General features: G+C 33.6%; 12 protein-coding genes across 35 annotated transcripts; 6 read left to right on the plus strand and 6 right to left on the minus strand.

The window, feature by feature from the left end:
- The first annotated feature begins 23,343 nt into the window (after positions 1-23,343).
- Positions 23,344-32,335, plus strand: Thw (chitin-binding domain protein thawb). The gene is made up of 6 exons (XM_078192330.1): positions 23,344-23,395; positions 23,689-23,729; positions 24,689-24,842; positions 24,940-24,987; positions 26,892-27,007; positions 27,694-32,335. The coding sequence occupies exons 1-6, from the start codon at positions 23,344-23,346 to the stop codon at positions 32,122-32,124; spliced, it is 4,842 nt and encodes a 1,613-aa protein (XP_078048456.1). The 3' UTR covers positions 32,125-32,335.
- A 2,469-nt stretch (positions 32,336-34,804) lies between these two features.
- Positions 34,805-42,586, minus strand: LOC144475728 (venom protease). The gene is made up of 5 exons (XM_078191917.1): positions 42,401-42,586; positions 39,953-40,159; positions 37,508-37,731; positions 36,612-36,907; positions 34,805-35,929 (listed from the first exon to the last, which is right to left on the minus strand). Exons 1-5 carry the CDS (start codon positions 42,486-42,488, stop codon positions 35,560-35,562), a joined length of 1,185 nt encoding a protein of 394 aa, XP_078048043.1. The 5' UTR covers positions 42,489-42,586; the 3' UTR covers positions 34,805-35,559.
- Positions 42,587-53,901: 11,315 nt separating this feature from the next.
- On the plus strand, positions 53,902-70,633 carry LOC144475881 (uncharacterized). 2 transcript variants are annotated; one of them, XM_078192255.1, is made up of 13 exons: positions 53,902-54,135; positions 61,261-61,831; positions 63,548-63,704; positions 63,784-64,091; positions 66,658-66,854; positions 66,985-67,018; positions 67,088-67,228; positions 68,795-69,030; positions 69,226-69,340; positions 69,744-69,809; positions 69,908-70,011; positions 70,105-70,326; positions 70,405-70,633. In XM_078192255.1, exons 2-13 carry the CDS (start codon positions 61,319-61,321, stop codon positions 70,547-70,549), a joined length of 2,238 nt encoding a protein of 745 aa, XP_078048381.1. In that variant the 5' UTR covers positions 53,902-54,135; positions 61,261-61,318; the 3' UTR covers positions 70,550-70,633. The 2 variants fall into 2 exon arrangements, with proteins under 2 accessions (XP_078048381.1, XP_078048382.1); XM_078192256.1 differs by having other exon boundaries at positions 70,108-70,326.
- Positions 70,634-70,650: 17 nt separating this feature from the next.
- On the minus strand, positions 70,651-73,820 carry Wda (will decrease acetylation). 2 transcript variants are annotated; one of them, XM_078192257.1, is made up of 10 exons: positions 73,285-73,820; positions 73,058-73,215; positions 72,591-72,930; positions 72,286-72,518; positions 71,996-72,178; positions 71,742-71,894; positions 71,473-71,620; positions 71,216-71,384; positions 70,897-71,080; positions 70,651-70,812 (listed from the first exon to the last, which is right to left on the minus strand). In XM_078192257.1, exons 1-10 carry the CDS (start codon positions 73,384-73,386, stop codon positions 70,680-70,682), a joined length of 1,803 nt encoding a protein of 600 aa, XP_078048383.1. In that variant the 5' UTR covers positions 73,387-73,820; the 3' UTR covers positions 70,651-70,679. The 2 variants fall into 2 exon arrangements, with proteins under 2 accessions (XP_078048383.1, XP_078048384.1); XM_078192258.1 differs by having other exon boundaries at positions 73,318-73,817.
- A 625-nt stretch (positions 73,821-74,445) lies between these two features.
- Positions 74,446-77,629, minus strand: LOC144475883 (uncharacterized). Of its 5 annotated transcripts, XM_078192262.1 has the most exons (12): positions 77,293-77,628; positions 76,995-77,130; positions 76,691-76,872; positions 76,421-76,587; positions 76,064-76,208; positions 75,948-75,992; positions 75,718-75,862; positions 75,573-75,619; positions 75,273-75,425; positions 74,907-75,199; positions 74,699-74,806; positions 74,446-74,579 (listed from the first exon to the last, which is right to left on the minus strand). In XM_078192262.1, exons 1-12 carry the CDS (start codon positions 77,365-77,367, stop codon positions 74,516-74,518), a joined length of 1,560 nt encoding a protein of 519 aa, XP_078048388.1. In that variant the 5' UTR covers positions 77,368-77,628; the 3' UTR covers positions 74,446-74,515. The 5 variants fall into 5 exon arrangements, with proteins under 5 accessions (XP_078048388.1, XP_078048386.1, XP_078048385.1 ...); XM_078192260.1 differs by having other exon boundaries at positions 75,273-75,619; positions 76,691-76,755; positions 77,293-77,629; XM_078192259.1 differs by having other exon boundaries at positions 75,273-75,619; positions 77,293-77,627.
- A 1,310-nt stretch (positions 77,630-78,939) lies between these two features.
- On the minus strand, positions 78,940-85,748 carry Msra (methionine sulfoxide reductase A). 8 transcript variants are annotated; one of them, XM_078192280.1, is made up of 7 exons: positions 85,614-85,630; positions 85,307-85,406; positions 82,180-82,381; positions 81,306-81,472; positions 81,114-81,234; positions 80,264-80,400; positions 78,941-80,032 (listed from the first exon to the last, which is right to left on the minus strand). In XM_078192280.1, exons 3-7 carry the CDS (start codon positions 82,249-82,251, stop codon positions 79,795-79,797), a joined length of 735 nt encoding a protein of 244 aa, XP_078048406.1. In that variant the 5' UTR covers positions 82,252-82,381; positions 85,307-85,406; positions 85,614-85,630; the 3' UTR covers positions 78,941-79,794. The 8 variants fall into 8 exon arrangements, with proteins under 8 accessions (XP_078048404.1, XP_078048406.1, XP_078048408.1 ...); XM_078192278.1 differs by lacking the exons at positions 82,180-82,381; positions 85,614-85,630 and adding an exon at positions 85,501-85,526 and having other exon boundaries at positions 78,940-80,032; XM_078192282.1 differs by lacking the exons at positions 85,307-85,406; positions 85,614-85,630 and adding an exon at positions 83,604-84,365.
- Positions 85,749-86,952: 1,204 nt separating this feature from the next.
- Mypt-75d (Myosin phosphatase targeting subunit 75D) lies at positions 86,953-97,294 on the minus strand. 5 transcript variants are annotated; one of them, XM_078192266.1, is made up of 11 exons: positions 96,922-97,294; positions 93,533-93,664; positions 92,583-92,694; positions 92,185-92,448; positions 91,799-92,101; positions 91,582-91,724; positions 91,368-91,493; positions 91,215-91,290; positions 90,924-91,141; positions 90,669-90,840; positions 86,953-87,940 (listed from the first exon to the last, which is right to left on the minus strand). In XM_078192266.1, the coding sequence occupies exons 3-11, from the start codon at positions 92,650-92,652 to the stop codon at positions 87,633-87,635; spliced, it is 1,680 nt and encodes a 559-aa protein (XP_078048392.1). In that variant the 5' UTR covers positions 92,653-92,694; positions 93,533-93,664; positions 96,922-97,294; the 3' UTR covers positions 86,953-87,632. The 5 variants fall into 5 exon arrangements, with proteins under 5 accessions (XP_078048392.1, XP_078048391.1, XP_078048393.1 ...); XM_078192265.1 differs by lacking the exon at positions 96,922-97,294 and having other exon boundaries at positions 93,533-94,559; XM_078192268.1 differs by lacking the exon at positions 96,922-97,294 and having other exon boundaries at positions 87,879-88,076; positions 93,533-94,559.
- Positions 94,647-95,322, plus strand: LOC144475887 (transmembrane protein 42). Its single transcript, XM_078192286.1, has 3 exons — positions 94,647-94,832; positions 94,909-95,055; positions 95,139-95,322. Exons 1-3 carry the CDS (start codon positions 94,647-94,649, stop codon positions 95,277-95,279), a joined length of 474 nt encoding a protein of 157 aa, XP_078048412.1. The 3' UTR covers positions 95,280-95,322.
- A 16-nt stretch (positions 97,295-97,310) lies between the features above and the next one.
- Positions 97,311-115,473, plus strand: LOC144475885 (uncharacterized). Of its 6 annotated transcripts, none has more exons than XM_078192270.1 (8): positions 97,311-100,987; positions 101,147-101,562; positions 107,539-107,655; positions 107,732-107,856; positions 109,360-109,531; positions 110,169-110,347; positions 112,682-112,891; positions 113,206-115,473. In XM_078192270.1, exons 2-8 carry the CDS (start codon positions 101,542-101,544, stop codon positions 113,441-113,443), a joined length of 1,062 nt encoding a protein of 353 aa, XP_078048396.1. In that variant the 5' UTR covers positions 97,311-100,987; positions 101,147-101,541; the 3' UTR covers positions 113,444-115,473. The 6 variants fall into 6 exon arrangements, with proteins under 6 accessions (XP_078048396.1, XP_078048398.1, XP_078048399.1 ...); XM_078192272.1 differs by having other exon boundaries at positions 97,311-100,837; XM_078192273.1 differs by having other exon boundaries at positions 97,311-100,837; positions 101,178-101,562.
- An 8,472-nt stretch (positions 115,474-123,945) lies between these two features.
- On the plus strand, positions 123,946-128,515 carry LOC144475835 (uncharacterized). Its single transcript, XM_078192149.1, has 2 exons — positions 123,946-123,994; positions 125,066-128,515. Exon 2 carries the CDS (start codon positions 125,086-125,088, stop codon positions 127,588-127,590), a length of 2,505 nt encoding a protein of 834 aa, XP_078048275.1. The 5' UTR covers positions 123,946-123,994; positions 125,066-125,085; the 3' UTR covers positions 127,591-128,515.
- A 3,319-nt stretch (positions 128,516-131,834) lies between these two features.
- Mtg (mind the gap) lies at positions 131,835-160,698 on the plus strand. Its single transcript, XM_078192954.1, has 8 exons — positions 131,835-132,074; positions 144,657-144,791; positions 150,609-150,718; positions 154,068-154,544; positions 155,257-155,499; positions 156,821-157,137; positions 158,077-158,257; positions 159,594-160,698. The coding sequence occupies exons 1-8, from the start codon at positions 132,035-132,037 to the stop codon at positions 159,858-159,860; spliced, it is 1,770 nt and encodes a 589-aa protein (XP_078049080.1). The 5' UTR covers positions 131,835-132,034; the 3' UTR covers positions 159,861-160,698.
- A 72-nt stretch (positions 160,699-160,770) lies between these two features.
- LOC144476252 (thrombospondin type-1 domain-containing protein 4) lies at positions 160,771-232,058 on the minus strand. Of its 2 annotated transcripts, none has more exons than XM_078192953.1 (14): positions 231,670-232,058; positions 220,920-221,250; positions 186,576-186,723; positions 173,289-173,455; positions 172,357-172,453; positions 172,200-172,248; positions 171,672-171,796; positions 171,205-171,328; positions 169,253-169,496; positions 166,955-167,155; positions 166,091-166,252; positions 164,596-164,772; positions 162,501-162,717; positions 160,771-162,437 (listed from the first exon to the last, which is right to left on the minus strand). In XM_078192953.1, the coding sequence occupies exons 2-14, from the start codon at positions 220,977-220,979 to the stop codon at positions 162,304-162,306; spliced, it is 1,905 nt and encodes a 634-aa protein (XP_078049079.1). In that variant the 5' UTR covers positions 220,980-221,250; positions 231,670-232,058; the 3' UTR covers positions 160,771-162,303. The 2 variants fall into 2 exon arrangements, with proteins under 2 accessions (XP_078049079.1, XP_078049078.1); XM_078192952.1 differs by having other exon boundaries at positions 220,920-221,302; positions 231,666-232,058.
- Positions 232,059-253,648: the final 21,590 nt, after the last annotated feature.

The raw sequence follows: 253,648 nt of genomic DNA on the forward strand, positions 1-253,648 counted from the left end.
GGGGCCGCGGTGGCGGCGGCAGGCTGAGAGGAGCGGTTTAACATCAGAGGGAGGATCAAGCAGAACGAGGAAGCGAGAAAGCGAGGAAGTGAGCGGGTACGTGGACAGGAAGAGGAGAGGACGATCCGCCCGTGAATGGGAGAGAGGGACAAAGGTAGCGGAGCCGTGATAGTTTGATAGACGAGGAGGCGAGGATCGAGAGATCCTTGCGCGGCTATGAGGTTTGCATGCCTAGCCGACAGCTCCTCAGTATCGTCGTACGTCTCATTCGCGACGCGACGCCGGCCCTTAAACTTTTGTCTCTCCTCCTGGCTCATTACCCTCTTTCTGTTGCTCTCTCGTGCTCTCTCCCTCACTTTCTTATACACACACACACACTCTCTTTCTCCCTCTATTTCTATCTCATGCGCCGGTGCTTACCTGCCGGTACCCTGTGTGCTCCTCTCGCACCTGTACGACACACGTTCCGTGCGCCGGCCACGGGTTCACGCGGTCAGTGATACGTTAGAGCACCCAGAGCTTCCTCCGACGGTCCCGGGTGATGTGCGAATTTTCGTCTTGTTGAGCCAGCGAGAAACACGAGGAAGTTCGGGGTGGCGAGCTGATCTTGCGGTCCACATCTTTACTATCCACGTACGTATTCTATTCACCGATTTTTTCAAACCGATCTTGCACCGCCGGACAAGCGAGCAAAAAATTGGCGGATCAAGCGGATTCGAATACTTCGTTCGAATGAGTGTTGTGCGAATCGCCCGTCCTGTTTGCTGACCGGCGAATAATCAAACGGGGATTTTCTGGCCAACAATCCAAGCACGTCCCTCGATTTTCACACGGTCTTCGCAAGTGGTACCAATTTGCGCGTTGTCTAGCTTTTCTTTCGAAGTAGGCTCATTCTATCCGATTTTATTTAAAACCGATAGATGGATCGCGCAGTTGTGTGCTTGATAATCATTGCTTTCAAACCTCTGACGGCGAACAACGATTTTTCTGTTGATATTTTTCCGATTCAGTGATATGTGATTTCCGACAGTGATAACAAGCGACGAATTCCGAATAACGACTGGACGGATTGTTATACTTGATGCAAACAGATTGCTCTGTAATTTTATATGTACAGCGGATCGATGACCCGTCTCCTTTTGACATTGTTGCATCGATCTTGATTGTTCATTCGTTTGGTCTTTAGAATGTTTTGTTCTTGATTCGACATAGATCTCAGTAAAGTGTAAGCCAGGATTAAGAAATGTATTGTGTATATATCGTAAGAGTGTTATGTATGATATTGACAAGAAAACGTATATGTAGCGGTTAGCGCGGCATGTTCCTCGATTGCGTTCGGCGTCTCTCGAAGCGCACAAGACAACTTTTTGGAATTTGAATGCATTGACGTCGTGAGCATTGAATCTTATAGAGCGTCCCGAACAAATGTACCTCCGAATTACAAGAATATATGGTATAAACAATAGAAAACTGTAGCCTTCTTCCTGATTTATTCTCTTTTTCCTCCGTCAGTTTTCTCTAAGTACGGCGACGGGGACTAAAAGCTTCGTTGTTCCATAAAGAAAGATTAAAACAAACTTTCTTAAGCGGGAAACTGTAAAGTTCTCCCATCGATAATTACGGGAAAATTGCAATCCATTACGATCTGCCTCGGTTATGCAAGTCGCATTCGTATGCAAATGTTCTTTTGGTAGTTCGATCTGGAATTATCAGTCAAACGATTAACCGATAAATCACAGGCCCTTCTGGCTTTGCAGAGACGAGCGAGTGCACTGCTTTGAGAATGCTTTAATACTTTAGGTATTGCTGTGATATCTGTTGGAAGAGAGGTTTATAAATTAGTAATTCTCTTTGTAGAAACAAATAAAAACTTGCTTCAAAGACATCTAGGATACTTAAACGTTTTTTTTTGCATTCACCTACGAAATACAATTTTGAGTAAGCTCACCAAGTTCAAAGATTGAACGGCCAGAAAAGAATTCAACTTTTGTTCAGTATTCTTTTAGAATCCATTAGCTTTTGACTTTCAAACTAGTCAAATAGAAAATGATTTTTTATCAATTCATTTATGAAACACAATTTTAAAAGAATATCCCGAATCTGAAGATCCAAATTCCAAAAAGAATTAAATTTTAGTTCTATATTTTTGTAAAACCCATGGACCGTTGTTTCTTAGCTTATCGGAATTTAAATAGATTTTTTGTGAATTCATGTGTGCAGTATAATTTTTGATAAACATCAGGGCATTGGAAGATTGAAGAACTCTAAAAGAAGTCGGTTTTGTTGGAAACCATTCGGTCGATGGAAACCATTTTTTTCTGAATTAATTTTTAAATATCCTAAACGTAGTTGCCGTAATTTCAGAAAGATTAAAAGATTTCGGAATCGAAGAATCGTTGACCTATATTCGCGAACGCAGCAAGTATGTCGTAAACAGCAGTTTAAGCATTAAAACAATATGACTCACAGCGTACAATATAATTATGAGTGTGATTAATTAAACATAAAGAAAACGAGGTTCCCATGGTCGACATTGCGTTGCATCTCACGAAGCGAGAAACAGTTCGCTTGGGCCGCGTCTCAGCAACGTGTCGCACACGTCAGAGTCCATAAATCCGCGATACGCACGCTTCCGAGTTCCGGTTTCCACGCATAAAACTGAAACCATTTTTCTGTAGCCTGGTAGCCTGGTAGCTTCTTCCCTCGTGCCCATTTTTTCTCTTTCCTCGTCTGTGCTCGCATTATTTCGCGCCGGAGAAAGCGCTGTTACAGATTAATAACGTAAGATGCATTACCGTGCTCGCCGCGTACAGGGTGAATTAGCATTCGAAGACGTAACATTTTACGTTCCAGAGAAATTAGGGGGATTCGTTGTCTAAGAATTACGTAGAAAGCATCATACTTTTCTGTTGGGAAAATGAGGAATCGTTGAACTGGAATACTAACCACCTTGAACAGCGATTGTGCTCCTTAAAATCTGCCTAATTGAAGTTAACCACGGGCTTACCCTGAACCCGCTCCTAGAAATGGTGTACAGGCTTTGCCCATTCAACTGTATTATAAGCTATCTATAATGTTTTCAAATATTCTACATATTTTTCTACATAATTCTGATCATTAAACGGGTCGGGTAGCTGGAAACAAAGTTAACGCTTTATAAATATTTTCCACCAAGTTCTGGATAAGCTCTTCCATGAACGCTAAATTGTAAATTGATCGCGAAAGGTGGAGGGTGAAGAGTGAAATGTTATTGAGGATAATGGCTACTTACTGAAGACGGTATTATTTTTAACGACGAGCCACTAAAGTTATTAGAACCAATTTGCAATTACCAATTTTCTTTTATTCTGGGACACATAATGACTGTAATGCCTCACTTTAAATATTCTTAAGAAAGCGAATCGCGTATCTCTTCCTTTACGTCTAACTAGACATCGGTTTTATATAACGCTTAATATTTCGAAATATGATAATTAACCAGGTTTCGTTCACCATTATCTTATAGCAAATAGATTGAATAAAATCTTTTTTGATGTTTTCACTCATTTGAACACTCGATATTTTAATACTCAACGATGATAATTTTATGCAACATAACGTAAAGTCTTCAGTAATGTTAATTGTTACTTGCGACACTTAGTCTGCTTAATTTTTATTGTCGCTCTTTACCAAGCAAATTCCCATTGTTACTGTAGGTTCCAATAAAACGCTTCGTTCCAATACAATTTTAAGCACTTTCATATTTTTGAAATGTTGATTAATTTATTTGTTAAATCACTATGATTCGAACTTTTTAAATTAGCGAGTGTTATATACCGTAAAACCAGTATACACCAATGTTTATAGATAAATTAATAATGAATTCACAATTTTTTAAAACATTGAATATATGTACTCTGATATATGAAGTAGGAGTTAAGAACCACGATGTACAATCTCCTTGGTTTAAAGGAGAAACAATAGAACAATGTCATTTACCACAATGTGGCTGAAAAAGCGATTAGATTAAAAAGTAGAATAAAACAATGTGCAAGTACAAAGCTACATTCAGCTACAGAGAGTCGATGAGTTGCGTACTTTACGCATTCATGACAAAAATTTATTCATTCTATTTATTTATTGTTCTTTTTGAAACTGGCACAGAAAACGATAGTTTTTGTCAAAATATACTGTCTACGAAATGTTTCGCATTCCTCTATTAAAAGAGCAATTTTTTGAACTACACTTAATTGTTCACGGCAGACCTCTCAAGCGTTTAATCAAATATCTCAGCCGCGAGGTAGTTATTGATAGAAAAGCGAAAATACTTAACACGTCGTGCCGGCAGTAACGAAATAATTATACACCGTTGAAATTCAAACCAAATAGCATTTTCTACGCGGAGAAACGACTCTTGAGGACCGTGACTCGTTATTCCGGCGCAAGGTTTAGCCGGTTAATTATCGCGACGCGGCAAATGGACCGAAACCAAAAAAAAAGCCACCATTGTTTTTGCATACGCGATCTCAGCCATTACGCCCAATTTCTCGCAGTTCATTACCGAGTCGCTAATGATAAGCATCTAGAAATTTCTGTTCTTCCTGATAATTACAACAAAAAAGAAAAAAAAAGGAAGGAGAAGCTGGAAAGAAGAGAGCCTACAAAGTTCCTGCGCATATTCAACGAGCAAACTTGCGCAAAATATTGAATTATAGGATAACATCTCGACGACCGATCTTCTCATGCTCAGGCCGCGCCGCGTTGTCGAACAATGTCATAATTACGTGTGCCGAAAGAGAATTGACATCGTCGCGCGGCGGATAAGAGGAAAAAGAAGAAGAAGAAGAAGAAGAAGAAGAAGAAGAAGCATGTTGCCGCCGCGTGTCATTCCGGTCGCTTGTCTTTTTTCGGTCAACACGAATATTTCACAAGTAATCCGGGGCGAATTACACTCATTACTTTATGATTAAGTCCCGGTAATGGATAATCGCGGCGGGGGAGTGCGATATCATCGCGAAAAGGTCTTTTCTGAAAGTCCCTGGCGTGTGTACCGGTAGCACGTGTGCTTGTTAATTTCACTTATGTCATAGCCTCTCCCGCTACTAGGCACGATCACCCTTCCTCCTCCTCCTCCTCCTCCTCCTCCTCCTCCTCCTCCTCCTTCTCTTCTTCTTCTACCGATGTTACCTGGCTGTTGTCTCCTCTTGTCTCGCCGCAGCCGACACGCGAGAAAACCGCCGCCGCGGAGGACAATCAGCGTTTCACCGGGTCTGAAAGAGAGGTCGTGGAGTCACAGCCGCATGTGTGAAACTAGGCGAGTGTCCTGTGAGGTCGTAGGTAGAGTGCGACGCGCAGCACACCGATGAGTCCACTTGGCTGTGCGCGCGCGTTCCCTTGGCTGTGTTCTGCTGTTCGCCAACGCGCCGCGGCGAAAGTGGGCCCGTCTTCCGGATCAACGCCTGTTCGATAAATCGTACGAGCCGGTCGCTCCGCTTCCGTCTCGCGTAATGATGCGCAATACACGTAATTAAACGCATTCAATTGATTCGCAAAATCTCTCCAACGCTGGCTAAATCTTCGTCGCTGCGCCGCCTACGGATAATTAATCTGCCGGGCGTTGTATTATATTTTCCGATGGAAATCGGAATTACTGGGGCGATAAATTGCGTTCAAGATTTTTATTCAGAATATGCTAATATTACTCTGAATATTGTGTTGGTTTACCGATATGTTAATATTATTGTAATTTTATTTACTAATTAGCTACGACATGCCCCAACACTGTAAATGATACGATTAATACGATTTCTCTTACAGCTGCGCTGATTAGTACTTCATCCTTAACAGTTTACCTGATCGAAAAAAATAATTTTTGTTTCTCGAACAATGGCTGAAATAATGATAGATTTATTTCACATTTTATTTCATATTCTAGTTGTCAGATCTGTGTTAGTGGATAGAAAACTCTTGGTTTAAGCTTAATCGGCAATCGAAATCAAGTTATTACTATTATCTTATTATTATATATAATTGATAGAGTTTGGTCATGTTTTAGTGTGCATTCAGCTTTTTATTTTTGACTTATTTAATCATATTTCTTGTTGAATAGTTTCCATCCCATGCAACAATGTTTAATTAATAACCACAAGTATAAGTATTAGAAAATTATACGATACAGCTATAATAAAGATATCTATTCTAATCTATCGTTTAAGCTTACAAGATATGAAAGTCTTTGTTCAACCATAACAATGTGGTCACCGTTTGTAAGCTGATCTCCAGACATTGCGGAAAATCGATGAGCACAGGAAAATTATTTATTAATTTACTTGTTGCGTTTGCGAATTTCATTTGCTGGTAGGTCTTCTCTTTTAGCTGCTTTTTGAAACCTCTCTAATACATATAGTGGACATGTGACTTATTGTGATTCAGTGGGACGTTTTAATTGGAATGATTTGCATGTGATTCATGCTTTCTCCAACGATTGATGAACTACTCGTGTCTTAAAAAGGTATTTGAAAGTATATGATTTTTTATTTAAACTCTTATGATTTTATAAAAATGAATCATGCAACGGTAATAATATATAAACTTTAATGCTCCACTTTTGCAATTCTTGTGCATTTTCTATCGAGATATTTCTTTACGATTTGGCTCGTAGGATACCGAGGATATGGTTTCGTTTGAAAATGTCTCAGACGTGAAATAGCTCTAAAAATAGTAAATAACGTATTCATCAATTGAATCTATCATAGATTTGAAGATGAAGAATTCCATTATACAACGATACTCTAAAATTAAATTTACGATACTTTTGGGTTATTTTATAAAATAATAATGACGAACAAGTTCGGTAACGTCTGGGATCTTATAGAAATTTATAGTATATCAGATTCTAGAAGTATATAAATTAATAATATTTTTGATTATGTAAATACATACACTGTGGCCTCTAGACTTCAAGTCAAAAAAAAAAAACACAAAAGCTATTCATTAAATAGATCGATTGCATTTCTAATTACTGCCTTACTGCTTACTGCTTACTGCTTAATTTTTACAAAAAACTGACAAACATAACGAATGTTTTCTGCTTAGTAAATTGCCCAATGTATCAAAGCAGTAGATTTAATTGAACTCTCAGTGCAAGTCATCATTAGCAATTTATTGCGACAGCAATCGTTCTCTACAAATCGTGACGGACAACGAATAATAATTGAAATAATTGGAAAAATTTAATTCAATATCTTAAATTCGGATTACTAAATGTGAGGAAAAAACAAGACAAACAATTAAGATAATAGTTGGGTAAATGAATCCAATATTTAGATTCAGTTAGCTAAATATGCCTAGCCTCTCTTTCTTCAAATAAAGAGAAACGCAGTGAACGTTAGTCACAAAAGTCAGCGGTTTGAATTACAAATTCTCGACTTTCGTTGGCAGAGATAGATCTCGGTGATCTGTTACCCAAGTGTTAATATAAATCCGTTCCATCAGCGTCTTAACGAAAACGCCCGTTGGGATTTCGCCGGATTACATCGTGTCGAACATCCGCGTCTGAAATATACAGTTCTCGACGACAGCGCGCAGCTATTTATTATCGGCGGAAATTAGAAGCGTTGCGGGGAACCGCCTTTTTCTATGATTGTGAACGGTAATCACGGCGTTACTGTTTCAACATTCCTCTATCCGAGAGATGACAATTTCGTCGCGAAATTATATGCCAGAAATATTCGCTCCGGCAAATATTGCTGGTCGACGACCGCGACACGATTCTTCGGGAACGTTGCATTAATAATAAAACGCGGCGTTAAACGTCGTTTTAGAGCTCGCAATCTTCGTAAACTATTCATGCTGTGCCCTCCACTTGATTTCATATCGGGAACCATCGCGGATCGAAACTGTAATATTTATTTGCCGAGACATTAGCAATTCATCTGTCAGCTAATTAATGACCGGTCGCGTATTATAATTCTGAGTTGATATTTAATCGGATTCACCTTTAGATTCACATTTGTAGAAAAATGTGTAAATGAAGTATAAAGCAATGAATATATTAGAAAAATTGAAGTACCGTCATGTTGTTATCAACCTACAGAAATCATTAAAACGGAAAATTTTGTATGTAAATCCTGTTTGAACAAATAAATATTACATATACGATATTGTATACGTACGGTACATATACAATATATACATTGTATATTCAAATTATAAACCATACAATGATCTTGGTAAATTAAATGCTCTCTAAACACCACAAACCGAACCATGTGAGTCTCGTCTGTATTACATATTAACTAAAAATTAAAGAAAAAAAACATTAGTTATCTGGACGAACAATTTCATACAAAGTTTGTATGAAACATTGTTTCAATTTTTTTTATGAACTCAGATATGAAAAGGAAGAAACACAAGTTTTTTATTCTCTTTCGTTAACGCCACCAATTGGAGATTCTGCAAACATTTTTTTATCCATTTTCTAGTAAATTAAACTTTCTAATATGTCAACAAAACTGAAATCCTTTCGCACAATTTCAGACAAGTTTATTCCACTTTAAAAGACATTTGAATACTTTCGTAGCTTACTGTAAACATTGACTATTAGCTACAATTTCACAGAATACGAATACTACGAAAGCAATCCAGAGTAAAGTAGTCATCGAAAAAGAATGTAAAAGTAATCTTAGAGATCATTTCATAAACAATGTTACAATAATTGGTGCAACGAAATCTTCATTTTATACTACCACACACGAACCAGATAATTATTTCTCATCTGCCTCCTGGATAATATGAAATACATTAAATATTCAAACTTTCGCAAAACTGTAAACCAAAATAAGTTCTATGTAACCCTTTATAACCTGAACTGTTTATATAGGTTTAAAATAATTGATGCTGCTTAAAACTATTGAATACATTTTCTAGATATAAATCAATAACGAATTTATATTTTTTAATAAAAGTTAATCTACTCTGATGTATGCAGTATGATCTAATAATTAAGATGCAAAATTTTATTGGCGATAACAGAGAAACAACAGAACAAATTACTTTTATCACATTTTAGATAAACATGAGGATGAAAGCGGTTACGGTAGAAATAGTTATTATGAAGCACTGCTCAATCTATTTGAAGAATAAGTTTGCTCTACAAGCGACGCAATAAAAAATGGATAGAATACATGAAAGTGGATGTAGAAATTCTGCCAATATGTTTTAACATTGTTCTGTATAAATTTACTAGCAAAAACATTGTTACATAACAATCAGCTGTAAAAACTCGTCCCGATTTTCGATTACTTTACTAGTTTAATCATATTCTTTTTTATTTATATTATATGAATATTGAACTGCAGTATAAATATCCAACAACAACACTTTTCAGTTGTAATAAAATCGACAAATGTCTCATACCTCCTGATAAGCGTTTCGTAACAGGTACTTTTAGCATATGATATTAGTTACGGTTTTTGAAACAGTTATGAAGAACCAAAAGGTTATATCGCTTTCGGTTTCGGTTCTATAACTGTTATTTTTCACCACAAATTGTTTTTGCTACAGTTTATCAATAATAGAAAGCTTTACAATGCTGTGATCATTATCGTACGCATTCTCGACTTAGAGACTAAACTTACCGAGGTGATTAGAATGGCCGACTTTATTGTTGCTGAAATTATAAAGATTTTTTCACAGAAAATGATAGAATAAATTTCTTAATTTAAGCATGCATTGTATATAATAATGATTACGAAAGATCTAATTAAATACTACAGTCTTTCCATCGTTATAAAACTATGCACGTTAGTTAATTGTAGTATTCGGTAAAAGTGTTATATACATGTAAAATCCATAATTTGAATAAATAAAAGAAATACAATGCATTTACAATATAAAGTAGAACTATAATTGAAACTCAGACTCAAAAAATAACAGTTATAGAACCGAAACCGATATAATTTATAATTAAACTGCAAATTTCATGCATTTGTACAATGTTCAATGATGTTCGATTTAAAATGACAATGACATTAAATGAAATTAAGATTGCCATGATATTAGCTCCAGTGAGTTAAATTTATTGTACAAAGGGATAGCTTTGTATTTGGTTTCAACTTCTTGAAATTAATACAGACAACTTTCATCGTCTATAAAAATCCGCAGTCTACCTATAATATTTATGAGATCGTTTTCGTTCCTCCGTTAGTCAAATCTGATGGTTTAGAACGTTGATTGTCGGAATCATCTTTTCATTCCTTATATAAGAAGTTAACTAGAAAAGAACGTTTATCTCGCCGCTTCGAATCCTTGTTATTTACAATTTAGTCTGCGTTTGACGCGCATTGAACAAATGCACGACTGCAGGACAGGACGAGCGCAATAAAACAGGATCGATTGATCACTTAATAGGTTGGTTCGTGGTTAAAGATACGAGTGTGACGTTAAGGAGCGTTTTATTGGCGCTGAATCGCGACCCGACGCCGCGCCACGCCGGAGAATTCATGACTCGTCTCTCCATATGACTCAATATCGGTTCCCCGGTGTCGGTTCGCCGCTTTCTAAGATCTTCTGCCGTCGTGGGGGAGAAGACGGTAATCAGATTCGTTCTGAAGATATCTCAACGATCTTCGTTCGCCGGTAAAGGCGTCGGTGAGTGGCCCCAAATGACCTTTCTTCTGCAGTCGGGATCGTAAACGCGGGCGGATTCTCCCTGCCGGCGGTAGGGTCAACGCGGACACGATACCACCACCGCCGCCGTTGGTACCAAGACGAAGACGAAGACGAAGACCAACGACAACGACGGTAGGAGGCCTTCGCTATACTTCCGCTTCTCTCCAACAGGTCTGTCTTCCCGTCGCCGTGACTACTATCCGAGAGTGCCGCACGCTCGTACATACATACGTACATGTTTTGCTCGTACATACATATTCGTGAACAGGATGTTTCATAAGACGCTGCTCCATAACGATCGCGCGACCACCGTTTCCTGTACCGAAAATATCTAGCGACGATTTGGTTTCTCGAGTCCCATGCGTCGTTTCTGTCACTAGTTGTTACAGTTGGCCACAGTTGAGTAATGCTTAATAACAGTAATCATTTAAAATTGCTGTTAAAATTTTTGTTTGTTGGTCGTGATTCTACGGTAGCATAGTGAGAATCTCAGTGAAAATAATGTAAACCATTGTTCTCAGCAATTAGGGATGTTTGTGAATCGAATTTGGCAGATATTTTGTAGACCTAATGGGAGAAATATACATGTTTGAGTAACATTTAATATTTTAAGAAATTTACGTCTCATTGCATGAAAAGTACATATTATAGCGAAGCATGTTTGTTTATATTGTAATATTGTTTTATTTAATGCATACGTCAAATAAAAGAAAATAATAGAAATAAATAACGCACGAATAAAATAAAAATTATAAATTAATATTCTCGTTCATATGGTATACATTTTTATTATACATTAAGAAGATTTGTTACATCCATAAACATGCATCTGTGTAATAGTTTTTTAACTTTCGTGGGCAAGTGTATTTGTTCGTAATACTTTTTATGTCCTATGTCTTACATTTTGATTAACATGTCGAGTGGTTACTCGACGTATGGTTATGTATGTTACACTAATTTTTAACTAAGTTTTGAAATTCATTGTTGTCGTAATATACTCGAACAAACTCTATGATAGTTCCGGTTTCATTAATAAATGTCTTTGATGACGCGGGAATGTTTAGGATTGATATACAGTATTTAACATGTTAACAGATAATGTTGACTTACACTCTTTTGCTAGTAGAGGATTAGAAAATAGAGTAGAAAATATATATCAAGAGAATGTACGGACAGATTTTTAAATTGAGTTTATAAATCGTCACACGTATAATATTTTTAATCGGCTGTTGATGATCTGCGATTAATATTTATAGTCAGTACTCGATTTCTCTCTAATTTCGTCAATAAAATTAATTCTTTTCAACCTTAAAAGAAATCATGATTTGTCAGGATTACGCAATCTCTACATAAAATTTTTCAAACATTATTAGAGTAGTAATCAATTTTGTTCCAGAAAGGAGCAGTCTTTTTGAAACTTCTAAAGCTTATAATACTGGATTTAGATAATTCTGTAATCAAAGAAATTGTTCCAAGGGAATTCTGAATTTCGAAGCGAAATTATTTTAAGCAAATACTCCGACAAGTAAACTGCCAAAAAGCGGAATTTTTTTCGTTTAAATTCATACATTTCAGATAGTTCTAGATCGCGATTCTAAGGATTAATCGAGTTATAGCTCAGTAGAACATAATGCATTTGCAGCGTAATTATAATGATATTAGTAATATCTAACTATCTTGCTTTATATTATACTATTATGTCTAGACAATATATTCAAGTAATGAAATCGTATGACTATCTGAGCATTTGTTCGAAAAACATATTCACCAACTTAAATCAACTGTATGTTCTCTGGTTGAATACTCATTATAAAATATCGGAATACAGAGAATTGCATTACAAATTTATGCATACGTGCAGGTATACTTCAATTAGTCAGCTTCGGTGAAAATATTTTTTAATCCTCTTAGAACACGGCAAAGTTCGTAACAATTTCAACTTTCAGACGATTTAAAAACTGACGGACGACGAGGCCGTTTTCGTATAAAGGACTCGATAATTGCTGAAAATAGCACGCGAATTTTAAAAGTTACTTCTTGCAACTTCTAACACGCCACTGATTAATCGTTTCATTGTTAGACTCAGTTTCTTTCATGTGCCAAACATTCTCCAATTTATTTATAATTCATTAATAGTTGAATATTGTTGGCATGTTCTGTATTTGTAACTTTAGAAATATTCTATGGTGTACTATGTAGCAATTAAAAGTTTCTGCATATAAAAAATATGTACGAGATTCGAGGTATTCCATTATCCATCCGTACTATGTTAATTCAATACGGATGTTTGCAATTATTTGTTTAAACAGCGGATCTGATGAAGGATAACAAAGAATACATTTTCCAATATCAAGACATTTAGAAAAACATTTAAATTAATAATAATATTTTTATTGAACAGAATAAGCACGGAGATTCTGTCAATGCTTAGATTTTTGCACCTTAGTTTTGTTTAGTTATATTTTTCGTAGAACGATAAACATAATATACGAATTGTATTTAATTTCGTCAATCTTTAATACAACGGTAATAATAAAAGTAAAATGTTACGATTAAAATAGTTTGGTAAGATTGACAAGTGGAAATATATTTGCATAACATTTATTCAAATGGTCATGTGACAATAGTATAGTGCAACAAGTGCAGCGGTGTTTATAATAAGATACTAGTAAATAGTACAAGGATAAACGGAACACAGGAATTGCACTATGTCCTCCCATTCGCGGCATCCATTATGGATTTTTTCTACTTACACGTACGGAGCCTCGCATCACCGGAAGTGACTGGTATTATCTAGATATAACTACAAAAAAACATGGTGCCAAATAATTCAGTATGAAAGGATTATGGCACCAAAACTCAGTCACGAAAGGAACGACGACCAAGTTACAAGAACTCTCCCATAATGAATACAATGCTTTACGTAAGGTGGCACCTATACATGGGAAAAAGTTCAAAAAACATCACGCTTCTTCGGCGAAGTTCGTAATAATCGTAAATCCCTTAAGAAATACGGCTGACGAATAAAGCGTTATTAAGCATTCGAGTTTAAATTGAGTAACAAATCATTTTTCATAAGTTTGTCTCCGTAGAAGATAATCAGTATTTTGTTAACGTGTATGTATATCGTTAAAATGAATACAACTGGCAAGTTAAATTTACTCGGAGATGCAAATGATCTTTATTTCGTTTTTTTCTACAATAACTTCGGCTATTATATTTCAATTGAACATGGCCGTATTTCTTTATTCGCTAATTATTTCTCGTGAATTTTTTGTTAACTTCTAGCTGAATTATAAGCAATTCCATCTAAGCTTCTGAAAATTAATTGTAGATGTTTCAGTGACGATGGCTGTAAATCATTTGACGAACGTTGAACCTTTCAAACGGAGAGCCAAAGCAACCAATGTAGTGGAAGTTACTGCGTTCCATGGCAAAAAAGTAACGAGAAATGGCGAACGGAGTCGAGTTAATGGTAGCATTTACCTTCGTTGCTTTTAAATGGAAAGGGAAATTTCTTCTTCTAAATAACGGCGAAGTCGTCTGAAAAATGTCACGGATGATTCACGTAATTAACTTCGTTGCTGCTCGCCTCGATGAAGCTGAACGAATGATGGAAGGAAAAGATGGTGCACGATCCTTTGCATTCGTACTCAATCTTTATTATACTTCAAAGTATTAGTAGTCTAACATAGCTTGCAGACAGAAATAAACAACGGTTTTAAATAAAACAATAATTTCTTTCAATAATTTGAACTTCAAATTGCCGAGCATTGAAGAAGAAGACATATGAAAAATCGTTACCTGCATTCATACCGTGCACTCGGATAATTTTCTCTGATTATTTACCAAAATTTTGTACATAAATACATACATATAAAATATAATACAATATAAATACAATACAAATATAATACATATATATATCATAAATACAATATACATATATATATATATATGTTTGGACCCGGAGTACGAACATTATTACTTGAATATTCAGTTTCTGATAACTAATTTGGTTATGCACAGATTTCATTAAGTCCTATAGAAAACGGTAACATGTGGGGAAAGAGTATCGTGAAAAGCATGTTGATAAAATTATTAGATAAAATTATAAATGATTCTAAGCAAATTCGATTAATACTTTCATCAAAAAGACCCACCGTTCGGGCGTTCAAGAAAATATAAAGTTAAGACTGTACGAATTTGATAAAAGATTGTATTCATAGAGATTTCATAAAACAAAAATTGTTAATTTTCAAAGTAGGATAAAATTATCGATAGATTCCTTATACGTCCCTGCGAGGGAACAGCCGATTGCAAATGATTGATGAAGAAAGATCTGAATTCGCACGAAGAAAGTCCTCGGACGTTTCAAAACCGAAATAACGACGTTTAGCGTTTCATTGTGTCCTAATCAAATCATTAGGATTAGAAAAGTCGTCTGTGTATTCGAGCCGGTAAACGCTCGTGCAAGTTCGTTGCGAGACAGTCATTAAATGATTTCACCATCTTGATAAGATAATCGAGCACAGCGTCTCAGCCCGTGGTGGTCAGGACCGTTAGCCTAATGCAAGTTTTTAGCCCGGGATAATGATTACAGGGCAATCTTACGAATCGACGACGGACGATGTTACAATAAAACGAAACAGAATTAGCGTTTCCATTTCGTCGGAATGACGGGTTCGGGTTTTCTTTTCATTCGCCAATGGAATTCCATCAACGAGAACTGCTGTTTAAAGCTGGCGAGGTTTCCAGCCGATCTTGTCGCTTCCACTTTCCCGATTCAGTCTCATTGGGAAAAGTAATTTGTTTCTCCCAACACGCAACGCGGCCACGATATTATCTACTGACTCGATTCATTTACTCATTGGATTGTTATCCTTACGTCGGTGCTTTCCGATCGTTCCATTCGATTTCTATCCAGCGAGGTCTACGATCGGAACGTGCATTGAAATGATGTAACCGAGCGCAACACGATCAGTACAAGCAGATACAAATTGTCGTGAAAAGATTGCTTGTTCATTATCTGAATTATCTTTTCTAGAAGTTATTTGGACACTAAACTGACTGTTGCCAGTAAAATGACGAGTTTCAGATTTACTATTTCATGGAGAAGCGATTGTTGAGTTTCTTCTCTGATAATTTTGATCAGTTATTAATGACTTAATGGGTTATTAATCTTTTCACTGTTTGAAATTTCATTCAGTCTTATCGTTAGACTGTGGGTTTAATTCATTTTTGGCAAATACCACTACATCAATAACAAAATTGTAGAGACCTTACAAGATTTTGAAAATGATGTACATTTATTTCAAATAATTAAAAAAGGAAAAACATTTTCATCTGACTAATACGTTAGATGAAAATACGATATTTGTTACAAATGCGAATTGCACATTTGGTATTTACTGTATTATTGGTTTTAAGAAAAATGATATGTATAACAGACTGTGCGAGGTCATGTTCGCGGTGAATTATGGCAGTTTGTATAGATGTATAGTTAGGCGAAATCTATTTGCTCCATCAATTTATTGACCGGCAAAGTGGATATCAGATGTGGAGTGTAATCGATAGCGTATTTTATGCGTTCATGACGTAACTCGGTAAATTCAATAGGAAACAATTAAGATATTCAAAGAATTTAAGAATTCTCATTTATTAAAATTGTTTTAAGAAGAAACATATTTTTACCAAACAGAGCGTATTTTCAATAAAATTCTATAATCTCTTAATCAAAATGTTTAATTTCTTTATGCCAACTTTTAAATCTGTGGATTAATGTCAAAGTTAATACGTTATTTTGTATATGGCACTGAATAGCAACACTGTCTTGAAGAGGGATGCGATCATGCTGAAGCGTTCAGGAAATATGTTTCGCAATCTTCACCTCTGTCTTCTTTCTTCAAAACATTAGAAAGCATAGTATATAAAACAAATATACTAGAATAGTATATTCTTGTTAAATTTTTGACAGTTTTTACGTAATGCACCATATTGCATAATTTTACTTTTGGTAAATAAACAATAGCATTTATCATTTATCTAGATTATCTTAAATTCTTCTGTTACCTCTGTCAGCAATTACATTCACAGTTCTGATCAATCATCTTTCGATAGCGAGAGTAGCGGCATTAACTTTCGATATTCCTCGCGACGCGTTTGGTCCCATCGCTAAAGAGAAGACGAATACCATCCGAGTATAATTAGACTGTCGTAACCGGCGTGTTCTGGAGCGTTTCTTTCCGTTCCCTTCCCCTTACGTTCGTTAAAATTTTGCCCGGGCATCATCCAGATCAACGACGGCGAATTTTGCGGCCGACTTTCGCGTTCTATCCGTTCGGTTTCTAAGGACGACGCCGCGCCGCCGTGTGCCGCGCTCCGGGGCCGGGTGTCGTTCGAGAAACTAGAAGGTTACCGGTTACTCCTGAAATAATTGCCTCCTTTGAATTAGCATTACAAAAGAGGAAGGCGGTATACGTATGCGAGTACGCGCTCGTTAAGACGCCAAGTTTTGTTTCGCTATCTGCCGGCTATTGTTTCAACATCGCTATCCGCCAGGCCCGGTGCGGCAAGCTTCCCTTCTCCTGTTCGCAAAGTCTTCGAGTTCCGATATTACTGGAAATTCGAAATGTGTCCCTTATTACCGACACTCGGGAAAAATTCGCACGCCGGACGACGTAGAAGTCGTTGCACCATTTCTTCCCTTTGGGAAATACAGTGATTCGTAAAACTATAGTGGTGTGCATAATAATGGAGTCAATGTAACTTTTGCTTAGTAACTGATATTTAATCGAAAACTTAACAAAACATCGTATACGTATTTCTATTTTCTATTATTTCTAATGTAGAAATATACAAATGTAATAATTTATTCAGTTCGTTTTAAATGTATTGGCTATTCCAGTTGAAGCAGCCCATCTACAGTGTTGAGAATAATTATAAACTTAATGTTACTTTTACATTTCCACTGTTATTCAAACAAAAAATAAAAAAAAGCTATATTTCTACATTTTTATTATCTATTAAGTTTTTGTTTAAATATCCTAAAAAATGTAGATGTTACATTTAGTCAATAATTATTATTCACTGTATTAGAACATTTTCAACAATTTTCGTAATATTGTTGTGTTGGAATGACAAAAGTAATACAGAACTGTTTTCTCTAACTTGTTTTATTTAAGCCAAAAGCAACAAATTTAAACAATTTATTATGTCGAAAGGATACAAACGACAGCTTTCAATACGTTACTATAGCAAATTACTTTGAACATATCTGTAATGTCTGATTATTACGATTTTTAAACTTTGAAGCTAAGGCTATATAAAAGTTGTAGGTTTGTTTTTGAATATGAAACAGTCATTTAAAGAATGTAAACTAAGTTTTGCTATTCCGAATTCATTAAATTCTTGAATTATGTGTTTGATTCAGTTTATTTTAACGTTTCTCGAAAATGACAAAACATGTCTCTAGAGCCGTGAGAGAAAGTAATTCTGGAGCATTTCCCCATATTATTACAGAACATTTTGCTTACATCACTAATGCATTCTTATATACTTTTCAAAAATATATTAAAAGTCTAAAAGTATCTTCTCGTACGTCCATATACTCGAAGCACCAATACTTGTACCATGTCTCTGCATCACCGATTTTGATAAATTTTTCAACACGCATATAAGTTATCGATTTATACAAAATGCATTAAATAAATTCTTGGTCTAAGATCAGTTAAGAAAATTGTCTTTCGAAAAGTTGTTTCGTTCTTTCACGAAACACTACAAAATGATTTCTTAATGTTTAGGGTATAAAAAAAAATCCGTGATATTTTTTCTGGTAGATTTTAAATAAATATGGAAAATAAAAACTACTGAATTTAGAGTATTAAGTTTAACATCCTTACGAAATCAAATTTTTTGAAAAACAAAGCTATCTTCGAACGATTTACTATTTAAATTTTTATTTTCACATTAGAAGATAATAGTTCAGAAACAAAATTTCTGATATCTTTTGTCATTCCAACAAAGTGCAGTTTGTTGGAAAAATTAGTTTGTTCATAGTATAGAAAACTAGTTTTTCTATTATTTAAAAAAAATTGAAATTATTTGGTTCTATTTGGAAAAATGGTACGTCGTTTTAAAAGGTGTTTAATATTTTTTAAGTCACTACACGTGCAGCGGTGAGTACAATTTAAATATTTAAATTCTAATCGTTGTAAAGAAGAAATAAAATAATATCTTATCAGTAGAACTACTTGACGACTCAAAATTACTTGCTTACGATTAGGCTGTGGATTTTTTGTAAAATGAAAATTGTTTATATGTTATGAGTTGTGATTAATACATTGACATTCTTAGTTTCTTTGAGTATCTTCATTGTTTTAAATTTTACCTACTAATTTAAAAAAAATTTTTTTAAAATTTTTATAAAATCCGTAGTCTACTTATAATACTACTGTTCGTATAAATGAACTTATCTACATAGTATGTGTATATAATAATCAAAATTGCATTACGTTTAACCAAATACAATCCACTCATTATCGTAAGTAATTATTTTGGTAGTCTACGATATAAAGTAAATTGCTTCAACACCAGACTACCAAAACAGTCAAAATGAGTAGAGCCTGATTTTTTTTTTCTAATTGCTGTAATTATATAAATATTCCCCTGAGAAATATATGAATAAATTTCTTTGTTCTAGGAAATACTATAATACAAGGTCTATTTTAGTATTTGTCATTATTATGAAACAACATACATTGGTCGTTATAAATAAATAATACTCGTTAATCTATTTTTAATATTATAAGAATATTTGTAGCAATTACAAGAATACATATTTAAATGAGAATATAATTTTCTTGTCTTAATGAGTTAAACATTTTATATTTAAATATAAATTTAAATATAAAAGTCTTTTATTTTTAATCCTGTTGAAAAATAGTTGATATTCCAACGATATTAAAAAGAATATTTTCAACATATTTAAAATAAAAGTGAGACTTAAAAAACAGATGACGAACGTGTATCTCCAGAAGGAGACACACGGTATCGTTTTAAGACGCAAGAAGAAATCATTGCAATTAATTCCCTCTACTTTTAGATACCGTCTTCCGAATACGCCGACAATACAAAATGACTTTCCATTATCATTTCGGTAATTTTTCAACGTTCAATATTACCAGATCACGCATCTTCTTTTAGATGTGTCAACATCTTAGAATTGTTCGTTTGTAAATGTTTGCTCACTAATATATATCCCCACAAATAAAAATTCTGGACTCGTTAAAGCTGACGATCTTCGCGATCATTCACGTGTATGCGGTGCGGCATTGGTTGACATCGAGCATAATCTACACGGGGTTGGTGACTTTTATAGCCGTATATTTTTCGAATTTCAACCCGGACGCCGGAAAATCGCCTAACAGCTGATGCTATTATGGACCGGTAGAAAAAATAGTATCGTGTAAAATATTTCTGAAAAACTGACCTGATCACACTTGTGACATTAAATGTACAAGTTTCAAATAGATTATCTTGTAAAAAGCAAAATTTCTTTGTTATTAATTAACCTTTCTAGATTGCCAATATATTGTGTCTACCCAACCATATGTTTATATTTTTTTACGCAGAGTTCGCTGAACTCACGTGAAGGCATGTTATGGTTCCATATTCGTATGACGTAGGGTTTACATATCATTCAGAATTTTCGAGCCATCTTAACTACACAATGCGGAATTAAAGATAGCACGCGCGTGCTATTTCTTTGTTTGGGAGTGTATATACCTGTGAAGATGATCCGTTATCCGTAAAGTAACAAACAGGTTCTCTACTATTTTATTTTTACACTGTTTCTTTTATTTCGCAACTTCTTCATTTCTCTATAATATTCAAAGAATTAACCCGGCAATTTATTAACGTAAACGTTCGTCCGTAGTTTACAATTATGTAAATGCCGCAAATGCATAAAGCAGTCCGTGATTGACGAAACACTATCACAGAAACAATCTACAACAGGACTACAAGGCTGATTGAAATCAACTTGACGCTTAAGCTCGCCAGGATAAATGAGTCTCGCGATAAGAAACATCTGTCTTTTTCTTTTTCTGAAATGAACTTTAAGAGACGCTGCAATTTTCTAACGTCCGCGCAGTACCATTCCCTCGGGTCGCAGGAAGATCCGTGACATTTTTGCCGGGCGTCGTGATCACCGGGCTCGACAACTGTTAATGGCTGAATCAATCTCGGCCTGCATCCAGAGGGGGGCAGAAAATGGGGGGGGGGGGGGGGGGGAGAGGGGAAACGGGGGGGGGTAAGAGGGGAGGAGACGGGGTGGCAATCCTTGAAAGTAAATATTCGAGATCAACGACAACGATCGCCGGGATCATATCGGACGGAGCAGAGCCGAACGGTGCCGTGAGTGAGAGAGAGTGAAAGTACGACATTATAATACTCATCGCGGTTCGCCCAAAGGATTAACCATAAATTGCGCGTCGCATCAAATGCCAACTGGCAAGTTAATGACTACCGTAATCATTTTGAAAGTCCGGTAAATCGGTGAACCGTGAGAATGAACAAGATATTCCCTACCGTGTCCTCCTGGCTCGGTTGCGTCATCCCCCTCGACAACATGATGCTATTTGTTCTTCCGACAACGAGACCCAGGCGAGCCGCGTGATGTCCGATTGAATATCACTGGCCGAGAGAGGCCGAGCCACGTTCCCAATCTGACGCGGACGTCCCTGTTCCCTTCGTTATAGTAGGCACCCGCGAACCGTTAATAGAACTTCCATTTACCGCGGCCAGGATTTTGATTAGGATAACCGTTCTCGCGGGTAATCATCGGGTAACTGACTCCGCGCGGATCACGCGCGCCCATTATCGCAATTGATCCCCGGCTGTTTTCTTCCTTGGCCAGCACTGCCTTAAGTTATCAATAGAACGGGGATTCTGGCGCGTGAGTCTTTTCAGAAAGCTGTAATACGTTCACACCTCGATTAAGTTCCGCCGATATTAGGGGATTTTTTATTTAGCAATGCCATTGTTCCGGAAAATCAGATACTATGGACCAGAGGCGGGCAAAATTTTATTTGTACGACGACTAAGAGATAAAGAATAATAAAATACAATGTTATTCGACACTATTGATTAAATATCCAAGAATTTATTCGTACAGGAATTCGTACGGAAAATAATCAATTCGATTAAAAATGATAGAACAGAAAGCGTTTTTATCATAGTTTATCAATTTATTTCTTCCATATACCTTTTTACAATTAACTTCATTTCAAATGTTGCATCGAAAAGTTTATTACTTTCGGGTAGATTGATCATTGATTCATAACTAAAGCATCTTTCTACGGGTACATTTGAAATTAAACGGATTTTCAATATATTAGTATGGTCAACAGTTAAAAAATTCGAATAATTTTTAAATCTCTACAGGAATATCGAATTTATTCTAATAATTTTAAATAGATAGAATAATTTGTGGTGAATAATAAATAATTGTTATTCGAATAAACGATTGGACTAAAAAGTATTATTCGAAACAATCGATTTGAATCTTGAATTTTTATCTATTAATTTTATGCCACAAAGTCAAATTCTACGGGCTGTGATTTGGATTCGGTTTAACCCTCCTAGTACCGAACAATCCGGACTATGTATATGTACAAGCTCTATGTAACACAAAAGGGTCTTTACTAGCCCGTTAATAAAGAATAATAATAAACAGACTGTGGAATTTATGCATTTATGAGGAAAATGAGTACGTGCAATCTGAACTAAGGAGATTCCAAAAAGTAGGTCGATATATTATTCTCTTTCTGCCAATCTTATTAAGGAAAAACAGGATTTTCAAAACGGGCCCTGTTACTTATAATAAATGCAAAAAAATGTGATTCTGCATAAAAACCCACAGTCTAATTATTAGTTTAGATTAGCTCGCCAAAACTTCTCAAATACCTCGGAAATTAATGCAGATTAACATTTTGTGGACAAGAAAAAGTTATTCAAAATGACAAGCTGTACAGCATATTAAAATTTCATTAAAATCGAAGATTTTTAATCGATATTACATATTTGGTAAATAATTAGGCCAAATCCTATTTAGTTCCAATCGAAACAGATGATTTTAATATTTTTTGAAAGTGTTAGGAAGTTACAAAAAAATAATTAAAACGGATTTCATTCCACTTTAAACTAAAGAGTTCCGGACCTTTTACAACTAATTTTCTATCCGTTAGATTTATAACAATTTCAGTAACTTCATGTGTGCTAATATACATGTAATTCATTCTGTTTTAATAGAATGCGTAAGTATGACGTAATTTAAATATTCATATATATATATATATATATATATATATATAAGTCTTATAAAAAAACTAGTAATTGAATGCAGTTAGATAAATAGTAAGCATACGTATATATTCCCCAAATTTTTTTGTTTGTTTTAAAATTCATTTCATCTATTCGGGAAATCGTTATTCATTTGACATTTATTTATGAAGCCACTTAAAATATATCAATTAGTTATGCGAACACACATTTCACACAACTGTTTATTTTATTATCATTTCAAGAATACGGTTAATCCTACTATTAAATTGTCTGAAATAATTAAAATAAACATAAAATCTCTTCGACTCCAGATATTAATATTTCCTATTCTTTTTTTATTACAGAATAATGCATAAGACCCTGTCAACGATGGCGTATTTTGAGATAGTAATATTTTTGTGTAAGTATCAGAATCATCCTATTTATCTTTTCACCAGTCAAAGAGTCATATCAGGAAATTGTAGATCTTACGTAAATCCTACGATTCTCACGTCTGTTCTCGATCAGATTTCCAGGAATAACAATTAGTAACTACGCACAAAATTTCTCCATATTTCCCTTCACGCTGTTCGGTAACTCTTTCGTCAAACGGTATTCGGAGAAAAGAAGTCATTGTACATTCTATGGAAATAAGAACGTAACCGTTTCCTAAAACTTGATTCTTACATGTGTGTATGTTATTCTGCTTTTCAGGTTCAGTGATTAGTTTCGTTCCCAGCTGCTGCAAAACCGAGGTGACTATTACGTGATGTCTACACGCTTACACATTTACTATAAATAATCGTAGAAAGCGATAGAGAAATGTAATGAGCCGTCAAATGAAAACAGTTGCATGCATCTTTTTGATGATCGGTGAAGAGCACAGATATAATGTAACCGTTAATCACACCGGTCCAAACGACTTTACAAACTAGATACGGAAAACCTACAGAGTGTATTCGCGTTTAATATTCTTTAATAATTAATAGTTTCAGAATTTATATATCAATTGATAATCATCAGTTTTGGAGTTTTCATTTAGTAATTAATAATTACCAGTTTTAGCGATTACAATATCGTTTAATAATCAGTATGCTCTCGGTAAACGTCTAAAATCTGTTGACTAAGTGATTGACGTACAGTTTCAAAATCGTAAACGTGATTCGATGAATGAAAAATTGTTACCTAATCATTCCTTTACGAAACAGTTTATTGAATCTATTGGAATTATTTTTCTTCATGAAAGAAGAATTAATAACCAGCTGAAGCTCGTCAAAGGGGATCAAATGCAAAACAGTAAAGATATTTAGAGTTTTGGGATATTGTTGCATTATTTCAAATTTATTTAGATCATTAACACTTTACTTATCGGAAGTCTGTTATCTCGCTTTCAGACGATTGGACTGTAAGTAAAAGAAGCTCGATAACTTTCTGTTACATAATAATTTCATAAACAATTAATAAATAACATTAACGCGAATAATTTGTTAGATTATGGTTAGAATTGTTACCGTATTCTTTTGAAGAAATTCGCAACTATCGATCTTAGAGTTTAAAATGACATTGATGATGCTCCTGTATCTTGTAATATATGCAGAAAATATCGGAGCTGCAGCGAAATTTGCAGCTTGATCTCTACGGTCAAGTAATTTCGGATTCGTTCAAGATGCAGCGAGTATAATAAATCCGGAATAACGTTGCCCCGAACTTTCAGTCAGAGAACAGCAACAAAAGGGCGAGTTTGCCGAAGTTCCTAACCGAGGTGGACCTCTCGAGCGTGGAAGGATCGGCGGAGAGTGGCGAGTCGTTGAGAAAAATCGTGAAAAGACTTGCGCCGGAGAAGAATGGCGAGTACCAAGTTTACCAAGGTTCCTAATGCGTCTCTCTTAACTAACGCCCGAAACTAACTGTTAAAACCGTGCCCCATGCCACCTCTAAAATACTTTCTTCGCGTTTCTTTCCCAGTCTTCTTCGGCAACCCGGATCTTCTCAAGGAATGGCTCAAAGGAGCGGGTATTATTATTAATACTGTACAAGTACTGGCATCACTTTCTCTTTTCAGCTTCCTACCTCGTAGAATGAAGCGCATGCATCTAGTTAGCATTCTTTTGAAACTGATCAACGTGACAACCGATCCTTCTGATCGGGAAATCGATATCGATCAACGGGGATCGCAAAACAAACGGAAACTACGAAAAAATTCAGTTGAAGGAACTTGTTACTGGCCAGTGAAAAAATTAACCATGCTTCCGTGTTCATTTACTGCTTTTGTTTTGCCGTATTATATAGTCAACAAACAGCTGAATGCCCATGTGCTTATTAAAACTAGAGTGGCGGACCTTTTTGATAAAAATGTAACTAAGTACGTTTAGGATAATTTATAATTTTATTTATTAATTTCTTTTCAATATGTATTTTAGGATAATCCATCTAGAGCCGACAAAATAAGTGAAAATAAAAAAGTTAATTAATCAATTGTCAGGAATTGGATAGTTAAATAATAATTTTTATACTGGATCTATTCGAACCCAGAATGTAAATTTTGTGTCTCTATCTTGTTTCAAACAATTCATTTAAATCTTCACATGTACATTCCATTACGATACATTATATTATATTACATTGTAAGAATTACCTTAAAAAATATATTGAAAAAAATGAAGATAAAATTATAGATAATCCTGAGCATACGCAGTTATATTTTGTTGGAAAATTATACCGTTCGAGTTCAGAATAGATATACAATCGAGTCTCCCGTAGTTTCAGTGCATTTTTGTTTGATTACTTAATCCTTTGCACCATCCTCTTTTTCATAACTTTATTGATTAGCACTTCTTTGTTCTATACATATAATTCTATTTTTATTTGTAGATTTTAACAGGGGAATCAAATTTTGAGTCGATCTAGGGGATATGAATGACCTTTGTATTTCATAGAGCATCGACTATCTTCATCTCGAATTGGAAGTTGTTACATTGCAAGGGCTTAACGATGTTTTACTATTCGGAATATTTTGACTCTCATATACTTCTTAGAAATAATTGCGCTAGAGATACGTCATGTGAAATCCTGTTTCACACCTTAACCCTTCTATGGTATTTCGAGTTTATATGACCTGAACCGTGTATTAGGCTTATGTAATATTTTTACCCTTCCAATGTTGACTAGAACGAAGAAGTACAATAGAAAAGATATCTACATTGTATATTATTTTTATGATTTCATGTTCTGTCGGTATTATATGAATGCTATCCAGCTCATACTACATTATATTCATATTTTAAATCTTATAAAAATCTTGGTGGATCAAATTATTCTATAATGTCACAAATTAAATAATATGGTTGTTGCAGCACAACGTTTGGAGTAAACGTTCAAAGATTAGCGTTCTATATTAGTATACTGGATAATGAGTTAAAATTGATTTAAAATTTCCGTTTAGTTGAAATGACAGAAAGAATGAAAAACATAGGTCTTTTACTTCTTGATTTGACGTAAAATCAACTAAACATTTAAAAGGATAGTTACCATGTTATTGGTATCTAAACTAACTTTGTTTTATTATTTTATATTAATTAATATACTACTTCCATATAATAAGCTTACAATTATCTACGATAGTCTACAATATCTACCGTAGAAATATTTGTATCACTCTAAGAGACCTATGAGTTTTAACGAGTACACCTAATTAGAATGCCATCACAGCAAAATAAAAAGTTTCATAGTATACGAAACAGAAGATGGATGAATTTTCATTCGAGGAGTGTATGAGAGTTAATCAGTTTTACATTGCCTTAAGACTACGTTACGAGTGCTCATTTTCGGTAGAAGTTTTATTGATTTTGCATTGACAAAGAAATAGCGATTTTTGCACGTGCTTTATTGACGAAATCCATTGCTCCGTTCTCCGATAGGCGTGACAGGACAACCTGGAGTCGACTTTCCAGCTCTCACGACGATTCCCGCCACTTCGTTCAGCTGTCGCGGTCTGAAAGGTGGTTACTACGCGGATCTGGAGACAAATTGTCAAGTAAGTAATGAGCGGCTTAATATATCTTACTCAACGTAATTACCTTAATCAAATGCAAGATTCAACGTTGCGCAATCGCGATTCGTTCGCGCGCGCGCTGCATACAATCGGGTCTAAGCTTAAAGAATGGGATGAAATATTTCAAGTGTTTCCGCATTAGGAAGACATTCATAATTGAGGTAATATTTTCCATTGGTTTGTAACAAGTCAAATTCTAAATGGTGTTCGAAGTGTTCGGAACTTATTCGTACGTTTGTTTAAAAGTTGCCAGAAAGTATAAATCGTTTTTTTTTCAAAAATTATCATATGCAAGATACTTTTTTTAGAAATTATTTGAAATTGATTTGTTTCTACTCACTACATAAGAGTATACATAGTAACAATCTAAATAACAACATTTAGATATTTTATTATGATCATACAAAAAAATTCTGAAATCAAAGTGAAACTTTAAAGAAAAGGATTGGAATTATGATTCAAGATTCCAACGTCATAGACTGTATTTAATAGAACCGTTTCATTTTCACTATTTACCATGCTTATCGAAATATTTGAATGCTTCGATTCTACATTGCAAATTTAAGTTTTCAAAAGTCCCATAAATCAACGAAGTTTGGGAAACTTCGACCTAAAGCTTCGACCTAATTTTGTAAAATACGATGCAAAACCACGACGATTCGTTGCAGGTGTTCCACATCTGCGACAACGGGCGGAAGATATCGTTTCTTTGTCCCAACGGCACCATCTTCCAGCAATCGCAGCTGATTTGCGATTGGTGGTTCAAGGTGGACTGCAGCAAATCCGCGGAGTTGTATGAACAAAGTAGCGAGCAGTTGCTTGAGGAGGAACGAAGACGAGCAGAATCGAGAAAAGCGAAATTGGAGTATCAGCAATCGATCGAAGCTGGTGGTCAGCAGGATTACTTCGACGTCCAGAATCTCAGCTATGACGGGAAACAGAACGGCCGGATAAAGACATACGAGGAGCCACCCCTGGAGAACCAGGTGCAGGAGAGGATAAAGACGTCCAGATTTTTCGACGGTGGCAACAACTTCAGCCAAGAAAATGGCCAGAGGGACAATAACCAGTTCGTTGGAAACAGTGGGTTTCAAAATGGTCAGGTACCTAGCACGAAGCCGCCTCTAAACCAGTTTACCAGGAATACCGACGAAGGGAACGTGAATAAGTACTCAACGACCAGTCAGGACTATTATAGCACCCCAAAGAAGGCGCAGAATTATCACACCACCAGCCGAAACTCGAATAACCAGGAGAAAGGGGCGCTGAAGAGGTTGAAGTTCAAAAGCCAGACTAGAAACAGTAGCGCGTCGACTCTCGCTCAGAGAGTCACTCCATCTTACACAGAGTCTACCACATTTAGAGCCAGCAGCCCGAACTCGATTAAGGAATCACAGCAATTCGCGGAAAGCGCCGCTTTCGTTGGTAATCGCGGTAACAGATTTGTTGACACCAATGGTAACTCTCATCAGTATTACTACCAACTATACATTAATCGCGAGACCACCGCCAAGAACGCAGAGTACGAATCCACCACGGCCGCGATCGAAAGAAACGATGCCACTACACAGAGGAACGACTTTTCGTTCACAGATGCCACATCAACCCCTTACTACGAAACAACCACGCCATATTTTACGACTACCGTGTCACCACCTCCTTGCGACGACGAGACTACCACGGAGGGTGTAACGACTTATCCTCCGCCCACCACGGAGTCCCTGCAATTCGCTGACAGTAGTTACGACTTCGAGAGCAACTTCAAGAACTCGGAATCGAGGAGCGCCTTCTCCGATCCTAGCTACTACAACAACGCCAACAGGGACGCGAATGATCCGACAGATGGAAGCAAGGAGGGATCGTACGCTCCTTCGACGACCCGTTCCCAGCCCATCACGAATAGCTATCGTCAGAATACTGTTACGTCCAACTATGACAGCCAGACGTTCACCGCGAGCAGTTTTTCTGCCAGTTCGCCGTCTCGCGGCAATAATTTTGGTCGAGGTTCGGAAGGGCCGACGACAGGCAACGCTTATGACAATCAATATAGCAGGTCGCCGAACAAGAACCCGTCCACAGCTTCGCCAGGCTATCGACAAAACTTCATCAGTTCAAGCACCGAGAAACCGTACAGAACCACTCCAACCTACCAACAGAATATTGTCACGGAGAAAGACTTGAGTCCCTACGACAGGAGCTTCACGTACAAGCAAGGAAAAGTGATGTCCACTTTGGGTCCGTACGTGCCCTTCACCAGGAACTATGCAAACAGCGGCACATCCACGACGAAGCCCACACCGTACACCCCTACGATACCCACTTATACTTCAACGAAGACTCTGATCCCCAAACTGAAGTATTCTGCACCAACTTCTTTGAGCAAGCTCAAGTCGACCCGTTTCTCCGAGAGGGAACACGCGCTAAGCATGCTTCACTCTTTGAAGAACCTGGAGAACAGCGTGCCTAGTCTCACCGAATCCCCCAAGGTAAACGACAGAGTCTCAAACAGGTCAGGAGCACCTGCGCCATCCACTTTGCACTCGTTAGCGTTGTACTTCTCAACGGCTACAGAGAACTTCGATTCCAACGAGCCTACCGACTCTTCGATCAGCGCGGAGTTTGAAGAGAACGCTGAAAAAATAGTTTCGAAGAAAAGTAACGGTACTGTGCAGGTACCCAGTACACTCTTGACGCAGCACACTATTGATTCCTACACCGATTTGTTTAAATTAAACGATGCCTTTGAGAACAATGTGACTACGGATGATCACTTGGATAATTCTAGTTACAGCGAGAATTCCAACGAAGATTTGGAGCTGCAACAGAGTGGAGGGTCCCTGGATGATCTCAGAAGGTCAAATAGTACCAGACTTCGGGAGATTGCACAGGTCTTCACGCGCGCTTTGTCCGCTTACCTCCTTGATCCGGACACTTTCAAAAGAGTGCTAACTGAAATAAGGCCCACAGATCCGCCAAGGACGACGCTGGACTTTGATCAATTTAAGACTACGACAGATTCGGTTCTGTCGGATTACACATCAGCTGTCAGAGAGAAGGACGAGGTCCTCGATTTTTCCGATGACGGGAATGATATCAGGCAAAAATTGACCACCGTGTACCCCACCACCTTCGAACCACCTACAACTGTTTCTGATAACATCTACGATATCTTGAACACTCAGTCGAGTTCTTATTACACTACACCGAGACCGTCCAGCCAAGAGACTTACGAACCGAGTACCAACTTCGTTACGAATCCTGTCACGAATGATTATTATGAGACCTCTATACCTCCAACAGAGAGTACTGTAACCGTAGAGCAAGGTAGCACGGTGTACACCAGTAGTTCAAATGGACTTTATAATCACGACAAAGAAGTGAAGGATAATGGCAGAACGAAGGTGACGGACAATTACGTTTGCACGGAATGTACAGGCGATGTTGGGAATCAGAATAGAGTTGGTGGTTTCCAGAACAACAGCATCAACGTCGTTACAGAACCCTACAGAGAAGCAAAGTCATTTGCAACGACTCCCATAAGCGATAATTTCGTAGTTTCGCCGACTCCCTCACCGCCATCTTCGTTGGCACATATGGTTACGCACAATTGGAGTAAGAGGCCAACCAGCAGGAAACCAGAACAACAATTGACACCCCCGTTTTATGAAAGTTACGCGGAAGCAATTCGAAAAGAAAACGCGAGAGCAGCTCTGAATTCTGAGAGCTACTCAAGCACCCCTATGTCTGTTCAACATGTCCGCGCCACGACTTCCGGCTTTTCAACGAACAATTACGAAACTCCTGATGATCATTCATACAGATCTCACCTACATAAATCAGAACAAGGACTTCCGTTCCCCACGTCACGAACCAGCTACACTAAGTTCAGGACTCCATATAACAATATCGAGTCAACAGAAAGGCCAATGACGACGTCTAGATCAACGACGGAAGTGACAACTCCAACGACCATCGTAGAGAGCACACCTTGTACTCATACTGAATCACAGACCGAACCGTTCGAGACTACAGAGCCGAAGGAGAACACGAAAGTCTTGAACAACGATCATTGGACCTCGTCTCCAGCCGTCACTCATCTTTGGGAGACCTCAGTCTTCGTGGACCCTCAACGCATTAATCACGGTTTGGAGTCAGATATCAGCACAACAATGCCTTCGGTCACGGACATTATGACTGGAAGTCAGGAAAGTTCGGAGTATGATAACGTGTTCTCCCGGGAGGAGTTAGGCAGCACCGAAGAGTCTTCTAGTAACGAGACCGACCAGCCAGTCCCACAAAGGCACTCAAGGAACAAAGATACTCCCACGAGCTTCTCTCTGCTGCCTACGACGACCGCCATTGAAAGCACGGTGACTCCAAAACCTCTGATCACAACACGATCTAGCATCACCACTACAATAACATCGTCGATTACGTCCACCAATTCTCTGCCCCAAGAGAGTTTGGCGACCTCGTTGTTGCCGTACACGGGGATACCAAACGCGAACACTACCGAGAACGAAATCGCTGAGAATCTTTTCGGCAAGCTGAATGCTACCAGCAGCAACACTCTGATGAGAGTCATGAAGCAAGCAGACAACAACGAGACTGTTAGGCAGCTGGTCTTATTGCTTGTACGCCATTGCAAAGATCCGGTGAACAAGACTATGCAGGTGGAGAAGGATGAACTGTTGAACGCATTGCTGAGATTGCCAGTGAACGAATTTGCTTCTGAAGAGTCTAGAAACATCGTGGCTAGCATCAATCAGTTGAGCGTTGCTCCTAAAGCGACCGCCAGGTCCAGGAGCGCCACAGGTAGCTCGAGAAGCACTGCCAGCGCCAGAATTGCTACTGTTAGCCCTAGAAGTGTCACCACTAGCCCGATGGTCACCGAGCCCGTTGTCACCACCTACAGAAGCAGGAAGAGCCGGAAGTTCAGGACGACTACAGAGAACTCCGCGAATCTGGTTCGGCGATCGGAGAAACTACCGACTTCGGAAGCCATTAATTCGCTGCAAGAGGATCAGACCTCTGCATCAGACAGCAGGGCGCTGGAACTTCTCAGATCCTTGTACACGATAGCCACGAAATGGGGGTGAGGTTATGGGGGCTGAGCAGGAAGTTCGGGGAAAGGTTCGTATCGACGACATCCGAAAATAAATTCGTTTAAGATGTCCTTACAGGTGGAGATAACTTTTTTTATGTTTTCTGGACGAATCTGAACATTATTCGAATAAGTATCGTTATTACATCGTTCAACAATTATTAGATTGTTTTTATTCAACCGATTTTGTTGCTAGGAATTTTGGTTCAAATAGGTTTTGTTTCGTTTTCGTTTCAATAGTATAAATATACTGTGAGTTTTATTAGATTCTCTGCAAGTTAATTAAAATTATGAACGAGAAAGATTAAACAAGAACATTTTTCATTACTGAAAACTAGAAGTAACTGATATGTGTCTCTTAAGTTGAGAAATTTGTTCGATTATTTCCTGTGAAATGTTATCAGTTTTGCAATGATAAATGTGAAGTTTGGTGTTGATACATGTACAAAATCGTTCTATGCTACAAAATCTGTCTGAACTTTTAAAAATGTGTAGTTCTTCATACTGCAAGATCAATTTAAGTGGAAGGTTATTTTGATTTAATTCATTTTGTCCTGAAATAGAAAAATCAATTTCTTGATTATCATTTTTGATGTACAAGATGATAAATTATTTTTAAAAAGGAATTGGTTACCCCATAGTGACCAGCTCCACTACCCCACAATGAATTACATTTAGCAATTGTGTTCAGATTTGATCCAGCATAATTTAATCGTCAATGTGAACATTTCCCCGGATCAACATCCTCGCGTTTTTGTATACAAATGTCTGACATGGTGCATACGTTACTGTAAGTGTGATCAATCTGATAATGATAAATATTTATGAGTACATGTACATTTTTTAAATTATTTGAACATTATTGTTTAAAATTCTCGTAATTTTTAACTGACCTGCTGATAAAATTCAAAGATGCTATTCTAGAAGATTCATTATGGGTGTTGGTAACGTATTATTTTATTCATATAGTGAGTAATAAAAATATAGGAAACAGCAAATGGATCGAAGAACGATCATATAAACAACAGTATTAAATGTAACGTTTATCATCAAAATTTATGAGCATTAAAAATTTTAGATATATTATATTATATTCTTTAAATAATTTTCTTATATATTTATTTAATCTTTTTCAAAACAATCAAGATTTTTCCATTAATCTAAATACTGTTTACCGAGTACTGTTTTTATATAATAGCTCTTCAACTGCTGGAATTGAATACTTTCATTACTCGCTAAAGTCAATGGAACTAGTATTCTCTCAAGTATACAAGCACGCAATTCTGGAACTTAGGTTTATCGAGTTGGGGCCACAGGGAAATGTTGAACGATTTCTAATTGATTTCATTTTGTTCAGCCAGTTTTACTTGAACGCGTTTGCCTCCTGAAATCGAACGAACAGAATGGTGGCTTTTAAATTAAATCTATTACCAAATAAAGTATACTTCTTAATGAACATTGCTACGATAAATTTATTAAAGCGATATTACGTAAAGTGAACTTGATTAAATTTTATAGAAGTACATATTGATTTTGTGTCGTCGATAAAAAGTTCACAGTTGAAAATGTTTGATGTTTTTGCAGTTCGAAGTGAACGCGTCAACAATGAAATTGTAGGGAACTCGTTCGTTAGATTTTGCGCCGTCTATGCCTGCAACTGCACCTGATCGCAACAGTATTACCTTGCATTACGTACAAATATGCTGTATTATAATCGTTGTACATGTCCTCTGCCGACTAAATAAGAATATTCGATGTGTAGAATTAATAATCAGCCTCCACGTGGTGCGTATACAACGCGTCTGTGTACAAACACAAGTGAAACCTGACGGAAAGCAACTTGGATTACTTAAGATTGCTATAAATTCTGGTGTTGGTTGTTCCTTTACATTTGGGTATTTACAATTACTATGCAGTTACTGCGATAAGCTCGTGGAAATCTCGAAATACCTCCATTATAGGAAAACGAATAACATTCTGTCATTTCGAACGTATCTTATTTTATACATTACCTTTTTCAATTTAATTACCACTCGATTAAACTCAGAAATACTCCCGGTACACGGCTTTTCGTGATATGTAATCTCTCGTAATCGCGCTGCTTAGAAAATCATCGTCTTGCATAACCGTAGTAATTGAATCCCGTACAATTTATCGCAATCGCAACAGCTAAAAGTGAAATCCAAATTTTAAAAATGTTTAACAAATATTTCATATTTATTTCAAATCATGTTCTCCCCGTCTTACATATGTTGCATTACAGTGTGCTTAAATGCATGAAGGAATATGCCATTCATTCTCTTATAATGGAGATATTTTGGAAGCTTTGTAAACGTAGTAAATATACACCAGATCGTTCTGCGAGTAGTGTCGTTCCTTTTCTTATTTTAATTGTTCAAAGAAGTAGTCACTCTTAAGAAACAAAAATCTGAGCAGTAAACACTTCAGTATTTAATTATGGGACATTTATCTTCGCTAATAACTCGACATTTCTATTTTTAAATAATCTTAAAAGCACGCTAAATTATGTATCAATTATGTAAAATGTTTCGAAGCTTCGAATTAATCGTTAAAAATGACACTAATTGCGGAATGAACCGATTCAAATGTTTTTGATCCGAAGGGCGCGCATGAGTTGTCGAGGAGAAAAGAGGTATTAATAATAGAAAAGAGGATTGGCTTTACGATGTGTTCCATTTATTTTACTTAATTTTAAAGTAGAAATGCATATAATTGTACTTCGCTTGGACAACGTATACGAATCGAAGCTTAACTATAGGTCACCGTCCATTACATAAGCACGGTGGACATCGTTGACTTTATGTAAAATACATTTGTACAGAATGTGAATAAATAAAAAAGGGTTTTGTTAATGTTTACGTTATGCAGTTCATTGATTCGCGATGAGAGCGATCGAGCATTCGGTTTGAAATGCAAATCGCGAAAAAGAATGATCGTGATTAAAATGATTCATCTCGTTCATACTTAAATTCTATCGCGTTAGTGTCAGCGGCAAGTGTTTTATACTCCAGATTCGTTTGCCAATAAACGCAAACTCATCTTTAATTATTTCATCAATACAGCCTCCAATATTCATTGAGTTATAACTTCTTAAAATCTCACTGTTCTTACAACTACAATTTCTAAAAATTTCACTTCTTCATACAATCTCTCTCTCTCTCTCTCTCTCTCTTTCTCTCTCTCTCTTCGGTTTATAACTAGACTGCAGTTTTTTATTTACTTATAGCTTGTTTTGTAGAATTCTTCTAATAATATTTTTTTTTATTTTCTCGATAAGGAATTATCTTAAGCTTCATAAAACTATTTGAAAATAATTGGACAATTAGGTCTGCAGTTCGCAAGTAAAAAAGGAAGTAGCAGTTTACATGTGTAGATAGCAAGAATTTTGCACAATTCGAATGGACCGCATTCATATCAACTTACTTACTACTGGCTCTTCCGGTTCAGCATTTCTTATAGTGAAATTAAAGGAAAAGGTAAATTTATTGTTCGTTTGCGGTGGCGACCACACTTGCTCCTCGATCCAGTCTAAAAATGAAAGCACCGACATATAAACGCCAGGAGTAGCAGTACCGCAGGCTTGGCCAAACGCTGTGATCCCGACGATGCTGTCACCGTTCTCGGATATCATTAACAGTGGTCCTCCGCTGTCCCCTTGACAGGCGTCCGATCTTCTGCTAATGTTTCTGTCGATTGCGCAGATCATACTGTCGTCGAAACCTCGAGGTAATTGACGCATTCCTTCGTAATGCTTGGCACATTCTTCTCTCCCCACAAGACTACACATGAAAAGACGATGGAAAGTTGAGATCATGGTTTTGAACGTGTTTGGTATTTATCCACTTTCTAGTAAACGCACTTCTTTGCACACGTATACACGGGTAAATTGTTTTCAATACACATACCCTTGCGGACAAAAGTTAAGAAACATGTTGCACAGATAAATCTTTTAAAAATTCGGGTAAATATTTACATTAGGGGCGACCTTATTGATTTGGATAACCTTGAAAAATGTTGTCAAGATGGACATTCTGAACAACATCTTCCAGTACGTGTTGTCGTCGCTCAAATTTATTAGATTCCGATATATTTGCACAAATGTATTTGATATAAAATATAAATATTTTCTAGTTAGAACAATTTGTTATAATCATATAAAGAAAATGTAGATATGATAAATATTCCTTCATTTGAACGTTTATTTTTATAATATATTGTGGGATCCAAACATTCTGTTACCTAATCATTATATTATTTAGATCAATTGTGAAAACAATAAACTTTCAGGTAAGAGAGTTTTTACAGTACTTATATATTAATTACTGTATATTTCAATGTGCAACTCGTGTACCTATATATTGTCCACATATTTTGTTCGATATGCGACTACCCGTGTGATCGTATATAAATAAGTACGTGTGTACTTGTATAATTCAATATATATATAATTCATTGTAGTACCTGAGACTAGGCGTCCTCATCAGTTTATTAGATTTTTCCCCTCCATTACTTGTTGCACCCCATCCAATCGCAACTAAAGATGTTTTCGATGACATAGTTATAGTATCCAAAGATTTAGTTTGAAGACAGATAGGTTTCACATTATTCGACATTTTTACTTTTGTCTTCAACTTCAAAATCGCCACGTCATAATAGTGTATGCTGATCTTATATTCCGGATGGTACATTATGTCGCTGATTGGGATGCGTTGCACACTATCGTCGTTGCTAGTTAGATCTTCATTGCCTAATCTTATCTAGAATAATGCGAGGATAATTGTTTTTATGTAAAACTGATTAAACATCAGGCACTCGTACAATCTGTTCAAATGAGAGCTCATATTTAGTAAATTTTGTATAACGTAATAATACCTTGATGAAAATTGTCGTCACTTGGCACATATGTTCTCTAAGATTACAAGGTACAAAATCGATGATGTGCAATCTAACATTTTTTTCCTTTGATCATTTTTTTATGTACAAAGCTGCGTATCTTCTTAGGCAGTTTTACATTTCATAAGGAGGAATTTAATTCATATGCCACGTAATACTATTATGAAGAAATTGTTTGTTTTTTTGCTTTAAATCGAAGGAAAAAGTGCTACAATGCACACTGTCGACGGAGAGGTCAATAAGAAATAACGTGCACTATTTCATTAAATGTCGATAAAATTAACGAAAAAGGCATTTCGTATCTTGAATTGTTAAAGAATATATGTGACAAGTGACGATAAATTTTACGAAGATCTTACGTTATAGAAAATTTGCCAAATATCGCTCCTCGTTTGAACTGTTCACACGGGTCTCAGCCTTTAATGCATGTTTCCAGCAGAGAATAATAATCGACTTGCACTTACCTCTACCGGAACTTTTTTATTTATATTGTGCACACAATGGGCTGCGGTTAACACATGTTCAAAAGATATCAAGCTACCGCCGCAGTCATAGTTAATTTGTTGCCCGTCCTGCTCAGCGTTTTCGTTTTCATATCCTAGAGTAACCATGTATGGGAATTCACCGGGTTTCGCCTCGGTACCATCGATTATATGGTACACCAAACTGTTATCGTATGCGTTGCAAGCTGGAAATCATATTACAACAAACAATTTAGATAATTGACCTTTCATCATTTGTTATGTTTTTTGACATAATTTATAACGTTGCAATAATCGTATATGTAGAATAGTGATATTGTTATCACGGGAGTTACTATTGCAACTGCAGTGACTATAAATTATATTTCAATTTATACTGTTCAAAATAGCGAAATATTGAATGAATAATTCACAACGTATTTCAAATAAAATAATGTGAAATAATATTTTGGTAATACGCTGTAGTAACGAAAGTCACAAATCAACTGCAATGAAGCATGCTTTGCATGTTCCATTCAAAATTTAAATGTCCGACCTTCGTCGAGAATTTTCGTACACATGTAACTAAACTTGTGCACATGTAACAAAAAGAGAAGCAATATTTTATTTCCGTTATTTATTTTGCACGTACGAGTAGATTTCATTTTTATATTAAGATAATCCAAAACAAATATCGTGTAACCTTATTTTCTTTGTTTTCCATTTCGTTCTATAACAAATACCTTGCAGATAAAATTCTTTTAATTCAATTCGTGCAGATAAGTTGTTGGAAAATTAATTGTTCATGAAAGGTTCTACTGAATCAATTATTCATTAATTCATAAAATTGATAGATAATATAAATATATTACTAATATATAATATATTACTAAATAATACATTGTTTATAACATACTTATATTAAAACTAGTAGAAAAGTCTAAATTATAAGTAAGATATTAATGTAATTTGAATACATCGTTAAATAAAAATCATGGTGTTTTGTGGTAAAATGTAGTAAGAAAATCTTCCACGAATAATTTTTTTTTGTTTTAGTGGACACATTTCTCTTATTTCTTTAAAAATTTTTTGCTTCCAGTATACATAATATTTTCTACCTGTTTCTTCCGATTGCTATCAATTTAAGATCTACAAGGTCCTCGGGTTGAAATAAAAAAACCTACCAAATCAAGGATTCTCAAGATTCCTATATGATCAGTATCGCGACTTGAAGATAACAACTGTCAAACTTGTTGCATGAATCGCCAATGACCTCATATGAATTAAAAATTCTAACTAATATTACATGGATTCTTTTGGTAAGATTTCAGAAAGTTAAATCTAAACTTTGACTAATTATCGTTGATTAAATCCTTAAAATAAAGGTCAACCAAACTACAAATATTCCCAACCACTTTACGAAGACCAATACAATCCTAACTGTATTAAATTATTGGGAATACAATAACGTAATTCTGTACAGTTTCTATGTAATTTTGGGTCTGATAAGGATCATTAGAATTCCAATGTCTGCCAGTTAGTTAACGAAAATATGAATTTGCATAAATATACAACGGCTGATAAACAATTCCAACTTTTGATCGACACCGTGCGCGTTTCATAACGTATGTTGAATGCAACGTACTTGTTTTCTGTTTCGATGTTCATGACTCATTCGTGCAAATGTCTTTGCGCCGCATAATCGATATACTAATTTCATAATTGACAGTGTACTTTCATATCACGAGCGTATTAATCTCATCGATTTGCCTCGTGCCATAAAAACGCTTGGATAACAATTTTACAAAAATTGTTTAAATAATCTGTTTCTACTATTTTTTATTGTAGCTTAGACCTTATTTTATATTAATCAATAGACTATGAATTATTATTAAAACTCAAATTATTAGGGAAATTAATTTATCAAGCTTTTATCATCAAAATTTTAGATAATTCATAATAAATTTAATAAATAAGATACTTGGCAATTTGCCAACATTCTGATTTTATAATCTTCTTATATGTTCTGACGCTATCAAATGTCACAAATATATTAACCATTATAGTCTACTAACAAATTAGACGTGGTCTTAAAAATGAACACGTTGATATACCACATTTTTTTAAAAAGTTGACATCAAATGTATTTATATTTAGAAAAAAAACTGTTAAAAGCGTAAATGTGTTATGCTAATTCAATTGGAAATATTACCGGTGAGATAAAAGTTACATTCTAGATTTTACATTGTAAAGGATAATAAATTGGATGAAATTTTTTGGAACTGAAAAGTAGAGTATGTTCAATAAAAGATCATGCACTTGCTTCGCTTTCTTAACCGAGTAATATTGTTGAGACAAAGATGAAAGTTCTCTTTTTTATTAATTTCTCAATATTTGCCTATGGAAGTGTGAGTACTCGTAAACGTCCATATTCAAATAATAACGTACCAGCTTCGGAGGGCCTCGGATTGAGCTTGTCGATGATAGTGGTCGTCCCTGGACAGCAAACGATCTCCATGAAACCTACGAAGCCGCATCTTCCTGCTGCATCCCAGTCTCTTTTGCCTTCTTCCACTTCCTTGATCCTTTCTGGACAATTTTGCAACTTTTGGCACACACCTGGGCCTCCATTCTCCAATGTGCACGCGCTACCTTCTACAAAATACAAAAACAAGGATCAACAATTCTGCTGTAGTTGCGATAAATCTCTTTTTATCTCTAACTTTGTACAGATTGGACATACGAGTTTTATATTAAAGTCTACATTAAAAATCACACAAAATATTAAGTTTTGTGTGAATTAATTATTCATAACCGAACAATAAGCTAACGTTAATTTTGTCGGAATCTAAACGAATGAACTTGTTCCTTTTTTATCGATTCATTACACTGAAACCAATGCAGACCTTCGATAAATTTATTACAAATAACTCCACCACTCCCATTGTTGACGACAACGCAAATGTAATTTGTTCTCCGCCGATTCGTGGCTTTTTTAAAACAATACATGCAGTACAAGAGCAACTTATTGCGTTTTGTATTGCATTGCCGTATTTACGATTCTTTTAAAATTTGTATGCTTGCGTAAACAACAGATATGCAAATTAGAAACAATACAAATTGTTTGTGGTAATGGTGTTTACAGAATCTTCTTCCTTGACAAGGTGATTTGTTTAGTTAATAAAATATCATGAATAAATTGGAATGTAATAAGTATGCTAGTGAAAATGTCATATTATTATCGAACAAACGCAAGCAATGTCTATTAATAAATGAGGAAAATGTAGCAAACAATTATGCGAAAGATATAGGGGTGACAGGGAAGAACCCGGTTTCCCCATTTTGCTCCCCTTTAACCGCACAGCATTTGTCATGATTATTTACGGTGTTTATTAGAAATCTACAGGGTGATTCACTAAAGTTATTAGAAATTAGTATCTCCGTTATAATTAACGATAGTAAAAAATTCTAAAGGAGCGGATTTTATGTTTTAAAGGGACACATTTTGGGATGAACATAATCTTCATCAATCAAAATTTTTCTTAAAAGTCATATTTTTCGAAATGTTGAGGACATTGATGTTTCTTTTTAACCTTTTAGATACTACGCGCCACTATAGTGGCTTTCGCGAATGGCTCGTGCTTTACTCAATTGTTTTATTATTTATTAAAGCAAACAATTAAAGTGAAAGTGTGTATATACAATATATTTAAAAAAGAATATATGTTATTAGTACTATATATAGATATCCGGAAAAAATATATATTAAGAGAAAATCGTAATTTAGTTATGAAAAACTTTATTTGCGCAAAATCCTGCCGTATCTAAAGGGTTAAATGGGATTACATATTTCTATCATTGTATCGCGGCAGCTAAGATCAAAACGAATCCAACGACTTGTAATAAAACGATCTTCCTGTGATCTTGAGTACGAATAAATTAAACATAAAACATTTAGAAATGAACGCGAATATTCAAATAATTACAACCGAGTGGTCAGCAACAAAAATCTTATTCGTATAAACTTTCAAAATTATTCTCATTGACTTGTGCCCGTTTTTTAATTCGTTTTTTTATTCAAGTCATATATCCATCTAAAGTAGTTTGAACCACTTGAAATTAATAAACAGATTTGATAATAAATTCTGGAAATCTAACATGTAGATAATAATAAGAAAGTTTTGAAAAAAAAATATGAATATTGCAAAAAAATAATACCATCCACCTGAATATCCGGGTATTAGTTATTAACGATTACTATACCAAAATAATTACTCCATACATTTGAAAAATCTACGTCACACTGTTAGGGATTTATCGTAGTAAACTTTAGAATAAAAATAACAATTTCAATCTTAAATCAGTAAACCAAACTGAGTAACTGAATGCAATCAATTCTTTCGAGATTATTATTCCAACGAAGATTCTCTATGACTAAATCGCAGATCCTTATGCAAGGTTATATCAATCAATACACGTCGATATAAATGCAAAACAACACAAAAGTTAATGAGGATTAATAACATATTTCCTAGGATCTTTCAATTGATGAAGAAAGCTTTTTCTGAATAGCAATTTTTGATTATTAGCAATTTAGCAATGTTCGCCTTTTCATGACGCACAAGAGGCGAACAAACACATTTATAAGATACATGAGACACAAGTAACATTAGCTATAATTCAGCGTAATCACCCAATAGTTCATCACAATACGATAAAGTGTTACGACTTTTGCACAGCACTGTGAATCAAGGTCCCTGTGTTTTCAGTAAAAACTAATCACTGAAGATGGTGGTTTAAGTTCAACAGCGCCGGTCGATGAGGATTTCTGTGGTTCAACGAAGACAAAATCCCGGATCAAGCAACCAGCGATCCAGAAACAGTCGTGAAATTTACCTTGCAGATCCAACGGGAGTCCGATCGTCAGCGAGCAGATGCACAATTGGAACAGCACTACTAGCAGCACGTTGTTGCGTATCTCCATGACGAGATTGTTAATGCCAAATAGAGGAGCAGTGGATACGATCTACCGATTCGAGAAGTCGGTCTCTAATAAAGCAATCCGCGTCGTATGCAGAACAAGACGAAACTGATCCGATGTCCGTCGGCATCGACGATGTGATGCGGTGAATCAGAGACTGAGGGAAAGAGACTCGCAGGAAGATTCACGCACATCGTCTGCTGGTCTTCCTGTCGATGATGAAAAACACGTAGGAGAGGACACCAACAGACGCAAAACTCGTCGCCGCAACATAATTCAGCAGGTGTTTCCGCGTGGTAGGAACCGGATCTGGAAAACCACCTCTCGGCAGTTGTCAGACGCGTTGCATCGAAAGTATCATCGATGACTCGGCTCCGACCTTGATTCCGATTTTTTCCTTAACTTTCATTGCAGTTGATACACGAAAAGTTACCCCTAGAAATAAGCGAGTAGTAACAGAAAATGTTACTCTATCGGACTTGGATTTGAATGTAATTTTTGTTAGATTATTTGTAGAAATATTTGAAACATTTCCTATCGATCAATTTAATATAATTTTGATAATGCTCTGTTAGATTTTTATTAAGGATAATTCGATGTTGATGTATTTACTGCGTTTGCAAAATTTCCAAAATAGAAGATATCCGTGTATATTAGTAAGAAAATAATATTTTATTGTTTTCATTGTAACAATCTTTTACTCAATGAAAGAAATTTTACTATTGTTTAAGTTTTCGTAAAATTAAGTATCGAAATTCATGCATAAAGTCTAATGATAGAATTTTTATGAAAATTCTCGTCTCCAGCTGTGATTTAAAAAAAATCAGAGTTAAAGAACAGCTTCCATTGTTAATTAACAAATCACTTATTGTACAAAGAAAATGAAACTGCTATTCGGTCTTATTAATTTACATGTTTTCTTGCATTTACATCGGTAAATACGTAAAAATTCGCAGTTTATTAACATTATCATAATTAATTAATTGTACCATAAAATATTAGGAAGTTATTACTAATTGTATAAACAATAGTTATGTTTCCAATTATTGATGAGCGGTATTAGAATAATTTGCGGAACCATTTAATATGTATTTCATTCAGTCTATTATGATCATTTATAAAAGGAAAAAATGCACTGGATATAATTTCAATTAATCTTTATGAAAATATATCATGCATAAAAATACGTCGCATTGTAGCCTCAAAATAACTTTTACATTTTTAGTGATATTTAAATCAAAAATTGAACTACAACTGGTTTCATTTTTTTTTTTAAATATCAGTAAAAATATAGAAGTTACTTGAAGATTTTAATCATTCACAGCAGTGTAGGTGATGCAGATGAAGGTGTAGGTATATTTAAAAAAATCTTAACAAAATACCAAACTTGTATATTATCTGTATTAGAAATAATACAAAATAGAAATATAGAAATACGGTGTTTTGTTAAGTTTCCAATTTGATATTAGTAACAATATAAAAATTACTTTGAGTCTATAATTATGTACACCACTGTAATAATGGGTTTCACAAGAAAAAAGACGTTAACTTACGTCTTTCATAATTATGTAACATAAATCGTTACAAATATAGTGCTTCGCAATTTTGTACAAATAAAATTATAAACTTAAACAAAATTGTTTTCGTTGTTTTATTCATAAAAATTTGTATGGTAATCATCGTCAACGGACACCTTAACAATTACGATTAATCGAATATCACTTTCTTTGCCAATATTAATGAATATTCATGACGGAAGTTCTATTTCGGTCACTCTAATCGATTACGGTCTCTTCGGTCAGTGGTGCGTAAGAGTCGTCGGTGTGGGAAATTCTGGATCCGTCATAAAAGTTATCAGTGACGTCTACATTTCGGTGGTCTATCATATTGGTACATAAGGAAAACTTATTTAATTGTCATAGGTCGTCAATGAAAGAGACTGTATTTCATAATACAGTACACCCACGTCACAGCAATGCATTTGTAGCTAAGAAACGAACCAATAATAAAAAACACAACAATATATAGTCACATGTACATATATGTTGCTGCGAAATAAGTTGGTTAATGTGTGGGATTGAAACAATTTATATACAACATAATTCTTCTTAACTTAAGTAGTCAGCTTCTGACGACTATACTCGTCGTAACACAAAATATTGTGACGTTATATTACACAAAATATTGTTATATTATTGCCATTTCTTCATGACGAGTATACTTGTCGAAAACATCTAAGACTATCCTACAAAACTAAATACATAACATATGTATACATACATAAAGTACAACCTTATTATATATTTTTGCTATTATTATTTCCTATTATATTAATTTATTTTATGTTTATTATTATACCCATTGCTAAATTTCATATTATTAATTATTAGACTGCCGATTTAATGTATTCATCACAAAATTGGCTAGGAATGATTAAAAACAATGAAAAGATTAAATGAATTTCGGAGAATCGATGTTCTATGCTTATCTTATATCTGTATAGCAACTGTTTCTTACAATTGACGGAGACTACTAATTATGTTTTAAAACGGAATTCTTTCAAGAAAGAATGTAAAATCCGACAAATCGCAGTAACGAGCTTCGCGAGTGTCAAACTACATGATAGTGGAAGAAAACGTATCAGTATTGCAATCACAATTGTTGAATAAATAACCATTGTATGTCATAAACGTCACAAAACAAAGTCGTCACAAAATCTTTGGAATCATGTAGTACTGTAATTATTTCAAGCGAGAAGGCAATATTGCAATGCCCGACTCTAACTTTGTTGCTTGTAGTAATAATTTCTCGAATTAAACTTTTATTACATAACAACCATGAGTCTCTTTTCTTCGTCGTAAAAGTAGTCAAAATAGATGATTCCTCTATACGAACCTTCTTTGACCACACGCTCACTAGTGTTAATAAAAACAAACCGTTTAGAAGTCTCCCTAAAATATTCGTAAAAAGAATTTTAAAAGAGATATTTGAATCTAAATTTGTAGCACCCTTAGCCACTACATCAGCAATCTCATTTCCATGAATCCCTGCATGAACAAGAATACAATGAAACTCAATTCTTTTCTCATTTGAATTGTTTTTATAATAATTATCGTCTTTTTTCTTATTTAAAGTATAAGAGAGTTGACTTTTATTCTGCACGAAGGATCATTCAAAGATATTAAACAACTTAGAGAATCAGAAATGATCATATACCTTTGATTAAGATTACTTAAAAGACGTTAATAACCTTGTTAAAAACGGCACAATCAGCTATGTATATACTAATGCGTCTGTATTTGTGGTTCTAGTTATTAAAAAGTAGAATACAATTAACATATATAACTAAAATACCCTTTTTTTATTTTGCTATCACTTGGAATAAAGAAATGCATAAACAACTTTCGTTTTTTTACTTTATCATCTGTGCCAATAAAGAAAGTTTAAAAAAATTCTTTCGGTACTTCAGGGTAATTTATATACATACGTTGAAACGTATAAAAATGACCTGTTTTGATTGAAATTCGTTTCTTCGACCAAAATTCGATTTATTTTCGTGATCTTTAATTGTTCAAAATTTATGTTCCAAGATCCACCGATTTCGATGAAATTTTCAGCATGTATATACGTCACCAAGAAGTACCAAATGCATTTTTCAAATTTTCATTATGGACACAGAAAAATAAGAGAAAAAACGAGAGCTATTTTCTATTTCTTTTTCATTCCAAGTAAAACTAAATTAAAAGAAAACGGATTTTAGTGATTATAAAAAAGATTGTGAAGTGATAAAAAAAGAGAAAAAACGAGAGTTATTTTATATTTTCTTATTCTGAGTAATAGCGAATTAAAAGAAAAAGGATTTAGTGATTATAACGTGAACTGATCACTGTAAAATTTACAAAAAAGTTCAATTCACTGTCAATTTATAAAGTTTTAAACGGCGTGTGGATACTTTTGCTTATCACTGTAAATCATTTCACACATGGGGCTCTGCCTTCTGAAACAGCATCCTTAATATTACTGATATCCGTATATATAGCAATTACTTCTTTCTTGCTTACAAGTTGCTCAATTAGAAGACTAGTGTGAACATCGCGTTGTAACATGCAGTAATACCGGCAATAGGTACAAAATCCTACAAACGTCACGACTTTACTACTATCTTACTTGAAGAAATTCGACTCGACGAACGGACAACACGTGCGACAGACCCACAGTACCGTTGCACGGAACATTCATAAATTTTACTTTAACAAACGAAGACGACACAAACCAGAACTTTCGACCAAATTTCCCACACCTTATTCCAAGTTCCTTCCGACACACCCACCTCCAATCAAAAACGCTTCATTTCCTCAACCAAACACTACCCTCCACCAATCAACAGAAAACCGAGGTGACAACAGACAGAACACGACAAACGAGAACAGAACGAAAATCATACTTGAACAGAACGCATACAGAACTAAACTAAAACTCGAACATAACGCATTTAGAACGAAAGTAAAACTCAAACATAACGCATTCAGAACGCAACCTAAATCGAATATAACGCATTCAAAACATATTCAGAAATCACATGGAACACATTCAGAAATCGCGAACATCATATCGGTACAGTGTTGTATTAATAAAGTGTAAATAGAAGCAGACGCGTGTTCATCATTGTACATCGAATTGGAAGGACCATCATTGTACGAAGGACCAATGATGCACCATCAGCTGGTCCATCATTGTACCAAACGCGTACACATAATTTTGATCCTTCGAGCCGGATACAAAAAACGCGTATACGTCAATAGTGTTATTGGAATTCTCAATATATTAAATTAGCAATCGTTTGCTAAATTTCCGTTATTTGTATTAAGTCGTCATAATTTTCATTAGCTGAGGGATGGTTTAGTGGACCAGGAGCTCACTATTAAAATAAATTTTATACATTTTTTCTTGTAGGAAAAAACGAGTGGAACCGATCGGATAGACCGAGACAAGGATTCGAGCCTGGATCTTTCGCTTGCCTGGCAACTGGTTTTTTTATCCAATTAAACTATCCCGGCCGACCGACAACATATTTATTCCCAGTCGTTGTAAACACAATACGTAAATACTACGCGTCAGAAATAATGCCGAGGACTCACATTACTATATTTATAAGTTGTAATTTAGATTCGGATAAGGGAATATTAGCAGAAGAACTGTTAGTATATCTTCTAGCCAATTTTATGCTAGCATATTGATTTTTTCAAGTTTGCCACTGATTGATTCGAGTAGGAAAATAATCATAATATCTACAGTGTGTCCCAAAATTATGTTACTTCCGGGAAGTGAGACATTCCTGAGATCATTTAAGATAACTTTTTCCTTAGCGCAAATGTAATTCGCGGCTTTGTTCACGAGTTAATCGTGAAAACAGTGACCAATCAGAGGCGAGATCAGTTAACGTGAAGCGACCGAGCCAATGAGCGGAACTGGACTCCATCCTCGTACAACCCATATTCGCAGATATTATGTGCCTTTTTTGAAGTATTAACAAGTATTTTGAAATATCTTGTACAATATGTCTATAACTAATGTGATTGATCAAAATCAAATTTTCTACTTCGATTACTATAATAATAAGGAATCGAAATAAATTTTCCTCGTCGACGACTGTCGTAAGCAACCGGATGAAGAATTTCTCTCAATAATTCTTATAGCTAACCTGAGGAAAAATTAATAAACAATAATAATTACGAACAACGAAAACAATTCTGTATGGGATACAACTATTATTTACAACTAAAAACATTTTAATTAATATAATAATAGTTATGATATATGAGTTTAAAGAAAAATTATTATCTAAAAGAAAATAACAGGCTTGTAAAGCTCTGTTGTTCTGAATTGGTAGCGTCGACGCGATTCATTAGTACCGTCCTAAGGTGAAATGTCATGGTGGCCGGTAATCGACATTAATTCGATGGTGGTCGTACTATTAATTAGAATAATTGACGCACTAATCTCAGATCACGTAGCAGTTGATCTCGTATGACGATCTTACACAATGCTAACTTACAAGCAACGAAACTCGCGAGACTCTTAGAATAGATCTTGACGTAAACAACAAACGAAATATTGTTCTGCAAGTTTCGAGCCAATCAATTTTATCCGACACCTTGCGCAATAGAACGAACAATAACAATCCGCATAATGCAGAAAGAGTCCTACAACGGTTATATAAAAAATTACCATACTGTTGATCGAACAGTTATTTCCTGTTTCAATCGATTTGAAGAGGAAAACAAAGAAAACCTTGGTTCGAATCTCGAACGAATTAGGATTTCCCTAAAACCTCCTAGACAATATTTATTACTCGGTGACGCAAGATCGACACATCTATTTTGTAAGCTCGTAATATTTTTACTTCTTTTCCTGGTTCGATCCATTCTCTTGATGTTCTGAGAGAATTTAGGTATGCCAGTTACGAAATAAAAATATATTTTCGGTGACAGGGAAGTTCATCGTCTCGTAAACTAATGTAATAAAAAAAGGTTTATTACGTTCTAAGGAGAAGCTATTGCTTAAAAATTACACATTCTTTTTAAATAGACACGTCGATCTTCCGACACCGTGTACATTTATATTACCAACTATAACACCAACAAATTTTCTTTTACACTCTAAATTAATATATCATTGCAGCCGTAGTTCATTCATTCATAACAGCAATTTTGCTCGTGATTCGACCAACTTTTCTCAGGGTTATTATCAAGACAACATTTTTAATCTCCTTTCAATCCTGTAAAGTCATCGGAAATCCCATTAATAGACTTAATTAAGAACGACAGATTATTCATCCGGTGACCATTATATTGCTGTTTCTGCGCGTAACGTTAAAGCAACCTGTACGTAGACATAATACTTTCATCCGTTTTCAAGGTTCACCGTCACGTCGCCGTTTTAAAAAGAACCTCGCGCGAACTCGGTTTCATTAATCATCGAAAACTTTCGATTTCAGATGGTCCGTGTCGATAAAGTTCGACGAACGATCTCCCGTCTATCCGGAATCGAGAAAGCCGTGACTGTGAAACGGAAAAAATGCAAGATCAGCCGCGTAGCATTTACGAAGTCAGGTCATTGTCGGATGACCGTGAACGATAAGTACATACGTATAGTTATGCTTTTCTAACAAAAGCTGTGTACGTCGTTTCCACGAAGCCACCGTCCGTTGAAGTTCTTTCGGCGATCAGAAGGAATGGAAAACGTATTTAACCTAGTAGATCAGCGGTACTCAACTGCGGTTTTCTAAGGAACCGCGTGTTTGCGTTGCTGGATGCTTCATCGTTCGAAATTCCTAGGAAGCGAATAGTAATTGAATTAGTTCGCAGAACGAGGGACTATCCCGGTTTCAATCGGAGCTAGACATAGTTTTTTTTCAGAACAACTGCATAAAGTGTGAGTGGTCGACATTGAACTGAACCAAATTGTCACACACTGGTTTAAAGCGTAATTCCAGCTGAGCAACGCGATTCTTCCCGATATACTTTCTTCCACCTAAATGTACGCGTGTATTATAATTGCATATTTATATGGTTGTTTATATTACACTGTGCGTACTTTTATAATAATAAATATACCGTGGATGTTACGCATTTATAGTAAAAGGGTAGAAAGTATTAAATAATGTTGATATACTATTTTCGATTTACCAAAATTTACTTAGAGAAAATACAGCTTCCAAGTTACTCTCTATCAGTCGCAATAGGTACAGAAAGTTCTTGTTTTGCAAAAAGACCTGCAGTTTGGTAATAAAGAATGTAGTTAAATGTTTATAATATTGAAAATAATAGATTAAGATTACTTCGTACATATTTGCATTCATATAAATGCAATTGTAATGTTTATTATGTATATTATGTTATTATGTTAATGTATATTATGATAATGTATATTATGTTAATATACAATACGTATTGTATATTTATAGTATATATGTATAGAACATAAATATTGTATATTTATGTTCTATACATATTGTATATATATATAGTATATTTAACATATACTATATATATAGTATAGTATATATAGAATACATATAGGTAAGTATAATACTGCATGTAGTCAAGGATACTACAACTTCTTAAATGTTCGTATTTACACATGTATTTTATTTGTATTATAGTATAATATAGACGTGATTAGTCACTTTTTGGAAAGCTATGTTGCATAAAATTATATATTTATATTTAGTTAACCTGCGAAAACTAGCAAGAGTTGAAATTCTCCTGAAAGGAGAAGAAGACAAAAGACTAGTGACCATCATTGAAGCTATTTCTGGACCGATGGATAATTCAGTTGGACCACGGTTGAAGTTTCTGGAAGCATCGAGACGCGACAGACTCCTTAGTTGCCAAATTGTTATTAACGGTTCATGGCAGCAACGAGGTAGTATATATAGAGAGATCTTGGTCAGATTCGGGGCTACACCTGTGAGAGAGGACGAGGTACGCCACGGCCGCTCACAGGGAAGGGAGAGGACGGCCATGAAGGGCGACCGCCTGATAGTAGTTGTTCCATTTGATCAAAGTTGCTTTCGTTGCTCGCCATAGAAGTTAGCAAGGAAATTGATCAAAGAATAAACCTGTAACACCCTGTAACCTGCTAATCAGAATATATCTCCTTTCGTCCTCACTAATCCTTATATCCTGTATCGAGAATTCATTCCAACTACCCTTCCACCACCTTCCCGCTACACCATCATATTTTTCCATACTCTATAACTATTATTTGTACTTACTCTCTGACGTATTCAAAATCTTTTGCGTTCTCATTTACACGAGCGAACGACTCAAAATTAATCATAGACAAATACAAATAGCACAAAATATAAGAAATAAATAAATACACTTAACATAATATTAATGTAAAAGGAAATACAATGAGGGAAGTCATTTTGCTTAATTACTTTCGCGCTTTAGACCATTTTTTGTTACTTTGGAAATTTGTATCTTGCTGTTTGGAAATAAATTGTGTTAATATCTGAACAATGAACCTTTTTGACAAAAATATAACAGAGTACGCCTCGACTCACTTACAACTTTATTTATCAACTTTTTAAAATATATTTTGAAGTACTTCTAGACGCATTAGTTTTTCGATTTAACAAAGCATGTTAAAATTAAAATCAATTCCAGAAACTAGATATAATCAAATAACAATATATCTACTCTGAGCAGTAATGCAGTTGAATCCTGTTGCCCGAATGTTAATTGATTAGGTTAAAGTTTAATCGCAGTGTACAAACAATTTTCCGTTTAGAAAATGATCTTATGGTTCGGTTCATCGATCCTCAGTTCGTAAAACATTTCGATATCACGGTCCAGGGTTCCCCATAAAAATAGAATATCGAGGTTCATGTCTGCACGACATTGGCCTAAATACTTTCTTCAAAATGCAACCGTATATAAATAACTGACATTCCACAGGATATGCTGAAAATCGTCTTACTCTTGTTTCCTCGGGCACGTAATTACTCAGAGTTTCGAATAAACACTTTGATGATTTCTTCGACGCAAGATATGGCGTTACTTAATAACTCCTAACTAGTCGTGCTGACCTGGAGAATTTTAACTTAATTAGGACTGGCGGGGTTATCTTGTTTCATGTTTGACATACGATGGACCTCAATAGGCGTCAACAATAAGTAAGGATACACGTTCATGCAACTTATTCGAACAAAATAAAAAAAGTTTCAGTGTCTCGTGTAAATTATTCGGCTACTTAGATACGCCAAACTCGAAACTAATTGTGCTTTACAATATATCACGGCACGTTTTGTTTCTTCCTTTAAGTAATCTAATCAGGTTTATGGTAATATCTGTGGCTATAAGGAAAAAGGCGGGTTTCACAGTCATAACAAAAGTCAAGTTTATGAATTATTTACATACTAAAAAAACTAAGACAATTTAGAACGCTACTAATGCGGAGACTTTATACTGAAGAGTTTAAAAAGCAGCAAAAGTAAAAGTATTCGTACATGTGTTACAACGCTGCAATTTTTCTTGATATTGGACTGAACAACTTGAATATTGTTTAAATGATAGAGGAACTAGTCTATTATACAATGACTACAATACTTCTTTTTAATTTTCCTATTATTTCGAATGACCATCTTGAACTAAAATTTTGTTGTTATTACCATCATTAGAAGAGGGTTAAACGTGCATATTGACAATAAATTTTCTAGTTGACGTAAAAAATCCTTTTTCCTTAAGATTTTTATAAAAGGATTCATAAAAATTAGAATTGCATAAAGATTCGCAATCTACAATCAAGGTTCACATAAAGATCAGCATTACAAACAACTAAAAACAGTAAAACAGTAAAAAGTTTTTCATGATTGTCGGACAATAACTCTATGAATGGAGATTTTGTCATTTTTTAATATTTGTGGCTCCACTCTGCGTTAATCGTTTGACGAAACTATCAGCGTGAGAATAAAATACCGAGATCCCTAAAACACATTGTTTAATTTTTCCTTATGAATTGAAATAAAACATTAAAAAACACCATTTTTTTATTTTTCGAAAAGAAAGCGTTGTTTACTAATTTTCTAGTAATCTGTCAATCTAACATTTCAAATAAATTTAAGACATTTGGCACATTCTTTAAAAAGCAGGTTTGTTTAAACAATTGACCGTTTTCGATATATAAAGTGACAAAGGAATGGCAATATTTTCCATCACAACGAATATACTCAACATACGTACAAATTTGTCGTTCATATTGTAAATTTAGCGGAAATTAAAATATACTCTTTAATTTTAAGAGGTTTCAAATATTTCAAGAATTTGGACAAAATAAAACGAATAAATAAAAAATTACAAATAATTATTACGAAAAACCCTGACTGAGTTAAGTAGTTAACTAGTAGGAGGTAATTAGCTAAAAAAAGTATTAACATATTTTCCGTGTCAACTGCACATCATTATCGATGCATTCTAGTGTTCCAAAATCAAAAACAACGTTGCTCGGTACATTCTTCCAGAAGCATTCAATCTTCCCAATCACGGGCAAGCAGGTACCCGACCTAAGTATCTCAACCATTTTCGCGTCGTTATCATCATTAAATCGCGTCTCGGACGTTAGCCGTGATTCCCCGTGGCTATTCTGGCAGTGCAGTTTAGCATATACACACTCGAAACCCGTCAACATTTTCAACATAAAAACATTTCAATCCGAACGAACAGTGCGGGAATCGCGAAAAAGGAATAGAAGGGGAACATCGAAGTTACAAGAGAAATAGAGAGAGAGAGAGAGAGAGAGAGCGAGAGAGATACAAGGTAAGCAAATAAGAAAGAAAGAGAGCGCCGGCAGAGACAGAGAGGGAGAGAAAAAGAGACAGCGGCATTATACGCGTTCGCATTCAGTCTGCCCGCGGCATTCGTGCCAGTCGTGTTCCGTCTCCTCTTTCGTGGATTTGTTGTTTTTGTTTATGCAATTGCCGACAACCTTCTTCGCCGGCTACTTAAATGAACAAAAGAAAAAGCACGCCGAGCCCAAGCACATAGTCGCGACGCGAAGGCTCTGCAGTCACCGATAACGATGTGCATCTTTTCTTTTTAAGAACGACTACGCGAGCTCCTACACATTATCCCCGATGACATAGGTAAGGGAACTTTCCTTCTTTCTACCATGGTGATCCCCCGACAGGAAGCGGTCTCGTTTTCCCGGTTTCGAGCGTGAGTCAGATTTTTTGAAGGAAGCATTCGATTCCCGCGATACTACGTGTGGACTGGTGCGGTCAGTGAAAGTTGATCGGATACATTTTTCCGCGATTTTTATCTCCTTGTTCAGACCACTCGTGGGCCGATCGAATGTGAAAAACGGTCACAATGCATTTTGTTCGTAGTTGAAACGCTTTTCCTGTCGGCGACTGATTAACGTATAGGCTGTAAACGCTTTTACGCTGCGCCGCCGTTCCGAAACTGTGAATGCTGTCACGCTACGCTGAAACTGTAAATAGTGTATATGTAGGAATGACTGGAAAAGTTCTGGAGAACTTGCATACGTATCTGCACTGTACCTACGGGTTTCTCTGACCAATGACTTTGCTTAGGCGATGCGAGAAAAGTCATCTAGCTACATTACGAGAAAGCAGAATCGTGCGAAATAGTTTGGATATCCGAGTTCTGCGTAATAAATTCTTTGAGAAAATTAAGGTTTGTCAAAGATTTCGATCTATGCGATAGCAGCAAAAAACCGAAGGCTCCCACAAAGTTTAACCCTTTGCACTCGGGGCCATTTTAACTGAAAATTTGAAATAATTTTTCTGGTTCGTGGTATTTCCATTCTATTTAACAAAATAAATTTGTATGCATACAAAATTTATTCTTGTGACTCCTACCAACAGTTTTACTACTTGACAATTTTTTAAATCTAAACCTTATTGTTGCAAAAATTATTTTGGGATGAAATAGAATAATTTTAGTGGTGCCTTAGAGTTACCACTCGAGTGCAAAGGGTTAAAGTCTATCGGACATATCGTATCGACTCGTCGGATAGTAAGCTTTTTTGCTATATTTGCTTCGAATATTTACAGAGTAAATCGTTTAAATCTTTTGCTTGAATTTTTCTTGGAAACTACATATTGTATAAAAATATGTTGCGAACAAATGTTGCTTGCTATTATCCTCTTTTATGAACATATGGGGGTCGCTTGACAAAATGTCAAATACTTGTACATGTATAATATCACTAGCATTGCCTAGGTGCTTGCATTCGATGTGATGGACGACATTTTCATCATTTCTTGCATTAAAAATCAACTAAAATGTATTTTGATAAACATTAATTTCTCAACCCCTGTATCTTAATATTTTTTTATTCCGTATTACATTATAGGTAAACAGTCAAGGTCACCCTCGTATGTTGATAAAGAAGGAAATAGTGAAAAATTAATTGTTACTGCATATGTTCCTCTTTATACTAGACAACTTTCGTTCGAAGCATTGTCTTGTATGCGTAGTTTACAAAGAAGATTGAGGTAAAAGTGTTAAATGAGTCACCCTGCAAGAGTTCGTTAGTTTTATAAATCAATACAAATCGATGTTTACAAAATTCTAGATCAGAATACATTTAAAAAGTTTAATACTTCAACTGTCATGCCACTACCTCAACATATTTATAAAATCAAAGTATTTTCTTGACCTAAATTAAAAATTAAAAATAAAGTTGTATGATATCTATTATTATTCAACATTCTTACGTTATGCGAATCTTAATAAAATTAGGAAATTGTAATAGACTAGTTGAAAACTGATTTTCAAATCTAAATAAATAATTCCGTTATTCACATATGAGTGGCGCAGCGATCAAAGTGTTAACAGTGGAGACAAATTAACAAATTAACAAATTATTTTGCTTGATGTAATACAATAATTCCTTTGTAAATTACTATTACAAGAAAATTGTTAAACGTGTGTTAGATAAAACGTAATAACTTGAATATCTATTATTAAGCTTTCGCTAGCTAAGGTGTTAAGTACATTTACAGAATTACCGTGACAAATCAAGAAAAATACATCTGCCCCGTTTTTAATTCGCGGAACTTTGAAGATGAATCTCCTCTTCTTCGTGGAATACGAAGATGCATTAAACCGATGAATCTATTTATCAATTCTCTGCTAACATTCTCATAATCTCTGCTCATTTTGAATACGATATTAAATGATAGGAATTGCTAATTCAAAAGTTTCCGTGTATTTTACGAATCTGCGAATGGCATAATTTTAAAAAGATCTATCTATCGTTCAGGAAGAACTGATTTCCCAGTATTTCTCAAAAACGATAAGCTCCCGCGTACAGTGTACTATACAGATAGTTATTCTAAATTAATTATGAATCGACTTCTATAACGGAAATTAAAATATTAGGTCAAATCATTAATGAACCCAGTTTCTTGAGACAAATTGTGATCGTACATTATCATTATAATGAGTCAAGTCATTGCAAACAATAGCGACTGTATAACTCTTATTTATTAGGTTGAAGGATAAAGTCGATACATTTAAACGGAAATTGTGAGTCAAGCTATTGCGTGGTATACATTAACACTGCAAAATTGTTGACTCACATGTTTCATAAATGTTCAATACCGCTTAAATAACTGTTTTTAAAACTGAACTAACTGACTCGAGTTTTGTTGGAGAATAGGATTACACGTTTCTGTACGATGATTAAGAAAAAAATAGAAGCTCACGTTTTTTTCAATTCCCTATTCGGGTTTACCACGAAAATTTAAGCAATAAAGTTTGTGGGAAATTTATTAACGTTGTTATGAGTTACATTTAATTAAATATAGCGAGAATTGTCATTTTCTACGACTGTATTTAGCGGGAGCTGCAAAACGCATTTTTAAATTTTCGTTGTAGGCACACATAGGTATGATTAAAAAATACGATTTTATATACTATTCGTTTCATTTTAAGTAATAAGAAGATTAAATTATGGTCATTTTCAGACAGACTAATCCTTCTATCGTCTCATAAAAATTCAAGTCATTTGGTTCAATTTTTCAACAATGATACCGTTTTAAAACATGCATGAATACTATTTTTACCCACTGTAAGTACTTTACAGATCACGTTAAAGCACATTGTCAAATAAAGATAGTAAACAGCAGCCATGAAACCGCAGACCACACTGTCATTCAATTTCATCTTCTCACTGATCCGTGACCAGCATGAATGATCCACCAAAAATCTGCAATCTACTGATGAAATATTCTTTTCAGTTTACATATATTTCATTAGTTTATACTAAATCTACCGTGGACGCTTCCATGCGGTGCTATAGGTATAAGTAATCTTTACTGAACGATACATAGATGTTGTCATGTTAAAGGGTACGAGGTATAAGTAAATACCATCGCTTAAAATTCCAAAGGCATATTACACTGAAAGTACTGAGCTGTATAAAAATGACATGATTCAATTTATTCAGATGTTTCGGCATTTGTCTCCTACAAAATATGACAGTATCGGTGATACATCCAAAAAGGAGGTAATTCTACACGAAACAATAAATAAAAAGTAGGAAACAAAATTTTTTCATTTGAGATTTCATTGTCGAGAAAATCGACTTTGAATATTCGAGTAGCAAAATCAAAAAATGGCATTTTAATTCAAATCTAGTAAAAAGTCATTCCGCTTTAAAAGGCGTTTGAATACTTTCGTTGCTCACTGTAATTATAGTTTAGAATATAATAGTTTATATAGATGGATCTCGATAGATGCCGTATGTTAAGGTTACTGATAAATACAAATAGTACAAATGTAAGTATTATCGTAACGTACTGTGTTACTCACTTCTGTCTATGGATCTAAACAAAAATAAGACATATAAGGAAAAATCATTGGAAATGCTGAATATTCAAAGTCGATTTTCACGATAACGATGCCTTAGCAGGAAAAAATTGTATTCTTTATTTTCTATTTGTTTCCTCATGCTAGAACATTTATTTTATATGTGTCTACATAATACAATGTTTAAACAATAGAACATTTGAATATCAGAATATTCTAAAAATAAATAAGGGTCTCTGCACTGTAATTTTGAAACAAAACAATGCGAATCTGACCATCTTGAATACCACTGTGAGTTTAGCGTTAAAATCGAGTAAACGACCTAGTGACCGCGAAATCTTAGAAAGATTTAATATTGTTACACTTACGCGGATTCCTTGGCCACACCTATGCTCGCGGTCAAGTACACGCAACCTGTATCGAAGATCATCGTGTATTCCGCTGGCTCCGTGTCATGAAATATTCCGATAATTACCATTTACCTCGCATATCGTCGATTAATGATGCAGTATAATCTTTTCGCAATAAAAAGAAATGAATGAAGAAAAATGATTAGTACATGCAAACGTTACGCTAACCGTTGACCAATTAACACGTTGACTAAAGTACTCGAATTAAACAATTTTCGATTAAGTCCTTAGCAAATATATAGTACGGAAACTAATGGATGTATTAAACACGATATAAAGTATTAATTGCCAGTCCTTGTTGAGCTTTGATATTATAGCCAAAATCGCGCAGGATTTTGCGGAACATTTATACCGACGATGGCATTTAAAAATCTCATTGATTGTAAAATCGTAGCCTATTACGCCTTTGAATAATTTTACGCCAAATCGCATTGCAAATAAAAACTGTAAATTTTGGTCCAACAGAAATAATAATACAAATATTCGTCAAATTAGTTTATACTGAATATCTCGACGCTTAAATAAATTGTATCGTTCAGTTAAATTGCAAACACATTTTGCAAAGACAGAAATAAAAGAGTCCTAATTAATGATTGTCGTTCGTTTCTAATACTCCGCACTTCGACACGTAATAAATAAAATCAATAACGCGTGCACTAATCCCATTTATTTTGACTAAAACCTTTCGCGAAGAGAAACTCTAAAACATAGATCTAATATAAAGGTCAAGGTAAAAAGAAGTTCAATTAATTCTTCGTGTTGAAGCTTCATAAAAATTGTACAACGAAGAACACTTTTTCCACTTTTTACAGAAACTTTACGGAATTCGATTATAGAGTAAAAGTATTCTAAACGCTTCGTTTTAATGTAAATGTTTCTAGCTTTATGCAAAGCAGATTTACCCAATCTCGTCGCCGAATAGTATTCGCACAAGTGTTCGCAATCACAAAATTAACCGATTATCAAGCAAATTATTTTTGTTTCATTTTTTGTTGAATCGCCTGAGCTTATCGAACAGTTCTAGTTATTCCGAAGCGGAACGTATTACCTGTATTCAATATTCGATCAAACAATCAATTAAGACATACCGGTCGACTCTGACGACGTTTGTCTTAATAAATTGACGCGACGGACGAGAAACACATGCGTTAGGTTGTTTTAATGTGCCCCGTGAACGTTTAGAATCCGTGGCAAGGACAAGCCAATTTGCTGCCTCAATGATATGATCACCAGCGCTAAATTGAGTACATTGGCAGCTCTAATTAACCGGCCGGCGTAATGTATGCGGATTGTTTATCGGCCCGAGGAAAACGCGGTTGAAAAATACGCATGCGCCCGATTCGGTTAATTTAAACGTTCTGGTTGATTTGATGTACGGCCGCGGACGTTATCGTCCACGTTCCCTGTTATCGTCGCACGCTCCATTCTGTTACATAATAATCTTTTTAACGCTAAACCGACCGCGTCAAACACCCGTGGGTGGTTCATGAACTTCCACACACAGGCAACTAAACTTGCGCATTATGCACACGATCCTTTGTCACATTATACTGACGACATATTTAACGGGGTATTCTAATATAAACTGCGTATTTGTTTAACTTTCCTTGGTATACTGAGTGGAAACTAATATCTTCTGCAGTCGCATTTACAAGCTTTATTGTTAAGTGAAAGTTAAAATTGATGACATCAGCTATCTTTGAAACGTAGTCGAATTTGAAATCGGCAAACGGTATCATGGTCACCGTTTTGAGAAACATACTTTTGAGAAAAACATTTCAACTTTTTGTATATCAATATTGGTCATTCATATAAATGATCAACCAGCTGTAACTTCCTTAATTTTCCAAATTCAGACATAAAATCTCTGACAGACGCATGTTTAAGCCTATGTAAAGAAAAAACGATTTTTCAAGGATTCGCACTAGAATATCCCCTTATAACTTATACGAGCTGAATTTAATGTATACCTTTTTTAGAACTACGCATTCCTCCATCGGATTTAAAAATCAATTTTTACACTAATCTTACGCTGATTACATCTTCTTAATATCATTAGGATCCAAAAAATATATTTTTCAAACTTCCAACTTTATTTTTCACTTTCATGCAACTCTATTTTGCAACTTTAATCGGATTAAATGTTGCTTTAGTTACCCGAGACAGAACGATAGATAGAATTTTAGGTAGATTAGAAAACGTAATTGAAGAAAGTAAATACAAAAGTTGCTCAAAATCATGAAGTGTGAGGTTCCTGAAATTATTTGAAGTAACTTTTTCCAATCCACGGCTTTCTTTGCAAATTATTAACGAAAAACAATAACCAATGAAAGGCAAGATTGGCCGGCACGAGACGGCCAAGGCTAGGAGCGGAACTGTTCGTTCGTTGGCACCAGTCGGGCTCGCTTCTCATTGACTAGTATTTTTTGTTAATAACTCATAAACAAAGCTGCGGTTTGCATTTGCACTAAGGAAAATATTACTTCAAATGACCTCATGAACCACATTTTCCGATTTTGAATAACTTTTGAAACACTCTCTACAGGACGACCCTTTGTAACATCGGCAATACAAAAACAATTACACAAGTATAATTATAAAAGAGTTAGAATAAAGATATTAATATAAATAGAACAAAATAAAGTGCAAAACAAAAATATTAATATTAATAGTAGAGATAAGGTCAGACGTAAAAAAATTTGCAAGTATAAAAGAAAGAAAAGGAGAGGGTGCGATGTGATGTATAAGGAGGGGATATAGAGGAACTAAGTAAACTGATGTGCCTATAACTGTTGTGATAGTCAATGAACGACTTGATAGTGACGGTTTGCGATAGTCAAAATTAAACAATTTTTATAACCATAAAGAATACGGTGTAATTCGGTACGAAAAGATAGATACGTGTCTGAAGCAATTTGATACGTAGCCGAATCAGTTTTCTCAGAAAACAAGAGAAAGAAGGCACGACAAGTTCAAGCTATTGTACAATTAACTAGCAACTATTTTATCTTCCAATAGGTAAACATTTCCGAACCAATTACCGCGCCAAGTGAACAACTAGACCGCGGACCATCAAATGGACGAATCCACTGTCCAGAAGACGGATTGCTATCTGCTCCAGTCATCGAAACCTCAGTCCAATGACTACCGGAACAGCAGTCCACAGGACAACAATGCCGATCTGCTGAAGATTCCGAAGCGCAAACTGTCGGTGTTCTGTCGATCGTTCGACGTGATCGAGACGAAGGATCAAGAGGACACCCTCGAATTACGTCGTACATCCAGCAATCCCACAGTTCGTCTGGCAGACATGCAAGATGAGGAATCTGAGCGAGATCGTGAAACGAGTCCTTGCAGGAAAGGTTTCGTCAACGCTTGTCGATCGTTGATCGAGAATGGAAAATTCATCGGTAGCTCATCACACGATTCTCTCAACGAGAGACCCGACAGTCCTCAATGCTTACCAACGAGAAGATCGCCCGTGACGGAACTGAAGCTGCCTCGAGTTGGAGAGGACACTGATAATTACTCTGTAATCACCGAAATCTTTAACGAGAAGCAGCCTAAATTGAAAAACGGAGAACCGAAAGTAAGATTCAGTTGAAACAGCGTGCACATAAAGAAAATTGACTCTTAACGGCCGCGCGTTCTGTCGGGAGAGTATTTAGGTCCAGGCTTTATTTTCACAGTAAACCAAATATTCACGATAAATCAAATGACTCGCCTTGAAACGTCGCTACCTATCGCTGCGAAAATATTTTCTTTGAGAATTCTTGGACTCAGTGCAATCGTTTTTCATATTTCGATGGTTTTTCGTGTCAGCGAACTGTGACGAAAATTCATTCATTCGTCGAATTACGTTTGAAACGTGGATCCCGCGAATCGAGCCAATTATCCAACAGCTGACAAACATGACGTCGGCTGTTTTCTTGCAACAAGAGTACCATGTACTTACCTCATATTTTACCTCCTTTAAAGGTCCTTAAGTATCGGTAAATTGTATACTTTCATCTACTGCGATCTTCCACCGAGATTATAGTTCATAGGCTGTAGAAATTTATGGAATTTTATTTATGGAAATTTAGTTACGATGTGTTCCCTTTCTTTCGACAATTTCAATATGCCGAAAGTAGACTGCAGATTTTATGCATATGTGAAAAAAATGGGAAGATATAATTTAAAACGATGAACAAATTAAGAAATACTAAAAACGTCTATGTATTAATTTAAATTTATTAAAATGATTAAAGAAAGTAAGAAACTTGTGCTTGTCGCCTACGTCTTTATTAGCTCTTTTTCATTTTCCATAAAGATCTACAGTCTATTCGAGAGTAATGTAATAATGTCTTCACAGTTTTTTCTGTTTCAAGTCGATACGCAACGTGTAACACTTTGCTCCATGTTTTTGCAGTAACTTGCAGATATATCGCGACTTTTTGCGACACCCTTATGAATAAAGGATACGATTTTAAAAGGAGAATTTAAAAGGCAGTCGAAATTAGAATCTTACGCAAGTGTGCGTCAGTTTTAGATTATTCACCATGTATTTCTTTATCTTTAATATTTAGTTGTCCACATTTTTAATAATTTACGTAAGAATATAATGAAGACTGATGAAGATTTCATACGTAATCCGCTAAATACGAATGCTACTCGCTTCTTCTGAATTAAAACAAAATTTCATTTTTCCGTTATCAGAAGAAATCAAAAATTTTCTTATTCTATTAGAAAAATTATTACGGACGAAGATATGTTAATAGGCTTAGCTATGGCACAAATTGTAGGAAAAAGGGTTAGTGAACAAAGAATTTTAATCGATACACTGGAAAACGATTTTTACCTACAAATGTGAACAATTTCCTTTGATTCTTATAGAATTATAATTATACATTTTTCAGTAACTTAATAAAAACTACAATTTTACAACAATCTAACGTACAAGGAATATAAATAATTATAATCTATGAATTTCATAGATTATTTCAAAGAAAAATTTCATGAAAATCTACAATAGTTCTGAATAATTTCATAGTTTCTTCATTTCGAATATTTAGTTGCACATTTTTCTGATAACTTGCAAAAAAGATTAAAACTCTGCAGTACATTAATGAACCATGAATGTAAATCTATAAAACTAGGAAACGATTTTTATCTACGAACATGAACAAAAATTCGAAACTAGAATTTCGCGCCAATCTGTACAATAAATAATTGTAATCTATGGGTTTAAAGATAAAATTTCGCGTCTGTCCGTTAAGAGTCGAAACAAATTTACTCGCTTGTAATGATTCGCATTTTCGATCAGAGCGTCGACAAACATGTCGCCAACTCTTCCACAGAGGGGAACCATCTTCTGCTATCAGACAAGATCACGTCGTCGTCCAGTGAAAGCACGGAAAATGGCAATACGGAGAAGGATTTCGAGCTCGGACAGAATAAACAAGCAAAGATTGCAAGCGACGGTAAATCTGCGGGAATTCTACAAAACTAAAAATATGATAATTGTATATTTATCGGGTTGGGCTGTACTCTCGTCCGCAGATCTGGTCAAGATCAAAGATCCGGCGTGTCCGCCGACGTTTGTGGACGCATCGAGTGCCGGTCGTGAGAAATACATAGCAGTCGGCACCGAAATGTCGAATCACGAGGATAGTTCTATCGGATCCGAGAGCGAGGACGAGACGATGATCAGAGGAAATGATGGAAGGATTGAGGGGACGAGGAACGACCGATCGCGAGCCTCGTCGTCTCTTTCAATTTCTCCGGTTCCAGGAAAAGCGGATTCGAATCGGAAGACCGATGGAGAGAAGACGGAGGATCTTGTTCGGTCGAACCGAGAGAAGCGACAAGTTGGTAATCCTTATGTTGCTATTTATTATATTTTAGTTGACAATGACGATGGATGTCAGAATTATTGCCAATTAAGTGCCCAGAGTGGTTCACTTTTAATATCGGCGTTGATTAATCTTTTATTTACTGGATTAACGCAACTACCGAGCTCAAAACGCGACTTGATGTACATTGTTTCATAACAATGACAAGATTGGATTTATTCAAACTTCATACGGTTTCTATTCTAACATAAACGTTCTTGCAATTTCAGTAACTGTAAAAATCACAGTTAGAGACCAGTCATTTTGGCTGGTTTGGTAGCTCTAATATTAATAGGCTTCCGAATCTTTTTTAATAATCTCAAGAAATTGTATGGAGCTGCTTATTGTTGCTATTATAAATTATATTATAAATATTATTATCTTCTAATGTAATACAGACTTTGATAAATAAATTTTTCTCGATAACGTAGGTACATGCATGTGGAGATTACGTAGCTAAATATATTTAAAATGTTAGCTCCACATATAAATACTGTTTCAGAAAAAGCTTTTTAACTAAATTGTGTATTACATTAGTAGGTAAAGATATTTAGAATCTATTTACTATTTCAAAAATCTATTTTTTCTCTACCCTGCTAAAGAGCCTCTGAATGTAAAGCATAAATGTTTTTAAAATTATTCAAAAGCAACCGGTAGATGATGTGTTAGTATTAAGAAATGAAAACAGATGGAAAAGATGTTGCTAATACAATGATACCAATGATGAATTTTTTTCTAAAGAGAACAATAACTTTGTAGTGGAAACTTGAAAATGACTTTGCAATCTTGTGCAGCACACATTAAAATTGTATGCCTCATTACGAAACATTGTAACTGCCTTTTGCATATTCCCCTCGTCTAACTGGCCGTAAATTCTTTCTGGCACGCTCTTATTTACAATTCCATGCAATTTTATATAAGTAACATAAACAAGTTTGGTTGCCCAGCACATACAAGTTCGCTTACGTTGCTCATCGATACATGCAACGTTACCTAATATCGTCCACTAACACAAAACTTAAACAATTTTTATTTGCGTATCGCAGTGTGATAGGATGTTTAGAATGTCTGGTGATTCTGAAGGTCAGGTTTAGGTTTGGGTTAGGTCTCCGCTGCAAATGCAGAAACGTTTACCATTTCCTTCCTGTTTCGAATCAGGCTGTTTGTCTTGCGAGACGAAAAAATTCAATGTTGGATCGCATCGTAAACTTTTTTACAATCTAAAAATTTATTTATACTTCATTCTTCGGGCTCCCACCTATTTGTTTTCGTACGAAACGTTGACACGATGTCGACAATAAATTCATGATGTGATTACGTGCGAATATTCTGCACCGATAGAAACTCGTATCAACACTTTGTCAATTTTTTGCCAGACGCTTTATTTAGATTCAAACGTTGCAGAGTGAAAAATTCAACTACAAATCTCACTATGCTTAAAGAATTAATGATAAGCTTCTTGTTAAAATAGTATTCGTTTCTATCGTATATTTTAATTGAGAATGAAATAGTATTCAATTTATGAATGGAAAGAGAGTTAAATATTAAGTTATTTCAAATATACGAATATTTAACGCCGCCAGAAATGCCTAATATTCCATGCAATCGAAATCATTACTGCACCACACGATCACACTATATCCGGCGATCTATTCCGTATGATAGGAAAAATAATATTTACTCTGGAAGCCACGCAGCTCGGGATATATTAGGTGTACCAATAAATGATCCACTATTTTCTTAATGAAATGGTAGTGCACATCGGTTATAAATAAAACAAATGTTTCCATCTTTTATTTAGAAAATTGTCGTGGATAATGCGATTGCCTATTGTTACATTGATTAAAATCTCTTATCTTCTCCGTATAAATTCGGATAAAAATAACATATATTTGAATCTCTTATACCAGGAAAAATAACAATTACTATAAAATATTTTACTTTCTTTACTTATATCACGCAAAATACATATACTATTGTATCAGCCATGAAGAGAATACGTGCACAAAATATGAAGTAAAATCTACTAATTTAGGAGTTAAACATATATTCGGAAGGTACAAAAATTTTCAAGCGACCTTTATACAACTAGATTATGCAAGAAAAGTTTATTTCTTACCGTAAATATTAATTCTTGCCGTTCTTTTCATAATATACCGTTACTTACATACTTCAAACAGTCAGCCAAAATAACCGACGGTTAATCATTTTTATATCATCAACAGATGGTACTGCTATATTAATACTGTGAAGATCTTTACATAAATAAATTATTTGATTAAAATAGTCTGATAAAGGGGTTGATTTTTCCCCTATAGTAAGAAATAAGCACGAAAAATAGAACTAAATTCTTGGATAAGTCTATTAAACATTTGTGCAAAGTTTCATCAAAATGTATTCTTGTAGTGTAGTGGCTGTCGAGATTATTATCTCTGATCGTGTAATAAGACGTTAATAGGCAAAATCGTCGATAAGTCGCATACTTCAATAACTAGACGGGAACGTTCTGGAAAACTGTGCATTAAATGTTATTAAAACGCAGAGACTCTTCGCCACAAGACGGTCTTTGTCCGAGGGTGATTGCAAACGATACCATCGTGCAAGAAGGCATTGCGGATGCAGCAAACAAGAGGAGCTCGTCGATGATAGAAATCAGTTTCCCGCTTTTCCTAGTTTCACCGATAGCCGATTGCAACGTATGGGATTTGCGAATTTCGATGAAACGAATAGTCTGTGCAGGTGAGTTCCAAGCTCGAGATGCAGCATCATTTGTAACAAATTCATTGAAAATTTTACAACAAAAGGACATAAGTGAAAATTCCAGCAGCATGCAGATTAAAAGATTCAAATTAATACAAATTGGTTTCAGGGAAAACTTTGTCTCATCGGAAAGTGAGCTGGAGGTAAGAGAACGATAAAACGAACGAGAATTTCAGTTTACCATTAGTTCGATTAACTTCCATTAATTACAGCGCAAGTACATCGCATTTTCTATAGGACTGGGCACGGATAGGATCACGTTGGAACGAAGAGTAGCAATGTCGCAAAGTCAACGAGACCTCTCGGAACAAAATTTTGCGCAGGAAATTCAGAAATTACAAGAAGAGATAGAAGTAATTATATATTCCATAACGATAACGCCTTAAGTAATACACAGAGTGGGTCGACTGAATAACTCTTCACAATAGAAAATAAAGTTTCAGATAAGAGTTGCTTGGCTTCAAGGCACATAATATGGTGAGAATAATTTAAATCTATTTTTTTAAATAGAATGGTATACTTTTTATTCTACAATCTTATTCTACGCAAAATAATGTAATTTTTATCTGGAGCATTTTTTTTATAGGAGCAATAGTTTTTATGATATCGAAGGACAGAGGTATAAACTTGAACATCTTCATTAATGGAGTCAATATATGTACGCAACGAAAGTATTATCAAAGATCAATATTGTTATAGCTGTATCTCTCGATAACGTAAAAACTAAAGCTTCTATACAAAAATGCTTCAGACAAAAATTACTTCTTTTCTTACGTAGAATAAGATTCTAGAATAAAAAATATATAATTCCATTTAAAAAATAGATTTGACCTTCATATGTCCTCTATGTCCTTATCCATCACAAAATTATTATTACCACATTATATGCTCCTTGAAGCCAACCAACTTGTGTCCAAAACTTTTTTTCTATTATTAAAGACAAACAAGCTAACCGGGTGAACTGTTTTAAATACTCCAACCTGTATAAGTAAGGGATAATGAAACCTAATAGTTTCGTCACGAGACATTACCGTCACCATGCATTGAAAACATTTAGTAAGGTGTGAATTGCAAATGAATTACAAATGACTCTGATAATCTGTTACCTCGTTAAGCAAATATTTTTAAAATTATCTCACGTGAATCGGCTCGATGTACTTGGATGCAACAAGAAACAAAATTCATTTGTCTTCCAAAACTCCCAGGAACGAACGTTCTACATTATTTACCGTACAGCTATTTTTGTTATTTAGTAGCGTCCTTAAGTAAACATTCAAATATTTCCTTCGCGCCAGTGCATAAATAAAACAAACCACTCAATTAAAATGATCTCGAAGTAGAAAATCTTTACTTCTGTGAATTAAAAACTATTAATAGAAATAAAAAGAAACTATAAATACATGTCGTAACGTCTACACAAATATTATATTTACATAAAAGGAAAATGATAAATACGTGTTCCAATATTATAACAGAAAAATACAGGTATCATATAAAATATACAAATTTAGAAAACGTGATAAAAGAATACTGTAAGGTGCAATGTAGTTTTTAATATTTTTAGAACAAAAATCCATCTTAAAATACAGTTTTGGAACTGAATATTAGAATAGAATAGAATCCTATATTTATAATTATTACATTTTGATATAAATGTTTAAAAAGATGGATGAAACGTGAATAAAATATTAAAACTTTGTTAACATAAATTTTGCAAACAGTCTAACTTAAAAAATAACATGAGCACGACTCTATTATTGATCGCGAAATTCTGTGGGAACCATTATCACACAATGCCAATACATTCACAGCTCTTATCTAAGAAAGACGTTCATATTCTGTTTTACCTTACTCTCTTTTATTACTAAAAATTACTTTAGAGCTTTGTTAAACATTAAATCTTTTCTTTTGAATAACAGAATCTATCTCGTTATTCCCTGTATACGGATAGAGAGTCGATGGAAAGACTAGAAAGGGTTCGACACAGGTTAGATATAGTGAAAACTTGTGCGTATAAGATCTCATCCGCTGCTGAAACACTCGGAGCGGTCCTTCAAGAACAAAGAATCTCGCCAGGAATTTTCATAGCCGACAAATATCTTCAAATATTGCGTTCGAGGTGTGAAAACTTATCGACGGAAATTGCTGAGATTAAGTAAGCATTTCATCACCGTTAAAACACATTGACCAATACATTTTCCGTCAGAGTCAGCCCTTTAAGGGTCGTAAGTCGCCATTTTGTTGGCATTAGGCTTACGTAGACAGTTTTTAGAATTCTAAATAAATAATTCTCTTCTCTTAATACTCAATGTGTAAACCAGTTTAAAGAAAACATTTTTAATATTTTCAGGCGAATTTTGTTGATGCACAACATTGTGATCGAAGAAGATCCAGGAGAGATATATGACGTATCTCTTCAAGCATCACGATACCGAAATGGATCGTCTCTGAGTAACCGAACAATGGTGCGGAAATAAAGAAATTTTTAATATTCATAAAAGAAATTAAATTCTTGCGACATTCAAAGGTCTTGTATTTGAGTCCTCGGAAAAATTATCACTTCCAGGAACTCGTTTTTAATTTGAATTTTTTATCGTGTTAAATTATCTACAAATAATTTGTAACTACTCATAGCGATCATGTGACATGTACATTATTCACAAGTCATAAATAATTTACAACATAGGGCAACAGGTAAAGCAGTAAAATATAAACATGACTTAATAATGTTTAGTAACGTTTCTATATTATTTTTAACATAATCTTTGCTACGCACAACAAATTTTTAATACTAATTATCAATAACAGAAATTTATGTGTAAATGGATCAGCTTCATATTTGGTTTCATTATTGATTTGACCTTGCAGGTGGCAAGAAGAAGAGCAAGCATTGCAACAATTTCAAGACCCTTAACTTCACAAGATGTAACGAAGGTAATAATAAATAATTTATTTTTTTGGAGTAACCAAATTAAATGTGAAGCACAGCAAAAAATTGTATGCTCAACATGTTCGTGTTAATTAATGTTTAGGATTGTGCCAGGCAGCGTAACTCTGTCGCCGGTAAAGTCACCATAAGGAGACCGTCATGGTGCTCTGAGATGATATGGGAAAATGATAAACAAGTTCGAAAGGAGTATGCATTATTTTCTCATTAGTTAAAGATTGCATAAAACGTGGGTATACAAGGTCATAAATAAAAATGATTGTTTTGCATATACTATTTCAGCAGTTCTAATAGCGTTGGAGAATTACGGGACATCAGCGAACAGATTGAATCGAGGAGGAGTTCTCGTGAAGAGAATAATAATCTTTTGAGGCATGATCAAGTCTATGATATTAACATTGTGACTCGTGACGTTGTCAATAATATAAATGAGGAAGATCGGTCACCATCCACGTCAACTTGTCTTTTAGAATCTAGGATCATCGAAAAACAATTAGTATCATGGTAATGTCATGTCTAAACTTTAACAAAAATCTGAACACAAAGTATTATATTTTGGTAGTATTTAATTTCTTGTTTTAGTGTACGAACCGTCGAACCTACACGAATAACAAGAAATTTTCAAACATGGCGACCGGGAATCTGGTACATGTTGTTCTTTCTCCTTGGATTTTATGTAAATTATATTACATTATTAGTTGACGGAAGCAAGGCAGACGTGTCATAATTTGTCCTTCTACGGTGCTGCAGTATTAGAAGCTTATAACGAGTGTACCGATATTTACAAGGGGAAGTAATAAAAGACCTAAACGTACAAATATATCGCATTTAATTTTTTTAAATTTTAATTTAGTATATTACAAATTATCCACCGTTCCGATACACACGAGCGAATTATTCTTATTATAATAACGTAAGGAAAGAATACTCGAGCAATATGTTGAGTATATTTGTGGTGATTCCATATCAGGTACTACATTTGATGAATTACTGAAAAGAGAATTATGGAAATTTAAATACAAAAATTACACAACGTAAAATATAGAGAATTTTTATCTTAAAGTGTCAGGTTACCTATTGAGAATTTTAATATGATCGTGTGTAGGCCATAAACGAATAGTACCGTCCAGACTACCACTGGCAATGTATTGACCATCAAAACTCCAATCTAAATTCATGACTGTGTCCTCGTGGCCTTTAAGTTCGGTTAACAACGCGTTAGTCGCTAAATCCCAGACAGAGATAGATTTGTCATCACCTGAGAAATCAGAAAAACTGAATTACAAATTATATAGTTTAATAAAACTATACTATTATGTCGAGTCATAAATAAATTATTTGCTATAACCCAATTATGTTAGTATATTTTCTAAAGTAATAGAACATGTTTTACCAGCAGCTGCCAAATACTTTCCATCCGGACTAAAGGCTAAGCTATAAATCGTTGACTGTGCTCCAATATATACCCTCAATAAATTTCCGTCATCTTTATCCCATAATCTGACAGTCTTATCGGCAGAACCCGTTGCTAAATATCGAGCGCTTGGATGAAATTTTACACACTACAAAAGAACATATTAGCCATTAATTTATATACATACAGGAAACATATATTACCGATATCTTTGGTCTTGTTTATAATATACGTACATTTATGTCTAAAAAGTGACCAGCAAATATACGTAATGGAAATATTCTATCTAATGACCATAATTTGGCAGTCCTATCATGAGAACCAGTTGCCACATATAAATTGAATACACTAAGATCCATGCACCATATAGGATAACTATGACCACTGAAACAGATAATTTTTAAATGCTGCAAGATTATAATTATTCACTGTATTAGTGGTATATCATTAAATAAGTATTCTTAAATACACACAGAACGCATTGATATGAAATACATGCAGGTACCTATAAATTGCAGCACACGAGTAATCATTAAGTCTCCACGCCCTCATATCTTTATCACTAGATACAGAAAGTAGTATTTCTGATTCTGGAATAAACCTTAGATCATGTACAATATCCGTATGTCCTCTAAGTATCACTGCCCCTCCTTCAGTCCTTAAAGAAAGCATATAAACTTACATTCTGTACAGACACAAAGAAATAATCTGTTGTAAATATATCTATATTTTACTGAATTAAAAAATCAAGAAACTTACATTCTGTCATCAGCTTCATAAAATTTATCTAAAACTGAATTATCAGAGGCAAACGAAAAGGAGGGTTCTTCATGCTTTGGCTTAATTAATACTGTGTCATTTATACCCCATAATCTAATTTCTGTAGTGCTAAATCCTACTGCTAATTTGTCCATATTTGGTGGAATTATACCGCTACTCGCACTGTAATCGTAAAAATTTATATTTATTCTTTCATCCTCTATTTAAGCAATAAAAAAACGTTAATATTTGAAAAAATATATTCTAAAATTATATTTATATGCAATTACTTTTCAATAGCATTATTCACTGCAAATATTCGTAAAGGTTGATGCGAATTATTTCGAATTAATCTTATCGCTTCTTGTAATTCTCGCATTTCACGATCAGCTCCAGTACCTGATGGCTGCTCTACGTATCCATTTATTCCTACTTCACATCTTAAACCTGACTCATCGGATCCGTCTGTGTCTGTTTCAGGCACATCTATTTTTTTAATTATTGTCAGGTGTGAATTTATTATCTGTACAATGAAATAAATAAAGTTATGTTCACAGTACTTTCGTATAATATTAATGCAAAACTGCTACATTACCTGCATTAATATAATGTGTCCATGCTTCGAAAGAAACTGCTGAAGACACAAATGAGCAATATCAGACATATCCACCTTATATTTTCTAGTTCTAAATGAATTTACTAACGGTCTCAGTTCAATATCTTGTACTGAAAATACACTAGACAGCTCTTCTAGAAAGTCTTTCTCAGTTTCGTTATTAAATTCATTTTGATGTGACTTTAAAAACTGAATGGCTGCTTGTTTATTACCACCATGTAGCATCTCTAGATACAAGTGACAAAATACAGGGTATAAAAGCCCCTTTAATTCCATTTTCAATTTATCGTTGAGTGCAATATTTACCCACATCTTTAATCTAAAAAAAATTATACGTGCACTGTATTAAAATAAGAAACAAATAAATCTATTTACAAGCAGTTTGTCTCATAAAACTACAAGATAAAATTAATCAGAAGAAAATGTGAATGAACCTGGAAACATACCGTTGATATGCTTGCTCTGCAGCAGCTACATCAATACTAATAGCACTAAAAATAATAGAGTTGTCTTGAGATGTAGCAGAGGTGGCAGTTGCATTCAAAGTCATTTCATCACTTGTTCGACAATGCATCTGATTAGTTTTACAAAACACTTCACTAGTCTGCAATCAAAGATTGAAAATTAGTACAGGTTATATTGTGTTTACCAACTATATTTCAATGTTAAATACATTTCTTGAAATAAAATTAAGAATGTAGCCTGCCTGATAATGACGTCGTTTCAAATATGACTCAATTGTCGCATTAATTAATTCACTTTTTAAACGTTTCATCTTTTTGGAATTACACGTTGGTTACATTCAAAAGTTTTGAAAGACTCGACCATAAGAAACGTGTCAAGTTACAAAAATTGTTGAAAGTACGTTGTTTTAATAATTATTTAAAGCATGAATGGAATATAAACATTGTTAAATATATTAATCATTTATATGAACGTCAATTATATGAATTGAAAAAACAATTATATGAAGTATAATTTCATCGATAAAGTAAACCGAGATCAACGAGGCTTCCACCGGTATTATTCGGCATACTGTTCTCATCACTTGTTTTTTTTAAGATTTCATATTTTTTATGGTGTTACTTGTAACGTATAAATCTATAAACAAACAGTTGTTGCCCGTCAATCATTGCGAAAATATAGAGACAAAAATACACCCTTCCCAAGGAAAGTACTTGTTACCCCTGATTTACTATTTAAGCACATATCATGTATTAGAAGAGAGTTGCCTATGCATGCATGTATGATGTACGTATGTACATATGCATATATGTATAGCGGACTAATAATCTAAATTATGATTTATCAATCTCTTTATGAGTATAAATTAGTAAGTATAGTCGACATTTAATGGTATAATTATAAAATAATGGGCAATATGAAATATAATCAAAAGGAACCCTATTCCAGAGTGGGCTACAAAACTAAACAAATCAGGTATGAACAAATTTATTTGGATACTGCTAATAACAATCGAATAATATATTATTATACAATGTTTCTCAATTTTTCTAAAAACAAATGTATAGAGAAATATTTTAGACCGGTTGTGTATGTATATGTATATATGTACATACAATTATATACATTTAGCATAAAGGTTTTATGCTAGTCACTCTTTTGTATGTGTAATTATCTGCATAGGTTAGAATATAATTAAAAAGTATGCAATATTTTTATACAATTTAATTACTGATTTTACAATAAATTGTTACGCTTTACATATAAACTTTTGTTAATGAATTTTTGTGAAAATTAAAAACAATTAACAATATAAAAAGACATTAACTGGGAATAAATAAATTAAAACTAAAAATAAATTTAAACAATATTGTAAATAGTAAAAATATTTATTTACAAAATTTAATTTTGTACATTTTCTGTACATTACAAATAATGCTTCATGAATCATCTTCATCACTGATGAATGGGACTATTACATTTGATTCTGATAATGATGACGATTTAAAACATTTCATAATAAATATTTTACATCAGTATAGTTGTAATATGTTAATCAAATTAACGATACAATAGAAACTTTCAATTGAGAAAAGAGTACATTACTTTATAAACAGACTTACAAATTTGAGCAGAGTAAGCTTAGATCTTGGGGTATAATATAACGTGTATTTGAAGACAAATTGAGAAATGGGTCACTTTCATTTTCAGAACTTTCAAATCCTTTTATTCTGTAATATAAGACACACCAAGGAATGTTACGTAATGTATTAATATTTCGCAATGCTATTGGTTAATTTTTATTACAATATATGTATACTGATACTGTACCTTACAATAAACTGTTTACATTGCTCTTGTATTGAGTGCTCCATATTACGTTTTGCCAAATCAAATATTGTAGTAAATTCTATATCTCGAAAATCACAAATATTATCAGATTTAGTATCTTCATAATTATCTACAAAAAGACCATTTTTAAATCTCCTAGCAATTAATAACCTGCTTCTTGGAGTATCCACCCAAATAATGTTGCATTCACTATGGAGCATTTCTTCAAACCATTTAAAACCACCAATTGTAGCAACATGATTGCATTCTGTTGCATTATACCAATCATGAACCTACAAAATGGGGAATACATTATTGATCTTAAAAATTTAAACATGTTAAAGTTATAAGAAATTTACTACTTACAAAACACTGGCAAGCTTTGCTAAGTATTTGTCTAAACTCAACCATTTCTGCCATAAAAGATTCAGAACCTCTTGGATATAATAATACAATGTCTGTACAGATAGCATCTTTATCCTTCAAAGCATTTAATTGATGACTTTTTTCATTCATTTTCTGATTAGTTTTATCCATAGTTACATAGAATTTTGCCCAAATACGTGTATTTACAACATATACAAAACATATAACTGTAAGTATTATAGACAGAATGATTGTGATAATAACTATTATCCAGTTTATGTAGTCACTTGTGGCGCTTACAGGAGTAACATTATGATGACTCTTCTGGTTGGAAAGAGGATAGCAATCTACAGAAAAAATTAACTTCCATTTATAATTTGTAAATAACTCAATAAAGTGCATAGAAAGCTCAAAGCAAGTAAAACAATTAATACACTATATTTACTTTTGTATGCGCTACAATCAAGAAGTTTCCATAGAGTGTTGGCATTACATCTTTCATCAGTAAGATATACATAAAAGCAATAGCCCCTTTTATTTACAGAATTAATTTCAAACGAAATATGTTTTTTATACTTTCCATTATTCAGCTAAATGAAAAGTACAAATTAGTTAATGACTGATTAATTGACTTTTACTGGTATAAATGATAGATATCAGGAATAGAATGTTTACCACAGCTACATTAGATGTATTCTTCATAAATTCGTTGTATATTGTCTGAAACCAAGTATCTTAATTAAGCAATACATTACAAGTAGTTAAGAAATTTTATAATTGTAGAAGTATACCGAAATATCTTCGGTCCATTGCTTTCTTAATGTTGCATTATAAATACAGTTTTCTTGTCCATTCGAGTTGGTAATTGATCCTAAGCCTAATTCCACTTTGGAAATTAATGGCACTAAAAGATCTACATCAAAGTAGAGCTTTTTCCTATGAAATTTAAACATAATTGTACTTTAAATTATAATATTAGACATATTAATACGTGTTATGTAGTTAGAATTAACCTATAATATAAAATATGATAAACTGTGTATGTTTAGTTTAATGCAAACAGATCAATTAGTATATCTTGCATGAGTAAAATGTTTTCAACCTTACAACTAATTGTTAAAACTTTTATATAAATAGTGTAAACGTACTCTGTAGAGTTGTCTTCCATAATTTTGTATGTACATGTCAATTGTGGAGTTGTGGTCATTGGGCGTCTATAATTTGTTGTCACAAATTTTTTAAATTTATATCTCTTATGGCCAAAATTGAATTGCACAGCATAACATGCGGTAAATATGTATGGGTAACTTATATTCTATATGAAACACAAAATATAATGTAGGATATATATAAAGTTGCATATAAATTATATAGTTATAATTAATATATTTATAGAATTTGGCAATAAAAATATTTACCAAGTACGGAGTGGTATATGAGAGAAAACATACTGTCTTCTTAGGAGTATGTACTTCAGTATCATCTAATTTATGAAAATCATAAGTTTCACATCCAGTTTCGTTAATTGATTCATTTGCTAATAATGTTACTGTATATCTACATTTCTTTTTTGGTCGTATAAAATTTATTTCTAAGCTAGCTACAAATAATTATCAAATTATACTATTATTGTGTATAAAAACATAATTATTAACAGATATAATTTATGACAACACATATACATTTTTGTAAAATTTGCAGTATAAACAAATTAATATTTACCAGGATAATCGAAAGATTCTCCGTTTTTTATGGTAAAATTAATATTATCTGGTATTGTTTCCAAATCATCTTCTGTACAGCTATTCAGACCTGAATCAGCAGTTAGTGCTCTGCATCCTTGGACATCACATATAGTCTACATATTAAGTTACATCAATTATGTTAAAATATATTTAATTTATATTTATATTAAATATGCATGATCAAAACAAATACACAATGCACGAATGTAGCAAATTAAAACTGCGTATGAAACTTTTCTTTGAATATCTGATTTCTGTAAACACATAATACTCACATCACACTTGTCCAATCCCAAGACAGATAAATAGTTATATAGGAGGAAAAAGGCAAAACGATAACCTTGATACATATCTCTATTTCAACAAAAACTATGCAAAATCGTGATTAGTTATTGAAAATTGTTTTTATGGTTTATTATTTAAATTTCCCACATATTTCTTGCAGTAAGGTATATATAGAACGAACACAATTTTATCGATTGCAATGGATTTATCAGTAATATTAAATATTAACATTATCAATTTTCAGTGTATACTTTTTTACAATACCATAGAGATCAGCAACATGTTTATTTAACTGCATTGAACGGAAAAATAAGGCAGGAAAAAAATAAAACTGCGAAGGAGTGTTGATATCCGTATATATATATATATATATATATATATGTATATACATATATATATATATATATGCATATATATACAATATGTCCAACATGTAATATACATACACTAGCGCGTCACTCCTGCAGCGCTCTTTTTAACTGTGATTACAATTCAAATTTGTTCTGTTCTGTATGTAATTAATTTGCTTGTTTTAAACAAATATAGGATAATGATTAAACACGATAAAATTTTACACAAAAATTACTAAGTTTTTAAATATTGATAACACAATTATGAACATATACGGATGCATCGCTAACGCGTAACTGTTATTTGATCCATATATTTGACTACTTATCAATGGAAGCAGAGTTTTGGGAAATCCCCATTATGTTCCTTCCGCATTGAGATATGGCTCTCCGTTATGTTTATTGACTTTAAGTAGTGTTGACTGTTCACTCCATGAAAACAGTTTTATAAGCTGTTGGGGATAACGGTGATCGTCTACATAATAAGAAAAAGTGGAAGGTGTGAACTGAGAAATGATATGAGCTACCTTATGTCGAAACTCAAACGTAGACAGTGATTAATTTGCAGAAGTTTTTTAAGAAATTCTCATAGGATATTTTTGCGAATTAAAAAATTGAGATTATTTCAAATTAAACATTATTTTGTTCACAATTTGTTTAACAGTATTTAGCATATTATTTTAATATGTAGTAACTTCACTTTATCAGATTTTTAAGTAAAACGCGATACTATTATAAACAAATATGTTGGGTTGTACAACAAAAAGATTGAGAATGTTTTTTAAAGATCTGTGAGAAAATGTTAGGTCGGTGCTGTTAGGAAATGTTTTTAGAGATTACAAGATATTTCGAGATTCGGAATATGTATCGAGACATTATAAAATAGTGTCACAAAAGAGAGTCTCAAAATATCTTCGGCATCTGTTTGACCCGTCCAAATTATGTCACAATTTCTCGCAACATGTGTACTGTTACACGAGAAGATGTACAGATTTCGACAGTGGAATGCGGAGGGATATGTCAGGCCCTACTTTTCTGTCATAGTAGGTAGATGGGACATCAGGTGGTAAATCCCTACAAGTTTCTCTATGCCATCCTCTCATCGTACTTTTTAATACACAAGGAAGTAAGATAATATTTTTATTTTTGCTATTTTATGTTTTACTTTAAAATTAATATTTATAATATTTTTAGATAAATCAGCTTTAACATAAGCCTGAAAAATTGATGAAGTATACAAACAAATTCAAATACACTTGCTAAAATTTATTTCTAATGGCGGGTACATGTAATAAGTGCACAAATTTGTAGTAACTAGACTGTGGGTATTTATTTATGTAAGAAAATAAATATTAAAATAATATTTCTTATCATTTTCCTTCTATCCTCAGAAAATTAACTCCTTAGCTTACAATGACGTCTCAGAGACGTGATAAGTCTACCTAGTATAAGTCTATTTCGAATGCTCAGCCAAGCTGTGTATGTCCCTACGCGTGATCGACCTTGGTGTCGCTTTTGGTACGCACAGTTGGAAATTAAATTGTAAGGCAAGGGGTTAAAAATCTTTCTAGTAAATATTATAATATAAATTTCCATTTGATAGTAACTTCCAGGAATTTGTTTTTAAAACTAGAAATATTCATAATCATCCGCTGTTCGTCGTTTTAGTGCGTGTAGTCTCCGATACTTATGACCAACGTCCAGTACTAAATGTAAATAATCGCTACTAAAACAGCTCGAAAAATTCTTTTTAATTGTAGACTTCACGATTTTTTTTATAAAGCATACTTCTCTATAACTTTCTAAAACTTATCGAACGCACATGATGTTTATGCAAATTAAGCAAAAAAACTATTACGTATCGTTCACAGCCTGTCTAGCGTTCTTACTAAAAGCTTACTTTTGAACAGTTTACAAACTCAAATACTGCTATACTCTAGTGCTTCGCAAGATACGTAGTATCTAAGCACTTCTCAATATATTGTTACATCTATAAATTACTGAGTATGCGGACAATTGCATCTTGTATTCAAATACATGTAAAGGAAAGTACATTAAATATCCTGGCGGCGAAACATATTCGATAATAATTAAGAAAAATGAGAGTGTTATGAGTTCCATATGCAAAACTCCTAATTATAACTAGCAGTATAAACCATTTCCTTGATTTTCAATCGCATATTTTTGCAAATACTGAGAGGCCTTTTCACTCAAACCAAGCTTTGGTAATTCTTTTTGAAATTGTTCGATTGTTCCAGCTCCAGCTATGTAACCATTCAATTTAGCAGCTAGAGGAGAATTTCGAAGAGCTTCGTCGCTTTTGAGACCAGTTGTTTCCATCAACCATGGATGGCTTCTAAGTCGATATTTTTGATGGTAGCTAAAAATAACAACGAATACATTGATATTTGAAATTATATTTTGTAATAGTTATATCATCCATATTGAGCCCACTACGATCTCAACAAATTATAACTCATATAAAATTGATAACTTTATAGATTTTTATCATACGTGCATAATTAATTGTGTTGCAAAGGAAAATAAAAGATCTAATTCTTCTCTATCTCTGATCTAAAAACTCTTGTTCTTAGTCTATACATGAACTTACTCTTCGGCAGGGTAGAATTTTTCAAACTTTCTAACTTCAGTGAGGATTTGAGCTGTATGTTTGCGTTGTTCTTGTTCACGTGACTTTTCGCCTAACGATTTCTGTTCATCATCGTGATACAAAATTAATGACATATACTGAAATTTGAAAACAGAGTTTTAGGGACGAATTATAAGCGACTTTGTTCATAAAACGATCTATAAAGACTCCCATCAATATTCGTACACATTTCAAAACACAATAACTTTTTTAGAACTGGACTAAACAATTTGAATATTGTTTAGGTGACACAGAAAACAGTATACTCATTCTACTATTGCTTAGAATGATAAAAGAAAATAAGAAACTCCCATTTTTGAATTTTTTTTATCTGAGGTTATAATAAAAATTTTAAAAATGCGTTTTGTAAATCTCGGTAACATATGTATGATGAAAATTTCATCAAAATCGGTTGACTTTAATACGTGCTATAAGAACAATTAAAAATCACAAAAGTCGCAGTTTTGTCTCGATTTTTTACAAAATGCGCAGTTTTAAACATCTTTTAACACTTGTATTTTAACTTTGCGTTAACCGATATCAATGAAATTTTCAGCACGCATATAACTTACCAAGAACTACAAAATGCATTTTTAACATTTTCGTTATAGGTTCAGATAAAAAAGTTAAAAAATGAAAATTTTTCTTTTCTTTTATCATTTGAAGCAATAACAAAATTTACAGAAAAGCATTCTAGTTAATGGTTTAATAGACCAAAGAAAAAATTCAAATAGTTTAGTCCAGCACTAAAAAAATTATTACGTTTTAAAAGGTATCTAGATATTAATGAAAGTAACTGAACTGTATATACCTGTCTCTTGATCTTTGTAGTAAGACCGTATTCGTGATTCTTCCAAAACAGTGCGAGTAACTGCGAGTACGATATCAAATCTGGATTGTACTCGATATCAACGACTTCTGTGTGATCACCTCTATAACCGAAAAGTATTAAATAGATTAATTTACTAAAAAAAAAAAAACTAAAATTCAAATGAAAACTTACATATTTCTGTAAGTTGGCATTTCTTTTTGTCCACCAGCGTAACCCACGCTAGTTCTAATAACACCTGGTAGAACTCCAAACAGGCAATCGCCTGCCCAGAAGCAGCCCATTCCGAACGTAGCCCGCTTCGATTGAATCTCTTCCAACTGACCAGGCATTTTGATTGACTGATTGAAAAATAAAAATATTAAATTATAAAAATCGATATAAAATTACTTCTGAAATATAATGAAACACTAATGGAATTATATGTAATTCTTCTGCGTAATAAAGATACCTGATAGTGTAACGCTAATGATATTATGGTATTTCAGTGTCATTGAGATATTATTTCGATCTGATAAATCACGTAGGAAACCTGCTAAGTAACGGTTACGGTGACAAAGATACGAAATAATATATTGGATTTTTCGTTGCAAAATATTTTCCGTAATACTTTCGCTGGTTGCAATTCTACGTACACTCTTTTATCCTCACATTCATGAAAACGATTTCTCCATCGTTATTTCCGATAATTAATAAAAAAAATCAATAAGTAACATTGCAAGATATTAGTGTAATGTTTCCAATTAATATGACTCGACAGAAACGTAAGCATTAGCGGCAGAAAAAGCCTTAAGTACTCTCTTTATCTACAAATTAACAAAGTATTCTTTCCAAAAGTTTATAGTATAGGCAGTGTAAAAACTTATTAATTCGCAGAAGTTGAAATTATCTGACGATTAAACGATTTATTATTAAGAATGGTATAAAAGTGATAAAAGTGACATGTGTATGACACCTAAAAATAAAATTTAAGTATCTTATAGAAACATTTAAATTTTAATCTTATCTTATTAAATGTTTACACTTTCCAAAAATGAACAACGTTTACCTCTTTCACGTTCAAAACAAGGATAATGCACAGAATAACTGCAAGGATTTTGGCAGCAGCAGAATCTAACATGATTTACAGATTTTCCTTCGCAGATTTTAATTTTGTAAAAGAATTATCTTATTATTTATTGTCTTCGTATTTTTAGATTCAAAAATTCCTGACCCTTTAGGACACTCGATGTGTATAAGGTCCGATCCGCCTACAAAAAAAGCAGCACGAAATATTCAAAGTGAATTGTACAACCTGATCTCCTTGATCGTACCCTTTTTAACTGAACTCTCTGAAAATTTTGTCTCTTGTACAATATCGTGTTGTAAAATCTTACACAAATATTTAATAAATTAAAACTGTGTTAAAGAAAGTGTTTAAAACAGTATTAATTTAAAAAAAGTATTAATTAATTAAAAAAAGGGATTTGAAAATTAAAAATTACGAAAATTTGGAAGAAAGTATAACCACTTCTTGATTTTTAAATAATCGATTTTCTTATATAAGAAGAGTTTCGGTAAGAAATTTATGTATAAGATTGTCAATCTTACGAAATGTTTAAAATGCTATTCGTTTACTTCAATGTACTTGAACAACGAACGTTCACCCAGTTCTGTTTATTGCATTAGCACCTCGCCATACAGGTTGTTCCATGTATCAACGTGAAATATTAGTTTCATTTGAACTCTATATAAAATCACGTTAAATAAAAGTTAAACGAATGTATTCATTGTTTGGATAATAATATAAATTTGTTTAATAAAAAAATTGTAGTAAATTCAAAAGTCACAGGAATATGTATATCATCTTAAAACATTGAAGCAACTTATATAATATTGTTCATAATTTCATTTAAAAGTAAGAAACTCGATTATAAAAAAAAAAGATTTGTTTTGTAACAAAATATTCTTTTGTTACTGTATTAAGTAATATTTTAAAGAGTATAAGCAAAATGCATTGCTTTGAATATTCGTTAACACGGTGTCTATCCACAAATAGTGTCAAATATGAATTTACAAGTTTGAAGTAGTTTGTAACAAACAAGGACTTCTCATTAATTAACAGAAATAATCACAACGATCCTGTCATGCAGTTCACTTTGTATATAAAAAACATCGCGGTACAACACAATAAACACAAAATTTTCACATAGGTATCTATTTATTTCTGTAAAAACCTAAACGTTTCCGGTATTTCGAAAAACTGACGCAATATAAGAAAAAATGCGACACTTCCTTGTTTGAGTTACTTTGTTTAATACAGTGTATGTATTACTTATATGTATTAATACTTATTCATAACATGCAATGAATTAATATGAAAATGTATATAATATAATTTAAATATTTATAAAATGTAAATAATAAAATTTATCTCAAAAATGGTGCTTATATTTTAATAACATTTAAATAATGCTCAAAGATATTATTTACCTTACACTACAATAAGGCAATTTGATTACAAAACAAGTTAAATAAACAAATTATTAAAATGTAGTGAAACGAAATAGGAGCCCAATAGAAAGCGTCCTACTCGTAATGGAAAGAACGAAAGAACACAAGAAACTACCGCGTGTTCCAGTTGGACTACTTTTTATCTGCTCTGTCCCACCTCTACCATTTATCCCTACTTTACCACACCAGCCACCACTACTCATTCCTCTTACAAATACATCATCTTAATTCTTTTTATTCCTAACACGTCTGAAGCTTTGATTCAATTTGTCGTCCCGGTTGGTTTACTATTTCTATTTACACCTCACACAATACCCAATAATGGCTCATGGACCGATAGCGGGACACGTGCTTGCGACACAGCGAAGTGTTCACTATAACGGTAAACGATTCTTATACTTTTCTTTTCAAGGCAAAACAGGTGTCCCTATCAAATTTTCCCAGTATCAAGGTCGTTCATTGAAACGGCCTTTTCGATCATTTTGCGGCAAACGCATCGAAGATATATAACCATGTGTATCTATAATTATTTCGACTAAATATAATACAGGAAAAATACTAAGAAATGTTGATTACATCAAATTATTAAAATGTCTCTTGTTCGGGAAAGTACCAATAATTTACAACACAATCATTATCTATATAAACAGAAGAGAAAGTTAAATATCAGTCTTTGTTGCAACAAACAAAAATCGATGTCGACATTCAATTCAAAATTGTGTTAAACAATTATACAATATTTTCTCAATGCCGTATGAATGCAGTGTAAAAAATAACACGCAGAATTTTCTAACTTACTGCAATGTTCATGACACTGATCGAACTAACTTTACTAGGAAATTTGGTCGACTGCTGTCCCATGTCGGCTATATTACCACTTTCAATTGATTTTCATGCCTTCTATTCTATAGTAAACATTCTTATGCGACCCTTGACGTATGTTTGGATCAATGTCTTCATAAAACACACTGAGACTTAGCGTTTCCAATTTCTTTGTAGTGCTCTTGTATTGTGTTTTTCAAAAATGTTCGTAACTCAGTAAATCACTTTTAATTTAATAAATTTTGAATTAACCGCCAAATCTTTATTGAAGGAAACGAAATATTGTAATAAACGTAATAAAATGTAATAAATTAGCAAATCATTTCGTATAAAAATCCGTATTTCATAAGCATTTATACACGTCTTTCAATGTGCTTCGTGCAATTTTGACAACGTGCGACCGCATAAACCGTATTAACCTCTTATCATTGTGTCACTGGTTGATACCGAAGCCTATGATATATAAATTGCTCTGATTGTCATTTTAGATACAGTTCGATAAATTCTCTGTGTATGTTGCATCACACCGAGGCAGGATGTATCCATTAAACTAGATAACAATTGCTGGACCGACTGATGTAATCTCTCAACTTTGCACGCCAGTCAGTAGTCTGACATTCGCCATTCAAAAAAGGCGGCATTATCACGATGATCATTGCATCTTCTACATTCTGTATATTCGATGCTCTGATGTTACTACATTCATGATTACGTTTCGTTCGCATAATTTATTAATACGTACTCTAATATCAGTAGTCATTCGATGAAACTGAAGCAACCGATTTCGCAATATGACGAATGTAATCGAACACGAATTATTTAGTATCTATTTAGAAATGTGGACAGTAATGGTAACGTACCGTACAGTAATATCTGATGCCGATCACGTTTCTATGTAGGAAGAGGTTAAATTTTGGCAGAATCATCTTCGTTACGAATATTTGTATAATTATGAACATTCTGGAAAAGAAATTCATTCATCATTCTTCATTCATCAACATCCCAAGACAGCGAATAATGACAAACGTATAAATTATACATCCATTTCATGTACTTCTCTGACATTGTCATAGCAAATTTTGCTATAGGCGATACGAAACCTTTTTCGATAAACTCGATACTAACGATAACTAATCTGTAGAAATTGTATAAAGTTTATTTATTTACTGTTTTCCTCGTGCATGGTGTTGAATGAAAGCTTCCTTCGAAAATTTGACCTATCTTTAACTATCTGTGATCACATGACTATTATCACATCAGCCAATGAATTGCGGGAAAAATTTTGAAATATAAATTCGAATTTCTAAATAACGAAACATATCATCGTATTGTTAAATATAATTTTATTGGCAACGCAGTTGAAGAAATAAAACAGCATAACCTGCGAATCTGCAACTTCGGAATAAAGATTTGGCTACCATCCAACGGTCAACTCAGAACTGGCACGAATTAGGGAAATCATTAGATACTAATTTAAAGAAACCATTACGATGACAACCACGGTTGTTTACGCATTATGATTTCTGTTCAGTACATTGAATGTTAAAGTTAACATGAAGAAATTTAAAAAAGCACAGTAATAATTATGACTATATTAGTTTGTTTTGTTATCATTATTTAAATACTTTTAGTTCTTCCTGTATTTTGCCTTTGTTGCAGAACGTGTCTTATTTTAAAGAATGCTTGATGTGATGTGTTGAGTTATTTGCAGTTATTATATGTTGGTTTTTCACTACTTCGCATTACGACTACGACTGCTTGTCATATTTTTGGCACGCTGACTTCTACAGACGGAAACCCATGCGGTTCGCTTCCTAGCATTATTGCTAATTTTGGAAAGGGGACAATTATTGCCATTAAAAAAAAACTTGTTCCAAAACAAAGTTTTAAAAAAAATTGTTTCCTGAGGTCAATTGAAACAATTTTTTCCACAGTGAAAATGCAATCACCAAATCAATGTGACGTGAGCTCTTCTGGAACGAAGCAGCCGAGCCAATGACGCCTAGTTCAATTCATTGGCTCGACCGCCTTACTCCAGAGAAAATTTTTGTAAAAGAAAAAGTTACTTCAACTGACCTCAGGAACCCCTCACCCTGTATATTCTTTAGTTACTAAATCTTTTTCTTACGATCGCGATTTTAACAATAATAAATATTTTAAAGTATATTAACCCTCGGCTTGCCAACGCTGGGTCACATTTAATTTCTGAAGTATGTAATTAATGTTATGCTTACTAAATGCACTTCGTATTCAATTTATTATATAATTTTCTTGTATTTTGCATTCATTTTATTATTTTACCTATCCTTTAGAGGTATAAAAATACATAATTATAACAGAAAAGTTATTATCAACGTATGTATTTTTCAGCGTGGGTCCAGAGATACTCAGGGTTGGACCTCTGCATTTTGACGGGTAAGCTTTGTGAAGGTTAAAATATTAAAACTCTGAACGGATGCGGGGTATAAAATTTTACAACATTAATTTACCATATAATTTACGATATATTTGTAAGGAAGAAGTAGGACACATGGTATCTAGAATAACGGCACACAAAAAATTTACAAATTAGAGTATGCCTAGAAATGTAGATACCTAAATTAATATAAAAAATAATATTTCATAAAAAACGCGAGAAACACTTCATACAGTATCTTACATATTAGTCGCAATGACACTTTCTGCGCGTAATGTACAATTCTCAATCATTGTTTGAAATATACACTATTTTACGCGGGAATAAATAAAATTCTGTACAAATTCAAAATGAGACTTTGAATTCTATTAAAATTAATTCTCATATCGTAGTTGATACTTAAATATTTGTTTAAGTACAAAAACATGAAAATCTATGATCGAATCTGCGAACATATTATTTAATCAAAATTCCGCGTTCTTGCTTCAAGTCGTATGAGGAGCTCGCAGAAATAATCGGTAGGTAAGAAAATACTTCAGTAAGTATCTTTAGAGTACTTAAAAATGGTAATGTGCTATCTTGCACCATATTCAAGAAGAACTTCATTATTCTTTCTGTACAATTATCGAGCATTGTATTGTTTTGTTCTTATAAGAACACATCGGTGTCGAGTTTACAATAGCGAAGATAGTAAGAATAAAAACACAAAATGTGAAGGAAAACTGATGTTACATACGATGACAATGTATGCAGGAGCATGAAGAAAAGAGTTACATGACGGTGCAACAGTTTTTTTCGGAGTGATTATCACCGACAATATCGCTGGTGTTCCCGGTGAAGCGTTGAAAGTCGCCGCCAGTGTTGAGGTCGGAATTGGCGATGGGCGATACAGGAATGCCATTCCCATTGGCATCTATCGAACCGGTAGATATGTGTCGATTCTGCGCCCTTTGTTTCTTCAAATCGGACAACGATTTGACAAAAACTACCGACACGTGTATGTTGATCTTGCCATTGGTGTCACGGTCCGGCGTGTAGATCGACTGCTGATTACCGACCGGTGGGTCAGACCCTGTGACTACCGAGGCAAACATATAAATCCAACGCTACTTCCCTCCTTCGTGGTTCGCGCGAAATTCTTTCCCTTCTTACTTGTCATCTTTCACCTCGTGTAACCCTCCACCTAATTCCCATTCTTATACACTGAAACGGTACTTTAAACAAAAACTCAACTAGTATTAACTAGTGGCCATGCACCGCCAAGCGTTACATGCTTTAGCGATAAAAGCGTTAATAACATTGCAAAAGAGAGTATCATGAATGTTCTACATGTACCTACATGAACACCACCATCACCTTCTATTTGCCATTAGCGAGTCATTACACCTACTAAAACTTTCCAAATCTTTTACTTCCGGAAAGGACTAGACATTTTCAAGAATTTGTTCTGCCTTTACTGTGAATAAATAATAAACGCTATCTATCACCTTATCAGATTGTAATGTAAACCTTCTAGGTACTCAGTTTAAATGCATTTGTTGAAGCAGAAGATTTAATTTAGAACTGGTGTTTGTATGCAGCAAACTCCTTGCATGTAGGAAAATATACATACACATAAAGCATACACAACAGTCGAATTCTCTGGAACATTGAAATCACTTACTCCATGTTTCCTTGAAATATTAACTTATATCATTCTGTGTTGATGTCCAAATAATGTAATTTTTATTATAATAGATTAATACCATCTCAAATCAACCACATATTTCACCAATTTAACTCATAAAATTTATTAAAACATAACAACAAGAATTATAAATAGTACAATGTGACGGACTAAAAACATTTTTAGAAATAGTAAATTAACCATAGATTCAATGTCAATATGCTTTAACAGTTATACTTTTTATCAAACTTTCTAATGATAATAAACTAAACTTGCTTATCTAAAGTTTACAAATTTACTTGTCTATAGCATACAAAAGTTTAAGCCAGTTGTAATCACACTAACTTATAAAATTAAGTACAAATCACTTAAGTTATATTATTTTCTAGTTTTCAATTAAGACAAATTTAATTGACAATTACAATTAAAATGTTTATCGAGTTTGATCGATTTGATGTGGAGTTTGTATCAATTTAATGATTATATGGTATTAATAACATGAAATAATTTAATGCGGTGACACAACTGACCTCGTAACGATTTTATCGTTTAGAGATAAAATTAAAAGACAGGAAGACACATTGCGCGAGTAAGGAACTAACAATGAATGAATACAGTTCGTCGTTAGCGCAACTAATTTTTTAAGTCTGCCAAGAAGTTATATCGGTTTTTTTTCAATTATATAAGTTAGTGTAACAGTTAATATACGACGCATTCGTAATTAGAATAAAAATAAATGTTTAAACAAGAGAACTTTTTAAAATCAAACTTTGCATGGCAAATGTTAAAGAAAAATATTCATTATAAATAGGATTAACAGTTAGACATGTATTGTAATGATTACTACTAAAGAAGAAACAGAAAGGTTATCATTTTTTTTATAGTCAATTTTAATTACTTTAAAATCATTTGAATTATACGATGTACAATGATCGCAGCACAAATCAATTTTAAATTTGTAACTGACAGAACTTCTCTACAGACCTAACATAAATATTAGAGCTATTCGATATGTTTCGTACGCGACATACTTTTTCATTTCATTAACATTTTTCATTATGATATGTAGTAAGTATACGTGAAGTGCTCGTTGAATATTTATCATGGCTGTACTGCAATGTAGTCCCAAATCTATTCAATCTTTTAACTTCGGAATGAAAAATTGAAAATCTCATTATCATAGTGTGCTATATCTCTAATCATTGATTTACTTCAAAATTTTAATGTAAAGGAAGATACTCGAACTGTATGCAAGAGTTGTCCTAAGTCTACTCATATACTTGGAAGATGTAACTTGTGTAATGTAAATGTGCGTTAAAGTTTGATTCTGAAATGTTGGAAAGTACAAAATCACGTTACAAAAACTCCGTTTTAATTAAAACTTATCGCAATGCTTTCTTACATGTAGCAGTCAATAAGCTCTGCTAAATGCTACTCAATGTATTTGGAAAAAATAGTGCTAAGAGAAAAGCGAGTACAACGCAACCCTTGGCACAAACAACTCGATGTCTCAATATTGAAGTCTTCATATCAGACAAATATTTTCAAAGAGAAAAACACATTATGTATGCACACAACATACAGATGGTCCAACATGTTATGTATGAATCAATATCTTGAAACATACGATAATGTGTAAAGTTTGAAATTAATGTAAACGCTGCATTCAAAAGTACGTTCAAAGGAATAGAAATGTGACATAGAAAACTGACCTCGCAATTATTCAGGAGCACGACGCATTAATAACAGAAAGAAGAAAGGGCTGATAAATGATCAATGATCAACATTTCGTTTGACAATTTATCAGTAAATAATACTACTGCACTACTTTGTCTATGCTACTATAGTAATGCAGAATCATCCTGAGTAATAAAATTTCAAAATTAATTCAGAACGTTTTCTCTAATATTTGAAATGATAAATGAGTACTTTGTGTTTAAAATAACTCGCTCTTATTACATTATTAAATTGTAATCATTATGTCACGTTATCAAGATTCAGTTATGCGTTATAAACGCACGATATTAATGGACATGACACATTGAGTCTTCAATGATAGATTTTATGCAAAAAGCTACCATTTACCAGAGGATTCTACTTAACCATAACCGATGCAAGTGTAACATATTTTGGAATATACCTGATTCTTTATCGACGTCCTCACGAAGAAAAGATTCATTATCCTTCCCCTCAGGAGCTTTTCGTACTGCCATTGGCGGGGCATTAGAATCTATTTCGCTACTTGAATTCTCTCGTGCATTAATATCATTTTCCGTTTGAGGCACATTTGCAGTTGCACTGACAACGTATGTCTAAGATATTAGTTATTATTATTTGACAACATTCGTTTCTGACATAGCGTAAGAAATGAAAATAATTATTTAAAATATCTTGCCTGTTGTGCTTGTAATCTGAGCCGAGCTTCTTCTTGAGCATCCTTCTTGGTCGTCAAAACTTTGTCTCTAATTGAAGTTCGTCTTACACTTTGCGTGCGTGTATTTATACTTTGAGATCTACGCACTCTTCTTCCTTGTGCTTCCCGCAACCGTTTACTTTCTTGTTCCGTTTTAAGTTCTACGATCCTCTCTCTTATCTCCGGATCTTCACAAATATCTGTAAAATTATATTCAATATATTATTTAATTACTTACTTTGTATTAATCAAAATATTGTATCAAAATGTTACCCGCTGGTGTCTCGTCATGCTTATTTTTTGCATTTAAGTCTGCTCCATTTTGCACTAACAACTCAAGAACTTCTAGCTGAAATGGTATATCATGTTTAGAAAAAAATTATTTCAGCAAATAAATTGAATTTATTAAATACGATATGCCCTTACATGACCCCAACATGCAGCTGCATGCACTGGTTGCCACTTGTCATTATCTTCAACATCTGTTGCAACATGTTGATCCAAAAGAAATTCTACTACCCTTAAGTAACCATTGGCAGCTGCAATATGAAGCTACAATTTGGAAAAGATAAAGCGAATATGTTCTTGTATTTAATACATTTTTAATGTTAAAATGATTTTAATAAATTTAAATACTCACTGGAGTAGCACCTTGATGATCCTTATACTCAAGATCACCACCTACATTAGCGACATGCTGCAAGTCTCTCAACATTTGAACTTCTATTGATGCTCTTGTTTCATCTATCAATTCTTGAGTTACACCCCATCTTGCCATTTCCCCTAAAATACACAAATAAATATAACTTCATATAAATATTTTAATATTATTACATATTATTTACATATTCTTTTACCTTCAATACAATCCAATGTTTTTTCATCTTCACAAATATCATAAGGCATATTGCCATCAGCATTAACTGCTAATAAATTAGCACCTCTAGCAATAAGATATTTAACTAAATGTAGGTGACCACAAGTAGCAGCAGCATGTAACGGGGTCCACTTCTCACTATCTTCTGCATTAACATTTGCTCCAAATTCAATTAACAGCTTCATCATTTCTTCATTATCATCTATACAACACTGATGTAAAGCTGTAAGTCCATCTTCATTAGTTGAATCTGGATTCACTCCTTTTTTTAAAAGCCGTCTCACTAAAGAAGCATTAGATTTGTTAATAAAAGATGCCCAGAATAATAATATAATCAATATATTTCATTAAATATATATATATCACCTTCATCAATGTCATTTCTTGCTGCTGCCTCTAAAAGCATAACACTGTCATTAAAGAATATATGACGTTTGTTGCTTGGATGCCTAGTTTGATGTCGCAGCCATTCTTTTTCACGCTGACGCCATACTTTCAATTGCTGAAGCCTTCTATGTCGAGCCAGATGCAATCTCTCTTGTGTTGTTAACCTTTCTACATGCACCATTTCTGATACCAAGTCAGAATGTTCCATGGTTATATACTTATAATTCTTACTATTATATTTACCTAGTTAAAAAATAGACTATATTTTATTTTAATCACATAATTTAGTATTCTTTGGTACTATATACATACACAGAAGGAATAATAATAAGGAGAATACAATGGGATTTAAGGGATTTGGACATTAAACAATTTACCTTTACATTCACAAAGCCATGAATTCATTCCAAGGTATTTTAAAATTTTGTGATAAACATTAGACATCATTCTGACATAATATCAAGATTTTGCTCTTTTATATTCAAAAACCTGTATGAAATTGGCAACTGTTTCATTGTGTATTTTATACAAGTGATATTATACCTTTATCCAAAACTCTGTCATAATTATCAAGCATTCAACTGAATAAACGTATAATATTCACAGAAATATTCTAAAGTACTTATTTCAAATCATCATGTACACAGTAACAACTACATAATAAAATGTATTGTTACTTATAAATAACTACAAAAGCATTCATATGTATGTACTTGACAATTCTGAAAGAGCTATTAAAAAAAGTTTTTTTTTCAACAAAAGAATACTATCAGAAAAATACATATAACATAATTGAACAACTATAGTTTCTTATTACACAAGATAATTTTATAATATAGAAACAAAATTAAATGCATTACAAAATTAATATGGAACTTATAACAAGAAGAAGATTATATTAATAAATAAGGACTGCAGTTGACTTTTTATAAAATAAAAGTATATAAATCTATCCTTAACTTATCTAACGCATAACATGATATAATTTTCTTATTACAAACCATTCAACCAAAAAAACTTTGTAGATAAAGAAATTGACATATGCAAACAAAATACACTGAACCACTGTTTTGCGCTCATTCTTTACTTTCTGTATCTGATTTGCGAACGCGTGAACAAAAAATAAACATTGATATGACTCTCACGTGAAGGAGGCTAATAATACAGATAAAAAATGAACCAAAGGAGACTAAATCATAGCAAAGAAGTGAAATACATCGAAACGGAAGCATGGATATGTTTGCCATTTGACGATGGGGACTCGAGAGTAAATGCAGGTGAAAGAAGTGTAGGACTGGCGGGTGTCAGATCACAAGTATCTACTTACATCGACAGGCGATCGTTTGTTCGTTCACTTATTCGTTCACGACCCAACGGAATGCGGTAGTTCGCGCGTTCGTTCATTCGTTCGATTTTTTCTTTCGTTTTTCGTTAGCTCGGAAAACCGCCGAGAGGAATGCTGAAAATTTAGCCGTGTCGGATTGAGTTGAGTCGAGCTGGAACTCGCGAGACGACGTAGCCGAGAGAAAGTCACCGTATTGATCGTCAAAATCGTAACATAATTTCCCTGATTTACCGAATGCAACGTTATCACTGAATAAAATTCGATCGAAGAGGCTGAGCGAACCTCCCGGCTGTAGATTTACATAAATCACATCGCTTCTGGCCTTATCGCGGCACCGAGCACGCGAGGAAACGCGTACCTGTCAGTCGCCATTTTTAAACTACCTGGAGAAAATCATTCGCGTATTGCCCTTCACTGCGCGCTAATTTCGACTTTTTTCAGATTACTCTGCCTGTCTCCATGCACTTGCATGCACTACGCACGAATTTGATCTTGCACTGAACCTTTATCCGTCTATTTACGGTTTATACCAAAGTATGGCTTACTCGGAGCCTAAAACTCTATATATTCCCGGAACCAGATATCTCTACTCTCTTTGTATTACTGTTATCTTAACATTCTTCTGTAAACAAACTCACGTTAATATATTTAATCACTGAATCTTCAAATCCAACTTATCGTTCCATCGCACGTTCACGATGCGATGTTCGCATTCTTTTGATTATATTTTGGCTACATAGAAGCTTATCGTACTTTTGAGATTAAGATTTACAAAAATTTTAAAATGAGAGACAAAAATAAATAGATTTTTTTCAGAAAAAACAAATTTAATTTTAAATCTATTGATTTTATTTATTTCATAATTACACTTATTACTAAAATCGGAAGAACATGATTTCGCTGATGAAATATAATTTTAATATTCCCGCCACAGAGTAGTACGATATTATCGGAAATAAGGTATAGATTGTACTGATAGACTCTACAGTCTATTCCTGTTAGTTTCTGTTACGTATGTATCGATAGAATCAGATAGAATTAAGTGACAGAAGTCTTTCTTGATTTAGGTACGATATATCAATATAGAGGATTTTTAATGATGCATCGTAAATTGGCGCAGGATTCTTCTTCATTGTCGTCAAATGAATTCGACACATCTTCTACAACATGTACAAATGAAAAGCAAGTATCGAAAGTTCGTTTGGCTATCGTCGCTGGAGTTTTTGCGACTGTAGGAAGTCTGTTGGGTAAACTTGCTGGAAATTTTGGAATGGATTCCATAGTAAATAATGTGATTTCTATATTTATTCCTGTCACTTGCTCGAACTATGACTGATAACTTTTTTTTTCTAAATAAGGTTGGGTTGCTTTTGAAAGGTGTCCTCTTGTTACTGATGATATCAAGTAATACAATCGGTTGCACGTTTTTCGTGAAAGCGCTCAATGCCAGTGGATCTTCCTTACCATGTACAATTGCCAGCTCTGCCACCAGTTATGTTTGTTCGGTAATTTTTTTACCAAAGTATAGACGTAATAACAAGACCATTTTCTTTTTATCACTTATCCATATTGTTTGTTATGTTTCAAGGCTTTAGCTGGTTTCTTGATTTTTAACGAATCCACGTCGATTACCTGGTGGTGTGGCATATCGTTAGTTATTTTAGGTTTATTTTTCATCAGTCGTGTTCCAGCGAAAACTGATTTTACGGAGAAATTGAAACAAAAATAGATGTGCGGGCAGACTTGAAAATAAACAGATGATCGTGTTGAAAGTTTCCTCGAAATTATTCTAGACTCCTTTCTTTTTTCTTTTACTATATGACTATTAATTTGCACAGTTGAACTGTTACTTTAGAAACAATAACATTTAATTTGTCTTTAAACGATCTGAGTAAACAATAACCTAAAGAAGCGTGAACTTTGAAAGATTCATAATGTACTCTCTATTCTTAACTTCATTCCTCTTGAGAAAAGTAATGAGTGTGAGAAATAAGAGAAGAAAGATAGAGATGTTGGCATAGAAAGAGATCTCGAGTGACACTTGTTTTAGAGTGCAAAGTGGATTTGTGTATGTACTTGTAATAGTACCGGATAAGAGACACTGAAGAAAAAGAATGGAAGATTCTCCCGCCCTATTTCCTTCGACACACGGACTATTCAAATCCTTTTTTACGGAAGTAAGCTTAAAATCTTCCCTAAGTTTTTACGATAAACTCTTTTTGTGAGTTTTCATTTTACTAATGTGTCATTTAGATAATTAATTACGATAATACCGTGAACACAGTTGTGAAATGTATTCCTATGTTATAATGTCAGTTTCCAATAGTTAACTGAAACTAACTAACTAATTTACTCCGGTTACTCGGAGATGAGTCTATAGACATGAAAACAAACAACGTCCAATTTACGAAATTGAGTTGGCATAACTGAATTGGAAAATATCAATCGATTGAATATCAATTTTAATAAAATTTGTTTATTTTACACTTGAGTATTCAATCTTAAAATTAAAGTAAAGTAGACCTTTAATATGCAGATTTGGTGCATACCACAGGACGCAAACTCTGTATGTATTTACAACAAAAGAGCATCAAACTGAAACAAAGTTTACAATTCAAATTTCGATAATTCTCTTATTTGCTTATACATGATATTCTACAGAATCAGATTTAACTGCTTTGTTACTTGAGGCAAATTATTTATTTTTTAAAAATTGTTAAATTATAATTAATTTTGATCGTTTTGGCAACCCTTCATTTGTTTTGGCGGAAGCAAGCTGTCTTACTCTTAACCAAGCAATATCTCTTTGTCTTTTTACGGCTATGTATATATCTCTTTTGCCGACAATACGTACATTCACCTAGGTTAGTAATGAAACAAGTCACTAGTCCAGGGTTACTGACTAGCCCCACTGGTGTACCCTAGGTAAAGTTGTGTGTGTACATAGCTGTAATCCTCAGTCGACGAGTCGACCAGGTTTTCAGTTTGTGGGGCAGGGTCGTGGTTATACACCTGTATCATCTGGTCGCGAAGGAGGGTATTGGAGGAGAAGCGAAACGCGAAAGAAGAGTAAGAGGACGGCTTTATCGAGCGGCGTCTGCGCCGCGGTGCATTTCTCTGTACCGCCGTCTGCTGGCCGACAGTGACGCTCCGGACTTCAGGATACAGTAGTTTCCCTCTTTTTCTCTTTTTTCGCACTTCAATACTGCCATTCGAAATTCCATAACATAACAAGCTACTTATTCGCTATATTTATAGTAGGTCGTGTATCTCTACACACAATACTCCTCCTATCTCTCGATTATAAGAAAAGGAGACACAAGGTCGCTCAGGGTTTATAATTATGTGCCTCTGTACGTGCGCTTACTCACCGTACCAGACTTGTTGACACTGTTCATGTTATTTAGGTCAGGTCAGACACTATTCTCTGCCATACGTTGTAACTGTCAGCTGTCCCACCGAGCGAATCAATACGTAATCCATTATCCATTCTTCAATAAAACACGGACGTATTTTAAACTGTTTTCCCGCTCTTTTACGTTTCACAAAAATGGCGGATGTTCGTGAATGAAAATGACTGTTACCGGTGCTCGAATTTCTCAGATAGTAAACATCTATTACTAGGAATACGGTGATCTACTTATCCGTGTGTCCGGTGCAAAAGAAAAGCGAGGAAAACCGCTGACGATTGAACGTGTCCCAGACGTAGAATAATCATCCTACTGAATCCTATGACTGGAAACTCTCCCTCGAGGGTGGCTTTCGTTATTCAACGGATTGCACTGCCCCGTGCACGCCTTACATTCCCCCACCGGTGGCCCATGCCTCCCTCCCCCACCCGTTCCTATCGTTCTCCCTCTTGGCAGCAAGTGCCCCTAGATTCTGGCAACGCTCCTTGCTACCGAGACAACGGGACAGTTTTCATACGGCGCACCCTCCTACCAATCGAGTCGAACGTACGCACGGTGGCTAGGCAGTGCGTAATGCGGTTTGTGTTAGCCGTGTTCACTCGATTCACCGCGGTGTGCGTTGCCGTGCCGAAGACGGTAGTTAATTCAGCGAAATAAAACGGTGTTTTCAACGTGACAGTGTTCGACAGGTAGCGGAATTACCACCCTGGATCAATCGGCCGCCCCTGCGAAAATCATCGTAACCGCTGATGCATCTCATGCCTTACCTTTACCCTGGTCTATTGCCTCTATCTTTCCGCTTGATCGCCGTCTCGACCCCTAATTCGAAGGGTAGCTATATGGATCACTATTATGTACTTCAAACCCACGACTCGTGAAACCTTTAAGTGAGGATTTGTGAAAGAAAATAGAGTCTCGGTCCCCGTGGTTCTTATGCGGCATTCGCGAGAAGTCTGAATGGACTTTACGATCAATCCTGAATGAAACAGTTATTTTGCTGAAATACATTCAGAATTAATCACTCCAATGGTCGAACCGATCAACCATATCTTTTTGAATGTCTATCGAGTCTGCTCGACCTGCGATGTTGATGCAAGATCTTACTGTGTACAAATGTTCTTATTGTGTGTTCTAGATGAAGACAGGTTTGTGATAACTTAGATCAGAGTAGCTTATGTAAATTGGAACCTTTATTCGATTATTATGATTTCAGAAACAAAAATTGTGAAAAAATTTAGTTTATTGTATTATTCCAATGGTTTTATCTAAAAATTTGAAAACATAAAATCCGTTAAATAATATTGTCAAAAACTTTCTTTGTTCGGGATTCTAAAGATTATGAATGTTTGTTCTCAAGATTAAGTTTAAAACACGGTGTGAACAACTGTGCATTGTTTTTTTTATAACTTTTATGTAAAGAAATTAATCGGTTTGGCTTAGCAAGAATCTCGCGTTAAACGTTCAATTGTAGCAGAAAATACCCTGTTCATGTCGAAAGGGAAATTACTGATTCACAGAACTTGTAAAACTTTTCAGGAATATAAATGAATTGCCTGTTTATAATTCCAGATGGAATTATTTAATACACCTCTGACTCAGTATAAAAATTGATAACCGGTAGCCTTGAATGTTATCCGATAAGTTACAGGAATCGTGTTCACATGATCATGCCGATGTTATTTCCCATGACGAGTAGTTGGTGCCAACTATTTACATGAACGGAAAAAAATTGTGCGCACGCATATGAGACCGATAAGTTGATAACACATCTCGAGCAATTATTTATTCAAGTAGTGTTGATAGATTGCAGATTAGATGCACTCACAGTACACGCAAATGTACGAACATCAAATAAATAGAATAAAAACATTGATGATGTTTCATATAAACTTTATATTATTCTTTTCTATTTAATTAAACGATCTGAAATTTCTATCTCTGAAAACTAATCTATACGATCATGTATTCGAATAAAGGGCTGTATAGTCTAAGTTTGTTATTCAGTTTAATATTTATTTTGATTTAACATTTGTAAACGTCGGAGTAACCCAAGTAAAACATAGTTTTACGAAACCCGCTTACCTTAGTATATTATGATCGGTAGAACGACGCGCGACAGTGTAAAGACCGTTCAAAAGTGACACGTGTATCAACGCGAAAAAAGAATCGATTAACGTTTCATTAATTTTGTAGCAATAATTACCTATGACTGAGCCCGATAGTTGGCCGAGTTGGGGAACCGTTTACCCTAGTTTATGGCAACGGTGAGAGAAGTTTTGACAAGTCAAGACGAAATCCATGATTTATCGGTCGATTCGATCACGAGAGTCGTTCTTTCTCGGTCTCGATAGTTCCTCTTATCCGATCCTTGGTCGCAAGTTGTCTCGATGAATTTGATTTTGGCAAGATCATCACACGCAAGACAGCTTCGATTTTCTATTTGGCGACGGTCCAACTAATACGGCGAAACCGAAGACGTGAAAACTTTTTAATTTATCGCCGTGGGCCGAGTAACGATTCCGGCCGCGTTTCATTCCTAGTGTTATGTACAGGGATGACAGCTCTTACGACGGGTGCATCGTGCATTTAAAATGTCAGAGAAAAATTGACTGCCGGGGAAAAATAATACGGGGCTTTATTTCCTTTCCCCACCCTCACTCCTCTCGTCACTTTTTCAAGCTGGCCCATTTTCCACGAATGATTCATCTTCAAATCATTTTTGTTCCCGTTTGCTGGATAACAACTTGATTACTCGGCGTCGTAATACGTCTCGCGTTTCGTTTCGCTCCGTCGTTCGATGAATTGCGGACGGGACAATAGCAATGTAGACGAAGATCCAGAGAACGATAAACGACGTTGATATTCCAGCGAAATGGGCCGCTGTTTTACGATATCTTGCAGATATTAATTTCACGCGATTACGGCCGCGGTACGGATATTTATCGCGATTTAAAAAAGGAAAAAAATGAAAAAGTTCGCCGGGACTCGTTTGCGGTGCAACATGGCGGAACAAATGCGTCGCAAAGGTTGCGTGTTCAGCACCGACCATAAGCAATGATGGGGACTCCTCAGAATTTGTGCCTTAACCTATTTTTTACCCTAAGTTCTGTTCACCGTTCTGAGGTTTAATTAGGTTAAAAAACCGGATAACAATTGCACAATGAATGATTAATTAAAAATGTTAGTTACCGTAAATTACCCCAAAAACTCGTTTGCGCTAATGTTAGATGAAGTTATAACTACGCATTTATCATTCTAATAATTCATTACGAGTCCACCTCCCTGGCGGATGACGACAATTCATTGTAGATAATGGTAGAATTGATTAAAGTATAATCAATTTTTGAATCATTAAGCTTGAATCAAAAGTATAAAATATCTCCGTTTTTTTTATCAACCTTATAAATCGTCGAGTGATCTAGTTTTGGAAAAGCAGTGTGGAAATGCAAACCTGTGAAAGGTGAATCGAAGAAAATTATGTCTCCGCGCCTATGCTAGTTACTGTACACGTCGATCGGTCCCGACGGAGGGATGCGTGGCGAACGCACATGCTATGACATAGTTAAAAAGAGTTTCGTGACAGTTCGTTTAATCAGCAATCGCTCACCTAAGATTTATATACCCGCGAGCTAGTTTTTATTTCTCCCCCGTATTTTCACAAATAGCAAACCAACGCTGGAGAATGACTCAAATGCAAAGCCACGCGACACCGAGCAGAGTCTATTTTATTACTTTTTTTTATAACCAACGATTGTGAACATACAACTAAAAAAGTATGAGAGAATACGATCGTAGAACAACGATTAAGTGAACGTTCAACAAATTGTAAGTGAGCATTGAGTCAGTGAATAGTGTTTGAAGAAGATTATACGTCAAGGTGAGCTAATGGCGAATGTCATCTAAAGTATGTGCTATTTGGTAACGAAATTTCGATAATTGTAAATAAATATACTCATCGAACCTAAGATCGGTGAATTCGTTCGAATATAATATGTCTACTTCGTTCAAAGAATTAAACGAATAGAAGGTAAGAAGCTAGTTAATTTACTACCGAATAAGCAATTTCAATCTCATTGATAACTTCCAGTCCATAGTGATGAAATCTCAGATGAATACATTCGAAATAAATTCCGAACGAATAATGATAATTGAGTAAATTGAGAGTAAAGTAGAAAAATGATTTCAGATGGCAGTGATTAGTATCTCAATTTGTACAGAAACACTGAGCACACCGGTAGATAATATTTTGGTAAAAAGGGACAATATAGAAATATGCGGAGTGCATTGTGCAAACAATTATCGATTTTGCGAGATTTAATTAGCGATCAAGTGTATCGAAACTAGCTAAAAACTTTGGGGAAACATCTTCGAAGATGGTGCAGAGTGTGGGACGCGCCGGTGGGAACGAAAGGAACTGTTGTTCAACAATAAGGCCATCCGGGAGCGAGCTCGAGAGACGAAAGATAAGAGAAGATGGTGGAATCGTCCCGAGTCTGACGAGCGATTAGATTGATAGTTTTTATCGTGGATCTACGATTCTTCTTGTTGCCGGAGGGAATTGCCTGTAGTCGAGCTGGCGTCATGGGGAATGGTATGAATAAGGTAAGAGGGTCACGCCCAGTCGAGAAATCTACTAATACGGAAAAACATTTGTTTCGTTCATTAACCCGTTCAGTGCTGACCAACACGAAAAAGTATAATAAAAAAGATATCTTCTTTTTACATTATTTCAATTATTTTATATTTCATTCGTGTTATATGAATGTTATTTACGTTACAGGTTTTGTATTCAACGTTAATGTTTTTGTAGATCACATTCACTATTTTTGCACTTCAAGTTAATGCTTCTCTAAATCATATTTATTTCTTGACAAATCAAATTAACGCTTTTGCAGGTTTCATTCATCGTTTAGTAAATCGAATTTACCTTTTTGAGATTTCGTATTTTATATACTTGATATAAAATAATGTAAATTTAATTGCAAATAATTCACAATGTTACAATGTCATAAATAATTCAAGATGTTATTCAATCTTTTTAGTCAATATGAATTTTATTAAAAATGGTTACAAATAAAAAAAATTTAGTTTGCAAAGAGACGAATAAATTGACGAACAAATGATTAACTTTTAGTAAAAAAACTTGTGTATTACATGTACTTACATTATATTTATATAATAAATTATAACTAATGATCTTTTTCATAGACACTACAATTTGAATAATACACATCTAAAGGGTTAAACAGCTAGTTTATTTGCAAGTCAATAGAAATATTATTGTTAGTTGCAAATAATGTAGGAAAGCGAGGATAATTTGTGAAATCTTTATACGTTTTCCAAAAATATTCTCGATATAAAAGATCATGCACTTTTGATTTATACTCTAATTTATCAAATTATGTACTTCTATGTAGAGCTGTCCCATAAAAATCTCAGTTTTCTTATAATTACTTAAACTTCTTGAAATTATATTCGTTATCCCGCTATTTAAATGGTTTCATAGAGATTTGATGCGAATTAAGCTAAAGAATTAAAGAAAGCCCCCACAAATTTAAAAGGCTTATGTGAAAATGGTTACTTAAGAAGAAGCTTAAAGGGAATTCACCAACACAAACGATTCTACTACAGTTTTCACCCATTTTTACTTTAAGAGGACCAATTTTAATGAGACATACCAAATCGTAACCTTAAAAAATTATTAAAAGAAATTGTTTACTCTCGACTTCGTGTTACGATAAACAATGGCAAAACAATGTTTCTAATTTACGCGTAAGAACAAATTTGCAGAAACGATGAAATAAACGAAGGAAGATTTTTTCCAGGAGCTGCTGCTTATCTCGCACGGTTATTGTTCTAAATACGCTAGGCGCAGCACGTGTTTCTGCAACGCTCGGTTTCATTATTTTCAATACGTGCATGCAGTTGATCCGTGGTGCTAAAATTATTCGTCCTAAATACCGAGATTCCGTGTTTAAAAATAAATTTTGAAACCCGGTTCCGTTCGCGCTCGAAAGTTTCATTAGAAAATCGCGGTTCTGGGGACGAGGACCAGGGACCCGTTGGCCCATTTGTCGACGGCCTTAATGGCCATTGTTTCCGCGGTATCGCGACAACGCGTAGAATGAAACCGGTACACATGAAGATTTTAATCGATCCCTCGCGATGGAGAGTTAAGAGGTTTGCGGCATTGTTCGCTCACGCTAGAGCCAAAGACATCCCCATTTAAGAATTCAGCATCGATTAAACGATTACCGCGAGCCTCGGGATTGTCCTACTAGATCAAGTGATCATCCGCGAAGATGAATGATTAACGGCAGAGCACCTGCGTCAAAAAGCTGTGCCTTATCGATTTTTCTCAATGCAATCTCGACAACCGCGTATATCTCGAGCACCACTAGACTGGTCTCAACGCGCTTAATTGGGATAGGCACTATCGACGGAATTTAAACCATGAATCGTCGTGCTCGTGTACGCTCGAGTATCGCCCATTACGCATTGATGATAGCGAAAAATAAGTGGTGGCGCGCGAGAGATATATGTATATCTAAACGGTCTTTAGACCGTCTAAAAAAGCACCACTTCTGTTTAACCTTGCGACTCAGAAGCATTTATATTATCCTCATGCCGTTTAAGATCCCGCTTTTAACTATGAGAAAGCGCCATGCTGAACTTCATTGTGTTCTGTTGCGATTTCATCATCAGAAAGTTGTTATTACTTGCTTATTCATTATTATCTTGTCAAGTTTCCAAGCATATAATAATGTTTTATTATTAGAAATGTAGTATAGTTGACGGCAGAATATTTTATGTTCGTAAAATCGGCCAGGTCACGTAGTAATCATGTTGCGTTAAACGGGACAATGACCTTTGATTTGAATTTAATTTGCGTGCAAGATTTCTTTGTAAATGGCCATTGTTTCTTCACCCGACATGCCTACTTTACGGCCCGGTCGATCATAGAGGTCATTTTTCCATAGTATAAGTCTTTCAACAAGAAGTCTAACTTCTTCTTAAAATTATGTAAGACATTATGATATCATAATATGCTAGTAAAATTGATATAGAACTGCACTTCTTCGAGAAAAATTTGATACAAAACATTTTTCTTAAAAAACTGGGTCGCATATCAAAGTCTTATAAACTGGAGAAAAAGGAATGAAACATAAATAATTCTCATCTGTCTCTCATTTCTACTGCTTAATCTGTTCTTGACGCAATGGTAAGAAATTAATAAGATGGAATGATTAACTATGTAAATTTCTTCTTTAAGATTGAAAACCTAAAGTGATGCGAAACAAGTTTTAACAGAAATTATTCGTTCTATATAACAGAAAAATAAAACGTTCTATAGAACAGATTATTTCTTCTCTATCCGTGAAAACTGCGTGAACTTAACACGTGGGACGAACGAGGTTTCAATTATTTCCAAAGAATGCATAGACTTACGGTGATTAAGGAAATATTTTGCTCAATCATGTGGACAGTTAAAAAAGTAAAGATAAGAAAAATAAAGATGGCTTTTAACAGTTCTGGTTAATGGAATAACAGATCATGTGCTGGAAATACTTTATAAACAAATTAATTGCTCAAGTAGAACTTGGGATATCATGTCAACCGTTACGAAAGTTAAGGCTTCGAGAATGATATGTTTATAGTTACTCTTCTGAGATACAAGGAGGCATGTATACGTATTTCAAAGATTTACAATTTCGTTATTTCTGATGTACAAGTATCCAGGATTTCATGAAAGTTACCTATTGTTTTTTTATTCTTATCAATTGTTTCTTGTCATTAAGTATTTTACCATAAAACTTGGAGAATGTGATTAAAATAAATAACTTCGTCATTTTAATGAATTCAAATTAATCATTTTGCAAAGATTTTTTTCTGTCAAATTGTGGAAATTAAAATATCTTACTAACTTAAAATATCTTATTCAACATGATAATCTAGGGCGATTTATAGATACACGATTAAAGAGGCTGCTGTCATTGACCAATTTAATACTAAGTTTTTAATCATAAATTGTAGATTCTCAAAAATTATACTGTTCAATAACAATTTAGATCTGTACATATAACCAGTGAATTCGAAAGAAGAATTGCTTTGGCACCCTCAGTTTTTGAGAAACATCAATTTTTTTTAAACTAATCCTATTTCGAATAAAAAGAAGTATTCCGTAAAAATGAGGAATATTGGAAAGTTTGGTATACTCAGTTTTTAAATTACTTTCTTTCAAGTGGTTGTAAATATCCATCAAAGTTCAAAACAGGTTGTAGTGCGTATTTTTTACACTCTATTTTCTTCGATTTACCACACAGCATCGAGTCCTATGGATATTATTGAAAAGGAAACTGTTTAATTGGTGGATCGGATCGATGTTCGATTCAGAAAAATCGAGAAAATATCAACCAATGACGCGTACACGATGTCAGCTGTCACGCAACCATCACTTACTGGCATCGTCTTGGCATTGCCATAGCTTCGCGGAATTGAAACCTACAGTACCGTCTTATTGGAACCTAATTATTATATGGATGGTATTTCCTTTTTAATAGGTTTTTTTCATAAAGCACATTTCGCATTGTTACATCATTGCTAGAAGAATAACTGAGATCGTCGTTTAACAACTTCATATTAACCAGAGATTCGTATTTAATACTACTTATACATTTCATATTGAAAGTTTTTAAATCTAATAATAACAGTAGTGATGAGAAAAATTATTAATATTCCTCAAAGTGTTGAGTTTTATGCAGAAAAATTAAAAACAATAATTAACACCTTTATCAATTATCACCCCATACAATTATTATCACCTTTTAACAATTTTATATAGAGAAGAAATACGTATACGTGCATTAAGTATTAAAACTGTTCAAAGGTAACAATAGCGTGACAAGAAGAAAGGAGCTTTATGAAAAATCCTATGAAAAAGTGAGACATAATATACAAACATTAGCTTTTCATTTCGGATGCAACTACGACATTATCGAGTCGAGGTAAGCGACGGCCGTCTGGCGACAAGACAACTTGCATGCGGTTGATATTTTCTTAACTTTTCTGAATCTACCATCGTTCTGATAAAGTAATTACATGGTTTTCTCTTTAAAATGTCCATAGAATCCTATGCTATATGAAATGAAGAAAATGTAGGGTCAAAGATGTGTGCTACAACTCATTTTGAACTTTTAAGGATATTTACAACCACTTGAAATAAGAAAGTAAAAACTGATTATACCGGTATGTTTGGAAAACTCTACTATACTTTTTGAAACCCGAATTTTCTTCATATTTTTAACTGTTACGTAACATCTCTTTTGACAAAAATTCATGCTTTTGAAAACTAAGTGTGACAGATCAATTGTGCTTTCGGATTCGTCTTCTGGATGACAAATTCTACAAGTACTCACTAGTTGATACAGATCAGAAGAAAAGTTCAAATTTGTTGGGCAGTGTTGTGAAATTCTTTTATTGAACTGTGTTCTCTCAGAAACAGATTTTTTTCGCTTTGATACTTACTTGGTGGTAAAAACGCTTAACCTGTGTTGCTTTGTAAGAATTACAAGATGGAAATTATTTAAGACCTTTAGCAAACTTTATTATAATGTAAATTTCAATAATGGAATTTACATTATAATAGAAGTTGGTGAAAACTGCTTAAATAAATTCTGTCTTGTCATTCTTACAAAGTAACACATGTTAAACGCGTTTACAGTTCGGTTGATTTAATGCGAAGGAAGTACCGAACTGAAAAACATCTATACTCGAAAAAGATCAAAATCAGAACACCTACTTCTATAAAGCATAGTCGATCCTTTTACAACACGATAGTTACGTTTCGTATTGTACCGAAACCGAAATAAATCAAGGACATCCGTTTTGTGTTATGTCGAAACCGTGTTTTCAAAGTATCACATTCTACTGGAATTATGTTAATAGAATTTTAGAAACAATCCTCTGTAATACATTAAAGGAAAGTTCAAAACAATAGCGTTTCAAAAAACTGATCTTAAGTATTTTTAATTATATCACACAATAAATAAAAACATTGAGCATTTTTGTAAAACTGAAAAGTGTAATTAACACATATTTGAATGCAAGTTTTTTTTTAATGAACAACCGTCTACTAAAATAGTTTTCAGCAGGGACAAGCTACGCATTACTATACGTATTCTGTCGTAATAGAAATTTTTATATGCTGTTTTATCAAAACCGCGTTCCAAAAATTATCATATAGGAGAGTTCGATTTCAATTTTTACATTTAAAATATACATATAATCAAATATTTACAATTACATTAGAAACAGTTTAAAAATTGATTTAATATACTGAAGTAACACGTACATCGTACAAGCGAGATATTATCTACCATGATTTATATACAATTTATAATATGAATACAATAAGTAAGTACAAGTAATTTGAACGACGTCCTATAGGTATGAACATAATATGGAATCTATAAAAATGATATGAAAGTAGATATTTCTTCTACCATATTTTTTCATTCTGTTCAACATTTTAGAGATTAAGAAAGTTTGCCAGTGAACGTGTTAATCTGTTGTCCCCAGGTCCTTCCTGGCCTCTACGTCGGGAATTACCATGATAGCAAGGACACTCATCAGTTGGAACGTTTTGGAATCACTCATATCCTGGCGATCCACGACACTGCGCGTCAATTGCATTCAGTAAGCAAGCGGAAGCTATTAAAACGGTGTGTGAAAAATTCGCGATATACCTATATATTGAATGGATTATTTGTAGGACAAGCATTATTTGTGTATAATGGCAGCGGACAGTCCGGATCAGAATCTGTCCCAATATTTTTCCTTGTGCAACGACTTCATTCACTCCGCCCGTTTAAGGGGAGGAAACGTGCTTATACACTGGTGTGTATAATATTCCGTCTAATATCTCGATAATTAGGGGAATAGCTAATGCGTCGACTAACGGCACTGGTAGTTTGAAACCAATACGGAATTGTGCATAAAGCTCATTGGGTAATTGGAATGCTTTCTCCCTGCAATCATGCATCGTTGACCTCTTTAGCAGCGTATTGCCTTCTCTACCCCATATATGAAAACAAACGCGGTAATTTTCTTTTTCAAACCAACAGAAAAGCTTTATGGAATCTTACGAATTTTGCGTAACAAATATTCGGTTCTTAATATTTTGGGAAAAGTATTTAGTAGGACGTTTCGAAGCTCCTTTTTAGTGCGATTTGAGACACTAAAGTATTGAAACACCTTTTAATATGAAATACATTGGGTGGCAAAAACTGATTTAAGTAACTTGACTTTTTTTATAAATGTTAGAGAAACTAGTTCACTGTGCAATGATTGAAATACTTTCTTTTTGATATTACTATTACTTAGAATAAAGAAGATGTAAAAAACTGATGTTTTCTAACTTTAATTTAAATAATACATTTTATAGATATCTGTACTGTACATACACGGTAGCGGAAATCGCAGTTTCTCACGACTTTTGACCGTTAACTACAAGAAATCTCAAGATTTTTCAATTTTTCAATGCTAGCAGTTTATCTCTGTAACTACCGATTTCAATGTTTCCAGCATGCATATATTATTTGGATCTAAAAAAAGTATCATTGAAATTTTTTGTTTTAGGCTCAAATTAAAAACTTAGAAAACACAATTTCTTTATTTGTTTTGTCATGCTAGTTGCAATTTTTGTGCAAATTTGTTTAGCCATTGTTTAGTAAACTAATTCCTCTACCATTTAAACAAAATTTAGATCGTTTAATCAAACTAAAATGAAGTTATTCATTTATAAGAGCTATTTGAGTATTTTTATGGCTCACTGTAGTTACTCAAAATCCTATTATTAGATTTAAATTTTGCGATGGCATTAGCAAATAATGGCAAATAAAATAACTGGATTAGTGTAAAAGTGAAATATAGTACGAAAGCTGTCAACCTAACTGGAGGCGTTACTTAACTGGACGATTGGTTACTTAAATAATTAGTTAACACGACTTGCCTGAAAAAGACGAAACATAGCAAAGAAAGAACCAGAACAAGTTACGTAACCATGTTCTATAAAACTTAGAAAAGTAGAAAAATCGGTACTTGTAAATTATTTGAGACAAGGTGGTAGTTCGCATCAGTCTGTTTGTCGACTGCTTTGTCATGCAGAATGGCTTCCTCGCGTTATGAAACACGCAGTAGTCGTTGATAGCTAGCAACGTCTTGGGAGCATGTGCTAAGCAGTAAATCAAACAAGTATACCCGCGCTCTTGACATAGTCGATGCGTTAGCTATGCGTTAAGCTATGTAAATCGAGCGTTAATAATACAGTCTCGACTATCGAGGCTAACGGTCTGATTTTCATCGCGAACTGATCGACGAAACGATGTATCGGGCTTTTAGCTTAGCCGGCATGTCGAGAAGCGTCACTGTAGCAGTGGCCTATATCATGAGCACCACCAATCTGTCATGGAAAGAGGCACTCAAAGTTGTCAAAGTGGGTCGTTCCATTGCCAATCCAAACGTCGGGTTCCAGCAACAGCTTAAGGACTTCGAATCAAGCCGACTCCACGAGGTATTTAAATAAATAATAGTGCTCAACGATGAATCGTTTTTGTTCATCGCTACCCTCTTTTATTCGGCTCTCTGAAATAAAAGCGAGAGGGCTATTTTTGTTGTAATCCATCGTTTCCGAACCAAGCGATCGAATATCAATATTTCTAATTGGATATCGTCTGTAGAAAGAGCCTATCCGCAGACTCGCGATTAACATATGAGTACCCTTAATAATCTCTCAACCGTGGAGGGCGAATTACCCAATTTATATGCAACCCAATAATTTCAGCATTTAATCCCACCGTAAATTCTGTAGCAGTGTAAATTACACTATGCTCGTGTTTATTGTTGGATGGCCGTTTCGAGTCGTTGTTATTCAGTTTTGACACAATTAATTCTCCGCTGCGTGGGAGAAAAAAGCTCATGTCCCCATGAGCAGCAACTGAAAGACGCGATCTTTCGTCTATTCGTGCGAGTACAACTCGTGCAGCTCGTGAACGGGAGGGTCATAGAATGCTTTACGAATTTCGAATCAGATTCAGTAGGAATTCTTTTGATCTCTATCGGACAACGTTCATCAGATATTCTTGATCAGATGTCCCACTATGGTAATTGAATGAGAACTTAAATCCATGCATTTCTTTGTATTGATACAGGAACGACGCAGGTTAAAGGAACGGTTTCCAAGTCTGGCGCTTGCTCAGGCCGATGCAGAAGTGTGCCGCACCACTTTAAGAAATTACGAAACCATGGCACTGGCGCGAGAAGTGTGCGAAGGGAAATGTGCCATGGGCCGTCCTTGTCCGACTGGACTCTGCCGGCAACCATCCAAAAGGTTCGTTACTTTTTTGTACGGTTGTGACTAATTCCAGACCACTTATAGACGCGAGCGACTACACTGGCGACATAAACCGTCTCTTGGTTTCTCGTTTATTTTTGTCTTTGAAGTGTTAACCCTTTACGGCTGCCGGGAGCGTTCAACGTTCCAGTTGTCACCGATCGGTAGCTTTATTTTTCTTTCCTGCAACTTTCTACTACAATTTCTATTACAGCTATGTTGAATAGCGCTTCTTCAATCTTAACACGTTAAGTGCCAGATATACACCCTTCTTCAAAAGTATTAGGACACTTACAAGAAATTAATTAAATTTGTTAAACCGATAGGTAATTGTTATAATTTCTTGAATTTATTTCTAATTTAATTATACGAAACTGTGACAAGTATATATATAACATTACAATGAAAATAACATCGATTTTATAAAGGAAAGATTCATTTTCTTTTCATCGATATATCCATCGCAGTTTTTAATTATATCCTGCATTAATTGCGGTATCCCTTTTATCAGTACATCTTTGTTCGCATTTAATTGGATGCATTTCCTAGCACCGTATACGTATTAACATCTTGTCGTACCATTCTTTTTACGATTACTATGGTTAGAATTTTTTCGATCGCACCTAATTTTTTAGAAGAAAGCAGAATTTTATATATATTGTATGCTTAAATTTACTTGAATGTTTAAAATTAGTGACAAGAGAATAAAATTTCATTCCTACTTAAAGGAAGGGATAAACATTCATACCTAACAGCTTATTACTAGAAATCTCTATCACGCGTCTGACTCGTTAAAGCGCGACATGGGGTTAAGAAAACATATTGAGAAACTCGGTATACGCTTCCAATGAATAAAATGGGTACAAATGGGTAAACTAATGGCATAAATGAAAACACTTACAACTTGATGTTGTACTTTCGACAATATTATGTTATACAATTTGCAGAAAAAAACTTGCTGTTAGCTAATTCTAAACTGAATGAAAAATTACAATTTATACGAAATGAGTTGGTGTTCTACTTTTGAAGCGGTGTGTAACTCTGAACATTCCTACAATATCAATATCATTTAATTAATGAAACCGAAATCAGAAAGATACAATTTACAACAGGAAATGTCATTTTTTAACTTTTTTACATTCTAAAATCCTCATAATATTTAGTTTGTTCCATATATAGTATAATAAAATTTATTTTACAAAAGCTAGTTAAAAATTAGAGTCACCCATATATGACCAGCGCTGCACTCAACGTATTAATATTTTTCTTATCAGAACGAGACAGTGTTTATCTCCTATATAAGTGTCTCTTCATTTATTTTTATGTCTATATTTCAATAACAGAACAATCAAATTTTATTTCCATTCAGAAGAAATGAACAGTATTTTAATTTAGTAGATTATATGCGTTGTCGTAGTGCAAGGGGTGAACAAACCCCGAAAACAAAGTTAGGTAAATCTCTTCGATAAAACCAAATACAGTGGTATCTCGATAAAGCGAACTTCGAGGAACGGAGAAAGGGATCTTCGAGTTATAGAGGTTTCAGTTTATCGATTATTTGAGTACGAGAGTTTCAACAAACGAAACTTCGACTTTTAGAAACTTCGAATAATTGTAAATTTCTCGACTTGTGATAGTGTAAAGACAGATAAACTCGAGTTCATAAAATTGAAGCTCATAAGGAAATAAATAATTGACCATAGCAGAACCGTTGATTCTCTTGAATCGATTGACTGCTACGTAGACTTTTATTTATAGAGGTCGAAGTTCTTCTGAATTCCAGTTTTAAAGTAAACAATTTGACGTTGGCTGACGCAATTAATCGATCAGAATGAAAAATTAATTTGTACGCTAATGTATTACATCTTCCTAATATGATTACGATCTGTAAAAGGTGTTAATGTTGTAAAAATAATCGATGCTGTGCAAGTTAACATTTTAATTTTGATTTTATTAAATATATTATTTTAATTTTATGAAGGTTTTGAGGTTGTTTGCGTGGCAATCACAGTGTTCAAATACAGAACGTAACAAATGATAAATGGTCCGAATTTAGATGTTTTTCCAGGTGTACAGAAGGGAATGAAAACAATTTTCGTCTGGCAGAGGTTTTCGAGTTATCGAGGTTCTACTGTACGATAAAAAAAGAGATTATCAAAGTGTTCGTTAGTTACTGAACCAGAATTTACAGGTTCACTCATCCTCTCCGGTGACCGGGTCAATCGATGACTCCAGTTTATTGGTGTCGGGAATAAAGGGTTAATTGTATAGAAAGAATAAGCTGAAAGTGAAAGCGAAGAAGTTGAAGCGTTCGTGTTGATGCGTGCGCAGGAGTGGACTTATTGGGAGAAGAAAACCATCCACAGGGAGTACCAGCAGCTTAACAACAACGAGAACACCCCCGCAAACACCGAGAATGCTGCCATCCGCACCCCCTTCGCCAGCCATGCAGAGATCGAGTAGTATAGTGTCCGCAATAGCCAGGCCCAGAAGCGGACCAGCCGGGTTGCATTACTACACTGGCTCCGCTCCTCCTTCCAGGTAACATCACTTGTATTACTTTAATAAAATCGCTACTCTCGCTGCCTCGTATTATAGCATACATTTCATTTTGTAGAAGATTTTGTAATATTTGACGAGAAGATAACGGAGTGACGTTGGTGTACAATATACCATTAACAATCGTAATAAGTAGTAGGGTAGGATGTAATGTGGGTCATTTCAGTCGGAATTACCCGAACTTTCTGTATAGACATTTCCGGTAAAAAATTTTGGCGAACTGTCTGAAGAAAATCGTTCGGTATTCCCAACTGATACTTTTTTTTGCACAAGTTAACACTGAGACATATTTCTAGGGCGGTGTCGAGGATCGACTTGTCCGGAGCAGTGGCCAGCAGCAGTAGCAGTACGAGCTTGCAAAACGTTGGCAGATCAGGAATATCAAACAGCTACAACTGGCGGCTGACTTCCGGATCGGCGCCAAATACGCCGAGACCGACGCCGCCGGTTTCACCTCAGCGATGGCCGAGGCGAGCTTCGACACGAAATGCCCAGCTGCCGATTTCTCCGGAAACCCCATCCTCGACCACGTAGCATCTACGAAACTTCGCTTCGTTTTCGACCTTGCCCGAATAACCGCGAAGTTGGTCCTTTGAGAAGCGAGAACGGAGTACGGAGCCTACAAGCCAGGATCTACGAGATCGATACAGAATCGTTTGTTAGGTCACCAGCAGCGAATGTCCGACAATGAAAAATCTTGCCATTTCGCCGTAACGCTCGACTCGACATGTAGTTAGTGCCGACACTGCTGGCTAACAATGGATAACGTCTCGCACTGAGTTAGCTGCTTGCTACTTTGTTACGGAAGAATGGGAGTTTTATCTAGGACGAGGAACAAGGTAATAAAACGAGCTGTGTTTAATTTAAGGAAAAAAGAACGATACCCGGTATCGATTTTGTAAACGATCGTCAACGGCAAACTCTCGGTATCCCGTTGCGAGGAAGCTGCTGGCGATTAAGATGTCTTCGAGGGTAACAAAAAAGCTGTGCTTAAAAGGCGAAAACGATACGGAGTCTCGACGCCTCTTGTGATAGATTGAAAGCTTTATACGAACAGTGAGCTACTTGCACTATGCCTGGCCGATGGACTATAGTCTCGGTCAAGTCTCGTTCGAGCCCGTGTGATTTCTTAGCGACGCGAAGATAGTACTCTTCGTTGTCATTACTGGAACGTTGTGGTCTTCGGTGGAATTCATGGCGTCGATTCCTGTCCGTGAGAGTCTACGGTTATTTCTATTTTGGAGAGGAGACTGAAAACAGTTTCAGGAATCTAGTCAGGGTCCGATTTGCTGAGCTTGAAACCGAATGTTCACGTGGCCGCTTATCATCTAATCGTACAATTAACGCTGATGCAACTGTTGCGGCTGATGTCTTCTCTTTTGCTTAGAGGCGGCCGATCGGAGGGAATCTCCTTGGTCCTTCAGCCAGTAATAGTTTTAAAGAAACGGTGCTCGCGTCATCGTGGCGCCGTCGTCACCTAACGCAATATAAATATAATTTCGAGGGTGCGTGATTCAGCAATCACCGACAATCTTGCGTGCGATTGTATACAATATGTCCGTAATCATGTATTTCTCGTAATCGCGTGATCACTCGTTAATTAGCATTTTTTTAAAAACGGAGGCGAACAGAGCGCGCGACAAATATTGTTGTTTACCAAGGGGGGCTGAACGAAACGAACAGGAGAAACCGGGAGCCCGGAATAGAGTAACGTTTTAAAGTAATAAATATCGAAGCTCGTCCAAACGGGATCACCGTTTAACCGTGTAAAAACAGATTTACTCGTAGAAGACTTTAGATTGCGTCTCTTTTTCCAATTAATATTAATCGTCCAAGGAACGTAGAGATTCGCTATTAGTGGCTCAAAAAATCGTCGTATCTCGTATTCCTCGAACGAATTCCTTCATCAGTGATTTCCCTTTAGAGTTTGCGCTACCTTGACCCCTTCGAACAGTGCTGTTTTTTGTGCTTGTTTCTTTCCACGCGAAGCTGCGTCTTCATCTTTTCCTCACAACTGTCAACGCAATAGGAATGACCGGAGCAGGTTGTAACGAAAAAAGTTTTTCATAGTTTCTTTTCGAGAATATTCTTATCCATTATGAAATAGTTTGAGTGACTTAATAGTTTTGTAGGTCTGCTTAAAACGTTTAGAATAAACAAAACATTATTTTTTAGATTAAAGAACATATTGAACATTGCGAATATTTCTATAAAATATGTTTAGTGTGAAATGAGAAAACATCATTATTTAAGGTTTGACGAGAGTAATTAAGCCGCAAGTGATTATTTGTTATCAGAATTGTATGGAATACTTTCTTTAGTGTAACGCCGGTATGATCACATATCGCATCGACCGCTGGGTTTGCTGATGTATGGTTTAGTGCAAACCAAGCAGAGAAACTCATTTTCCAAGGCAACAGTCTGTTACAATTTATCTTGAGCTTGAATTTTTACATTTCGTCTTTGCAAACGAATACAGATTATGATAATGTAATGTCTAAAGATTCGTTTGCAATATAAAGATAGAAATTCAAAGGGTTTATAATACTATTTAATTGTAAAAGAAGTGCTACAATAGAACAAAATTTAGTTTCGCGCAAAACAATGAAATTTTAGTTACTGACTTAAGGCAGACATATGATGCTGAATTGTTTCACTAGTATTGTTATTAGCTGTGCTGTCAAGTCAGTTGTACATAATGCCCCATTGCCAGATTCGTTGTTCAGAAAATTTTTATTATTTTAATTATTTTAATTATTATTTTATTTCTGCACTTTTTTCTATCACACTAAGAAAACAATTGTATTTTCCCGTAATGAATCTTGTCTGAACACTGAATTGTGCGCAATTCAACGCAAAGCCCAATTCTCGGTATCTGGTCAAGTTGTGGCACGAAGCCGTGCAAGAGTAGGACCCAGTACTATTACAATTTATCCTGTATTATAAAGCTGCTCAAGTCTCCTCTATTATTGCGAGATGATGAATTGGCATTGGAAATGATGGATGTCTTGGAGTTTTCAAATTTTTCACAATGAACAGCTGTTGTAGATTTGTAAAAATGTCGCGAAAATAGCTGTTAGCCTCGGCTCAGGGTAGCGCGACGCTTAGAACCAACCGTCATGTTGTTTGGCACTGATGTACCATCGCGTTCGCATATCCACGAGAACCGCTTCCATTCATCCTGTGCGTTTGTTCATCGAGTCAGAGCGATTACGTTCGGGACTCTTAGACGAGCCATTTGGCGAGGCGACTGCAATCGACTCTGGTTATTTATAACCAGACTGCGAATGTTTATGCAAATTCAGGCCTTTGCTTTGTTAAGAAACATAGCTGCTTTGTAATGACTTTATTCATCTTGAAGAAGATTAGAAATACTGTTTTCTGCATCGATTTAAGCCAGAGAATGAAAGAATTATCCTCCTGCTCATAAATTTTGACAAGTTGACAACAGTACGATAGTAGTTTTAATACATTATTTAGTGGCGATGATTTTGTGATTTCTGAAAGTTTACAATTTACTGTTAAAAAAAACTTCTAAATAAATTGCTTAGTGGCAATATATTCAACTAACTGTCAGTTACTGCAGTAGCATTATCTAATAATTTCGTTCCGAACTATCGTGTATATAGAAAAAGATTGATACTAACAGGCGTTCAGTAGATAAAGCGTTAAGTTTTCGTTCTTTCTTCGCAGTCTGCTTATAATACAGTTTGATGGAAGGTGATTTCGCAAGGAGAACGATTAAAAAATGTGACATAAAATTTGTTCATAGAAAGCTTCATTTCTCAGAAAGCGAAGCATAATTGTTAACACGGCCGTGTACAATATAATAGGTGTTGACTACTTCTATCCGTGTGTACGTGTACTCGCTCAACGTGTAACCTTATTTGGTGTGTGCAAAATTTCCCATCACCTTTTGAACAATGATATCGTCTCATCAATTGAATACACAAGCCAATGCCATCTATTTTTGGCGACTGGATTAAACGAAGCCCGTGTAATTCAGCATTTTTAAATATAAACGATAGAAAGTTTTGCATTGACCCGATTGCGTACAATTTCGGAATGATTTGGGAAATTGTATTTTACATTTCTGACTTCTAGTTTTGTGTAGAAGTAGAATTGTCATCGTTCTTGTCGCGCGTACGAGATATGTAACATTCCGCGCCATTTTGGAGAAAAACTCGAGGAAATGTCGGGTTCCCAAGTACGTCAGTGTTGAAGTTCTCTAACACGATCTTTGGCCAGTCGATGAGGGATACGAGAAGAAAGAAGGAGAACGCGAGTCGTTGTTCCTTGAATCGTTCCATTGAGTTTGTTTGCAAACCGTCCATTGCAATTGTTGGATTTGTAGCGAAACCACGCTGTTTAGCGCAAGTTGTTAACCCTGTGGAAAGCATATACTACAATATATACATACCTATATATACATGTACACGAAGAGTATACGATGATAAATGGGTTCCGTGCACGCATAGTGTGGGACAGTTCGGAAGTTTGCGACAGGATCGAATAACTGATAGCTGTGGGCCAATTTCTCTGCCACCAGTCGCATACAAACGAAACTTAATGTAGCTAGATGTTCGGCTATGCGGTCAATATAAAAGACTAGAATTTTCAGGAATCGATGAAACCACCGGAATTAGACTCGAGTTTGAAACGGCTTGGTAATATGTGATTGGTAAACTAATTGATATAAAAGTAACTAAAATCACACGTCTTTTTCATACAATTCTTTAATTAAAATGTAAACGAGCGTCGGTATCAGTTACGAGAATATCTCTGCTATGTTAAATAGTAGACCTAAGTAGGCAATTTATAAAAATGCTCAGAAAAAGAACTGTAACACGACTTATTTTTATGTAAAACGTCCCTGCTCGTGCATAGGATACATTTGTTGGCGTACACTCTATATGCATACACAGCCTATAGGCATACGTTGTTACAGAAGGGATTTCAGAAAATTTTATAACTTGTTGGCAATGGTGATTATTATGCGACTACGTCGTAAATTTACGTAGGCATGTTGTTACTCTTCTTTCGTGCACCGAAGTACTCTTGGTGGAAACGATATAGCGTGGTCGTAAAATCGATCAGTAGCTGAAATACTCGTTTCTAGAAACGGAATAAAAGAATTGACAGGAATGCAGATATATCAAGGGTCTCGGCAGTTGTTCAAGGTCACAAGCGCATGAGCTTGTTCGCCAAGCTGAAACATTCTCGTCGACTGTATTTTATTCGCGCGTGAACTTGACACATCTTAGTCGGTTCATTGCCGATTACTTGCAACGTGATTTTTTGTCGAACGCCGATAGGAGTTCGTAATTTTCTTGTTGATAAGAGGATTATCGATTTTCAGAGGAATTAATAGTTCTTATTGAATGGAATCGAGTCATTCATATCGTATCTGATATCGGGATTTTTCAATCGGTTTGTCAAGCATCTACTGTACTACCATGCTATAGAGTTTCCACTAACACGACGATACGAATCACTGACGAGCGAGAGGTAAACGTTTCCGAGCGGATCATCGAGTTTTATTCCTCCCCCGCCGTCGTCAATGCGTAGTTTTCGCGATTCGCACGATAGAATCGTTTATTTTTCTAGAATCATTCGATCGACCATCTAGCCCGATAAGGAAAAACAATTAGATGATAGAACACTTGAACGCGCTGTTGATGAATATGAAAACAAAAAAAGGAGAAAAACAGGCGAAATGAGCACTTGTTTCATTAGATTCTTTAGCGTTACTCAATCCGGAAAGTGATTCAAATGGTAAATTAGAATATTTCGATTACTGTAATTAACGCATTCGCAGCCTTTTCCTCTGGGCATTTAATTATACTTGATATGTTCAAAATGATTTTAGACATTTGTTGGATTGTTGAATCAGTTTAAAATGATATAATACATTGTTCATACCAGTTATATTTTTCGAATTACCGTGGTATTATTGTAAATATAATTACAATTTCTACCTCTTATTTAAGGTTAATAGATGAGTGAACTCAGCTGTAATCTCTGGCGAATGGCATACTATTGTGTCGATGGCTGTGAACGCGTTAGGATCACTTTCTCTATGCGAAGCTGTATTCTTTTGAATAAGCTGATCAATGATCTCACGGAATCCATGAAATTCATTTTTCGATCTTAATTTTACTTTGTACTTACTACTGATTTGTGCGAAACGCTCGTTGATCGAGCAATCGAATGTTTTATTATCATAATCTAAAGATCGAGATGAATTTTATTGACTCGACAGCATAAATTGTCGTAATTTGATCAGTCCAAGAGAGTACAGCGGTGATGATGTTAAAAATTCACAAAATATTTTTATAAACTTATTGTTTTCAACATTTGCTCGATATTGACATATCGCTGTTATATTAATTAAAGATATATTTAAATATACACAAGTACACGTAAAACGCGTTAAATCATCTAAATGCGGAAAATGAATAGTTAAGGGGGCGAGGCGTTCTATACAATACATAATTTGCAAGCTGTTTCTTGATTATCTTATGTCATACTAGCATTTTCTGTTAGGCGCGCTTCGTTGTACTGACCCCTTACTACAATATTACTTTCTTAATCGCACATATTTACAACTTGGAATATATCGTACAACTTATTAAAAATCAAACCGGAAAATGATTTTTTTACACCTTTAATGTAAATGGTTTGTTTAATTGTAAATACATAACAATATTATATTTAGAGATCAATTGTGTGCGGTGCCGTAAAAACGGCAGGATTGATAACGAAACATATTGTAATAAAATATTAATATTTTTCTATTTATTCACGATGTGTGCACTAATTAACATCAGTACCTTTAATATGTTTCAATATGTAATATGTGTATTATGTACGACGTGATGAGGGGTCAGTATAACTTTTTAGAATCCGACACATCAGTTGGGCATCACATTATTTGTATTAAAGGCATAAGCGTGGTGATTTTCAATTTGCTATTGTAAAAAGTGTATTGAAAAGAAACCAAGAGAAACAAAGAAAACAGAAAAGCATCTTTAAAGTAAGCAATTACCTGATTTGTGCTTAATAGGGTAACTTTCGAAACAAATTTAAGTCGCTGTCTGAACGAAAGAAAAATGTAATACGTAACACACGATGTCTGCATCTGCATAGGTCCTTTTTTTATGAAACACAAAACACGGGATCAAACGTGAAGTACATAATGCAAAGAATTGGATTGTATCTGAACTTCATAGAAATTTCTCGAACATGTAAAATACGCTATTCTTTTATTGACAATTAATTTGATGGCGTTGTTTTAGCGTCACAAAGCGACTTGTTCACACTTCAAAAGTTATCTTCATGAGTTCTTATTAAATCTCTTATTTGCAGGTCTAAAGTTTACTTGTTTATAATGTTCTTGTGTGATTTGTAATACCTCACGTCTACGTGTTTCTTGATTCTTATCCACTTGTATAACTGTTTTTACTGTTCAAGCATTTAGTTTGTATTATCAGAAACATTCAAGGGCTTTCAATAGAATCTAAGAACCGTTGAAAATATGTATGTAACTCATCATTCATCATTTACAAAATACAACTTGGAAAGTTTTGGAAAGCTTTAATAAAATTTCTGGCGCTTCGTAAAACAAGTTGCAATTTTTCTTTATTTCCACAGAACAAGTATTTACAGTAGAATTTCGATTACCCGGAAACCGATTGTTCGAAATACCCGATTATCATCCGGCTTCAAAGAAAGCATATCTTTCAAAGTAGCCAGAAATCTGTAAATTTAAGGTTTAAAACATAATTTCAGAGTTTAAACATGTTCAAGAAACTTTCCTACATCTATATTAGGTAAAAGAAATTTATTTAGTATCGCAAACAAAAAATACACATGCTGCCGTGCTTGAATCAATCGATGGTTAAAATAAAACTTTAGCGCCAGTACACATAGTGGCAAAGCGCTTAAACTGTATCCGCACAGACGTTTCATACATTGCTTTTTCGTATCAGGGTCTGAGTTATCGACTCTGTAGGAAATGATGTGGTATAATAGCGAACTCTATTCAAACGAAACGGTCTAGCTAGTGAACCAGGTCTGACTGCACCAGAAAAAAGTGCGTATCTTAGGTACCTAATTGATAGGAGTAGGTGAGTACCCTACATTTCGGGTTCGGGTCGGCTCGAATATTTTTCTTGGGTTCGGATTGAGACCTGAAAGTTTGTGATACCCTACATCGAAGTCGCGTTGGATGGTGCTTAGATCGAGGCGGTAAATTACCGACATTTCGTGCACTACTTGATCTGACTTCGATACCCGATATATTCGAGTTCCCGAGTACCACAAATTTTCGGGATACAACTCGACCGGACCTGAGACTCGGTTACCCGTCCATTTCTAGTTTTACATGTATTACACATTAATCGATTTGTTTTGACACGTATACCGTGGAATCGTTAATCGATTTTCAGTGGATATCTATCGAAACTGATAATTTTGAACTGTGATAGGTTGAAATCTACCGATAAATGGTGTAAGGATCGGGGTTAATGTCTGGGATAGGCCAGGTTCGTGACGCACCCTGATGTACAAAATGCATTTTTTACATTTTCGTTACGGAGTTGGATAAAGAAGTTAAAGGAAACGGCAATTTTTCTTTTCTTTCACAAAAGCATTTGATTAATAAGCATTTCAGTCATTGTCTGGTAGACTACTCTTTCTGTTACCTAAAACAATTCTAGTCGTTTAGTTCAGTTTTATAAAAGATATTGTATTTCGTTTCATAGTACAATAGAAATTTTCTTATTCGAACATCTTTTTACAATATGCTAGTATCTAAACGTTCTATTATCGAAACATCGTATTGTGTCAATATAATATAATAATAATATATTTATTTTCAGCCTCACGGCCAAGAAATAGGACTTGGTTTACATAAACCTAACTCTACAATTCTATCTTAACCTTTCATTCATTATATATATTTTCATTCACACACTTATCTCATATACCTACTGCCTAAAAACCGTTTCTTTATTGTGTCAATATATTATCATCTAGTAGAAAACTTGAATTAAATATTTAGACAATAGAATGCTTTGGTATCAGGAATTAACAAAAATAAACCTCCAGTAATAAACATTACTGTATTTTGATAATTTCAATTTTTAAATTAAGTATTTTAAATACTGTTTATCTTTTCTTTTCTTTTTTTTTCAAAAATGTAAGAGTTTGATTAATTGTGGACGAGCCGATCTTCACCTTCAGCCGAGTTTCATCTTCGTGATTTACAAGAGGTTGTAAGGTGGATTTGATACCAGCAGCTGGTATATACGGAAAGAGGAGATGAATTCAATGAATCGAACTATGATATAAGTATACAGTTGAACCTCGATAACTCGAAACTTAAGAGAAACGCTAAAATCTTCGAATTATAGAAATTCTGACTTATCGAGGTTTTGGAAAGAAAAGAAATTGAATTCTGAAAGGTGTTATGTTGGAATCCCGGGTGAAGAATTACATCAGTTATTATGATAACTTTATTTTACGTGAAATATTCTTATACGCAGAATCAACAATAATTATTTAAGAAAGACTTTTAAGATTACATGCCGTGATGATGATGAAAAGAAGATGACCGTTTTGATTTGACTCGCCATGGGGTTTATCGGGGCCTGTATAATATATTATGGTACACCGAAAAAGAGGAGGGGGAGACAACTAAGAGTGACTAATTTGAGTTTCGCTTCGATTTTGAACGGAAGACGGACAAGGAGATGACGTACCAGAAAACAAGTGTTTCACTCCCCATCGCATGAGTCGTCAACCAAAGATATTAACAATTAGAAGGGTAAACAGCTGAGTATCTAACAGTTATTCACTGTAAAGTCATACATACTGTTACGTACAAACCTTTCCCACCGTTTCTTTGAAAATTTGTCTCCGTGCAACACACGACATTTTATCTCCCCTTCGACGATTTCTAAGCCGCTGCCAGAAATTTCCCATAAACAGAGGGTCCCCTGCATTAGATACTAGGGTATCGTTTTCACAGGGTTGATGGAAAAAGTACAATAAACTGTTCCGCCACACTTTCCGTTAAACGCGTAGAATTCTGAATGTCTCGAAATCGAGGCCATCTTTGCACCTTCCGTCTCAAACGCGAGACTATCTCTACACCTACGGTCTCGAACTCGAAGCCATTTCTACACTTACAGTTTCGAAATCGAGGCTATGTTTGCACCTGTCGTCTCGAAATCAAGGCAATCTCTACATCTACTATCTCGAAATCGAAGCCATCTCAACACCTACGCGTCGAAGTCGAGGCCATCTCTGCGCTTTTCGTCTCAAACGCGAGACTAATCTCTGCGCTTTCCGTCTCAAACGCGAGACTAATCTCTGCACTTTCCGTCTCAAACGCGAGACTAATCTCTGTACATTCTGTCTCAAACGCGAGGCCGCTGGCGTGTAGAGATGTCTGCACTTATTGTCCCTCAAATTACACAATACCATATGTAGCATTGTCTTTAATACTTCCTTTATAATTACGAATCAAATTTTTTAATGTTTATTTCGTAAATAAATTAACATACTTGATTCGTATAATGAATAAATACGGTGTAAAGTATGTCGTGTTTGTTATCATTTTATTTGGAAAAAACTGACCAATATATTAAACAAATTTTCATGTATAAAAAATTGGAAATAAAAAAGTTAAGTCATCATTTTTATGCTAGCGTTGCAATGTATTCATAGTAATCTACACCGGCATGCGACGGCTGCCTTTCCAGGTAGTTTTGTTCGCCCCGAGTCTCGTTCTATCGCTCTCTTTTATGAAATGTCTCCAACGATAATGGCGAGCCGCGAGGATCGAATGACCGTGCCTTCGTATTCACATCGTGACGATTTTCGATTCCTACTTTGAGACATTCATCGAACTGTATTATGATTCGAATGTCCCTTGCGTTCGAGACATTTGTGCGGTGTATACCTGCGTATGGTCTATGGGCTACATCGTATGTTCCCATGTTACACGTCCTTGTTGTCCAGGATAGACTATCGAAGTGTAAACACGTGCCTATTGCCTCTAAAGAATATATTATATAAGTAAGTAAGGTATATTTTCACAACACAGATAGATTATTTAACCAATTCCCCAACAGTAATTTTCTAGAAATTGGAATTTGAGTAAATAACTTATTTATTTTAAATCTGATTAGAAATCTTTATTTGTGTGTTTATGGTTTCTATAAATATTAATATTTCTGTTAATGATACTGTGAAATGTGAAATGTTTCAAAAAGGATTAAATTAATAAATTAATGATAAACTTGTTATACGGAATAAATTGAGCGGGACAAACTGCTTTTGAGCTGCATTCCAGTGTAGAACGAAATGTGTGTGAACAAACTGTGCATTGACTTTAAGGTTAATTCTTATTAATCTAAAACTGTCATATTTCTTAACTAACGATTATTAACCTTATATATGATCTTATATATAAGCTGATGAATGTGATAAAGAGTTCGATATAATTGATTGATTTGCTTAATTTTGAATTCCATATTCAGTTTTTGTTCCAGGCTCTCATTGCCTGCAGGTTTAAAAGTACTTTAAGATTATTTTTAGATTCGATGTGTTGGAATTATATAAATGAGATATTCAACTATAATTTCAATTTGGTTCGGTATTCTGTTTAGCAAAGAAAACGAGTGTACTTGTAGAAGTTAGGTACACTGACCATACTGCACGGCTTTAAATGTATTAAAAAAGCTGATATTTTAAGTAACTTTTTCTTAGTTTCCAAGATATTTGCATAAAACTATCGCTACTACTGTGTCAAGTTTCGCTTACATGCTATGTCGAGAAGTATTTATACGCGTGTTTATGTTACTCCGATCATAGATGTCACTCCGATCATTACGTTTTGAATTCTCAAGAGTTAATTTTACCGCTTGCCAGAGCTGAACAGAATTCCAAGATCTGTGCCATGTTATATGGTAATGCTCAGATTATGCGAACAAAATAAAACTAAAACTATTAAAGTAAAACTATTAACACGTTCAACCCGGCGTGTACCATCGGTGGTACACAGACATTGCATTTTATTTGTACATATATTCGCTTTTATTCGATCTTTTTTTAACTTTTTTTTCTATTTTCTTTCATCTTTTTCAGCTACTTAAGACAATTCGAAGATGGTTCAATTTTTGATACATGAGAATGAAGGCGATTTTAATACTAAAGACAAGAATAGCATAATAGTGTTGCATATGGCTGCTAGAAGTGGTAATTTGAAGATGGTTAAATATCTCGTGGATGAAAGACGGGTCAATTTTGAAATCAAAAATCCTGACGGCATGACAGTTTTGCACTCGGCTGCAAACTTTGGTAACTTGGAAATAGTTAAATTTTTGATAAACGAAAAACAGGCCAATTTGAATACTGTAGACAATTCTGGAATGACGGTTTTACACGTGGCTGTTGCCTCTGGCAACTTGAAGATGGTTAAATTTCTGATAAATGAAAAAAAGGTCGACTATAATACTAGAAATGGGAATGGCATAACAGTTTTGCATGTGGCTGCAAGAAATGGTAACTTGAAGATGCTCAAATTTCTGCTGGATAAAAAGGAGGTCGATTTGGAAGCTAGAGATAATGATGGCATGACAGTTTTGCATACAGCTGTTAACTGTGGCCACTTGGAGATAGTTAAATTTCTGGTGGATGTAAAACAAGTCAATGTTGATGTTAGGAACATTGATGGCATGACAGTTTTGCACACGGCTGCTCTCTATGGTTATTTCGACATACTTAAATTTCTGATAAATAATGGAGAGATCGATTTGGCTACTAGAGACGATAATGGCATGACAATTTTGCACGCGGCTGCTACGTCTGGCAACTTGAAGATAGTTAAATTTCTGATATTTGAAAAAGAGGTCAATTTTGAAGCTAGAGACGATGATGACATGTCAGTTTTGCATATAGCTGCTACTACTTTTCGGTGGAATATAGTTAAATTTCTGTTAAATGCAAGGTTGGCCGATTGTAATTCTCAAGGTGATAATGGCAAAACAGTTTTGCACACGGCTGCCGCCTTCGGTAACTTGGAGATGGTTAAATTTCTGATAAATGACAAAGGGGCTGATTTTAATATTAGAGACGACGATGGCACGACAGTTTTGCACATGGCTGCTGTTTCTGGTAATGTGGAGATAATGAAATTTCTGATAAATGAAAAAAATGCTGATATTAATGTTAAAGAGAATTTTGGCTTGACAATCTTGCACTCGGCTGCGTCCTTCGGTAATTTGGACGCGGTTAAATATCTGGTGGATGAAAAAGACATCGACATTGAAATTGCAACCGAAGATGGCATGACAGTTTTGCATACGGCTGCCACCAGTGATAGCTTGGAGATAGTTGAATTTCTGATAAATGAAAAAAAGGCCGATTTTAATGTTAGAGACAAAAATGACTCGACAATTTTGCACACTGCTGCCAGCTTTGGTAACTTAGATACAATTCAATTTCTGTTGGATAAAATTGATTTCGATCTTGAAGCTAAAAACAATGAAGGCATGACAGTTTTGCACACGGCTGCTACCTCTGGTAACATGGAGATACTTAAATTTCTCATAAATGAAAAAAAGGCCAATTTTAATGCTAGAGACAATAATGGAATGACAGTTTTGCACGCAGCTGCTACCACTGGTTACTTGGCAATGTTTAAATTTCTAGTGGATGAAAAAGGGGCTGATTTTGAAGCTAAAGACTATGATGGCATGACAGTATTGCACACGGCTGCTAACTCTAATCAGTGGGATATAGTTACATTTTTGGTAAATGAAAAGAAGGTCGATTTAAATGTCAAAAACAATATTGGCGCGACAGTTTTGCACATGGCTGCTAACTTTGGTTCCTTGAACGCGATTAAATGTCTGTTGCATGAAAGGGTGTTCGATTTGGAGACTAAAGACAATAATGGCAGAACAGTTTTGTACATGGCAGCACCCACTGGTAATTTGGAGTTGGTAAAATATCTGATAAATGAGAAAAAGGCGGATTTTAATGCTAAAGAGAATAATGGCATTACAATTTTGCACGCGGCTGCTACTTCTGGTAACCTGGACATGATTAAATTTCTGGCGGATGAAAAAGGTGTCGATTGTAATGTCACAGACAAGAACGGTTTGACAATTTTACACACGGCTGCTGGTTGCGGTAACTTGAAACTAATCAAATATCTCCTCGATGAAAAGAACGTTGATTTGAATACTAGAGACAAAGATGGCTTTACAATTTTGCACATGGCTACTGCTCTTAATGATAACGTAGAAGTGATTAAATACTTGGTCAATGAAAAAAATGCTAATTTGAATGCTAGAAACAATAGTGGCATGACAGTTTTGCACGTGGCTGCTAACTCTGGTAGCTTGGAGACAGTTAAATTTTTGATAAAGGAAAAGAAGGCCGATTTTAATGCTAGGGACAACAAAGGCAGAACAGTTTTGTACATGGCTACTTTCTCCCGTAGCTTGGACATAGTTAAATTTCTGATAAATGAAACAAAAGTCAATTTGAATGCTAAGGACAATAATGGGAAAACAGTTTTGCACTTGGCTGATGTATATGGTTGCCGTGACATGTTTGAATTCCTGCAAAATAGAAAAACTGTCGCTCCCCGGAAGAAACGTTAACATCATTAGCTGATTCAGCAAGTATTTATAAGCTGAGGGAACAGTTCTAGTAGTATGTAGTTCTATTCGAAACTCTCGTTGGGAGCAAGCCATATAATGTTGTCACAGAAAGAAAAAGAATGAGGCAAACAAAATGTTCTGAAGACAGGATTGTGGTACAAAGTAAGATAATGTAAATATTTTTAACGATACTGTGATTTTAATAAGTTAATGATTGAACATGTTTTAAGCGATATATGATGTCCAAAGTGTATTCTTTCAGAATAGTCCTCATTTACAAGACATTTTCAAAAATCTGCTAACGAAGTATTTTGTACAGAAATTAAGTATTTTTCAGTGATTTTTGCTCTCTAAAATTTACCTCACAATGTTGCAACTGAGCGGTACATTTCAATTTTCTACACCATTACCTGTAGATGACTTTAAATTCAAAAACTCAGTTTTATTAGTTTCTTATGAACATGTAATTATCAAATAATTTTCCATATTATCGTGTTCGTTATGTAATCCCACATTTTTAAACTCGAAGTGATGCGAAGTCCAAAATATATGATGTTATTTAACTAAAGTTAGGCTTGTCTTAATTTATTTAGGGGAAACATAATTTGATTTGTGTTTAAGACGCTTCGTTCACGGATTATTAGAAATGTCTACAAAATGGTGGGTTATCTTAATAAATAAATTCTCCATTTGGTCTTGTAAATTTTAATTTGAAAACAAAATATGAAAATATTTATCTATTATAATATAGATATAAAACGTGCTTCCTAGTTTAAAAAATTGCTTCATTCAATATAATAATGTTTAAAATTATTTAACCTATACTTGTGGTAATCCAACAATGTTTGTATATATGTATGAAAATTATAATTAACAAAAACATGAATTAAAGGTTTGTATAGGTTTGCGTTTTATATAATTTAATATGTATAAAAAATAACCAAATAAATGTATTTTATAAAAGTATGTCAAATAAAAAATGGTGTAGCTTAAAAGCTATGTCTGTATTATTTTCTATCAGTATGAATCCCAAGTTTTTTTATTGTCACTGACAAGCAACAAAGAAACCGCTTCAACGCTTTCATTGGAGGCATCAATAGCTTCGTAGGAATAAATAACGTGCCACAATTGTACTTTTAAAAGTTGGTAACGCTGTAAATTTGGCCATTTCAGACGTGTACTTTTCTCTGTTGCAGTCAAATGTAGTTCACTAGTTAGCCGTTCCATTCAGGTAGAGTCCGCTATCGTACCACGGCATTTTGCAGAGTCGGTAATTCAGATCCCGAAAAAAAAGAAAGTATTGCATGTAATGTCTGTGTCTTATTTTTACTGCTTTACAGTCGGTAAATGTATATAGCGGGCGTATTTGAACGATGGAATATTTATAACGCACTATGGCTCGATTCATATCACTATTTACTGCATAATAATTTCTTTAATCACTCCATTGCTAACATTTATTTAGGATCTACTGTAGATTAAATATGATTATATGATAAATAAGTATCCATATCTTTTGAAATACAGAAGTACCTGTAATCAATTATTTCTACGCTGGAGTTCGTAGTGACATCTGTAATCTGGGTTACATTTAGGAAAGAATAATAAATTAAAAAAAAATGACACTTGTTTTAATCATTCACATTACAAGCATTACATATAAGCTATTCCGTTACAGTAAACGGAACATTAATTATTGATTGATAGTATATGATAACATATATGATATGTTTGTTAATATATGATAGCAAGAACCTTAGCTTGTTGATACGGATTTTTGGCTTTAGTTCTTGACTATGCAGACTCTTATATTGAGTTCGTGCAACACCAAAAATAATGTTAGAGCAAACAAATAATAAGATTAAACAAAATTCTATATTTCATTAAACACTTTTTACCATAATATAATTCTTGGCCGTTGCTGAATGTGACACTGTTTGTCTGCGATTTGTATGTACAAATCTAATATTCTGTTGATGTATCCTTAATATGATTATTATTAAGCAATGGAAATATTTAATAAAATTTATATACTAGAAAAGAGTTTAGTCAAATGTTTTAATAAATCAAGAAAATTTTCATATTTTTTCAATTTTCGGGTATGAATGATGACACAAATATATCTTAAAGTAGATTGATTATAAAAACGAAAATATGAAAGCAATTAGATGGTTTTCAAGAATTTCTAACAATACGGAAAACGTAAAGCACAGTTATAGAATAAATATGATTGAAGAAATCAAATAAGAATGGAATGTTTGTATTACAGATACTTAAAAATCCCACTCTATAGATCGAAATTCATTAGCTTTGAATGTACATAATAGAGATTAAATATTTTTTTAATAACCGATTCCCTGAATATCGTGTGAAACGATACCGGTTTTATCAATGATATCAATTCAGACAAAATATACAAAATTTTCTATATTTGTGACTTTCATACGAAGCAATCTTTGCTAATTTATTTTCTAATTGTCTCTTCATCAATGAAAATTTCGATATAAAATCATTCCACCAATTCAATTGTACTTCCAGTTGTTGTAATATTTTAGAAAAAAGCTTTTTCGTACTATAGCATCCCTTGAATTGCAATCGAAATGTAAAATACATTGTTAAAATGTTAAAAAACATTGATTTTTCGAATTTTTTTATAGTGTTATTTTTGATACATTAAATTTACTATTAAAATTGAGTATCAGATTGATTTAAAACATACAAGAAATCGTAGAAAATCAATATTACTAAAAAATTGTTTAAAGAAACGAAGTAAAATGGAAATTGGATATATCGACATAGAAATAGAGCTATTACAGCTTGGCCTACTAAGTATTCCCAGGGTCAAGTGCACTATAGTACCTACCTTTTAGAATGAGACGAACAACACATATGTGTTGTGTCCAATGAAAGTGGCTATTATCTTTAACATTTTCATCTTTACCAAATTTGATTACAGCAATATTCATAACCGAAATAAATAAAGAGTAAATCGATCACATGTTTGACCGCAGTTCAGCGAAGTAAAAGGCGCGATTTCACTCTAAAATCGGTGCAACGGAATGCATTATTACGTCAATCGATTCTTGCTCCGAACTCGAGCATCAGCAACAGATGCTATTTGATAAAGAAATTCAATAAAAATGATCCTAAGAATACTCGATTTTATTTTTGTGAAAGTGGTCCGACGTTTGAGCGTTAATATGACTTTTGATTAAACTGTGGGTTAATTTTGTGAATTATAGCATTCATAAGCAGTTTGATGTTATAACTATAATATCATATTAAAAATTTGTATAAAAGTTAATTTTTGTATAAACAATGTTTATCGTAGTCTATTTTCATTTAATAGATTAGGATATAAAATAGCAGAAATCTGCAAAATTTTCATCTCGCTTGCAAAGATCAAAAATATTAATTTGAATTTATTGTGAAGAAGCTTCTTATTTCTATTATTCTCAATAAAACATCAAACGTTTTATAAACTTGAAAAATCTAGACGATCTTTCTTACGGGCTGATCAATTCGCTGGACTCTGAATGAACGCACGGCGATCCCGTTATCGTTTCGTCCGAGTGGGTCACCGACACTTCGACACGGGATTGTACTCATAGCCGCGTCGAAGTGCACGTATCGAACCTGTGCCACGACCATTCTTCGAGAACCTTGGTGGGGTCAGACAGAACAGAACCGTCCATATTCTTTATCAAAGCGATAGAAAGAAATGCGAGCTTCTTAGAAAATACTCTTTTCTTTCCTGATCCTTTCTGTATAAACTCATTCAAAAATTAATTAACAATCAGTTGGTAGAATTCTGGTTTATTTGGACCCCGAGTATAAATTTTAATATTCGACTGACTAGTTAAGAATTAGTTAAATTTTTGTTTCATTAAGGTCTATAAAAAAGCCGAGGAACACGTCGAAAGTTACTAGAAGAAACTTGATAACAAAAATTATAAACGTTCCTCAACGTACGTAGTTATATTTTTGTCAAAAAGGATCAGCTGTGCGATAGTGTGCAACGTACACGCGTAACAGTATGAACACACACACACACACACACACACAAACGTATATAACAAACTAATAGAACATTTGTACACTTGCGCGAGAAAATGGAAGGGTGGGGGTCATGAAAGTTGAGCCAAGTTTCAGCCGTCCCTGGAAACCAGATGGGGTTTGAAAGTGCCCCGCGTGCTCGCCTTCGAGGAACATATCCGTGCAGTTTAGTGTTCACGGGAACGAGTTACCTGTCGCACCTTTTTATCTCTCAATCGTCGAACATCACGTTCACCAGTGGCTTGGCTCTCAGGTGACGTGAACAAAAGACGTTCCGAATCAGTTTTTCGAATTTGTTCCGACCGAGAAGCAACCGTCCATTGGAGAACCGTTCAGGATCATCGACTTTCTAAGAACTTCGTAGACAATCAAAACTGGATCGACCAGTATGAAGATCGCCACGACCTTGTTCCTTTTCGTAGTCGTCGGTATGTACGATTTGTCCTTTCCTCGATCGAACGCAGTTTCTAGCTTCGATAGAGCTTCTATAATTAATTTTCAATTGATGGTGTTGTTTGATCTTTTCTCAATGTCTTCCCCTTTATAGTTTTCTCAACTAACTTTGTCGTTCGCGTTTAATCGTCTCAAGTGCGTGCTTAATTTTATTCGTACGCGTAGTGTAATTTTATCGAGAAATTCCGTTTTGTCTTTTCGTTTTGTTTGTAACGAAGATATTATAGCAGTTAATTTCTAACGGAGTGATTTTTCAATTCTGTACGCTTGAAAGTACAGTTATACATGATATATAAAATTGAGATACGAAGATCTAGTACAGTTTAGACAAGTGACAATGATGTGCAATCGTAATGTGAACAAAATTATGCATTCAATTAAGAAAAGAAAGAAAGGCTACTGAAAGGCAATAACGAACACGAATTTCGTGTCAACTCGTTTTACCTGGTTACCAGGTTAACGAGAAGAATATTTTATTAGAACAAATCACAATTCTCTCAACGTCATCAGTGTTAGTAATGACGGTGGTATTAAAACTATTATGATTCTTATTCGATTAATTAGTGTAATTTGAAAATTACGAAACTCTCTTCAGAATATATGAGCACATTTGAGAGAAGATCTAACACAGTTTAGTCGACATTAATTATGTTTGCGTTTAAGACATCATCTAGCTAAATAAATTACCTTCCGGGAGCTAAGCTTGTTTCACATTCTTTAGAAGATTGTTTTTTTTTCGGCGGCACATTAGAAATGCCACGTTTCGTAATGATTTTCCGAAGAAATGTGAAAGTGTAAGCATTACATTGTCACGTAATTGTCACGAGATATTGCAATCTTGGTAAATGATTTTTTATGTACCGAGGACTTCATTGATCTTGTATGTAGTAAAACTGGAAGCTGCGTTGTCAATCGTTCGGCTAACACTTCGATATACGCAGCTATAACTTCGAATGTATCTACATTTAGAATTTTTTATTTTCTTTCTACGCGAATATCGAAATGTTAGAAAATCTTTACTTAAGATTTTGTCAGTTTGAACAAGTTCTATTTCACATGAACGATTTAATCCTAACTCAAATTCTAATTTCGCATCTTAATGCGCTTTGCGAACGGACTGCGAAGTTTGTATCCTTATAACTGATAATTACAACGTTAATTTACATTAAATTTTTGTTTTATTTTCAACTAGGATCAGCAGTTTTTCTCTTTAATTACTTTCGAAAATGCACGTTCGCAGTTTTCTCGAAAATATGACAAAATCTTTAGTACAAATTTACAAACAAATTTCGTTTCTGTTTGTTTAAATATTCTACAAACCATTTAGTTACGGGTCCCTAAGACATTGTTTATCGCTTTCTCGTATCACTCGTTTATTTAGAATTTACTTTCGAAGTGCATATCTACATTTCCTGGGTTACTTTTTGGTCCTTTTCCATTATTTATGCCTTGTATTAAAGCATATTATTTATACTCTGTGCTATCGAGCCCTGACTCCATCTCGACTGACTGTGCACTGTCCACTAGAACTTATCACCTAAACTTCCTTATTTCTCAATCTCATTGCTATTTGACATAACACACGTGATCTTCAAATAATATATGTACGCCTCTCTTTCTTACGATACTAATGACGTAGTCCTTCTTCAGAGTGGTAGCTACGACTTTCTCACATGAATGCAGATCTCTTTGTAAATACGATCTTGCATACGAAATATTGTAAAATGAGGTTACTTCTTGATCTCGTGAGCTTAATTCCGTGCACTTTCGCAGGACTGCGAAGATAATTTACAATAATTTCACGGTTTTCTTCGCGACGACATAACCGTGACTTGTCGTTCGTCAGATGGCGACGTAATATTTCGATAGAACACGAAATATAATATAAATTGTACTTTGTTTTATTCGTATTTTATCTCATGTTTGAGTGATTTCAAAAATTCATTAACAGTTTTGAGATTTTATGTCCCGAGATTGCAAAAAATTGCTATTATTTTTTACCTTAACTAAATGTATGATTCCCTCCACGTTATTTGGACATTCGTTTAATGGATCTGTTCCATAAGAACACTTTTTTAGAAGTTTTAAGTGTTTAAATATTTTTTTTCAAATGAACCCTTTTACAAATCTTATTAACGTTTCTACAAATAAAATTCACATAATTTTCAATTTGTAACTTAGCATTTTTGAAAATATTATTGAAGATTAGTGAGGATTAATTATTTTTAATGAAAGTATTATACTATCAATAAGTATAAACATTCGCATTACATTTAAAAATTGTATAAGAGGTGTCTAATTTCCATCTACACAACAGTTAACTTTATTTGCAGAATAGTGAATACGATTTGCAAAATGTTTAATTTCGAGTGTAAAATCTGTGTCTAAGTCCGAAGAAAATTATTTTAAAAAATTCTAATACTTGATGCCAGCCCCAACTCGGTTAGATGCAACAAACTATTATCGCATTATGCTTAACAATGTTCGTTCGATAAAGTGCATAAGAAATTAAAAGTCTATGTAACAAAGTTAAGAATGTACATAAGAATGTAAATAGGTGACTGAATAACAGGTATTGCGACATGTATAGCAGTGTGTAATGTTATGAATTCATGATACACTTATAGATGTCAGAAACTCCATTTTGTATCGAATCAGGCGGATTCAACTAAGCTGCGCATACTCGACTAATTTGGATGGTATTAGAAACGAGCCGCTGACCACGCGGTGTTACTTTCGGTACGAATGAAAGTTTAATTTTTTCTTCCTTCATTAAAACTCACTTCCGGCGTTTACGTTTCTCTCGTAAATAACTATTTTCCATAAATCGTCGATTGTGATCACGCTGGCAACGATATGGCGCTGAATAGTAATCCGAGTAATCGGTGAATTCTGTCCCGGTGAGAAACAGAGCAATCGTCGTACGATAAAGAGCGGCAGCAATGTCGATCGTACGCATCGGTGCAATCTAGAAAGTGCAAAAGCATCACGTTTCATTGCTGAAAATGTTCGGATCGTGAACACGGAAAAAAATAGAACAGGCCGCCAACGAAAGTAAGCAATTGCAGTGCGATTCTTCAATTGCCGGTACGATCGGTAAAAGGGGGATCGAGATCGATGGTAATTACATATTTTCGAGATTTGAAGCAACGATCGTGTAACAGGCTATGATGGAATATAGGCCAAAGGAACGAGGTGTCTCGCGACTTGGTGACTTCTAGTCTGGTTACGCCGTTTTTCGTTTGACCGGATGTAATAGATTCGCTATTATGCTGTCAAATCGATCGCAACACTTTCCCTGTATTTAACGAAACAATAACTTTCACTTATTAATTGCCTGATCTGTCATAAAAACACGATACTTAGACATAACGATGTCGCGTGCAGCTAAAAGGCGTTTGAAAAATCGACTTAATTATAGAAAATTAAATGGTATATTTGAAAAGGCACGTTTGGACAGCTAGTAATTAATTGGAGGATGTAATTTTTTTCAGTAGTATCATAGAAAATCAATTAAAGTACTAAAAATTTTGTGATTTTGAAGAAGGCAGTACTACAGAATTATATACTCCCATTTATTAATGTGCAAAATGATTCGCCCTTTCTTATAGATTGAAAATACACAAATAATTCTTTCCAAACAATGATACTTATTAATACAGTATATTTTAATTAATATGGGAAACCAAAGTACTTTTAAATTTATAACGTCTGAACAATACAAGAATGTTTGTTATTAACACTTTACCGAACGGTCTTTTTATTTTATTTTTATTTTTTCTTATTTTATTCATCGCAAAAGGCATCAAATATTTAAAAGATGATATAATAATTGTGGGACCATACAATACTACTTTTACCTCGATAATAGATAACAAATTATTGGTTGCTATGACAGCCGATTCACAGGCTACCGATTGGAGGCAAAATTCGATTTATACCGGTCGGGTGTTATAATTACCCCCAAATTTTATAGCAACAAATTTCAATCCTACAGGAAATTTATACGATCAATTTGACCAAAGAATTATTAAAAGTACAATAAGTTCAAAGAATGAACTACAAACAAGACTAAAAGAAGAATGGGATTCTAATTATTTGGAATAGTTGGAACAAAATTATTTTTAATATGGCCAAAACAGAGTCGAACCAGATTTGGATTAAAATATTACGATTGAAATTTTTTATAACTCACGTGTAAAATATTTATTTGTTTCAAAATGTCAGAATATTTGATTTAAAATGTATTGTATTAGTAGATGTTATTGTTAGGATCAACTATTTGTGTATTTGTAATCGATAAAAAATGGCGAGTTGTTTTGCACAATAAGTGACATGAAATCTGAAAGACGCATCTTATACGAAGCAAAAGGTAAATAAATATTTATTGCTTCGAGAATGAGGACATACTTTTTCAGAATAATTCTGAATGCTTATCAATTCGGAAGAAACGTGAAGAAAGTATGTTATTATCATTTGTTTCAAAACTTGACTCTCTCAACCTGAATACAATATCTCAGAGCTAATTTATTTGCCACCTTGTACAAATATGTTTTCTTTTGCTACAAAGAATTCGACAACGAAATCTGCGTTCGTAGACTTCAGACTCTTGGGCACTATTTAACCATACTTATCACTGCAGAGGTTGAAAGACTGCGGTCATTGGTCGTGCTCATGTTTTTGCAGCGATATGCTTGCCACTATCGACTAAATTGTACAACAAAGCTGAAACTGCAAACCTTTTTGACGAAAATAGCTGACTGTGCTTAGGATCATTTTATAATTGATTTCATAACGATTAATTTTATTCATCAATGTTATTAAAGATATTTTTCTAAGGAACACCTTCTAGACGCGAGAATTTTTCTATAGACCTTAATAAAACATGTAATTGAACATTTGAATCAATTGTCAGAAATTAAGTAGTAAAATAACGTCATTTATATCGTAGGCCTCAATAGACCCGAACCCCGCCGTTCGAGTGTTAAAAAATAATTTGCAAATTATATATAATTTAATTGGAAACCGATATCCGTTCAGTACAAAATTTAAGAAAATGTTGTTTCTATTATAGTAACTCCGAAGTATAATTTTTCAATAATTGATCATAGTCTTCCATGTACATGAATTTTCATTGAAATGATCATAGTATGATTATAGGTTACGTTACATATTACGAAGTATTATCAGTTTTGAATGAGCATAATCATTATAAAATTGTTGACATTCACTATTCAATAAAATTAAAAGTTTTCTAAATGGCACCAGAATCGTTGGTCGATCTACAATTAAAGGGAAATAGGATTCTGCAAGACGATAATTACTAGATTCCTTTATTTAGGTACATAACCGTGTCAACAACGGGTTTACATGATCGCTTTATTTTGAATCGATACGAGTAAATGAATAGTTTTTAATTATTTCTAGTTCATACGAAAGATCATTCGAAAATGTATTTTGTCTTCCAATAATTATAAGTTGAAAACAATATAGCTGTACTTAAATACTTTCAATATTTTTATAATCTTGTTTTTCACTTTTTACTATAAATATATAGAATCTATAGTCCAATGATGATTCATTTAAAATCTTTTTGAAAATAAAATTATTTAGGTCGCAACTATTCTACCTCCAATATGTGCCGAATTAAAAAATTTAGAGAACAGAAATAATGCAAATTAAGCTGGAATCGTGTAAGTTTTGGTAAATAGTGTTTAGTTTTCAATTAGAATGTTACGATTAGACTACGGTTTTTTCGTGCATTTATGATAAGAAAGAAATCTATTTTCAATCGATTAAAATTGTAAAGTAATGAAGTAAATATTGGTCCCATTGTGTTTTTATTGAAAGGCATTGTTATAGTGAAATGTAAGTGTTATTATAATCACGACGCTAGATCAAAAATGGACATAAAAGCAATAATAACAAAAACGAGATTCATATGTGAAATGTAAGTGTTATTATAATCACGACGCTAGATCAAAAATGGACATAAAAGCAATAATAACAAAAACGAGATTCATATGTTCGATCTATAGTCATGAATGACACATTGATAGAAAGCCAAATTCGTCGTTTAGTTGTGATATAAAAATTATTTGACGAATGAGGATTGAAAAGGCTAGTGGATTGCAGGTTGCATGAAATAGCAATACTAGCGCAATTCTAGCAGCAGCTCGAAGGTGTGTCGCATTCATGGTGAAGGTAAAGGTCGTTCATGGGAAATTGTTACGCAGCTTTGCTTGTTGTACGAGCATTGCCGCTGTGTGTAGCGGTAATGATGGGGTCATCTAAATGATGTAAAGAGAATTTTACCTTCATTCATAACCTACTGTTAGTTCCCAATTATATCATGACTCGGTCATATTAGACAAACTTTGAGAAATGAGTAGTGAAAGTATTCTTGAGATTTATACCGAAAATGTCATTGACCTAGATCGTAGTATAGATTAGATTAGAATTTTTTGTTAGTTGTGTTATTTAGATAACGATGTATCACATAGAACAAAACGATTCTGTCTAAACAAAAGAATAGAAATTCAATGGGAGCCAATGATTGCACACAGATATCGATTATAGATATTTATGTACATACATATGGTAGAACTGATTTTTTTAAAGTTTTATAGAAATTTTTTAAATATATTGAACTTAATAGAAAACTTCTTTTTTTGTTATAAAATATTTAACCATAAATGTTAGCTGACTTATTTCAAATAGTACAATACAAGACAAGGCAACATAGTATGAAGAATATAAATATAATTCAAGGAAATGTGTAACTTATACAAAGTTTTAATAAATACGGTGGTATACAAGATCGGTTACGTTTTACAAGATTGAACACACTAATTATATTTAGCGCTAGATAGTTTTAACGTCAATTATTTAGTCAGTTCAATATTTTCCCTGGGAAAGCAGGTTTGGTCAATAATTGGTCGCAGTCATTTATGTATTCCACGTTTGACCTGTCTGATAGACGTGCACGCGAGCTGTCATTGCAGATGAGATCTCGAAGAAGTCAGGATACAGCTAATTCTGATAACACCTATAGAATATTACAGAAAGTACTATTTATAATAAAATTACATCTTTCATCTGTAAACGCGTTTTGAAAATCGTTTTAATAAATTTATCAGTAAATTGGTAACCACATAGCAGAAAAATATTTCATGTAATTCATTGCACTCTAAAAATCAAAACATTTCGAAAAAAAAATTTAATTTTCTGGCTCGTAATATTTTATTATCGCACGATAATTTTATTATCGCGATAGTGAGACTCTAATTTCCATATGTTGCATATAGCACATAAGAAAATGCGCTTCATGTATAGTATATAGTTTCAAGCAATTAGCTAAACATTTCTTTCTACATAACCCGGTCAAGCGATGGTTTCTAGTTGTGCTCAAGTTAAACTTAAGCTTTCTCGTTCGAAAATTTCACCATGTTCGAACAGTGACTATAAAATTTCTACATGCGGACTGTTTCGTCACATCGTCACAATTTTAGCACTCTCAGTAATTCGTTTTTCAGGTTCTCTGAACTGTTATCAATGGACACAGTCGTTTTGGTATTTAGGCTGACTTAATTTCATCAGTTACACCCATTGAGTTTCATTCTCAAGCTGATGTGAAACATTACATAAACTACAAACTATTCTTTCGCCTAAACGCGGAGAAGTAAAACCGGTAGCTACAATTTTATTTTGTTCCATTATTACGTTTTCTTTTGCATTTGTTAAATTATTTTACAGTAAACACAGATGTTTCCTTCATTCTGACCTCTGATAACTCAGTTATATTGTAATTAAAATCTATAATTAAACTAGCAAGTTGCGATTTAATTTTTCACGTTGAAAATGAATTTATACAAACGTGAAATGTAACATATACCACTGTATACATACACATGATTAAATTATTTCATAATCTGAACGATATCGAGATAGTATCGCCAATGCCTTTTACGTAATTCATTTTTGCTACGTTTCATCATTTCATCTGAGAATTACGTCGTGCAATTTCGCAAAGTTCGTGCCGAATAATAGGACGATTCCAACTGATTCATTATACAGAACACGAGGCAAAATCGTCGCGAAAATTGAAACGAAATGGAAAGAACGTAACGAGCTGCTTTGTTTCCATCGGTCACAAGCCTTTCTATCGATATGATCTTTTCCTTTTTCTCGATAGAAGGGAGAGGTGTGTGATTTGTAAGAAGCGGAACTGATTTTGGAGTATGAGGAACCTCTGTCGTACGTCGACGATAGTCGAAAGATGAGTCGTCCGTTCAAATGGGTCAGTAGGTTGTGGCCCAATGGCACGCCTGAGATCCGGCAAATCTTTTCTGAACACGAATTCCGAACGTACCTTTCACAAACTTTAGGACATTCCTTAAATAATTAGGAATTACGTATAAATTAAATTTACACATAGTTCAGATGTATTAATCAACCACGTATTAGAATGGCTCATGCGAAGTATTTATTTTACGTTCCCCATTGTAAGACGTTCTATAATTTACAGAAAACGGCCTTTTCATTTGTTTTGTAGTTTTAGAGCAGAGTTGCGTATTATTTGAATCGTTTCGATGTGATAATTATTCGAATGAATTTTTCTAAGTTGAATATTCTATTCGAATGGCAATTACTCATTATTTGTAACAAATTATTTTTTTCATTGGAGTTAATTATTCGAACAGAGATTGCGAAGTTATTTGAATAATAATGCTAATATTTGCTGAACGTATTCTTCATGTAATTTCTCGAAATTATCGACATAAAAGTAGCAACTTTACAGAGGTAGCAGTTGAAAAAACTTAATTGTAAAAATTAACATCAAACAAATTAATCAACAAACAATGAAAAATTAATTTATCCTATAATTCTTATTTAAATGGATTATTTTTCGAATCATTTCCTGTACAGGTAAATTCTTATTCGAATAGCAAATGATTTCTTATATTTTTATTCGAATGTCTTATTCGGGTAATTTGTTATTTCAATAAAATTTTATTCGTCAATCCTTATCTCATACCCGTCATCCGATTACAGTTTTGTTGAACTCTTTCTTTGGACCAATCTATTCGAATTTATCTAAAGAACAAAATTGATAGACAAATTGTAGAAGGTTAATAAGTGCTCTGTGTCGTTACTAATCCAGTTGTTGTAATAACATAGAACCGCTAATTGAAAAAATACCATTTCTGGTAATAAATGCATTCATAAATACAGCTTGGTCAAGCTTTTTAATTTTAAGTCTTATTTTGAAAGTATGCTAATCTCTTATATAAGGGCATTTGTATTTTAACAGAAGTCTCAAGAAGTGTTAAAAAGTTTGCAAAAGTATCAATGCATATTTTGATTTTAGAATATTTAATAAACGAGGTATGCGTCCTTCTATCGCAATTTGTCAATTTTTAATCAACACTCATGTTTAAAGTAGAAAGCAATAGTTAGATAAATTAGTTTTTAAGCTTTAGGTCCGGAAAGCATGAACAAGAGTAAACTTGAGAAAATTTCGGTGATTCATCGTCTTATTTTGGAAGTGAAAGTAGCTGAACATGAGACAGTTTACCAATGCATTCCATTAAGAATCTCGAATAAAATGCAAGCCGACTACTATCCGAAGGAAGGGATTACGAAATATTTAGCAGTTTTAATTTTAGGATCAACATTGCAAATGCGTGGCGCGCACACGTTCTGTACACGTTGAACTCTCTTCGTTGTCTTAACACGTTTCTTCCAAAGAACCGCAAATAAAGGATGATTTCGTGATTTCCTTAAGAAATGCCATTATTTCTGACGCCCGCTGACAATTTGTCGGACAGCGTTAGAAACCTGTCGACGTTGTTCCGCGATTATGGTTGACAATGGAATATGTAACGCTAGATGAGTAATTTCACTGAAAGATTGCTTTCGCGAAAAGAAAATGATTTCGTGACAGCATTGAGCAATTACGCCGCATCCAGGATATAACCGTCATTTTGATATTACTATGACTCTCACGACAATGGGATTCTTCTACAAGATGTCTTGAACAAACAGAATATTAATTGTCGTTTTTCTAACAAATTTTTAGTTATTTTATATTATCATCAAATACGTCTTACTCCAAAACTACTTGGACACTTACAGAAATTTTAATAAATATGAAAACTCGATAGGAAATAATTATAATTTTTTTATTTTATTTCAAAGTTAGTATCGTCGTTGAATTCATGTTTTCGTCAACAATAACTCTACGAAGTTGTAAATACAAGGTGTCATTTAAAAAAGTCAAAGTGACATTGAATTTTAGTCGAGAAACAATATTTCTTGCAAGTTGTTATATTTCAATATATAATTGACTAAGTTCAGATTAACTTTTATTGGAAACATTTCTTTGTTAGACTGCTGTAAGTGTTTGGCAAATCGTGGCGACAGTTTTTTACTACATCCTGAATATGTCTTGAATGATATTATAAACATATATTCAATTTTTTTAAACAAAAATGAAATGTTCTTTCTATCCACCGCATTTTTAATCTCTTCCTAAATTTTGGCGTCTATTTTGTTAGTTTTTCAATTATTTCCGATAGTCTTTGGCTCTTTGCATTTCATAGTATATTTCATGTATTTAAAACTCAGGATACGTTTTCAGTGAACAAAATGGAATAAATAGATAAACTGATTGCATAAGTAATAAAAACTTCTAACTTAATATGCACTTTCGATAATATAATGCTATATTGGAGACTTGTAGACGTTACCTAAATTGAATGAAATATTACAATTTGTACTAAACAAGCAGTTGTCCTAATATTCTTGGAAGAGAGGGGGGTGTATATTGATAAACTATTTTGAGAAAAAGTACGACACAATAATTTCCAAAGAAGTTCTGACGCAACAATTTTAGGCGCACCATTTACATTTTGATTTGCATTAATTGAGGTCTATGAAAACGCTTCGTTTTCAAGTATGATCAGCGTTGTCATATATCCATGAGAAATCATTTCTGACACCACAATCCCAACAATTTTCAATCAAATTCAGGATCGATAGCACAAATTGGGTAAAATGGATTATGGCCCACATTCCACTTAATTCACAATTCTTCCTATCAATAATTTCAGTCGACAGATCGAGTTCTTGTTGACTAGACTATTCAAGAATAAAAATCTTCCATCGCAATAATGTGTGTGAAAAACAATTTAGACGTAAAGTTAGCGTAAAGGGTAGTCGTACGCTGAATTTCTGATTTGTGATAGATTGTCGTTACTCGAACTGTTATACTTTTGTAAAGAAGAGTGATACTAAAATAAATGTGAACTTATTTTAAAGATGCAATCCTATATATTCGTAATTCATTGATCAGTTGTTTCTACTAAGTTTTTCAACTCATAGAAAACGGAAAGGTGAATATATAGATTTATTACAAAACGTTGCAAATTGAATCGTTTCCAAATTCATTGAAAAATTGTTTTTACGAAGAATTTGATTTAGAATCATTTCTCAGATCTTAATATAACATTTTTTAGTCATTTTATTAAATGGAAACTAGAAACAAGTACGGGCGTGTAGATTCCTCGTGAAACTTTTGTTATTATAAAATAGATAGTATACCTTTGATTCAAAGCTTAATAGAGTGATATAAAAATAATCGTATATCAAAGTTGAAAGAAAGTTGCATAGGGGAAGGCTTCATTTTTTTAATTTAGACATGAAAGAATTCACTGACGTTTCAGTTTGTAATTTCCGAAAAGAATATATCTTCAGGTTTTCACTTATTATAGTATGTTAAAGCATGTGACAGGAAAATTAACGATAAGTAGTGTAAGTAGAAGGTTCAAGCTGTAATTTGTGTCCAGGTTTGTTGTTGTATGAGACGCTTTTACAAAATTATAATAGTAAAAATATCGACAATTTGTTAAACATTGGAAATACGGTATACGAATGCTTTTTAGGCGGAGTATATTTATGCTAAATATCCGGTTTTCAAAACAGGCTTTCACTGAAAGTATTCGTATTTCGTCGCTCTCAAAATTTACATACGTTACTATCCACGGTATCAGTTTGTTCGAAATGATTCGAGTCACGTTTCATTTGTGTTTTAAAAGCAGATAAATCTTCGAGCTGAAATTTCCTTCCCAAAAGCAGACATCGTAAGAGAGATGAATGTTTCACAAGAAATCGTTCAAGACAAATTCATCTCGAGTACGACCTAAGAAAAAGATTAACTATGCAAATCTATGCGTCGCGAATTACGATGGAATGTACAGGGTGTTTCAAAAGTCCAGTAAATAATATGCAAGTCCCGTCAGAATCAAAAAAGAAATCCTATTAAACAGATTCTAAAATCTTCTATTTCTGATTCAGTCACTTCAAGTCACGCTACGGTTTAGACACATGCAGTATCTGTATCCCCCGATGAAAGATTTACGGAGATTTATTTATTATGACCTCTTTCATCACGGCTCTCGGCTAAAATAGTTCAAAGAAAAATTCAAGATCGTTCCTAAACAATGCTGGATCGCTAAAAAGATCCATGGTGTTCTTTTCTTCCCATTTGGTTGCAGGCTGCACGTGGCGGGAGACGCTAGGCACATGCGTGTTTCAATCGGACTTTGGTTTTGCACTTAATTGTGCCTTCAAAAAGTCCGGCCTCTTCCGAGTACGAAATCTTGGAGGTGTCAAAGGCTACTTAGGCTTGGGTGAGTCGAAACAAGCGCCGATGTCGATGGAACAGTAATACCCCGGATAGCACAGGTCGTCTTAAGGACGTCCATTTTACGTCTGAACGTCGTACGATTTAAACTGGACATCTTTAAGACATCGACGTCGACACGATGTACAGTTTGGGACGTCTTGAAGACGTCCTAAGGTCGGATTTCCTGTATGAGTTCGACGTATGCGTCGGACGCTTTTATATTGATTCAGCAAAGAATAGTGCTTTGTCCATAGAATTATTACCAATAGCAGTCAAGGTAAAATTTGTTTTTTAATCAACATAATAATTCAGTACATGTGTATTTATTAAAATACTACGATAACCCATTTCAGCTTGCTTTCTGTATATTACTTTCGATATATTTTTGTTTCCTTTTGTCAAAATTTTCAACACAATCGCTTTATCTTCTACTTTTAAAAAGTTATTTCAATCTCTCTACATACCCTGTCTTATCTGATAATCGGCAATATATTTAATAATAAATGCATCATACGTGAAACATGTGTCTGATTGCACGCGTTCGACGCTGACAGAAAATGTCATCTGCGTGCAGATTTCGTATGTAATCGCAAGCGGTGAACACATACATGCCGCCGTTTATGTTCGAGGTATTGAATTTAAATGAATTAAAGAGATATCCAAATTACGTCTTCAAGACGTCCTGAACAGGATGCTTACGATGTCTGAAGTAGACATAAAATCTGCTAGAGGATATCTTGAAGGAGTCTTTACGAAAATAAATCGATAAAATATTTTTAAAATACATTTAAAATGTTTCTGTAAAAATATCTCTGCAATGATTTCTTAAAGACGTCTTTGTGCTATCTAGAATAAATCCTACGACATACAAGTACTCGGATATTACGAATAAAGTCGAGTTAAATTTTTTGAGTTACTTGAAATGGAAAAATCTGAACGATTCGGATACTCGATCGCTCGTAAAATTTCGAGGTACTTGGAGATGAATTTTCAAGATGAAAATTTTTGGGTTACTCGAACTTATTCGAAAAGGAGTCTACTTTTTAAGTTAACAGAAAATATTCGAGTTACTTAAATTACTTAAATATTTGAATATGTAATTCAAAGAATTCGAATATATTCGAGTACTTCACTTGTAAACTAGAAATTTGTCCAAATGTACAAGGTGTTCCAAAAATATTGTGAGCATTTGAGAAGGTTGACACTAAGGTAATTTGAGTCAGAGTTGCGCACTAATCGAATTGTTTTGAATAAATGTTTGTCGAACATAATTATGTCAATTAATTATTTTTAGTCCAATATTTTATCCGAATGACAATTATTCATTATTTGTCATAAATTATTCTCTCTATTTATTTAAATAATTCTTTATTTAATTTCAAATGATTCTTTATTCGAATAAATTATTTGCATAATTATATATTTTAATAGAGATTACAAAATGATGTGTTTTTCGTTAAGAACTTATTAATAAATTTGTAAGGAATATTTTTGCAAAGGAAAAAGAACAAATCAGAGTTGGACAAAATGTTATACGGATATCGGATAAAAGAAGGATTAACAAATACTCACTAGATCGAATAAATTTCGAGAGTAAGAGTTCATATGAATACAAATCATTTCAATAAAAAGTTACTTGTTATTTGAATAGGAATTTACTTGTACAGGAACTAATTCGAAAAATAATCAATTTAAACAAAAATTATAGGTTAAATCATTTTTCCAACGTTTCTTGATTTATGTCTTCCACGTCGATTTCTACAGTTAGCTTCTTTTTAACTGCTGTCTGTAAAAATTTGTTACTTACGTGTTGATTGATCGCTAATACATAAATTGTATATAGGTTTAAGAAACTACATAGAAAAAACGTTCCATAACTATTATTATTATTTCAATAATTTCACAACCTCAAGTAAAATAATTTATTCCAATAAAAAAATAATTTGTTGTAAATAGTGAATAATTGTTACTCAAATGAAATATACGAATAATAATTATTTTAGACAAATATTTACTCGAAAAAATTCGAATAATGCTCAATTCTGCTACAAATCAGCTCTGTAATAACTGTTTTCAAGAGGTTACAACATTTTTGGGGTACTACATATGTATTCGAGTAAGCGTAACTCGGAAAATTCAGAAGATTGATCGTTACTCGACTGAAAATTCGAGTACTCGACTGAAAATTCGAGTACTCGAATAAATCGAATACTCGCAAGCACTTTCTTTTCTCATAAAAAAGCATCAACTTTTCAAAAAAAAAAGAGAGAGAGTGTGTGTGTGTGTGTGTGTGTTTGAAAAGGATGGGAGAAAACGTAAAGGCTGATTCTTTATGATAAAATAGAATTGTTACGTAGTAGTGAGCTACAAACTCTATACTTTAAAATTTAATTATAAACACAGATAAGAAGTTATTTTTAAAACGGTTTCATCCTTTTTTGTGATTTTAACCAATTCCAACTTTTGCGAGAATCGTTTAGACATCGTGTAGTAAACTAATTTTTCTAACATCATAAAAGAAATTAAAGTCATTTAAACCAATTTTTAAAAAGCTATTCTGTTTCAAATTCTGTCCGAATAACTTAATGACTAACTCTACAATCCAAGATTTCATAATTCAATCGATTTATAAATCTCGCAATTTATTGCTTTGATCGAACTGTTTATTATATTGTAAATACTTGCGGAGGAAGTAGTTTATATGGATGGTACAGGTTGTAATGTAAAATTCTGTAAAATCATTCTGAAATACTATTATTTCGATGTAAAGTATTGTAATCCTTGGAACATGATTGGAAACATTTGTGTGAAGAAAGTGTATTGCTGCTGCATGGTGGAGGTCCTATCATTTAATTGCTTGCAATTGTAAAAAATTGCGCTCAACAATTAACTTGTCAAAAACATTTACCCTAAGCTAACAATTTTGAAAATAAACAAATTTTCTTCTTTACTTGTGGCTTTAGCACATGTTTCAATTGCTGGAGGGTCAGAAAGTTACTAACGTCGGAAAATTTATATTAATGATGTACTTTCTATTCTCAATGATACTCCGTGTTGCATTGCTAATTTCACCAATTGACAAAATAATATACAATCTCATCGATCAAGAAAAAAAACATATTCTCCGTTTTATTCCGTGCTCTAGATACTTACATAAGATTCGAGCTATATTATGATGCAATATTTAAGTATTTTTTAAGTAGGTAATTATTTACAGATGGGTGTGCTTAAGTAAATAAACATTTTTAAATTCTTGTAAGGGAAAATTAATTTATTGTTTAATAATCGAGAACCGTTAATAACTCTATCAAATTAAAAATAACTTTATATCATACTGCACTGTACCATTAAATATTTATTGTAATTTCTCTAAAAAAAATAATTTATTTTGCCTTCTGCTTTATTTTTATATGAGTTTTAACGGGGCCTCATCTGTCGTGGTTATTAACGACGACTATCATTCCCTTGATCCTTAAACTTTACTATGTAGTAAAATTGTGTTTTAAATAATGAAATAACTTTACACAACTATCTAAATAAGGAACCAATGAAAAAAGTAGAATCAATAAAACAATTCTGGTTCATATCATAAATATGAGTTTGAAATGCAGTCATTGTACAAAATAATAATTTATAAGGAAATATCCCTAGGTATAACTCTGGCTTTTTTATCAATCCTTGTACGACAGTAGACCTTCAAATACCGAAGCCAGTGATACCCCCTTTTGGAGCTAGATAGTTACATAATAGTTTTTAAGATATTTAATGACAAAATGTTTTTGTTCCTTTTTTTGGAAGTACACATACGGCTGATAATTTTAATGTTAATAAAATTAGTAAATAAATCAATAAATTATTTAACGTTTGTAGAAATATTGTTGTTATTTCTACTTTAATTATAAGAAACACATGTCGCCATGTGAAACTTCTCGTAAAAATAAATAAAATACAAAAATCGGATAAAAGCTCGGCATTCGCAGCTAGTTTCACTTTGTTTATAATTTGTCTCTTTTGAAAATGCCGCCTGATTTATATTCAAAAATATAAACGATCGTCTGATAATTGGATTGAGTACAAAGCATATCTATTATACAAATTGTTAAGATCTTAAATATGTCAAAAACTATTGAATGTCTATTCCTAAAAAGGTATCATAAGCTTTAGTATTTGAATGATAAATTCCTTGCGCTATGATTTTTTACAGCTACGTTGATTAGCATTACTTCATTCTTAATAATTGCCCTAAAAGAACGATAGAATTTTTATCTACTGAATTTTTGTTTACATATATATACATATATATATAATACGTAAAATTCATATTTAATAGATTATGTATGATATCTTCATCACTTTCGAGTTCGGCGCGTTGTTACAGTGCAAAGGGGTTAATAAATCAGAGTTATACCTAGAGACCTTTCCTTATTAATAAAGTTGTAAATAAGAAAGAGATTAGTGTTGAAGAATTCGGTTGTTGTGTCAGAATCAATTTTCCAGTAATATTTGAAACATTGGTAAGAAATGACGTAAAAAGTAACAGAGTATGTCAAGTATACCGCCGTTGGCAATATGCAACATGAATTATCGATAGTGACATTAACGATGACTTTCTGATTAAAACACACATGTTTTAACCTACTTCTATCACGCTTTTGTCAATTCGAGGCTGACTATGAAAAAAAGGCACGCTGCCTTGACCTGTCCTGGATCGTTTACTGTGGTGGTGTCTATGACCATACCTCTAAGGAAACCTATTTGCATTGGGAGTGTGTAAACCATAGAGATCAAAAGAGCCTCCTTGTAAAAAACTTATTTGCGCGTTTGCAGACCCAGCAAAAACTGACGGTGTAGCTTACGTAATAGGATAGTTACTCAACTTTCTTCGAGGTTTCTTTTTCTGACAGCATCGCGTTGGTTTCTAGCCCTTCTGGAGCAACGGAACCTGCTTTTCATGTATAATTCAGAACGAAAGTTGACTTTTTGATAAAAGTTTGCGTGGGAAAAAATTGTTACGGGAACCAGCTCTTATAAAACGAACAGATTTTGCAAATTGAGTTGAGATTTTGACGATGGCTAATAAAATTTTTAAATTCAATAAATTAATCGCAAAACAATTAGAATGTTAGGAATTTATAACTATTGTCACATACTAAAGATATATAAATATATATTGAACATACTAAAAAAAGAAATTAAATTTAGTTCTGCCTTGGTTTTTTGTTGTTGAAAAAAAACAATATTTATTTTGATCTATAGACTAGCATAATTATACTGCGAATTTTCATGAAAATTCTCATTTCTATACGTGATTTTCTAAAAATTAGAGTCAGAAAACATTTTCCTTTGTTAACTCATTCTAAAAAGAAAATAATAATACTATTACTGAAATAAAGTACATTTTCTTGTGTGCATAATAAGCACACTGTAGATCTTCGAAATACAAAACTGCATCAATCACAAGAAATAAAAATCGAATAGAAATTCTTTTTCTTCAATAATTATAATAAACTGATCGTAATATATCAACATTTTCAAAATATTTGTCTACTATTTTGCGAACGCATGCTGAATTTTATTTCAACCGTCGAAGCATAGCCTTTATGTGTTTATCATCGTAATGGTATTAAATAATTATTAGCATAATACCATCGATACTTGTGTCGTGATCATTATTTATTTACATTGCACTTTCACATCACATATTGCTTATTAACGTAATATTTATGAAAAGGTTTCGAACGTGTGGATTATTTTAAAATGGAAATGTAAAATTCTGTCAATAAATTGTCAATCACTTATGAATGTGTACCATTATTTTCAGGATTTTCTGTCGGCGATGAATTGGGTTTCAGTCAATCAATATCCAATGTAGAAGTTGCCAAAAGAAGAAGTGTGTCCACTAGGGGAAATGTGCCATCCTACACGAACTCGGTAAAAAATATATTGTTTGAATTAAAGACGAATTTAACACGTAATGCAAAACATACCACTTCGTCACTTTTGTGCAAGTTCAAAAGTTTGTTTAGTCCCTTGAACTACAGAAATGAGCCAGACCTGTGATGAAGATTTGATACATAATGTATTATGTACGACTGTTATCAGTTCATTTTAAACTGAAAGAAAATTTTATTGCTTTCCTATCAAAATCTAGGGTTAAAGTGAATAAATGATAAGCAAACAAACAAGAATTCTTTCGTTCTATCAAGGATACTATTACGAGCAAATTCGCGAATAAAGCTGAAAACCGTGAATAAGCGATTGCACATACGTAACCAGTTGAGAGTTTGAAAACACTCCGTGAATTGATAGAAATAGAGACATGCTTGTTACACACACGTAAAGAACAATGGCCAATTGAGTTTATTTATCAACATAAGAAGCGAGAGTTCCAGTAGCCGTTTCGAACATTTTCTTTGAAAGAAATGGACATATGTCATTTTGTTTTATTTGTCCGGAAAGTTCTGACCAATTTTTCGTGTCTCGTTCAACTTTCGTGCCCTCGAATTAAAAACCTATAGAAGAAGGAAAATATTGCATATAAATTCATAATCTATATTTCGTTACTATGTTTACCTATCAACATGTAAGATTCAAGAAGAGGTATCGAATTATATGTATATAAAACTTTCCTCTTTATATACGTACCTAATCTGACACACGAAAATTTAGACATTTACTCTACATAGAAATTGTTAATATTGTAACAAGGGGATATATTTCAATTACGTTTACAAGAAAGTTTGGTTAGGATGAATGCATCTGTTTCTACAGTTTCGTAGTCTGTCGATGATGGAAAACAATTAAGTACATTGTAGACATTTAATATTGTCTTATTACCGAAAAGCAAAACGGGAACACAAACAAGAAATGAGATATATTATAAGCTTTTGCCATACAAGCAGATAGTTTACGATCATTATTGCTCACAGTTGAAGAAATTGAAGTCAGCGATTCAAGAAAAGTGTACAGTAAGAATGAATCGGAAAGGATCGTGTTCCGTTACAACAATAGCTTGTGCCTCTTTGACTACCCGATAAAACTTGTTGAAACTTAGCGAGGATATCCTATTCCATTGATTTCTACTTAGATTTTTGCAAAATTCTCCTAATGACAATAACTTTACCTCTTTAGACGATGTTAAAAACTATGTACTTCGAAGAGATATTTGTCAGAAACCCTAAGAAATCCTGAGAGTATAGAATCAATAAATCATTGAAAGATGAAGAATAGTTGTTGAACAAAATGGTGCATATATAATTAAATAAATATATGTATATCGATATACAAAAATGTTATCTGTGAATTGTTTTGAGAAACCGGCACGCACTTTCCGAGCAAACCAATATTAAAAATCGAGGAGAAGATCAAAAAGGATAATAGAAGAATTTGAAAGTATTGTCATATTGTTTTTAGTCCATTCGATAGCACTAGATGCTAAAAATTGATTACCAATAAGAAAAATTGAATAGTCAGAAAAGAAATCAATTTCTATATTTGCTTCAGTTTATTTGCGATAGCGGCAACCAGTTTTTACTTTGCAAGTAAATTCCCGATCTAGTGATTTGAATATTTGAAAGTGCATAATATTCGAGAGTTTACGGATTTCCGTCATTTACTATTTATAAATTATTTACTTTCTCTCGTGTCGAACGAGTTAGTTTCCAACTAGTAGCGCAAACTCAACTCGGCCCGAAAGCACAAGTTCAATCTCGTCGTAATTGGTGCATGAATGTCGATGCGCCTCTTTTCAAGAGCAACTGTGCACAACAACAATACGGTCTAGTGCAAGACACGTGTTGGCGCTAGCACTCTGTGCTATAGCTCATAGGCATTCTATTGAAATGTGATACAAACCAGGGAGGAAGGGCGTGCGAATGCAGCACAAGGCTGCAGACGTTTTTCTGAGGTCGGAGTGCGAACGCGGAGATTAATGTTCACGACGGTTCTATCAACAGACTTAAATCATTCGAGCTACTGTGATTTTTCTTTCGATTGAAACTGGATAGACGACTTTCTCACATGAAAAACTGAAAGCTGCGTTGCAGTGGTATCAAGTGAAATACTAATGCATTCATCAATTGCCGTCGATCGAAAACTTCAAAGTCGCTCTGCAAAGATTCAAGTTCGCAGTTTCAAATTAAATTTACACAATTTGTACTAATATTAATTTTATTTAACGTGTACAATGAATTTTTAATATATTAGCTAGAGGAGTTTCGATGCCTTCACTTTATTTCATTTAGTAGACTTTTACAAGTTATGCCGAGTGAATGGAAACTGCTTGTCTTTCTACATTTATTCGATATTGCTGCATAATTTTAACACAAACTGTGGCATAAGTTGTTTCCCTTAAGACTTTGTTAAGTCCAAAACAGTATAAAAATATTATTAAATTTTTTTATATGCCTTTGCAATTTGTAAAATTCAGTCTATTTATAACAAATCCTGAAATAGAAGAGAATAAACATTCTAAACAGCAAAGGATTAACAGAATATGCAAGAGTTCAAGTCTTCAGTTTCTTTTTTTATTAATGAAGCTATGGAAATTTTTAATTACTTATTCTTCCAAGTCTCGTTGAATACAAAACATAAACTCTTTAAATTAATGGGTTTTGATTAATTTGTTATTCTGTAAATATGTCATTCATGAGTGCAGACAAATACATACATCTTGTTTGTGTCATTGTCAATTATATGTCGTTGTGCGTTCTGGCTATTTACGTTCAATGCATATTAAATAATTATAATAAAGCTTACATTTCATTATAATTATGCCTTTTAATAAAAATCCGATATAATAGCATTTTATTTTCAAATAGGTATAAATAAACTGTGGATTTCAATCATTTATAACAAAAAGGATTAGGTTTAAACTGTAAATGCAGGAAAACATTTTAACAATGCTACTGGATTATTTTCCAATTATTAAAAATGTATATCATGGAAATAAACGATTTAATTCTTGTTTGTAGCAATCGAAGTAGGGAATTTTTATTTTACATAAAGATCCGCAGTCTAGATATACGATTCTCTAGTTCTGCATTATAGCTTTCCTAGGGCGTTAAAATTATTATAATATAGCCACTTTCCATCACAGATACATTTTCATACTTGACCCAATTTGTCGAACAGGTCTGATTCTTCTCTATAATTAAATATACTTTTTCTCCGATAATAAGGTCTCCGTGTTAGTCCATATATCCAATAAAAAAAGAAACACTTTCAATCGATTAATCCTGTAAAAAATGGACTTAATAAATTGGTTAATTGCTATTTCAAGGTTACCAACCGAGGAGACGTTAGACAACAAACGCAAAACACTCGACAAGTGGTACCTCCTTTCAAGCCTTTGCCATCAGGAGCTGTTCGGCCGATTGCTCAGCAACCGGAACGACAGAAATTAGTAGTTCAGCAAAACAATACTGCCCTGAGGACCGTACCTGCACCTTCCTTGTCAGTGACGCAACAGGATTTAATGAGACAGCAGCAACTAATTCAACAGGAATCGAAACAGAAACAGCAACAGAGGCTACAGCAGGAAGCGTTCGCGTTGCAAGTGTTGAAGCAGCAACGTCTACAACAACAGGAAGCTATGAGACAGCAACAGCTGCAAAAGATCCAGCAACAACAAAAACAACAACAGCAGCAGCAACAATTAGCGGCACAGCAGCAGCAACAATTAGCGGCACAGCAGCAGCAACAATTAGTGGCGCAGCAACATAAAAGGCACGATCAGATGCACGTTAAAAGGGAACAGGTGTGTTTCATTGTTTTATAACACCTTCTTTTAATTGTTATGTGTAAAAATTGCCTTCATGAATATACATATCACCGATCAAGCATTCTCTGATTATTAAATTTTAAATTTAATTTATACAACTTTATAAAATTACACAACTACAGCAACAAATCTACTCTGATAATTTAAAGCTATTGCTTTGTACCCAATTGGCATTATTTATTCCTAATCTTAGACCAGTTAAATTAACCGTCAATGGTTTTACAGCTAGCTGAGTCAGCTATTTAATAACAAAGTCATAAAATTTGTGTTATTCAAGCTTATTTTATAGCAGATATCATACGAAGTTTAAGTGAATTTGACCTTATCTGTATTATAAATCAATATATGTACATTAACAATGTTAAATATAAAGTGTCGGTAGTTGCAATGGTAAGTGTAAAGTGAAAAATAGCGTTCATAGGACAAACGTATTGTTTCCAAACAAGGAAATATAATTTTGCAAACGACATATTTCTAGTTATTAGATAGTGATCATTATTAGGCTATGGATGGTCATACACAATAAAAATTTGCTAACGCAATTATCAGAAACAGAAATCAAGTAACAACGTATTTCCTTTCTTAATAATTTTCATGAATTTAAGAGAAAATAACGATGTTCTTAAATTTTTCTAATTTGTTTACGCTATGGTATTTCATCTAATCATTATTGTTTTTCTAAATTTAGACACCACAGATACTCGCAGTTGCAGCTACAACGCCAGGGAAGCTGCCCAATATCGTTGCCGCAATTCCACCAGCCGGAAGCATAATAGATCCAGAATCTGTATCGAAACCAATTGTTGCAAGCGGAGGTCTGCCACCCTTCATCTCGATGCCACAATCGTCGGCACAGTTGACTGATCGAATTAGCAACAATCCAACGATCGCGGAAGACGCCGACAATGAAGTATCGAAAGACGATAATCAGGTAATCCTCTACTTCCCCTAAACGGTTAGGCATTTAACCCTTTGCCCTCGAGACTGTTCTAACTCCAAAATGAAGACGTTTGTTTCAACCGTATTATTTTATTTTTATTAGTTCATTTTTATTTGTTATGTATAAAATTGAACTGTATGCCTGTAGAAGACTTGTATTAATTGACAATTTATAGATTATGAAGGTTAGTAATGTGAAAATTCTTTTGAAAAAAGGTAACAATTTTTAGCGTTGCTACTCGAGTGCAAAGGGTTAAACGTTGCATTTAAAACTGCGGAAAGGACCCTACAAATTTATTTCTAATACATACTGTAATAACCTTTTACATCGGAATAAAATTTGTTCTCTTGTTTTCTTGTTATCAATATTTCAACATTTAAGTAGATATAGGTAAACAATAAATACTAATTTCCTGATTTTTTCAAAAAATAATTGCAGTTTATCCTAATATTATTGAAGTTACAAATGATTTCTTTCACAAGAAATGATTAAATGAACTTCATAATTCAAACGCATGTTATAATAAAAATGGCTAAAATACTAAATGAATTTAGGCTTGATATTTTTATAAAGCAATGCATGTCAGTTGCTAACAGTAGTCAAGTTTAGTGTTAAAATTCTATGATTCTCGAAAGAATCTATGATTCATTCAATAAACGTTACCAAACTCAATGCGTCGGTCTATTTGTTGCTTCAATTGATGTACTATATCTGAAAGTTAACAAACGTAGTACAGATCCACATTTCTTATTAATATTTTGGTAATTAGCTCGATTCTGTGGTGTTTGATTACGAATGAAATTGAGTGGTGGTGGTGGTCTAATCCTCTAATTGGTTTGCAGATGCGAATGGAATTGTTTTATAATTAAATTGGAGCAGTGGGAAATTATTAGTAGAAGTAGCGACTTATTGTTTCGTATCGTGAATGCTGTAATTTATTAGCAAACTGCGGATTTGATGCATTCGTGACAAAAATGAGTACAGGAAACTCAAAACACTGGCGTTATTATAAAAATTTAATCATTTAGTACATTATTTATAACTTATGTAAATTATTCAAAACGAAAATAAATGTTTATGCAATTTCTGTCTCATGCAACGAGTGCATATATTCACTTTGCACAAGGAATCGCAGTCTGTTTATTAGCGAAGGTTCTTAATTTGAGACTGTCACACGTGATGTATGTTTGTAACGTAATTATGGTGGTTGAAAACGATTAGTTAGACCGTTCTCTAATAAAGTAAAGAGTTGGGAAAGTAAAGAAACAGATTTCGTCAACGCGCGCTAACAGTATATACTATTGATTTCCAGCTGCCATTACCTGGAGACGACGTAGCTTCTTCCGTGAATGAGATGACATTATTATCTCTGCACCCAATGTCTGTTGAGAATAGTCACAACTTGCATCAACAACAAACAGAGAAACGACAGTCGTTACCATCGTCTCTGCCATCCTTGGCACCGATTCAAGGCATGGAGACGTCGTTGAAAGCTCTCGCGGAAGCTAGCAACATCACTCTCGAAGCCTTAGAAGCAGCTATTTTGCTTAGGCAACAACAGCTTCTGCGGAAACAGCAAGGCCCGACGAGTTCAACTACCACTACGACAACACTGGCTCCACCCAAAAAGTAATAAAAGTTTTTCTTTATTTTAGCTAGTATTTATTATTCTAATTGTACGTAATGTTTAATTACTAGAAGAAAAAATAGTTTAAATACAGTGGATCTTTATACCAATATAGATTTTTTTTTGTAAACATAGGAAAATTTATGGGATTTGAATAGATATTTTGTTGTTACAGGATTCTAAAATTATAGATTTAGTTTCCATTTTTGCATATTGCATATATTTTACATATTACATCTTTTGACAGATTTGATTTTGTAATTCTACATATTGCGTGTCGATATGTAGAATTGTGAAGAACATTTATGTGACAATATTAAGTGATATACAAGATACTAAAAAAAAGTGGTTCAAGATTAGGGATTTATAGTACTCGTCGAGAGGAGTAATCTTCAACAAGAAAAGATATCAACTTGTCATAGAAAATTTAAAAAATTTTTAAAATTATAATTATCTACAACTTACGATAAATGATATTCATTATATTGCTTGCATTTTACGTACCAATTTTGTATGGAGATCCACTGTTAAGTATAATTTTTGAATATATTCAATTTTGAGTATAAGTATGCAAACTGATTTTCGAAGAAGATCAATAAATATTTAAATGTCAATATTAACTCCTTGCGATTTCTTTTATAGTTACGTTAGTTATCGTTTGTTTGCGATTAATAAATTTCTAGCGAGGCAGGTAGTTTATATTTGCTGTTTGACAGCTTTTACGTCAATATTTAAATATTGGTAATAGAAGAGTCGAATTTTACTTGTATTTAACACACTTAAATAATATTCATATTTAGTAGACTATGTTCCCAATTTTCGTAATGGGTCTGAAAATTAGTTTTAGTAAATATGATTGAATATAGACAAAATTAATTCAATTTAGTAATGCGTTAAATGTTTCTTCAACCCATTTTAAATTGAATATTTCTTGTTCTCAGTAAATATAACTCTGGAGCCACAAAAGTGATGAATGCACCTCGAGAATATTATCCCTTGGGTTATGACAAAAACTTCGATGATAATTTTGCTAGTCGTGTTGACCTTCCGGATACGAGTTTCTATTGTGGCGATCAGAAACATTTCCCAGGGCTGTACGCTGATGAAGACCTTGGATGCATGGTATTTATACTTCCGTAATAATTCAAATTACTAATTGATAATTTCATCAATATTCGTACGACGGTCCATTTTAACAAAAATATAGCTAAATATACTTAGGACTATTTGTTATTCTATTTATCCATTTTTTAATTGATTTTTCTGTATACTTAATAAACCATGCGAATATTTAAATTAATTGACAGAAACTGTTAGATTACAACATTTGTACTCAAATGGATTCGAGCCACTTCGTCCGAGTGTTAATTTTTATAATTCCGCAAGTATCGTCACTATCAAAAATAGTAAAAAGGGTCTTAATGCATATACATATATCTTGGCATTACAAATTTTATTTGTCGTATCTGTCGATTGAAAAAATTATTAGCTGTCCCAATGAACAATTTAAGCTCGTTTAGATAATAAAATAGTTAGTAAATACTCGTGTTACACAATAAATTAAATAGTATGATATCATTTGTGAAGTAAAAGGTGGTAGGTATTGTGGTGCCCTAAATATTCTGCACGCAAGACTTAAAACGAATCGACGAAAGTGCGTTGCATAACAATGATTGTAGCCTGTCCTTCAAAAGGAGAGTACACCGATGGTCATAATAGCAGTCCATTTCACCTGAATCATTTCAGTCTCATGACACTAATGGGTGACGGTACAACAATTATAAATGTCGGTTCACCTCGGATTTCTTTCGAAATGCAGGATACAGAAGTCAACTTAATTCAGTTGCCAAAACGAGGAAATAGTAACGTGTGATTTTCAAGTATCGCACTTAAACGTTCTCTTTAATTAATTAAGAACAATTATTTAAAATATTTCACAAACTGTTTATTATCATATTTTTTTAGCAATTTGTCTTAATCGCTTCGCAGACGGCACAGGACCATAATACATACGTATAATGGTAATCGGCACCTTCACAAATTAAGTGAATATAATGCCATTGTAATAGTATATAATAATGGAAGAAGTGTTCAACTTAAACGAAAATAGTATAATTTATGATATACTACTACTGAAAATAATGTCCTACAGAATGTAATTGAACAGAATTATTTAAACGATTTAATACCCCAGTTTTATTTTCTATTATCCCAATCATTTGAAAAACAGGTTTTTATATCATGTTTTCTTTGAAAGTTTGGTCTATATTTATACATGTATGCGTGACTATTATTATTTTTTTTACATTAATGTCTTAAGACTGTGCTGGACTCTCACCATCGTAAAGATGATGTTTAATACTTTACTGTGTTAATGGCAATTTTGACATCTTTTTAAAGTTCTTTTTAATAACTAATTGTGAATGTATTTTTAAATGAACAATTTATGTTTACTCAGGTATTTCACGTCTGCGCTCTAACTGACGACGGGCTGATCATGAAGAGCTTCTTGTGTCCTGAATCCACGTTGTTCGACCAAACGATCCTCAAGTGCAACTGGTGGTTCTACGTCGATTGCAAATCATCGAAAAATCTATACGACAGTAATATTCCGATCAGCAAGAGCTATCAGCTAATGAAAGCTCTTGCATTCTTCTCAGCGTACAAAAATCACGACAATAGTACAACCAATGCTCAAGATAGCTTAGATCCCAATAGCTCTTGAACCTCCTAAGAAGTAGAGATGAGTCGTCGATTTTTCTTTGAATAGTTGTGTATCTATTGTTAGGCTTTAATCGGTTCTACGATTGCCAATTAATGTTCCCCTAATCCATTAACTCTCGAATGATCTTGAATCGTTTTTGGCCGCTGTAATGTTGAATTATCATGTATAACAGCGATGATTTATTTATAAATAAATGAATTAAGTATCATACTTTCTGGGGAATTAATGGATTACAAAGAATTGTTTTAATAAATGTATAAGTTGAGACATATTATTCGATAGATTTTCGTACTGCAGTGTAACAAATCTTTTCCAATAAGCAGGCTGTTGACAGTTATACGAAAGCTTATGATAATTCACTCATTTAAGCATTGATTAAAATTTATTATTAGACTGTGGATCTTTAAGCAAATCGACAATTGCAACTAATTGTAAGGAATGTAGGTAAGATGAAAATGTTTCTCTTCTTTCAAAAATTGTAACACGTTGAAAATAATGTGACAATATCCTTAAATTCTTCTAATGTCTTTACAGTTTTTTTATTTGATTTATACATTGTTATCACGAATACATAAAATCCACAGTCTATTTATGTCAAAGAACAAATTTATTTTAGCATGAGGTATCATTGTCGAATTAAGAATGCGACGAAAATTGAATTTGAAAAGTTGTTCTACGAAACTCGCAGTCTACAAAGGACTATTTTACACTGCTAATCTTATCGCAAACGATGAACGTATGTATATATAATTTATTGCGTTAGTACGTAGTATTTGTAGTAAATAATTTTTTACAATAACGACTGTAAATAGTTTTATGTTGGTCTCTTCTTCGTTGATATGGCTTGTTTAATAATAATTCTATTTTCCATAACGATAAATTTTCTTTTTAATGTAAACTTACCTTTCGCGTGATTTTCGACATTTTCATTATTTATACAAGTTAATCACAGTTTTATTTGGTCAATGGATAGAACGTAATTACGTAGAAAGCGTAACATTTATTATGGCAAGTAAAGATAACGAATATTGATACAAATTAAATGCCAATATTGCCTTATTACGATGTACACATTCAGTCTATAATTTCTCGCCGATGAACACTTATGAATCATCACTTGTTTAATTATACCGAAGGCACGATCCTTGTACTCGGTTTTTTTTTTTAGTAAGTATGTTCTAGAACGCTTGCGATTAATGTAATTTGATAAATAATTCGCTTTCTAAAAGGTACAAAACGTTACATATATTACGATGTATGTACTATGTCCAGCTGTTAATTTTTCAACATCATATAAGACATACTCAACATATTTTTGCCGGTAAATATCATCTTTCGGCACAAGGTGCCCTCGAATTACAGTTGAAATTGGTTCGCAAATGATAAGAAGTAAAATTATGAAATAACTTCGGAGACTTTCGCGACTACATTATACATATAGAGATAAATATGATTGTGAGTTATTTTCGTTAGATCTTTAAGTGTAAGAAATACTTTGTAAACATACAAGTTTGTTACAGTCGTAATACTATGTTACTCTGTTTTATTAATCGATTAAATTTCCATCTATAATTCTGAAACGGCCCGTACAAAATCCGACGCTGAGACGGTGTGGAGGTAAGTATTACAACTCTACATTAGGGTGATCCTTATTTTTTCATTTCCTTCTTTTCTGGTCATATTTGCCTAAATTACACTTGGCGCGACAATAATTTGTACAAAATTTGGAAACAGCCAGACAACTAGAACACGTGCTATATTTGAGTTAAACATTTTTAACAATCTCATGCCATTATAATCATACTTTTTCATTTGGAATATACCATTAAACGATCTTGACCAGAAATGTATGTCTTAAATGAATAATGATAAACATGACGTGTTATTTCTAAAAGTATATACAAAATTACCTTATCAACATTACTCACGATAAAAAATTTCATTAAAACATGTGTGTACTACAAAAAAATTGTTATATCGCGCAAAAAATAATTTTTGTTATAAAATTTGTTTATATTTAAAAAGTGCAACTGTGGATTAAGCCACAAGACTTAACACCATGTGCGTAAAATGCACTAAATCACATAAAATGGAAACACCGTAGGTTAGAAAATCAATTTGAGATTTAAGAAAAATTTGGTTTCGGGAGTAAAGAATTAATAATAAATCAAATTTAAGGGATTTTTATGTAGTTTTAAAAGTAATATATAAAGTGCAAAAATAATTCTGTTCGAAGATAAAATTAAGTTATTAACATTTTTTAATTTTAACAGAAATATGACACCGATTCTCGGTCTTCGTTTACTACCAAATTTTACACAAATTATTTTCTCGCTAAGTGCATCAATTTAAAAGAGAGGACCACCCTACTCTATACGTACGTACTACACTTACCGTAATTCGATCGCGAGTCTAATTATTCACTGAAAAATTAGATCAAAGCTCACTCTTCTTGCTTTGCTCTGGAGCACGAGAGACAGCAGAATTGTTGGTAGAAGTGATAGGAGCAGAGTCGGGCTTGTGCAACTAAATTGCAGTTCGATCTACTGTCTTTGCAATCAGGATTTTCATCTAAAACTAAAAGCAAAATGAATATATATTGCGATTATTTGAACATCAGAAAATCATTGTTTGAAATACCGTTCGAGATTTCTGGATCGTCTTGAACTTGAAGAACACGGTGATGATTCTCGGATATGTGTACGTCGTCTTTGCAAGGATAGTCGTTGCAGACCCGCCGATATATCGGTTTGTCTTTTTCCATGCAATGAGGTTCATGAGGATCGGGCGAGTGACCGTGTCTGTTCAAGCACCTCACTTCCCTTTCCTGGATACCTTTCCCGCATGATCGCGAGCACTGGAATGGTTCAAAAATCTATTTAACACATTACAACATTAAGCACCAAGCCTGTTTTGCCTTCCATTCCGTTTAGTTCGCGTTATAATATTCTATGAAACCTGCGAATACCGTGTTATGATAATACTTGTTAAAATTGCTATTGGCAACGAGTAATATTTAGTTGCATTCTTTTATGATCGCCTAATTAGTTAAAATTTATTTATACTCGAAAATATAGTTTTTAAATTATATATCGTCAGCCATCGGTGACTGACATAGTCCGAACGAAAAGTATCATTCACCGAATACCGCTGGTACTTTTACTAAGTATTAATCTTCGAAGCATGGTTATTTCGTAGTAGCTTGAAGACAAAATATTTTTTGTGTCGCTTAATACCTTGACTGCTACGTTCCTACACGTGGGTGACAGGATAATATACTTTCATTTGAAAATTACTTGTTACGCTAGTCTACTGAATTTTATTAATTACGTTAGATTCTGTAAAACTTAAGTATATAAGAAAAGTAATCGATGTCCTACAACTCAACGTTTGAATTGGTTACACTTTATTTTACCCAAATTAACCGTATCCGCGCAAAGTAAAGATTAGTTCAATAAACTTTTGAACATTTAGATTAGACCACAATGGCTATTTATCCATGTTTCTGCTGCCATCTAGCGGCTCTTACGAGGAATTTCTTTGATATTTGTACTCTCTTTTAGCGATCTACTCAGTGAGTGTAACCAAGAGAGCATGAGGGCCGTAGCCAGCTCTGACCGGAACGAAGCACATATTAGCTTAAGCCAGTCTATGTTGAATCAGCGGTAATACGACCACCAAGGGGTGCAGCTCTGATCAAACGCTGCGGGTACGGAGGACCGGTCTTAACTCTGTGTTGGCCGTAAGGAATTTTAATATACGATATTCAGTTGCTGTGCGGTGCAGCAAAATAAAAATCAATCAGGCTGGAGGACCTGCACTACAGTCTGTACTCACATAGTGGTCTCGCTCACTTTCTCACGGCAGTTTGCCTCTTATGTTCCTGTGCCGCATGCCCCAGCAATAAATACAGCAACATGCAGGCTTGGATAACTTGTCTTATTGTCAAAACGGTCTGATACATTTATATTTGATAACAATCCTTTTAGGTTCGGATCGAATAAATTTTTCTTCCGTCGGTGGCGGGTGTCGAGCACCTTCACACGCACCGACGGGCGGTAGAGCAAAACTCCAGCAAACAGTGGCGGGTGACTAGCACCTCATGCGCACTGCGCTATGTAGGTAATTATCCGTATTTCAAGGTAGTGCCTCGCCAAGTAGCTGAGCGGACAACGAGATTCACGCTACAAAGTCCACAGCTACAAATATACCGCCCGCCCCCTTCCTAGACGGGATATTTGCCAATGCCCTCATTAGCTGCTTATTGAGTAGATTGTTTCTCGGCCTCCACCACTCGGAGGAGAGGGTTGGATTTTTGGGGGCCAGCGATCTACTCAGAGAACTATGTTTCGGACGGAGTAAGTATTAACTAGTGTCATTAAAATTGTTGTAACACGTTCCAAAATTAGTTTTATAGTTATCGCCAAAGCTAAAATTTAAAATTGTTGAAAGTGTAACTGTTATGTGAAATATACACAAAAGATCCAAAAATGTCCTTTTGATTAAACTAAATACTTTAAATTCTGTGAAATTTTTTAGGTTGTTGACGAGGCAGTCAAAGTTAAATGAAGTATTGTATACAGAAACTTATGTTTATAAGAACAGATACGTTTGGAGATATTATAGAGGATGTTACCGAACCGGTGGTAGTGACTAAACCGAATTGCAGATGCTAATAATTATCTGAAATTTTCAAGCGATGACACAAAAGAAAAAATTTATCTGTAAGAATTACTTCTGTCCAATCCGATATGAACCACGTGGACTCGCATGGCGGACCGTTACAAGTTCTTCTTGTTTCCGGTTTATTTGCGGGACAGTTCATGTCCAGGACCAGTCGTAGTGACCCTCGAAGAGTGGTTACACAGACTGCTTCTCTGACTTGTTCCCCTGAATCACATTGTGTGGAGCACTAAAGAAAAAATTGAGAATTTGAGAAAACATCACTGAATTCAGCAACAAATAGAAAATCAATTTCGTGGTCAAAATAAAATATACCCATTAGAAATTGATTATAAAGCACAGAAATTTATTTTAAAATCGATCGTTTTCATTTGATTTTCATTTCTTCAAAAATTTTTAGAATACATTTATGTGTACATTGAATAACGATAATATCTGGACACGTTACCCGACAACTGATAAAATAAGCTTTTTAAAAACAGACAAATAATTTAAATTTCTTGCGACCAGTTTCCTAAATTGTCTAGTTGACTAGTCAAAGAGATAGGAAATATATTTGAAATAAGAAAAGAAAGTTAACCAATTTCGATTAAATCTTCGACATGCAAGAAGATACCGGGATTTACAAAACAACCTGTATTGTTCTATATTCAGATAAAAGGATTGAAAAATATCATTTTTTTATTTTTCAGGTTACTTGAATCGATTGCAAGTTTTGTAAAATTTTGTTTACTCATTGTTTAATGTTATGTCGCCACGACACAATGGGAGATTAATGTAGGGGGGGGGGGGGGGGGGGGGGAGGAAATTGTATCTAATAAGGAAGAAAATGTATCTAATCGAAGGACCGAAAGTCACTGGCGACGTCACCTCGGTCTTCCCTACTCATTCAACCTAGGGTTGGGTGTGTGGAGAGCTGCCCAATCACGAGGGTCCAAATAATGACATGGGTCTCAAGGAACAACGTTTGGAACCTAGGAGAGGGCACTGAAAACGCTTCTAGAGGGGTCATAGGCCGCGCATGGACCTCGCCAAGTCCCCGATATCCGGGTGCCATATTCTTAAGTGCTCCGCGTCCCCAAACGTGTCGTTTTTCGCGATTCGCGGCGTGTCTTGTGCCGAGGGCCAAGCATTTACGGCAGGGGAATGCTGTTAGAAATCTATGAAGGTTGGCCATGTGCCGTGGAACTTACAATATACAATATAAAATACAATAGTAGTAATAATAATAATAATTTCTTAATGTTAGATGTCGCACCCTACTCCACTGCTGTAATCCTAATTAGGATTATTATTATTATTATTATTATTATTATTATTATTATTATTAGAATTATAGTAGTGGAGTAGGATATGACATCTAACATTAAGAAAGGATTTAGTAACTTAGTCGAATTTTAAGAAAGCTATTTTTAAAGATGTCCGAATATTAACGTTGCTCACTGTGTGTGACCTTCCTTTTAAAATTGTTCATAATGATTAAAAGAAAATGTAGAAACTAATAAACAAATTTTCTGCTTGTACTCAAGAAATATGAAAGGACGGACCTCTGACCAAGGTCCCGTGAACCATTGTCCACTGCAGGTTCTGTTGCTAGAACAAGTTCTCGTAGTTTCCGGTTGACTCGCTGGATCGCAGTACGCTTCTCGTGGTATATCGTCGCAGAAAACTTTTCTAGTTTGCACGCCCATTCCGCATTCGGATGAACACTGAAAAATTTTGATATAGTCATACATACACCGCCTCTGCAAAAGTCTTAGAACACTTACAGAAAAGTAGATAAATATAAAAATTCGATATGAAATTGTTATAATTTTTAAAATTTATTTTGAAGTTAATTATATTAAATCGTAACAGGTACATAAGTATATTCGATTCGTCCGAGAATAATGGATAATTTTTCTACTGTCTTTCCACTGTTACGACATTGATTTCTATACCATTGTTTAAATTTATTTCAGTTTTAATGTTAATTGTAGAACAAAAACGATTCGTTGCGCGTAGACGATAAAACGATCAAATGTAAACTAATGAGCGCCGTTCGTACAATTTAAAACCAGTTACACAACATACTTTTAATTGAAATTAAAATTCATTTTCATAAAATTAGATTATCATATATGTGTGTTTGCGTATATATTGAGGGCAAGATATAATAAGAAATAAAAGGGCGAGAGCAGAATATGTGGGAGTATCATTGAACGAAGACGTGCTATATTTTCATTTACAATCAATTCTAATATTCTAAATATATGTGTTTCTGAATTCTATAATAATCCCTCAATAGTATTCTTGGCAGTTGATATACCATAGATACGGTAGAACAATCTTTGATCGAGAATCTCATTTCCAATCATAAAAATAATAACTTCGAAGATATTGGTTAAAATTTAGCGCACAAGCATTCTTACCCCTTCGGACCATTCCGTGTATAACCATTGTGTTCCTTCGAGTTCCGTGGAAATGGCGGACAATGGCGTCGTTTTAGTTGGGCATAGTCCATAGTCGCAAGATTCTTGAATGTCAGGCTTCATTTCAAGATCGCAAGGAGGACCTTGCGTGGCGCAAGTTACTGCCCTTGTTCTTTTACCTAGCCCACAAGACGTGGAGCACTTAAATGGAAAATGAACTAATTAAAAAGTATACAGTACTTCATAGATTTTATATTTAAATGGATTACTTTAGGTGGTGGAAATTTTTAGTTCAATATATCATAAATAACATTGAAATTTATTACATGTAATACTTTTTAATCCGAGGTTATCCACGTGAAAGTATAGTTACTAGGAAAACTAACGTGAGAGTGGTGGAATTTCTTAGTTCAATATATCATAAATAACATTGAAATTTATTACATGTAATACTTTTTAATCCGAGGTTATCCACGTGAAAGTCTAATTACTAGGAGAACTAACGTGAGAGTCTACTATCGAGAATACAAACGTTGGAGGTCTAGTAGACTAGTAGCAAATTTTCGTATACTTTAATCAGTAAATAATACCCTTTTCATTGAGGGTTCATGACCACACCACGTGGGTAATCCCGGGTTTAAAGAAATCTTTATATTATTAGTTCTAATTTGAGTAATATAGAAGAATCCTTGAGAGTACACTACAAATTTTGGTTTGACTAGAACGAATTAAGTTTAAAAATAAAAGTTTTTCTATAGTAGGAACGAATATTTTGTTACTTAATACAAAATAATTTCTCAAACACTGCAAAAAATGCTAAATATTATTTAACGAACAATATTTTAACAATATTATAGTGTTGTACTGGTTATAAACCAAAAATAATTCCTTTAAGAGCAATATTAGATTATTAGAAGAAGACGAAATATGAACTAATCGAATTCAGTGTCAATAAAAAAAGGACGTAACAATATTTTTTATATAACACTACTGTAAAAAAATTAAGAGATCGTGAATGCAAATGATGTACCACTGTAGAAGAAAACCGTCACATTATCCGTAAATGTCGACAAAATCCAACATTTCCATTAGGAGTAATGCAGAAATACTACGAGCAAACGTTTGAACAGAAACGATAAGTAGAAAATTACACGAAATTGAACTAGTATGTCACGAAGTTAGGCGTAAGACATCTATTATTAAAACTAATGTGTTATTAATTTTATTGTTATTATTTTAATGTTTTTTTGTAAAAAATCATAGATATCCAATTGAAAAATTCGCAATTGAACGGGAAGTATTTTCTGCCAATGATGTAGATTTTAAATAATTGTTTATTACGCTAAGAGTTAGTTCTAACAACAGATCATTAATAGGTGGTAGGAGGAGTGTTTTTCTTAAATTGAAATGGTAGAGACGAAAATGGGTCTCAACACGGACTTGTGTTGACAAGTAAACAATCAAAAACACATCGTCAACAAAACTAAGAAATTTGTTAAGGATTCAAATATTCTATTGATCGAATTGACCTCCATAAAGTTCTGACTTGTATCCAAATAGAAAACTTATGGAATTTATTCGACACCGAAGTACCACTCGATAACTAATAATATTGAATTTTTCAGAAATTTCTAATAAAAATTTGAAAATATCGAGGAAGTTTTCATTAAAATTTTGTTTAAAAGCCATAACCCAAGCAAACTGTGGCAACATAAAGTATTAATTTTACCGTGTATTTTATTTATCATGTAATTCGTTATGTATCTAATTATTAAATATGTAAATATTAATTTGTTTTTTTTATAGAATATTCGATTTTTCATTTATACCTATTCTCCCCACTTGTCCACTAAGCTTTGAGTCGACTGTATATTGTTTTATAATAATGACAAGGCTGGATTTACTCAAATCGTATGATTTCTATTACAGTATCTATTCGAGTAAAAGAGTTTATTGAACAATTTCTCATAGAGACATTTCCAATAACTGTAAAATTAGAGATTTAGAAACCAGTCATTCTGACCGGTTTGGTAGCCCTCGCGTTAAGTAAAATCTAATTTCATCGTCGGAATTCAATAAATGGTAAAAGCGATGGCCTCTTTAATGGTAAAAAATGTTTTCCCGTACGCGTACCGCACAAAAATGAAGTATGATTTACTGAATTCGTTGGTTTCTAAAATAAATTTCGATTAACCTTAAAAGCGCTATTTACTGATCTCGACCATGTCAGATTTATGAACCCCTGAATCCAAATAAGGTGTTCGGGATGCGTAACATGCAATAGAAGAAGATTAATACCGAAGACCATGTGCCCACGTTCCATTGCGGAGGCGGTATCGTCGTCGGCGTTATTTTAACGTCGTATTCACACGCCGGCATTTCACAAGTCTCGGTTGTAGGAAGAATTTTTGGTTCCGTGCAGGCGCCGTCGGTTATCCTCATTACCAATGATGGTTTTATTTCTTGTACACACTCCAATTCCCTCGTTCGAGTTCCTGTGCCGCACGTGACCGAGCAGTGGCTCCAAGGACCGGGCTTCCATCTTTACAAAATTAAATAACTTCGCAATCGATTGCTAAATCATTTCTACTACAAATTATTCAAATCGATTTAACCTTTTTTTTCGACACAAGAATTTTGATATCACTCAAAATAATTTCCGCTTGGCGTTTTGAAGATTCCTAAAATTTCGATCCTATACATTTCTAGACTTTTCGTATCTGCTCCGTTATACTACGTAAATTACTAAATTAATTTACAAATTTCTATTTTTGGATAAATGCGTTAGAAAATGACATATTTCAGGAGCAGAATGATTTTTGTCGTTTGATTAATTCCAGTTAATACTGTACACAGATTGTATCTAGCGTTGGGTGGCACTAAATATTTTTTAAAGTTTCAACATTTTTTGTATTTGTTTAAAATGCAGTTATATGTTTCAAAGAGTATTAAGTGTTCTACGATTCTGCGCTAACATTCTTTTTATTCAGAATGTTATTTTTTTCTATCTACGAAAGGAACACAATTATAACCTGGCCCAATTACTACATACACTCTGTATGCAATGATGTTTGTTATCATTTCTACTCTACACTTGGCGCAATAAACGCAATTAACCCTTCGCCTCCTATGCCGGAGTCATTCGTGACTCGTTGTAAAGTATACAGTACCAAAGTTGTCTGTGTATTAGTAGCAAAGAGACCGCCAATGTTTACACTGGCTCCACCATAATGCCGTATTATGTTCCTGACAATAATCCCACCATAATAGGAAACGTCACCGATAATGTTCTCAACAAGAATTCTATTATATATATTTAATAATTCATTATTCATTATTTCCATTATTTTTGTTATTGTTATATTCGTTTCTTACATGGTAAAATGTCTACCTCTCAAAAAAATGATCAATTTCTTATTAATGAGATTGAAGTAGAGGATCTTTACAATTGTGAACAATCATCTGATGGTGGAGTGCATCTAACAGCGATGCTGAACCCGAAGAACAAAATTCTGATTCGAATGAAGAAAATACACCAGAATCTACAGAAAGTGTAGCGGTATCTGGTCGTACTTGGCAACATATTGCACCAATGGACACTACAACATTGCAAAATCTTCCACGCAAATGTTCACTTACCGAACAAAGTGAACATATAGAAACAGAAGATGAGTGCTTCCATTTATTTATCAATGACGAAATAATCGACGATATCATATTATGGACAAATAAAAAAGCGAGGGAGAGCATACCATCGAACAAGAAATGGAAACCAGTAGACCGCATAAAAATGGATGCATTTTTCGGACTATTATTGCTAATTGGGAGATTTAGAGAATCGCGAGAATGCAATAGCGATTTGTGGAAAGATGATGACGCACTTTCAAGAAGATTTTATGCTGCTGTAATGTCTAGAGATAGATTTACGGATATACTAAGGTATATTCGCTTCGACGATACCGCTACACGTGAAGCAAGGAAGACGGGCGACAATTTTACGTAATATGCGTAAAAAATGAAATGTATAATGAAAAACAATGTTTCTTTTCAACAGTTCATTGTGTTCTTTTTCCTATTTTCCTATGTCCTAACAATATTTTGGTCAAAGCCAAGAGCTCGAACGGTCGTTTATTAGTGAAGTATCGGTGTGAGTCAGAAACGACTCCGACACAGGAGCCCATGCTGCAGTAGTCGGAGGGTTAATGAAATACGTAAATCGCGCCTCTACATGTTTCTTGTGTTATGCTTACTTGGGAGGACAAGGTGCAATGTTGCATCGTTGAAGATCCCGTGGTTTTTCTGTATGGCATCGTTTTCCGGGCACCAACGTTTGCGTGTGCTCTTTCACACATATATATTTCAACATTTGAAATCCTTGATTTAGGAAGAAAGAAAGATAAATTAGACAATTTCAAAACTTTTGATTTTAATAAAATTTTGATTTAATTAACGCCGATCAAGTTTGACCCTCGCGTAATATTTGTATTCACAATTTAAGTAGAATAAATAGAAACATATTCAAAATTTAACATAATATTTATTATATACTCGATTATATATTTTATTTATAAATATGATGCGTGGGGCAAAAATCTCAATCAATGTCCTTGAAGGTTAATGGGATATAAAGCAATGATTTCATAATATTGTTACGGCGGTTGATCAAACATTGTTGATAAAACATAAATAAGTGCATAAATTACAAAAATGAATGTACCTCCGCCACAAGTTTGGCTGCATCCAGTGTAACCGACTGCTTTCCAGACGAATTTCCTCTTTTTGCCTCGTCTCGAAAGATAGGGTGATTGTGTGGTATTGTTGATTATCGAAACACCTTCTATTCTGAGAAATAACGATGGCAATTAAACAATTCTTTTCAGTTAAAGACAAGAAAAATATGTTAACACACATTCGCACGCAAAAAATCGTCATTTCGCAAACAAATCACCAATAGTCAAATAACGAAAATTCGTCATTTTTATATTACAGAAAATAATTGATTCTTGTTTTTTTTTTTAAATTCTAAATACATGAAATTCTAATTTTTACCAAACAGAGATGATGTTAACTAAAAATGGTATAATTATAACCATTACTGAAAAATATATGATTTTTAACAAGTTACGTTGTTTTTATATAGACTATATCATATAAAAAAATGCCAGCATTTTGTGAATTGCGGTGCAAAAAATGATCGGACGAATATGTGTTAAGGATTCGGTGTCACTTGTACTCAAATATTTACCTTTTATTCAGAATACTCGGTATAATTGGTTCTCCAGCTTTACTAGTAACTGTGAACGATATTTTATTATTTAATTATGATAATTATCATTGATTATTAATAATTAATTTAGATTTAAAATTGAAAATTTCGTAATTGACATTAATATGTAATTTACCTGGTTTGTGTCCAAAATGTGTATTCGTGGGGACATTCCCATTTCCCGGAATAATGTATCGGTAAACTATACCCGGATTTGGTTCTTGATATAGAACCTAATAAAAACAGCAATATTTATTACACAGTAATATTTATTAGTCAGTACTAATTATCACTAGACCGTAGATCTTTGTGCAGAATGAAAATTTTCGACATTTTGTATTAGAATTTTTCCTATCCAATAATTACGGTAAATTGAATTCTATGCATTGATACTCTTCAATTCTTTTATTACACCATGGACAGATAGGAACACAAAATACAACCCAATCTGAAAAACAACCTAAAGGACATCGAATCAATACGAAAAACAATAAAGTTTCCAAAATCAAACAACCTATGCAAAAATCTGTAACCCTTGAACCTGACTCGCTAATAATCCATGTAAGAGATTGATGCGAGTTTAAATAACGGAATTAAAAAAAAATTCTTTTATTCTTTCTTCCCTCTAAAATCACAGCTATCCATTTTTATGACGAAGATATAACAGCTGCAGTCTAGTTAAGATACATCAGTAATTTCTCTCACATTATTCCTCAGTTTGAAACGAAAATGGATTACTTGGAAGTGGAGCTACGATTATTCGAGACTCGCCGCGACTCGTTTTTATAGTTCTTGATAATTGGATACTATTAAAACGAGCCGCAAGGTTCGCATAATCTTATCTCTACTTTCCAAGTTGTCTGTTCTTGTTCCAAAGCTGAAGGACAATTCTAATTTTCTCACAACCTTAACTACAAATGAAGCACAAATGAAATATAATCGTGCGAAGAGTGTAATAAAAGAAAGTGACAGAAAAATATTATCACAGTTATCGCATAGTGTAATACGAAAAATTATTATGAAGTAAAATCTTAAAGCAGAGTTTTCAAAATTGAATAAAATATTTACCATAACATCGACTGACTCTTGTAAAGGACCAGCAGCAGAGAAACTTTCCAGATGTTGAGGTCCTTGACGAACGTACATAAAAGTTGTTCCTGCCGCTTGATATTTGCCGGACAAGTTGATATTGTAGTTTCCATTTAAGAAATAGGTACCATTTTGCAGTTTGATCGCTGAAATGATTAACTCACATTTTATTTTCAATAAACGCTGCGCAAATTATTCGTCACTACATGTTTTGTAATATTTTATCGATTTCAAAAGTCTAATCTTATGTCATTATCCAGTTGCTATTCAGTTTGTACAAAATAATTGACGTTTATATTAACGGAAAGAGTTTGTTTTAAAGTACAATAAAACAATATTCGGCATGGACGTACGAATTCTAATAATATGTATAAATAGTTTCGTTGTTATTCTTTAATACGTGCACGGCCATCATTTCTTTCATTGTTTATCTACACTACTGAAATAATTTACTAAATGCAATGTATCTCCGTTAGGAAATAGTAAAATAATTGAACAAATGAGTCGTTCAGTGCACACATCGACTAACTCCATAAATCAAAAAGTCGAGAAACGTGATGAAATGATGTACATTGTTTTTTAAAATTCCTGTTATAACATAGATTCACATATATAATGTAGAATGCATAAATACAGATATAGCTTTCATTTAACGACGTATAAAATTAACAAGAAAGAATAGCCAAAAAATAATCGTCGGTAATGTTACAGTTTTTATGTGACTGGTGGAGTTAATCAATTTAGCAACTGAAAAAAGCAGTAAAGTTAAATTCAGACTTTAAATTTTTAAGTTTTTCATTACAGAAAAAGTTAGTTATTATATATTTTTATTACAGCTTTTCCATAAAAATGAATGTTGACAGTTCTGTTATAATATATTATTTGTGATTAATTCATCAGGAATATTACTGTGGCGATCCTGATTTTAACGGGAAAATTTTTTTTACCTGAAAAAATTCTATAACTATATTATCCGGCTTGATGTCCAAAATAAGCTATATTTTTTTCAAAATTTTAGAAAGTCGCTAAAGGTGGAAAAATGCCGGAAAACCGCGAAATCTAATTTACCCTGTAACTACCCTCACGGACAAGTTACAGGGTTAAAATTTTGCGCAGATGAGTTTTTATTGGTCAGCTATCGAACGGTATATGACTCATTGAAAAACCTCTATGGGCAGTTTTGACCATCTTAATCGGCTATGCCCTTTCTTGAGACTCACGAGATCCTTCAGTTTTTGGCCAAACAAACATTTTTTTTATCTGTTTGCCAATGCGATTTTATTACCAGTATTATTGAGAGGGGGAAACATCTTCGGCTGTTTAAAAAAAAGCATTGATGCATGGCAACAAATCAACGATTACATTAGAGTATGGAGTTAATCAGAATGGCTTCTGAAATAAATTACTTATTTTTCAGCGGCCAAAAAAATTTTGCCGTTTAATGGTGTTAATCTTTATTATTCAGGAAAGTTATTATAAATATAAAAAGTTATGACTATACCAAGTGCTTTGACACTAAAATTTAAGATTTTTCAAAAAGTGGAGTTAATCGATGTGTGCACTGGACGGCTCATACATCAGCCCTCGGAAATAATCAGCACGTAAAATGAGGAGCGCAAAGGCTACGCCTCCTGACTTCCGTCGAGCATTGGGTTCGCAGTGATTGCCTAACTACATTAAGTACACGCGCTTAAGTGTCGAGCCGAAAGATGCGACCACGGGGAGCGAGACGCGTGGCGGCCGTCGGAAGGTGTAGCCCTCGCGATCCTCACGTTGTATGCTGGCTAATTCCGAGCTTTGGCTTCGATAGTATGCTTCGTATTATGATTTTATCGCTAGCACTATCGGGCCTTAATAACAACTATTATATATTGGTTTATAACAATCACGAGATAGGATTTATTTGAACTTCGTTCGATTTCTATTATAATATATAATTAATTAAAGAATGTTATCTAAATATTTTTCATAGAAACATTTTTATAATAAAATAAATCGCGGAGGGAACAATAAAAAAAACTAGTCATTTTGACTGGTTTGGTAGTTCACAATGTGACAATGTTAACAATATGTAGTCCAATTGATTTGTCTATTTATACCGAAACGACGAGATCATGGAAGTCACACATGTGTAGAAAGGCTAGCAAACGTATTAAAAATAGAAAATTTTACGTATAATTTTATTGTATACTGCATTAATGTAGCGAAAGAATCATCAATCAACGTACATCTTAACACTAAATAAAAGAAAGAGAAGAATGCCACTGAAAAAGAACCTACTCTTACATGCTAATGCCAACCTCATGTCTTGCTAATGACTCTGCAGAAATTATATGAACTAGACTGTGTGATTTTACTTCACGCAGCTCATTCTCTAGATCATTCTTTGATATACTACTAACTTTTCTTAATCGTTTTTTACGAAAGAAGATTTCCTAAATCTTCTAAAAACGTCTTCGGAGATCTCTGTTACAGAATACTAAAACTCAACATTTGATAGAATAAAACAATTATTTTTCTGTTGCAATAAATTTTAACAATGGCTACGAAATACATTCAAACACTTTTAAACTAGAATAACGTCTTTAAACTTGAACCACAAGATTTGAACGTTTATGAGATGTTAGACTAATTTACTAGACAATAACTAAACCATATTTCGCAAAAATTACAATTGTTTAAAATGACAAAAAATAAAGAAAAATGTGTTTCCAAGTTTTTTATCGGTCCTTGTAGCGAAAGTTTAAAAAATGCGTTTCATGATGCAATTTTTAGCATTTAAGTGGGACTAAGTTAAAACAAAAAAAATCATTATGACAAATTTCGATACTCTAGTTTTTCCGGAAAGATAGTTACAGGGTAAATTATGTTGGTCGCTTTTCCACCCATTTTTCCTTGGGTGGCTTCTTAAATATATGAACAAAATCTGACCTACTTTGGACAACAGACAGCATGTTAGAAATTATTTCCAGATTTTTCGATTGTATATTATGGATACACAAGATAAAAAACGGGGAAACAAGGAAGATTGAAGATTTCTTGAGAAAAAGATATTGGGCCCTCACCATTTTAATTTTATCAAAAGATATCGTTAAAAGTAGTGTTTTCAATTTTTTTCAGATTTTTTCTACAGGTAGAACAATGTTGCAAAATATTAAAGTCGAACTTTGTACGTTTTCTCTGTAATTTCTACTTGTTTTTATTCACTCAATAGGTACATTACGCAATATTAAACCGTTTTACATTTACAGAAATGATTATTTAACTAGGAACACGAAATTTAAGATATGAAACTGTGATATACGTGGTATAATAAATCTTTGTAATGCAGTCGCGATCATTATGAACAATCTTGTTTTTGGACTTACAAAAATTTGTAGATGTATGATTGAAATGTATATAAGATATGAAATGTATATTAAATCTAGTAAATGCGAGTGCAAAACGTTTACGTAGTTTGTTCAAATAAAACACGAATAGTAGGAATTGTCGCTTTTTTCATCGTTAAAGCCAATAATGATTCCGGCAACGCATAGAGAAACTACATTTCATGAAGCATTTTCCATGATATGAATTAACACGTTCACGAGTGCATTAGGGACTATTAGAGAGATCAGGATCGATAAACCAACCAGCCTCCCGTTGCTAATTATTTCACGCTCGTGTCATGCGTTGAGAAGTAAATCGCATAATCAGTCACCTAATGAAACGTATAGTCATTCACAGAGCTTGAATACAGGAATTGCTGTCTCTCTGTCGGCGTTGTGTACGCGATATGATACATTAGAAATATGGATACGTCATTTATTAAATGACGCGCATGCCGATTACCCGCTGCTTTTCTCTCATCTCTCTTCAGCCGTAGTTAAACGCCTGGTATTAGTAGCCATTAGGAAGTGAATTTACTTGCAGGAAAAATTTTGATCTATTTATCTCGTGTGAACGATATAAATAATATTTTATGCAAAATTATAGTTTATGTTTCTTTTCATGAAATAATATTTCACGACTCTCAATGCACCCATTTTTTTTCAAACGTATAAAGACATTTGATCACGTTTTGGAGATACTTTATGTCAATTTATTTTACTTTGTTCGCTGTTTATTTATTTTTCTGTCCGATACATTTCACGGCACTGCCTTTAAGTTCATTTTTTACTAGAATATACACTTATGGATAAAAATTAAGAAACGTGTTACATAGATGAATGTTCTTGGTGTAGAAAATTTTCACATAGGATAACAATTTGTATCGTGTTAATCAAAATGTCAATTTAATTTTTGTATAATTGTCTAATATTTTATTCTAGTTTGAATTTTCTTAATTTTTAAAAGTGTTTGTAAAGTATTTCTTATTTGTATTATTTCTATCTGTCGTATGCATTAAATGAAACAATATTTCAATGTAAATGATGTGCTATATGCTTCACTCTATACTATATACTTTTAATTTGTGAAAATGTCAAATTTGTCTCAATTTCTAACGATATGTAAATTTTCTTAACTTTGTACGTAAGTTTTATATTCATCTGTTTGGAATTACTGTACAGTATTGGGGAAAGTTGAATCAACTACTCAATTAAGTATAGTCAATTAGGTATATTTTATTCTAATTTGGGCTATAGTGATACATGCGATGAAGATAAATATAAAATTTTATATTGGACAAGTAGATTTTGATATATTATGGTTGTAATTTTAAAGAACATAGATTCGGCAAAAACATGTATAAAATTTAGCAGTACAGTCACACTAACTTTTACGTATGTATTAAGATGTTGGGGAAGTTTGTTTCACATCTTTCATATGAATTCAATGAAACCAACTCTGCGAAATGTTAAACGAACTTTTCGAACAACTTAATAAATCGTTTTCAAACAAATCATATATTAGGTTGCTCAGAAAGCTTGTTTTATACTTCATAGAGTTTGTTTTATTGAACTCATATATAAGACCTTGTAGCGGGAAGGTGGTGGAAGGGTAGTTGGAATGAATTCTCGATACAGGATATAAGGATTAGTGAGGACGAAAGGAGATATATTCTGATTAGCAGGTTACAGGGTGTTACAGGTTTATTCTTTGATCAATTTCCTTGCTAACTTCTATGGCGAGCAACGAAAGCAACTTTGATCAAATGGAACAACTACTATCAGGCGGTCGCCCTTCATGGCCGTCCTCTCCCTTCCCTGTGAGCGGCCGTGGCTTACCTCGTCCTCTCTCACAGGTGTAGCCCCGAATCTGACCAAGATCCCTCTATATATACTACCTCGTTGCTAGCCATGAGCCGTTAATATCAATTTGGTAACTAAGGAGTCTGTCGCGTCTCAATGCTTCTAGAAAGTTCGATCGTGGTTCAACCGAATTATCGATTGGTCCAAATAGCCTCAATGATGATAATCTTTTGTCTTCTTCTCCTTTCGCCTCGTTACAAACTGAAATAAATTTTCTGAACAGCCAAATACTTCAAACAGTTATAACTTCTTTAATTTTACCAACTCAGATTTATTTTTAAAACTATATTCTTCAAAAAAGTGAAAAAATGTCTCCTTTTTTCGTTCCTATCAAAATATTTCGACATTGATTAATCATTACAAAAACATACGTATTTTCCAACATTATATCACAAAAATATGACTATTAATTTCGAATAATTCAATTGACATAAATTTCAAGAATCTAACTATAGGAAGCATTGTTGAATTGTGTATTATTGTATATGACGCCAGAGAGCATGAACGACAAGTTCTATTAATACAACTTACTCGAAGGTTCAATTTCTGACATAAACTCGGTGTTTTAACGTGGTTCTACGTCATAACTTCGAGTATATGCCAACAAAGCCTTCCATTCTATTATGAATTTAATATAGACATGTGAAACGAGTGCCAGCCGCCACTCGCATGAACGTTGAAATTGATCACTGTTCGCAAAACCTTCGGATCGTTTCACGTTATTTCACACCTACCTAGGTCCTTTCAAGTCCGAAGAATAGCCGTACTTCGGATACATTCTGTACAGCATTTAATCTTCTTAGCGATCTATGACACGTCGATCGGACGACGTAAAAATTCAGATCGCAATCGTTTAGCCGAGAATTATACCTAGACATACAAGAGCACTAGTCGGCATCGATTTTACGACCGGTCGATTTATGCGATCCAAGATAGATATGTTCTAGGAAACCGTACGCTGTGTACTCATAATAACACTTTTTTGAGTTTCACAAGCTGCGGAGAAAAGTTCGCAGAATTGCATTACCGATAACTGGACTACAGAATTGCATTGCATTTGTAACACACATATTTGTACAGAATTGTTCGGCACTCACAGGTAACGTAGAGTCCAGCTAGCGTAAACGCGTATTTATCATTGCGGCATTTTCTTCCAATGTAATTAATGTACAGTTACTCCCAAAAGTATAATTTTGTCTTCTACACCATATATTTAAATAAATATACATTGACTAGAAAAAATCCTTCACAGTATATTAAAGTAGAATATTGTATAAATGGTAAAATACGACAAACTTTCCATTTACTATAAAACGTTATCTACGTAATTGAAAAAATATAAAAAAGCCACATAAGTATTCGGACGGCTCATGAAATTAAGATCAAAAATTGTGAAAATTAAATTTTGTTTTTTTTTTCTAATTTTATACCTTGGTCGTTTAACAATACGTTTTAAGAAGTTTGACATTTTTTAAATTATTATTTACTTATGATCGATGTTGTTTTATGTTTCTATTTTGCACGATTTATAGCATGTATTTTTTTTGGTACAACTTCTACGATCAAATTCACTTTATGGGGATGAACAGTCAAGTATAAGACAAGTGTAAATATAACTTATTACATTTATTTGTCTATGCATCTGTAGAAAGTAAAATTAGAATGCACTTTTGGCTCATATACAAATTTTACAAATTTTTTCATATGTATTCAGAAATGGAGATAGCATAATATATTTACGCGTGTCGTATATACGACAGTCTATTTCTGTAAAGTGAATTCGATCATTGGACTACATTTTACATGCATTAACTAATTAAGTTAACAAGTTATAATTCCTACTTGTCTTGCATATGATTTCAAAAATGTTAAACTTTGTGAAACATATTGTAAAACAATACAGGTATAAAACTAGTAACAAAAATTTAAAATTTTTATTTGAAATATTCCTCAACTCAATTTCATAAGGCGTCCGAATACATGTAACATGAAAATTCTATGGTTTTTTTACATTTTTTTCAGTTATATAGTTTGCTGTATTTTGACAATTACAAAGTTTGAGATCATTATACTGTTACGAGCCGAGGGCCAGTTTGCCCCCGTGGCCGGAGGTAAATGAGTTTTGCGGATATTTAGAAGGGAATGCGTGGATTGGCCGATGCCTATTTCATCACCGGATCGCCACTGGGTGTAAAGGTAAATGGTTTCGTGAACTGGCCGATGTCTATTTCATCACCGGGTCGCCACTGATAGGGTAATGGGTTTTTTTGGATTGATTCTAATTGGCCTCGTAACTTCAAAAGAAATATTAACCGGTACACCTCGAGCGGCAAAGGTGTATCTTTGTCGGATCGTACCAACAACTGACTCGAACTGGGAAATGGAATGAATAATGTGTACACTGAATTGCAAGTAAAATTAATATAATATAACAAGTTCAGTCTATTACAAGTGTGTAAGTGTAGTGTAAGATTCGCGATAGTACTATGGCACGCTTCCTGGTTTTCGCACCAAGTCGGCGGGGGCTAACAACCTCGTATACGTATGTACTCGGTTACTATTTGCTCGAAGGAGAACTCGGCTCGATCTGGCTAATCTCGTTGTCGTGATTTGACTTGAAACTGCCCGAAGAGAAGAAAAATCTTGGCCCTGTTATATTCGGCTGAACTGGAAAATTTGGTAGTGAAGGCTGGGCCTACGTGAACAGATCATCCCGAGGATGATACCGTGACGCAGGTGGTCCCAGCCCTTAGGCTGGCGTTCATAAAAAACTAAACATTTAGCGTAAACCCTCAAGAAGGAGCAAAAAAAACGTCGGGGGTAATCTCCGTACGTAACAATACATGAATAGGATACGATTCCCGAGTTCGATTGAACAAAAGTGTGACAAATTATTTATATCCAATCCAAGTTAATAATTATTATTCACATTATTATTATATACATATACACACAGAAGATAATGAGAAGTTTGCAAAATCGAAGGGAAAATTTATAGGAATGTGGTTTTTGAGAAATGAAACGGAAGAAGAATTGTATAAGCAAAAAAAATTACCACACCCTTATGTTAAAACACTTTCAGACTAAACATAATAAATATTACCAAATTGAATATTGAATGCCAATTTTATAGCAGCTTAATGTTGCTGCTAACAAAATTTTTCGTGGTAATTTTCACATTATTGCTAGACGATTTCTTCAATAACTGCTAATCGCAGCTAATTTCTATTTTGTTATTTATCTAAGGCATCTAATATGCAATCGAAGCAAGCACTGAACTCCACTGAACTTATATTTTAAAAATAAAATGAAAATTCGACATATTCAATTGGACATAACTCCAAAAATGTGAGAGATAAAAAAGTGTCCTGTGACATAATTTAGGTATATACTAAGTACATTATATTTGAGAAAACTTATTTTCAAAGAACAAAATAATTACAAATGACGATATTTTGGGATAATTTGAAGATGGGCTAACTTAAAGCCATGTTGCCGTGTCCGAAATGAATAAAAAATAAAAAAGATCATAGTAAACAATAAGCCATATGTTTAATTGACTACTAGTGAACAAATTATGCATTATGGGGATATATTTTAAAGCTAATATCTTTCGTTTCATATATGCGGGGTTTATTATCATAATGGCGTAGTCACATTTTTCTTTTTATGAGAAACAGGGAGTGCTATTGTCTTTTTCATTATGGTAAGTTAGAGTTACGTTAATTTACAAAAACTGCTTAATTTATTTCTCTTGTCGTTTTAACATGTTCGGATGGATAGATTATATTTTACGATATGAATCGGCACTTTTGAAAATAGAAATTTATTTAGAACAAATGAAATTTTTATGTACAAAAAATCTATACATCATACAAAATCAACATTGTTTTTATTTTCCTCTGCTCCGATCTAGTATCACCACTCGAACCAGCTGGTTCTTTGTCAAAGTAGGCTAAAGTATATTAGATTCGAACGAATAGAATATATTCCTAATGTATATAACCTATAATCACTAACACAGTGATGATATTATTAAATAACTATAAATGTAATAATGGATTTAGAAGATCAATGGCAAAGCGAGTTCAAAATTAGTTTAAATCCTTATGGTACTATTATCTTCACAGTAACGATGATTAAAACTTTTACGATTCCAATAATTTCTTAGAAAAAGAATAAAATTTACATTTATTGTGTGTCCGCATTTACTCGAATGATTAAACATTGACAAGAAAATAACAGAATTCTATTAGTCATACCAGTATATGGTGATATAGTATCACTCTATAGTATCACAAAGTATAAAGTGATTGGTAAAAGATTCTAACTCGCTGTTTTGTCAAAAACAGAACGACACGTTTTGTGACTAAACGGTACAATTACGACTACACTGCGAATCTTATTGCAAAATTATTTGAAATTTCTTCTACTTATTTATTATGCAAATCCGTAGTCTAATTATAACCGCATTTTCCATTCCGCTCCCAATGAAACCGCAAATGAGTGATAATCCTGATCTGTTCGTATTAATTCAATCAACTATTGCATATGCGCTTAATAAAATCAACAGAGGCACATAAATACGCGCTATGAAAAGTTTTCAGTGTGAAATAAAGTAAACAAAAATGTAAACTCGATCCTGAGGTGTCGTAGCCACCACATGTCAGAAATTATCATGAAATCCGCGAAACCAGATACTCGAAGCTCAACACGGTGTGTGACATGCCTATCAACAGCTGTTGCGCCGCACTTGCAACAGACAGCGCTCCGCACGTCCCACTTAGCACGCAACAGGAGATTGGATTATGAGAGGGTTGATGCTGGTCGATATCGACTCCTTCGGCCTACGGATTCGCGCGATAGGAGATCCCAAGTTGATAATAAAATGCGATTGCGAACCCGGCGCGGTTGATTGCTTACAATTGCGAGCAATCACGGCGACGCGACGATTTGCTTACTGGCACAGTTCATTAAAATCAGTTTGCCGCGGCTCGAACGGAACACCGTGTATCAGACTGATTCAATATTGTCGAGCAACCTTCGTCTGATCCCATTTCTCTTCATTCGTTACGCGCTCGTTCGTGTTCCGCTTTATTATCTCCCGACACTTTCACGCCTTTGTTACCGAACGACGTGTTTATGATTTCATAAATCGCACATTTCCTTCGCCCGTTGTTCCTTCGACTCGGCGTTTTTCTCTAATGACAACGTCATTCAGGTATCGCTGAGTCTCGGTTATTTAAATGAAAACACTTTCACCGGTGTTAACCTTAGTGAACAAAGAAGTCAATTGACTCGAATCCAGAGCCGCATTCAATGAAATTTAACATACAAGAAAGGTAGGTACTGTTCGTTGCTTAGAAGAATTCGGTCAAGGAGCAAGGGTTAATCCTACTCGCTCCGCCTGATCTGTACGTTTGTAGTTTTTATTTTTCTACGTCCTTCCAAAATCCACTTTTATTGATAAACGAAAAGACCAATAAACTAATCAACGAAAGGAGCATCGGTCGTCCGCTTCACCTAATCACGTCTCTTGTTCAGCGCGTATCTTAGCCAATACTAATCAAAAGACTGAAATGAAAACAAAATGCAAGAGGCTAGGTGGAGTGGGCGACTGACTCCCCTAGCGCCTTGCCCATGCGTCATTTGATTTATGTGTAGTGTTTCATTTTCTCGTTTTCCGATATTACTTTCAGGTGCTTAATGTTGTATGTTAACGTAGGCGTAAGCTACCCGTAAAATTTCTATACTCGAATAATACATTGTAAGCCTGTGAACATGAGTAATAATACACGAACAAAATATTTCTTAACACTAAACCTACCAAGTCGGTCAAAATGACCGATTCCACACTGTTTCTTTAAAAATTTTTTAGATTATAGAGTCTTTTACAAACGAAATTATTAAATGGATTTCACGATTGAAGCATAAATTATTATACAAATGGCAGAAAGTCTAACTAAATCCAGTTTTACCATTCTTCTAAAGCAAAATACATACGTAGTCACTGTTCGAGCTCGGTAGGTTTAATGTTAATATTATAATTCATAAATATTTACATTTCACTTGTACGACATATCGACGTGTTGCGAAATAATTTGTTAACGAATGCAACACAAATGGGCATAAACGAATCGTTTCGATTCCAACAAGACAACGACCCGAAGCACACGGCAAGGAAAACAAGGGAATGGTTATTGTACAATGTACCAAGACAACTCCCTACACAAAAAGGGAAATTAAAAATAAAAATGATCTCAAAGCGACGCTTTTACTAGAGTAGTCTAACATTTCGATGTCTAATCGATTGCAGGCCGTAATTAAGGCCAAAGGCATGCACACCAAATATTAAGTAAGTTTAATTGTACACTTTTACAGTTGCGTAACACTTGCTCTTCTAGCAAAATCGTACGTGTATCGATACTTTCTTGACCCTGGATTTTTCGTTTTCTTGACTTTATTTCCTTATAACAAACAACTGAGACTTCTCAGTAAACATACTATTTATGTGTGTCAAAAGACACTAATAAACATAGTTAATGTTAATAGACTACTTTAAAGTTTAAAGATATTCAAAGAAAATTGGTTGTGCCAATACTTTTTTGACCCACTGTATGTATGCCAGGGATGTGCAACTATAGTGGCGAACATGGATTTAAGATCACTTGGATAGCAGGATCCCTTTTTTCAAACTGGGCTAAATGACTTCAATTTTTTAGATGATAAAGAGATGCGAGAAATAATTAAAGAAGCTAAAAAGAAGCTATAGCTAAGAAGCTATAGCTAAACTATACTAAGAAGCTATAAATAATTAAAGATCGAAAAATTCTTAGTTTTGTCCCGAATTTTGATACTGTTTTCGATACTGCCAAAAATAAATGTGAGAAATTTTCTATTTTTAAAATCTTTTGACCATGTTTCCCGATTATAAAATTCATCCCCGAAGAGGTTAAGCTGTTCCGCATATCATTGCCAATAACGGAGATATCGTTTCGTAATAGAATGACTGAAGCACCCTGTTAATCTTCATTGTAGACAACTCAATTAATTATTAAAATGACTGTCATGGTTAAACTACTCTAAATTACTAAATATTCTTCACTCATTCTAAAATAAGGATGAGTAGCGTTTTTTTATGACTTGTTCATTTTTCCGAACGCGGTCCGGAGCCGTCGCTCGATTGATTGACCACCTTGGACTTTCCGCGCTCGCTTCTCATTTACCATTGTTTTTCATTAGTAATTCATAAACAAATGACCTCAGGTAGAGCACAGATTGTAACGGAATGGAAATATAATACTTGCTGAAACATACTCTTCAATTTTGTTCTTACTTTTAAATAAGAGCAAGCTGCAATTTCATTCCGATTTTTGTTACTACTCTCTAACACTATCAATTCGCAACACAATTGTATTGTATAGAGGCATGTTTATTAGGAAAGACTCCCAATTTCTAACAATTCTTATGTTTGCTGATTCGTTGGTTCGCGTATCAATAGACTGTTAGTTTAACAAGGAATTTTTCGGTTCGTACCAAACCGTGACACTAATTAAAAACGTATCTCCTGACAAGCCAAAAACCTTGAAACCTCAACGTAACGGCAGCTGACGAATAAGGAACTGATAAACGAAGATTCATCGTATAGATTGTTGTTGCAACCTTCTGTTTAACCTTAAACCGGAAACTGTGTCACGTAGATGTGCAGAACATAGCACAAGTTAGCTAAGTGCTAAATTCGTAATCGAAGTATGTAATCAAAATAACACTAATCATAGTAGGCGGTTGAAGCATGTATGCACGTGGAATTTAATCCTGAAAATATGTTAGGAATGGAGAGTTCAAATATTCCGAGAAGTATTTCAATAAGTATACAGTATGATATTATCGCGAGCATATTTCAAAATGCGCGCATTGTTTGGACAGCGGAATGAATACTCGAATAACAGGTATGTATCCCCATGGGACAAGTTCTACTGCATTTTCGTGCTGCTAAAAATACGATGCTGCTAAATATACAATGTCGCTCCCTTACCCAAATAATTCTCCGTGTGTCGCAATTGTGTCACGTTCAGAGCCAAAGCACCTCGAGGAACTGTGGCCACTAGATTGTAGCCCAGCTCCAAGGTCGGTTCCGTGAAAATCCCATCGATCAAGTGTCCGCTGCAATAACCCGAGAAACACTGCAACCAGAATTAGCACGGCGTTAATTCATTATTCATGTACTTGTTGGATTTTTCTGACGACCGAGACAAGTTTCACGATTCCCGTGCCGTTTCCGATCGCGAATTTCTCATGCGCCGCTACGTCTACATCGTGTAGAGTAATTACAGGATTAAGCTGGGGCATTTTATCAACTGATCAATTATTCAACAAAATTCTAATTTGTTGAGCTATCTAAAGTGTCGGACAAAAAAGACTGACGTGTCGGGTGTACATATTTTTTCTTCGATAATTAGCACATTCTCTTCAGCGTTTAGAAATGTTGCTTCTTCGCGAGTATCGCTTTTTAAGCCATTATCTTCAAAGATATCGAAAAACAGCTACGTAAAACTTCAAAAACGCGTACGTAGAATAAGTATAATGTGCAGAATGCGGATCAATCAAGTTCATGTATGATAAATGTGTAAAATGCATATGACATTTAAGTACGAAAAATATGCAAAATTTAGAGTCATATACATATAACATATAGCATAATGAGTAGATTGAAGGTTTTTATGCAGATATTTATTTATTTTCTTATGTATTTTGATAGGTCTAAAATCATGCAACAGTATTTTTCACTTCTTGAGACACTTTTACCGTTTTGAATTTGATCTACTAGTTTTATCATGAATACATAATATCCAGGGTCTAATAATGTACACAATATTAGTATCTTACAGAACATTCACTAGACTTATAAGTATGTATACATGGTGGACAACACAGCATGTGCACTTCTTATAGCGTTCAAAATATGTATGCGTTGCGCAAACAAATTTTGTATACAAATGATGCATGTTGTGAAGGGACACATTAAATAGTGCATTTATTTTTTGTATAGATGGAGGTGTTTAGAAGATTTGTAAGTCAACATTGTTTTTGTAACAGAATACTATATTCTTTTATATAGAAATATGGAAGAATATCGAATTATAAATAAAAAAAGTATTGACCTTTATTAGCCCTAAACCTAATAGCTGACGAGTAATTTCCCTTTATATTTAAAAAATTTTCTTTACATTCCGCTGACCCGCAGAAATCCATGATAAGGTTTAATCCGCAACTTGATATTACGCGAAGAAAATGTTCAATAAATAAAGCGAGATAACTCATTAACTATTAGATTTAAGGCTAATAAAAGTCAATACTTTTTTACTTGCAATTTGATATTCTTCCATATTTTTATGTAAAAATATAGTATTCTGTTTAAAGAAGCAAAGCTGACCTTTATCTTTTGTATACGAAATTTGTTCGTGGTAACGCATATTTTGGGAGCTATGAAATGCACAAGTTGCCTGGTCCACCTTGTATGTATACATACGATACTTTCCACAATTACGCCCATACATTATAGTTCGCGTGATAATAAATTAAGAACATTTCTTCCACTTTTAACGTTTGTTAATTAATTTTTTTTAAGCATGCGTATCATGTAAGAAGAGTAAAATAAAAAATGTATTCTTAGAATTCTGTAATCTGTCTAAGTTCTATTCTTTTAATTATTTCTTATAAAGATATGCATTTGCATAACTTTCATAGTCCAATAATGTGTATACAATAAACTATGGATTTTAATGCAAAATAAAATCTTTATGTATCATTTACAAGACTAGAAAACGAAATAGATGTTTCTATTTTTGATCATTTTAATTATGCGAAAGCAACATGGTCATATGTCTAGATACTTTCAACGCTTTCAGTCTTACGTTTTGGATACAAATGCTTAAAAGTTGATGTGTGTTAAAAAAATGAATAAGACGAAATTAGTAGTGGGAGTTTTCAGAAACGTAAAATCCAGAACCCTAACAAATACCTCTAATACCAACTTGGAGTATTATGAAACGAATTTCAGAAAAGGAAATGCGCTTGCCTTAAAATTGTTAAGGTATCAGGTTTCCAGACAATTGAGGTCGATACCTTATTGAGACATACTTCTTTGAGTAGGTGACCACTCTAATCATTTGCGACAGTGTGGTAATCCTTTGTTGCGATGAAAGCTGACAATTTTATTGTCTCATAAATCATGAATTAAATACAGTTTTCATTATGGATAGTTATGGTCCTTACCTTGAAGAACCGATTTATTAGGAGAAATCACGACAATAACAAGATTCTTGGAAATATTTCCTTGCAACGATTATTACAACGTAAAACTGTAAACATTGATATATAAGAATAATAAATAAGAATGTATGATTTCGAACATTTCCGTCATTTACCAGTGGTACATACTAGTATTGAATATGCGTGTTCTAAATAATAGATACAGTGTTGTATTAATTTGTAATTTCACTGACATAATCTTGAGACTCCATCTGCGCTATAAGTAGGGTAGTGGAGTCGGTTAATGTGAGGTGACCATTGAGATGTCCCAATTTCCTTATCCGTCCCAATTGCCTTGTTCTTGAATTAAAAACGTATGAAAAAAGAATAGATTTATATATAAATTGATACCTCTCCCCGAATTTTCCATGTTGGTAGGTAAACCTAATAAAAAAATATAGTTCATCAGTTTGTATATAAAATTTTTTTTCTATGTATTTTTTATCCAGGAACATGGAAATTGTGATAGGCACGAAAACTGGGACATTGATTCTAGCTGTGTTTTTAATTTATTTTCAAGCATAATTAACTTAATATTTATCGGATAGGATGTACTACATATTTTATTCTTTTATTTTGTTTATTTTCTAATAAAAAGATTTAATAGATTTCGTTAGATATAAAGTTAATTATGCCCAAAAATAAATACATATATGTATTGTTATAATAATCCTACTAGAAAATTGTTATTTTTCACCGTTGCAAAGACCGTCCGAATAATATATTAAACTATAGTGCGCACGCTACGGCGACTCTTATTTACATTTGAGGAACATTTCTTTTCAAAATTTGTTTTTGACGCTTTTCAAGATGATTCCAATTATGTAATCCAAAAATAATCTATATCTTCTAAATTATTGATCGTATAGAGAAATATATAAAACAGAACTTATGGATTTGGTTCGGTTGCATCTTTCACGTCGTATTAACATTTTTCATACATTGAACGACTTGAAAAAATAAATAGCGAAGTCATAAAAACATAAAAAATTTTACTGAAAAATTTGTGTAACTACAGGTTGTTGTTATTACTTTTTATTGACTAAAGACTGAGAAACTTATATATGTTTTATATTCGACACCAATGGATTATTTTTAAAAAATCCAAAATCTTTCTCGAAATGGGGTTTTGTGTAAAAATTTTATGATAACATGTCCGTTAAAAAAATTCGTTGAAAAAACAAAGTTCAAAAGTTGAAGATAAGAGTGATCCTAGTGTACACAAAGCTAAAGCCATTCAAACGTAAAAAATGTTTGTGCTAGTAATTGTCCACATACCAAACTAATGCAAACAACGGTTTAAAAGAATAAACAGCCGAATAAGAAAAGACCTCGAGTGTCCACACAACACAAAGCAGTGTGGAAATTCGCGAATCGCACTCAGGATTCCATTCATCTCGTCATTCAGAATCGTCCGTGTCCACGGGATAATTAGTCAAAACAGAAGTGCTGTTTACACACGTGGCTGCTTAGCCGCGTCTGAGCAAACAGCCTGCAGCGTTATTGAATCAAGTAGATCCGAGCCGCGAGGCCTGCAACGCGAATTAGTAAGTCACAACACGTGTCGCGTGACACGTGTTTGGACGCGCGAAATCACGGCGAAAATTATGGCTGTGACCGTGCAAATTTAGCCCCTCGGCGTCGTCGCGAACCTCTTCGGCACTTGGCTGCTTTCTGTCCTCGAAACTTCGAATCGTGACAGCTGTCGTGTGCATCGGAACATCGGAAGTCGAGAAATTGCACTGTGGGTAATCTGGACGTCGATACATCGATCGAGAACTACTCGTGGTCACTTATAGCACTTTGTACAGAAATCTTGAGAATCGTTTCCGACAGTAACGAACATATAAGTATTTGTAAACACCAAACATTTTTTCCTTAATATTGAAATCTCGAATGAGATTTATGGATTACTATTTTCATTATTTATTTCCGAGCCACTAAAGCCTTTTAAATTGTACAGATGGAATACACATAATCCGGACAAAATAAATATTCCAAAGTACGAGTTTTGATAACAGATAGAATGAATTTGAAAATCTTCCTGAAAAAGAAGCAGGGTGCTTCTGAGAATTTCATTTTTTGGCTGAACCCAATGAAGTTTTACAATAACCAACGGAAAAAAAGTGTAGAGTTTAGTATAGTTCTACGTGGAACATTTAGATTTAACAAGTCGAGAATAATCTCACTTAGAATAGTATCATTTTTGCATTTCAATTTCACGCATTCGTGATTTTTACAAAATTATAAGGGTAGTTTAGGAAACCACGACCTTTTAAACCTCTCCTCTTTTTAAGGAACTGATCACATAAATTTCTGTAACTATAGCAAGCCTTTTCAGACTTGACAATGTAAAAGTGATGGACGTCATGTGTATAGGGTTGAGGACTTCAAAAATAAATAAATGGTCTGCAATGGTATTTGTTTCTTTAAGCGCAAATATGCCCAACAAGATTAAAATAGAATCGTAGCCGAGATAAAAATACGGTAGGGCCTTCTAGTTTTATAAGAAACATATCTGAGAAATGTATGTCAAATTTTGTTAAATTTAACAATATAAATTGTTAGGTGTAATATCTGCGAGTCCTGTTCAAGGTTTTATAGTATATCGCGAATTACAAAACGAAAGATTTTAAAGTACTAGACATACACAAAAAAAGAATCGATTACATGTACAGGTTTATTCTCAATTAATATTTTCTGAGATCATTTATTTGCATTCAAAATTGATTCTTTTGTAAATCACATTTATCCTTCTGCAAATAAAATTAACCCCTTTTCAACCCCTTTCAAATGATATTTTATAAATAATTGTATCGAAGATTAATTGCTGCAATTAATTATTGCGACAAAATTTATATTATTGTATAAATAATTATACAAGTTCATACAGATTTTAAAAATTTAATAAACGACGGCGAATATTTATCTTGAGAAAATTAATTTTATTTGCAAAAAAGGTGAACATAGTGTACGAAAAGATTAATTTTGCATATAAAATGATAAACAACAGGACAAAAGAAAAACGATATACGCTTATTACTCTGTGGTTCCAATGTTATTAGTAGACTAGGGATTTTATACATTTATAACGATAATAGAATAGTGGAACGTTAAATCGAAAAAAATGGAATAAAATGATGAACACTGACGTATTAATTTCAACTTATTAAAATGATTTAAAAGAAAAAGAACATTATACTTCGCCCATTCAGCTTGCAATCGAAGCAGCCAATTTTTATTTTGTTGCGGTTCTACGGGAATAACTAAATGAACTACACGCTGGGCACTATAAAGAACAATATATTTATTATAATATGGTGGATGGATGTGGACTTTACAAAACACTTATAATGTAGGACGATCGTTTACTATACTAGCGGGACGCTCGGAATCACACTGACGTATGTACAAAGGATCGGTATACATACTTTGTTTCGGTTATGTGGGCAATTTGGCGATCCACATTACCAACATATTTTGCATAAATTTTTTATAAAAAATTGTTTGTTGGCACATGATAATGTGTTAAGGTAATAACCTTGATGAACATGTCACCATTAAACGGGTGAGGAAATTATTTTCTTAGATTTGAGAATTCATTTTTACAAAAATGTACTGTGTCTTCCTAAGTTGATTAGGTTCTGCAAAATATAAAAACATTGAAGATGTAATTTCTGTTATACAACTTAACTTTTCTATTTTTAACTTGCTTGAATAACATACTTGAATTTTATAGAACCTTTGAGGTTACTGCAGTGACAGTCAAAGTGTCTTAGGAATTCGTGTTATACTAGAGCGTACTGTATTCTGCATTTCGCCTATTCCTTTTTGCCATAGATGCATAAAGCTAGCAGTCTATTTATAATAACAATCCCAATGTCCGTAAACGATGTCTGGCTACCGTACGTGCTTTTATCAAGGACCAATCGTGGTTGCATCGGTATATTTGCATGAAATACCGTTTCAATATTAATCATCCTGCTATGACGACGTTATTAGCATTCGTGGCCCCGACTATGTGGCTATTTGCGATTTTAATCGGGAATAGAATAAGATACGGCAATCGTTTCCTCGAAAGAGACTCTTTGTCTCCTGGCAGAGGATACTTTGTGATTAGTAGCTATGCAAATCGGAGTTGGATTTACATTCATCTGGGACGGTCAGTTTGAAAATAATGTTATGAAGGGAAAAACCGGACGGTAATACTGTAACATTGTAATCTGTTCGTTGGTTCTATAGCTGATGAGCTTGAAGAAGATTTAAGGTGATAAAGAATTGTATGTTAAATTGCGCAGTACCCCGTAGGTACGTGGGTTAGCGTTACATGGGCGTGGAATCGGTATATAGGACGCGAAAGACGAGTATAAATTATAGGGAAGACCACATGGCTATGTAGCAGCGAGTGCCTCGGTGGTGATTCAAGTCGGATCTGGAACTTCGTATCTATTACTACTGTTTGATTGGGTGATTAATCACTGATGGCTTTCTTGAATGTTCCATTCTATTTTGGCGCGTAGGTCGTTTCGCAATTCGGGGATGCATCACGGCCGTTGTCGTGACGTTGACGCATTTATTCCGTGATTTTACACGTATTCTATTCCACCAAGGTTACCATCGGCGTCTCAATAAAAAATTTATTAAATAAAATAATTACGAAAAGTTACTTCTTCCTTCCGAAATTTCTTTATTACTTGTAATAATAATCGATAAGCTATTTCGAGGATTTTGGAAGTAAACAATTGTAGCGTAGATGGAGAATTATTTGCAAGCGTGATTGATTGATGATTTAATAAGGAAGGGACTGAAGAACATAGCAGGGGCTAGCGGTTTATCTCTTCAGACTTCCGTTTGGTCTGAAATGGTGCATGAGCACTGGCTTTATCATGTTAGAAGATGACCCCTTTTCGATTAACTAAAACAGAACGTTCCTGTTGCACTATTCGAATCTACTTGATGATTTAATTCCCGGGAATCGTTTCAGCTTACATATTTTTCCGTTACATATGCTCGGCAAATTGTTAATGGTAATTATAACGATATTAAAATTGTTTTTGAACTAAAAATTTAAGCGAGAAAATTTTATTTGGAATTGTAACGTACATTTGTTTAATTATGCAATGTTATAATAAAAAATTGCATTATGAAGTATGTATGTATATTTTGTTTTGTAGATGAGTGATTACGATGTTTACTATTTTAATATTAGGTTTACGGAGCATTAAAAAGTAACATTATAATACAAGTAACAATGGTATACCTATTCGGTTTTCAGCGATCTTTGTTGTAATGTTTGTTCTAAGTAACAAATTTATTAAATAAATTCTTCATATGTATATCTTTATAATCTTAATAAACGTAAATTAATAAATTTGAAACCTGTTATTTTGATTATGCTATAATTTAAGCATATTTACGTATGATTGTATTCACAAAACTCTCCCGAAAAATCATTGTTATTCTTCAATTTTAAGCTTCGAAAAGACGTGCACATTAATAAATATTAACGACAGTGCTATATTATTTTTATTATAAGAGATTTTTTAGTTGTTGAATTAAGATCCGCAATACATATGTACTTATAAAAGCATCTAAGAAGCGGCTTGTCAGCTGAATGGAAGTAAGATACTTAATAACTTAAATTTCATTTACGTTTCATATATATCTTTTATATCTTTCGTTGTTGCTACACCTGTCAGTAATGCTCATATGTATTTGTAAATCTATATATATTTTCTTTAAAACAGAATATTTTTTTTTTGACTAGTATTTTACGTCGCATCAACTATATTTACGGTTATTAACAACGACATTTAGTTGGGGACATCAGAATTTACCGTAGAAGTTTGAATCTTTCAGGAATGAGATAACTTGTCTTATTTGTTTGCTGTTATTAAGGTTATCGTGAAGGTCTAGTTTCATTTTGTATTTAGCGCGGAGTTCTGTGTACTTGAAACAATTTAGAAGAATGTGTTTTATCGTTATTTGGGAGTTGCACATATCGCATAGTGGAGGACTAGTTTTGGAAATTAAAAAGGAGTGAGTTAGTTTGGAATGACCTATTTTAAGCCTGTCTATCGCTACTTGTTGTTGTCGGTTAAGGTTCGCTGTGATTGAAAGTTCCATGAGGAATCCTTCGTAGACTTCTAGAGCGTGCGGTCTTGCAAAGTGCTTCCATTCGTTGTTCCAGTGGGATAGGAGACGTTTTTCGAATACTTTTCGAAGATCGGCTGGGGTGGTTTTGTGTGCGATTCTTGGCGGTGACAGGGTGGTCGCTTCTTTTTCTTTTTCATTGTATGTTTAACTTTTTAAAATTTAAAATATGTAATTGTTAGTGTGCAGTTTGTCACATGGATATATGACGATCTGAAAAAATAAGATTTTTAAAATTTCGCTTTAAATATGATTCTCGCTTTACCAGTAGAGAATTATTTTTTAAATTTAATTTTTGTTGAATTGTAAATTAAATATGAGATTATAGCCAAAGGGTTGTAATAAAAGAAAGTATACCTTTCTCTTTGTTTCTCCTGAAAATATTTTACTTATTACTCCATACCTGATTAGCAATTGTATACATGTGTTCATTTTTTAAACTGAAGCTTGCATACGTATTAATTGAATGTTGGCGAACATGTGTCGTTTATTGCGATTAATCTGTAAAAACGGCATGCCAAAAACAAAATGGTATACAATATTTGATGACTTTTCTCTAATAATCATTGTATACACTACGTACAACATAAGCTTAGTAATAAAAATGAATAAAGTATTTGAAATAATTCGTTATTTCAAACGATTATTTGATATAAAAGATGCACAGATTCGCAGGCATTCCTACGGTCAAGATGCACCCGTTCGATGCACCACCTATCAGCAGGAAACGCCAAGTTCGACGCAACGACCAGAATTGTCCTTGATACTTGCCAGAGCTGAACGCACCGCGACACTTCTTTTTTGCAGTAAAAGCTAATCAGTAACGCGCGCATAAAGCCGCGCCCAAAGTGACTCTCCTCACTCTGATTGGATTAACCCCGGATGAATGTCAAGTTGCTCGTTGCTCGCACGATCGATGTTAATTGTATGAATATCGCATGAGCGAATTTATAAATCGACCGGAGGGGAACAATGAGGACTCAGCCACGGGTCTCGATTACTGTTCGATAATGTCAAATGACGTGAAACAGGTCTCCCTCCCATCCTTTACCGTCTCGTTTTATCGATCGATCGATGTTAACGACGAGGGTCGACAGTATCATACGGAGCGAGAGCACCGGACGTTAACATTATCTTGCGTCGATGGTTATCTAGGATTTATATTTATGACGGTGACGGTGATTTAGATGCGTCCCGCGGCATTATAATTACAAAGAAATTTATGGAATCGCTTAATTACGTAACGATTCGCTACGAAAAACCGTAGACGATAATTTACTTAAGGAGTTCCACGGAGCGGGCAATTTTCTCCGGCAGATGCAAATAAATGTAACGCAGCAACCCCTAGTATCCATTTAAATATTTTCTTCGAGGATGTGGTGGCGCCTGGCGGCGTCACTGGTCGCTCGTGTTTTATTAGCCTCTGGTATAGCAATTTCTAGACCATTGACGACTCGAGCCGCTGAAATTCTTCGTGCCTGGATAACTTATGTAAGCATGTCAGTTTTATGGTATTTTTGGACTGCAAATATTCGTTCTGCTATCAATTTAAATAGCGCGATTTAATCTTTGATGTCTGTTAATGAGACCGCGGGCTTTGAACCTTTTTATATTTCATAATGTAATTACAGATGCATCTCAATATTAGGGTAAAGATCTTAGGGTAAAGATGCCTAATGCAGGGTCCATTTTTTTTTAAACAAATTATAATTTCCAACTGGAAGCAATTTTATTAAAAGTAGATATACGTTTAAACTGTAAAGTGTATATTTTTTTACAATCTACTGGAAAATACTGCACAAATTAAAAGTATGCAAATCCACAAATTTGGAAAATGGCTTTCATGAGACCCAGTTTGTTTTTTGCAGGAAAATTTGTTTATTTTTTTTCGCACATCGAGCCTATCAAATTTGTTTCTTCAGTACAAATTGTATGCATTGTGTTTATATATAATCAATATCCTTTAAATACTTTGCCACGTATTTCACAAATATGATTAATGGTTGCCCATGAGTCCCGAGAACTGTATGGAACATCGTCAAGAAGCAGACGAAACAACGTAAGGTCTAAATAAATACAGTCTTTTTGTTGTCATTATGTAATATACGTTAGTTAATTTTAGGACTTGGTAAGTTCGTTATTAATATTTTACTACATTATACATTACTACATTATTAAAAGGGTTACAGTAATTGTAAATAGTTTGCTCTACTGTGCGCCTAGATGTTAAAGGTGCATTTTAAAAAGTCAGCTATAATGTGTATGCACACTGGGGAAAATCAAAGTAGCTTCTATATGTATTATAAATTTCAAATTGCAATTAGTAAGCATACGATTTAGTCTTTGTAACTGAGGGCCTTAATAAATAATAACTGAATGTCAAGAAATGAAGGTGGATCATATTGAGAGACGGAAATAATTAAACAGGGAAAACATATGTATTTCTGCTTTTTGTGGCGACACGTCAGTACAGATAATCGTGGATCATTACGACCATTTCATGTACGCTAATTCGGCGCCAGGAAATCATAAACTGTAGACACTGAACAGCTGCACATCATTTGTCTTCAACATATTATTTATTACTAAAAACCCTACCTCCAAGAGTCCTAGAATATTATGCATGGCGTCATTGTTGACGAGGTCATCGTATATTTGTACAATCATTTGTATACTTTTATTACTGGGGTTTTACACGTAGTGATCAATCGAAAGATGAGTACACAAGCAGTTCACACACACTTGCCGACAGACGTTAGAAAGCTTTACATATTGTTAATATGTGTGTAAAGTTTGTATTATAAATGTATATCTACTTAAGTAAAAAATACATTTCGTAGTGAAGCATATGATATATTGTTTACATTGCAACATTGTTTTATTTAGTGCATACAATAAATATATTACAAAAGTACGAAAAAGTATACAAAAACAAAATTAAAATTTTTGTTGGGATTTTACTAAAGAACACAGAATATATGTACAAGCGTAATAGAAATGTAAGCTACAAACAACGAAAAACAATAAAAACAAAAACGAGATTTCTATGTGCTCTCTTATTATTATGAACATATTTCGATACATCAATTCAACTATTTTTAATAATATTAATTTTAATTGATAATAATTTAATTATTGTCGATAAGTGTCTGTAGTATAGTCTTTATAGGTTCGAGGTCAAATTAATAATGAAAATTGTGCACTCTAAAATAGAATAATTGGTTCATATTTCTCACCCATACTTAAAATGTGGGAGAGTGGGTGAAGGTTGCAATTGCATAGCATAGTTATTTCTTTGCAAAAACAAGCCTAACGAATTAATTTATGAGGTAGTAAACAACGATTTAAGGAAAATATAAAGTGATTGAAATTATTGGGATGTTTAAATAATATTTGATGAACTTTTATAAAACAAAAATTGTTAATTTTAAAAATACCGTAATTATCGGCAGTTTTTTATGTCTCCTGAGTGTAAATATTCAAACAACTTTCTGACATTATAAGTATCAATTTTATTGACACAATATAACATCGCATAATTTGTCTTAAGTTAATAAGTTAAAACTTAAAATGCATAAGTAAATTTTGTTCTGGTATTTTTTTCAATTAATTATTTGTTATGAACCGTTGGAATATTTGCCTTTTTGTTGCCAATCGATCCTTAAATATTACATTTTTATAATTACAATTGCTTTTTACTATCTTGTTTGCTAACATGAAGTGTAAAAATTCAAATACGAAGTCTTCGTGCTTAGTTTGCACTGGACTTTCTCAATGAAAAAGCACTAAAAAAAACTAAAAAAAATGTCTCATATATCTGTTATAATTGCAAAATTGACAGCAAATGATTACTCACAACTCAGTTCATGTCATCTAGCATTTAATAACGATGGTTTCTTATTTTATATTTAATATATTTTATTATATTATTCAAATTTGTGTTTGAAAAAATAATACATACGTTACAATGCGTACAATTTGCATTACAATCTATATAGTTATAGTTCTGTACATGCTTCACATGTCTTCGATTTAATTCGTATACATATATTCAAATCTCAGTTTTATGATCCATTTTTGTCGCTATGGACCTCGGTAGTCGACGCAACGTTAAGTAAACTACTGAAGAAGAAAAAGCAGAATAAAAAATGTTATGCTACATAAGGGTTCACAGTCCAATAATCTATAACCGAACGAGAATTAATTGCATCGGTAGCAGACATAAATAAGCTATACAATACCGCTTTTAACAAGCGTGCAGTATCACGAGTCCTGTGGGCTTTTTTATAGAAAATCGTGCGATAACTCCAGCGGAGTATAAATCTGAGAAGGCGTTAAAATGCATTAAATTATGTCGTTCCTGTTAAGTTGTAATAACCGAGTTATAATTCTGCCGGCTACGTTTACAAGTGGGTTCACGAGAGCACACGTCAGGTGTTTACCTAGCGATAAAACAGCCTGCGTGCCTATGTACGTGTTCATTTTTGGTGCCGCGTGTGTAGGTGATTCCAGCGGTAACCGCCTTCCGGACGGCCTGGATAATATACCGGGGGCATTGATAACAAACGTATTGCGCTGATTCCCGTGACCGAATGAGGTAACACCGTAAGCTCACGGAAATAGAGCGACTCAAAATTTAGTTATCCGTAACGTGTAGGTACGTACATCTAATGACGTACGAAGGTATTGATACAGCTAGATTTAATTATTTCGTTGGAGATTTCTTGTGAAAAACAATGTAAGTTACAAACTAAACTTTCTGCTTCATCGATAAGTGTTTTGTGTGCCAAGGATGATAATGTAGAAGTGAAAAAACTAAAAGTACTATTTTTAGAAAATAAGTAATAACAATGTTAATTTTAGTGGTTACTCAATGACACTTCTAATAATTTATTGCCAGATTCGTCAATCAAGAACTGTAAACCCTTTGTAATCATGTCCTCTCGCAGGAGGTGTAACAGAACTGCCGAAAATTATGATATTTTTAAAATTAAAAATTGTTATGTAAAGTAGTTTTTATTTGTGGGCCGTTCGGTAATTTATTTCGTTTCTTCACGAAAAAATAAAAGACGATTTTTTAATGGTTAAATTGAAAACGAACTTTCTGACATTCTTTTGGTAACTTTGAAATCTTATGTCCATAGAAGTCTTGTCTTTTGTTGTCAAGAACGGAACAACTATTTGAACGTCCTATAATATAAACATGATTATATTTCATCTATCTCACAATTATGTTGGTAATCGTATAATATAACTGAATGCACGATAAATATTTACACTTTGCATAAATCATTTTTCTTGCTACTACATAATTATATTACTCTTTTTTTAGTACAATACATTGGAAATGTTATCGGATGATAGTATGTAAGAAACTAGATTCCAAATTATTAGAATGTAGGATTGGATATGGGATAATTGAATTTTACAGTTTTCTAATTATTCTCTAATAATATTGTTTTCTGTAAAGTAATTGCATTTTGTACAATTCGCTAAAGGAATACTTACGTTATACAAAGAATGTCGAGAATATTCTCGACTTTATTGTAAAAATGAACACTTCTGTAATTTTTACTAACATCTACCAACAGAACACGACGCTAATTATAAATGTCGATGCGACTTTAATCTTATATACTTTATATATAAAAAAAAATCGTTTTATAAAAATAATTACATAATCTCATGTCTTTACATTTTGTATAATATTATGAAATGAACATTTCTACATTTGCACTATGTCATAATTTTCTAAACTGCTTTTATTATTTCAAGGATAATATTAGCTCTCACTAATTTCCTTATAATCAAGGTTCATAAAATCGTGTAACTTCCGTTGTGAACAACATTCTGTTGGTACTTAGTTCAACAAAATAACTGTCCCTGTGAAGTTTTCATATTAAAGTGTTTTTACGTCCATTAAAAAGGTTCTTCTAAAATAAACAAAATACCAGATTATTACATACTATACTCATTTAGCAATGTTATCATTTCTGCTTTTGAACCAGAATAATATTTTAATATTCTTATAGTATTAATCATCAAATATTGTTTGGCATTTGTTATAATATTTGAGAACTTCTTACATATTAATTAGCAGAATATCTGTATTTGTTATAGAAAACATTTATTGAAAAATTCTATTGCTCATAATCTCAATCTCTTCAGATTGAAACCTACACTTGAGCACTTTTCCCAAAATGTACCATATATAATAAATTCTAATAAAAGTCTACTAAATAGTTCACATTTTTGTCGAGCACTGATTATAAGTCCCCTGTTACAGTTAGTTCCGGATTCGCGATCACCCACAGAATATTAACGTTCGAGTTCTAAGGTGTCCGCGTTGATTTATATCATTCCCTCCCCTCTAAGCCCGTTTTCATTGCGGGCACATTAAGGAAGGAAAGAAAAAGGAACGAAAGTTGTGCGAAGTCATTAAGATAAGCGGCTAATTAATAATCGGCTTCGAAAGGACCGAATGAATCATCCCGGTCCAATAAGGAGCACCGATGTTGCGCTCCGAATTCTCGACATCGGGGATTAAACGGCTCTAGTGACCACGAAAATAACGCAACACGAATAAACGTCGAACTCGATTCGTGTTATCGGCAGGATCTCCACGACGACGCCGACGCCTTGTGGCAATACCGGTGTCGCGTTGTTAGAGTGACGCGTAAATCTGACTTGTTTGTCTGTATTTGAAGCCAGACCGCCGGTTTTAAGTGTCAAAATGTCGTTTTAATTTTTTCTGTTTACTGAAATATTAATTCAGAGAAGACCCGATCAAAATGTATTTGAAATCGAAATAAGAAATATCTATTAGAGAGGAGAGTTGCCTTAATCGTACCACTTAAGAAAATTTAAAAAACATGTAACACTGGTAATCTTATTTATAAACGTAATTGTTTAGAGTAATATGATGATATGTTACTTAAACATTTTTAATCTCTATAAGTGTGTAAAAAGGCTTATTATTAATTTGAATTTCTATTTTCGAAAAGGTTAGAAAAGTATGATTTTGGCAACCTGTATCTTAAATCGTAGCTCTATTATAACTTTTATAATACCTAACTACACAGTTCAAAAAGTATACTGCTGTAGGTGAGAAGAGGAATATGGTTATTTATAGAATGATTTGTGTTTAATTTATACGCTTGCACATGAATTGTTTTCTGTTGTCTTATTATTTCGAAAATACCCTTTATAAATATGAATCAGAAAGGAAGTTAAGTTTAAACACACACCAGCCTTGAGTTGTAACAAAAATTGTTGGACGATGAAAGTTTCATAGAATAGTAGTGTATACATAAACATATACAACAGATTTATAACGTTTCCAGTGCAAACAGAATGAAGTGTACGTTTTTAAAGTTATGCCGATAGAATATTCACTCTTTTTTAGCTACTTTACTAGCTTACATAAAGTACCATGTTTCTCTGGTAATAAAATAGTCTGCGTATTCGCAGAACTCTTCTTCGAAATAAGCTGTATCCAATGTTTCCTAACTCCTCTTCATAATTTACATGCCTTTCTGCTTTCCAAAATGAATGTAAATTGTAAATGAGTTTAAAGGTAGTGTCAGATTTGTTTTAACAATTTACTGAAGCATACGTTGTTCGGAAATCATACACCTTCTTCTGATAAAAACATAATTGTGCATGCTCGGGATCATCCATTATTTTATTTATTAATTTTTAAAACGTATTTTTCAAGGTAGTCCGTCTCAACACGTTAGTTTGTTTGTTCACATATTTCTCGCGATGTGTTTCGTAAATGCAGAGCGAAAAGCTATCGAAGGAAAAGAGTATAAATAATCGACTTCAGTATAAAAAAGATATTCGAGGGCAATAGTTAGTGAATTGCATTTCATCGTTTCTACAGTAAAAAATCGAGAGTGATCGTATTAATATGGGTTTTTCAAAGAGGAAATATACCCGTAGTTGCAACAAAAAATACATATGTGCAAAAAATGGTTTGATCGACTTCGGAAAATACCTTTTGATCATGAATATTAACCACATTCTAAACGTCTAATTGAATTGCAGAAAGACACAAATTATAATGTAGCGGATGAAACGCAAAAACTGGCCGAAGAAATGTCCTAATTTTTATAGAACTTTACATATGTATAAATTATATATGATTTTAAGATATGAATTAAATATATTTCTGAAAAAACTAGATAGTAATAAAATCGAGTTATACATTCAATTAAATATTTATAATTATTTTATTGCATGCAAAATTATATTTTAAATAGCTCTTTTATTTTCAAGTTTAATAAGATCTTATTCTTACTTCAATAAACTCTGAAACAAAAGGCACCAAAATTAATTTTATCCTTATCGATATTTTGAAATTCAATCTCAACACTTTTTCGAATTTCGATAACGTATTTAAAAATAAATACTAAAACATGTAAAATATTCAATAAGTTGTGTATGAAATAAAATAGATACAAATAAAATATTTTCTAATTATATTAAAAGATAAAACTTTGAGTGTCTAAAATTTTAATACATTTGTCTAGAGATATTTTAAGAAAGTGGAAATAATAAATGGCACAAACGTGTGGGATGACCTAATATTTCAAATTCTGTGTAAACTAATGTATATATAGATATTTAACAGATGAAGTAAGGAAAATATGATTACAGTTATAATAAATTCAGTAAGATGCGGAATTGCGTTACCATCTCTTTCGACACGCATTAATGATTAATTTATTAATTAACTGCAATTACAAAGGCATGTCACTTTGACGTATTGTTTCGTAAATAACAATATTTATACTATGAAGAACATTAGAAGTAATTACCAATTTCCTGTAGTGCAATCGATTATTACCTAATTATTATTGAATTATATAATTCTATAATTATCTAATTTACTGTAAGATAGCTCTATCTGAGATAATTTAATTTATTTACTTTAATTTAATTTATTTACTTTAATTTAATTTAATTTATCATACACTTTGAACTTATGTATCTAATATCTTGTTACCGGCATCACGCCAAAACGACAAATTTAAATGTCACATAACTGTTTGACTTCAAGTTTTCATCATGAATGTACGTTGTTGCAGAATTTACAAATGCCAGAACCAGAATGTGTCTTCTTCGCTATAAGAAAGATGAGCATTCAAAGTGTCTTGCAAGAGAAGTTTTAGTGAAGCCACATTTGTGGAAGTGAGCGATTCGAAAGAAGGTCATCGACCGCTGGATATCTTCGAAGATGCACATTGAATCGTATAAAACACTAAACACGTGGAACACTAAATATTTCACTGAAACATTACTTTAAAAGCGGTCTATATGGTGTTATACTCATTAAAATAGAATAATTGTTATAATTCAATAATCAAATGATGTGACAAAAATATTGTGCGTGAGATTCGTATTAAGGTTCTAACCTTCTATTTAATATTATTAATAAAATATTATTATTAAGAATTTGTCATGAGCGGCAAGTATTATTTATGTATTTATTGGTTTACTGGATGGGTTAGTTGTATATTTCATAGTATAAATGGATAAGAAAATAAGAATCGAACACACAAAACCAGAATAACGAACGCCCGATTAGAATATTTGTGCATAACAAAATGTTAACTTTTATCAGTGTTCAGCATCACTTGATAAAAAAATATAATTTACTTAAATCGTTGATGAAAACGATTAAAGACATTAATCATCGAGTAGTGAACGATTGAATTAATTGATTGATGAAAGACTATGATGAAAAGAGAAATTGTTAATTGCAACTACCATGTGATTATTATACATATATGCCTATGCTCGTAGTTATGTCTAACAATCGAGCTACAAAACGCGTCAAAGTTATACTGTATTTTCTAAATTGAATGTACTTAGCTTCTTAGAATACCAAACACTCGCATATGCAAGATGACATAAAACTAGAGAATGATAAAGCGTTTCAACCGTACAAGGTTTTCCAAAACCCTAACAAAATTGGGTAACGATACTGAGCGATTCATTGATTTGATTAAGAATGTTATCTACTTATTGTCAGAAACTTTACCAACAGAAGCAAACATTAACAAACATCCGTTTTCATCTTCGAAAATACCTTGTGTGAAAGTGTCAAAGCTCTGTCTCGACAGATCGAAACCATTGATTAGGTCTACGTTGAATCGGCCTGCAGCTAACGGAACCCGTCGACGCAGCATTCCGACGAATTCTACTTCTTCGCGTTTCGAGATTAATTTGCAGCCGAACGTTCCGCGGCTTGAACACCAACGACGCGACATGTTGAGATTCGCGATGACGGGGCACGTGACCGCGCTTATTCACAGACTATCGGTTCTGCATTGACCACTCATCCCATTCTCATCCCGGACAAATTATGATTATTACGAAGCGTACGCGACACGCAGGTTGCGGATTGGATCGTCGAGTTTCATCGCTCGTGTCGCAGCGGGTAGACAGACCGTCAACGTCGACGAAGCGCGAGTCGGATAAGCTTCGCCCTGTCGGACCATAGAGAAAAAGCATTTAAAATTTGATGCCACGGAATCCGGTCTTACCGCGAACAGTCAATTACATCCGGAAAACAGGTTGTCCAGACGTGAAAAAAAAAACGACGGAATTCCGCGAAACCGTGAAACGATTCTCGGAACGGCGGCCGAGCTGTAAGTCGGCCGCGTGTTTCACGCTTGCTGATGCTCGGTCGCTTTAATTGGCGTGCTTTTTAACTTTTTAACCCTTGGCACAATTCTTTTTTATGCATGATCTCAATGCAGTTTCGCGGTGAAGATTTTGAGAACGGTTCACGCAATGACGATGGGGCTCCACATTTTGCGTATCTTTATTCGTTCTGCAATTGTCATGTAAGACGGTCCAACGAAACTTTGTTATGAAACAAAGCACTTTCCGTGCTTTGGTTTACTATATGAACTGTTTATTTTAAAAGTGGCGTCAGTCCATTTTTTAAAAAATATAAGATATCAAAAACTTCGTGATTAATTTAGTGTAAACTTTTGATTAACAACGAATTAATATTTAATATTTTTAAAATTTCCAACGCTTTGTTCAATTTAAAATTAGTTAATACAAGGAATTGCGTAGCAGGTACAAGTTCAAGTGTAAGTACAATTTCTATAGACATATATGGCGAGAATTATGAAGAAACAGATTCTTGTACATATCACAGGATTATTATGATGCTATAAAACAATGTAGAAAAAAATAACAAATTTATATTACACGAATATTTACAGCTCGTAAATATAATATCATTTTAGTTAAGTTCACCTAGAAGAAATTTATATGATCAAAATACACATTGATAAATTAGTAGAAACATTGCCAGACTTGATACAATTAATCTATATTTCCGAATTTACTTGCATTATTTTCTCTTTCTAGGAAAATTTTCATTCCTTGTGGATTTGTTTTACTCGAATTAAACTCGCATAAATAGAGTCTGTAAGCACAAAAGAAAAAATATTCGAAATAAAAGGTAGTATAAGTTTTAAAATACACATTTATTTCAGATAACTTAACAAAAAACTAATTAAGATAAGCTGTCCTCAATATTTTTGTTTTCTAAGTTTTCATAAGTTTTCTAATATTTTCTGTCACATTTCATCACATTTTTATGAAATTTAATGATTCGTTGTACATTTGGATTAATGTCTATAATGACGCTTTTCATTTTTTCGACCAATTCAAGAACAATTATAGGCTGCATAAATTCAGGCTATGTAAATGTGGTTATAATTTGGCGTATAGAAAAGAAACTTGCGTATAAAAAGTTCCGATAATTTGTGGGGCGAGTGCAACTTAAGCGCAATACTCGTTTCAAGTTGTCAGATTGTGCTACAACAGTAAAAGGGTGCAAGTGGTGACAGCTTCATAACTTTGTATTTCTTTGTATCATCGGAACAATATTAATTCAAAGTACAATATCTCTCATAACAGTAGTTACGATAGCAGCATTGATCTACACAATAGTAATATTATCCATATTATTTATATTGTAGTATTGATCTATACAATAGTAGTATTGAATAGAAATGACTTCGGTACAGGAAGCCACGGGTATAGCAGTCGGAGGGTTAAAGAAACATTTATATTATATTTATTGTATGTCTATATTTATTCAAACGGTTAAATGTTGACAAGAGAACATAATTTCATTCCGACAAAGAACGGAATAACATTCATACTTAACAGGTTATTATTAGAAATTTGAGCATAAGTCGAATGTTGTTAAATTTGTTGTCATCTACGACAATTTTTATAAAGCAGAGGTTTTCATTCGATAATACGGGGTAACATGAATGCGCCGTTTCAGCTTGTATAATTCTATAAAGTGTGAGCCTAATTCACATTCAACTCCTATCATTTGTTCAAAAAATAACTCAATTTACATTACGTTAAGATGAATTACAGTGCAATGGAAGATAATACTATTTCAAATATGTTTTAAAATTAATAAAGCGATTCAGGAGAGAAAGCCGCAGACGGAAACTTAAACACCATGCGACGCCGGCTTGACGTGCAATGAAACTCGAGTGACTGCAACCTGCATGATCATGACCCTGCACTAGCTGCGTGTCATAACGTTGGTGAAGAAACGAGACACGAAACTGATGGTCCATGAAGAAGTATCTTCCTAGTGTCAGTTGTGTATGAGAACATAAAAGCAAATTGATTATGTAACGGAGAAGAAAATTTAATCGTGACGTCCTGTGCTCAGCTAGAGGTGAAAGAAACAAAGAACCGTAGTTTTTGTGAGCACCGACCAAAGTACCTGTATCAAATCGGTAATAATTATAATCGTAAACGAAAATCAATTCCCACGTCACTGAATTTCAATAATACGCAAGTAAATTGAGTCGTACTCTATTCGATAGGATGATACTTGACTTCATAGACCTATAAATTTTATGGTGTTTACAAAAGAAATTTTTCATATCCCGTATTCAACAGAAAAATTAGTAATTTGAGTGAAAATTTGGCCCTTTCGGTGCTGATTAGAATGAAAAAGCATAATAGAGGAGATATTTAATTTTTATATCATTTTTCTGACTTTTTACTATACTTCTCCTATTATATTACTTATTATATTTCTATCATATGTATTACATTCAGATCGTGTTATGTGTACTTATATTATATCTGCGTGTATTATAAATCATATGAAGATCGTGGTAGATAAAAGTTTTCCTAAATATGTACCATAGGTTAAACAATGTGTCTTAAATTACAGTGTGCACGAGCTATAGATTGAAAGGGTTATTAATTTGTACTTAGGCAGAATATATAACAAAATGCATTTACAGTGTTTGTGTAGAAGTTGAATGGAAGAGCGAGAGAAAGAAGATTCGAAGAATTTAAGGAAGCCAAGGAATCGCTGGAGGATGAAACACATCCGCAGCATCGTCTGTAATCAAAGATGAGTATTTGCTCACTTTGTGTTTAAGTCTCCGCAGAAGTTCTTCAGATTGAGCATTCTAATGCGATGAATACACCAGAAGGAAGTGGATTCATTCGATTGGTTTTTAAAAAGTCTTGTTATTACCCTTGATGATATGGAAAGTGTACTTATTATGCAAAACGCGCAGCATTATATTTAGCATCATAGAACAGTGTTTCCCAACCATTTTTGCTCCATGTCAATGTCTCAATGATCTGATGTCACCTCCTTAGTATACAGGCCAATCCGTTTAAAAAGATCTAGTCAAACATCTGCGAAATCATTAATGATACTAAAAATTACTGCAAATGACATTTGAATGGTAATAGGAGTTACTTAAATGATATTAATCAGATTTTTCTGGATTGATGTGTTAAGGCTATGCGAAGGTGAACTTTATTTTAAAAATAAAATCATACATTTTTTATTATACTACTCGATTTAGCTCGTTATTCTCGATAGATTATTATGTACGCTGAAAATTTCATCCACATCAGTTGATGATGAGTCGAGTTACAGGCATTAAAATCTCCAGGTTTCGTACAATTGTTAGCCGAAAATAGTGAGAAACTAATATTTGTAGTCTCTAATTGTTTTTAGCTCATACATGTTTCCACATCTGCAAAACGCATTGTTTAATTATTCTTTATAGAGTCAAGTAAAAATTTGAAAAAAACATTTCCTTATCTTTTATGTCACTCGAACCAACTGTAATTTTTACAAACATTTTCACTTATTGTCCAATATTAGTCTGTCTAATATCTCAAAAAATTCAAGTAACTTGGTCCGATTTTAATCCTTTGCACTCGAAGCTATTTTATCTTGAAAACGAAGATATGAAATTGAGCTGAATTTTAAAACTATGCATATAAAATTTAGCTTATTTACTCGAGCATTCTTCATTTCAAATAATTCTATAAATATAACCCAATTTGATATCGTCAAAATTACTTGAAAGAATGGTATATCAATTTTCAGTGGCGTCTCAGTGTCGCAGTGTCGCCTATAACAACTGGTCCCGTTCGATCAAACACCGTTCTGCATTTCACTTTAATTCGTAAAATTATTAGCGTAGCAGTCACCTGAACAATGTGCCGGGGTTAAGGACACTTGACTACCCAGCGAAAGTAATGCTTCCTGACGATTACAATTCACGACACATACGTTTACCTCGTTAGAGAACTATAAAGACGTTTGTCGCGACAGAAGGTTTATTTATAATGATAAAGGAGACGTCACGGGCGATGCATTTATAGGAAGCTACAAAACACTCGTAATTTATTACAATGCCTCAACCTAGAGAATACGCGGTTCGCTCGTGACACGCAAACGAGGAAACCTTGTAACAACCCGTACTTCCTGGATGGATTGCCGCGCGCAGCTTATCCACGCTCGAAGATATATAGAATTTTTAATTCGATCTATCAAACTATCAACTCGTACACGGGCGCCGTGTATGTTCGCCGATGTGTTTCTTCCAGCTATCAGCATTGTACACCACTACTGATCCGTCTTTTTAGATAGCCCGTAATGGCTTTTAGTAGTTAACACTTTCTACTATCGAATATTAGAAACGGACTCGTGAAAATATTTCAGAAATATGAGACAGGATTTCTTGTGGCATTCCACGATTGATAGCTTTCAGAAAAATTTTGAAATGCTGGAGATATTTCATGAATAATTGGAGGAGGGGTGGAGGTAATTATTTATTGAACTGTAAAATCCATTGTTTTTAATACAAATTTTAATTATTTTTGACTTTAAATAAGAGTAAATTTAATTATAACAGATTTTTAATAAAAATTTAAATTCGATGCTCTTTTAATACAATAGAAATTTGGGTTACAGTAGATTTTTAGTAAAAATTTAGTTTACGATAGATTATTTGATCAACTAGTGTCTGATAATTTCATATTGAGTAAAGCGGGAAATAAAATTCTAATTGATTCTACGCATACTTAGGTATCTATCAAAAAGGTCTGTTGTTCCAGTGTTAAACATTGGTTATCCGATTCGGGTATCTGAGTCTCAGATCAGGTTGAGCGTAACCGGGTTGGGACCCGGTCCCGAATTGTCAGATACCCACCCACCCCTAGTAAGAAGTTCAATCTGGGTCCGCGTAACTTTCAGTTTACATGCTAACATGGCAACATTTTACGAAATAAGTTTAGTTTCTTTCACAAGGTGACATACGCGTCTTAATTATTAATATAAGGTTTTTGAGATAACCTATAACAGTATCGATGGCAATTGGCAGCACCATCATTCTGAAATATTAAAGTAAATGCCTTGCAGGTTGTCCGCAGATAGAAACCAACGAAATATAGAAATATTCCATATTTATACATCATATACTCAAAATATGTATATAAAATCATATAAAAATAAAAGTGGAATTAGAACTAGAGGTATTAGCGGTAATAGGTCTGAAGATTCTTTATTAGATTCTGACCTTTTAAGCACAGAAGTGCAAATATTGTAAACCGTTGTTACTTCAAAGTTACAAAGTGAGTCGCATTGTTTAGATATATAGGTTTATAATTATTATTTTACGTTGCATAAATATTTTTATATTTAAACACAATTCGGCCAATAGTGAATTAGATTGCAATTTCAATGGAAACTAAAATATATTTGTAAATTTTATGATGTTTGAATGTTTGGTGACCAAATAAAATAAAACGAATAAATAAAAAGATATAAATAATTACTATAAAGAAACTATACACAGTGTGTCTGGATTAGATAGTATACTCGTCATTATTTACATTTTACGACACATTTTACATACACACGTTTCAAAGGGGTCGAATCAGGTAGCTGGTTAAAACGGAGAACAAAAATGAAAACAAATAACTGGATGAATTTCTCTATTGTACTTGCAAGATTTCAAATCTGTACAACTCTATCAATTTTAGAGAATACTCGAGAATACATTTTGAAGAACGCGTTTCCAAACTGTTCTGCGCGAAGTAAAAGTACGTGAAAAATGTCGATTGCTTTGACTGGATCAAAGGCTCCCCTTAACGGAAACCAGTTGCGCGAGTCGAATTCTTCTATCCCATTGAACCTTATGTGATAATCAGTGGATCGCTCTCCAGCGATTACCCAAAGAATATTATGCTAGATATTCATTCGTATGATTAATGAACAGCCCCGTGAAAGAAAGTCATGCGGTCGTTGGATTTGGATCAAGGATAAAGTATCGGATCGCGTCTACTTCCTGCAACACTTAAAAGCGATTCAGGGATCTATATACGCGGCTGAATCTGTTCTAATACGATATCCGACCGGTCTAAGAATACGCGTCACTCGCAACATTTGCCGACAGGAATGCGATCCACACGCAATATGGGACTTCCTAGGCAGACCTTGGACATCGTCGACGAGATTCCGCTCATCCGCGGCGAAATGTACGCGAGCGGAAAAAAGAGAGGGAGAGAGAGAGAGAGAGAGAGAGAGAGAGAAAGAAGAAAAATCGACGTCGTTGGTCGTACGTAATTAAACGCGCGTAATTTACGAGCGACATTTCAAGCATGCTAATAGAGCGCCTTCTTTGTTCGTCAAAAAGTAACTCACCAGTAGGTTTTTGTAACCGATCGTTAAAGAGTATCGTGTTATTTTCCCTGCGAGTGAACATGCCCAGTTGATTCCGATCTTTGCGATTACTTTGATTTATGCGGCTACTCTTGGGTAATCGCGAACCCAGACCTCTGTATTCAAAACGTTCATATTTCCTTTGCGATTCAATATAATGTAGTCATTAATGGCCGGTTCTTTTTTCACAGTTTGATTTTCATTCATTTCGTTGTCAGTCATGTTACATGATAGTATTTTTCCGACAATCTGTTCCGTTATCACAAAAAGAACCAACTGTGTTCTAGTTGTAAGGTCCGAAATTTTTGATTAGCAAAATTCTGAATTTTTATTCAAGTCAGGGATGGGCAATTCTTGAAAAATAATCGATTTTTTAAATGATTCAGAATCATGATTCTTTTACTTTCTGCAGTTATATAATATCCGAACACCCAAACTTTGAATAACCCTTAAACCCTTAAACTTTGAATAAAATTCTTCTATACGCAATACCGAATACTACACTCTTACTTTATTTTTGTTTACGCTTGCACCGTTATGCAACGCAATTGAAGCTGAAATCAGTTCTTTATTGAAATTACCTTTGTCTAATAAAAATTATAATTTAACTTATTTAGAATTAAAAAAACAAGAATAAATTATTTTTTGTAATATATAAATGACAAATTTTCGTTATTTGGCTATTGGTGATTGTTTGCGAAATAGCGAATTTTCGTTACGTGAATGAACATGTGTTAAAATAGTGAACGCAACGTTTGAGCCTTTGGAACTTCTACTCGAGTAATTTATTTTGAAATAAGATTCTTTGCGATAACAAAAATTGCAATTATTTTTTCAGAAATCTAATCCGTTGCTGTGCCATGACATTACGTTGACGTGAACAGCACAGTCTATATGTCTTAAAACATATATTTCATAAGAAGCATACATGTCACAGTTGATTAGACTGTGAATATTTATGCAAATGTTAACTTGTGTGGTCTAATGGACAGAAACTGGAATTAAATAAGGACTGGCTCGCCTTATTAAGGATTCTATCAGATTCAAAATAACATGAAAATAGTGTTAAATCTTTCTTAATTTATTACCGTATATATGATTTCAGACAATCGTGGGTGTCAAATAGATTCTGCCTGTAATTAATGAAGGAACAGCAGTCTACAATCTATGATTCTTCAGAATTTGTATTATGTGAATATAAAATGACTATCGAAGGTGAACTTTTACAACGGAGTTTAAAGTCAATATATAACTTAAAATAAATAAAAAATAATTTAAAATTGTAAAGTTCGACAAATAATTTCCGTCGCTGAAAATCAACAAATTCAATCAACCACTTTTTAAAATATCTTGTTTACTAGACATTTTAATATATTAAAATATGAAATAAAAAACTATTACATATTAGTAATAGATTCTAAATACAAAAATTTAATTATAATAGGAACCAATAGATTTTTAAATTCTAATAAGTTTTGATAGAAAATATAGTTGTGATAGATTTTTAATAGAAATCTCAAGAATATCACAAACTTCTAATAAAAACCGAAAATTGTAATTGGCTAGAAATAATTAATTTTCTAAATCTTGGTAACTTATGTCTGTATACTACAAAGTTCATTGAATTCGTCAAATATAGGAACAAGTTACAGGAATTGAAAAATGCATTAGAAGATTATCTTACAGTTAATGATCAAAAGTTGTGAAAGGCTGCGACTTTCACGATCATTAATTGTTTTTAGCTGATAACAAAGTTAATAAAGTTTATTGGAATTTTCGGCATGTACCATATACATGTACATACATATAAGTTATAAAGGTCTAAAAAGAAACAAAAAATGAAAAAAGGAACATTTTTATATTTGTTTTGTGATTTCAATCAGTTGTAATTTTTACAAAAATTTGTTTATACATCCTTTAAGAAATAGTTACTTGGTCCAATTCTGAAAAAGTTATTCTGTTTTAAAAAATGTCCAAATATTTTAGTATCAGTAGTTGGGACGTCGAATGATTTTCGTTTGACACGACATTGTTGCATAGGATTTGCCTGCGCTTTACGAGGAAATCAAGCTCCCCACGAAGACGTACGTTTTGCGATCAGCGTTTTATTCGTCATAGTTTCTAATGGAGACGAAAAAACCGGTTTAAACGAGACGTTCGCGAGTCCCGATATCCCGACGTAATTTTAAAATACAAGCATTCATTAAAGGAATGCGCGAGGACTGTTTACCTTTTGCCAGTGACAACGTGACCCCCCTCATTAGGCCACTGCAAATGGTAATAATAACGCTGATTAACGTAATGACGAATACCCGCGACGATTCATTAACTGCTTGACGCGTAAACATTGCTGAATTTACGGAACACGCGGCGCCGATTCCCTGAACGCGTTCGGCGCCACTTCAGTCTCGTTGGAATTCGCTAAATGGGATACCATTATCGTTTTAAGGTATTAGAGTCCAGTATATTTCGAACAAATTAGATAACTCGACGTATCGTTTTATAAAACAGAGTTAACGAATTGTTTAACCAAATCTTTTCGTTTCGTGTGTTGTTCTTCAATCACTATTAAGAAAGAACATGGCCGAAAAAACTATTCCGGGAGAAATACATTATCGTAGAGAGGCAGAGATCGTCGTTGATGATAATAACAGAAGGTACTTTTACTTCTATTCAGTATAGTATCTTTGATTAAGTTTCCAACCACGAGATTCTGAAAACGATCAACCATTTATTCTCACAGTCTATTTTATCGTAGAGTTGGTTACCAAATTCATTAATAGTCACGTGTACAGTGCGGCACGAAAGTATTTGAATGCCTTTTAAAATACAACATTTTCAAAACTAGACTAAATGACTTGAAATTTTTTTGGGTGATAAGGGGGTATTCTTTATGAAACTGTCTACATAGTAGCGTACACTTCATGAAATGATTAAAAATTGCGAATTGATTTTTCTCTCTTATTTAATTACTTGCTAAGTAAACAGCTTTCTTATTTAACCAGATAACTATTTCTAATGAGTACACTCATTATTAAACAAAATCTTGTCATTTCGAGTATACTCGTCAAGATCTGGGCAAGAAAGATATATAGTTTGGTGCTCTTTATTAAATTATACACATGTCATAGAAATATTCCACTTAAAAGAACATGGAAAAAAGTCAAACATATACAATATAAATAGTAAATTACATACTCTAAGACATTGCAAGAGTTCGTTAGTTAATGAAAATTGGAGAAATGGGTGAAATAAAGTGGCGTACAAAATATTGAATTTTGACAGGATTCGGTTAATAATTATTGTTCTTCTGTACGGCAAGTTACTTAAATCAAGGGATTAGGTAAACAACACTGCTCATAGATAGAGCGAGACTTAGTTTATATGAAATTTCTCATTGCATGAATTCGTTTAAAGCAATATTCCCATAAACTGTTCCATCTCTGAGACCGCGACGAGATAATTTATCCTGTTTTCCATTAACTTTGTGCCTTACTTCCAAATATGGTTTATCAAGTAGGCGCCTCATCTACAAGTTAAACAAACAGTCATTCACTTCGTCACTCGTGCGCCGGTGTCTCGAACCGAGCAATAAATTCGACAGGAAACGAACGGCCGGCGTTTTATTGCCGAGGAAATTCATTTACAAGTAGAACAAGGCTCAGGAATCCGTTCGGGACGCGTTCTTAAGAACCCGAGGGAATCTTTCGGGAACTCCCACACGCACCGATTCCGATAGTGTCAGGAAAAAATACACTCTTCCGAGTCAGTGACACGCACGGATAAAGGGGTGCTCCCAAAAAGAGTTTCTTATCATGGTGACACGAACGAGACACGGCCGTGTAACACTTTTTATTGGCCCCGTGGTGGTAAGCTGCCGGCAGCGAGACACTTCTTTCTCCGACTCTCTTCGCCCCCCCCCCCCCCCCCCCCCCCCCCTCTCTGTCTCTCTTTCTCTCTCTCTCTCTCGGTTTTCTCGAGACGACAACGAAGAATACCAAAAAAAACAATAAGAAGAAAAACAACGGACAAGAAGAAAGGATAAAAAAGGGAGGGGGTTCAGAGAGACGAAGAAAAAAGATGAGGGCTCCCCGTGTTCGTGCTTTTCAGCATGTGCTAAGAACGGACGGGCTTGAAGCACGAGGCGCCAGATATCCAGTAATTTGTCTTTCAACGAATCACTTTGGATGACGACGCGGAGCCAGGATTTTCGTGGTGCCTATAAATTACAATATTCCTGGACGAGAACGATAGCCACCGTTGCTGCTTCCGTCCTTCAACGGTTTCTCCTTCGTATTGCGAGAGCCACAGTTTTTCTGCTCGTCGGAATTGTTTAATCACTTGAGATGCATAGACGTACCGCGCACGTCGCCATCGGTTTGTTTCAATTTCACTTTTTAACCCGATATTGCTTCCATCATAAGTGGATCTAGGATTTATTACTTCAAGTACTTTCACTTCTCTTTGTCAACATTAACGAGACTTGGGCAAAATTTAAGTAAACGATTATTTATAAAAAAATGATTTGTTATTTGGAAATGTAAATACTAGATACAATATAATTACTTATTATTTAATTTTTATAAATAGAATTCCAAATGTTATTTGTTAATTATCATTTAATTGCTTATTGTGTATTATTTATTTGGCACAATGTGTCAAACACGTTTTAGAGTCAGAAAACAATGCTCATCACCTGCAAGTACTTCAATAATAATAAATGGAAATTTATCTGTATTACACGGTAAACGAAGAAAACAGATTCACCTAAATTCGAAGAAAAATAACTTTTTATTTGCAGAATTAATTTAGAAAATTTTCATTATATAATATACAATAGATGAAAGAAAAGCAAACATTATTTATGACATTATTGGAATGAGTCTATAGTTAATTAATATTTTTAAATTGTTATTTGCAAATTAAGTACTAGTTTAACTTCTAACTTTTTATTTATTATTTAAAATAAAATTTGCCAACTCTGTTCCTGACATGTGCAATACATGTTACATTGGATTTATATGTAAAAATTAATATCGTATTCAATTTAAAAGCTTTTTGTATTTTAGTGAGTAGTTGTCACAAATTCAGATGTTCGCAGTTAACGTAAAAAAATAAAAGTAAAATATACTCGTTTTCAAAATTTCAATTAGTTGTGGCAAAACAAATGTGACAGAGTATAGAAATTTTTTGTTAAAAAAACGTGGAAACATGTTTTCTGGTAACAAACAAAGCAATGAGGACATTTCCTGAGAGGTATTCCATCCGCAGCGCTAAACAAATCCATGTAGAAGGTGTATAGTGTGTCCAAATCACAAAGAATGCAGTAGTGAAACTGCGTGTAATGCAAGGAATGCCCTGTTGCGCTACATATTTCAGACTGTTCTGAAATATACCATACTGTCTTCTCGTTTCAAGTGACGCCTCACGGCGAGTTTCAGTGTAGTGCATGGCACGTGCAACGCGCTACTGTGAATCAGTTGCCAGCGCAAGTGGTTCATACTCGGAAACAGCGTATAAATATTGTTATTCGACTATCTAGTTTCTGACAATTAATTTGAATTGCCACATGTTTCGTCAATGCTTTAAACTCCAAAGTGTCTTGTCCCTTTGTACCAGAATTTGCTATATAACTTTTCATGATTCAACCATATGTATGTAACTTCACGACCTACGTTATTTAGAACAGTTGAGGAATATTGCACTATGCAATTTGTGAACGTATGTCAACAACGTGATACACAGGCTGAATATTTCTTAATGAATATTACCCCTGAATAATCGATATTAGACCTGGATATTGCACCTTGAATATTTCCATTAACTTGTAATCATATGAAAAAATTTTATGTACAAAAATTGAATGACACAAGCAACTTTGTATTCTGGAACAATAAATTTTGGCGTGGATCGGTATTATAAGATATATCAGAAACGACCAAGGTGGACTAAATTATACACTCTATATAATTTATAAATTAATTCATAATTATTCATAAATATTCATACATACTGGTTAGTAGTGTACACAAACGTTCATTTTATCTAGTCTTCACTTGATCGTCTTATACAATTTGACGTTAAATAACTTCTCTTCAGAAAAAAAAAAACATGAATCCAATTCTTTCGTAACTAACGAAGATAAATCACCATGAAGTTATTGCTTCTGCGGACGTGTGGACTAGCATCGATCAGTGAGTGAGTACTGGTGTGATTTATTGGCGAATAAAATAGAACATGGAATACTAAAAGTGGAAAGTTAAGAGAGGTACTGAGTAATAATTACTGCATAATTCTGTATGATTAACTTAATAGCTTTCCTAATTGAAATTTTCCTAAGGAGCAGGTTTACATCCATATTATCGGTAAGGTATTCACGTGTGTGTCGCACACGACTAGTACAGGGGTATAGTGTTTCACCTCCTATCGGAAGAGAACAAGTTTTACTTTCAGTTCTATTTCAATCGTTATTATGTGAAAGGGGCTTAATCGATAAATACAATCGATTCGAAACCTTTCAGCGTGTTACGTAAACCGTTTAATTTGGCAATAACACTTGCGATTTAATAGACAATGAACAAGGTAACCGTTTCAACTGTAGATTAGATGCCCATTTTTCTTTTTTTGTGAAACAAGTGTACGTCTTACAACGCGCAACACATTAGCAAAATTGAATAGTCGTCTCTACCACGATATGAGGTCTATTTTCTTCCAAAAAATGTTTATTATGTTAACCCCTTTTTATGAATAATATATGTCAGTGCAATTATACAAAAATAATGTCATTAATTTGCATGTACCCGTAATTCGTTTTTAATACATGTTTTATAAGTATTCGACAAATAGTGATATTTACCCTGTAAATACTTATTAAAATTCTGTACAATCGAACATATTCACCAAGATATCTGCAATGTTTTATATTTATTGAAAATATATCTTTTTCTTCCGTCAATGTCGAATGAAGATTTTATTCTTTACTTGCATAATAAAAATTCAACATAAATTAACACCAACAGAAAATATCCTTCGATCTTTACGTATGTACATACATATATGGATATATTACTTATTATAGTTTCAGATTTCTATCGATTTTTGCAGTATTAACTGTTATACTCAATCTCATAGACTTACTTAATGTATGGATACGAGTGATTCTAATCACATTGACGTTTATTTAATACGAAATGTGCACGAAAGATCACGGAAATCATCTCTTTTATAAGATATGCGAAACACTTACCTACTTATCTCACTTGCTATGTAAAATTTTTTCATTTTTTCAGTACTAGTAACATTTTATTTTATTATAGTTAATTTTATAAATAGCATACGTATTATTCATTTTCTATTAAATTTCATAATTTTTTAAATTCAAATTATTCAGTTTTTACGAAATTGTTAATTTCATTTAAAATTGACTGATTACTTTGTTAAAATTTATTTTTTATCAATAAATGATCGACATAAAATAATTAATAAATTCTTTAAAAAACTTAATAATTTCAATATATAAGATTCAGGTTACAAACTGAATAATAAGTATATTATTTATAAAATTAACAATAATGTCAAGAATATATATCTGTAACTAAAAACACATATACATATACACATAACTAAGAATGTTTTGGACAAAAGTTAATCAGTTTTTGATCAGCTACAGATTGCTAGATAAAGAATTTCAGAAAAAATGTTTTATTCCAAAAAATTAAGGTTGTCTTCATTTTTCTAAATTGTATGGAATATCATTTACTTCATATTATTGTAGCTTATTGTAAAAACGAAATCCTTAGGATGACTTTGACGTCAAGAAAAGTGAAGTCAATGAAGTAATGCTACTTTATATGTTCCGCACTTCGAATTGGTACAACTTAAACTAAAACAATTTTTAACGAAAACATATTACCTAATTGATTTCTTTTTTTATTCTACAATAATATGAAGCGAAAACATCGTGTAATTTAAAGAAATGGAAGTGATCTGATCTGTTTAGAATAAAACATTTTTGTTCTGAATCATGTTAAATTGTAATCTACAACTGACGAAAAACTGATTAATTTTGTTGGGAACATATCTTTGCCAAGCTGTTAGAAGTGCTCGAAGAATCGTTGCAATAGTTACGTGGAACACCCTGTATATGTATATGTATACAGGGTAGTCTATGCAACTTCCAAAATATGCATTAGGTAACAAATTTTTTAATACGATAGTCATGTGTTTTAAAGAGACATAATATGTAGTAAATTAATTTTTTTTATAGTTTGAACCGTTCCAGAGATTTGTAGATCAATTTTCTTTTTTGGAAGGGAATACTATACATATATTTCATATCAGAATATGGAAAAATATCAAATTCTGAGTAAAAAAAGTATTGACCTTCAGCAACCCTAAACTAAATTGCTAAATCTAATATACATATATATATATACGATATCGAAGTTTATTCATCTATTTGTCTCCTCTACGAACGAAAGAACGAACAAACGAATGATTGAATGAATTGCGCACGTACAATATATTGAGTTCAAGTCTAAAAGCGGTAAACATATCGCTAATTGAAAGCGTGCAACGTGACTAATTATCCCCGAGTTACGAGACGCTAGCACGCGGAAGAAAGTTCTATAGAAAATTCGATGACGTATTTGCTTTTAAGAAGCGTGTCATTTGAATCCAGCTTCAAAGAGACCGCCTTACGGTCACTCATTTTTTTTTGTTCGCCGGTGTACACCACACGCCTGTACATTAATTTGATCTACGAGGTCAGCAATGAAATTCAAGTCGAATCGGAGGTGACATATAAGTATGTACCACGGGGAAGAATCGTGCGCAAATTTTGCGGAATTATTTATATTACAAGCTTACCGTTAAAGATATGAATAGCAGGAAGATAAGAGTTCGGTCCATTTTGGAGAATGTTGGCATCCTACTTCTTCAAAGTATAGTCATCGTCGTCCACGACTTCAACAGTTGTCTTCCTCGCGATCAACTACTTTGTGGCCCGTTCGCGAAATGCACATCGTTCCTTTCGAACTCGGGCAATCGTTTCTTCCACTGCACTTTTTTCCACTGCAATTCTATTTCAGTCCCTTCCACTGTCATCGAAATCACCATTCCACATTTCACTCACACCTTTTTCTTCGTTTGTCGCCTCGTGGTGCCGTCCATTTCCCGAATATCAGGGCACTCGTTTTTTCTAAATAAAATTCAAACCGGGGTGAGCCGATACTTTGCAGTCATTACGATTTCTGTGGACGACGATTAATTTTAATTTTTATCCATTTTGAATATATCTTTTTATGAACCACATTAATTTGACTGTGGCTGCAATTTCAATCGTTAAAGTAGGTTAGTGTATCACTTTAAAATTGTGAGAATCATTTTCGTTGCTATTACGATACTTTCGTTGACAACTTTTCAGAGAGAATAATTTTTCAAAAATTACACCTGATAACGTAAATTCTTTAGATGTTAGCCCAACTGGTTTACTACGCATGAATTGTAATTAGTTGGAATAGTAGAAAATTTTAAAAATTATCTTTTTTAAGTTTTTTAACTGCGTCTGTGACTAAAATTTAAACAATGCGTTCTGCCGGTTAACGTTACTATGAGTTACAAATAATTAAATTAGCTACTTTACATTACCTTATAAAAGTAATGAAAATATATTTATTCGGTTGTTTAGCAGTTTTTATTATATTATTTGTTCGGAGTCGAAGTAGATTTCAGACAACTGGCTCCAAATGTAAATAAGCTACTTCAGCAATAGGTCAGAGCTGAAAAATGTGCAAGATAAAACAAAAAAGATTTAAAAAATACTCATATTCACTGAACATTCTTGACAGTTTCCATCTACTGGTTCGCTCAGTTGACATTAGGTTATCGGAACGGCAACTTTTGACAGTTCTTTCTTTTATTCTCATTCAAATTCGCGGTCCAGGGAGCACAATTCGACGAACAAGAGGTGGGTGGACAGCTGTCTTTCACTAAAATTGTCGAATGAAATCAGGGTGTCGACAAGAGTGATCGATATGTTTAGCTGAAATTACAGGCTACTTTCAACGAAATAAGTGCGAGCAGCGTGCGCCGTGCCGGTTACTAAAGAGATTAGCCAATCCCTGCCTTGATGCGAAATGTTGCTTATGGGGTAACTAGTGACATATTGTTTCCTGCAATACTCGATGAAAAATCACCGAGTGATTAATGATGGTATGTGTAAATCAAATAGCGAGGGCATACGTGCGATTTGAATACTAGCCTCGCTGTTTCGTCCACGGATCTTTCTGTTACCGTGATCACCGTTGAAACATATAATTTCAGTATTTGTATTATGTATACATACGTAGTTAGGCGAATCATCATGTGCACCGTACAATAGCAACACATACCAGAACTGTTAGATTGCAAGTAGACAAATATGCTTTAAAGAGGTAAACATAGACAGAGATTTATTACCTAATCATACGGCCTCCAATTAAAAAATGTTGAGTTGAACGACCGCGTGAGTTTATCATAAAAAGATAGTGAATTTAATACGCCTATGACACCTTCTGATATACTAAACATACTGAAACGATATGTTTTCAAACAGTGGAACTCCATATGTACTGAAATGTGTTCATTCTTGAATTGAAATTATCCAAGTTTCAAAATGTTTTTTTAAATTGTTGAATAATCTTTGAACGCATGATAAAAACAAATAGAATCAACAAATCTAATCTTTTCCTGTATATAAAAGGAAGTAAAAAAGTATTATTACATATATATAGTATTATTTATATACATATATTTTATATTTAGTATACGTATATTATTCCATATGGATTGTATACGAAGGAATGAATAATATAAACAAATAAAACCAACAAATTTAATCTTTTCCTATATATTAGAGGAACAAAAAAGGTATTATTCTAAGAATCGTGTGTATAAATATATATTTATATTATCTATAGAATATACACATATTAGAAATATAATAGAATATTGTATAGTAGAAACTCTATCTATAGAATACACATATATCAGAAACGTAATAGAATATCTACTAGAAACATATCTTTGTACTATCTGCAGAATAAAGTATTTATATTTTGAAAAGTTGTATATGATGTAATAAAGTATTGCATTAGATAAGACGAAGATAGAAAGTCTTTTTATAAAGTGTTTTAGAAGCCCATTAATTTAGTTTCCCTTGGGAATGCACTTGGATGCAAAAATATACCACGGGCTTTGGATAATATTTTCAATGCCTCTCAAGGCAGGTGACGTATCGTCCACTATTTTTAAGTCTTGTCCTCATTTTTGTGAACGAAGCTGCAAGCTACACTATCAGCGATCTACGTCTTTCTTTACAATTATTCGAAATTTTGTACCACTCAAGGAGAATTCTCAGCTTGGAAATGTGACAGATAAATTCCTAAGCTCACTGGGTTTTTTTTAATTGGACTGAATAAACTATTGAATTCAAATACATATATTGCATGAGTATACATATGTATAGAACACAGACATTTTCATAAATTGTAAAAATTAATTTAAATAATTTCAGAAATTAAGAATGTCGATGTACATATCATTTTCAACTTATTAAAATGAATAATGAAAAAATGAAATTTTAATTATTACTTAAATTTGAATTACTTATCATAGTTCAGTGCGAGATTATTCTTAATAATTAACGTATTTAACAGTGAGATATTTTTATAAGTTAAGTTTTTCAGTAATATAACTCGATAAGAATTAGACAGGTTAGCGTGGGGCTATTTTGGCAGTTTGATATAATTAATTAATTGAATGTTCTGAGAGTCGAAGTATTCTATGATTGAATGATGAATAACAAGTGGATGAAAATAAAGATATTAATATGTGAAAATATTGTATGTGACATTCGTATCGATGTTTTCATTTTATATTTAATATTATTCATAAAATATTATCATCAATTGGATGATATTACATAACTCATGTGATACTAAAAAAAACACATTTACATAGTTATAATTAATTTAATTGAAACATTTGAAACGAAAATGTGTCTTTGCTGTACAAGTCTTCTTACTATGCACAAGAAGATTTTTTCTAATTTACCCTTCACCTAAACGAAAAGCAGAATAAGATTAGCTCCTTGTTGAACGTGTTCACACAATGGGGCGTATCGATTCTAATAACTTTCGATTTCGTATGAGTGATCAATGAAAATAGTTAACATCGTGAGAAACTGCTTCATAATACGACAAGAAGGAAATTAGATATTATTGAAGCGATCGAGGCTGGTGTACGTATACGCACGCACATAATGCTTTCATGCTCCAGTTGTTAGTGAGTGTTACACGAGGATCGATATTAGCCGTGCGTCGACCTGTCGAACGTAATCGCTCCTGCATAGAATTATTCGCTGAAAGACCGGCGAAGAACGTTTCCTTCGCTTCTCGTCCACGCATTCCGCGACCGTTTTAATTTGAAATTACACGTTCGTTGAAAGTCCTGCTTGAAATCGTAGCTAATGATTTTCTTCGTTGGCGCCGTGTCGGCCAGTGGTTCCACTAGATCGATCTCAATTACGAATGTTCCCCTATCTAGCGTTTTAATCCATTGTTTATATGCCGCGTTTTTTGCGGTGTTTTGCGGCACTTTGCTGTTGAAGGATATGTGTTTTATAACACTGCAATAATGCGATTCTCCACACATTAAACAGTCAGTAACGACTTCCATCTATTAAACTAATCTCAATTTAAAAATTGATTGAGACAACAAAATATATTGGACGATTATGAGATAATTTCAGCGAAACGTAATTTACGAGCAGTTTCTCATTACTTATGCATATTTTTTGTATAACCATAATATGTGTATAATATAAGATAATTTTGTATTAAGTTAATTTGTAATAACTGTGTAATAACTTTGTAATTTATTTCATTTGACTATTTAACATTTTGGCATGTGTAGATTATATTTTAAGGTATAAGTTAAAGTTTTCGAAAACGTCGCTTACGTCACTATGATTTTAGCAACTCAATGATTATTTATGATATGTTCAGACTTTTAAAACGTAAAAATATGTATAAATTAACAAGTATTTTCATAGTATTTTCATTCTTTTTTTACAGTAAGCAACTTTTTATTTGACAAAGGAAACTTTTCTTTAATTTTAAGTTTGTAAAATAACGTATGAAAATGAAAATTTGCAAAGATATTCCGAATCCAATCATGCAAGAAATAAAGCTCGCTTTCTTCATAAGATTTAAGAAATATTATGAAATCTCCTATTATCAATTTCAGTCAGTCTTTTCCAATCACATATTATAGTATTTAGCATACATTTAACATTTTTATACGTTTTTATTATAAAATGATATAGTGACACTGAATTACATAATATCTTCCGGAATTAGTTGGTCATATTACAGTCAAAGAAACCCAGTTTATCATAAGATTTTTAATTTTGTATACTAAGAATTCAGATGTATTGAATTTACAGAGCAGTCGGTATACATAGTATTCGTACATCTCTTAAACGGAATAACTTTCTTATAATTGGGTCAAGAGATCTAAACTTTTTTGCGATATTAGAGGAATAGTTTTACTAAAGAATGGATAACAAGTTGATAAAAGATGAATAATAAAGATAAAAATGATAAAAAATGGCGATTGGTCCGCATAACAAAAAAATTAAAAAATTGTTTCTACAACTTTTTTTATTAGAGTTTATGACGAAAAATTAAACAATATGGTTTGCAGATCTCGATCATTTATATGTAAACTGAAAATTTCATCAAAATTGATTTCACATCCTTCAATGGCTGTAGGTCGACTAATTTAATAAAAGTTTTAAAGTTTTTGTTATAGGCTTAGTTAAAACAGTTGGAAAATCATAATTTTAATTTGAAAATTATTGCAATTTTTGAAAACACTTTTTTAATCATGATCATTGTCTAGCAAATGAATCTTTCTAGTGTTACTAGGTGTACGAATATACATATTATACATCGACTGTATTATTTGCCATTCGCCATAACACTAGATCGACTTTAACCACAAATTAAACATTGTCTTCATTCGGATTTCATTAATTATTTATTTCATTGCACGTTGTCGAAATTGTAGGAATTATGAAACAAGTCTAGATCGAAATGTCGGTAGTAAAACTGAAATCGCGTGAAATTCGATTAAACGTTTGCGAATATAACTAACGAATGCAATGACGTCTTTATGAAGCCTGAAGGTAATAAGTAAACGAGATCATTGCGAGCTTAATTAAACGTGTAATCACTGGGTGACTAAGATATTATTATGCAACTCCTCACAGGCATTTGAAAGAAAAAGAAAGCTGCGTGAAAGGCATTGATAACTTGTCTCCGTGGCCGTGCAATTTGTAGTACAAGATGTTTTGGAATCATGATTGCTTCGGGTGCGAAACGCCCGGCTTCCGCGTTCCTGTTTCTTAATGCCGTATTTTAAGACTAATCTAAATTAGCATTTAATGTGAAGGCGAGAATATTAAATACTCATCCATATCGTAAAAACCAAGATTCATGGCAATATTTGTTACTAATTCCATGTCTTCGAGTAGCTTCAATGATTATTCCAATCGTCGTTATGCATATAAACGAAGTCTTGTTTATTCATTCGATTCTGTAGTTTTTCAAATCCAAAAAGTAAGTCTACATATTTATAAGGTAAATATTAGTGGCCTCGTCATAAATCTGTTTAGTTTTATCGATGTTTTAAAACATTCATCTTATCGCAGAAACAAAGAATCAATTGAGGATGGGGAGGAGTGTGCTCGAAAAAAATAACGTATTTTTCTATATTTACAAAAAGTATGAAATTTGAAAATTCTCTGTAAATCTGTACAACTCTTGTCTGAATAGTAATTGTTGTTCTGTCTAAGTTTTCGAGATTTTGCAAAAAACTGCGACACACTTACAGATGGACTACTTTCTTACATATTTCAACAACATTGTAACATGTTATTAAGGATGATATTGTGAACAACTTTTTCATTTAAAAAAATTGGCAGTCGGCCTTATTCTCAAGATAGAGAAAAATTCGGAACCTAACCCAGACCTAACCCATACTGAACAACAATTATCGTTGAGATAAAAGTTGTTGAGAAACTTCTTCCGTATAATGTATTTCAAAATCATCGGGATCACTCCAAGCATTCTACCGTTTCTCTAAATTCTATTTTTATTGTTTTATAACAAAATAGCAAGAAAATATTATTTTTCATAATCTACTGCTGCGTAGAGGTTTAATTCAAAGCTACTATAGTTAATATTTACCACTTATTTAATCAAGTGAGAATGTACTTAAATAACAAAAATACCTAAATTAATTCATATCCTATTTAGACAATGAAAACTCTAGTACTCTTCCTTTGAATATTTATTCCTAAAGAAATGAAAACACGAATAATTTTATAAGACGGTCATAGTTTAACAGAGTCAATATTATTTACGGAGAACAAATCACGACCACTATTGTAATTCCACAAAAATAGTAATAACTGCGTCATTACTACGTCTGATTAATAGTCTATTTCATAAAAATAGAATTGCAATTAATATATAAAAGATGTAATATAAAACTGCAGAAGACACATGAAATTGGCTATCGTTTACATTTAATTACCAATAGATACTTAACCAAGTGGCGACTATGTAAATTTTCAACTTTTATATTTTTTGGAGCACTTGTATTACAAGCTGCACGGATGAAATTATCCACCCACACTTTTGAATTTTTCTGCAGGTCCAACAACCGCGCGGAATATTCAACGATCCAGAAAACACGGTTTGTCAGATTCGCGGCCAGTTATTCAACGATGCGGACGTAATTAAATTATTCCACGTTTATTTATTAGATTAAGCACTGGAGAACGTGCATATTAATTGCAGGTTATCGTCGTGTAAGTATTGCGCGTTAAGTGTGCGGTAAGAGTGTGATAAGTAGTCGCATATGCGCCTGTATGAATTATGCGACGCCGGTTTCGTTGCTATTCCCGTGTCGTTCGAACGCGAAACATAATCGAATGCATTAACAGCGCAATATTTCAAGCCTAGTTATGTATATTAATTAATCAATGTCTCCACCGAGTGACAAAATATTATATAAATACGAGGAATTCGCCGAATGACATTATCGTCGCTTTCGCTACCGTTTTTTTCGTGTAGGTGCTCAATTAGCTTCGAATCTATGTCGTATCGACGCGATCATGTCCACATTAACTTATATTTTTCTATGTAAATTTAAAAGTGTAACTACATATCATATTTCAACGTCACATAATTGACTTAATACATTTTACACATAGACGTGACATCTTTCTAACTATTTTATATTTGCTTTTTCTCTGATGGTATTTATTTATTTAGTCATTTTTCATTTATATTTTATCTTTCATTACCATTAAATTTTATTTGATCCATTATCTCATGATTGTGAATGATTAACTAAAGTACTATTACTAGACTGTGGATTATATACGTTATCTGACAAAAACGAATGTTTAGATTGTGAAACAATTGGAATGTCACATTGTGTTTCAACGTTATAGTAATTCACCTATGTTGAAAATGAATTACATAATTTAATATAATTTAAATCAATTACATAATTATTTTAATGACGAACGTAATTCAAATGCGATGCGAATGAAATATATCGTTTAAATTTTTATATTTTTATATCGTATGCTTTGTACATTCTTTTTTCATTACCTGTTCATTTATTATCTTTTAATTCGTAATTTTAATTCAATTACATCGCAATTTTAAATTTGAACTCAACTACACCTTAATTTGTAATTAATGTAATTTAATAGCTTAATGTTTTGCAACTGTGCGCCAATTACAATTACGAATTATATTGTAATTGAATTGAATAATGATCAAAATTACGAATTTCAATATAATTAAATTATAATTTCAGCGAATTACTTCGGATTCAAATTCCCTTGAGTAATTTAACCATAATTCTGCACATCTCTATTTCTATGTTACTGGTATACATTGATAAAGAGGCAGGAAATGTTTGTTTGGCTCGAATATCCGTATACTGACTATTGTAATTTGAAAGCGTATGAATGTATCAGGAATTTGTCATTAAATATTATCCATGTATTAAGGAATCCGTATAAGAGACGACTCAAATTTCATCTGAAAACCCATTAAATGTGCAACCTACTTACGGTGCAAGCTTCGTTTATATAACTGCAGCTTACAATGACGTCACTGAATTCACTAATTCACACTTCAATAGGGCAAACAAGCCTCGCCGAAGTTTCCGCCGAGAGCATTGATTGCTCGTTAGGCGGTCTATTTTTTTCCCGTCGACCAACGTTTATAAAGCCGGGTTACTTTATTGCAATGAAAACAGACCGGAAAGAATGAAACCATTCGTAGGGATCTATACTTACGTAAGTCCCGGTATAAAGTGTGATACCGTTTATTTTTACAATTATCGACCTGACGAGATCGCCTACTAACTATTAATACGCGTTCGCAAAAAGGCAAACTGGGGTAGATGCGATTTTCCCGCGAATTAAATCGATGGGATACCTATCAAGCAGCTGCTGATAATCGTGTCGGTTATGTTCGCGTGTTATTCTTCTATTTATTCGTTTCTTTCAAAACACCATATATCCGTGGAAATAACATTTCGTTGTCAAATATTTGCTGGTCAAAGAAAACGATTATTTCAGTTTCCAATAATGTATAAAGAATAATTAGTAAAGATTAATTATTGTAGTTCTTTACATTATATCCAGAATGTGTATTGACAAAACTTTTTGAGAGAAACACTCGATGAATTTAAAAATACTTTTTACATTTTTTCTAGTTACCAGATCAATTAAGGAAAGAAATCAATTTTCATTTTACTATAGTTGATTGCAGTCGATATAGAACATTCTTATTTTTCATAGAGATCTGGAGTATGCGAATAATTTATTTGATGTACACTCTTTGTTGTGTCTTATAGTAAGTTTAGAACATTTTAACATTTAAAATATTTTTTAAGATTTGCTAAAAATTAGAGTTAAATACAGATTTTTCATCTTTTGTATTCATTTTAATGAATTAAAAAACGTATGATAACACTTCATTTGAATCAATTCGTCTGAAATACCAACTGTTTTACATATTCTGTACTAATTTTTATCAAAAACATTGAGAAAAAACAAACCGATAAGATTAGAATCGGGGTACACGGTAATAACAAGAAAACTACATTAGACCCAGTTTCGTAATGTAGAAAACAGTGCTCTGTATAAGAAATATCTTAGTGGTATTGTTTTCATCGTTTGAGAAATTTGAACAACGCGAATAAATATTACAGAGCGTGATACAAGCAAATGCTAGATAAATCTGTCACAACTCCAGCAGAATCTGAGAAATAGAAATTCGACAAATTTCGATCGTCAGTAAATCATGACGACCAGGAATCTCGTAAAGGGCACAAAGTCAAGGCCGCTTGCATCGAAGCACGAGAATAGTATGTATCAGCTCGGATCAAAGGGAACGTAAATTTAGATTTGTGCGATACGGGTCGCTTTAAACTATCCGCGCGGATTTCGTTAAAAAAAGCTTCGGTGAGGCAATCAGGAAGAAAAACGGCGCAGCTGTCTGGCATAGTAAAGAGTAAAGAGCAGCACAAATCGGCATAGTGATTCGGCGGTCATGAAAGTCTATCACGGTGCGCCACGTTTTTCAGAAGTGTGGAACTCCTGAGTGATCCGGCAGGCAAGACACATTCCTTGCGTATCTTAATTTCATGCTGAATTTTTTAGCATATCATTGTAAAAAAAGAACGACAGGGGATACACGATATATCAACGTGCACCGGTATCTTTAGATTACCTTTCATCGACTTTTAATTGGTTGCTGCCTGTTGACAAATAAGACATTCAGGTTAATTAAAAGAAGGCTGAAAAAAGGTGTCGGGACTCCCGACATAGAATGTGGCACGGACTGTTGATACATCGGACTGACGACGACCGCATTGTACGAACAAAAAGATTAAGACATCTGATCGATCTATCGGAACGATCACTCGGGTATAAACTACCGTTTAGAAGTTACCGGATACTCGATTGTTACGAGGAAATTAAAATTCTGCTACAGGTATCGTTTTTGCGTAGTCTCCTGTTACCTTCGTTAATTTTTCCGTAGACAATTAAACTGCGAAATTATTTATTGCCCATTAAATATATTAACCATGTACGAAATACGGACATCGTATTCAAGTGTTTAATCCTAGACGAAATTTTTGCTAAGATATTCGAAACAAATGTTAGTTGTAAATGTGCAATACGCACAGTTTATTTAATTTGAATAGTTGAACTCTATAACACAACATTCTACAAAAGATATTTCAGTGAAATAGTGAAATTTTTTTGAATAAGTAAAAAGTGTTCGATGAAGGAATATTAAGATTACGTTAGTTGCATCTCCAACTCCATTTTTTTCTTATTCTATCTTAATCGATACAAATGACACGAACGAGTCCGACTGTGAAAAATCGACACTCGCAAATTCATATCGATCTTTGTAGTCGTATCAAACATAGTTTGTCTTAATTATTTGGTTAATGTACAATAAGTACCTACTCTTTACTAAACATACACTGAGATCGAGAACGTAACGTCAACTGTGCGAAAGTTGAAAAACGAACACTCAGTCACATGGTACTACCTGCGATTGATCGCAGTTCCAAAGGAACCGACTCGATTACGGAAGTCTCGAGCTGTCCCAGAAATTCGAATAGTCGATTATCCTGCACTTAGCGTTCGTACCAACTCATCGGACACTCAACCTTTCCGTGTGGAAACGATTCACTGTACGCAAACTGTAAACTGGAAAAGTCGTTAAATTTGTTTAATCGTTCACCGTCTACACTGGTTTATTTCGTTTTTAAATGAATAGGAGTACGCTGCTACGGTGTGGCATGCTGCGTGTTACAGAAAACCGAGGAGGCGAGTTCCTCTGTCGTACTAAACAGAGGTGTCGTGCCGAACTGACGGCTCCCGTCGGTGGAGGATCGACTTTATACAGCCTGGTGTGTCTCGCGCGCTCTATGAGCGCAGCTTTAGGAGCCTCCAGCTTCGTGTGTCACCTGACAACGAGATGTTTCCAACTTCTATCTTATCGTTCCTCCCCTGCTTTCGTTACTTTTAATTACTGAATAGCTACGGCTGTTTTCAGACCACAGAGCAGCGTCGCGTCATTTTTGTGTATTATAGTACTTTAACAGGATAACAAGGCTGTGCTGTGCGACTTTCTCTGATAATTCATCGAATCAGTAATGGTGTTAAGCAAGATGTAAAACATCGTTGGTGGCTTATCATATATTCACGGCAAAAGTAACAAAATTATCGAAAGAATATAAAAGTGCTTTATTTTTCTTATTCATTTTCTTATTCTAATTACCTATTTTTGTTCTCAGTCTATACTATATTTAATCATTTTGGATCCAACCTATTTAATAATGAAACTAATCGACAAGTGACTGATTTCGAATATTAACATTTATAGTTATTGATATTATGAAAATATTTCTGTAACAAAGTTTTTAATGTACTTTTTTACTGTACTTTATAAAAGCTAATAATGGAAAATAATATAATTAACAAAAATTAAACTATTGACAGAGTATTTGTTCAAGTCTGATCATTTACGCAGATATACACGTGATAATTACAGAGTAACATTGCTAAGAATTAATTGTACATATATTTGAGTACCTGCGATATTTCACAAACAACATGTTTCTTATTATTTTATGTTTATGAATGGAATGTGGATTTTTGCGCAATTTCCCATTCTTATACATTAGCTTATGAAAATTCAAATTTTAAAATTCATTTTAACTGACTAAAAGATTCCTTATGGCAAACGTAAAAGAATAATGCAATTACATTTCGTTAACGTGGACAAATCAAATACGTCAAACGCAAAAGAGAAACAATATTTAATGAATTTAAAAATATTGAATTACTAGTAAATGTTGAAAGTCATTGAGAAGAGAATAAATGTTCCTGTAAGTCCTATATTATTCAATTAACGTAAATAATTTCTATTTTGCACAAAAATCCAGTCTAACGATCATTATTGTATAATTTATGTTTAGCATGACCTTTCAATAAGCAAGTACATTTCATTATATATTGAATAAAAGCCAGAAGATTCTAAAATAATAATTAAGTAACTACAGAAATAAGGAGATTTAGAATTTACACTAATCATCAACCCTAATAAAGATTAAGAGAATACATTAATACAATAATCAATTATACAGTGCTTTCGAGCAGAATTGGGTATTATCCGAATTTTTCTGAATGAATATTCATCGAAGCTAATTATCCGAATGAATACTTTATAGATGAATATTTTAATCGAATTACCATTATTCATTTCTCATTAGTAAATATTACATCTAATTAAAATTATTCAAATAATTTCTTATTCGAATAAATTATTCATATAGAGATTGTAACGATGGTTTTTATCCTCATGCAATTTTATAAAAATGCGTTTATAATATTGTATGTAGAATATATTTATAATTAAATAGAACGTAAAGTACTTTTTTCATAGTTCATCGATTTATTTATCGAATAAAGTTTACTCGTACAGATACTGAATATAAACAATTTGAATAAAAATGATAGCATATAAAGCGTTGTTCTTATAGTTCGTTAAAATCTTATTCATTACAAGAATTCATTTGAATTATAAATTGCTATCTAGAGCAATTTTTATTCGATTATATATTTATTCGATAATTCCGAATAAAATTTGATAACGTTAATGTTTACCACTCATCTGTCATTCGTATCAAATTTTGTCTACATCTGGTCTCCGCTAGAAAATATTTAATTATTCTATTTAGTATAATATGTAATTGTACACACTTTCTTCTTTGCAAAACAGATTTTTCTTTCTCGATTTTCTACGATAAACCGCACAAAGGACAATGCATCAATTCTAAAAATGGACCCGAACGATTAACCTCGGCGGTTCGGTATTTTTTCTCGGACAAAGAGTAAGAAATCAAAGAGCAAGAGAGCAGCCTTTCTCCTTTTCGTGTGTATTTTTTTCTCGATAATGGATGCTGAACGTCGGCGACAATTTGACGGTGAATCGAGGAGTAAAAGTAGCAGAGTATTAAGTGATCCTCATAATGGTTGTTTATCGCGAAAGGAGCTTACGCGGATGCACGGTCGCTCTAACAGGCTTGTTTGTACCGTTCCCTCGCGATTGCTTTTTTGTAAACTCGTGGTTAGGTGGTAACCGGAGGGTTAACTAATTTTAGGCTCATAATCCAGAACCCGCTAAAACGCGTGCATCACTGAAACCAAATATCGTAGACCCATCCCACCACGTCCGGGAGAATTCTGTGACGCCGAACTACGCATTATCAGCTTATCTGCATGTTTCGACAGTGGAGACAACAGGTTTTCGCTAGAGCGATAATTATTGGACTACGGATCTAAATGCAAAATATAAATCTTCCGCGTCAACTGCGGACCACTGGAGACAGGTATAATTTAATCATCAAATTAGTCAACACCGTTATCCTTAACTTCTTTTAATCTTTTCACTCCTTTTAACTTTACCTAATCGTTTTTTCATAAAATTCGCTGTATAATTCTATTATTAATTCTAACTTCTGTGAAATATCCTATGAAGATCCTCACTTGCACAAAAATCCGTAACCTAATTACCACACTTTAAATCCTTATGCAATTTAACAAATACCTGCATTAATGGTGGAAAGCAGAGAGTCTGGCATTTTTCTTATGTCTATATTGTTTTATATATCATTCGTTCATTTTTTTCTTAAATACACAAAATATTCGGTTTAATAGTCGTTAGTTGAATAATATTTACTCGTTTATTCTTGCGTTATTTTGTTGAAGAAAAACAACGAAATGCTTGCAAAGAGCTACGTTTATTTATATTACGGATCATTAGAAATGCAAAACTCGTAATTAAATTGCAGATTATTATGAAACATGAAAATTGTGTGTTCAAATCGTAAAATATTTAAGATACTAATTTCATGAAAACGGCGTGTTGACATTCTTAAATTCTTTGAATGTTTCAATATGATCTTAGTTATTCATTTCGATCAGAAATACATCAAATTCGCGGTTTATACAATTGCACTTATTTATATTGATATCATGCAACGAGTGCAGTTTAAAGATTTTGTAAAACTAGAAAATGTAATGTCGTTGAATATTTTCAACAATTTTACAACGTAGACTGCGAATCTTCATGGAAAATAAAAATTTTTATTTTTCTTCATTCTTAAATAATTTTAATAAGTTGGAATTAATGCATCGACAGCTTCCGTTTCTGGCAATTTGTTTACTATTTTATGTTTTAGTTTTCCATTTATGTTACGAATGCATAAAATCAATAGTTAGTATTCTGAATTTTATGTCTTCACGTTCTAAAACTTTCCCGAAAATAAATCATAGTTTCTACGATCGGTCGAAACTTCCAATAGATGAAAAGATTCAAATAAGGAAGTAGAGTTTAATTATTTTGATACTTTGAATGCACGGCGTTAGCTTCTGTTCAGCGAGATAATTTATTACCAGCGTACCATTTAAACTGGGGACCATAAATATCGTTGGATAATATCGAAAATTAATGTCACCGCCTAGTTCTAATGCCTGGTAGCGTCGAACGAAACGTAGAAGCGACGATTCGACGATGCAACGTGGTTAGTACCCGCTACGAGAGGAAAAAGAGAACATACCGAGCAACCGGTCGCAAGAAAAGATCGCGACGATACGAAACGTGGATATAACGCGTAATCGTAGTTATAGACGCATCCTGAATAGCGTTAAATATTTACGTTAAACTATCGACCGGATCAACGTTATCCCTTGATCGATCCGTTGTTGTGCAATCTTGCATATGGCACAACAGCCAATCCTTGATCTGTTCAAGTTTTTTCTAGGATGAAACACTCTGTTTGAGGCAGTTTCGATATTGTTGTTTCATAAAATTTTAGTGCGACGTGATCGTAAAACGTTAGTACGCGGAATATCAGTATCGGCAAAATAAATATAGATCGACGAGAACTGGAAGGTTGTTGTCCAAATACTAAAATATAAAATATTGAGTTGTTAATTTATAGCGTGTGGTAAATCACACTTTTACAGTGTGGATTTTATGCATTTATGACAGACCGAGTATGTGAATTATGACAAAACAGAAACGTTGGAAGAAGTATTGTTGTGACTTTGAATAATTTTTAATTGAAGTTAAAATAACTAAAAGTGATGCAGAATTTCATTTGCATGAAGATCCATGGTGTTATTACACTGTGGATATTATTATATTCAAATACGGAGTAATTCAATAAGAAATAATACATGTGTCATACTAGAATAAGAATACGAAACAAAAATATTTGGAGTTGCATAGTCAGAAAAATAGAAAAGTGATGTCTCATACATAAAATACTCTAAGTTATCCATAAAATATCTACGAACATTTGGATCATTTTATAATATCGGCACATGTTCAAAACAATTTCTACAAAATCAGAACTCACAATTACAACATAATTAGTTTCTATTAAAACGATAAATATTTATAAAAGTCTAAAGAATTATTAATGTTTTAAAATTCAAAACGGTAGTGTAATGAATAAACTGCAGATATCACGAATTCATTATGAAAATGAGTAAGAATATGGAAAACAGTGGAAAGATTTACAGAATTTAAAAATATTAATATATTATATTTAGTTTATTCAAATGATTAAAAACGAAATAAAATTTCTATTTATCTCTCACTTCTTAGCAATCGGTGCTGTTAAAGATCGCAATCCAGTAATGAACAGCTAAACATAATTGATTACACATAACAATTTAACACAGTCTATGAAAATTCATTAAGAAAGAAATCTTAAAATTAAAGCAAATTGCCCTGAAAGATTAAATAAAAACGATTTAGATTGAAATCCACGAGACGGAAGTCGTGCAACTGAGACACCCTAAACATCCCCGCAGTGATTAATCACAATAATAAGCGTAATTGCCCACCGGTATCATCGGACAGCCATCAAAGACACCATGGAAACAGAGAATAATCTTCCCGTGTGTTCTGAACCTTATTAATGACTACAGTCATTGAAGCGACTACAATGTTTGCTATCCAATGATCCTTTTCGCGGACATAGTGTCATGTACGTAACGCGATATTAATCTGAAATATGATGCTAATATTTCACACTACTTAGACTCACGTACGCACATTAAGATCGCACCACCTTCCATTATGATGCTACCTCCATTACGAAACCGCAGGAGACATCGGGCATTTTTTAGTCTTCGTTTTACATAAAACTGCTGAGCGTTATTTGTCTGGAATTTAGTGTTAACATGTCCTTCACATTAGCCTAACAACATTCTATCTCCGCATGAGGTCCAACCCTCCACTGTTCTGCTTCTGCGAGATTACTTATTAGCTAATCCTGCCCGTTACATCGAAATACATCATCCCGAGTGTTTGTACTATATTTCAAGTGGCTGCAACGGAATTTATGGTCCCTCTGCAATGTTCCCGTTGAGCGTTTTACGCATTTTCGTAGCCCAATAGCTCACTGTGAGTATTCGCGACGGAAACACATAACTCCAGGGACAATGAATATTTTATTGTACAAATTATCTATCGGGACAACCTTCCCACAACCACATCCTTGCATATAACTAACAATTACGGTCGAGAATCAGTAGCATTGATCCAATTACACCCTGATCCAGGACAGAATTACGCGACATGCTTGAATAAATCTGTTTATTAGATGCCAGACACGGTTCGCCGTGAGGCAGCTCAGTAATCAGGTACCTCGACACGCTGCTGATCTAATTCGCCCTAATTCGATCGAATTTGAGCCGCGAAATGCGCCTTGAACCGGCGGCGTCGACGACCGTGTTCTTGCGAAAACCGCCGGTAATTAGCGATTTCTTCGTGGCACCGATAGAATTCACCGCCGGGCAAATTATCGAGTGGCGCGCGGATAGAATTAGCCGCGTCGGTCTGGCTGATATCGCTAAATTGCTGCATTCCTATAAGACGTCCGGAGTGCATCTCTCTCTCGTTATATCATCATCGTTCATCAGCCTCTGGTCTACGCGGCGCGCTGTATAAATATATCGCGATTTGATCATCCTCTTGGTCGGTGGCGCGCACGAGCGTATTACCGTTCGTAAACGTCACGTTCGATTGGTCTAAATCCTCCCTTAGCGAGTAGATAGCATACACGGTTGTATCACACTCGATTAAGATGTAATTTTTCGTTGAATAAGCGGGAGCGATAATGAGTTTGGCTTTCGAATAAAACCATTCGAGATACTATACAGTCGGATCTCTGTATATTTATCAGGCACCATAATTACTGTAATTAATTTAAAAGTAAACATTGTCTGAGTTAATTGTAAGTAACGTAGAACAGATGAAAATGTTTTTCGTCTTTCAATAGTTTTAATAGGATTTGCGGAATGTACAGATATATATTCCCAAATTCTTTCAAAGTCTCCAGTGATTTGTTTTCGAGCTTTTGTTGAAAATGCATAAAATCCACAGTGTATTTGTAATCAATATGAGAAATGTTGTTGTATAACTACTATTTTGCTTCAATGTTTTTTTGTTTTTGCATCTTGTAATTAATTCAGACAAATTTTATTTTGCACAAAGATCGGCAGTCTTGTTATCCAATGTGATAAAAATGTTGCTTTTCTTGTTCATAACCATTATTAATGAGAGAAATTTGTTTGAATTAGTCATAAGAGTAATTATTAAAAGAAACTATATTTCAATTGTTTGTAACAGTTATTAATGAGAAAAATTGTTTCCAGCTGTTTATAACAATTACTGGTGAGGAAAATTCGACTTTGTTCATTCAGAATAATTATAGATGATTAAAAATATATTTCGATGACATTGAATCACTTTAAGCGACAAATCTACACACCAATACAATTAAAATATATCATACGGACGCAAATTTTATGTTTTACGTTTCTGTAAATTTATTGCCAATTTAAAAAAGGTCTGATTCGTTGTAAACTATTTGAATTGACATAACCTTGTGTTTCCTCTTATACGATTTCCTTTATAACTTTTATAAACGATATTTTTGAACAATTTTTTTTGTCATATCCCTATTAATAGTTCTAACATGAATTCTAACATCAACACTTTTTAATGATTTACTTCGCAAAAATTTCTCAAATAACTGCTGTCTTTGGTCTCTGATCTTGGTATCAGAAACTTCAATAAGCCAAAGTGTACGTTTATTTTAAGAGAATGCTATTTATCAACTTCGAAAAATGAATATTCTTTGCGACCCTATATGCTTCTGTAACTATCCTGATCGAGAACATGGATAATAAAAATAATTTTTATTTTATATTTTTCCTAATTTGCGTTCAATAGGCTTTTCTTCATACACAGTTGACACTTTTCCTTTTACAGTCATCTATTGCTCCACTGATAATTATTTTTAAGCTTTTAAAGCAGGCTACATGTTATGTACATGTTATTGTCATCAGGCATTAGCCTACGAACGGATGAAGCCCCGTTCTGCTCACTGGTAAGGCTCCGTCTTACGCTAACTGAACTCATTGCTCATTGGTCAGTATTTTTCGTTAATAACTCGTAAACAAAGTCGTCTATTACATTTGCAATAAAAAAAATGTTACTTCAAATGACCGTAGGAACCTCTTACTTCCCAATTATAAGTAACACTTGGAACGCTTGAGCGGATTGCTAATAATGCTGTATAGAGTTATACAGCATTCAATACAAAAATACAACTCCGAAAAATTGATATTTTTTATTTGAATCACTCGTAGCAGGAATATAGCGATTATGTTTTTGAAGTCTTAAACAGAAATTCAAATTCGTTACCTAGATATAATACATAACGTTTTCAATGCATTTTTCTCGAAACACCTTTTACGCAGTTAGTTTATAAAATTTTTTTGACAAAAAAGTACTGACCCTTTTCTGTTACTATAAACGACGAAATAGACCGTTCGTCGTTTAACATATAGGAGAAACAATACGTTGTGTGTGTAGTGTTTAATTAACAAAGTGTCATGAAACTTTTAAAGTAAATTTGGTGTATTTGAATTTGGTCAGCTGTCATTTTTGTGCAAATAATTTTACTTGTTAGAATTTTTGAAGGCGGATAAACTGTCGACAACATAACCTTGACATAAACTGTAGACTGGAGAAGAGATATAATAATTTACCATAGATCATTTTGATGATCATGTAAATCAATTTCCTAGAAGCAGTGTTCTCAGAAAAATATTCTCTAAGGCTTGTAGTCTCGCTCTACTGAGTGGAATAAATCGAAAACTTCTTTCTGTAAAGTTGAATGTAAACAGCGCACTTCTAAGTACGACACATGCGTATTGTAACAGTAGTATTGTTGCATGATTGTGTAGTGAATGCTAGCAATTAGCAAGCAAGTGGTAATACCAACGTGATTAATACTCTAGTCAGTAGTCACCCATTTCCTAAGGCATATTTGATTGAGCATAATTGTCGCTACACAGATAGTTGTATTTATAAATTCTATGGACATAATGGTGATTTAGTACATTCGCCCCTTTTTAGAAGATATTATGTATCCTCAACATTTTTTAAATTTCTAATATTTTGAGATACGCGTCTAAACATAGGCATAAATAAATAATAGATTGGTCCATAAGTTCGAGCGTTTTTAATTTCGATTTAAACTTCTATGTTTTAACATGGAATGGAATTAAATTACAATATTTCATTGTTTTTCTGCAATTTACTCGAATTTTATGAATAGAATAGTTTAATTCTTTTTGTGACGTGTCTTTCAAGTATTTTAACTTGATCGAGGTAAAAGGCTATGAAAATAACAGATTAAATTTTATTGAGAGAATTCAGTATCTTTACCTGAATAATGTTACTTTTGAATATAAGTACAATTGTTGCGTAGACACATTAACTAGGAAGATCAAAGTAATTAACATATTTATCCTGAAGTAATTCATTTTTTGAAAATTATTGTGTCAAATCATCAAGAATAAACATTTACGACTTAGTCGAAGATGTTTACTCTTGTAAATTGAACACTTCATAGTTTTCAAAAAATTCATAACTTTATTGCTAACGCGGAACGAATAAGTAAAGTATTGCGCAATAGAATAAAATCAAAGTTATTGAGGCACGTTATAATTATTTATAGATAATTATTTAGATATTTATCATACGAAAACTTTAAATCGAAATTAAAATCGCACGAACTTGTAGACCGACTTCATATTATTAAAATTAATTATTTAACATTGAACCTGTCGGGTAGTAAAAATGACTGCACCTCATTGTTAAATAAATGCGAGAAAATGGAATATATTTAGACGTTGTGCAGTTTTCATTGCTGTACTTGTTTCAATAATGTAATTTATGTAATAATTCTCCATGGAAGATTCTTTATAATTCTCATGATTAGGTTTAATTTACAAGTAGATTTACTGTTAAAAAGAAACAGATTTCGTAAAAGCGCGATGAAATTGATTAAAAATACTCTAAACATTAATTTCCTGCATGCAAATAATTTATTTTTTCATTCCGAGTAAAATTGATGCAAAATAGCGAGTAAACAACAATGGTAAAATATCTGACTGTCTCCAAAAATTTCACAGGTTGATTTCGTGGGTAAAAGATGACTATAAAGTAAGCAAAGTAATCACGATCCCTGCGGCAGATAAGCGAAAAATGTGAGCAGGCGGTTTATGAAAATTGCAGACATTTGCTTCGGATCGCTTCCACACCCCGAAGCGATGAAATAAGTTTTTCTGAATTGGCGCTCGTAACGTTTCTGCATTACGTACTTTCACATCGAATGTTTCTCTGAATGAACGAAGCAAGATTATACGATCTAGTTCCTGCGATATTTACGCACTGCACGCATTTTAAGTTCTGTACAATATTGCTCAGAATTCAAGGAATTCCAGCTTCACTTTTCGAGTACATATATTGTAGCAAAAGAAACACGCGTGATTACAATTACCATTTTATTTTTATTTGTCACGTAAAATAAATGTTACCTGTTTGCGGCTACGCTTCTCCAAAATTATGGATGTTATTCGACTGTATACAATAATAATGCCAAGACGATCTACATTGGCATGACCTGTAAGTGTGAATTTGCATGCATGGTATTACTCGGAACTCAAGGAAATCCAGCTCCTACCTTCAGTATTATTGTAACGGAAACAGGTGAGATTATAATTATCATTTCATTTTCATTCAGTACATAGAATACAGATTGCTTGTTAGAGGCTATAGTCTTCCGAACTTACTAATGGTAATCAACTTTGTATATGATAATAAGACGTATGTTAACATGGCGTGAAACTATGAATTTGCATATAAATATAGTGAAAGTAGATTCATAGGTCTGAGTATTATACAACTGAATCTATGTCAAATATCTTATCATGTCATTTTCTTCATGGCTGTTATAATTAGAAGATTTTCGATTATAATCACTCCTTAGAAGAAGAAGGAGAAAATATATACTTGTTGTGAGCCGTTAACTGTTTCCGACGAGCATAGTCGTTCAGAAGGAATCACAACGTTTTATGTTATGACGAGTATACTTGTAAAAATCAGCTAACTGGTTAAACATTAAAATAATTATAGGTTCATAATAAATATGTACGTTTCTTTCTTTTAAGAACTTATTTTTAAATAAAAAATACGTTAAATATATTCTTTAATGCAGTTAAGAAAGTACATAAATGTTAGTAATTAATTTGAAAAATAATTTTATAAATAAAAATGAAAACTAGAAATAGAAATAATTCTATATTATAATTATAGTATTTCTCAATGAGATGGCAGCAGCTAACTGATTATATATATATATAGTTAGGTTATTATAATTATATATAGTTAGATTATATATATATATATCATGAGTCAAATTTACAAAAATAGAGCAAGGAATAAAACATTTTATTGAGGTAAGTTAATAGAATTCTTTAATTTTTATATTTTGCTGTCTTTTCTTTCACCTTCATAAACATTGTGTAGCAATCAATAATAATTTCTTGTACAGAATCGAAAAGATGTTATTTAATAAATGAATAACAAACATATTACACACGTTCAACTTCAATAATAAACATTGTATTTAAAATTCATTGAAAAAATGTAATAGCTTAATGTTAATTTAAAATGATTTGAAATAAATACATTATAAAATACATTTATTTCGTATGTAAATACACTGTAGTTCTTTATGTAAATGCTCATAATGAAATCTGAATTACATCCATTTTTACTTCACCATGTCGATAATATCATCAAGCTAAAAATATCTACAGTTCGTATGAAATTCCAACGAAGCCAGATTGTATTTTATTGTCCTTCTTTTAAGAGCTATAAGTGCCACAGCATAGTCAAGAGATGTAATATCGTCGAGCGTAATTATGGTAATACAGTAATTCTTGGCTCATAAATTCCTGATACATTAAAAAAATTGTATTTATGTATCAATGTATCAATTGTATTTTTGTATCAATGTATCAAACATAACAAACCAGGAAATAATTAAAATCCACTTCAGCATGTATTTGCAATATTATCACTTCACAAACCATTAATTTTGGATGTTGATATTACCATTAAAACTGTTTCCTTAATTTTAAAAACCCATTTACTAGTTTTTATTAGTATATTATGTATACTAATGTATGGTAAACTAACGAAGGTAACTGAGGTACTTCGATTTAAAGTATATAAATATATAATCGTATAAATAACACACATATACAGTATGTTCGTATGAAACCTCAAATTTAAATATCTCAAAAACAATATGTTTTTATTTCAAAAAGATTCTTTAAAATGGAAACCCTAGAAATCGAAAAACTGTATTTTATTACGATAGTTTAGATATTGTTATTAAAATTAAAACAAAATTAATTATACGCCGCATCTTTTCAATGAACTTTTTTGTAGGCATATTTTTTACTTGTACAAAAGACATTTGTGTTTCTTTATTTTTGCAATATACCATTTTACATGTTTCTCGTTTCTCAGAAACTGTAATGGAATCTGTTGTTCCGTCGATACTTTTTTTGTTTCTCGGTCCTGTGAAATTCGATACTAGGCTATATTCTGCAAATTTTAGTTCTTGTTCACTTTTCTTATCCTACAGAATTTTACTTATAATTGGAAATTTTATGCATTATTATTATTTCAAATTGAACCTGTTGTTTTGTAAATATGAAACAAACTGTGCATAAGGAAGTAGCTTGAGTCTAAAACAAAATTGGATGGCATTCTCTTTGGACAAACTAACAGTGATAATAAATTCGTGCATTCAGTACAGGTATTGTTATAAAAGTTCATATTCTCCAGCTGTGAAAAGAACCCTCGCGGTGATAAGAACAGAAGAAAATCAGTCAAAACAAATGAAGAAGAGAGATAGATATTTAGAAATGAAATAACTATCATTATGGAAAAAGTCGTGCAGTAAGTTGAAGCAAAATAAAAACAATTGAATTTAAACATTTTGTTCGAAGTTTAAAAAGAGGTCAGTTGACCGTTTTGGTAGATTTAGTATCACCTAAAAAGCAGACGGAACTTTTCAGTGGACCTAATATGATAAAGTGACACGCCACATTGAAAATACCTTAGATGTTTAGGTCATCGCCTAATATTAAACCGTGTACCAGCGATCGAGTGTTCGGTGGAGCGGGTTTTAGCGATGAATTATGTCCGTGATGTTATTAACGCGTATGAATTGCCCGTTTATTTGCACGCGTTAATAAATAACGCTCGGTGGATCACAGAAAAATTAGAGCGATCGTGGTACTGCTCCGCGTCAAGATATTCTGAAACGTTCGTAGATAAAAGTCCGTCCGGCCGGCCGTACAAAGAATCTATTTATGCCAATCGCAAGGTAAATTGTGGCAATTACTGCAATCTCGGCTGCTAGACGATACGTGAGCGGCGACGGTGGAAATGTCTCGATCTCGTGGCATCCCCGGCATTCAATCTGGAAACGTTGAAACTGTAACGACCGTAGATACGTTTTGATGCGGCGACAATTCCATCAGGCATAATAATTTTCATCAAAAAAATCGCATAAACTGATGTAAAAGTTTTCGACGGCAATAGTCCCTCTCAGGTTGATTATTCAGAAGTCCTCTAATAGGTTCATTCCATAAATGACATCCGACGCAGCTAATCTACACGCGTCCCTCAATTAACGTGAATTTCCGTTCCACATGGATTTGTTTTACGCGAATGAAGATCTCGGAACTAGAATCTGCAAGTACAAAAGAAATAATATCGGTTAGAAAAACATATTTATTTCGTATAGCTCAACAAAAAATAATTATGACATTTCAGGGAACAAAGGTAAATTTAACGTTGCCACAATCGTTGCTGTTCTTTTTTAATTAGCACAAATTCTTCGTCTTCATCGCTTAAAATATTTGGTAGTTTGACTTCATTTTTATTGTTAACGTACATTTTGCCGGATGATTTTCATTAATCTTTCATTGCATTTCATTAAATTTTGTCGAAGAGAAGACTCGTCGAATGTGGAATCAACATCGATAATATGACTTTTCCTATTTTTTTATTTCTTTGGTTAATTCAAGAGTTTTGACAAGATTCACTGACCGTGCAAATTGAGATTGCTTAAATTAATATCAAGTATACAAGCCTTCAAGTATAAAGCGTTATTATGTACAGCGTAAATAGAGTGCCGTGTAATTTGAAGGGCGGTTGTACTTACAAGTTTGAATAACTGTAATCCTTGATTAATAAGCCGTTCCCTGAGAATGTTTATAAAAGCGATACTAATAGTGCAGCCGAGGCATTCAGCTCGTTAGCAAGTTTTTTAATTTTGCAACGACGAATACAGAATGTTATTGGTTGTTGGCGATTAGTGCGTTTATTGGTCGAGCGATGCCGATTTTACGAGTGTGTTGCAGCGCTAAATGAAAACTTTATTAGCGAAAGGAACTCGGTGTTATTAGTATTCGCATGGCTGGCGCCTCGGTGTTAAGTAAAATCTCATATTGGGCCGTGCGGACGTGGTGTCGATTGGGTACTCGTGCTGACAGATGCAAGTTTGCTTTTGGCCTTTTTTGTTCTCGCTAGCGAAACGAGAATTCGACCGGTTCATTGTGGACCGGCGCCGTTTCTTCCTGTTTCATTCATTATTCGCAATGTAAATCCGTCGATTGTTGTCGCCTCGACGGAACAATCGTGATGTAACGTTAATTATCTTGATGGATCGTGTCATCGAGTCAATGACACACGGTGGAAGTGGCGGAAAGACAGGTAGTACTTTGCTCGAACAATTACTGTACAGTCGTTACGATGCACACTCGCGATTACTCGACTGTTAAAACCCAATGGAAGCAGCATTATGTGTATGCGTGGGGAAGGTATTATGACGAGTCTTACTAAGCCAATTTCCAAACTTTCCAACGCAATATATTTCACGCCAAGTTTTCTCTTCCTTTGTGCTCGCTGCACTGTGAATTCACACTTTCATAAAGTAATTCACTATTGCATCGATGAAATAAAAGTGTAACTCTCATAACACACAACTGTTCACGCATCTATGAATAATTTTTCAGAAATATATGCTAATAAATTCTCTCATTGTTTTGTAATCGACATCGATTGCAATTAGCAACAGATGCAGAGTAATTTATTTAATTTTTCAATGATTTTTACAAATAATATAATCTTTTTCTCAAACGTTTCTAATGTTTTTATTAATTAACGTTTCATCTGCTTGTTTCTATTATAAATGTATGAAATCTACAATTTCACAAATATTTTTAAAAGAAATATATTTTTTAATAGCAACAATCGGGATTAAACTTTTGATGATATTTAAAAAAAGGATCACAACGTTGAATAAAAAAAACTGTTGAAATCTTTTCATAGATATTAATTCCGAAGGAAATAGTTGAATTACATTGCCCAAAATAATTCGATGATTCATAATTTAGGCTGTTGCTGTTACTGAAACTTCAATCAAAGTATTTTTACGTACATAAACATTTTGTAAGAAGTACCAATGAAATTAAATTATATGGATGATATTTTCAGTTATATGTAAGAACAATTTCTTGTAGCACTCTCACATTTGGTTTGAAAATTGTTAATAGACCTTTACATTCTTCTTAAACAGTTATAGTTTAGAAAAATCCAAAATGTCAGAAAATGTATTAACTATTTACTATGATTCTATCCTTCTCATTACCTGTTTCTAATTCACTGCCGTGCTTCGACGAATCTGACTCGTGATGATTGTTTTTAATAATAACTAGACTGCAGATTTTATGTATTTATGGCAAAAAGGAATAGGTATAATTCAAGATAGTGTACAGGTTAGAGCATATTAAGAACGTGTTGCATTAATTTAAACTTATTAAAATAATTAAAGGAAGAAAAGGGCTTGTGCTTATCGCCTGTGTCTTCCAATTGTTTTGCACAAAAATTCACAGGCTAGCAACAACCTACTAAATATAAATTTAATTTTTTCCGTTTAAGCCGGAATACAATTTTGATCTATATAGGCAAACAATAAATATAACTTTTCTTCTTTTTAAGAAACTATTACGATTAACAAGGTCCTAATTCTCACTACGAAGAAAATGGTACAACAAGGACTTAAAGAGCATTGTTATGTTTCACTCATGAAAATACTAAACAAATTCAAATCCTCTCAGGATCATCATCTGCAGATGATTATATCTGTAATTCAGAACAATTTCATTATACCTGTAATTTAGAACACATTAATTACATCTGTATTTCAGAACAAATGTAAACTAAATAATAATTGCAAAGTATGTCGTATGTGTAAGATTTAGTTTTCAAAATATGTATTATCGAGACTTTGTACGATCGCAGTGGTTACGAGTTTACTAAAGAAAACAAAAAAAACAAAGCGCAGTCGGAAATCTGAACTGGTCTCAGCTTTTCACATCAAAGTGAAGGAGATTGACCCATAACCCGGACTCAAGATTACGCCACATCCTGAATCTTTATAGAAACGGGCGGGCTGTCGGTCGCAGGAAAAATTCCTGCAGGCGCTTTCACGTAGATGCTGGATTTTAGCGAACACAAATACCTTGGTGAACCTCGGGCATGTGCCACTTTTGTGACGTCGACGCCGAGAGCGCCATTTAGCGTCGTTAATAGAGTTGCATCAGCGTCGAGTGCACGGTGATACATCGATAGGAGTGGTTCGGCAAATAGATCGGGGCTGAAGATATATGTTCGCACGCGAAAAAGAGAAAGAAAGATCGGGTGAGAAAATGAGAGAGAGAGAGAGAGAGAGAGAGAGAGAGAGAGAGAAAGAAAGAAATGTGAATGATGTGATCATTCTGGTCTCGGCTTCGATGTTTCTATGTATACAATCGTAGTTGAGGTACAGCGTGATCCGTATAAATATTTTCTTGATATTGCTCTACTTTTACTGTTACTTTAATCCTCCACGCATGCTCATTTTCAGTGATATTATTGAGCAATGTTAATTGAATTTTATGTGATTATATATATGTTAGCTAGTGACTCGCATATTAATATTCGGGTACATTTCTCATTTTCAATGTTATTATACTATTTAAGCAATAGTGCCAACAGAAAAGTTCATTATAAAATTATTTTTTAGAAGTAATGTGCCGAATTCTAGAATTTTCATTTAATTGTTTTTGACGCTACATCTGTACAGGATGTACGCTAAATTCGACAAGTATCGCCGAGGTCACTAACATCGCATATGAATCATTCTGTACATCTTCGAGTCATCGCAGAAGGAAGGCAGTCCATTAGAAAATCTGAGACCGATAAATTGTTTATCAGTGAGTTCCGAGCCAGTTCGAAGGAGAAAAAGGATCGTGGAACGCCGTATCCAGTAAAAACGAAAACACGCAGTGAAAGCAAACCCATAGAACCACGTAAAGTACACAGTTGATAATTACAGTGCCTAGTTGTAAAATGTTAATAGCCCAAGAATCAGATATCACGCGGTGTCGAGCCAGATAAAAGGGAGGTCATAGTACGTGTCAAGTAATTTTCTACCAGTAATTTAGTCAAGATCAGCGATTGTTTGTTTATTAGCTGTCTATCCGTCGTTCTATGCACTAGTATAATAATGTGCTTACACATTCACTCGAGAGATAAAAAGACGATTGTCTTCATCCCGGTAGGCGATCACGCATACATATACAGTTGGAGACCGATCACGTTTGTTATGCGGCTACCATGTAATGCAATATATGATTGCTGTCGATAATGGTATGTTGATGTAAAGCAAGGAATGTAAAGTATGAAGCCAGAAGTGATAGGTAGGAAGAAAAATGATGAAACTTTAAATAGCTTTCTATTGGTTAACACTTGGACAGCGAAAGTTTTGATAAGAATTATAACTGAGTATGTTTAAGAACATTTTATTTGTCCATGTTATTAAAAATATATTTTTACGTTCGATTCTCCATCCAGATCACGTGAATTTATTTATATACATTAATAAAATATGTAAAAATTTCAATTAATTGTTTGAAACTATTAATCGAATAACATTATTCTACTGTGGGTCTAGATGGACCCGATACGGCGCCGTTAATTGAATTTTAATCTGATATCTAGGCTAACAATTTTATTAATTATACAGTAAAGCATTCTGTACAAGGTACTCCCATTTTTGTTAGTTTAATGCAAAATGAAATAAGATGTTGTCTCCATTATATATTAACTGTGAAATGTAATTTTTAAATAGTTAATCGCTTCCCTTTGTTTGCATGAATTTTCATTGAAATTATTTGCATAGTTTGATCATACTGTACTTTACATTGCATTTTATTAAGTATCATTGTGATTTGAACAGACATAATAATTATGAAATTGTTCTTGTACATTATTCGACAATTCAAATGAATATCTGTTTCAGTATTTTACATGATATTTTTCAGAATTTTATGCAACGAAATTGAATGCCTCCTAGATTGCATGAGAAAGGTTGGTGGATTTTATTTTGCTGATATATATTAGGCTCATGAATAACGTCACGATTGCATGGTACATAAGAACAATTGTAATATTTCTCCACTGTTCTAAATAGGTCGAAGACCTGTAGTTACAATATTCTATACACAGTTTAAAACTCGGCATTTATTACAGAATCCTTATCGAAAAGATTAATGAAACGTTTAAAAATCTGAATTAAGTGGCAGAAATTAAGTAGTTAAATAACAATATTTATACTCCATACACTTAATTTTCTTAATTTTTTAACCAACATTGTGCTAATAAACAGTTTTCGGGAAAAGTAACTCTACAGAATTAGAATAATGTAACTAGGTTATCCATATACATATATTGTGACACTATATGCAACTTATTAAAATTATTAAAAGAAATAATTCATTTTTATCTAATTTCTAATTCTTAAAAAGGCCTTGAAAAATTTATTTTATAGAAAGATCCGTAGTTTAGACAACACGCATTGATTTCTAACAGTAAAATGTTAATAGATACCAATCGGTTTACCATAAGCACAATTTAATTGGATTATTATTAACACTATCCTACATAACCCATATTACTGTCACTTATATTCAAATGGTCATTGTTCATTCGTCACATTGAAAGTGAAATGTCTCAGCTATGGAAGTCCGATTCTGCAGCCTGGATCATTAGATCTGAGCTTCTACATTATGTTTTCCACTTTCGACCTCCATTCGTGACAACTATTTGTCTTCATTTATAGGCCACTGCTCATTGATCGTGGCAGAATAAGGTCTTAGTATAAATTCCGCCAACGTTGGTACAAAAGTCGCAGTGGATAAAACATTGATTAATCTCATCAGTTGCTGTAATTCCTGGGAAACTATCAAATAAAGAATAATCTAAAAACCTACAAAACGTATCTCCTTCAAAAGTATTAGAACACTGACACAAAAGTAAATAAATCTGAGAAATCGATAGGAAATTGTTAGTATTTCTTTAATGTATGTCAAAGTTAATTGTATTAAACTGTAACAAGTGGATATATCAAATTTTTTAAAATTATGATAAAACTAACGTCAAGGTTACACGAAAAATTAAATTTTCTTGTCGACGATATACCCATCGCGTTTTTTAATTACTTTTTACTAATTTCGGCGTCTGATTTATTAGTTTGTTTATTATCTCTAATTCTACAATTATTGTATTTGGTTGCATACATGTCATAGTATGGTCCACATATTTGAAACATATATCGTACGAAATACGTTGTAATTGAACAAAGTCCAAAAAATAGGTAACTAATTGCATAAAAGACAGGCATTTCTTATTTAATGTGTACTTTTAACAATTCGATGCTATAAAATTTAATGCTAAATGTAAAATATTGTCTAAACTGAATAAGAAATTATAATCTGTAATTCTAAATCAGCAGGTATCGTATTAAATTAATATTGATGTACTATCCATCTAATGCACTAGTAATGTACTGTGTAATGTTTGTAATAACTAGTCTGCTGATTTTATATATTTATGTTAAAAACTTGTAAGAGCTATTTGAAATGATGGATGAATTAAAGTAACTGAAGAGTATTGCCACACTATTTTCAACAAATTAAAATTATTACAAAAAGAATAATATATATCTAGCACTTATATCTTCCAATTAGTGCAGACAATTTTTATTTTGCTTAAGGTTTGCAGGAATAACACTAATAATAATAATAATATGCAGTGGGACCAAAAAGTATTCGTATATCTTTTACAACCAAATAAATTTTATAAATTTGCACTAAATGACTTAAAATTATTTAAGATGACAGAGTGATTAATTTTCTAAATAATGTCTAAAGACAGTTTCCAAAAAGTGTAATTGGTTACAATAACAACATAAAATACACATGCAAAAATTTCGGAAATTTTGACTTGTTTGTAACTCATAACGACGTTTGTTTGTAAAAAGAAAGTTATTCCATTTTAAATGTGTGCAAATACTTTCTGGATCCACTCTGTACGTTATGTCGTAGATGAAATACAATTCGCTAATAAATAACAAGGTATGCATACTTAACAATATAGAAATGCCCTTAATCAATTGTTTTTAAACACGATGTCGTCACAGATACTCCGATGATAAAAATATGAAGTTGAATATATAATCAAAAAGGAACAAAGTTACGAACATGTGAAATACATATAAAACTACAAAATATCACCCGCATCATCAAACTCCAACATATTAGATCAATCGTTTATTAACCAGATCATTTTTTAATATTATTTATTTGAAAACATACCGTTACAATTTTAAAATATGAAATTCATACTAAAACGTGTGATTTCAGGGCATCATCTCAATGATTACGGAAAGCAAAGTATTCATAGAAATTACTAGAGAATTTCTCTATTACAACGATTTATACCGGTAGATCTGACTCGACAGAAGAAAATAGTTCTTCCGCGATTAGCCATGTATGGAACAGTTGAAGCTTATTTTGAGAAATTACGCAACGTGATAATTTTAGTTGAACAACCTGATAACGTTAATGCGATATCGCGGCGTTGAAGCTTAAAGTGTCCTTCTCGCTGTGATCGTTTGAACACGGGTGCCAGTAACCTGTTCTAGAATCGTTAAATTCAATCCAGATGCTGCATCATTCCGCCAATGAAACGAAAGGTACCGATCTCCATGGAAACTTAATTACAGCCTACACATAATAACTCTACACCCAATGTAACCTTTGATACGCTATTATTGCCCTCTGAAATTAATAACTACGAAATTGTTTTTTACATATACATATATATATGTACCTTCTTAATTTTCTTTATTAAACGATGATTACAATACATTAACTTCGGTATTTTTATAGGAATATTACTTTTTTAATTCCAGTTTCAAACACATGAATATAATTAACATTCATTCATCCCTTGTGTTAATTTGACACAATCTTCACTGATACGTAAGAAACAATCTGTTTTATAGATCGTATTACTAACTGTTAACAATGCGAACACTGACCTCACTTTTAATTTTTACCCCCAGAAAAGGAGAATTGTAAGTTATTTATTTATGGTTAAATCTTATTAATTTGTTACTATTGTGACGATTTGATATCAAACACTAGATTAAGCTAGATAAACTATGGATGGATTGGGTTTATATTTTGAATCGAAATGTTATAACGTGTTGTAATATTTAATACAAAGTACTACGAAATACAATATTATATTACTTATAATAATAATTACCTTTAAGTATAGAAATATTAATTGCAACACGTAACATTATAGCTTGTCTGCCCATCCTTTCTTTTCGCAAAAATATGTAACTGGCACATTTAAATATAATATAGATACGTATTATGCCTATATGAAAATAAATAAAACAAAATTCCAAACGCGAATAAACATTCTATATATTCACGTATATTTGAATGACGTATATTAGTTGGATGCATCACATTTCTTTACTGTACATTGCATATATTTGAACAATGTCGAAATATATGAAGT

Source organism: Augochlora pura, chromosome 10, assembly GCF_028453695.1.
Source record: "Augochlora pura isolate Apur16 chromosome 10, APUR_v2.2.1, whole genome shotgun sequence".
NCBI classification, from domain to species: Eukaryota; Metazoa; Arthropoda; class Insecta; order Hymenoptera; family Halictidae; genus Augochlora; species Augochlora pura.

Bases quoted from the DNA above. Each gene is read 5' to 3' on its own strand.
- Thw (XM_078192330.1), top strand. From the start codon at position 23,344: ATGCATAAGACCCTGTCAACGATGGCGTATTTTGAGATAGTAATATTT. The intron at 23,396-23,688 runs GTAAGTATCAGA...TCTGCTTTTCAG, and splicing joins TGAGATAGTAATATTTTTGT to GTTCAGTGATTAGTTTCGTT. The intron at 24,988-26,891 runs GTATTATTATTA...GTTCTCCGATAG, and splicing joins GGAATGGCTCAAAGGAGCGG to GCGTGACAGGACAACCTGGA.
- LOC144475728 (XM_078191917.1), bottom strand. From the start codon at position 42,488: ATGGAGATACGCAACAACGTGCTGCTAGTAGTGCTGTTCCAATTGTGC. The intron at 40,160-42,400 runs GTAAATTTCACG...TGTATTTTGTAG, and splicing joins ACTCCCGTTGGATCTGCAAG to AAGGTAGCGCGTGCACATTG. The intron at 35,930-36,611 runs GTACTACAATGA...TTTCATGTGTAG, and splicing joins ATGAGGACGCCTAGTCTCAG to TCTTGTGGGGAGAGAAGAAT.
- LOC144475881 (XM_078192255.1), top strand. From the start codon at position 61,319: ATGGACGAATCCACTGTCCAGAAGACGGATTGCTATCTGCTCCAGTCA. The intron at 66,855-66,984 runs GTGAGTTCCAAG...AATTGGTTTCAG, and splicing joins GAAACGAATAGTCTGTGCAG to GGAAAACTTTGTCTCATCGG. The intron at 70,327-70,404 runs GTAATGTCATGT...TTCTTGTTTTAG, and splicing joins GAAAAACAATTAGTATCATG to TGTACGAACCGTCGAACCTA.
- Wda (XM_078192257.1), bottom strand. From the start codon at position 73,386: ATGAAACGTTTAAAAAGTGAATTAATTAATGCGACAATTGAGTCATAT. The intron at 73,216-73,284 runs GTATTTAACATT...CTTTGATTGCAG, and splicing joins TTAATTTTATTTCAAGAAAT to ACTAGTGAAGTGTTTTGTAA. The intron at 71,385-71,472 runs GTACGTATATTA...GTTCTTTTGTAG, and splicing joins GTCACTTTTTAGACATAAAT to TGTGTAAAATTTCATCCAAG.
- LOC144475883 (XM_078192259.1), bottom strand. From the start codon at position 77,367: ATGTATCAAGGTTATCGTTTTGCCTTTTTCCTCCTATATAACTATTTA. The intron at 77,131-77,292 runs GTGAGTATTATG...CTTAATATGTAG, and splicing joins TGGGATTGGACAAGTGTGAT to ACTATATGTGATGTCCAAGG. The intron at 75,620-75,717 runs GTAAATATAGTG...TTTTTTCTGTAG, and splicing joins TGATTGTAGCGCATACAAAA to ATTGCTATCCTCTTTCCAAC.
- Msra (XM_078192278.1), bottom strand. The intron at 81,235-81,305 runs GTAAGTTTTCAT...TTTCGGTTATAG, and splicing joins ATGCCAACTTACAGAAATAT to AGGTGATCACACAGAAGTCG. The intron at 80,033-80,263 runs GTAAGTTCATGT...TGTTATTTTTAG, and splicing joins AAATTCTACCCTGCCGAAGA to CTACCATCAAAAATATCGAC.
- Mypt-75d (XM_078192266.1), bottom strand. From the start codon at position 92,652: ATGATGTCTAATGTTTATCACAAAATTTTAAAATACCTTGGAATGAAT. The intron at 91,291-91,367 runs GTAAGGGCATAT...ATACCATTTCAG, and splicing joins CAGCTGCATGTTGGGGTCAT to CTAGAAGTTCTTGAGTTGTT. The intron at 87,941-90,668 runs GTATATTCCAAA...TTGCCTCGGTAG, and splicing joins GGACGTCGATAAAGAATCAG to TCACAGGGTCTGACCCACCG.
- LOC144475887 (XM_078192286.1), top strand. From the start codon at position 94,647: ATGATGCATCGTAAATTGGCGCAGGATTCTTCTTCATTGTCGTCAAAT. The intron at 94,833-94,908 runs GTAAATAATGTG...TTTCTAAATAAG, and splicing joins ATTTTGGAATGGATTCCATA to GTTGGGTTGCTTTTGAAAGG. The intron at 95,056-95,138 runs GTAATTTTTTTA...TTATGTTTCAAG, and splicing joins CCACCAGTTATGTTTGTTCG to GCTTTAGCTGGTTTCTTGAT.
- LOC144475885 (XM_078192270.1), top strand. From the start codon at position 101,542: ATGGGGAATGGTATGAATAAG. The intron at 110,348-112,681 runs GTTCGTTACTTT...ATGCGTGCGCAG, and splicing joins TGCCGGCAACCATCCAAAAG to GAGTGGACTTATTGGGAGAA. The intron at 112,892-113,205 runs GTAACATCACTT...ACATATTTCTAG, and splicing joins GGCTCCGCTCCTCCTTCCAG to GGCGGTGTCGAGGATCGACT.
- LOC144475835 (XM_078192149.1), top strand. From the start codon at position 125,086: ATGGTTCAATTTTTGATACATGAGAATGAAGGCGATTTTAATACTAAA.
- Mtg (XM_078192954.1), top strand. From the start codon at position 132,035: ATGAAGATCGCCACGACCTTGTTCCTTTTCGTAGTCGTCG. The intron at 150,719-154,067 runs GTAAAAAATATA...TGCTATTTCAAG, and splicing joins TGCCATCCTACACGAACTCG to GTTACCAACCGAGGAGACGT. The intron at 158,258-159,593 runs GTATTTATACTT...ATGTTTACTCAG, and splicing joins ATGAAGACCTTGGATGCATG to GTATTTCACGTCTGCGCTCT.
- LOC144476252 (XM_078192953.1), bottom strand. From the start codon at position 220,979: ATGCCAACATTCTCCAAAATGGACCGAACTCTTATCTTCCTGCTATTC. The intron at 186,724-220,919 runs GTAAGCTTGTAA...TTCTGGTTGCAG, and splicing joins TGCTATTCATATCTTTAACG to TGTTTCTCGGGTTATTGCAG. The intron at 167,156-169,252 runs GTATTAATCTTC...TTTCCATTTAAG, and splicing joins ACGTGGGCACATGGTCTTCG to TGCTCCACGTCTTGTGGGCT.